The 284,113-nt window shown below is 50.0% G+C and overlaps 6 protein-coding genes and 1 long non-coding RNA gene across 11 annotated transcripts in view; 4 read left to right on the top strand and 3 right to left on the bottom strand.

Annotated features, from left to right (window-relative positions):
- Foxn4 (forkhead box N4) overlaps positions 1-788 on the bottom strand; it is a 15,449-nt gene extending 14,661 nt beyond the window's left edge. The window contains exon 1 of one of the 2 annotated variants that reach the window (XM_038346617.1): positions 700-788. In XM_038346617.1, coding sequence (XP_038202545.1) covers positions 700-785 — 86 coding nt within the window. In that variant the 5' untranslated portion in view covers positions 786-788. The remainder of the gene's footprint in view (positions 1-699) is intronic. The other variant, XM_038346618.1, reaches the window with a different exon arrangement.
- Positions 789-50,953: 50,165 nt separating this feature from the next.
- Positions 50,954-88,171, top strand: Myo1h (myosin IH). The gene is made up of 30 exons (XM_038344541.2): positions 50,954-51,079; positions 52,271-52,386; positions 53,731-53,929; positions 54,666-54,746; positions 55,910-56,089; positions 60,360-60,458; positions 62,444-62,557; positions 62,929-63,000; positions 63,647-63,766; positions 65,990-66,057; positions 66,403-66,508; positions 67,850-67,930; positions 69,217-69,308; positions 70,178-70,272; positions 74,459-74,505; positions 75,775-75,855; positions 76,855-76,960; positions 78,274-78,391; positions 78,498-78,611; positions 79,998-80,074; positions 81,319-81,387; positions 82,705-82,789; positions 83,782-83,941; positions 85,021-85,104; positions 85,449-85,542; positions 85,660-85,715; positions 86,447-86,582; positions 86,805-86,875; positions 86,998-87,095; positions 88,021-88,171. Exons 1-30 carry the CDS (start codon positions 50,954-50,956, stop codon positions 88,169-88,171), a joined length of 3,096 nt encoding a protein of 1,031 aa, XP_038200469.2.
- Positions 88,172-91,694: 3,523 nt separating this feature from the next.
- Kctd10 (potassium channel tetramerization domain containing 10) lies at positions 91,695-111,372 on the bottom strand. 2 transcript variants are annotated; one of them, XM_038346263.1, is made up of 7 exons: positions 111,287-111,372; positions 106,155-106,368; positions 99,112-99,281; positions 96,927-97,016; positions 96,438-96,490; positions 94,986-95,181; positions 91,695-92,050 (listed from the first exon to the last, which is right to left on the bottom strand). In XM_038346263.1, exons 1-7 carry the CDS (start codon positions 111,287-111,289, stop codon positions 91,826-91,828), a joined length of 951 nt encoding a protein of 316 aa, XP_038202191.1. In that variant the 5' UTR covers positions 111,290-111,372; the 3' UTR covers positions 91,695-91,825. The 2 variants fall into 2 exon arrangements, with proteins under 2 accessions (XP_038202191.1, XP_038202192.1); XM_038346264.1 differs by having other exon boundaries at positions 96,927-97,013.
- A 61-nt stretch (positions 111,373-111,433) lies between these two features.
- Positions 111,434-164,272, top strand: Ube3b (ubiquitin protein ligase E3B). Of its 2 annotated transcripts, none has more exons than XM_038344778.1 (28): positions 111,434-111,523; positions 115,259-115,339; positions 118,071-118,252; positions 118,442-118,562; positions 120,148-120,207; positions 120,487-120,591; positions 122,445-122,541; positions 124,111-124,196; positions 125,424-125,506; positions 129,449-129,554; positions 129,805-129,925; positions 130,731-130,908; positions 132,226-132,389; positions 134,042-134,209; positions 137,362-137,533; positions 138,985-139,103; positions 139,621-139,735; positions 141,078-141,177; positions 144,681-144,800; positions 153,342-153,518; positions 153,625-153,735; positions 154,554-154,691; positions 155,014-155,079; positions 156,104-156,162; positions 158,233-158,415; positions 158,621-158,732; positions 161,645-161,737; positions 162,511-164,272. In XM_038344778.1, the coding sequence occupies exons 3-28, from the start codon at positions 118,092-118,094 to the stop codon at positions 162,700-162,702; spliced, it is 3,207 nt and encodes a 1,068-aa protein (XP_038200706.1). In that variant the 5' UTR covers positions 111,434-111,523; positions 115,259-115,339; positions 118,071-118,091; the 3' UTR covers positions 162,703-164,272. The 2 variants fall into 2 exon arrangements, with proteins under 2 accessions (XP_038200706.1, XP_038200705.1); XM_038344777.1 differs by lacking the exon at positions 111,434-111,523 and adding an exon at positions 111,681-111,816.
- Positions 164,273-173,919: 9,647 nt separating this feature from the next.
- On the bottom strand, positions 173,920-187,047 carry Mmab (metabolism of cobalamin associated B). 2 transcript variants are annotated; one of them, XM_038346034.1, is made up of 9 exons: positions 186,879-187,047; positions 185,706-185,767; positions 182,938-183,031; positions 180,966-181,023; positions 179,913-179,985; positions 179,582-179,679; positions 179,282-179,346; positions 177,744-177,841; positions 173,920-176,188 (listed from the first exon to the last, which is right to left on the bottom strand). In XM_038346034.1, the coding sequence occupies exons 1-8, from the start codon at positions 186,992-186,994 to the stop codon at positions 177,775-177,777; spliced, it is 633 nt and encodes a 210-aa protein (XP_038201962.1). In that variant the 5' UTR covers positions 186,995-187,047; the 3' UTR covers positions 173,920-176,188; positions 177,744-177,774. The 2 variants fall into 2 exon arrangements, with proteins under 2 accessions (XP_038201962.1, XP_038201961.1); XM_038346033.1 differs by having other exon boundaries at positions 177,782-177,841; positions 186,879-187,046.
- Positions 187,048-187,239: 192 nt separating this feature from the next.
- Mvk (mevalonate kinase) lies at positions 187,240-205,404 on the top strand. Its single transcript, XM_038345199.1, has 11 exons — positions 187,240-187,368; positions 188,270-188,361; positions 189,098-189,245; positions 192,563-192,707; positions 194,774-194,929; positions 196,803-196,906; positions 197,414-197,459; positions 199,956-200,046; positions 200,347-200,463; positions 203,087-203,240; positions 204,216-205,404. The coding sequence occupies exons 2-11, from the start codon at positions 188,284-188,286 to the stop codon at positions 204,362-204,364; spliced, it is 1,188 nt and encodes a 395-aa protein (XP_038201127.1). The 5' UTR covers positions 187,240-187,368; positions 188,270-188,283; the 3' UTR covers positions 204,365-205,404.
- A 10,124-nt stretch (positions 205,405-215,528) lies between these two features.
- LOC119825646 lies at positions 215,529-221,058 on the top strand. The gene is made up of 3 exons (XR_005287248.1): positions 215,529-216,839; positions 217,875-218,010; positions 218,356-221,058. It is a non-coding gene; the product is annotated as an uncharacterized LOC119825646 (long non-coding RNA).
- The last annotated feature ends 63,055 nt before the right edge of the window (positions 221,059-284,113 follow it).

Genomic DNA, 284,113 nt, shown 5'->3' with positions numbered 1-284,113 from the left:
CAGCCTGTCCTCCCAGGGCAGCCCTCATCCTGGCCCCACTCCTCCACCAAGGCACCCTGGGAACCAGGTCAGGCTACTCCATCTCAGGGAAGAGAGGCTCACAGAGGACCTTGGCCTTTCCTTCTCCTCCCTCCCTCCCTGCCAACGGCTGTGCACACTTACTGAGCTCCTCTCTGGGCCTCAGTTCTCTCATTGGTAAAGGAGGTTTTGTTTTGTTTTGGTTTTTGACGGAACCTCTGATGCTTTTCCCCCGCAAAGGGACAAGGCCCATTAGGCTCCCCCACCCTCACCTGAACTTTGGTTCTGTTTTGAAAACCTTACTCAGGCTTCACTTTCCTTCTAGTTGATCCATAAAGCTCAAATGAGATCCTGTTCTCATCTAACTCAACAGCATCATTTATTTACAGGAGGAGAAAACAGAGGGGCTTGCTAAAGGCTTGCTAACAGGCTGGTTAAGAGCTCGTGAGTTCTGACCTACACTCACGGAGGGCGGAAGCCAGTTTTGCCAGAACACTTTTGAGGGTACATATCCTAGAGGCCCTCCTGGGGTCACTAGGTGGGAAGCAACAGCCTCTGCTGTCACCAGGCGAGACTTGCGCTTAGAGGGGACCCACAACTGCAGAGAGGCTCTCTGAAGTGAAGACTTCCTAGCATCCAGGCAGCAGGTGCCTCAGCAACCACACAGACGCCTCAGCTCACCTGTATTCCTGCGGAGAGCGGTGGTGACTGAGCCCCGAGCTTCTGATCATTCCTGACGTTTTGGGAGGAATGTCACTCTCTATCATCTCCTTAGAGGGGGAAAACACACACACACAACACACCAAGTTCCCATTAGCGCTGATTAGGCAGGCTGAGACCCGACCCACAGTTCCCCAGGGTCGGAAGCGACTCACAAATCCCAGGAAAATCTTATAGGAGTTTAAAAGCCAAGTGAGGAGAATGGGTGAAATTCCAACTTCTTTCAGATTCGAGGGGGAGGGGAAGTCCCTAAATGGAAACGTCAAGCTTTGGAAAGCCCTGGCAAAATTGAAACCCGAACTCCGTTTGCTTCTGAACCCCATCTCCACCGCTATTGAGCTATGATCAGCTTAAAAATGTATGCTCATCAGCAAAGCGGGACTTGATGGGTCCGGAGAACCATCCGCGGGGCTCTAGTCTTGGAGGAGACTCCAGACACTCGTGCTGGGAAACCAGTCCACGCACCACACCATGCACCACGTTATCCACCCAGCCACCCACAAACACGGCATTCAGTAAGATTCCCGGGGTACCCCTTAGTCCTCCAAGCCAGGCCTGAACGAAGCAGGCGTGGGAAGCTTCCAGTCCTGCTGGGGCCCCCGTGGATTGGACGGGGCGCGCAGCACGGGCTGCACCGTGGTACCTGGAGAGAGTCCTGAGCGTGCTGGGGGCGGCGCTGCGACAGGGTGGGGACTCCCTTGCGTTCGCCCCTCGCTGTCCGCAATTTGGCTGCCGTCGCAGCTCTAACCGTTTTTAAATTTCCCTCTCTGGAGCTGTCCAGATCTGAGCATGCGCGGTAGCGTGCCGGGGGTGGGGTGGGGTGGGGTTGGGGGGCTGTTTTCTTTCACCTCCTTTTCTCCAGGGGTCAGTTACAGGGCAGGGTCAAGGGGATCTCAGCTGGCGAGTCCCAGCAGCTTAGCCTCGTGCGCCCCGGGGCTCCCGGGCCTCCTGGGGTGGGGCGGTTACGGCGGGGGCGGAGGCGGGGGCGGGAGGGGGGACACACACATACCCCTCTTTAACTTTGCGAGCATGCGTGCGGGATGATGGGCAGGGCCGAGATGCAGATGCTGCGGACTGGGAACCTGGCGGGCAGAGGAGGAGAGAGAGGCGCGCACTGAACTTGTTCCCCCCTACACACCCTCGGGAATGTTCTGGGGCCACCTGTGGCTCGGAGAAAGTTGAGTCCGCGCCAAGCAGGGAACCGCTACAGGGCCCAGGCCGTTGGGGACAGTGGCCCGCCGGGGCTCCCGCGTTGCTCTGAGCTCCACCCCACTCCCGCCGCGGGAAAGGTGGCGCCAGCGGCGGTGCAGACGGTCTCCGGACAGGGCCCCCCCGCAGCTCCACACCCCTGTGGAGTGTCGGTCGGGAAGTCAAAGGCTACAGGGCTCTCTTCGTCTGGGGATGCCCTCTTCGCCGTGCCCCCTTTCATGGGCTCAGGTGTCACCTGATACCCACGGGAGAGCCATACCCTGTGCCCCCTTCCCCTCCCAGCCCTGACTGTCCCACATTGGGTGTTCCGCACTGTAACCCTGGAGCCCTTAAATCCCAGGTAGAGCCCCATCTTCTAGGGCTGAGTGTCGGGGTTTGGGTCCTATCCTGTCCATGTCCCTACCCCCTGACACCCTGGTGGTTATGTCCTTAACATCCTGGGCACAGCTTTCTTGTGGCACTTGGGTGCCCTCGATTCTTCCTTCCCTGCCCAGAAAATAGGTTGACTTGGACTTGTGTTCACCGAGGAAACGTAGTTTCCAGATGTGGATCCAGGCTGTGGTTGGGAAACTTGTTTTCCTCTCTTTCCGACTGGCCTATGTTTAAAATCTGGACTTGGGCTGGTTACAAAGGCAGTCGGAATCATATACATGGTCTGTGTTGCTTTGAACCTCCCCAGAGGGCCCACTACTAATTCACCTGTTTGCTTGCCTGTATCCCAGGCGTTTAGGGGTATCTTAACTTCCCTCTGGGGTAATCCTGCTTTCCATTAATGTGGGATATGGCTCCTTAGAGGGGCTGAGAAAAAAGTTCCGTGTTCTGAGGGCTAGTGTGGCCATTAACAACAAAACCTGTACCAATGTACTGGAAAAGGCCAGGATGGAAAGAAAAGGGGGAGGGAGGGGGAGAGGGAGAAAAAAGGGAGGAGAAAGAGAGGGGAGGGGAGGAGGGAGAAAGAACACTGTCTTTGAAGCTCTGGCTTCTCTGCTTAAGTTTTGGCTGGGAACTGTCATTTAAAACTAAAGAATAGAAATTTTGAGTTCTTTGCTTGGGGATCAGTTGGTAAAATAATGCCACCCAAATGCCACTGCTAGGACGATCCAGAAAACCCTTTTATTAAACTAACGTATTTCCTCCCTTTGTGGCATCTCTCTACTCTCAGTCACCTGGTGGCATTGGCACCTTGGAGGGATGAGCTGGAGGCAACTGTTCTTTAACAAGTGTCAGGGTCCATTCTAAAATCAAGGGGAGTTCAGGCACTTGAGCTGGGGTGGAGGCATCTTGAGCCAAGGGTGACCAGCCTTAGTCTGCCTTTCTTGGTTAAATGGAAAAAGGATGCAGTTTACCTGTGGGGGGAGGGAACCCCAAGCCTCAGACTGAGTCTGATTTTGCTGGGACAGTTAAGATTGTTCAATAGCAAGAGCCCCATAAGGCCTCACAGAAACCTGAGTCAGCAGGCATCTCCCTAGAGAAGGAAGTCTTGAAGCAGGGAGGAGCAGGGTTGGTTCGAATCTGGGGCTGTGTGTCTTATGCTTTGGTGATCAGTTCTGAGGAGACTGAGGGTGCTTGTGGTCAGAAGAAAACATTTGCCCTGCTGTTGCTGATGTTGACTGATCTGATCATAGTCAGGTCAGCGGTAGCTGGGAACATTCATTTATCCTAAGAAACGGGTTTTGGCAGGGTTCTCACTGCACAACTGACAATACTAACTCATTGGCAAGAGCTAAGCAGGCTTTCTTTGTTTGAGAGGCTCAGTTTCATTACAGGTCATGAGCAGCTCTCCTTTCCCCATAAATCTTGGCTTTCCCATTGCTAAGTGTTGTGATCTTTTTGGTGGGGACACAGCGACAGCAAGGACAGATGATCTGCAACATGAGGACCACTTCTCTCTCGGAGCCGCCCACCCAGGAGCCGCCCACGCTGTTCAACCTAGTGAACTGCTGGGTGTCTGTGAGGGGAATTACTAAACTCTCTCTTCATCCAGAACTGCCCAGGGTTATAGCCCCTAACTGTGTCATGCACAGAGTGGCACTTGAGAGCCAGGAGTATATTTTTTTCCCCTGACTTTGTCCACTGTTAGAAACAAAAACTACATAGGTGACATGAGAAATTTTTCAGTGGAAACAAACTCTTCAGCATCCTCTTCAATGCATAATCATGATGTGGTTTCTGAGTCCAGCACAGCCTCGGAAGAGTCCAGGGAGACCACGGCCCTCCAGCGCTGAAGCATGGGTTCTTCTTGGGGGAGACATGGAGGGCATTGATGTCTCTTGTTCCCACCTGTGTGTCAGAGTCCCCTTGGGGCACCGCTGTAGAGGACCTGCTGCTAACTTGTTACTTATTTCATCTGCATGAAATCCTAGACCCAGCTTGGCGGCTGTCACGTTTCCATCTCATGAAATGCAACAATTATAACAATAATTATATAAAATTGGTCCTTTTAAGGAATGTGGGACAAACTGCAGGAGCTTCTGCTTCGTTCTGAAGAATTTTCCTTCATTCTCAGTTTAGAATAAACCTCATTTGGTTTTGTCGTTATCTTCACTATATCCAAGGATTCTTGTATTACATTGGTCTTGTTTTCTTTGGGGTGTATTTCTTTAGAGGTTTTTTTCTTTAGGATATAAAGAAAAAAGGGGAGGTCTTTTTCCTTGGGACTGGAAAAAATGTAATAGGACCGCTGAGTTGAGTGGGGAATGTTTTGGTGGGTATAAAAATTCCTGGGTGCTGCGCCAGCGCAGCGTGGATGCCTAGACTGGCGGGGGGTGCCAGGATTGAGACAAGGAGGCTTCTTTTCAGGTGGAAGAACAGCAACTTTTATTTTGTCCTGAACTAAAGCCTTTTATACCTCTACTGCTTCTGTGGAAAAACACCAGCCAGAAGGAACACAAACATTCTTGTCAATTACAGACCATAAGGCAGTTCCGCTGTCGGTCAGGGCGAGTGAGGGCAGCTGGATCACAACACTGGGCTTTGGAAACTCTGGGCTGTATGGCTGCTCTGGCCCTGCACTGTGACACAGTAACCAAGGGATTCACAGGTTGGGAACGGGTCTGATGAGACCTTCTGTGATAGACTGAAATAGGGCTTGAAGTTCAGCGCCAAGTACATGCACATTCCCTGTATAAATAAAGAGGAGTTCAGAGCAAATGCTTTGGGGATGAACTTCATGTTGTTTCAGTGAATATGGCCTTGGTCGTGGTAATACCTAAAGTACTGAGCACTTAGCCTATTTGGCTTGACCTTTAAAAGGGCAGAGTAAATTAGCAGTGAAACTATAATGGGTGCCTAGAACTAAAACAACTTCATCTTGGCTATCTCTTGGTGGCTATTACTCAACCTGCATCTCATTATTAGACTGTTAAGTGGCAGTCATTAGGTCCTGAAAACTTCTGAGACACCTTCCAAATCCCTACAGACATGATGGGTTGTGTGGCATAATCTTAGCTGGAAGCACTTTGTGGGAGTGGAAAATGTGTCTTGGCATCTCCTGCCAAGTGGCTTTGGGCTATTTGGCCTTCCCTTCTTAGCCTTTCCTGAAGGAGTGACAGCCCTCAGCTTGCAGGACTGAAGCTGAACAGGGCACCTGATGCCTTGTGGGTACTCAGTGGTGAGGGCGGAGTTTCTGGGTAGTTCTGCAGCGTGGGCCTCCCAGGCAAAAGCAGCAATCAACGTTCAACTTTTTCAATCAATAAAATCAGGCTTTCGCTGAAGTGGCCAGGAATGTGAGCCATAGTTCTAACGTTGGGAGGGCCAGCTCTTTCAGGATGATGTCATCATGACTCCGTGCTACATGTGCTCTGGGTTTTTGCCCTCAGATCTCATCAGGAAACATTCTGCTATCAGCAGTGGGGACAACTGTCTTGCCTCTGAATTCTATAAAGGGTTTCATTTAGCCATTTTGTGCATCTTTTATGGTGTGATTTTTCTACCATGCAGGGCTCATGTACTGGGCATGGCTTACATGTAACTCACACACATTTCCCCTGAGTCTATGAGATGAAAATATCTCTCTCTCTCTCTCTCTCTCTCTCTCTCTCTCTCTCTCTCTCTCTCTCCCTCTCTCTCTCCCTCTCTCTCATTTCCTATTGGTTTTCATCAGAGCAATGAATCATAACTTCTTTTTTCACAATTTAAACCAGATGTCAGCATTAAGAGCACTTCAAGTTGGGGGTGCCAGCTTTGCTTGGAGAACCTGAATACTTGGTCCTAGGAGGCCCTCAGTGCCTTGACACAGCCACCAGCTGGGACTGAACACAGCTGTTCCCCCAGCCTCAATCAGAGAGGCAGTAACATGCACTGCCACTCCTTGTTACCCAAGCCCCAAGTCCTAGGTCTTCCCATGTATTTCAACATGGCTGTTTTGGTCATTAGTGTTTTTCATGTACTAAAGACAAGAGCAAATGTGTGTGTGCGCGTGCGCGCGCACACGCTTCTACTCCTGCTGTGACACCAAAGCCTGTGAACAGCCCACTGAACACTAATACAAGCTCTTTAAGATTCCTTTAACATGCCCAGGGGTGGTGGCACACACCTTTTATCCCTGCACTTGGGAGGCAGAGGCAGGTGGGTCTCTGTGAATTCAAGGCCAGCCTGGTCTACAGAGCGAGTTCCAGGACAGCCAGGGATACACAGAGAAACCCTTTCTTGAAAACAAAAGCATTTGTTTAGCATCTGTTTGCTTTAGTTGTGTGTCTGTGGTGGGAGTGTGTTGTGTGGAGGTCGGAGGACAACTCGCAGAACTCTGTTCTCTTCTTCCTCCACGTGGGTCTTGGTAAACAAACTCATAGCACCAGGCTGGGCAGCATGACACCTTTATCCACTGAGCCATCTTACCACCCGCCCCTGGCTCAGGCTCTGTCTCTGTCTCTCATCTTTTTCTGCACCATGGTGTCCCAAGTACTCCGTACCCTTCCTGATCTCCCTGAGAAAGAGGAAGAGGGCTCTGGTTTGAAGCTCTGTGGACTTTGCTATGTCAAGTTTTTCTTGTTGACAGCATCTAGGGATGGTGAAGGAGTGTTATGTCACACACCTCCCTCCTGCCTCTCTGCACCGGGTGGCTTCTGGCACACACTCAGGCTTTGACAGATCAGCTGCTGAAGGAGCAGCTGTTTTCAGGGGGGTCACTGCACCCGGCCCCCCTCTCTGTAGAGGGAGCACACGTCAGTCACTCACCAGCTGCAGGGGAGTCACTACTCCCGGCCCCCTCTCCGTAGCAGGAGCATGCGTTACCCATTAGCTGGGGTGTAACTTTCAGATATGAACTTGAGAAGACTGAGTGCTCCAACTACAACTCTGTCACTTGGCTGCAAGGAACCCACCATAGACAGTTGCGGAAAATAACATTTCTGTGTCTAGGCCACTACAGGAGAAAAGTGGGAACCAAAGAGCACCCAGAAATACCCTCGACTGGCATTTTTGCTCGACTTATATCTGAAATACATAGATCAGCAGTTCTCAACCTGTGAGTCATGACTCCTTTGGTGGTTGAATATCAGATAGACATTTATATTATGATTCATAACAGTAGCAAAATTAGTTATGAAGTAGCAATAGAATAATTTTATGGTTGGGAGTTACCACAACATGAGGAACTGTATTAAAGGCCCGCACTGTTAGGAAGGTCGAGAACCACTGACATAATGTAACCGCTGGGACAGCTGAGGCAGGTGCATCTTACAAAAAGAAATCCATCTTCCTGCTGGGATCCTGTTCTCTTTAATATCACAGACTGATTTGGGGGCTCCCCCTTTGTCCATAAAAGTCCTTTAATAGTTCACTGCTCAACAGACCATCTGAATGGGTTCTCTCACTGTGAGCAGCGGGATTCCTCAAACTCCACACAACCTTTAGCGGAGTTTGAAAAACCACATAGAACTTTCTCAAGCCCCACAGTTCTCTCTTGGCCTGACAATGCTCCCCCGTCACAGAGTCCCCTCTGACACTGCTCCCCCATCAGAGTCCCCTCTGACAGTGCTCCCCCGTCAAAGTCCCCTTTGACAGTGCTCCTCTATCACAGAATCCCCTCTGTCAGTGCTCCCCAGACACAGTCCCCTCTGACACTGCTCCCCTATAACAGAGTCCCCTCTGACAGTGCTCTCCTGTCAGAGTCCCCTTTGACAGTGCTCCTCTATCACAGAATCCCCTCTGTCAGTGCTCCCCTGTAATAGAGTCCCCTCTGACACTGCTCCCCTGTCACAGAGTCCCCTCTGACACTGCTCCCCTGTAATAGAGCCCCCTCTGACAGTGCTCTCCGTCACAGAGTCCCTTCTGATAGTCCTCCCCTGTAGCAGAGCCCCCTCTGACACTGCTCCCCCGTCACAGAGTCCCCTCACTAACAACCTGTTCCCAAGGTTCTAGACTGGGCTGTCCCCGTCCTTTTCCGTTTGTTTCAAAGTGAAGGTAAACAGCAGCATGGGAACGTTTGGATGTAGCACTTGGCAGCCTCCCCTTTATTGCAAAGTAGCATTTCCCCGGCTGTTTGTTTTAGAAGTGGTAATGTCTCATTGTAACAAATTATACTTAAAAATCATTTAGTGTGAAATTGCTGATTAATCCCACAGTCCCCCAACGCTTTGGAGCACACAGATGGTGAGTCTGGAGTTTACAATGGGAACAATCGCTGATTACATGCATGGGTGTAACGGACTAAAAAGACCTCCCATCTCAGGCTGGAAGATGTGGTGGAGGTCCTAGTGCCTGGCTGGTTCAGGATACCCCAGTCCCTAAGAATGTCAGCGTCATCTCCTACTTGAGGTGTGCTTCTGCAGCCATCCTGTGTGCTCTCGAGTGCTCTGAAATCTCTCGAGTGAGTGCACAGAAAGTGCTGTTCTCTGGGTTTGCTTAGCTTTAACTCTGCAGAGTGAATGGGAATATTTAAGCACAGAGCCGGGGAGAAGCCTGCCATAAGAAAGTGGTAGATATATCAGCCAAGAGACCCTTGTGGGAACAGAGACCTGCAGCTCACTAGCAGGAAGAGTCCCTTGTGCATTCTGTAGATGCAGGTGGGGTGGTCATTGCCGCAAAGATGATCTAAAAAGGCTCCCGAGTATAATGGCATGATTTGGAGACTGCCAACCAGCTAAGCCCCCAGTGGGAAAGTCCTGATGTCGAGAATGAGCGTGGCATGCTTGGACACAGTCTTGATCAAATATAGATCACTTATAGTCAGCTGGAATTTCAATAAATCACAGGTGGTCATAAGCAGTTGGGGTTCAATCCCCATCACCCACCCATAACTCTAGTCCCAGGAGAATGGATGCTCTCTTCTGACCTTAGGCGCCACACACACAGGGTACAGACATATGTGCCAGCAAAACACCCATGTGCATAAAATAATTTACCAAAATGCCTGACATGGGACCAGGAGCTGGATGCTCATTCTGGGAAAGGACAAAGAAGGTGCTCTACCTGGATTCTCTCAACTGGGAACTTCAGATGATGATCAAAGTCTTTGTGTTCAAGCATGTCACACTCATTTTCAACATCAGGAATGCCAAGGAATTTTCAGTTGCATCTTGGTCCTAGGGATAAACAACCAGCGCTCTAACTACTTAGTTATCTCTCGAGCCCCAGGAAGCATTTTTATCCCAAGGGTTGGAAACAGCACTCTCAGTTGGAAATGAGCTCCGCCTTACTTGTTCTCAAGGATACAAAGTTTCAACCCTTTGGCTGCTTGCTGTTTTCCCCTCTCTCTTCACGGGGTCAGGGGATCAGCCTGACACAGGAGAGAGAGTTTCAGAGGACAGTTGATGTAAACATGCTGGAGTCTGAGATTGGGAGGCCCTCTTCATCCTCAGAGCCCACTTTGAACACGCTTAAACAGCCTGTGACAGTTTGTCAGTGCAACATTATTATGGCTTATCCTTGAAGCCAGGGATTTGGGAGTGTTGGGCTAGCTTGGGGATAATGGCAATGTCCTGTGCCATGGACCAATTAATTACCTCCCCAGAAGGGGCTTACAGCTCTGTCTTGAAGGGACGCCTATAAGCTCTCAGGCTAATGCCAGTGGTGCCCTGCAAAAGGTGCTTGTCAACTGTCCCCTGGCAATGGGCTGGATAATGTCTCATTCAGAGTAGTCAGCAAAACCTTTGCCTCAGAAACCAAACACACAGCAATCTTGATTATGGTAAGGTCCATTCCTTGGAAAGTCTTTTTTTTTTCCTAAAAAGAAAATGATTTTGCACATATGTGGGTGCCATAGCACATGTGTGGATGGCAGAGGGTTTCCATTCTCTCACACACCAGATAAATCCTGGGACTGAACTCAGATTGCTAGGCTTGGTTGCAAGCATTTTACCTCCTGAGCCATCTTGCCTGCCCCAGAAAGTCTATTTCTATCCAGTTTGAAATATGCATTAAAGTGTTAAATGCAATATCTATAATCTGTTGATGCACTGTTTAAAACTGAAAGAGATAACCAGAGGTGATCAAGCTTGAGTTATGCCCCAAAGTAAATGTCCACAGGTCTGTTGAGGGTTGAGGACACAGGTCAAAGAATCCCAGGCTAACTCCAAAATATTCCAATTATATGTTCTTTATTATAAGGGGCAAACTCACAAAACAGGAACGAGAAGTCCAACCTCAGTTGTGTAGTGCAGGAACCACAGAGAGAGCAAACCCTGGGAAGGCTGGGGGTTTTCTGTGGGTACCCAAAATGTCATGCCCTAACCTGGTCCAACTTCTTTTTTTTTTTTTTTAATATTTATTTATTATGTATACAATATTCTGTTTGTGTGTTTGCCTGCAGGCCAGAAGAGGGCACCAGACCCCATTACAGATGGTTGTGAGCCACCATGTGGTTGCTGGGAATTGAACTCAGGACCTTTGGAAGAGCAGGCAATGCTCTTAACCTCTGAGCCATCTCTCCAGCCCCTGGTCCAACTTCTTAAAGATCATTGGCTGACAGAGGTTCCCCGTCACCTCCCCCTTTTGTTCCAAACCCAGTACAAACTATATACACTAGGAACAGATATCAAGTATAAAATTAGGATTACAACCAACATAAACAATATTAAGCAAGGAACACATGCTAACTGTTTTAGTAAACGTTCTATCCTAGAGAGTCGAAGCCTTGCATTGGAAATGGCTTGGCTAAATCATAAGAAGAAGATAACTATGATTATCTAATCTTCAACCCCATCGAAGGCCTGAGGTGGGAGATAATATTACTTGAGTAGGCAGGAAGTGCAATCAAGCAGCTTCCAAAATGTGCAGTATATGACAGAGACAACTGGCTACCTGAGCAATCACCCAAAGTCTCATTTGCAATGTTGAAGCAACCAACTTTGGCTAAGGCCTAGAGTAACTGACAGACCATTTTCAGGGGCAGGAAGATTTTTAGAACTGTTTTACCCTGTTTTGGCAAGGTTTGGTAGTCTTTCTCCTTATGTTCTGCTTATCCACCATGTACTTTGTCCGTGGCCGAAGCATGGGCACTTCCTTGCCCAAAGGCCTATTGTGCCAAGAAGAAAACAGTCTCCAAGTGGAGTGTCTTCGGTATTCAACATTCTCTTAGGAATAGATTGGTGCTGTCAGGTGCAATCATGTCTCACATCAATAGAACCCTAAGTTATTTAAATGTTATTTTCTATAGATCCTTAAAGTGGTTGAAGATTACCTATCTAGGCAGAATACAATATCTATGTATCTAAAGAACCTAAATAATCTGACTATATGTATAACAAACAGGAGTGATTATTGACCTATAATACTTAATAGTTGTATAACTTAAAGACTAAGACTTCTTATTAAAATATTAAACAATCTTTAAACTACTGTGCAGTAAAGGAGGACAATGATCTCAAAATGTAAACAATGTATAAGTATCTTGATCAGAGGTAGGAATATATATTGCAATATGATAAATATATTCTAAAATTGTATCAATATACAAAATGTCTTAAACAGAGGTAGAAATATGCATGCATACAATATGACAAAATAACTTTGTAGAGGTGCACAAATATTGTAAACAGAAATAACAAATATAATTTGAACTTGTATCAATATACAAGAAACTATGCCATTGTAAATTGTCCATAAATAATAGCTCACAAGTATTTACTTTATTACTCACTATTATTATTATTAATGTAAGTAAGTTCACACTAAATTACCTATTATCCCATTTAATCTTCTCCCCCCTTTTTTTAAGGAGATCTCTGGGCCTACTTAATCTCTACCCCAACCCTCTATGCTATACAAGTAATAATCAACCCCTAAATGGTGTCCCCAACCCTGAGGACAAACTTTGTTGGGAGAGGGGACATTGTCTTCTAGAACTGCTTCCAGCTGTCATGGGGTGATGTTCTTTCTGTGGAATCCTGTAAAAGTAAAGCGATGGTTAAGTTTCAAGATTACTGTCTGGTACAATTTCAAAAGATTTCTGAGCAGTCAATAGAGCTTTTCTAAAATTTTTATTTGGAGTTCTGACCAGAACATCATGAGAAGGTGCACCATTTCAGCAGCTGGTATCCAAAAACCAGTCTTATGGTAGTGCTATCCGCATCAAGATGCCATCTCAAGCAGGTGGAGTGGCTGCTGTGGGGCCCCATCTTCTTCCTGGAAACTTCAAAGATTACTGCATGAAAAGGATCTGTAGGAAAATCTACTGTTCATTGTGGAAAACTTAAACATTATTCATACAGACATACATTCAATGAAAAATATGTGTATATATATATATATATACACACACACACATACATACATACCTGTCCTCATAAGTCATATTCCTCTTTGTTTAGTGATCTTTTCTGGATAGTTATTTTCTCTTTCAGCATCCAAACATCCAGGATCTCTTGACTTTTTGAAGATGTGTATTTTCCTGTAAAGACAAGAACATAACCCTGCTCCAACCCTATATGGTTTCCTTACCACCTGTATGGTTGTCACCTCTGTGGATGAGCTGTCATTTCTCTTCTCGAGATCCCCAACCCCAGTCTGCTCCTGAGATACCTCAGCATACCAACCCACAGAGTGCTTGTCCTTCAATACTCGGGCCATGGAGAACAGATGAACAATGACCCCACCCCAGAGGGCATGGGGCAGCTGCCAGTTATGAGCAACATGGTCCCTGGATCTTGCAGTAGGAAGAAGATATTGGTGAGAAATATCAGAGCTTAAATAAATGTGCCTGTATACCCAGCACTTGGGAGGCAGAGGCAGGAGGATGCTGCAAGCTTGAGGCCAGTGTGGGCTACATAGTGGGACCCTGTCTCAAAAATCTCAAAAACCAAAATAGAATGTGCCAACTTTGGCTTCTTAGTTGAGCAAAACACATGACGTATTGTCAAATGGGTGGGTGGGGATCCGTGGAAACTCAACGCTAGCCTTGCAGCTGGTTGTATTCCAAAGTTACTGCAAAGCACGGTTAATTGAAAAATCAAAGAATTGACCCAATGCAAACCCAAAGGCTCAGAGAGCAGGAACACAGGCAGACACCTGTCCATGCATACAGCGACATCAGAGCAGCCCAGAGGTGGAGGGGACCTAAGTGTCTATAGCCAGATGGCCGAATAAAGGAGATATGGTGTGTCGTGTGGGCCATGGAAAGAGATCTTTGTTATATGTGGCGACGGGGATAACCCGTGAGGACACTATGTTCACTGTAGTAAGGCAGCCACAAAAATAATCCTAACAGTCAGTGCCACTGCTGTGAGGAAACAGAACGGTGGTGACTTGTGTGACTTCGGAAGGCTGTGGGAGGGAGCTAGAATGATGTTTCAGACTTACAGGCTGAGCTCACTCCGCTGCTCCATTGGACACGCGTGTAAGGTTCCTGAAAATGATGGCATTGCGTGGCAGGCATGGCAGAGCTGGCCTATGGCCCTCGCACTCCGGAGGCTGAGGCAGGAGTGTGACAAGTTCAAAGCCGGCCTACGCTATATCATGTGCCATTTTTAAAGATGGTCAATGTGGGGATTTGCTCAGGACAATTACTTATTTTTTTTCAAGACAGGGTTTCTCTGTGTAGCCCTGGCTGTCCTAGAGTTCTCTGTGTAGACCAGGCTGGCCTTGAACTCAGAGATCCGCCTGCCTCTGCCTCCCTAGTGCTAGGACTAAAGGCGTGTGCCACCACCACTCGGCTTTTTTTTTTTTTTTTTTTTTTTGTAAATGATGTAACAATTGTAGTGGTTGCTCACCAGAAAAAGGTGCTGGGGGCTCAGGCTCAGGGTTGGCTGTGCCACTTTCTCTTCCCTGTTACTGGGATGCCACAGATGAGCTCAGAGCCTCACACCAGCCAGGCTCACACCTTCCCAGTGCACCCCCTTCAGTCTCCGGGAGTCCTTAACTGGCATTACTAAGCATGCATATTTATAGTGCAGGCCATGGCACACAGCCCATGTGCAGTGAACAGAGCAGTGACTCCGCCTCCCTAACCTAGTCAGAGCTTTAGATGGCATTCTCGTTATTTAGAAGTCTTCGTGGTGCAGACGCCATCTGGCTGTATGCTTCTGGGTGCAGCAGGGTGCCGGAGACCGAGGGGTACATGCCTTGTGGGGTGACTCCAGGGTTTTGCGAGCCAGAGGACTTCCTATTTCCCTGTTTAATAACTGGAGTCATCAGGGCTTGTGAAGCGTGACTGACCCACACTTTGTTGTTGGGCCTCCCCCAGTGACCCCTACCAAGATCCCCGTCCCAGTTCGTCTGTCAGAGGAAAACGAAGGGACCTCAGGAGCCATGGCTCTCATTCCTCTAATTGGGTCTGGTGGCTGGAGCCAGGCCTCGTTATTTTTAATTGGGCCCATCGTTCTGGAAGGAAACAGCATGCAGATCATGCCTGGGTATTTGCTGCTTGCGAGCTCGAAGTGAAATTGCAGTGGGGACTTCCGATACTCTCCTCCGTCGTCACGCAGCGTGGTCAGGCTAGAGACAGCCCGTGGTGGGACTGGCCCGTGTCTGTGTCCAGAGACGTGGGCTGCCAGGCACAGTCTCAGCTACTGTTTAAGAATTCAGAAATATCACAATCCTGGGCAGTCGGACCTATCGCTCAATTAAGTATCATTTAGATGTGGCTGTGGGCGTGGCATCGTGGGCTGAATCAAACTTTGTTGTTGACAGGAGCCCATTTTCTCTAATTAGCTTCAAAACAAGTGACTTTCCCAGTACCACAGACTCCTTCTGAGGGCACAACCGGCAGTGCCAGCAGAACCAGTAAATCCAGTTCAGAGAAGCCACAACCGTTTGTTTGTTTGCCTAGAGCCGGGTCTCTGTGTAGTCCAGGGTCTCTGTGTAGTCCCGGCTGCTCTCAGGCTCCAGCCCCCCACCCCAGCCTCTCCAGTGTGGCACTGCATGTGTGCCACCTTGCTCTGCTTTCCCTCTACTACGAGCTTTGGATTTTCCCAGCACCATTACCCTATTAGTTAAAATATTTATTTGTTTCAATATTTATTTAAAATACTTAATGAAGCTGAATATTAATATTCTGTAATTAAAACATCTAAATCATTGAAGAGAGCAAATAATTCTATGACTAAACATATAAAGGCATTATTAAATATATGATCTAATTTCTTTTAGTAATTTTTTCTTTATTTAAAAATATTTTAGCATGGCAGTGGTGGTACATGCCTCTAATCCCAGCACTCAGGAGGCAGAGGCAGGCGGATCTCTGTGAGTTTGAGGCCAGGCTGGTCTACAGAGCAAGATCCAGGATAGGCTCCAAAGCTACAGAGAAACTCTGTCTCAAAAAAACAACAAAAAAAAAAGTTTATATGTTTGGGTATTTTGCCTGCTTTTATGTCTGTGTACCACATGTATGCAGTGCCCACAGAGGCCAGAAGAGGGCGTGAGATTCCTGACACCTGGGATTCTAGTTGGGTGTGAGCGGCCATGTGATACCGGGAATTGAACCCAGGTCCTCTGCCAGAGTAGTTGGTGCTCTGAACCACTGAACCGTCTCTAGCCCCATTTGTTGCTTCTTTTGGGTTTTCATGCAGGCATGCATTATATGTTGAACGCATCTCCCACACCATTTTTGTCTCCCCACCCATTAATCCCCTTTGTTCCCTGGACATTTCATGTGCTTTTCATATCAAATACATAATGTGATTTTGTGTGTTTTCTCCCATCTGTGGGCCTATGTAAAATGTAGACGGGAGAAAACGCGTACTTCCAAGACTGGCCTAATTTGCATAATACAGTTCTCTCCGCTTGTACCTAAGCTCCATTTTCAAAAGACAGCTGATCCCTGCAAAGAGCAGGGGATAGTAAAGAAGTCCCATTTTGACTACGTGAAGTGTATCTTCAAACTAACCCTTCTTGTTTGTAAGCCCTCTGTCCCCAGACAGACGCTGGACCTTCTCTGACCATTGTGGGACTACTGTCCACTCAAGGTGAGAGTTTTGAGTTTGACCATAAGTGTGGGCATGTGAGGAAGACCCCAAGATCCCCACACACTTTGCCAAACACACAGATACAACGTCTGAGCCTCCTTGGCAACAAGGGCCCCTGTTAGAGAGACCACACGGATGAAGAGACTCAAGAAAGGCTTTTGGTCACTTTGTTTCCTCAGGGGACTGGACAGAACAGGTGCTCTAATGTCATGGCTTGCTTTGTCACGTGTGTTCTCCCTGCTCTGAGGTGGGATGGTGGCAAATCCCTCACACGCACGCTCAGCCTCATGGTGTTGGAGATCTTATCCCCCATGCATATGGCAGGTTTGGTGGCATCCCATGGCATGTGTGTGTGTATAAGTGATGTGTATTTTGTTTGTGTGATCATGGAATGTGTGTACCACAGTAAGTGTGTGGATGCCAGAGGACAACCTTGGGCGTCTGTCCTTGTCTGTTGTTGATTGCCACGTGCACCAGGCTAGCTGGCCTATGCGTTGCAGCGGGCTCTTCTGTCTGTGCCTCCCATCTCGCTGAAGGAACACAGACATACACCCAACTTTACACAGTGTCTGGGGATTTGAACTCAGTTTCTCATACTTGCATGCAGCCCTTTATCCACTGAGCCATCTGCCCAGCTCCTGGCGATAATTCCAGAGATGACAAAGTTATCGTAGAGAGCTTAGACATCACTCCCTTACTGCAGTTTTCTCTCCTTTGGTTTCAGTTACCTAGAGTCAACCTCTGTTTGAAAATATCAAATGGAAATTTCCAGAAATAAGCAATTTGTCAGTTTAAAGTATTTATCACAGTATTATGTTAGTGGCTTCGACTGACGTTTTTCCTTCCATGTGTGCTGGATATGGTTGCTAAAAATTAGCCCTGTATGTCTCGTGACCTGAAATTTTCCCTGTGGTGGTTTGAATAACAATGGCCCCCATAGACTCATGTTTAGTCCTCAGGGTGTGGCGCTACTTGACAGGGATTAGGAGGTGTGGCTTTATTGGAGGAAGTGTGTCACAGGGTGGGCTTTGGGTTTTTAAATGCTCAAGCCTAACCCAGAGTGTCTCTCTCTCTCTCTCTCTCTCTCTCTCTCTCTCTCTCTCTCTCTCTCTCTGTCCCTCCTGCCTGCTGTAGAACTCTCAGCTACTTCTCCAGCCCCGTGTCTGCCTGCGAGCTGCCATGCACCCCTCCATGAAGATCATGGACTATATCTCTGGAGTAAACAAGCCTGAATTAAATGCTTTCTTTTATGAGTTGCCGAGGTGATGGCGTCTCTTCACAGCAACAGAACAGTGACTGAGACAGCCCCTTTGCACTTGGTCACCTCCAATCTTAGGTACTGATAACAGCATCAGGCCCAGCAGGCTTCTCCAACCCCAACCTCCCCTTCACACCCCCTCCAAGGTACCACTGGCCATGAGGCTGCCTGTCAGTTCCTCCTTCTTCCTCCCAGTGATCCTAAGCAGGGCGGGATGTGAGGTGCCTCATCTTGGGGTCAGGCCCACGCACAAGCCTCAGGTTCAAGGCCAGTGTGTACACCTCAACATGTAGTCAACAGAGCAGGCGCTGTCATATAGGAATCTCCCCCTTGCCCTCCAGGCTGGCAGAAGGAGAGCTCTCTGCCCCTACAGTCTGGATCACCCACACATTCCCCTCCTGTTGAGGTTACCCATCATCCACTGCACTGGACTCCAGCTCAGACCTTAATGCATATATTTATATGCAAATTTCCTTCAGAGCCTAATTTAGCAGTGTACTTCACTGCAGGTCACCATAATCTGTATTTTCTGCTGGTTCAAGAAATGCTTGACTTGGTTGAACAAAGGAAAATGTTTTTTGGGGGGAGGTGTTCAGGTGACATCTGGAAGCCTTTGCACCCTCATTCTGTATGTACCTCCCTAACAGCTCATGCAGCTGCAAGCTTATTCATCATTTTTCTGTTTTAAAAGATTTGTTTCTTTGTTTTTATTTGTGCCACACACACACACACACACACACACACACATGCACAGGCACACTTGCAACATGAGTTTATGTGCTCTATGTGCAGTACCCATGGAGGCCATAAGGGGGCGCCAGATCCCCCAGAGCTGCAGCTTTCAGGTGCTTTTCTGCCCTTTAAAACTGCTATGTAATCACAGTATCTTGGAGGTACAGGGAAGCATTTTACTACCGAGTACCTTGTGTGATGATGCTGCCATGAGGGCAATTGACATATTTGTCACCTCAAACTTTTTTTTTTTCATTTCTTCCTGATGAAAACACTCAAAGTTATTCCTATTCCCTACTTTCCAAAGCACACCTTGTGAGTCTTAAGGTGTTGTGGGGACCCCAGAGCTACCCTTCCTGTCTAAAACCCTGAGCCCATTGGCTCCTGTCTCTACCCACTCCCTGAACCTTTCCAAACCTCTGCTTCTGTGAGATCAAACTCTTGCAGAATATTATTTTAACTGGGCAAAGATATATTTGCTCATGTTGCAGAATATTACCTTAACTATGTAAAGGTGTGTTATAGTTATTTATGCTGCATTTGTTTAACAATATAAGGATGTGTGTTTAATTGTGTAAAGATGTGTTGCATTTGTTTCATCTTGCCTGCCTAAGACACCTGATTGGTCTAATAAAAAGCTGACTGGCCAATAGCTAGGCAGAGAAAGGGTAGGTGGGGCTGGTGGGCTGAGAATAAATAGGAGGAGAAATCTAGTCTTGAAGGAAGAGGGGAAAGAAAAATGAGAGAAGGGGAAGGAGAGAATGAGAAAGACACCCAGGACCAGAAGCCAGGCAGACATAAGAAACAGTGAAAAGAGAAGTAAAAACCCCGAGGCAAAGATAGATAAAGAGAAACAGGGTAATTTAAGTTAAAAGAACCAGAAATGAGCCTAAGATAGGCCAAGCATTCAAAAGTAGCAAGTCTCTCTGTCATAATTTGGAAACTGTTTGGTGGCCTAAAAGAAAAGGCCTGGTACAATCAACTCATTATTATTATTATTATTATTATTATTATTATTATTATTATTATTATTATTATTATTGAGCTCTACATTTTTCTCTGCTCCTCTCCCTGACTCTCCCTTCCCCTTCAACCCTCTTCCAAGGTCCCCATGCTCCCAATTTGCTCTGAAGATCTTGTCTTTCTCTATTTCCCATGTGTCTTTCTTAGTGTCCTCATTGTTGTCTAAGTCCTCTGGGATTGTGATTTATAGGCTGGTTTTCTTTGATTTATGTTTAAAAATCATGTATGAATGAGTACATGTGATAATTGTCTTTCTGGATCTGGGTTACCTCATTCAAATAATGTTTTCTAGCTCCATACATTTGCTTGCAAATTTCAAGATGTCATTATTTTTTTCTGCTGTGTAGTACTTCTTTGTGTAAATGTACCACATTTTTCCTTATCCATTCTTCAGTCGAAGGGCATTTAGGTTGTTTCCAGGTTCTGGCTATGACAAACAATGCTGCTATGAACATAGTTGAGCACATGTTCTTGTGGCACGATTGAGCAAAATACCAAAATACCCAAAAGTGGTATTGCTGGGTCTTGAGCAAGGTTGTTTCCTAATTTTCTGAGAAATCATCACACTGATATCCAAAGGGGCTGTAACAGCTGGAACTCCCACCACAGGAGTGTTCCCTTTACCCCACAACCTCTCCAGCATAAGTTGTCATCAGTGTTTTTGATCTTGGCCGTTCTTACAGGTGTAAGATGGAATCTCAGAGTTGTTTTGATTTGCATTTCTCTGATGACTAAGGATGTTGAACATTTCCTTAAGTGTCTTTCAGCCATTTTAGATTCCTCTGTTGAGAGTTCTCTGTTTACGTCTGTACCCCTTTTTTTATTGAATTATTTGTTCGTTTGATGACCAGTTTCTTGAGTTCTTTGTATATTTTGGAGATCAGACCTCTGTCTGATGTGGGGTTAGTGAAGATCTTTTCCCATTCTGTATGCTGTTGTTTTGTCTTGTTGACTGTGTCCTTTGCTTTACAGAAGCTTTTCAGTTTCAGGAGGTCCCATTTATTAATTGTTTCTCTCAGTGTCTGTGCTATTGTGGTTATATTTAGGAAGTGATCTTCTGTGTCAGTGCGTTCAAGTGTACTTCCCACTTTCTCTTCTATGACATTTAGTGTGGCTGGCTTTATGTTGAGGTCTTTGATCCATTTGAGTTTTGTGATAGATATGGACCTATTTTCGTTCTTCTACATGTTGATATCCAGTTATGCCAGCACCATTTGATAAATATGCTTTCTTTTTCCATTTGATATTTTTTGCTTCTTTGTCAAAAATCAGATGTTCAAAAGTGTGTGAATTAATATCTGGATCTTCGATTCAGTTCCATTGTTCCTCCTGTTTGTTTTTATGTCAGTACAAGGCTGTTTTCAGTACTGTAGCTTTGTAGTAGAGTTTGAAGTCAGGGATTGTGATGCCTCCAGAAATTCTTTTATTGTACAGGATTGCTTTGGCTATCCTGGGGTTTTATATGAAGTTGAGTACTGTTCTTTTGAGGTTTGTGAAGAATTTTGCTGGGATTTTGACTTCTTTTCTGATTTGTATCCCCTTGATCTCTTTTTGTTGTCTTATTACTCTAACTAGGACCTCAGGAACTATATTGAATAGATATGGAGAGAGTGGACAACCTTGTCTTGTTCCTGATTTCAGTAGGATCACTGTGACTTTCTCTCCATTTAGTTTGATGTTGGCTGTTGACTTGCTGTATATTGCCTTTATTATGTTTAGGTATGTTTCTTGTATCCCTGCTCTCTCCAAGACCTTTATCATGAAGGGATGTTGTATTTTGTCAAAAGCTTTTTCAGCATCTAATGAGATCATGTGATTTTTGTTTTTCAGTTTGTTTATATGGTGGATTACGTTGACAGATTTTCATATTTTGAACCATCCCTGCATCTCTGGAATGAAGCCGACTTGATCATGGTGGGTGATGGTTCTGATGTGTTCTTGGATTTGATTTGCCAGTGGTACAATCAACTCTTTAGTGTCCTTTAAAAATGTCATCTTTGAAATACCTGCAGCACGGACACAGGTGTAGAGTGGACAGGCTTCTCTGAGGAGACACAGGGTAAGGTGTTCTTGTGATTCAGAGCCTTGTTTGTAATGCTCCCAGCATCTCTTGCTGACTGATACCAAGCAGAAACCAGAGGTGAGGACTGGAGGCTGCTTCCAGCATTCAGTGAGCTGATTAATTCTTGATTGTTCCTGAAGTAATGTGGATTCATGTATCTAAAGTAATTTATGTATGTGTGCACATGGGTATAGAACCTAGACCTTCCTCATTTGGCAAGCGTTCTACCACTGAGCCAAGGCCCCAGCCCAGACTTTTTTAAAAAGAAAAATCTTATACCTATAGAGTGGTTTTGCTTTTGCTTTTGTTTTTTATGCGTGCAAGTGTGTAGGAAGTTAAGATCTACCAGGCCAAAAGGAACAAACCTGGAGTCTACCTGATGATGTCACAGGTCCTGATAATGCCTAGCCAATGAGGGACAACCAATACTATTTCCTGAGTGTCTAGCAACAGGCGCTGTCAGAGGTCCTGGCCGTGCCTACCAATGAGGGGCAATCAGGCCATGTCAACTGTCAATGGATCAGGACGCCTGGGTGCTGGGAGGGTTAAATAAATGAGTGTGCTGTATGTCTTCTCCCTGATTCCCAGTGTCTGAGATACTACTCTGCGCCTTCTCACCCCCTCCCCCAAGGAAGACGCCAGGGGCCAGCAACATCTGCCCCCAGAACAGGGACCTCTAACACAGGTTTTGAGCTCATCTGATTGAAGTCTTTTGTTGTTGTTGTTGTGGCCGTAATTTTTGTGTTTTTCCCGGAACAGGTTCTAGTCATCTTCCCTTTCTCACTCACAGTGCTGAGCAGTGTCCCCAAGACGGTGTATTTTCGGTGAAAACGCCCCTTGGTCCCTTCGGCAGGTGAGCTCTGGGACCACCATCCTTTCCTTCTTTTGTGTTGTCTGTCATGTTTGTCTGCCCATCCAGTTAGGAAGGCACACATTTTCTGTTTCGGTTTGCCTGATATCTCCATATGAGGGCTGACCCAAGTCTTGGCTCCTGAACACCATCCCTTGTCCGGAGACACTGTGTAGGCTTACGGCAGTGGCCTAAAGAACCACAGAAGTTCCCCACTAATCACTAGACATAAAGGTCCGATAGTTTCCCACCCCTGTTGACTCTCTCCTGCTGTGTCCCTCAGAGGGGTGCTGACACACGGGGCAGAGTGACCTGTCATCTGTGGGAATGAGCATTGGCCTCAGCAGGGAGAAGTGAGCTGTGGGGCAGCATAGGAGATGAGGGCCGGGAGGGCGGTGCTGACCAGGTCTGAGGTGTGTGAGCTTGATAGGTGTGAGTTTCCTGCTTGATTGAAGCCTCAGGGCACCGCCTGAGCCTCCGGTGTAGGTGACACTCAGGTGTGTGGAGGTAGTAGGCTTCCCTAGCCTGGTGTACCACTTGGAGAACTTGTAGTGCCTGGCTTCCCCTCATGTGAGCAGCATAGGCATCTGCCCCAGTGTAGGTAGGACACAGCACACAGAATGCAGCAAAGGCTCTGGGCCCCTCTTGGACCTCTGCTGGGCTATGTGCCTGTCATCCGAGCAGCGGCCTGCTTCTTCCGGCGCTTCTGGCCTTCCAGGTGCTCCTGATAGATCTGTGGCCCTGTGATGTGGGATTCCCCTCTGTATGCTGTGAATGTTTTATTACCATTGGTTAATAAAGAAGCTGCTTTGGGCCTATGGCAGGGCAGAATATAGCCAGGTGGGAAATCTGAACAGAGATATAGAGAAAGAGTAGGCGGAGTCAGGTTGATGTCATGTAGCTGATGAAGGAGACAGATGCTGGATCCTTAACAGTAAGCCACAGCCTTGTGACGATACACAGATGAATAGAAATGGGCTAATTTAAGATGTAAGAGTTAGCTAATAAGAAGCCTGAGCTAATAGTCCAAGCAGTGTTTTAATTGAGATAGTTTCTGTGTGATTATCTGTGGCTGGGCAGCTGGAAAAGAGCAAGTAGCTCCATGCTATAGCCCCACACAACAGACTGTGAAGACCACAGTAGTGCATGGAGGGGGCCTGGGGCTCACTTCGGTTTTGGCAGCACATCATTGGTAAAGCTGGGGTCCCAGGGTCCAAAGCCTGAGCCACCCCAGGAGTCTGAACCAACTGGAGACATCAAGGATGCCTGCTGCTTCTGCGTGGGCCTTCTGGGATTTCAGAGGGTGGTCCGAGCAGAGGGAGTTTGGGCCTGGCTGGCAGAAAGAGGCTGCAGCTGGCTGCTCTCGTGTGTCCCCTCAGCTCATGATCCGCTTTGATTCTCAGCAGCTGGTGGGTGGATGTAGCAGTAGTCACAGCTTTGTGTTGCTGCTGCTGATGTGTGCCCTCAGCTACCTGGGGCTGACCTTCAGCCGGGTGCTGCTGGTGCTGCCCCAGCCCGGCCTCAAGGTCAGACACCCGCACTCTGTGCTGGCACTGTTGGAGGACAAGGAGTGAGCCTGGGAGGATGTGCCTGCTATCTGCCCACCAGGTTCGTTGTCCAGACGCTGAAAGAGTAGAACGGCTAAATGAGATGGTAAAGCACACATGGCCCTTTATTTGCCGATTAATAGAGAAGCTCTTTCGGTAAACCACAGAACCAGCTGTGCGGGAAGCAAATGCCCACCTCAGCACCTCCAGCTTCACACAAGGGAACGTAGGTCAGCAGCCCCTTAGAGTCGGTGGCGTTAAGGTTTATACTGAAAGCGTAGACCAAAGACAAATTATTCTGGACATTCGGATTCATTTTGCAGGAAATTGTGAGACTGATTTGGAGATCAAGCGATATTTTTGTGGAGCTGGCGTGAAAAGTATTCAGATTCATGGGACAATGTGGGTGGTTGGAGACGTCTTTAGTTGGAGCATTGCCTATCTTCTCCCTTGGGAAACCACTTTTAGAGATTAACTGGAGAGGACTGGCTAATCTCCTGGACTGAATGGTTTATCAGATACTATCATTCTGGATATAATATCAAACTGATATTAGTCAAAAAACACAAGATCCTAGTAGGGCTCCCTACACTTCCAATAAAGACACCGCCCCATGCAGTCCCCTCCTCCACTCCCATCCCTCACACCACCCTGAAAACTCAGAGGACTGGGCCCTGGTACCTGTCACATATTAGAACGTCTATATCTCTCTACTTCTCAGAAAGTTGTAGTCCCAACTCAATTACAAATCAAAGCTGGCTTTGGAGTTGGACCTCAGCTCTCTCCTTTTCTAAATCCAAGCATGTTATTAGAAGAAAAATTCAGAGTTTCTGTTTCATTAGAAGAGCCACCTGGTGTTGAACAGAAAACCAAAAATCTAGGGAGTATTGTTGTCAAAACTCTGTTATTTCCCCCAAAATGTGATTTCTCTCCTTACTTAATTTTGACTCTTTAGTACCTTTCTTTGACTAAATAACTTAAGTGTATATTGACAGACTGATAGGTAAATAGATAGATAGATGGTAGATAGATGATAGATAGATAGATAGATAGATGATAGATGATAGATAGATAGATAGATAGATGATAGGTAGATAGATAGGTGATAGATGTGACATATATATCAGTAGAATATTGTTACATTTATAATATGTCAGTGTGTCTACATGTATGGTTCTGCCTATGCTTCTCAACAATTCAATGACTTTCTGGGCTCCTGGAAGATTTTCCATACCACTGGCATCCCCGACAATCCACAGGGACAAGCCATTGTGGAACAGACCAACAGACTCTTAAGGAGCTCTTGGCCAGGACAACTCACCAGAGGCTGGGAGAGATCCTCATCTGGCCTTAACAGAGGTTCTTTTCCATATGAGCTTCCTCAGTTTTGATGACAAGGGCTCAGCTTAGCTTATAAACACTGGGCATCCCTGCCAAGGGACACACCCTTGCCCCTGGTGAGATGGAGAGATCCTATCTCCCTCTGATGGCAGCCCCCAGCCCCCCTGTTCACTGGTGTGAGAGGATATGCTTGTGTTTTTCCTTAGACTGCCACAACACCAAAATGGGTCCTGGTAGAAGATGTACGCCCAGCCATGGATCACCCTGCTTCCACCAAGCAGGGAATAACCCAGGATGAGTATATCTGTATATACTCCCTTTTCTTGCTCTCATTCTCTCCCCCAAACAAATTGATTTATTAAGAGCAGAGGTTATGGCCTTTGACTCCTCTTTTTTTTTTTTTTTTTTTTAAAAAAAAAAAGTTTGGCATAATATAAAAAGGCTATCAGATTCCCCCTGGATGCTCACACGTGCATTAATTGACAGGGTAGTATTGTTAATCCTTATTCTCTTTAAATGTCTCCTGCAGCAGATCCAACATCAGTGGACAGCAACTAAAGCAACTCTTCAGGTGTTAATGGCTCTCAGTCATCCTTCTTACAGTCCTCCACAGGAGATTATGCATGCCTTGCTATCTGCAGTTCAAAAGCCTACTGCCCAGTCCCCCAACCTTGGCAGCTCTCCAGGAATAAATGCTCTTCAAGGGATGGTAGTCAATGATGGGTAAGAGGGTTTTTTTTCTCATTTTTTTTTATTAAAAATTTCCATCTTCTCCCCTCCTCCTTCCCCTTCCCTCCCCTCCCCTCCACCCATACCCCTACTCCCTCCCTTTCCAGGCCAAAGAGCCATCAGGGTTCCCTACTCTATGTTAAGTCCAAGGTCTACCCAACTCCCTCCAGGTCCAGGAAGGTGAGCAACCAAGCTCACAGAGCCCATCCACGCCGTAGAATTCAAGCCCATCACCATTGTCTTTGGCTTCTCAGTCAGCCTCCACCATCAGCCACATTCAGAGAGTCCAGTTTGGTTGCATGTTCCATCAGTCCCATTCCAACTGGACTTGGTGATCTCCCGTTAGTTCTGTCCCACCGTCTCAGTGGGTGAACGCACCCCTCACGGTCCTGACTTTCTTTCTCATGTTCTCCCTCCTTCTGCTCCTCATCAGGACTTTGGGAGCTCAGTCCCGTGCTCCAATGTGGGGCTCTGTCATTTTCTCCATCCATCGCCAGGTGAAGGTTCCTCTGCTAGGGTCTTCTGTTTCAGGCTAATGGCTCCTTGCTGGGCAGGTGTCTCAGACAAAAGGCCCAGCTTGCCACTGGAAAGCTGGGTGAAACAAAGGATTTCCCGCCCCTCATGACCGACAGGCTCCCAGCCACAAAAGGGCAGAGCAGGGCGGTTTTGTGGCCCCTTCCGCAAGGGTCTTCTGTTTCAGGCTAATGGCCTGGGTAAGAGTTTATTTGGTAGGTCAGCCTAAGACAGGCACAGTCCAGATGCTGAGCCCTCCTGAGGTGGAGGCCTCAAGGACTGAGCAAAAAACTCTGGCTCTCACTGAGTGCCCATGCAATAAAGAAAAAAGCGTGAATATGTAGGAAATTACAGCCTACCAAGCCAAGAGGAGCAAACCTGGAGTCTGCCTGGAGATGTCAGAGGTCCTGATAATTCCTAGCCAATGAGGGTTGACCAACTGTCAATGGATCAGAACACCTGGGTGCTGGGAGGGTTTATAAGTTTTCCCCTCATTGTTAAATAAACGAGTCTGCTGTACACCTTCTACCTGACTCCCAGTGTCTGAGACGTTGACACTGCACCTTCTCACCCCCTCCCCCAAGGAAGACGCTAGGGCCCAGCAACACAAGTGCACGTGAGTGCAGAGACTAGAGGAAGTCTTTGTCATTCTTCAGATGCCCTTCACCTTGGGCTCTGAGGCAGGCTCTCTCCTTGACCTGGAACTGACTCTAGGCTGGGTGGCCAGCAAGCTCAGGGATCTACCTGCCTCTGTCTCCCCAGGGCTGAGCCAACAAGCAAGTTCTACCATTCCCAGCTTTTGTAAAAGTGTGGATTCTGGGGGTTGAATGCAGGTTCTCACACTTGCAGGGTAAACCATTGCCTGACTGAGCCCCAGACCCAGCTGGGGAGTCATTCTGTAAAGGCCCACATTACGTTTACTTATTTGCAAGTAACAAGTTCTTACACCTGAGGTCTGCAGGTGGGTACAAGCAAGGCAGGGGCTGGAAAAGAGAAAGGACTTGACTGGAGACCACTGGTAACAACAGGGACAGCCTGTTCTATTTCTAAATCCATACACTCCATCTGCCAGGTGCTCACTGTCAAGTTACATCTGAGACGAGATGTTGATCTATCTGAAGTTTGCTGTTGATCAGTTTATCAGAGGTTTGCAATCTGGCTTACAAAACTGAAAATGCCAGAGAGGGGAGGGGCTTTGGGCACAATTCAATGTAGCATTTTCATGGGGCATCAGGTCCCTGACTTGATTTCTATGTGGTTGTATTCATTTCTGCTCCCCTTAAAGCCTTCATTCTTAGACTGTGCCAGATTTCCTGTCAGCTTGACACCAGCCTATATACACCTGGAAGAGGGCTGGTCAGTGGATGAACTGAGCTCCATCGGATGGGCCTGTGAGCATGTCTGTGAGCCATTACCTTGGTTGCTAATTGATTTAGGCTGGCCCAGCTCACTGTGAGTGGTGCCGTCCCAACAAAGGCATCTGGATAAACCAGGAACCTGATACTCCCTCCGTGGTCTCTGCTTTGGTTCTTGCCTCCAGGCTTCTGAATGAACTCCTACCCTGGTTTCCATTGATGATGGACGGCAATCCATAACCTGTAGGCTGAAACAAATCCTTTCCTCCCCAAGCTGATTGAGTCAATGTTTCTCACAGTGACAGAGGAGCAGACTGGGGCAGGCTGCTTTGCTTTGGTAGCACTAATGGCCCTGAGGCTTGCATGCTCTATTCTACCGACCGGGGAGGAAGGACTTACAGCTGGACCCTTCCTTTCCTGGGTGTTCCTAAGGAAGTGTCCTTGTTTCTCATTGCCCCGGTTAACCTCGTGCTCTGGGAGAGTCAGCTGCTGGACCAAGCACAACAGGAGGAGGTAGAATCACACCCCACAGACACGTGACTGAGGTGCTTTGAGGACAGGGAAAGGGGACGTTGGCATCACTACCTTCACCATTAGAAGGCGATCAAGACAATTATCCAGTCATGACAGAAAGCCTGCCTTGTGTTTGTTGGATAGAAGAGGATGCTACCCAGAGCCACAAAGTCCCCCTTCCAAGATAAGCATCCCTACTAACTGCAGCCGATGTCTGAGGGTATAGACAGAGGGTTCCTGCAGGTGTCTGTGGAGCAGGAATAGGTGTCAGCTCCCCTCAGCGAGGGCCCTAGCTGGTCTCAGCAGTCATCTGAGGGACCAATCAGAGGTTGGCAGTGGTTGTAATGTGACCTGGTGGGAGTCCGGTTTCCAGTTCTTATAGCCTGTGGGCCCGTATGTCTTCAGGTGGGCAGCCTCAGGTGCACTCCCTGCCTCCCCCTGTGAATTATTCACTAGCGTCTACTTGGGCATCTAGAATCTCCGTGGACCTTGATGCTGAGTGTCACATGTCACAGGATCACCAGCTGCTGCAAGGCGAGTTCTGCACGGCTCAAGCAGAGCAGCGTTAACAACGGCTGTCCCTCCAAGCGCCATGGAATCCAAGGTAATGGGCCCGAAGGTGACCTTGCCAGGGACCGCTCTTCTACCAGGTCTAAGTGACAGTTCCTCTGGGCTTCCAGCAGGCAGGAAAGACCTGGGCTAGTGTATGAAATTCTTCTCTTGTTTGGTGAAAGGTTTGGTCTGAGGTCATCAAGTAGATGTGTCTCGGCCATCGCCCAGGAGACGTGTGGTCTTTCAGAACCAAAGCGGGTGAAGCAGAGCCAAGTTTCTTGTGTGCTTCAAACTGGAGACAGCATAACTTTCTGTGAAGTCAGAGTGGTCACTATCATACTGTCCAGTGCGGGAACTATGAACCGAGGGTGACTTCTGAGGCCTTGGAATGTGGCTCGTGTGTCTGGGGATGGAAGAGCCACATAGGCGGCTCGTGGTTGTTGTGTTAGCCTAGACGGAGCATTGAAGAGAACCATAGCGACTGTTGCCTTCTCGTCTAGGAGTGTCTGTAATTTCTTTACTCCAGAGACACTACTGAATTTAAATATAACAACTTCAAACTGCCTGAGTCAGTGGTAGGAAAGACCTAAAGAAACAACCAAAGGCAGAGACAGCCTAGTGTAAACCCGTTACCTTTTTCTCGTAGTTAATTCTACGTGTACGTTCAAGGGCGATTTTTCTCTTTGTTTTCTTCCCCAAAGAATGACCTCAGCACGTCTGTTTAGAGAACTCGTTTTACTCATGGACTGTCTTTTCCTAGGTGACAAAAGGGATCGCAGAAGCGGTCACGCGTGTAGTCAGAACAGTTTAGTACCTACACACAGGAGCCTCCCGCACCAGCAACACTAGCCACAGTCTGTCATGGATCCATTCAGCCATTATCCATTTCTGTGGCACCAAATACTGTTGCCTTGGCAACCAACACCTACAACAGTGTTGGCCTTGAGGCCATGCATCTGAACACCCAGGTGTGTGCGTGGGGATGGCTTTCTGTACCACTGCCATGAAACATCTGAGTGTTGACTGACAGAGGCCGCTTGGTAGAGGGGCAAGTTCACAGATGCGCAAGAGGTAGGCCTGTCCTCAAACAAGGTCACAGGCAGCATTAAAGTCATGACTGTGTATGTGTGTAGTGTGTGTGTGTGTGTGTGTGTGTGCATGTGTTATGAGTACATGTGGAGGTCAGAGGACAACCTGGGGTGTCAGCCTTCACCTTTCACCTCATTTTTCACAGGATCTCTCTTCTTGTTTCCCTCCGCATGCGCTATGCCAGCTGGGCCGTGAGTTTCTGGGTTTGTTCTTTCTGCTTCCCCACTTGCTGTCAGAGCACAGGGCTTCCTGCCTCACCTGGCTGTATTTGAGTTCTGGGGATTTAGATCCTCAAGCTTGTATCTATGAGCCACGTCTGCGTCCTGAAATACATATTCCAGCAAGCGTATGGACTGGGCTCCCTGCAGTTGTGTGGTGTTAAATAAAATTCTCCTTCTTTGTGGATTCCCAGCTTGCCTTTGAAAGCATCAGGTTGCTGCTGAAGCCACTTTAGGACCTATGGCTTCGGGAAGCGGCAGCTGCCCTGCCTGTCCCCAATGCAACAAACTATGTTGATTCTTTTAGGTGAAACATCCGCCAACTCCTTCCCATAACAAGGTTGGAAATGAGCCTTTGTCACCAGAAACCAGGGCTTAGGGCAGCAGTTGAGACCCGAATAAACCAAATCTGGAGTATCCCTGTCCCCAGCAAGCTTCTACCCAGCATGTTTCTCATCCCAAGAATTGCTTCCCTGAGCCCCAAACCCTTTCATCTGGCATTCCTTCACAGATAATGTCATTCGCTGTCTAAAACAGATAAAGGCACCAATGTCTTTGATTGGGGGGCATGTGTGTGATGTGTGTGCAGGTGCACGCGTGGAGGTCACAGCACAGCCTCTCTGTAAGGCAGGGCCTCTTGCTCACTGGCGTGTAAGGTGAGGCTGCAGCTGGCAGATGAAGTCAGGGGAGGAAGTGATGTGCCAAGGTGCTGGCAGCTACCAAGTGCTTGTTCTACGCCCGGCGGTGGTGTGTGTCTCATTCAAAATTCAATTTTTAAGGCAAATAGTCAGCCCCCATGTCATCTTGCCGCGGGAACTGAGGACAGTAAGTGACTTCTCAATGAAGCCTGCTTTGATTAGCTTGCTTATAAGTTGGGAGGACGGGAGAGACAAGATCCCAGGGCTCATGGTCCAGCTAGGAGAGCCTGTCCCTGAGGTCTGGGTTCCATGAAGACAGTGATAAGAGAAGGCACCTGATCCACACAAGCAAACATGTGTACACACCCACACTTGTACACATATGCACACATTCACAACACACAGAGACAGATTATAAATTTCTAGGGACATATGTTATATGTGTGGCTTAGAAAATAGCCACCGATTTTCTACTAAAAACAAAACTCTTGCAATAATGATCTCGGGGTCATGCTTGCATTCCTAGCAGTCAGAATTATTCAGATCTCCGAGCTGATGCTTTTAGTTCTTCACTAATGGAATACTAGAGGCTGGGTAACTTTGTTTTAAAAACAGAGGTTTACTTAGCTCCTGCTTCTGGAAGTTTAAGAGCAGGGAGCTTGGGGAGAGATCACATTCAGAGAAGAGAGCAAAGCACCGGGGACCTTCTAGCCTCATCCCCAGAACACCTCTTCCCCCAAACTGACAAAGGGTCCCCGAGAAGGCCCTTAACCCCTCAGTGACCCAAGGACTACTTCTAGGCTCCTCCTCTTAAGTGTGTCACTACCAAACTTAGGAGCAAAGTTCTAAAATGTGAATCTTAAAGGACAAAATGTATCCAGGCCACTTGTTCCTCAAAGACAATAGAGAGCCTAAGGGGACATTTGCCACAGCTACTTTAGATGTCACAAAATCCTTCCACTTTGTGGCTGGGAGGTGGTTCAGTCAATAAAGGGCTTATTGTTCGAGCACGAGGACCCGAGTTCAGATCCCTCACACCTACACAAAAGCTGGCAGTGCACGAGGGTGCAGGACTCTAACCCCAGTACTGAGGGTGGGGACAGGAGTGATCAGCCAGCCTCACCTGATTGTCGAGTTCCAGGCCAGTGAGAGACCCTGTTGATGTTTGGTGTTCCCGAGTGGGACACCCGAGGCTGCCCTCTGGCCTCCACATGCACACCCATGTGCACACCCATTAAAAAGAAATCTGTAAGAGGTAGCATTGATGGCTGTGGTTACAGTCCCTAACAGCAATGCTATAACCAGAGGTCACCACTGGACCTGGACAGCTCTCATGTGACCCAGTGACGTTACTAAGCAACAAACGTAGCTCCCGAGGGAACTGCTAACCTTGCAGTGCTGGCCCAAGAATCCAGTGCTTTCCACCCAGGTGATCTTCGAAGGTGGATTTTGTTTATGGAGAGATTTTGTTTATGCTGCTTTTCAAAGTGGTACGGAGCTCACAAATCATTATCCTACTGTTATTTACACACACATGCACACACACACACACACGTGCACACGCACAGGAGTGGAGAGGATCAGAGGGAACGGTCCTTTCTCTTTTAAAAACTTACTTGAGCCGGGGGGGGGGGGGGGGTGGTGGCGCACGCCTTTAATCCCAGCACTCGGGAGGCTGAGGCAGGTGGATCTCTGAGTTCGAGGCCAGCCTGGTCTACAAGAGCTAGTTCCAGGACAGGCTCTAGAAACTACAGGGAAACCCTGTCTCGAAAAACCAAAAAAAAACAAACAAAAAAAAAAAAACAAAAAAAAAAAACTTACTTGAGCCTGTGTCCTGGAGCAACTGCTCCATGGGCAAAAGTGCTGGCCTTCAGTCGTGAGGACTTGAGCCCTCAGTACCCACGTCAAAACTGGGTGTGCATTTTCCAGAACATCTAAAGTAAATATGCAATTTTTTTTTCAATCACCAGACCAGGGAAAAAGATTTTTTTTTTATGTGTGTCCACTGGCATCTCTCCGCAGCTGCTTATCTAACAAGGACGCTGTCCACTTCCTCTCATCACAGATCAGTCAGAGAAGTCCTAAAAATAATTTTACACATTCCTCAATGTTTTCCTTTTTAAAAAGCCCCCAATGATGCTTTCTGTGAGGTCTGTCTCTTTGTCTCTCTGCCTCTCTGTCTCCGTCTCCATCTCCTTCCCCTCCCTCCTCTTTCCTGATAAACTACAAATAATCCCAGCCTCTAGTGCCCAAGACTACTGTCCTGGAATGGGAACCCGAGAAGCTGCCCAGTGGGGAGCAAGCAGTCCTACAAAGAACATCCAGTTTCTAGCTAGAGCTTTGCGTTGTTATTAAACTTTTAGGACCGAGCAGCATGTGTGGCTGCAGGAACAGGAAGGAGTATGAGTGCTGATGACCCCTTTGGGGTCAGTGTGTGTCCAGTTTTTTCTCCGATGCATCTGGGATGAGAGCCTTTGGGCCATCTCTGCAGGAAGAATGGGCGCCTGTTGTGCCGGGCAGGTTCATTGCCACAGAAGTGAACGTGCACGGCTGGTGTCTGAGATGGAGAAGAGGGGTTGGGTGTTTCTAGGTGTAGGAGGAGAAAGGAATTCATCTCTCAGTTCTGTATGTACCAAGCCCCGAGCTCCTTGTAGTTGGAGCCTGCAGGACTCTTGGATCTTGGCCACCTCTTCCCCTTTCTGAGCCTCTCTCTCCCCCAGCCCTGGCAACTGGCATAACTACATTCCTACTATCTCGGGGAGTGAGAATTTCCCTCATATTTGATGTCTAGTTTCACTTTGAATTTTTCCCTAGGTGACTGGCCTGAGTTTTGCAGTGAATGATCACAGGGAAATGGGGAGTTTTGTGGAGAAGCAGAATGAGGTTCAGGGGCAGGGCTGAGGTGACGGGTGGGGTGGGGATCACAGGGGGGGCTGTGCGTGGTTCAGGGGCAGGGCTGAAGTGACGGGTAGGGTAGGGATCACAGGGTGGGCTGTGCGTGGTTCAGGGGCAGGGCTGAGGTGATGGGGTTAGGGTGGGGTGGGGATCACAGGGGGGGCTGTGCGTGGTTCAGGGGCAGGGCTGAGGTGATGGGGTTAGGGTGGGGTGGGGATCACAGGGGGGGCTGTGCGTGGTTCAGGGGCAGGGCTGAGGTGATGGGGTTAGGGTGGGGTGGGGATCACAGGGGGGGCTGTGCGTGGTTCAGGGGCAGGGCTGAGGTGACAGAGTGGGTTGGGGATCACAGAGTGGGCTGTGTGTGTCCCAGCTGCTCTCACTGCAGGGACTATGCATGTGCTGGAGAATGAGTGGACTCCTGGGTTGATCATTTGCTTTTCTCTTGAAACTTCTGCAGTAATTCTGCTATGTGCTAAAAGTCTAAGAACTAAACGTTGAGAGTGTTCCTAATCTGGAAGCCTGTGACTTTTCAGGGTAGAGTGATTTTCTTTAAAGAGAAGTTTCACACCTCCCCCATGGGAGAAGTTCCTGACAAGGTAGATGGGCTGAACATAGTGGCTCTTCAGGAAGGTATCAGACGTGGGGTGTGCATGAGACAGACGAATTCCGAGGTTAGACCCGGCTCGCATCCCTATGGTCCATGATACAGGTTTACACATTCCAAAGTTGGAAAAAATTCCTAACCTGAATGCTCTCTGCTCTCAGCATTTAGCTAAGGCCACTCACCTGAACGTTCTAGATATGGACAATGTCTGTGTGTGCTGCAAGTCACAGCCATTTTCACCCAAGTATCATTTGAGCAACCTCTAGGGAATTGGTGGGTAACTTCGAGTCAAGAGCAAAGGCTGTGAAGTTCCAAGCTGGAGAGATGCTCAGTGGGTAGAGAGTCTACCATGCAAGCGCTGTGTGAAACTGCTAGGTGCGCAGCACACGCCTGCAATCCCAGGACTGAAAAAGCAGAGATGGAGGATTCGTGGAGCTCACTGACCCTCTGGCCCAGCAGAATCCGTGAGGTCCAGGTTCAGTGAAAAATACCACCTCTGGGATGGTGATGAGGGTGTTGATTGTGATGATGATGATGGTGATGATGATGATGGTGATGAGCGTGGTGATGGTGATGGTGGTGATGATGGTGATGATGATGATGATGGTGATGAGCGTGGTGGTGATGGTGTTGGTGATGGTGGTGATGATGGTGATGGTGGTGATGGTGGTGATGATGATGGTGGTGATGATGGTGATGGTGGTGGTGATGGTGATGATGGTGATGGTGATGGTGGTGATGGTGATGATGGTGATGGTGGTGGTGATGGTGATGATGGTGATGGTGATGGTGGTGATGGTGATGGTGATGATGGTGGTGATGATGGTGGTGATGAGGGTGTGGACATAGCCTGAGGAAACCCTGATGCTGACCTCCAGTTTCCACACACATGTGAACCCCCCACACACATATGCACGTATAAATACACACCTGCAAGCACAATTTTTAAACATTGTGAAGTCTTAATTTTCCTTTTAACCAAAGACTGAGGTGAGAATAAAACAGGATTAGCAGGGGCAAGGGACACCAACAGGGAAAATGTTCATGGTGCCAGTCCACGTAGGTACACACATGCCCCACTGCTGGTTTCTGCCGCGGGCTCCCAAACCACGGAGACTCTTCTGTTCTTTTTTTTTTTTAAATATTTTATTTATTTATTATGTATACAACATTCCTTCCATGTATGCTTGCATGCCAGAAGAGGGCACCAGATCTCATTACAGATGGCTGTGAGCCACCATGTGGTTGCTGGGAATTGAACTCAGGACCTCTGGAAGAACAGTCAGTGCTCTTAACCTCTGAGCCATCTCTCCAGCCCCCAACTCTTCTGTTCTTGGAGAAGGTAACTGAGGATGCCAGGAAAACGCTCCTGGAAGAACCTCTTTCACAAGTTCATATGCAAACCACGAGGCCAACAGAGAGCTTCTGTGACCTCAGGGAGGGCTACGTGTGGCTTTGCTGAAGGTGGCTGTAACCTCCACAGATGTCTTTTAAAAGACTTATTTTTGTTGTTTTGGAATGATGTATGGGTACCCACAGAATCCAGAAGAGGGTGTCGCGTCCCCTGAAGGTTGACTTACAGGCTGTTGTGAGCTACCACATGGGTCCTGGGAACCCAGTGCAAATCTTCTGCAGGAGCAGCAAACGCTCTCCACCCTACACCAACTCTTCGCCTCCCGAAGTTCTCATCTGGCTTACTTTAGGAAACACGAGTCTTGCTTTCTACATCTTCACCCAGGACTTATGCTGAGAAATGTGGCCATAGGCTTATAACTGTTCTCCCTCCACCCGCGACTCCCACGAGCCAGTTAAGACGCCCTAACTGTCTTTACCAGCAGCCCAGCTAATCCTTGAGGTAATTTAGAGGCACCATTCTGTTTGCTGATATTTGTAATTACACTCATTGGTGATTAAGAGGCATCTGGATAGTAAAATGCTGTCTGCTGGTCGTTAGATCAGAAGATAATCCTCCATTTCAACCATGGGGCCTCAAATCCATCCTTGAACAGACTTTGTCTTCAGTGTTAGCAGCCTCGTATTCAGAAGTGGGGAGAGCACTGTCCAAAAGGCTTCCTGAGAACCTGGCCTATCTGTCTGCATCTGTGATGTAACCCAGGCTGTCCTCGAATTCTTCATCCTCCTGTCTCAGCACTAGGAACAGCCAGGCTCTGCCAAACCTGGCTGAGATTTTGCTTAGAAGCATCACAACTCCAGAGGGTAGAGCAAACCGTCGGACTGCTTAGACACGGCTGCATCTGCCCTCTCACTTTGTTCTGCTAGTGCTGTGACTTTAAGCACCACGGATTCGAGGACTCGGTCCCCAAGGGAACTTGGCTACACTGGACAGGAAGTCTGTTCCACACACATTGACTGCAAGGCCTAGAGAGAGGTTTGAAAGTCCTGGGAGACCTGTTGCCTCTGTAGCAGCCATGCAGCTCCACAATGAGACAATGGCACATACACATGCACAGAGTCACACACACAAACACACAACACAGAGATGCAATCAGATGCACTACAGTTGTGGAGACACACACAGAAAGACAGAAACACACAGACATAGACCCACACAGAAACAGAGACACTGATACACACAGAGAGACAGAAATACACAGACACACCACATACAGACACACACAGAGACATACACACATGTCAGAAAAACACACATAGAAACAGAGACACAGGCACACACAGAGAGACAGAAATGCAGACACACCACATACAGACATATACAGAGACATACACACGTTACAGAGACACACGCAAACAGACACAGACACACACAATCACACAATCACTCAGATACAGAGAGACAGAAACACACAGACAGATACACCACACTGAAACACATACAGAGACATACGCACACCACACAGATACATATACCATATGTATACACACAGAATAGACGTACATGTACATATCACCCACAACACAGACATAGACATGCCACACAGAGATATACACACCACATACATTCATACACACCATATGTACACACAGAGAGATAGATAGAAACATTCATGTGTACATATCACACACAGATACACAGACACATACACACTCTGCACACAGGAACAAGACTGGCGTGCCCCACTGAAGCTCACACAGGACATGGAAGCGTGATGCGAATGGGCTGTTCTGTGTTCCGCATAGTATTTCTTTCATTTCCTCCCGTCGTTTTCAATGTGAGCGTTCCTGGCTTCACGGACAGCAGTGTTTGGACTAGGCTTTCTGGCCAGTTTACTGATCCCTGCCTAGAACACGCCACATATTTTCTGTCTAGGATCTCACTAGCCTGGCTGAGTGCCAATAGCTTCATTAGGAATTTCATTCCTCTCTCGGCACGCACACGTTAGCTAATGTATCCTAGCTTGCCACTGGCTAACCACAGGCAGGATTTGTTTATTAAATGAGTATTATATTTATTTGTGTGTGTGCATAGGCCAGAGGACAACTTGCAGGATTCAGTTCTCTTTATGGGACCCGGCATCAGGCTTGGCAGGCAGCATCTTTACCCACTGAGCCATCTTGCCAGCCCCCAAAGACAGTAGTTGACAGCACATGGTGACAACCAGAAGCAAGGGAAGCTCATGAGGATGGCTGTGGCAGGAACAACCACAGTACAGGAGTGTGCAAGCTAGTACCCACCAGCGCCTGAGAGCTAGCTTCTCCCCTCCATCAATAGTGTTGTTGCTATTGTTTCTGAGACAAAGTCTCACCCTCTGGCCCAGGCTGGCCTTGAACTCATAGTCCTCTTGCCTCAGCTTTCTGAGACCTTACAGGTGTGAGCCACCATGTCTGATCCCCCACTGACTTCTTCTGCATCGCTGAGAGCCTGTGGCCTGCAGTGTCAGCACAGAAAGCATGTTAGAAGCCCTTTGCGCCTGAATGTGTGCACACGCGTGTTTGCTCAGCCCCCAGTCAGATGCCCTGACAGGGTTAAGGGTTACTCTTTTTGGCAAGGGTCATGATTACCTTGATGAGATCTTGTGTGTGTGCGTGCGCGTGTGTGCGTGTGTGTGTGTGTGTGTGTGTGTGTGTGTTTTAAAGTCTCTAAGAATTTTTCAGTCTCTCCTATAGGCAGGTCTCTGGCTTTGGATACAATTTTTGCTTTGTTAGCAAATGTTTGGAACTGCAGCCAGGAAAGGAATGTGCACCTAGCTCTTGGTTGGGCTGGTGCGCTGTCTCTTGCCTTGAGAGCCAACTCTGGCTACTGTTGTTATTAAGGAGGGCTTGCAGTCTCCCTGCCCACGAGGGGCATTCTATGGAGGGCACAAGAAGTGAGTGCCGAGCTGTCTCACCCTCTAACTAACCTAGCTCAGAGCGGGCTGTCTGGCCTCAACCCAGACATTTGAGTGCTCGTAGGGAACCTGACAGGCAATTGTGTTATGGAAGTTGACACGCTGAATGGCCGCTTTTCTCATATTCTTCACCTGTCTCTTTGTGTTAAAGGGGGAGCTGGCAAAGAAGCAGGGAGGGAGTGGACGAGGCAGGGAGGGGGGAGGCAGGTGGGTGAAGTGTCGGGCGGGTTCCATGTGCACTCTGATGTAGGCGGCAGGCAGGAAAGGGCTGCATGGAACAAAACTCTATTGTTCGCTGTCATCTTGAAATGAGTGTCAAAGTAGGCGGGGGGTGCTCTGACCGTTAACCGCACAATTTAGCCGGCCTGTTGTGTCCTGCGGGCCCCACCTCCTTGGAGTCTCTCAGATTAGAAAAGAAGGCTCTAGCCTCTCTAAATGGGCCATCTCTCGTCCTTTGTGCCCAGACTGCCCAGTGTGAAATCAGCAGTGACGTTAAATGTTTTCTAATGAATCATTACTGAAAGGGAATGGAGGGCTATCTGTGTAATGGATTGTAGCGCATTAAAACGTTTTATTTTACACACAAAAATGTTGTCCTTCACAAGCACCGTGATTGTCGCAGAAAGGCCTTTGTGCTGGGACCGTTTCAATGGATTATCGGCCAGCGTTTCCATCCCAGATGGGAATCAAAGGGCGCCTTTGGCTAACTAATGTTTTTCAAGATGGCAGCCATGAAACACATTTAGTATTTAAAGCTGTGGTTGTAAAGGAATGCTTGAACTCGGGCGATTTTCTCACTTACTTCCCTCCCTTTGGGTTTGGGAAAGAGAAGCAACTCTCCGACCTCTGTCCATTCCATAGGGGACACGCAGCCGCTTCTCAGCCACCAGCCCCAGACCCCAGGCCTGGGGGCTCCCGCCTTCCCTTCACTATATTCTTTCTTTCTGCTTATTTGATGTCTTCCTAGGACAGAGTCTGGTGCTCATGTCTGAGTGGTCGAAGCTTCTGGAGCTTCCTGAGTTGGCGCAATGTGAACATCAGTTTTAGGGCTGTTTTGTCGCTAATTTGACAACCGACATGCAGGGTCTAGCCTGCCCTCCTCCCTCTCCCTCTTCCTCAACTTCACTAATGTTGGGGAGCTAGTGGACTGGCTGCAGCAGCTTCCTGGTGTTCCAGGCTGACATTCATGCCCCATGCACCTGTGTTTGACATTCTCTGAGGATGTGTGAACTGGAAACTTAACCCTTGCAACAACTTTCATAAGTGGGGCATTTTTCTTTCTGGGAACTTCAGTTCACAAACCTCAAACATCTTCCACCTTGCTTCCCCTCTCTCCAACAGGAAGAAAGCACACTGAGATCCGTATGCAAAGAAAGGAGCTCTCTCGTCTGTGCAGTAGGGCCATGGACAGACATGTCATGGGTCTTGGTTGTGAAATGGAGCCTGAATGCCTTGCTCTGTGAAGGTTTGGAGGAGATACCCTCAGGACTTTGTAGAAAACTTAAACAAAAAAAAAAAAAACCTTTCTGAAGGTAGAAAGGGAGCAAGCTGACTTGCTAGCTCGCCCCAGGAGTGTAATTCTCCAGAGGAAAAGAGGGTTCCCACTTTCTTGGCCTCTGAGTACAATTATACATAAAAACCATGGAAGATGGCAGTCCAGGCTCTGCAGAGACTGGTGTCATCCACTCCCCTCTGAGCATTAGAACTGGGATGTGACAGCTTTTATAGCCCTTCTATTGTGGGTGTCACCTGCATATGGGAAGTATGTGAAAAATGTAGAGCCTACTGGATTATTATAAACCATATGCTTGTCTAAGCATCTGGGTCTAGATAGAATGTTCTAGTACCCTAGAAAATCTGTCATTGTCTTATCCTCTGGCCTCCCTTGACACCAAAGACAGTCACAGTTTGGGTTTGCCTGTACTGTGTATTCTCTGTCTGTCTGTCTTTCTGTCTGTCTCTCTCCTCCCTCTCTCTCTCGTGTGTGTATGTGTGTGTGTGTGTGTGTGTGTGTGTGTGTATTTATACAGCTTTTTAAAAAAGAAACTGGTCCAGTTTCATAGAGCAGGAGCCTCCAGCCAGTATCAGGTGGCTCGAGCAGACAGCAATTCTTTCTAGACACCAAGAACAATAGTGTGTCCAGCCTGGTGATACCCTCCTGTCACCTCAGTACCCAGAAAGCTGAGGCAGGAGGATTATGACTTCAAGGCTAGCCTGGACTACAAAAGCAGGTTTGAGATCAACTAGTGCCAAATATGGAGTCCTGCCTCTAAACCCTATGGGCTGGAGACAGCTCATCAGCCGAGTGCTCACACACCCGGGGGTGGGGGAGCTTTGTCCTTGACCCTCAGCATGGGTCCAGCGAGTGTAGAGGAGGAGAGGGAATAAGGAGAAAGAACGAGCAAGCTGAGCTGCTGTGAAGGTTCCATTACTTAGAATAAGATGGACAGAGGTCTCTGGCTAACCCTCACCACTGGAGAGTCAGAGAAAAGGAGGTCCGACCACAGCAAACGGACAGAATGGGGGCCATGGGAGTGGTGATGAACCACCTTCTCCTCAGGGTGGGTGGCTCTCTGCTTAAATCTGGGAAGAGAGTGCGGACATAAACAGCATTTGTTACTCGGCACACAGAGGCTCGGTAGCTTTTTAAGCTCAAAGGGGAGCTGTACCCCAAACTATGAGTCTCCAAATACTTGCTGTGGAGTGTCCCCTGAACGTCATGTTTCTTACTGTTTCTGGGGTGTGGGGGAAGGTGGGGAGCCAGGGGCTGCTGCCCAGCTTTCCACCTCATCAGCGCACGGTCCAAGATCTACTTTGAGACAAAAGATGATCATTATTTTTTCTCCAAAGTCTCAATAGTTACACACTTCCATCCTGGGCTAGAGATAAACCCAGGAGTTAAGGCTGCATCCTGCTCTTCCAGGTGACTCGAGTTTGGGCGGCTCACAACCGCCTGCAACTCCAGTCCTGTGGATCCGGTGCCCTGGAGTGGGGAAGTGGCATAGTGAGTAGCGCTTGCTGCCCAAGTATGAGAACCTATATAAAAGTTAGACACAGAGCGCCATCTATAACCAGTGCTGGGGCCTGCTAGCCAGCCAAGCTAGCCAACCGACGAGCTTCAGGTTCATGGAGAGATACTACCTCCAAATATATGGTGGCAGGACTAAGGAGACGGCTCAGCTGTTGAGAGCACTGGTCACTCTTGCAGAGGACCTGGGCAAGGTTTCCAGAACCCACATGGTCGTTCACAACCATCCGTAACTCCAGTCTTCTGGCCATAGCACCCTCTTCTGGCCTTTGTGTGCATTGCACACACATGGTGCACATGCACACATATAGACACACACACATTCATGCACATCAAATAAAAAATCAAATCTAAGGTGGAGAGCAATAGAAGACACATCAGCCTACAGCCTCCATGTGTACATGTACAGGTGATCTCCTGTGCAATATGCACACATGTTCCAGTTTAGGCGGGGGCTCAGAGGCAAAGCATTTGTCTCACTGCAGGAGACCAGAGTTTGATCCCCAGGATCACAAATGACGGTGATTCTGTCTTCCATGTGTTGTTGGGTTAGGGGAAGAAAAAGGACCAACTAGTCCACAGGCATCCCAATGACAAAGCTCATATCCATAAAGGATACCAGCACTTCCTTTCCACTCTAAGAATATGCTCATTTTTTTTCTTCTATTTGTTTATTTTTGAGCTAGGAGCGCAGCACTAGCCCAGGCTGCCCTTGAACTCGTGGCTTCCCCTCCCTCCTCCTCCCACGTGCTGAGCTGAGCTTACGTGCAGATGTCATCAGACACATCCAAGACTGTGGTCTTAAATGGAGTACACATTTCCATGACTGGGTGCTGGAGAGAGGACTCAGTGGCTCAGAGCCCTTGGTGTTCTTGCAAAGGACCTGAGTTTAGTTCCCAGCACCCACATCAGGCAGCTCACCATGGCTTGTCACCTCAACTCCAGGGGATCTGATGCCTTCTTCTAGCCCCCAAAGACACCTTCACACACATAGCATTCAATCACACAAATGCACACACACAAAAATTAAATTTAAATTTAATTAAAAAAAACAAATGGTATGTCAGTGTGCTCTAACATTTCTTCAGAGTGAAGCTGAGTGGACTTATCTTCAACTTTTTTTTCTTCTGGATTTTCAGACAGGATTTCTCTGTGATGCTTTGGAGTCTGTCCTGGAAATAGCTCTTGTAGACCAGGCTGGCCTTGAACTCACAGATATTCGCCTGCCTCTGCCTCCCATGTGCTGGGATTAAAAGTGTGCACCACCACCGCCCAACTAAAATTTGATTTTTAATAAGATGCCTCTGAGGTCAGTTATCAAATAATAAATGCTGTGTGGTTGAGGTTAGCTCTGTCCTCCTACATTCTTTCTTTCTCCCGAGTCTTCCTCCATTTCTCTCTCCCCTTCCACCCACTCTCCCACCTACCTTCCCAACCTCCCATCTAGGTCTCATTATGTAACCCAGGCTGGCCTCAAACTCCTTCATCCTGCAGTCTGGGTCTTTGGAGGGCTAAGGTTTTAGGTGAGTGCCATCATATCTAGTATAGACTCTAGCTAAATGACCTCTATTGTTCTAACGTTTCTGATGTTGAAGCCTTAGTCCTGTTGGATCCCCTATTCTTCTACTGAGCTCAGCTTGTCCAGTGAGTGCATTGAGGACTTCACTGTCATTCCTTGGTGGGGTTGGTATAGCTTCCTTCCTTCCTTTCCTCCTTCCTTCCTTCCTTCCTTCCTTCCTTCCTTCCTTCCTTCCTTCCTTCCTTCCTTCCTTCCTTTCCTCCCTCCTTCCTCCCTCCCTCCCTCCCTCTCTTCCTCCCTCCCTTCTTTTCCTCCTCCCTCCCTCCCTCCCTCCCTTCTGCCTTTCCTTCCTTTCCTTCTTCCTTCTTTCTTTTCTTCCTATTTTTTGAGACATGATTTCTCTACGTATCCCTGGCTGTCCTGGAACTCACTCTGTAACCCAGGCTGGCCTCTGCCTCCCGAGTACTGGGGTTAAAGCCATGCTCTACCTGAGCAGCTTCTCTCGTTGCTGTAATCTATGTGTTGCCAGCAAGACGGCTCAGCAGGTGGATGATCTGGCATTGAAGCCACCTGACTCTGCACCTTGTCCTCTGATGCACCATGGCATGCGTGTCTTCCCATGAATAAATGTAGTAAAAATGCAAACCATCCCATGCCTCCACCATGTGGTGTGGACCATGCCTGCTTCCCTGTGGCCTCGGTGAGCTGCATCATGCATGGATGCATTGCTGATGGAATCTGGAATCTTCCTTGAAATGGACTGTACACTACTGTGACCTGGTGCCCTTGAACGTGCCATTTTTGGAGACTGGACAGATGTTGAGGAACACAATGGTACCGCCTTCACTCCAGCAGCTGTGAGCAGCACAGTGTTGATGGGATGTGTGTTTCTCAATTCTTCCACACCAATATAATGCGCGTTTTCCAAGTACATGGATTCTGGGGTCGGACCCTTTCTGCTTTAGTCTCCGCTGGCATTGTCCCAATGACAAGTCCTGTTCTCCACATCTGTTTTCCACCAAGTCACCTCAGGCACCTGCACCCCCCCCCCCCACAGGCACCTGGTGCAGTGTAGCCTGCAGAACTGTTGGTGGTGTGGTGTTATCTCTGAGACTGGGGAGTGGTCTCTTGGAACTGTTACATGTCATCATGGTATCCCTGCTTGTTTCTTCTACACTGGCCACAACTGGAGTGGCTGCCTGGTCACAGGCTCTCCTGAATTGTTTCCCTCAGAAGTGGGTAAGATTCCCATTTCCCGCCGGGCGGTGGTGGCACACGCCTTTAATCCCAGCACTCGGGAGGCAGAGGCAGACGGATCTCTGTGAGTTCGAGGCCAGCCTGGTCTACAAGAGCTAGTTCCAGGACAGGCTCCAAAGCCACAGAGAAACTCTGTCTCAAAAAACCAAAAAAAAAAAAAAGATTCCCATTTTCCCACCAGGCTCAACCTCCCAGCAGGTAAGGCTTTCTCAGGCTCATCTGTATCAGTCTGTCCTTTTTAGCAGGGCTGGATAATTGTCCATTGGTGTGCTGTCTGTGTGCTGAATTTTCCAACCGGGACGGCAGGAGTCAGTTGTGCGAGGGTCTGATGGCCTAGCAAGGTCTGGGGCCCTATTATACCTGTTTAAAAACAACAGCTTTCCGGAAGCTGAAGCGGTGGCTCCACAGCTAAGAGCACTTATTCTTGCGGAGGACGTTGATTTGGTTCTCAGCTCCCACACTGTGGCTCACAAACACCTGTAACTCCTATTCCAGAGGATCCAATGCCCTCTTCTGACCTCTGTATTCATCCAGACAAACATATAGAAAATAAAATAAATGAATAACATTTTAAATCTACATTTGAAAATAATGGCTTTAAAAATAAGACAATTAATAGTTTTACGAAGGCCTCATTCACTCACATGTATGCAATTCATGTTTCACTCCCATTCTGTGGCTCTAGTGTCCCCTGGGTCACACGAACCTCACCACGACATGATCAGGTTGTCACCGCTCCTGGGAGTCTGCCAAAGAATGGACCCGTGGTGTCATAGGGTGACCTGGAGCAGCTGGCAGACTGGTGAAGGGTCTTAGCTGTCTTAGTTGGCATTTGTCATTGCTGCCATCTCTGCAAGAAGGAGATGGTCTCTCCTTGTGTTTTCAATGTGTGTCTTCACCTCTTAGCTTATAGGTTCTCTAGTGGTGTTATTGTCCATGCATTTGGGGCGACTGTGTACACTATGAACTGGAAGGTAGATCTAGTGCTGGGTAGCTTAGCAGATAAAAATTCATAATGTGCAAGCCTGACACCCCAAGTTCAACCCCAGGAACCCATTGTGGAAGGAGAGACTTCACTCCAGAGGAGCTGTCTACTGACCTCCACATGCCGTGACATGTCCTCCCTCACCGCTGGTGGTGATGATGGTGGTGATGAAGGCAGACCTGTCCTTAAATGTGCATTTAGTGGACACTCCAGCCATAGAGATCAATTGTCTCCAGGGAAATTAAAACACAGAACTGCGTTCTCCTGATGAGGTATGTCTGGAGAACTGAGAACTCATTAAAATCCACAATGTGGGGCCTGGAGAGATGGCTCAGCGTTAAGAGCACTGCCAGCTCTTGCAGAGACCTGGTTTCAATTCTTAGCATCCACATGGCAACTCACAGCCAACCGTGACTTCAGTTCCAGGGGATTCAATGCCTTCTTCTGATCTCTGTGGGCACCAGGCACACACATGGTACCCAGGCATGCATGCAGACAAATTACTTGTACATATAAAATAGCAATTTTTAAATCTCACAAAATCCAAACTGTTGCTGGCACAGTGGTGGGATCCTAAGCCTTCAGGAGGCTGAGGCAGGGGGACTGCAAGGGTAGGATCAGCTTTAGTCATACTTTGAGACCCTGTCTCAAAAAAAAAAAATCTTCAGGGGGTTATAAAAATAAGATGTGAAGGTAAAAAGAGGCATGGGGCAGTTGGAGCAATATGATCATGATACATTGTGTTTGTGTGTGAGGTCAAAAAATTAACTTCAAATGTTCCTTGAGAAACCCAAGTGTTTAGTAACTGCATTGATACTATTTTTACACGTCTACTGTATATTTAGCACGGGGCAAAGCCAATGAAAATTTAAAACATATTGATTATTTCTCCTCCTCCTCTTCTTTCCTTCCTTCTCTTCTTTTTATTTTGTGTATGACGAGCATTTTGCCTTCATGTATGTCTATGCTTCACATGTGTGCCTGGAAGTCAGAAGAGGGCATCATGCCCCCACAGAACTGAGCTTAAGGGTGATTGTGCAACCACATGTGGGTGCAAGAGCAGAGAGTGCTCTTAACCACTGAGCCATCTCTAACAGCCGCCATCTTGGCTCCTTGGCAAGCAGTGGAGCTTAGGAAAATAAGCCGAGTCCAAGGATGCCAGGATGCACTTAACAGATTCCCAAGAATAAAAATGGTGCCACCCTGAGCATCAGTGACGGCATTGACATTAGTGAAGCAGATCAAATGCCCATAAACCTGTAATAAGCTCATTGCCGCCTCCAGATTGCCATGATGTGGGCTCACTGCGCAGGCGCCTGGCTACCTTCCCTGTACTGCACTGTGTGGATACTGATAAGGGACGTGTCTCTTCTCTGGAGGTGTCCAGCTAGGGCTGGAGGGATGGCTCCACTGTTGAGAGCACTTGCTGATCTTCCAGAGGACATGAGTTCAGTTCCCAGTACCCATCCAGTCTTGATTGGATCTTGATTTCAGTTGACCAAGGAAGGTACGTTTGTTTTTATCTTGGGTCCAGTTTTTCTGGGCTGGTATAGGGAGACATCTGCTGGTCACTGTTTTAAAAGCTTTTTTGCTATAGAAAAGTTTTTAAAGGGTCTGCAAAGCAAACAGGATAGCATGCTGCCCCAACCCGTCTAGCCACTATATTTTCGTATGGACCTCCACCTCTCTATCCAGCTCCGTCATTTTTGTGGTTCCGTCTGGTAAGAGTCTATCAAGCACACCCAGGCTGAACGCCACGCACGCTAGCGATGTGTCTGTGGCTAGCCGACTCACAGCTCTATCGAGTCAGAAAGTTCTCGTCACTGCGCAAATGTCCTTCCCCCGGCAACCCCCACCGGGCGGGCGACAATTGTTCCGAGTGACCACTGTAGATTAGCTCTGCTTGCCCCAGACAGTCACACAGATGCCATCGCATGGTGCATGCCCTTTTGTATCTCCATTCTTTCACAATATCCGGGAGGGTCTTCCACGCTCTCTCAAACCCTTTACTTTGCTTTTATTGCTACGTTGGGTCTTCAGTGCAGATGGGCCACATCCATTCTCTGGTTGATGGGTCTTTGGACTGTGTCCAGTTCCAGGCCATTCTGAATGAAGCCGTGCACGGGCTGAACTTGGTGTTCCAGTCTTTTGTGGGCCTGGGTTTACATCGCTCTTGTGTAAATACTTAGGGGTGAAGTGCTGATCAAAGGCTAGAGCTGTGGCTGACTTCATTAGAAACTGCCAGACTCCCTTCCCTGCCAGCAACTGACATGGAGCTCAGTCACATTTGGTGGTGTTGGTCACCTGACCTCTTCTGGTGAAATCTTCATTTCTTTTATTCCATTTCTCTGAAAATTAATTGTCTTGAGCACTGTGTTCAGTGATCATTTATCTACTTTTCTTTGTAATAAGGTCCAGTCAAGTCTTTTGACCAATTTTTAAAGTTTTTTCTTATTACTTCTCTCTCTCTCTCTCTCTCTCTCTCTCTCTCTCTCTCTCTCTCTCTCTCATGTGTGTGTATGTGAACCAAGGAACAGCGTCTGCCACGTGGGGCCCAGGAATCAAACTCAGATCATCAGGCTTGGTGACAGGTTTAAACTGGGAAGGCTTTTGCTCAGTGTGCATGTCCCTTTAAATAATGCATCTGACTTAATTATACACATGCCCAAATGTGCATATGAAGTTAATAGGGGATTCTCCCTGACGTTCGCTCAGAGGACACAGTTTGCCTCACTGCACATGCACCCAAGCCACTGCAGGAGCGATCGGTGTCTCCTGCTCTCACCTCAGACACAACTGCAGGGAGACGAATAGAATCTACCACTAAATGGCTGTTAGGACAGATGCATCCCTTGTTCAGGGTGTGTGCCTGCAGTCCGGTGCTTGGGGTGCAAGTCGGAGTTCCTAGTTTGCTAAGAGGCAGTTGGTGCATTGTTCAGAGGTGTGTGTGCACAGCGTGTGCAGATCAAGGCCCCAGGCTGTCAAATGCATCATTAGGAAGGCAGTGTGTTTGTAGCCCGAACCAAGCAGAGTCCTGGGTTGCCACTCTGTTCCCTATGCTTGCTGCCTCATCTTGAGGCACGGTTTCTTGATGATCCAGAAGCCAGCCATTTCAGCTGTGTTGACTTGCTAGTGAGCTCCCAGCACCTGCCTGTCTCTGCCGCTGAATGCTGGAGTTATGGGCACAGGCAGCTGTGCCTGAGTTTTTAGCTGGGTGGCCTCGTGACCGCGCAGGCTCTGAAATGAAGCGGCTGGTTCCCGGTACAGAGGCTTTGGAGCTGTAGTTTTAGTTTCCCTTCCTTCTGAGAAGCTTCATCGCTGGAGTCTAACCTCCATCTTTTTCTCCAACGTTATCTCTCTGCATCTCATCTGAGAACACTCTCTGCTGTTCTCTGGTTGGAAAATACTCTTATTTGGTTTTAATCATTTTATTGATAAATTTTACACTCATATGTAGATTTAAGAGCACCTCAATTTACAGACTGCAGGTTTGGCAGCACACTACATCTCTGTGTGTACACATAGTAGGACCGCATGTTTGGCTACACACTGCATCTCTGTGTGTGCACATGGTAGAAGGGGAGGGCTAAGCTGTAGAGCTGGACTCAGCTGGACTTGTGGGAAGCTAATGATTACTGCTCCATCTCTTGAAATAATTTTCCACTTCTTCCCTGAAGTAGTTTTGGTACAAAAACCAAACAGAACAAAACAAAAAAACCTACCAACCTTTTAAAGAGTTAATTTAAATTGTGCGTCTGTGCCCCTGTGTGTGAGGTGCCTGTGGAGGTCAGAAGAAGCGGTAGTGAGCCGCATGCCATGGAACTGAATTCAGTCGTTCTGCAAGAGCAGTGGGCACTCCTAACTGTTCAGCTGTCTCCAGCCTTTGGACAGAGCCGGTCACTTCAGGGTAACCGTGTGAGTCCCCTACCTTTGTTTGTACAGTGACAGCCACTTCAGGGTGTTTGAGGACCTTGGCCTGTCTTTTCCACTTTGGTGTTCGAGGTTTGGCCTGTCTCTTCCAGGCTGGTGTTCGAGGACCTTGGCCTTTCTCTTCCAGCTGTGCCTTTACTACCTCCCACCTGCTCTGCTCCCCCATGAAGTTATACATGCTAACCCTGTCACCTCTAGGGGGTGATGGAGGCACACTGCAATGCCCTGGAGCATCTCTTCCTTGTTCTTGGCGACTGAGTCCTGGGTTGTCTTTGATTTCTGACCATATGGTGGTACCCAAGGAAGATGTGCTCTGACTGTGACGTAATTACTTGTGGAGCATGCTGTCACATCTTCTAATACATAGTTCACATGCTGAGCCTGGAGCTTGCAGGGGTACTGTGTCCCGGGTCCTCCAGAGGTGATTGAGCTGCCTTCCCTGTGATGCCTTGAGTCGCTTTGCCTGTGTCAGCCCAGTGAAGTTCCTTGACTTCCCTCAGGGATTATAACCTGTAAACCACGTCAAACCTTTCGCCCCCCAACTCACTTTTGGTCAGAGTTTCATCTCAGCAACAGAAAGCAGACTAAGAAACCGACCCATCTCTCTTCTGGGAATTCCGAGGTGAATTCAGACAGTTAACTCTCATCAAGGACAGAGCCAGGAAGCGAGGCCTGGGTCGGGCTGGTTCATTTCAATTTTTATTTTGTGTATGTGTGTATGTGGGGGGATGGGTATGCACATGTGTGTGCATACATGTGAAAGCCAGGGAACAACCTGTGTTCTTCTGCAGGAGTCATCCACTCTGGGCTGTTTATCAGGATAAACGCTCCTGACAGTTGTCCATTAGCAATCTCTTTGAAACTGAATTTCTCACGGCCTGGAACACAAGGGTCAGGCTGTCTGGCTATCTGGCCGGCAAGTCCCAGGGACCTGCCAGTCACTGTGTCCCACGTGTGGGACTCGATGTACGTGCCGTCATGCCCGGCTTTTCCATATGAGTCCTGGGGCTCACGCAGGTCTTCATAGTTGCACTGAGACATCTCAGCTCCTAGGCTGCTCTCAAGCCTGGCTCTGCCTTTTAGCAGACCTTGGCTGTGGTTTGTAACATCCCCCCAGTTTCCTCACCGACCTCAGCAGGATAACAAACTCAGAATTAATATGAAATAAGACACTGCAAGTCAAGCCTTTAGAATGGTATTGCACACAATAGGTGCTGGGTTTCTGCCAGATGCCACTGCTGTTACACACACACACATACACACACACACACTGTGTGCTTCTTAAAGGTGGCTATGTTCTGAGAATTAGTCAGTTTTAGTCAGAATTAGTCAGTTTTGTTACTATAAAAGACTGGTCCACGGTAACCCACTGCAGACCTGGTCTACATGGCATAGCCTGTGAGCCCCATATGCATGAACATTTGTGCACACACATTGGCTCCACACCCACATAGGGTGTTACCTTACTGAATGCTGTGGTCAACTTCGACACGACGGTGAGTATTTGTGAATCCAAGCATCCCTAAGCATGGAAAAGCATGCTAAAGACACGGTGGGATATGTTAGCGTTACCATCACCTCGGCCCGTTACTGTTCCAGGGTTTGGCATCTGTTTTGTTGCAGGCCTAGACCCACGGTAGACGTTTCTACATAAGTGACCTGCAGAGGAATGTTCTGTTCCCACAGAGAGAAGAAGTGAGGAAGCGACACATCCGTCTGCACATGGAAGGGACGCTCACAGCCCGGGACAAGGTCGGAGTGCAGGACTTTGTGCTGCTGGACGCCTATACCAGCGAATCCGCCTTCCTGGAGAATCTTCGCAAGCGGTTCAGAGAGAACCTCATCTATGTACCGTAACCATTCCCATTCCCCAGCTGCCTTTACAGTCTGTCCTCTTCCTGTGCACAGCCTGGATGACCTTGAATGGCCCCACCACAAAGGGCACGTAGGCGGTGCTCTCCACCCAGCTGGGTAGAGACAGGAGTAACTTAAACCACCCTACGCCACAAGAGACACTCCATCAATTTACCTAAGTTGAGAATCCAGGAGCAGTCTAGGGTTTCAGGCAGCCACTGCTCTGCTCTGCCTTTCTTCCTGATGCAGTTTCTCTTGGCTTAACAGCAGGATAACAGCCGGTCCCCGAGTGGGCGTCTGGGCATTAGCTTCACTGGTTGAACATGCAGGGCGTCTTGCTTCCGTGCGCTCCAGACCCCGCGCTAGCCTCCCACTGCCAGCGCTTCTCCAGACTCCAGCTGAGACTCTGCTCAGATTCACGTCCACGTGCTCATGTTTACAATCTAACCCCTGCCAAAGACCCCTCGGAACACAGTTACAAACAAGCAAGGCACTATGTCTTAATGCAGAAACAAAAATATTTGTGTCCCTTTGAAAACATGTGGGGCGCTTTCAGATTCTGAATTTGCTGTCTCACACCACAGAGGACCAGATGTCTACATCAAACAGGTTTTTAATCACTAGGACAAAAATCAACTGTGGGTCCAGGAGAGAGAAGAGCATTCTGATAAAAATTCTCCGCTACTTTAATCAATGTAACCAGAGCCTTGAGGGTGGGAAGCTGTGCCTGGTCTCAGGGTCAGTCCTGATGACCCTGTGACCCCACGTCATTTACACTTTGCTAATACAGAGTTTGTTTCCATTGTACAGCTAAGGGTGATGATTCTGAAAGTCAGGATAAAACATACAATTTAAGAAATATTTTTTCTAGTAACCTTCAACATACTGAATTATAACATATAATACAGTATATACTACATATATAGTATATGCACACACCATATAGTATAATACATATAAACATATACATAGTATATATACACACTTTATAGTATGTATACACATGCACACTCACTATAAGACAAATATTTTTGTTTCTGTTGAGATCCTGTCCCCTCCTCTATGGAACCTTCTGGAAGCCCTGTAGCTAATTCGCCTTTCCACGAGGTTACCGTCTGCACACCTCTGAACGTGACACTATTCGTACACAGAATTCCTCACGTGTGGTGTGGTCCCTTCCTTCAGACATACATCGGGACCCTGCTTGTGTCCGTGAATCCGTACCAGGAGCTGGGGATCTACACTGCCAGCCAGATGGAGCTTTATCAAGGGGTTAACTTCTTTGAGCTACCACCACACGTGTAAGCAGCTGCTCCAGGGTCATGACTGAACCTAGATGCCTTTTTCCCCCACTGTATATTTTTCCGTCTCTCTTCCTTCTTCATGTCTGTCTGTCCATCTGTCTGTCCATCAGTCCATCCCCCGTCTCCGTGAAGGATGCTCCTTAGGTCCTGCAGTTTTGCATGCAGAAGCAGTAGAAAATGAGGAGGGTTCTTTGTGGAGCCTCAGAAATGTCAGTGACTAGAGTCATCTTCTCTGGGATGTGGCTGCTGTGGCGCCACCTGCTGGTGCCTGAGAGTCACTACAGCTAAGGGCCCCTTTGGTCTGGTCCTGAGCAACTCAACCTCCTGCGTCCCTCTGCTGCTAACTTCCAGGCTAGTTCTCCCCTTGGAGGCGAAGCCTCCTCTTAAAACATCTACAGATTTTTCCCTCAGCACCACCAGTGGTTACACCACTGAGTCCTGAGCTCTCCAGCTCTCAGGAGAGCTTAAGTTTCTCTTCTGATCCCAGGAATAAAATGCTCATGGTAGTCTCACCTCATGGGCTGACAGCATCAGAGTTTTAATCTTTGGTTTCCCCTGCACTCGAGGTGTTGAGGAAAGAGAAAACAGCATTTTGTCATATTTATAGAGCTATCTAATACTTAGACAAGATGTTTCTACCTACGGTTAATAGAATGTCTCACGGAGTGTGATTTAGCACCAGGCTTATTCTCAAAAGAAACATAAATGGATAAAAAAGTACACTTGATGGTAGACAGTGTGTTTGATTCACAATCTCTAGAATCAGATCGATTAGGCTGTCTCAGTCCCTTACTGTTGCTGGGATGAGCTATCATGGGGAAGGCAACTCGGGGGACAAATGGTCGAGTCCCCCTTGCAGGGGAAGGCTAAGGAGGCAGGAGTAGGAATCAGCTGGTCACAGCACATCTGCCATTGCAATGGGGAAGCAGAGATACTGTATCCTCACTACTGCTCAGTCTTCTGTCCCTAGTTACACAGCCCAAGATCCCAGGATCCCAGGCACGGCATCTGTGGTGGGCAGATCTTCTCTCTCAGTCTCCCACAGACCAGCCCACATCCCAGGTGATCCTAGATTCTGCCACGTTTGCAGTTACCGCCAACTTCACACGGGTAGATTCCGACAAGGTGCCCCTTGCCTTTAACTCTGCCACCGAAGTTTGTCATCAGTGTTCTCTGTGGCAGGCCTCTCAGACGATCCTGGCAGAGGGGTTTTTCTGAGGTGGTACAGTCTCTCTGTGGCTTTCCAGAAACAGGGTATCTGGTCTTTCTGCCCAGTCATTTAGAGACAGGGCAAGTGAGCAGCATTAAGAAGCAGCGTGCTTCTGTCCACTCTTCCGCTAGCTATGCCATCGCCGACAACGCCTACCGCATGATGTGCTCAGAGCTAAACAACCACTTCATCCTTATCTCTGGAGAGAGTGGGGCTGGGAAGACAGAGGCCTCCAAGAAGATCCTCCAGTACTTCGCAGTGACCTGCCCGATGACGCAGTCACTCCAAATAGCCCGAGACAGACTGCTGCTGTCCATTCCAATTCTGGAGGTGAGTGGCCTTGAGGACCCCTGTGGGAACTTCCAGGAGGCCCCCAAGGAAAAGGAGCCCTCTGCCTGGGTGCAGCAGTAAAAATAGGCAAGTGACTACTGAGAAAGAGGGGTTTGACAGACACTGTCATGGGGAAGGAGGTCACTGTCACATAACCTTGAAGTGAGGTGGGCAGGTTCGGATGCAATCCCCATCAGCCTCAGCAAAGCCCTCTGGCCCAGAGCCATCTTCCCAGCTGAGGAAGGTATCTGCTCAGGATGCTGGAGTCTCCAGAGGCCTTGGGCCGGGGGCACAAATGACAACGGCACATGGGATTAGTATCTCCTGCTAACTGAAATCATCTGGATTGTCACTGCTGCCATGACAATGCACCAACATGTGGGCTGGTGCAGAACAAGTCACTGCGCCCTGCGTGCCTGTCCTGTCTGTAGGAGATGCTCAGCTACGGTGGTTTGCAGCTGGTCCTTGGGTGTGAGGCGGGTGTAGCGACAGTTGCCAGTCACGCACACTGAAGGCACACACACTGTCCTGGGTGATTTCTAATAGCTCTCCTCTGAGATTCTAGGGGGACCCCCCTCGTTTTCCCTGTGTCAAAATACAGCATTAGAATGGGCTCCTCTGTGACTAGGGACCATTTTTAGAAGATAAAGTGTGGTTTCCCTCTTATGTTGTTGGGGGTGGGGACATGCCAAGCATAGTGAGCCAGAGTGACCCTGTGTGACATTTGTATTCAAAGGCTTTCGGAAATGCCAAAACACTCCGGAACGACAACTCCAGCAGATTTGGAAAATACATGGACATACAGTTTGACTTTCAGGTATGCCACAGTCCTGTGCAGGCTCTCGGGGACCCAGGTAACTTTTGGGAAAGAGGCATTATTGACCCAAGCGGTGGGAAAATCCAGGATCAGGATGATTTTTAAAAGTCTGCGTGTGGGTGTGTGTATAGGCATGCGTGGGGTGCTCTCCTAAGCACACGGCACCCACACCGAGGTCAGAGGACATTTCAGTCCTCACCTGCTTTGTTTGAGACAAGGTCTCCTGTTCCATCGCTCTACAGGTCAGGCTAGCTAGCCTGTGAACTTCCTGGGGATCTCTGCTTCCCATCTCCTTTCTGTAAGAGCAGGATATGCGCTGTCTCTCCAGGCATGCAAAAAAAAAAAAAAAAAAAAAAAAAACCAAAAAACAAAAACAAAAAACTTTTCAAAATCACCACCAGAGTCAATAGAGATGAGGTCATCTTTCCAACTGGAGAGATGGCTCAGAGGTTGAGAGCACTGGCTGCTCTTCCAAAGGGCCTGAGTTCAAGTCTCCACAACCACATGATGGCTCACAAGCATACATAAATAAAAATAAAATAAACTCATCCAATCCAATGACACAAAGTGTTAATAGTGATTTTAGGAGACCTTTACCTCACACCATACACAAAAATTAAATTGTGTGAGTTAGCAAGATGGTTTGGTGTGCGCAAGCACTTGCTCCACAAGGGTGATGGCCATGGTTTGGTCCCCAGAACCCACATGGTGGAAGGAAGGAACAACGAAATCCTGAAAGTTGTTCTCTGACGTCCACATATATGCTATGGTACATGTGCATGCCTGCTTGCACACACCTACACATACTAATACATACACATTTTAAGTTATTTTAAAATTAGCACGGGAGACTATAGTCCAAAACATTAAATGGTAAAACAAGCTGAGAAAGTACCTTCCTGACCTTGTAGTGGGCAAAAAACAGAGCCTAAAAACATCAATCATTGACCCTGAGAGATTGTTATTCATTCAAATCTTAAAGCACTTGGGAGATGAGGTGGAAGAGTGCAAGCTCAGGGCTAGCCTGGACTACACAGTAAAGCTGAAGTCAGTCTGCTACTGAGACTCCCCCCAAACCACCCTAAGCTAGACCACTGCAGTTGGTCAGGCCCACCGCAGGAGAGGGCTTGTCAGAGCCACCCCCTGCATTTTTTGTTTCACAGGGCATCCCCGTAGGTGGGCACATCATCAGTTACTTGATCGAAAAATCCCGCGTTGTCTACCAAAACCACGGGGAGCGGAATTTCCACATCTTCTACCAGTTGCTAGCAGGTGGTGAAGTGGAGCGCCTCACCTCCCTGGGGCTTGAGCAAGACCCCCAGCTCTATAAGTACCTCTCCCAGGTTGGTGGCCCTCGGGAGGAGGGAGCTGGGTCTTTGCTGTTCTGGCTGTACCCTTCTGCACGATACAAGCAAGCTAACACATCTTCTCTGGTGGCCGAAAGCCTTCTCCCCTTGGTAAAGCAACCCAATGTCTAATTCCCGGTGAAAATTAGATTCGGTTGAACAATCTCAGAAACAGAGGGAACACCACCAGGGGCAGGACACTGGCCTCAAATGTGCAAGGCCCTGGGTTTGAAACCCGGCACAAACTAAAATGAACAAACATGTTGGAGCCAACCCTCAGATATGTAGATGTGGTCCTTCCAGAGCGGGATGGGATGCCAGAGCTGATACAGGGATGCAGCTCAGTGGTCCAGCACCGGCTGAGGATGCTCAGGGTCCTGGTTTTCAGTGTCACACACACTCCCGTTAGGTTTGTCATGCAGTCAAGGTAGAGTTGCTGGTGCAGGTCTGACAGGCATTGCTGTCCCTCTCTGCCCCATCCACCAGTCTGGAAAGAACTCTCCCCAGCTCCCTGCCTTCCCCTTTGAGAGCTCCACTGTGAGGTGGAAAGAGCACGGCCGTCCCTGAGTGGGCCTGGGAGTTAGCACTGTCAGAGGGACATTCAGAGGTTAACTCCGAAGCATTCATTTCTCTGCATCCTGTGCCAGGGTTCTAAGGTACCCAGGCTGTGTGAAGCATGTGATCCCATTAGCACCTTTCTTTGCTCAGAGCTTTCCCCCCCCACCACTTCCTCCTCACTGGGCCTGGCTTTGCACTGAGGTGGCCAGGCAGAATGCAGGGGGGAGAGAGCAAACGTTACAGGAAAGCAGCGTGGCACAGAACCCATGGGAGGAAAGCAGGAATGACTTTAAAGAGCCAAGTCAAACGGAGAGGAGCAAAGACTCTCCTACGTCTGAGAAGCCCACAGCTGGTTCTCAGAGCCAGGCTGATGTGGGTTTGCTTTGCGTTTCTTTTTAAGGACCTCTTTTCCCAGTGTAACCACGTGTCTGTCATCTTTGGTGCCTGATCTGGGACTGACTGAAACAGAGTGAAGTGAGAGAAGCCTCAGTCACTTCTCCAAACATCTGGTGTTCCCTTTGAGAATCACATCTCTCTCTTGGAGACACACAGACAGACACACAGACATGGACAGAGACACGGACAGAGACACAGACACACAGACAGACAGACACACAGAGACACAGACACACAGACAGACACAGAGACAAAGACACACAGACACAGAGTCACAGACAGACACACAGACACAGACAGACACACAGACACAGACACACACCTTTATTTTTATAGATTTTTCCCCTGACCCAACTGCTTTAACCAGAACCATATGCCCCACTGGCTTTGCCAATGAGTGTTTGTGTTGTTTTGTTTTTAGCCCATTTCTTTTTCTTTCTTTCTTTCTTTCTTTCTTTCTTTCTTTCTTTCTTTCTTTCTTTTTTTTTTTTTTTTTTTTTGGATTTTCGAGACAGGGTTTCTCTGCAGCTTTAGAGCCTGTCCTGGAGCTAGCTCTTGTAGACCAGGCTGGTCTCGAACTCACAGAGATCCGCCTGCCTCTGCCTCCCGAGTGCTGGGATTAAAGGCGTGCGCCACCACCGCCCGGCCTTTTAGCCCATTTCCTGATGCCCCACAATGTCGGGGAAATGTCCAGCAGTTTGCACTGCTCTAAACCAACTGTGTGTCTCAGAGAGACAGATGTGCACACGCTGTGCCTGCAGGGGGCAGGAAAAGATGTGGGAAGGGACAGCTGCTCAGATTCCATGGAGATCCATTCTAGGACCCGTCATAGGTGCTCAGCTCAAGTCTTATATAAAACACCAAAGAGTTTGCATATGACCTACGCATCCTCCTGTATATGCTAAGTTGTCTTCAGGTCCTTTGCCTGACCAAATACAATACAAATGCTGCTTTAGGAAGTTACGGGGGCTGTGGAGATGGCTCAGTCAGTAAAGTGCTTGCCCTCCAAGCATGAGGACCTGAGTCTGAATCCCTGTCATCCACATCAAAAGTGTGAGGAGGCAGAGACAAGAGAGAGGGCCCTTGAGGCTCAAATCCAGCCAGTCTAACTGAAGGGGACTCCCACATAGTCGGGGTTTCTTCCCAGACCCCAGATAGGCACAAACCACCCCCAAACACCTGTTTTCACAGGGAGACCCCTTTGTTAGCCGGGAAGAGAAGCTGAAGTGGCTGCTTTCTGACTCGGTCCTTGCAAGCGTCATTTTTAAGAAAAGAAAGAGGGAATATCTGGGTTGGGATGGCCTAGGATGAGGTGGTAGAGGAGACAGAGGGCAAGGGAGAAGAGGGGAGGAACAAGGGAAAGGAGGTAGGGATATTTGTCTCAGAGACTTCGGGATAGAAAGAAGATGGATGTGACCCACAGGAAAATGGCAGTTTATAAAGGTAAAGGGGAAACCCCATGTTAGGAGTAAGTGTTTAATTTTAATTGGGCATATTAATTAGGTGAGCCTTTTTTGTTATTTGTTTTTTTTGTTTTTCAAGACAGGTTTTCTCTCTTTAGCTTTGGGGCCTGTTCTGGAACTAGCTCTTATAGACCAGGCTGGCCCCAAACTCAGAGATCTGCCTGCTTCTGCCTCCCGAGTGCCAGGATTAAAGGCGTGCGCCACCACCACATGGCTCAAAGAAGGTTCTGATTGCTAGATTTCAATACTTTGATAGCTGGACCTTGGTGGTAGACCTCAGGAGGAGGAAGTGGCCAAATAAGGGAACAGACCTTGGTGGCTAGCTTTAGAAATGTAATCTAACAGTTTTTAGCAAAGCAGAGGGACTGGGGAGAAGGCCAGTGCCCACCAGAGCCACATGTTCTAGGGGGTGAGTGTCCCTCACCAACCAAATCAGTGAGCCCCAGGATCAGTGAGAGACCCCGACTCAAAAAATAGGGTGGAGGGTGATCGACCTCTGACCTCTACGCACAGACTCATGGGCACAGTAATTAAACACCGCTATACTGTACTGTTTAGGGAATGATATCAGAAGTCTGCACATGCTCAGTGCTATGTAACTTACCTGAGTATTTTTGGTTGAATGTGAGGATACAGAACTCACAGACATGGAACTTGATTTTCTAAAACTGGGAATTTTATTCTGGCTGATTCTCAGTGAATACTGTCTACAATACAGATGTATTTTAATATGATGGATCTTTAGGTAGCCAACAAACTGGGAACACCTTTTATTCCAAATGCAAAATAACTTTTAAAATGTCTAAGCTGTTTCCTCTTTAAGGTGTGACATTGTAGGGCCAGCAACAATGGCTTAAGGGATAAATCCACTTGCATCAAAATCTGATGATGTAAGTTCTATCCCTGGCTGACACACGATTAATAAAAACCCAGAGACAACAAAATGCCACTACACCTGGCTTCACATAGAGGAGGAGAGAACCCACTCCTGCAGGTTGTATCTGATCTCCACATATCCTGGCATGCATATGCCCACACATACATACATACACACAATAAATAAATGCATGCAATAAAAATTGTGACATTAGTGGATCTGTTATTTAAAAGGCAGCACTCAAAATTAATTGAAAGTCTGATCCTGTCTCTACTGCCGATCAGTGCGTATTGCCTATCAGTCTGTCAAGTGCGCATCCTCCCCTCCTCCAGTGGGGCTGCCTCCAGTCTAGCCCTGGAGTGAGGGATTTTTGTTTGTTTTTGTTATTTGCTGAATATCCCCAAGCGCATCAGGGCCATCATCCAAATTTAAGCGCTGCTATTTCTTTGCATGTTTCAGCTGATCCCTTTTAGACAAACGCCTTCCAGCTATTTAGCAAAATAGAAGAGGAAATGTGGTTTAAAACAGGTGCTGAAAATATTGATCACTAGCTTTGAAAGTTTCTCAGGACAGGGATTTTTTTTTTTTTTTTTTTTTTTTTTTTTTTTTTTTGGTTTTTCGAGACAGGGTTTCCCTGTAGTTTCTAGAGCCTGTCCTGGAACTAGCTCTTGTAGACCAGGCTGGCCTCGAACTCAGAGATCCGCCTGCCTCTGCCTCCCGAGTGCTGGGATTAAAGGCGTGCGCCACCACCGCCCGGCAGGACAGGGATTTTTAAAGATGAAATACCAAATAAGATTGAAAATAAGAAGTCGCCATCAAACAATCTCTTCTAGGTGGTTTAAAAGCATGTCTACAGTTTGGGACATTACAGGAGTGGGTTCTGAATGATCAGAGAGCCACTCCAAGTTAGGAACAGGTGTGTGCATGTTCAACCGTCCTTAAAATGCCACAAACTGACCCAATTGTGTCATAGGGTCTCTGTGCCAGAGAGTCGCCTATCAACGACAAAAACGACTGGAAAACTGTGTTCAATGCCTTTTTAGTCATTGATTTCACAGAAGCTGACCTTGAGGTAAAGGCCCTGGGGTTCTGTCTGGATGGGAACTATCCTGTTTTCCTGGGGGTTTGGTCACTGTAAAATCACTGAATTTAGCAAATAAAGACACGTGTCAAGGCTGGAGGAACTGATAAGCAGTTAATGTCCCAGATATGTCTACGGGATAGAGCAGTCGACAGAGACCTGTGGCAGGGCAGTGGGATGGTGCAGTCAGTAGAGGTCTTGATCCCCAGAACCTGTGTTGAAAGCAGGTGGGGCTGGGGGAAAAGAAAAAAAAAAGAAAAAGAAAGCAGGTGTAGGAGCTGAAGAGATAGCGAAGTAGTTAAGAACACTTGTAGCTCTTGCAGACGATTTGTTTGGTTCCCATTACCCATGTCAAGTAGCTGGGAACCACTCATAACTCCAATTCCAGTGGACTCAATGTTAAATAATATTTTTAATAGTCTTATTTTATGTGTATGAGTGTTTTGCCTGCATGTATGTTGGTATATCCCATACATGCCTGATGCCCACATAGGCCAAAAGAGGGCGCCAGATCCCCTGGATCTGGAGTTACTGGTGGCTGTGAGCCATCATGTGGATGCTGGGGAAAGAACCCAGGTCCTCTGTAAGAGCAACACGGGCTCATAGCCACAGAGCCATCTCTCCAGCCCCCTAAGAAAAAGAAAGCCAGGTGTTCCTGTGCACACTTGTGATCTCAGCAATGAAGAGGCAGAGGAAAGGGGTCTTGGGCTCGCATGGTAAGTTCCAGGCCAGTGAGGGAACTGGTAAAAATAAACAAAAGGTAGACACGATGCCTGCACCCGAGATGTCCTCGGTTCCATGCACACAAATGCAAACACATGCATGCACATACATATGGACGTGCACACACATGAACATGCACATGTGACCATGAATAGGGTGACATATAGCACATATTGTAATGCAAGCACTTGGAGACAAATAACAAAGAATGCTGAGTGTAAATCTGCCTCATGTGTTGTATGGGAACAATTATAAAAGATCAGTCAGCCTAATCAAATAGAAAATGGGCATTTGCTCTTTGGTCAGCTTTGTTTCTGCAGTGTTCATAGAGGGAGGTGACATGGTCCCTGCCCAGGTTACACCCAGTCCTGATTAGAGCCACTGGGCTTGCACATTTATTCTTTATTTACTCTACAATTTTGAAACAAATTGCATCATAGATAAACATTAAATAGAAGTTTGGTTTTTGATTTTCCATTCTGATTATAAATCTGTTTATCTTTCAAGAACTAAAGGTTGTCTTATAAAATGAGAATATTTGAGACATGCTATTTGAAAACTGAATGGTTTACCTGTGGGGTTGGTTGGTTTGTTTTGAGACATGGTCTTGCTACATAGCCCATGCTGGCCTGGAACGCTAGTGATCCCCCTGCCTCAGCCTCCCAAGTGCTAGAGTTACAGGTATACATTATCTCTGCTAGTTGGGAATTTGTTTTATAAACTGTTTTTTAATAAGAATGTTTTTTTTTCTTTTTAGGAGAAAGGGTTTCTCAGTGTAACAGTCCTGTCTATCCTGGAACTCACATTGTAGACCAGGCTGGCCTCACAGAGATTAGCCTGCCTCTGCCTCCTCAGTGCTGGGATTAGAGGTGTGTGCCACCACCGCCGGGCTTATAAACTGATTTTATAAAATGGATCTCTGTAAGTTCGAAGCCAGCCTGGTCTACAGAACTAGTAACAGGGCAGCTAGGGCTATTTCACAGAGAAACCCTGTCTCAAAAAACCAAAAATAAATAAATAATAAAATGCTTATGTACTTATATTTTGTGCTGGGGAATGAGAGTGGCTCCCATCCAGCCTCTACTCCTCATTAAGATAATTAGTACCAGAAGTGACCAGGGCCCATTTCTAGCGAGGAGGCAGCTGGCTCTGTGATTGAGCTGGGATTTGGGGGAGGAGACATCTCAATGCACTTTGTCAAAGAGGTGCTGCTGACTTCTCTGCCTCTGTCCCCCGCTTGCCTACATCTCTAGAACCTCTTTGGGATCATTGCCAGCGTCCTACACCTGGGCAACATTTGTTTCAAGGAGGACAGACAAGGTTGTGCCCGCGTTCCGGACACGCACGAAATCAAGTGGATCGCCAAGGTGACCTTCCTTTTCTGAAGAGCAGTGGGGTGGGGTGCCCTGGTCCCCAGTGCCCAGGGCAGTCCAGATGGCCAGTACTACATGCTTCTGCTGATGCCAGTTAGGAAGATTATGGGGAGCTATGACCACTGAACTTGCTTCTGTCTTTTGTTTTGTTTCTGAGATAAGATCTCACTACACAGCCTAAGCTGGGCCTGGACTGGCATCATCCTGTCTCTGTCCCCTGAGAGATGAGATTACAGGAGTGAACCACCGTAGCTGGTTCAGTGAGGCCCCTTTCTCCCTAAAGTGATGAGGGTGGGGGACCCTGGATCTGGAGAGGACACAGGTTCTCTACAGTCACTGAATGAGAGCCAAATTCCTTCACGCAGCTCCTGGGGGTCTGCCCGGCGGTTCTCCTGGAAGCTCTCACCCACAGAAAGATTGAAGCCAAAACAGAGAAGGTGAAAAGGGAGAGATAATGTGTCCCCCACCCATGACTGCCTGACTCAGATGGTAGCTCTCTGATGTCCTCTGTGGGTAACAAACCTCCAAACCCAGCCCACCAGGCCCTGAGTGGTCCAGCTCTTGCCGGGAGCTCAGCCTTGTCTCCCACACCCACACCCCTATTCCTCCACCCTCTGTTCCTCCATCCCCATTAATCATCCCTACCTCCCACCCCTCAACCCCTTTCCCATCTCTTACCCTCCCTCTCCCCCTCCCCCCACCACACCACACCAGGTCATGCCTTGGACTTGCTGCCTCCTTTGCGGAGTCTTTGCGCGCATGCTGCTCCCTCTGCTGGAATGCCTTCCCCTGTTCTTCATCCTTTAGCCCCGTGAGCCCTGAATCAAGGCCCTTTCCCTGATCACCTGCCTCAACCTCACCTTTCTCCTCATGGCATCTGTCGCTGTCTGCACCATGGCTTTTCTCTGTGTTTGTCAACGCTCCCAGCTTTGCACCAAGCTCAGTCTGCAAACACCAGGACACCAGGACTGGGTCCTGGTCTCCTAACTTGTATTCTTTGCTCAGTCCCCATCGAAGACCAGTGTGAAAACTGAGGGGCGGGGCCCATCCTGTCAGTAATGACGCACCTTACCCTTCCTTTAGGTGATATGCCCACTGACAGTAGAGCTCTCTGTCTATGCTAGAGATGCCATGGCAAAGGCCATATACGGGCGGACATTTACTTGGCTGGTCAATAAAATCAACTCCTCCCTGGTCAACCAGGTGGGTTAGCATGTGTTGCATGTCTCGTTTGCACTGAAGTGGTGTCTTAAAATCATCATAGTAAAGAGGTTCTGAAGGATGGACTGTACATGCCTCGTAGGCAGGGGTTCTGTCTTTTTGGGTCTTCCAATGCCTTGCACACAGTAAGTGTGCACCTCAGATGGCTTGGCAGTACTTCCCGAAGTCTAGTGCCCACAGCACCTGTGGTATACCAGATGGCTCTGGGCACATGCAGCAGCTTTCTACAATCATAGGATTTTAATAATGCCTAAGAATGTGCAGCTGACCTCCGAATGCCTTTTTTTTTTTTTTGTTTTGTTTGTTTTTCGAGACAGGGTTTCTCTGCAGCTTTTTTAGAGCCTGTCCTGGAACTAGCTCTTGTAGACCAGGCTGGCCTCGAACTCACAGAGATCTGCCTGCCTCTGCCTCCCGAGTGCTGGGATTAAAGGCCTGCGCCACCACCGCCCTGCCCGAATGCCTGTTTTTAAGTGGGTCATTTCTCCTTTTTAAGTGAAATCAGATAAGACGGGAGTTTATTTAAGGCCAGAAATTAAGGCATGACTGTAGGCCTGGAGAGCAGAATACAGACTGGGGGAAGCAGCATCTCAGTTCATTCCGACAGAAGAGCCTGCTGTGTCCTGTTAAAAACAATAAGTGGCTGGGTGGTGGTGGCGCATGCCTTTAATCCCAGCACTTGGGAGGCAGAGGCAGGCAGTTCTCTGTGAGTTTGAGGCCAGCCTGGTCTACAAGAGCTAGTTCCAGGACAGGCTCCAAAGCCACAGAGAAATGCTGTCTCGGGGAAAAAAAAAAAAATTAAGTGGCACTGGATAGCTCAGCAGTTAAGAATGCCATTGTTTTCGCAGAGAATGCAAGTTCGGTTCCCAGCATCTGCCACCCATAATTCCATCTCTAGGGGACCCAGATGACCTCTTTTGGCCTCTCTGCATACTGGAACACATGTGGTATATGTGTGCGCGCACATGCGCGCGTGCACACACACACACACACACGATTATAAATCTTTAAGTTAGTAATAGCAAGCATATTCTCTGTGGCTCCAACTGAGCTCCACAAGTTGGGTGATGGAAAAGTGTAGAAGTTTACTTAGCTTAGGGTTCCAGAGGCTGGGGAATTAAGAGCACAATGCTGTATGTAATGGAGTCTCCTCCAGCACCCTGACAAGAAAGAGGATAATCCACTGTAAGGTAGGATGTGCTGGTGAGTGGCCCCTCACCGTCTTGGTGGCCCCTTCTTGGGACCTTGTCCTCCAAATATTGGTATTAATGATCTGAAGATATTTCTGACATATGGACTTTGGAGAGACACACGCCTCGTTGGGAGGTGCCCACCTTTTCTGGTATAAAGTGGAATTCATGCCACTGCCTCCTGTCACCTGGGCACACACTTCCTGGGCAGTTTGTAGGTCACTTTTCATTGTTGGTTTTTGGATCAAATGCAAATCTCGGAGGCTGGAGAGACATGAAATCATGACAAGAAGCAGAAGGCAAGGTATTGCTGGCCTAGACAAGCCACAGGCAGGTCCAGCTCGGGGGCTGGAAGGAGAAGCAGCCTGACGGGCCCAACAGTTGCCCTGTGAGCCACTGCAGAAGAAGGTAGGAGCCATGAGCTTTAGAGTCTCAACCTTAGGGACAACAACAGGGCTCTGAATGTCGCAAAGTGACAAAGCCAGCTGGATCAGTCCATTTTCCTCTCCTGTAACGATGACGAGAGGGATGAGTATCACATGGCAAGAGAGGAGATGCTCTGTGCGTCGGCTCTGGTCTCTCTCTTTACAGGAAGTCAGCAGTGCATGACAGGGGCTCTGCTCTGATGTTCTTATCTAGCTGATGACCCTCCCCAGAGGCCCTACCTCCAAACTCCATGGTCAAGTTTAGCTTCCTCTTAAAGCCTCACGGTGGGGATTAAGTTTCAACACAAGAACCCTCTGAGTAAAAGCTAGAAAGACAGATCAGTGGTTAAAAGCTCTTGTAGAGGACCCAAGTTTGGTTCCCAGTGCCTGTGTCAGGCAGCTCACAGCCGCTGTAACACCAGCTCCAGGGAGGTCCAACACCCTCTTCTGGTCTCTGTGGGTACCTACAAGCAGGTGGCAGACACACACTAAATATAAATACTTTAAAAAATGAAGTTTTGGAAGCTCCACAGATGACCCAAGACACAGCACGAGCAGCTAACGGCGTGCATTTCCCTCCCTCCCCCCGCTAGGATTTCACTCAAAAGACTGTGATTGGGTTGCTGGACATTTATGGCTTCGAAGTCTTCGACAAGAATGGGTGAGTGGCCACTGCTGCCTGCTGCGCTTGCCTCTGTGGTTTCAGAGTCCACGCCATGGCTAAGGACCTGGAATTGGTTTTCTTGTCCCTTGACCTACAGATCCCCGCAACCCTCAGTTCACACACTGCTCTAGGCAAAGTGCTCTGCCCACAGGCTGCCTCCCCAGCCACTCAAACACTGACCCAGAGGCAGAACCATAAACAACCCGACCTGTTTCCACTTGGTCCTTCCCGCTTATTAGCGGACAGCTCTATAGAGAAAAGCTGTGTACTCACCAAAAAGTGGCTTGGTGGTGCCTGGCTTTTCTATATGATTTGCATGACCAAAATCCCCTGCGTCTTTAGTTTTGAACAGTTCTGCATAAATTATTGCAATGAGAAACTGCAGCAGCTGCTGATAGAGAGGACGCTGAAGGCCGAGCAGGCTGAGTATGAATCTGAAGGCATCGAGGTGAGCAATGGACCTGTCTCCGCATTTGAGGAAGTGAACATGTGTATCTGGGAAGAGAGGGGAGCAGGGAGGGAGGAGGAAGGCACAGGGCACAGTGGACCCCGGGCTTTGGACACACTGGTAAAGGGCTCTATCCCCCAGCTCCAACCCGACCCTCCTCATTCATCTGGGAAAGTTCCTGGATTGAGGATTTTAGTTCTTCTCTTGGAAAATACTGGGGATGTTTAGGAAGTGTCATTTAAGGATTTTAAATTTTCGGTATTATGTGTGTATCTCCATGATGTGTGTGGAGATGCACACGCCAGTACATGGGACTTCATGGAGTTGGTTCTTCCCTCCACCTTTACAAGGGTTCCGGGGATCGAACTCAGGATATCAGCCTCAAGAGCATACTTTTTAAAGATTTTAAGTTGGTGTGTGTGTGCATTGTGTGTGGATGGGCACCTCAGTGCAGGTGCCCCTGGCGGCCAGAAGAGGGGTCAGGTCCCCTGGAGCCAGAGTTCCAGGCGGTTGTAAGCCACACGCTGTGTGTGCTGGGAACTGAGAGTCCCCTGTGAGAGCATGACATGTTCTTAACTGCCTACCCATCTCTCCAGCCCACAAAAGTGGATTTTTTTTAAACCAAGTGAATCAAATTTATGTAAAAGTTACTGATTAAGACCAGAGCAAAAACATTTGCCAGATCCAAACAAGCTTTGGAAATCACATCCAACATGGACAGCCTATCATAGTAATATAGTTTACCTCCGTGCCCAGCAATCAGTAATTCTGGAACATTCCTTCAGAAGCTAAAACTGGACATGTTTATTTAAAATTCCAAAAGTAAAATCTGGATATGAAAATCAGATTTTGAAGGCTGGAGAGATGGCTCAGAGGTTAAGAGCACTGACTGCTCTTCCAGAGGTCCTCAGTTCAATTCCCAGCAACCACATGGTGCCTCCCAGGTACCTGTACTGAGATCTGGTGCCCTCTTCTGGCATACAAGCATACATGCAGGCAGAACACTGCATACATAATAAATTTTTATTTATTTATTTATTTTTTCATAATAAATTTTTAAAAAAGAAAATCAGGCCAGGCGGTGGTGGCGCACGCCTTTAATCCCAGCACTCGGGAGGCAGAGGCAGGCGGATCTCTGAGTTCGAGGCCAGCCTGGTCTACAAGAGCTAGTTCCAGGACAGGCTCTAGAAACTACAGGGAAACCCTGTCTCGAAAAACCAAAAAAAAAAAAAATAAAAAATAAAAAAATCAGATTTTGAGAAAATATTTGGAGAATCCCTGTCACACCAATGTGCTTGGTGCCCCTGTGCATTCTGGAACAACTCTTTCTTCTTCTTCTAGTGGGAGCCTGTTCAGTACTTCAACAACAAGATCATCTGTGATTTGGTAGAAGAGAGACACAGAGGGATCATGTCTATTCTGGTGAGAAAACAATGACCCGGTTCCTTCACTGGGTGTCTGCCACAGTGGATAAATGTTGCCAGGGTTTGAAAGAGGAAGTCCTGTGTAACCGCAGGAGCTCAGGCGGATTGCCATGGGTTTGAGGCCAGTCTGGACTACATACTAAGTTTCAAGACAGTCTAGACTACAGAACGGGATGACTCAAAATGTGTGTGTGTACGTGTGCGTGCATGTGCGTGCATGTGTGTGCATGTGTGCATGCATGTGTGTGCATGTATGTGTGTGTACAGGAGAGTGTTTACAATGGCCAATAAAGTACCATCATTGTTGAGGAAATAAACACACAGCGATTATGAAATATGCTAGCTCAGGCTTAGCTGCCTTCGCAGCTTTCTCTCCATGAGGCCTCTGCACTGTGTGTGCAGCTGTTCCTGACCCTTGGTGATCAGTTAAGAGTATTTAAATAAGCTGCCATGGAAACCAGGAGTATCTCTGAAAAGTCCATAAGTTTGGCCAGAGCAAGGCATGGTGGGAACTGCCTGTTATCCCATCATTCAAGAATCATGAGCTTGAGGCCGGCCTGAGCTACATATCAAGACACTAAGTAGGGGGCAAGAGAGGAAGGAAGGAAAGAAAAATGGGTTAGACTGGGCTGTGATGGTACATGCCTGCTATTCCAACACTCAGGAGGCTGAGGCAGGAGGATTATGAGTTTGAGACCATTTGAAACTACACAGCAAGACTCTAACTAGAGGCAAAGGAGAAGGAAAAGAAAGACGGGAAGGGGAAGAGGAAAGGGGGAAAGAAGGAAGGAAGGCATACAGGTTGGAGTCTGTGCTGGTGGAGTGCATATCATCTCAGCACTCCGAAGGCTAAGGCAGGACTTGGAGGCAGCCTGGATACACAGTAAAGCCTGCCTCAAAAGGAAGGAAACAGGACAGCAGCGGTCAGATGCAGGGAGAGTCGCTATGTGGCATCTCCAGTCTCTCTGGGGTCAGCCCCAGTGACCAAGCACATGTGCTGAGTACCCCTTTGTCCCAGAAGTGCACCTGGTCTCATGCGAGGTGACAGGAATTCCATCTAGAACATCCAACCACAGCTGGAGAAAGCACTTCAATCTGAGCCAACCAGTGTACGCCATGGTGTGGGGTTGATCTGAACCAGTGTACACTGTGGTGTGGGGGTTGATCTGAACCAGTGTACACTGTGGTGTGAGGGTTGATCTGAACCAGTGTACGCGTGGTGTGTGGTTGATCTGAACCAGTGTACACCGTGGTGTGTGGTTGAGCTGTCTTTTCATTTGAAAGGATGAAGAATGCATCCGTCCAGGTCCCGCCACAGACTTGAGTTTCCTGGAGAAGCTGGAAGAGAAAGTGGGCAAGCATGCACACTTCCAAACGTGCGTACTTCATCTGGGGGCTGCCTTGCGTGGAGAATGCCATGTCTTCTTTCTTGGACCCGTGTCCAAGAACAAGTACTCTGGGGCTGGAGAGATGGCTCAGTGGGTAAGAGCACTTGCTGAGTTCTAATCCCAGCACCCACATAAAAGCTGGGCGTGGCTGGACACATCCAGGGCTGTGAGAGAGGACAACTGCCGGAGCTGGCTGCTGCCAGCCGACCTAAAAGAATAAAGCAGTGGGTGACAGAGAAGGGTGCCAGTGTCCATCCTCCTCAGGTCTCTGTGTGCCAACCATGTACATATGTTCACATATACCACACAATGCACACACATGGTACAGTGGCTTCATATACAAAAATAGCATCCTCGAAACCGGCTCACACGCCAGCATGCCCGTTAGAAGAAATTGGACTGACAGGAATTCCAAGCAGAGTGAGTATCTTGCTTTGTTCGACAGTGGTTACATTTCACATAACACCGTCTTCTGCCCTTAACAGGCACCAGCTACTAATGTGGTGTACAGACATACATCAGGCAAAACACCCAGATACACAAGATTAAAAAACAAACAGGGGGTGTGGTGGGGGAAGGTGGGGGAAGTCATGCCCCCAGCGCCAGGTGACTTTATTAAAAACAAAGCCTGAATATTTCTCCCAGGCAGATGGCTTCCTTCCTCACTAGCTTAGGTGGGGGGCAGCTCTAAGTGTGAGAGCTGACACACAGCCAGACATAGGGAGCAAGGCTCACTGGGTGCCTCCGTGAGTCAGCTTCAAGGTTGATGGTAATGTCGCTGAGCGGCTGGCCCAGGACTTCTGTCATTCTTGCTGCCATGCAGGAGAAGGGTCCAGCGGCATGTGTCTGTCTTGCAGAAGGAAGCTGGCTGGTCCGAAGGGCTGGAAGAGGATTGGCTGGCTGGAGTTCCGCCTCCTGCACTATGCGGGAGAGGTCACCTACAGTACCAAGGGTGAGTGACAGAGGTTGTAGGTCATAGTCTGTGGGTCACAGCTGAGCGGGTGCCTGTGTGCGCATGCCCGTCACCAGGTCATCCAAGGAGGTGCCATCTGCGGTCACCCCAAAGTTCCTGCACTCGAGCATGCCACCTGAAGGCTATTTCGTGTTTTACTAATTATTTCAGATAGAACCACCAGTTTTTGAAAGCTAACTAAATAAAAGTATTCGTACACCGCATAGCTCATCCATTAACATGTGCAACTTGAGGGTTTTAGTGTGTTCAGAGTCGTGCAACTGTTCACTCAACTTCATTTTACACATGTGCCCCTTTCCACATTCTCTGCCCCCCCACAGCAACAGAGATTAAGTAATTTCCTTCCTTCCTTCCTTTCTTCCTTCTTTCCTTCCTTCCTTCCTTCCTTCCTTCCTTCTTTCCTTCCTTCCTTCCTTCCTTCTTTCCTTCCTTCCTTCCTTCCTTCCTTCCTTCCTTCCTTCCTTCTTCTCTGTTTGTTTTTTAAGACAGGGGTTCTCTGTGTAGCCCTGGCTGTCCTAGAACTTGCTCTGTAGACCAGGCTGGCCTTGAACTCACAGAGATCCTCCTGCCTCTGCCTCCCGAGTGCTGGGATTAAAGACATGCACCACCACTGCCTGGCTGAGAATTAAGTAATACACACTACTCCACAGCCTTCCTATCATGGACTGGAGAGTCTTTGGGGTTTGACTTCCCTCATTCAGCACAATGTTTCAAGCTTCCTGCACGCCGTCGTTCATTTTCACTGCTGAGTCCTTTCTCTGGATAAGCCTGTCTGTGCTCACAGTCCATGAGTGTTCAGGGGGCTTATCCTCTCAGCCATGCGGAGACTGACACTGAGAGCATACCTGTATCCCCCCCAACCCCCCAGCAGTTCCAGAGATTGAGTCTGGGTCCCATGCACGTTAGGGGGAGCCCTGTCACTGAGGTCCCCTCAGTCCTTTTCCGGAAGTTTTAGAATTTCGAGACAGCCTCACTCAGTTGTCCAGGCTGACCTTGAACTTGGCATCTTCCTACCTCAGTTCCTGGAGTAGCTGGGGTGGCCTGGCTTACTTTTGCTTTCCTGAGTAGACAGTGAGGAGACGAATGGCTGGATCCCATGGAAGCACCCTACTTAGTGTTTCGAGGATCCTCCTGACCACCATGGCCCTGTTCCTCCACATCCTCCCCAGCACCCACAATGCTCTGCCAGCAGCCCTCTGGGCAGGTGTGACAGTCTGCCCTGTGGTTCCTGTAGTAGCTGCCGATGCCAAGCACTCTTCATGCCCTCGACAGTCATTTGTGCGTCCTTGAAGAAATTCCTGTTTCGATATTCTGCCTGTTAAAAAGCATTTTAAATCACAAGAGTTCTTTATATATTCTGGATACTGGACCTTTTTGTCAAATATAGGATTTGCTGGTACTTTCCCCAATTCTGAGAACTGACCTTTCTCTTTATTGAGAGTATCTTTCTTCCTTTTAAGATTTATTTATTATATATACAATGTTCTGTCTGCATGTATGCCTGCGGGCCAGAAGAGGGCACCAGAGCTCATTACAGATGGTTGTGAGCCACCATGTGGTTGCTGGGAATTGAACTCAGGACCTCTTGAAGAGCAGCCAGTGCTCTTTACCGCTGAGCCATCTCTCCAGCATCCCAAATCTTTAAAGTAACAGAGCACATTTTAAGTCTCCTTTCTTTAAATGCAAATGGAGAACATGTTTTAGAACAGCCCAGCTCTCTGGGATGACTTGTGGCTCTGTGTACAGAATTAAGTGAGACTCAGGTGAGGCTGGAAGCCAGCTGCCATGAGGGAACACAGAGGAAGGGAAGTCCCAGCCTCTCCTGAGGCGATCTCCAGATCCACACTTCCTGTCAGTGCTCTGAGGGGATGTCTTAATGTCTGCCTACAAAGGCTGGAGCGTGTTCATTTGCATGTGTGCTTCATCTTCCATGTGATGAACACCAGAGTCTTGGGCCCAACTCTGACTTTCATAAGCAGCATCCGTAATCAGGGAAGCATAGGCTCAGCTGTTTTTCTCTGGAAAGTTGACAGCACCCCGATACCCGGGATGCTTACTCTTGTCTGTCTCCTAGAAACATCACTGCATTGGGCTTCTTGGTTCTGCCTGAGTTATAGGTTCTATTAAAAGCTGGCTTATATAACCATTTCTGGGTGTAGAGCTAAAGAATTGGGGGTACACGGGGCACAGATGCGTTTGTCCACCCATATGTGGGGCGGCATTCTTCATCATAGTCAGGGGCTGGAAGCCACAGAGATAGACAAATAGCAAAGTTGCATACTGGATATGCAATGGAGCTTGGCTCAGCCCTGGACAGGAAGGAGAAGATGCAGAGGGGAAGAAGCCGGTCGCGAAGTGACATCTGCAGTCTCGTTTTTCTCACATGAGGGGTCTGCAGGAGTCAACTCCCTCCACAGAGACACAACGGGGCTGGGGAACCGCTAGTGCGCAGTACAGGGTTTGGGCTTGGGACGTTTACAAAGTCCCGGGTGGTGGTGGTTACACGTGGATGACCTTGAAGCTGCTGTACTGTGCACTTACAGTTTCCATGGTAAATCTTCCCGTGTATATGTTCATGTGTGGGCGTGTGGAGGCCTGAGGAGGTCATCGGGGTCCTCAGTCACCCTCCACCTCTTGTTTAAGACAGGCTCTCATGAAGCTGGAGCTCACTGCCATTCAGTCCTGGGATTACAGGCTGTGCCACCACAGCTGGTTTTACGTGGGCGCTGGGGATCCAAACTCGGATCACCTCGAGTCATCGCCCACTGAGTCCCACAATGTGGTAAATCGTGTATTTTGCTGGAATAAAAACACCCGTTTTGAGACCTCACGATCACCACCTTATTAGGCATTTTTGATGTGGCTTTTTTGATGCGCATCTTTTGTTGCTGGTTTTACTGATGTCGTTCAATTCCTGGGTTAGCTACAAGCCAACAAGGGTTTTTTGTTTGTTTGTTTGTTTTTAAGATATAATCTAACAAGATAATCCTAGCTAGTCTGGGACTTGCCTGTCTCTGCCTGGGGAGTGCTGGAATCAAAGGCATGTGTCACAACTCCGGGCTCTAAGGCCAGTTTTCGTCAGGCTGGAGATGTGGCTCAGTGGTAGAGTACCGGCCTAGCATGTGTTAAAGCCCTGGCTTCAGTCTGTAGCACTGTGTACACCAGGCATGCTGGCAGATGCCTATAATCTCTGTGCTTTTCGGGTAAAGGCAGGAAGATCAGCTGTACAGTGAGCTGGATGCCAACCCGGGCAGGAAGAGACTCAAGGGAGAAAGGCCCGACATTGCGACTTCAATCCTAGCACTCCGGAGGCAGAGGCAGGCAGATCTCTCTAAGTCGTAAGTTCGAGACCAGCCTGGTCTATGTAGCAAGTTCCAGGATAGCCAGAGCTGCATGGCAGGACCCTGACTCAACAAACAAACCAATCCAAAAGGAAAAAATAAAAACTAGGGCATGGAAAAGGTCTCCACTGGAGTTTGTCTTTCCCAGTAGGGCTGATTTCCCTAAGTCACATGGTGTCTACTGGCCGCCTGGGGCTCAGTGCCCTCTACTGTCTCTGTGGGTCATTAGCCATTGCTACTGGATCACTTAAGACTCAAGGCCACACATCAATGACACATCAGTCTGCTGTAAATTCCCTCTGAGGACCCGACTCTCAGCCTGTGAAATCACCCCCTACAGTATCTGGTACTCTAGAATTATGTAGGGAGGGTGTCTCCCTAGGATACCTGGCTCTGTCTGGGGGTATAAAGGAAGAGTATCTCCCATGATGTCTGGCTCTGTCTGGGGGCATGTCCCCCATGATTTCTGACTCTGTCTGGGGGTACGTGGGGTGTCCCCCATGATGCCCAGCTCTTTCTGGGATGGGGGGTGTCCTCAGGATATCTGGATCTGTCTGGGAGTATGCAGGGGGCAGGCATCCTCATGATGTCTGGCTCTGTCTGATGTAAATCCTTGCAGCTAGGGGGCGTACTCCTAGTGTCAGTTGAGGCCTGGGTATTGCTCCATGCTTAGCATAGCACATTCCACAGCTTACTGCTGGGATCTAGCCCCATCTCAGTATCATGAAGGCAGAAACCCCATGCAACCTCAGACGTCATCAGGATGTGTCTTAGCAATCAGTGTGGGATCTCATTGATTGGGACTTTTTTTTTTTTTAAACCAGGATTTTTGGAGAAAAACAATGACCTGCTTTACAGACACCTGAAGGAGGTAAGTGAATCTTCATCCCACATGTTTTTAACGGTGAAAACATGGCCTATGGGGGCTGGAGAGATGGCTCAGAGGTTAAGAGCATTGCCTGCTCTTCCAGAGGTCCTGAGTTCAATTCCCGGCAACCACATGGTGGCTCACAACCATCTGTAAAGAGGTCTGGTGCCCTCTTCTGGCCTGCAGACATACACACAGAATATTGTATACATAATAAATAAATAAATATTAAAAAAAAGAAAACATGGCCTATGACAGAAATCAGTGGTGGCTCTGGAAGTTCTGGAACTTTCTTGCCCATGCACTATGTCCTAAACTGGAACTATGGCAGTCTGTCATCCTCTCTAGCACTTGGGAGGTTGGAGGCAAGAGGACCAGGAGTTTGAAGTCATCCTCAACCACACAGGGAGTTCTCGGCCAGCCAGGATGACACCAGACCCTGTCTAAGAAAACCAACAGGTTTCCTGCTTTAAGGCTGAACGACACTGTATTAGATAAATTGAAAAACATTTTGTATGGTCTTCTTCCAGCGCTCAAGGGGGGAAATGGGAAGATCTTGAGGTTAGGGCCAGCCTGGGCTATCTAGTGAAACTGTCTAAAAGAAAAAAACCAAAGTCCAAGAGGAGAAGAGGAGGAAAATGACTACCAATGAGAGGCTGGGCTTGGACTTAGTGTGTGCACGGTACCCAGTATGATTTGTAACGAGAATAAAAGGGCCTGCATTTTTCTTATAACAGATTATTTTTGAAAATTGATGGAGCAAGGCCAGATAATGCAAAGCCTAGAGTGTTTGGCTTTATGCCACCATGTTTGTCTCCTGCAAACAAACATCTGCCGGTTTCCGAATCCTCCTCCAGATGACTGAGACCAGGCTGTGTGTCCCCATCCTTCCCCTACACAGAAGTGCACTGCACCTTGCACTTAGTCCCCGCCACCCCTTGTGATTGATTGTGCATAGGTTGGTTTATTCTGCAGCACTAACTGGGCTGGGGAAAGTCTCATGTCATCACGTTAGAGAAAACTAGATGCCCCCACAAACGCACAAGGCTGGGGCTGCAGCATTTGAACGCCTCCTCCCCGTGTGCTCTTTGACAGTGCTAAGTGTGAAAGCCAGGCTCTCTCCCGAGCCCCTCTGGGGAACCATTTGTGCGGCTTCCCACTTTATTGTAGGGGGTAATGTCTTTAACTGCCCATGAAGCAGGTGGCTCTGCTGTCTCCTGGCCCCTAGCGATTCCCAGAGCAGCGAGCTCAATGCTGGCCCTCTTCACACAGGTGCTGTGTGGGTCCCAGAACAGCATTCTGAGGGAGTGTTTCCTGGTGGCAGAGCTGGAAAACCGGAGGCGGCCACCAACGGTGAGCGAGCAGTGAGAAGCTGGTGTGATTTAACAAGGGAGCAAAAGTCACAGGGGACATTGACTATTTGATACCTGCCCCTCTGAAGCCACCTCTCTCCCTTTTCTCTAACAGATAAGCACAAAATATGTGTGTACACTTTGTATCAGTTCAGTCTGTTGCAGACCATCACTGACACCTCCCGTGCAGGCAACTGTCCTATCCTGAGGGGCTTACAGTCTGGGAGGGAGAGAACAGAGAACTAGGAAACTCGGGAGGAGACAGAGGGGGCTGGACCCAGTGGCGGCCTGGCTCCCTGAGGTGCTCCGCAGGTGTGACAAAGCCCTGAAGGAAGACAACTTAAGTTGATTTGGCTCCTGACTTTAGATTGCACCCCAAGGCCTCTTGTTGTGGGTGGCACGGCATGCCCTGGCAAAGAAGGTGTGGAGCCTGCACATTGGGGAAAATGTATCCTTCAAAACACAGCTTCAGTAACTTACTTCCTGACTAGGCCATGCCTTTTAAAGAACCCACACCCTCCTAAAGACCACCACCACCACTATACACAAAGACCATGGGCTCTGAATCAATCAGTGATTCCTCTGTCAGTGAGGTCAGGGACCTCCGGTCACTGTAAAAGCTGCTGCACGGGGATTTATGATTCCAGTACATGGGCCTTTGAGGGACATCTCAGATCCCAGCTGTAATACCGCGACTGGTATTCCCCTGGGTGAAGCTAAGAGCCTGGGTGGATGTCTGCCTGAGCAGGGAACCTAGCACCCCAGGCACAGCCCCCGCCCTGTCAACAGGCCCAGCCATTGCTCAAGATAGAAAAATCTCGATGTGCCTTAGAAGCCTGCGGCTCTTGCCTGGCAAGCCCCAAAGCAATGGGAACTGATCATCCCAGAACAGGGCATCGGCAGCCTCCAGTCAGTGGGCAGAACGCTAATAGGCAGAGGTCAGGCCTCGGGGGCTGGAGCCTTAGCTGGGTGTGCACTCAATGTGTTTTCACCACAACAGGTTGGGACTCAGTTTAAGAACAGCCTGAGTAGCCTCCTGGAACTTCTCACCTCCAAGGAGCCTTCGTACATCCGCTGCATCAAGCCCAACGAGAGAAAGGAGCCCAGTGAGTCACCCACTAGGAGAGACTGGAACCGGGGGTGGGAGGGTCGGGGGGGGGGTAGGAGCACAGCAGGGTGCCGGGTTCAACCTCAAAGCCACCACAGCCGCGCCCTTGAACATGAACAAACAATAGGAGGCTGGGCTGTGGCTCAGTGGGTGAAGCGCTTGCCTTACAAGTGAGAGGATCTGAGTTCAAATCCCCAGCTCCCACATTAAGCCAGACACAGCAATCCGTGTCTGTGAAGGCAGTGCTCCTATGGAGGGACGGGAGGCTGACACTGAGTCTTTGGAAGCTCATGGGCTAGCCTGGTGTCCCAGTGCACACCACAAACAACAGGATGGATCCTATCTGCAACAAGACAGGAAGGGCAGACTAACACTGAGGATGTCCTCTTACCACCACACATGCGTGTGTGCACTCATGTGTATGCGTGTGTGCGCACACAGAGAGAGAGACTGAAACATAAAAGAAGGGGCTGGAGAGATGGTGCCAAAATGAAAAGCAGGTACTGTTCTTACAGAGGAGCCAAGTTTAATTCCCAGCATCTAAAAAAGGCGCCTCACAACTGCCTGTAGTTTTGGCTCTGTGGGATCCAATGTCCTCTTCTAGAGTCTGAGAACACCTGCACACATGCACACACACACACACACACACGTGTACACGCACAACACACATGTGCACGTGTGCACACATGTGCACGCACACGCATGTGCATGCGTGCACACACAGGCACACACATGCACACACATTTTAAAAGTAAAATAAACTTTAGAAAGAGCTGGACACCGTAGCACAGCTTTAATCCCAGCACCCCAGGAGGCAGAGGCAGGCAAGGGGGAAAAAGAAAAGAAACAAGAACAACAGATGATAGACATATTGAGAAGGGCTTCTTTGATGGTCCAGACAGAACCTGGTGACGCCAGGCAGGTGTCCAAGGTGACAGGAATCAGATGACAGGAGAATTCTCTGCAGCAGTAAACAATCTTCCAAAACAGCCTGAGACTCTGGGGCATGTTCTCGTCCTAAGCTCTCTGAGCAGAGCCCGGGCAGGTGGCAAGGCCTGGAGTGTGTTCTTCCTAGAGAGGTGACAACAGGAAGCCCTTCAGCCCGCTGCTGCCCGTGAGATTCTGAGCTGCTTTACTGGACTTCAGGATTGTTTTGTCAGTAGAAACTAGAACCCTTCCCCTAAGAAACACAGCTGAGGCCTAATAGCCGGTCTCTGTGGCTGGACCCAGCCTGGAGCAGAAGCCTGGAAGCTTGGCTTAGGTGGAGCTAAGGGAGCCTTTCCAGTCACTCTCTCTTCTATTTCTCCAAAGGCAAGTTTGACGACTTCCTCATCAGCCACCAGATCAAGTACTTGGGACTGATGGAGCACCTGCGTGTGCGCCGGGCAGGCTTCGCCTACAGGCGCAAGTATGAGCACTTCCTGCAAAGGTGAGGCCAATCTACTACAAGGCGGTCCAGGAGACCTCTGGGCTAGTGCAGAGGGCACTGTAGAGTGTCTTGATGGCTTCTATATGTCCTTCTCCATTCCTGGCAGGTACAAGTCTTTGTGCCCAGATACCTGGCCACACTGGCACGGCCCCCCAGGAGAGGGCGTCGAGAGGCTGATCAAGTATATCGGCTACCAACCTCAGGACTACAAGTTAGGAAAGTAAGTGGCCGGGAAACCCCGAACTTATCTCTCCCCTGTGCTGATCTGCGTGGAGCAGGCGTGTGCAGCCTTCGACGTGGAGGTACAGTGCTGCTGTCAACAAAGTTCTCACTGCAAATTGCTCAATTGAGATGGAAAAAAAATCTTAAAAAAATTCTTATTCACCAGTGTCGATGGCTGCATGGAGCCCAAGAGCTGGACATGCCTGGAATTGCCTTGTGTTTTTTGGGAAACTTTGTATGCAAGCCAGTTCTGCTACTAAGCTTAAATGCAGCTGAGTGGCCATAGTGAGAATCAGTGGCTGTGAAGAAGTCAGGTGTTGCAGGCTTGGCGCCACTGCTGGGTGGAGCATCTGCCTACAAAAGGAAGAGGGGGCAGGATAGGGCCCTACCTGTCCTGGCCAGGCTTCTCTTACTGCTCACAGAGAACTAACTTCATCTTGCTTCATTCTTAGCAAGCCAGAATGGTATTCTAGAACCTCGGGTACCACTGTAGGAATCCAGTATCTGGGGCAGAGACCTTCCCCATGTGTTGGCCACTTTGGGGCACTCACTCAGATTAGTCAGGGTGACTTGGGTCTGTACTGTTAGTCATTCCGGTCAGGGCTAGTGTGGCTGTAAAGAACTGTGTTCAAGCCTCAAGAGGACCAGTTCTTACACAACAGGGCCTGACCATTTCAGGAATGCCTACCTGCTTCAGGGATGCCTGCCCCTGGATCTACCAATGATCTGTCTGCCAGCTCTGGCCCAGCTGGTCTTTCTGTCTCAGCTTCATTAATCCATCCACATCCCTGAGAGGGCCACACAAATCCGAGTACATTCTATAACCCTGGAACTGGCATCACAGGGCATGGCATGCTGCCACTCCCCTCAGTAGCTGCTCTGGGAAAGTCTCCAGCACATAGCACTGTGTAGTTGGCGCCCCTTAGCATCCCTCCTGAAAGCCCAGAGGCATAACTGTGAACAACTTCAGGTAGCATGGTAGATTCACTCTCTAGGGCTACACGGAAAGTCACCAGAGCAGAAATGCATTCTTATAGTGCAGGGTCCAAGACGAAGGCATGGGCAGGCCAGGCTCCATCTGGAGGGTCTTCACCATCTCTGGGAGCTCTGGCAGGCTCCTGGCCTTCCCTCACTGACAGGTGCTCTTGCCTGCTTGGTTACATGTCCTTTCTAGCTCTGATAAAGGACACTACTTCAGGACCTGCTCTAACCTACTGTCTCCCCTCTATCCCTACTGCAATCACATCTGCAAAGACAGCCACGCCCCACAAGGGTCACATTCTAAAGTTCTGATTGAACATGCCTTGGGGGTGGGACACTACCCACCCATCGTGGGTGGCAACTGACTAGCCAATAATTACATGTTTCTTTTTGCTTTTGCTAGAACCAAAATATTCATCCGCTTTCCCAGAACCCTGTTTGCTACTGAAGATGCCTTTGAATTTAGTAAACATCAATTAGGTATGATCTTTTTATCCCACTTTCAAGAGAAATGAACAAGTTTAACCAGGGAGTGAGGGAAGAAAATCCTCAAACATGGGTGTCTATGTGTTCAAAGACCTCACTGAAGAACCAGGGATAAAGTGTGAAGCTATGGGGTTATGATGGGACCTCTCTGGACGGACGGGCTCTGAGGGCAGGAGGAGACATGCTCTATGTCCAGGGTGTCGCGTTCTAGAATCACACCCTTATGCACACCAAAGTGTAGTCATGGGAGACCCACCCCCTCAGTCCAGACTTCACTAGTTCCTTTACCTATGTGGTGATGGCAACAAGTTTGCCCTCAAAGCCCACAGCCAGGGTGTTTTTGTAAACAGCAAATGACAGGAGTTGGATGGTGGAGCAGGGGCTTTTCTAGCTGGAAATGAAAGGGAGCCTAAGTTTGTGCACACTGAGCAGCCGGGGTCCTTGCTCTATGCCACGTGTATCAAGTCCTTGACCAACAGTCACATTCCCAGACCAGGCCTGTGAGTAGGTCTGCTGCCCCCACTTCACATTCAGGAGAACTGAGGCACAGAGATGCCAGGAAGCTGCCGAATATCACACAGCTGGTCTGTGGCAGAGCCAGGCCTGAACCTGGGCCAGTCTGTTTTCAAGGTTTGACGGTTGCACATGCTAGGCCAGCTCTCTACCACTGAGCCACCAGCAGCAGGTACCCATGGCCACCCACCAGTGAGATGCAGGCACTGGCTTAGCCAGGCTTCAGGGGTTTGCGTCAGCACCTCTTTCTAGGGCTGTGCAGTTGCTGGTGTATGAGGCCCTCTGTGAGCTCGGCCTCTGGTAGGACCTTTCACTGGGTGGAGGGGGTGATGGGGGTTAGAGCTGAAGGGTGTCCTGGTGCTCACGCTGCTCAGTGTGGTGTCATCCGAAGGCCACTAGTCATCTCCGTCCGAGCATGCATCCTTCTTTTGGAGATGCACCCATGTCCTTCCCACCTTGTGGGTGGGTTGTGAGGATGATGTCTGAACTGGGCACTGTTACCTGCGCCTCTTCCTCTGCCCGTGGAAGGAGAGAACCATAGCGTGCCTGGGAGCTATGCCTAATGGAGCCAGCTGCTCCTGTCTGTCCAATACTTAGCGCCCTAAGAACAGCTACACTACAGGTTCTGGAGGCCCACTCTGGAGTGGGGGTGGGAGGGTTGGTCCTTCCTGCTTCTGGGAATCATAAAGACACAGAAGCTGATTCACCAAAACTTTTGTTTTAAGTTTCAAGAATCCAAGCTACATACAAAGGCTGCCTGCGGAGGAGAGACTATGTGAGGAAGAGACAAGCAGGTAAGGTCGGGCAGGAAAGGGTGTGACGAGCCCTTCCCCATCCACCCCATCCTTACACCCTCGGGTCTAGTTCTGTAATCATGGCATGGTGGCCTACACTTGTTCCATGCACAGACTTTACATGTAGATAATGTGTCAGGCACTTGTGTTCACGTGTGCCTGTGGAAGCTGGAGGTCACGATTGAGCATCTTCTGTCTCTTTTCACCATATTTTTTTTTTTTTGAGACAAGGTCTCACTGACTGATTTGACTGGAGAGTCTAACGAGTCCCAGGGATCTTCTGCCTCCACCATCCCTTAGCACTGGGAGCAGACATGTGCTGCTATGCCCAGCTTTTTGTATGAGTACTGGGGATTTGAACTCAGGTCCTCCAGCTTGCAGAGTGAAGCACTTCACTACTGAGCCTTCTCCCCATCCCACTAAGAGTAATTCCCTTTAAAGTTCTGCACATCACTTAAACTCCTTTGGAATGACATTTTCGAGAGATGTTCCCATCCCCATTTCTTAGACTTTCTGTTGAATTTTGTGGTTCTTACTCCTCCATTTTTTTTTATATTTTTATCATCCATGGATGTCCCAAAATAGCACAAGTTGACAGGTGTTGGTATTTTATGGCTGGACTTTTGTTCTCTGAATTGTTTCTGAAATTCAACCAGGAGATGCACGATTACTTCTTTTCAAGGCTGTATACTATTCCTTTATGACAGAGATCAGCAAGACAGGAATATTCTCCATCTGTGGGTCATACAGTCTCCACAGTCACTCAACTGTGCTGCTGCTGCCACCTCAGAATTGCTTTAGGCAGAATGTAAATGAGATTTAACTGTACTACAATAAAACTTTATATAAATGGGCAACTGGTCATCAGACCATGGTCCACCAGCCCCATGGGCTCTGAGGACTGCAATGTGTTATCTCCAATAGGAACACTGCTGACGTGGGGACAAAGGGCAGAGAGAGAGAGAGATTAAACATGGAGGCAGGCTAGGCCCGAATTTTTCACATCTCTGTGAATCTCCATCTTTGAATGTGGCAACTGGAAGTTGGCACTGGGTACTAGAAACTAAGCACAGGGATAAGACGAGGCTGTGGTCTCAAGGGTGGTCCCTCCTGGAGCCTCCGGCTTCCACAAAGATTCTCTCAGCCCCTGCTGCTACCCTACTCTGGAGCAGCGGGTATGAGATGTCAGGATCCCTGGGACCAGCAGAGCCCACAGGTGGGCAGTCACGTGCTGAGTGCATGGACCCTTCTGGAAAAGCCATCAGTATTTTCTGCATGACTGTCCTACCTTCTAATGCAGCAGCGGATTCTTTTCAGCCACAAAATTAGAAGCCTACTGGCGCGGAGCCCTGGCTCGGAGGGAGATCAAGAGGAGAAGGTGGGCTGTGCAGATCATCCGGAGGTAAGGTGTTGGCGCCCAGGGGCCAGCGCGCTGCAGTGCTCATGGGATTGCTGGGATTTCTATGGCTCTTTGTTGTTTTTTGAGACAGGGTTTCTTTGTTTCTGGTTGTCCTGGAAATCTGTAGACCAGGCTGGCCTCAAACTCAGAGATCCTCCTGCCTCTGACTCAGTGCTGGAATTAAAGGGGGACACCACCAGGCCGCCTGGCTCTCTGTGACTGTTTTTAAGGGCAGAGGTGTGAGTGAGCCAGAAGAGGGCCCTAGCTCTCCGGAGCTGGAGCAGAGGTGTTTGTGAGCTGCCTGCTGTGGGTACTGGGATTGAACTTCAACCTTCGTGACTGAGCAGCATCTTAGCCATCTCTCCAGCTGCAGTTTTGGTTTGTACAGAAAGATCAGCCCTCAGAGCATGCTGGGAATCCAGCCGTCTGCATTCCAAATCCTGACTGCCACAGCTCAGCTGAGTGCTGTGATATCCCGTAGTCAGATGACTTCCAGCAAGTCTCACAAATGGGGATGGACAAGGTGCTGTGGGGACTGCAGCCAATCAGGAGGCCATCTGTCATGGTTTTGCCCAGTGCACATGCACCGGCCAGCGTGGCCAGCCTTCCTCTTTAGGGAAAACTGACGTTTGGGTTTTATGTCATGCCGCTCATTTTTTTTAAAAATATTTATTTGTTTATTTATTTTGTATACAACATTCTGTCTGCGTGTATGCCTGCTGGCCAGAAGAGGGCACCAGACCCCATTATAGATGGTTGTGAGCCACCATGTGGTTGCTGGGAATTGAACTCAGGACCTTTGGAAGAGCAAACAATGCTCTTAACCTCAGAGCCATCTCTCCAGCCCTATGCTGCTCATTTTTTAACTGACAACTACCGCAGGCTAGTTAGAAGAGAGCGGTGCGGGTGGACACAACAGGCAGCTGGGCAGGTGTGGCGGGCGGGGTTCCTAGCCGGGTGGCTGTGTAAACCACCTTTGTCACTTTCCTCTTGAGGTTTGTCAAGGGTTTCATCAACCGTGACAAACCCCTCTGCCCTGACAATGAGGAGTTTGTACTGCTCGTGAGGAAGAATTACATCTTGAATCTTCGCTACCACGTGCCAAAGAGTGTGCTGGACCAGAGCTGGCTGAGGCCTCCAGGCATCCTGGAAAATGTAAATCTATAGTGGGCTGCCGCTGCTGCAGATGGCGGGGTGCTAAGAGCTGACCTTCTGGGTGTCCCGTTTCTCTTTGGCTCCACAAGGGCTGCTTTTCAAAGCTCTCAGAAGAAATGGAATGCCTCAGAATTCATCAGTGGGGTTATAAAACCAACAGACACGTTCAGACAGAGCCTTTTAAATACACAGGGACTTGCTATATAGCCCAGGCTGGCTTTGAACCTGTAACCTTCCTGCCTCAGCCTCCCATGCCCTGCAATTACAGACATGTGACAGAACACTCTGAATGGTTTCCAACCATGCTGTAGCAGTCTTGAAGCAGAGTGACTGTCACGGGTTACACAAAGAATGTTCTAGAACAGTGGTTTTCAATCTTCCTAATGCTGCAGTCCTTGAATACAGTTCCTCATGTAATGACTCCCAACCACAAAATTATGTTCATTGCTACTCATATCTGTAATTTTGCTCATTATGAATCATGATGTAAATATCTGATATGCAGGGGCTGGAGAGATGGCTCAGAGGTTAAGAGCATTGCCTGCTCTTCCAAAGGTCCTGAGTTCAATTCCCAGCAACCACATGGTGGCTCACAACCATCTGTAATGGGATCTGGTGCCCTCTTCTGGCCAGCGGGCATACATGCAGACAGAATATTGTATACATAATAAATAAATAAATATTTAAAAAAAAATATCTGATATGCAGGATATCTGATATGTAGCTTCTGTGAAAAGGTCATTCAACCCCCCCAAAGGGGTCATGACCCATAGGTTGAGAACTGCGGTTCCAAATCAGATCCTCTTAGGATCCCTGGACTCCACCGTAGCCTCACCCTGTGAGATTCTTCTTCTCATTTCCACAGCCTCCCCTTTAGAAGTTCTGATCAAGTTAGCAAGAACTAGTTCAGGGGTGCTGACTACATCCTGGAGGGGGACCCGAGGGGAGTCCCCTGCCTTGAGTGTAAGATACTGATGTCTCACTTCGATCACACCACCATGCCCTTAAGCTGCCACATGGGTCACCATAGCCCACGGAGGGAGTGAGGCAGGTGGGAAAGAGGCGTGTTCTCCACACAGGCTTCGAATCTGCTCAGGAAGATGTGCATGAGGAACCTTGTTCGGAAGTACTGCCGGGGAGTCTCAGCCGAGAGGAAAGCCATGGTAGGGCGGAAGACGTGGCATCTGCATGGTAGTGGGGACATCTTGCACATCAGAGCCTTAGTACTAAAGCCGACGTTTACCGTCTACCTATGAGCCAAGGGTCACACTATTCCCATGGACTTATAGAGGTGAGAAATAGCAGCAGTTACAATTAGCATCCCCATGTTGTTACCATGGGAACAGAATCGAGGAGGCCCCTGCACTGCACGAGGCAGAACTGCCTCTGCTAGGGGACTCTTACCCGTGTACCCTTTTCTGTGAAGGGCTGCGGAGTCAATCTTTGAGGCTTTCTGGCCCAAATGCCCTGTTGTTCCTTTGCTTTCTGTTTTGCTGTCTGTTACCAGATGCAGCAAAAGGTGATCACGAGCGAAATCTTCAGGGGGAAGAAGGACGGCTACACAGACAGCTTAAACCAGCCCTTCGCAAGCAGCCGGCTGGGTGAGCAAGCGTTTGGATCAGTCATGGGAGGGCTCGGCAGGGAGGAACACAGGCCCAGCAGGCAGCAGGTCTTCCCTACCGGGCTGGTGACCCTGCTATTCTGGCTCCTTCCTCTAGATGAAGGCGACATAAATCCCAAAGTGCTCCAGCTGCTTGGCAGTGAGAAGATCCAGGTATAACCTTGTGTGTGGCCTCCGCCAAGACCCTTAGTATGTCTGAGGCCAGGGCATGTTCTCCCCTAGTGTCTAGAAATGCTAAAACACAGGGGTGCAGTTGGGTTCGCTGGGACTTCCCGCGGCCACTCTGGGCATTATAATAAATACTAGGTGGCATTTGCCAACAGAAGCCTACTGCCATTCCTGCCCTCAGTCATCCCCCAAACCACCTTGGTTTGCTTTTTCTATGAAACAAGAGATGTAGCCAGGACCTATATCATGAGAGACACCATATTGGTGAGGGGCAGTAGATTCATGATCCCAGAACTGACATTCATCTCAACACAGCCGCCAGGCGTTCCCAGGCGGGTTACTGTTTCTAATCATGTGTGACTTTGTGGGGCGGCTGAGGGGTGATGAGTGAGGCCCTGGTTTGGTGGTTGCTCTCACCTGCTTGGTTCTGGAGAAAAGTAGGAGAGAATGGAGACTGCCCCTGACTGTGAAAACCCAGGAGTCATGAGTGCTCTCCTCTCTGCTGGCCTACCAGAGCAGACCCAGGAGGCTGGATCCGCAGCCTCAGTTTCCTCAGAGGGCTGAGTAGTAAGGTAGAACTCAGAATCAAAACCTTCCAGAACCAGGACAGCAAAACAAAAATGTCAATACAAAAGCTGGGTCAGTCTGAGGCAGTGTCACCGCGTTCCAAGAGGAGAGGCTCTGTCCCTCCTCCTGCTGACACTAACCACTTGTAGTATGGCGTCCCGGTCATCAAGTATGACAGGAAAGGCTTCAAGGCACGGCAGAGGCAACTCCTCCTCACTCCGAGGGCAGCATACGTGGTGGAACTTTCCAAAATCAAGCAGAAGATCGAGTACTCAGCCCTGAGAGGTAGGCAAGTGGTCTCAAGTAGGTGTCTGATGTCTCTCATGTTTCGGGATGGGGCCACTCACTGAGCTTTGGGGCTCAGTGGATGCACCTATTTTCCCCCGCCCATGCCCTTGATATGTCTCACTTTTATGTGGGTGCTGGGTATCCGAACTCAGGTCCTCAAGCTTGGCCATCTCCCCAGGCCCCGTCTTCATTAATTCTGAATTCTGGATCTATCCTAAGGTGTCTCCACTAGCAATCTGAGCGATGGAATCCTGGTCATTCATGTTTCACCGGGGGACAAACAGCAAAAGGTACCTGTGCCCTCTGGCCTCTGCTGGTGTGGAAGCTGCTGTGGCTGAAACTAAGTTGAACCCTGCAGAGCCTCCACATTCAAACCACTCATCCTGAACCTACTCTGTCACTGTCTCCACAGGGGGATGCCATCCTGCAGTGTGACTACATATTTGAGGTGGCCACTAAACTGGCTATGCTGATTAAGAAGGAACATGTCGTCCGCATTGTTCAAGGAAGGTAGGGGCTTAGTCACGTTACAAGGCTGCCAGCACGAGTCCCATCTGTTTCCTCCTGCAAAAAGATGGAAGGGGGGGGGGGGAATCCTCCAATGGGGATTAGGGGGAGATTCCCCTTGCCTCTGCAACAAAGAGCATTCCTTTCTCCATCTGGTCTTGGGCTCAGGGTACGCAAAGGAGTATCAACTGACCTCAGGAAGTCATCTTCTTCAGTTTTTAAGGAGGGTGCTGATGTTCCTGGGACCGTTATCATTGACCCAGTGTGCCCAGAGGGTGCAGGCCCACCTCTGCTGTGGTGGGGTGCCTGTGGACTGACTGGCCATCAGAAGGGCTGGCCTTTTTTGGGGGGAGGGGGAGGGTGAAAGGACTGGCACCGAGAGACAGAACTGGTCAGTTCTCTCAGTTGCAGTGGAGCAGCCCCTTAGCTGTGCAGTCCCCCAGCGAGGCCGGCTGAGGTCGGGCTACCCAGCATGCCTGAGGCCCAAGGCTGGCAGTGAGACTGTGGACTGAAGGCCACAGCCGACTCCTGTGCTCAGCCCAAGTGTCCACAGCAGCTTGCGGCTGTGCTCGCAGCCCCTTCCAGTCGCTCTGCCCCCAGCTTTTACAACTTAAGGGGTGAATTTGTAGGTAGTGAGCGCGCACTCCGTCCTGACGGACCTCGGTGGAGTCCTCGAGCAGCTGTGGTCGTCAGAGTAAATCATGTAGGCACCATTTAAGCATAAGATGGCCCTTTAAAGAGCTGACTGGTTTGAGAGTGACTGCAGGAGCACGCGGACATTTGTGAGAATGTCCTTCTGACTGGCCACATACGTAACAAACAGTGTAATAAAGCAGGGATTCAAACGCCAGCGAGGGGAGCTTCCCAAAGGAGTTTCTTTCGTAGACTAAAAGGCATGTCAGTAACTCGCCCCTCGCTGTGTTTTAAGTCTGCAGTTTTACATCAGTCCTGGGAAAGAAGGCACAATACTTTTTGAGACTGGAGTGGAAGACCAAGTCTATAAGGATAAAAGCGGACAGCTAACAGTGGTGAGTGGCTGCACGGGAAGGGGTGGCTGCGTGGGAGGACGCACTAGATGATATGTAAAAGCATGTAACCAAATTGGTTCATTTCCCCCTCCGGTCCCAACTGATTTACTCTGGAAGAAAGGAACAGAATGCCTCCTGAAATAGTAACTTGGTAGTGAGAGAGACAGGGAGGCCAGGTGTCAGTGGACCAGAGGGTCACATGACCCAATTATTCACAAGTATTAAAGCCCAGCTGTTCACTGGCTCACAAAGGCTCTCCTGTGTGCTCAGGTACCACCCTGAGATGCAGAAGATCCTGGGTCTAAGGAGACTCAGAGATCTGAAACCACTGCCTCAAGAAAACTGGAGGCTGAGTTCTCACTCTCTGGTGACAAGGTCCTCACAGTCCTCTCTGGGTCGCAGCAACCCGAGGACGGTTTTTGGTGGTGTGGTGCGAGGAAGCAACACGCTGAAAGCAGATGTGGTGGGATCTCTGAGATGCATTTTCTACATACACTTAAGCTTACATGTAAACTGATTGTTTTCAAGTGCCCTCCACAGCAGAGTGGCCGCCGTCCCCGAACAGGGACAAGTAAAAGGGTCACTCTAAATGCAAAGTGGGCAATCTTTTAGTGATGTGAGATGTTGCTAGGACTCTGTGGTCACAGCCCATCTTCCTCCGTGCCTACACAAGGGTGGGGATGGTGTACTGATGGGTCTCTCTGCACTGCTTTCTAAGCTGGCTGTCCCTGAGGAGGTAGAGGCTTCCCATAGCTTCCTCCTCCAGGGCTGAGACTCTAAAGCCAGGTTTCCCTCTCCTCAGGTGTCAACAGGGAAGAAGACCTGACAGAGAATGACCGTTGCCCTCTAAAGTCACTATTTCTGTTCCAACTGAGCAAGCACGGACTTCATCCAGACAGCCACGCCTTCAAGGGAAGTGCCAGCCAGCTCCTGGAGAATGTACTGCATCAGTAGAAGCTGTGCTATGCAAAGCCAGCCCTCAGCTTCCTGGGTGCCAGGTGGTAGTGCACCCAAACGTTTACTGGGAGTCAACCTTGAGTCATCTACCTGTCCCCAGCAGATCCTAATTCAGGCACACCAAGAAGTGGGTGGCAGACTTTGTACCTCTGTCAAGCCGCTGAGACACGGGAGTAATGGAAATTTCATTGCGATGCACAATTTGAATTGTGCTATAAATGACACTTCCATGCTGCTAGGAACTGAGCCAGGTTCCCACAGGCACTTTAGCTCCTGGAGGGTGTGACACCCCACTAAACAATGACTCGAGACAGTGCCCTTGCTCTTTGCTGTACATCGCAGCCCCGAAGACAGGCATTCCCAAAAAGACCATAAGGCAGATGCGAGTAGAAGCACAGTTTAACGTTTATTTTACATGTGTCCACAGACGCTTGCACAAGAGTGAACATGTCTAAAACTCCCAGCATTGTTTCCACAGCGCAGACAGGAAGGTTAGGGGTGTGCTAAGGTGACCAGTGACTTTGGGTGGTGCCCTCTAGCCCGCACGCACCCTGGGGAGGGCTGAGTACCAGCAGTGAGCAGCAGGGAGGGAAAGTTGCACCTACATGGGACCATGACTTAGAGAGGTCAAACAGCCCATCTTCCCCAGGAAGGCGACAGAAGGCTTGCTTGCTGGGGGTGTGGGCCTCAGGTGCCACAAACACTGAACTTGGTTATGATGGTTAGCTATTCCAATCTATTTTAATTGTGAGCCATTAGTGTGCAATAAAACTTCACTCTTTACACCAGCTCCGAGGCCAGCGGTTCACTGAACGGCTCTGAACTGCAGTGCTGACGACTGTCCTTCGTGCTAGCCTCTGAAATCTGGAAGCAGAGCTTTGGAAGGCCTGACTCTGGATCAGGCCCTGGCAGATACAGCTGTGGGCGTTTCTGGCACCTTGGAATGTTTGCCAGGCCTGCTCCTATCCCTGGGAGCGGAGGTGCAAAGTCGCAGGCACAAGGTTTGAGGAAAGAGCAGAGAGCTGCCACAACAGTAACGTAAGGAGCAGAGGCCAAGGCAAGTCACCCACGCCACCAACTCACTCTGCACACGCACATTTAAACAGTGTAGACAGCGACTTTCTGTCCCTACAGAACACACCAGCACTGACACTCACTCTGTCCCTACAGAACACACCAGGACTGACACTCTGTTCCTACAGAACACACCAGGACTGACACTCACTTTTACTTCCCACGAAAGTTGAACCCACAGGGCGGGGCTGACAGTTAAAACAAACAGTATAAAAAACTCATGAAACATGATCTGTAAGCTCCCTTTCTTGGCTCTGAATACTAAAGTTTTGCCACACCATTGTGTAAAAAGCATCTACACGGTTCCTCGATCCAGTCGGGATTGTTTACTTATTGTTGCCTTTTCTGCCAGATAAAAGAGAAAGGTATACGACTGTCACGCACAAAGTGAGCTGTAAAAACCGTCACAAAATAGAAACTTTTAAAAATGTTTCAGAGATTACCCACTATCATACCTTTGGTCTAAAATATAATTCAGGTGGTGGTGGCGCACGCCTTTAATCCCACTCGGGAGGCAGAGGCAGGTGGATCTCTGTGAGTTCGAGGCTAGCCTGGTCTACAAGAGCTAATTCCAGGACAGACCCCAAAGCTAAAGAGAAACCCTGTCTCGAAAAAAAAAAGTAACAATTCCTTCATCAAGTACTCACCTTAACCTTGTAACTAGTCTACTCACAACCACCCATGCCAATCATGACTCATCTACACAGGAGCAGAGGGGACTAGAGGTAACTGGCATGTCCTCCTCACAAGCACCTGTGCCCCACAGTCACACGTCCCCACCAGCAGTCACACACATCCTCGAACACAAACAAGACTCAAAGGTATCTGCACGCCCACTCTGTTCTGCAGGAAATAAAAACTGAAGGGAGCTATACGAGATAGCAGGGAAATGCCCTGAGTCAGTCTGCGAGCTCCTAGGGGTGTCCCCACCTGGTGCCACCATGTCGGGGGCCACACAGTTCCTAACCAAGGGCAAGATGCCCACTTAAGGAAAGGACCCTTAAGGCAGCGGTCTGGAGCAATGGCTGCAGGTATTCAGATGACCTTCTGGGATGGGAGGAACACAGAAGACAGCAGAACCCACTGGCAGGAAACGATCTGCTCCTTGCCAGACAGTTGGGCTGCCACACTGAGGGACCACAGAGAGGCTGGAAGCACACTCGGTCCCCTGTCCACTACTACAAGCTGAAACTATTGGCCAATGAGCTCTAGTCACAAAACCGTACACAGAGCAGACTCCCAGCCTGGTCAGAACACAGGGCCACGCTGCTCCCAGCTGCCACCTACACAGCCCCTCAGAACTGTCAAATGAGCCCTTAAAGGAGTGTCACTTAAGAAGCCCTAATAGGTAGTCAACACCTATAAAAATAAATACTGCAACAAAGGCTCTCACATACATGCCAAACTCATTCATACTTTTCCTCCAAGAGCCAAGAAAGGCCGGCTCCAGGCTCTCACAAGAAGTGGAGTCCTTAGACACAGCTTGTTCAGAAGGGGTGCGCACCTGGGTCAATACAGAGGCAATCCACTTTGTCGAGAAATATCAAAATAATCATCTGGCTTGTTACAAAAGTGTCTCCAGACTCCAGGGGAAGTGGGAGGTACCCTGAAGCCTGCACAGGGTCTGAGGGGCAGGGGCAAAGGGAGGGTGGAGGGCAGCTTGCACTTGCCCGCTCACTGGTGGAGGTGGGCCCGGTCATCAGGACGCTTGATGTGGATCCTCCGCACTCGTTCAATCCTCTCCCGTTCTCGTTCCTCGTCCTCGTCCAGGTGATGGGAGCGTCCAGCTGCCCCACCTGTGGCCTCGAGGAGTGCATTGTCAGGTCCTCGGCCATCCTGGGCCTCGTACAGCAAAATGTTCAGGGTCTCCTCATAAATGCGAGCTTCAGGGAACTCAACCTGTGCCCCAAATACAAAGTGGGTGCATTAGCAGGCTGCATATGGCCGCCGCCTTGAGCTGTGCTTCTCAGAGGCTCACAGGGCTAACAGGCTCCTAGGATGACAATGAAGACAGCCATGGGGAGCCAACAGTGTCACAGACTCGGGGGGACGCCCCTTTGTCTGCCGTTTTCTTATACTGGAGCCTCTAGCAGACTCATGGCTGCAACCAGAGCCTTCAGTTGCTCAGGTGATGCCTTCCTTTCTGCGGGAGGGCGAATCAACACCTGCTGCTTTTTCTCAGCCTCGAGCCAGGCAGCCTCAGACACGGGCCTAGGCACGGAAGATGCAAAGCCCTAGCCTTTGAGCCACTGAAAGGAGGGAGCCCAGGACAATGAACACCTAAACTCCCCCCAGTGGCAGGAATTGCTTCCCCACATACAAAGGAGCAGTGGGACACAGCCACCTAGACACACAGGCAACAGGCAGTAGGCGTGCGAGGCTGAGGCTGGGAAATCAAATGCTACTACAACTCCAATCACAGGGCTGCTTTGAACTTGTGGCCTGAATCCCACAGTGGCAACTGCCAGCAAAACCACAACAATATATATTGGAGCCAGTGAGATGGCTTGGTGGGTAAAGGTGCCAGGCTTAACAACCGAGTTCAATTCTCAGGACCCACATGGGTAGAAGAGAACCAACTCCCACAAACTGCTCTCTGACCTTCATCCACATGCCAAGGTTGTGGGGAGGGGGGAGACAGAAAGAGAATATTAAAAACAGGAACAGTAACAATAAAACCACAGTTCCCTAGGAACGGGACAAGACCTAGTGTCCTACACTGATACTCAAACAGCTAGGACATGGCTGTAAACTACTTGGGATTGTGAAGAAGCAAGAAAATCTCAGTCCATGGGAAAGCTCTCTCAGCAGATGCCAGTGCCACGAGGACACGGCATGCTGGAATCACCCGACAAACACCCGAAAGCAGCTGTTACAGCAAAACAGCAGCAGCAGCCAGCAGAAGTGAAGACAGGGAAGCAAATGCATGCTGCACAGCTGAAAACCACAACGACCCAGACACAGGCTTGGCCATGGTGCTGACCACAGGAAGAGTCCGCAGAAGCCACAGTGAACAGTGCCGCCAAGGGCAGACACAAGGAAGGGGGCAGCGCTGCGGGATTAGGGACCGGACTAAAGGTTGCACAGGGCCAAGCGACATGACGCAGCCGGAATGCCGCCATCCAGTCACCACCAGGCAAACAGAACAGGCAGCTTAGACCACGGCTCAAGTGTGAAACCACACAGCTCAGCGCTTGGGGAGGAGCAGGAAGAACTGTTATCATCAAGAACCAGTCCTGCCACCACCAATTACCTGGAAAACCACGCCTTGGGCTCCCCTGAGGGACACAGTCACCACCAAAGGAGCCAGGGAGAAGAGGTGGGCCCTGACCCTCCCAGCCAGACTCTGCAACCAACAAGCCTAACAAGCATCGGGCTTCCTCCTGGAGACGTCTGCTCGTCTAAGATCACTTGGGCTCCAAGCATGTTTGCTGAATCCCTCTGCTCCCCAGTAAGCTATAAAATGAGAACTGGGAACACTGAAGAACTTAATGAGAACATGAAGCAGCTTGCACAGTGAGGTGGCGGTTCTGGCCTGCAGCCATGTTTGAAACAAAGAGCCTCAGCACTCTCCCCTTGGCTACCTCAGAAGCAATCTCTACCTGTCAGGATAGATTCTGAATACCCGTGCTTAGCATGGGTTTAGCATAGCAGTCAACCCTATGCAGGGGAGGAGCAGGAGCGCGTGGGGAACCACCATCCCAAGGTGGTGTCATGACGCTCAGGGATGTGCAACATTTGGCATGACACTTGTCAGCTCCTGTGACTTCAAGTTTTCATCATCAGTCAAGGTTCTGGCTTCTCTCTGTGGTCTGGTTTGGTATCACCAGGGTTTTGCTAGCTTTGGGACCCACAGAACTCCATCTCCCAAACCTGCAGAGGTGACAGTAACTTGATCCAGTGACTGACAGACTGTACACAGGTGACTAGAACTGTGGCAATCTGCTTTTGGTAGAATCAAAATGTCACAGGTAATCCAATTTCTCTCAGTTTGAGCAGGAGACAACAGGATGCAGAGCAAGCAGAGAGGAGAGTGGGGAGGAGGGAGGCCACCCTCTCCCTGAGTGGGCAAGTGGGCCGAGAGAGTGCAGCTGACAGGCAGCTGGGCTCTAGCAGCACCCTGCTATATGACGCAGCTTTGTAGGACAGCCAAGCGGAGTGACAGACACTACTGGCTTGAGAGAATGATGCAAAGATAAACCCAATACCCAGCTCAGTGAGGGAGTTGGGTGGCTTGGAAAGGTGACAGGTGGGAGGCTGAAGGGATGGCTGAGGGGTTAAGAGCATTCATTGGCTGCTCTTCCAAAAGACCTGAGTTTGGTTGCCAGGAACCAGCTCCAGGGAATCCAATGCACCTGCACTCATGTGCACACACCGCATGCAGATAATCAATAATTTAAGAAGAAAGGGTATGTGGGGCCTACGACAGTGGAAGACAGATCTAGATCAGCAGACAGAGAAGGACAGAGGGTAGACAGTCAAGGGGGAGCTTGGAAGGCTGCAGTGCCATCTGAGTCTCTGCGGGGCTGTGCTGGTAGGAAGACTCCTGCACAAGGAGGACGACCCGGCACAGACGGGCCGTCAGAAGGGCCAGCAATGCCAGATGGAGAAGGCACTGGCAGCCTGGCGTACACGGGTGCAGGAACAAACCTGATTCTGCCGAGACTGGCCAGAGTGAGCGGGGAGCATGGCCACCTCTGCTTGCCCAGTGTCAGCGGGAACCACACTTGTTTCCCTGACCCTGAGGCCTCCACACAGACCTGCCCTAGCCAGTGGGGCAGGCAGGGAAGGCGTGTGTGTCAGCTCGCACTCGGGGGCCCCCGACAGCTCTTACTTTGGTCTGCTTCTTCTCCGTGGCATAGACGATGGAGGTGCAACAGACTTCCGCAATTTTTCGGCCCTGGCCGTAAAATGACCAGCAGCAGATTTCGTCCCCGATGACATCCTTTATGAACAGGACCCTCCCGTTAAAGCGCAGGGAAAGTTTATCAAAGAGCTCGATGTTCTTCAACATATTGTCATCAGAATTGCTGCAAAGAGCATTTGGGGAGGTGAGCACAGGCTGCAGCCGTTGCAGATGTCCACCCAGTACTTCATACGGGCCTCCCCGGCTCCTTTTCTTCCTGTGTTTCTACTTAGTGACCCTTTGAGAGAGGAACTGTAGTATCTACTGCCCAAGGAAGAACATGGAAGCTCAAAGACAACAGCTCACTGTCCAGGTCCACGAAACGTATAAATGGCAGAGCGGGGTTTCAAAAGACAGCTGTGGCCTGAAGGCTGTGCTCATAACCCATGATGCATGCCTGCCCTACACAGCCCTGAGTACATTACTGAATGCAGGGCCTCTGGGCACAAGCTACTGAGCCTGCCCCATGAGATACATAACAGCAAAGCCTAAGGAAGACTTTTGTTTTTTTGAGACAGGGTTTCTCTGTCTATCCCTGGCTGTCCTGGAACTCACGCTATAGACCAGGCTGGCCTCAAACCCACAGAGATCTGCCTGCCTCTGCCTCCTGAGTGCTGGGATTAAAGGCGTGCGCCACCACCGCCCCTCAAGGAAGATTTTTCATCTTTGGTCGGTCTGTGGGTCTTTAATGAACCCATTAAATCCTTACAGCTCTCAAGTTGCTCATTTACAGAGCATGTTCCTGAGAGTCAAAGGGCACTTGCTGGTGGCATTGTTCAAATAGTGCAGTCCCCACGAACTGAACAGTCACAGAAGACCAGCAGTCCACTCCTATGTCTAGAAGAAAGGAGCACCTAAGTCCACAAAGCACGAAAACTTGAATTCCTAGCAGCATTATTCATAACAGTCACAAACGGCAACAACCCAAATGCCCATGCTGATGGCAAATGGAATGTGGAGTCCGTACGATAAAACAGCACTGCCAGAGAGGAGGGACGCACTGATGGCGCTCCAGGGCGTGAACCCTGAAAACATTACACCAAGTGAAGGGACTGGCCACAAAACCAACGTGCTCTATCACGTGACATGTTTGAAACAGGCACATTACAGACACAGAAATGTAGATTAACAGCTGCTGGAGGCCAGGGAAGATGGGGAGACTGCTACTGGGGTGGGAAATGTCCTGAAGTACAGGTGGCTGTACACTGTGGCTATGTCTAAACCACTCGATGGTGCAACACCAAAGGTTGATTGCACAGCACGGGGATTCCACCAACATTCCCTCTACCCACCCAACCTATCTACCCAGCTGAAGTGCAGAGGCCCTCCGCTGTGAGACGGAAAAGGCAGAGCCTGGCCTGACTGCTGTCTGGTGCTTACCTGGTGTAAGAGTATTTGTTGTTACTTCTATTGTAGAGCAACTTCACGGCTGGCTGCGGGTGGGTTAGAGGAGAGGAGTTACTAGGCATACAGGTTCAGCGCACACTGGTTTCCAGAGGCTGTGGGCACAGGCTTGCAGAGCTTACAGGAGGAGGAGGAGGGTTGCTGCATGCTCCAGGGGCAGAGGTAACACAGATGGGGCTTCCCACTCAGAATCCAGTCTTTATCTCAAAACACAGGCACTACTACCCTACCCCAAACGCCCCATACACACACACACACACACACACACACACACACACACACACACGAGAGAGAGAGAGAGAGAGAGAGAGAGAGAGAGAGAGAGAGAGAGAGAGAGAGAAAGAGCACCTCCGAGCCTGCCAATCCCCATACTCACAGACACTCATAAAGACAGACAGACAGACACACAGACACACACGCGTGCGCGCGCGCACACACACACCCCATTCCCAAGCCCCTACACACCTTATTTGAAGTTGCTATAAGCCTCTGTTCTTCCTTGGAGGAGGTGACGACAGGAACCTTGCAGAAGGGTTCATAAGTATCTTTGTTCTGCTGGAACAAAAAATGCTTTCAGCCCAGGGCTCTGCCTAGCACACCGCTGCTTAAGTTGGTCAGCCAGCAAGCCAGGCCCTGATGAGACACAGGACAGTCCCTGTTATTAGGAAGGGTAGACTAGGGAGGAGTCTACTTTGTTTAGGGCTGTGGTAAATAGAAGATGACACAGCTCTCTCTGCCCAGGAAACCCTCAGTATGGCAGGTGATGGCATCAAAAGCTCCTACAACCCACTATAAATGAGGGCAGCAGAATGAAGAAAGAGAATGCAAAAAGTTAGAAGACAGAGGGGTCAAAGGTTGAGCTGGCGAGCAGACGCCAGCTGAGAGACATGGAGAGAACCAGAAGCAAAGCCCATGCAAGGGAGGAGAGAAGCCTGACAGCCCTCAGGGACCACCACAGGCTAGCAGCAGGGTGAGGGCAGAGCCATCGCAGGCAGTGGAGAAAGGGCCACATTCCTGCAGTGGTGGCAGAACAGAGGACAGAGCTGTGTTGCTACCCTCAACTACACGTAAATCCCCAAGCCCGCCAGCCCCAGATGACATTCAGTCATGTTTCCATCCCACAGACAGAAAAGAGTACAAGGCATCTTTGGTTTTTAATGAGAGGGTTGCTATGTAGACTGGGCTGGCCTCAAACTTGTGATCCTCTGCCTCTGCCTTCTGAATGCCCGAATTTCAGGCACTACACACCTGGCAGCAGAGGGCTCCTTAACAGGGCAACACCTTCTCCCCAAGAGGCTCCCAGTGAAGAAAGCCAGCCATATTGTAGCTTTTCCTCAGGCCTCAAGAGAAGCCAAGGGCCATCCAATTATGTACGGGAAGCTTCTCAAACACGACACTGGAACCAGCACGGTGAAAATGCAAGGGACAGAGAGAGTCACTGAAGGAGCAGCCAGGCAAGGACAGATGTGGCGCCTTCTGAAACAAGGGCAACACAGCACAAAGACAGTTTTCAGATGGGAAAGGCAACGGACAAGGAGGCAAGTCCTAGAGGCTGAACCTCGGATCTGAAGCCGGAGAAGCCAGAGGACATGTCCCAACACGGAGACGACACAGAGGATCTTGGCGGTATCTGGACAGTCCAGCATGAGACTGCTCAAGTAGGGATAGATATGCAATTAGAAATCAAGTAAACAAAATGCCCTGGGGAACAATAAGATTGACAATGGCAGGGTGAACTCAGGACACTGTCTAACTCAAAGCTGTGATTAAACTCTTCTGCGAGAAGGAACATGTATGCTTGGTGGGGGGAGAGAACTCACGACGTGAGATCTAATTTTCTCTAAATCTGATAGGTCATGTCTAAAGCTGAGAACAGACAGCAGCAGAAAGCCTACTCCAGGAAGGGGTATGGAAAGTGGGGAGGGCTATGGTGGCACAAGCCATCAATCACGGAGCGCTGCTGTACTTCCTAAATGATGTGCCTGCAAAACGTCAATATATACAAGAATGAGTCTGTGAAATTCATAACATTTACAAGGGCTCACAGGAAAGAGATGTGTGTGGAAAGCCAGTACTGTGAACCCAGGACCACGAATACTGCTCCAGTGAGGGCCAGACACAGCTCCAAGGCTCAGGGAAGGCGCAATCACAACCCTATCGCAGCACAAAGGGAAAAAGCTACCAACTACATGTGCTTTGTGGACTTGGCTCTCGCTGGTCCTGCTTCAGTACACAGCAAGAGTGAAGGGAGTGTATCTGGAGGTTTCTTCCAACAGTGACAACTGTAGGAAGTCAGTCTCCCAGTGGAGCCAGAAGTCTGCAATCTACATGAAATGATGCAGCCACACAGGCCCTAAGATAAAGGTCTGAGCACAGACAGTGTTTCTGAAGTGCCGTCAAATATCCCTTAGTCATTAGCACCCAGGTGGGATGAACAAACGACCAGATCCTAATGGCAGGGGAATGGTTCCCTGAGGGCCGTGTTCAAACTCTTCGGAAGCAGGCAAAGCTCTGCGTCAGCAGGTCCCAGGCTTACTCTGCAAAATGCCTCCCAACATCCCAGTGAGGCGGAACCCATTGCAGGGAGAGAGGAAGGTGACAGATAGACCTGGTATCCCTTGTGTGGGCAGACAGACAGAGGGGTGCCTACTTGTAAGGCCGCCTGGCACTCTTCTAGCAGGCCCTGCACCAGGTAGTACTTGGCCTCGGCTAGCAGCTCCTCGATCTCCCGGCGGCTCTCAGGCAAGGGCACAGCCCCGTCTCGAAGGTAGTTGAGTATTGTCCCGAAGTGCTTCCCACAGCGGTCAATGAGGATCCAGCCTGCAGTGGGGTGACAGGGTACTTCTCAGGGGAGGTGAGCACCATGGCTGGGCACAATCCCCCCAGACTCCTGTGGTCATCAGCCCCATGAGACCCCAGGGCAGCTAAAGCCTGAAAATGTGCTCTCAAGGACCTGGCAAACCCAAGACACCAAAACCCCAACTCCAGCAGCAGAGCCGATCCACCAGACATCCCTGACTGTGACCTCCGGTCGGCAGGGACCTAGCCATGACTTCACACAGCAGGGCCTCCAGGGTTAGTGACAGCAACAGAACAACTGACTCTGCCATCAGAGGGTTCAGTCAACAAGAGACGGTGAGCGAGCTTTCACTGGATACACAAGAATGCTCCCTGCTGGCCAGCACCAGGTAATGGTCTAACCTCTGCTAACCAAGTGTCCTCTCCAATTGTCAGTACTTTACTTCTCCTCCGTCTGGGCCACTGGCTTTCAAAATCTTCTCCTGAAATGTGACCTCTCTGGAAGGTATTCAGGAGGCCAGGCCTGGAGCCTGAAGACAAAGCAACAACAAGAGGTGGAAAGGGGCAAAGACCTGTGACCGCTCACGAGAGCATGGGAAACACTCAAAAGCAGGCAGCGTGTGGGGATGGGGTCAGAGGGTGGAGGGGAAGGGGTGGGGGTGGTTAGGGAATGGGGACTAGGTTGAAGAGATGGCTCAGCAGTTAAGAGCACTGACTATTCATCTCAAGGACCAGGGTTCAATTCCCAGCACCCACATGGAGATTCACAACCACCTGTCACTCCTGTCTCAGAGCATCAATATCCTTTTCTGACCTCTGTGGGCAAGGACACTCACATGGTACACAGATTTATGTGCAGGCAAACTGTTCACACAAAAATAAATACATCTCAAAAAAAATTTTAAAGCAGTCAGATGGGTAAAAGCCAGATCACACAGTGACTGCAGGCAAGGGGATTTTGTCATGCCCGCTGACCAGTGCATAGCATTGTACCGAGGGATAAGCAGGAACCGGGCTCCCACTGCTTTCCCCCTCTGCTCTCTGTGAGCAAGAACAGGTACCTCTACTCTGACTCCCGTGTCCTGTCCTGGGTTGTCAGACCCCTACGCCAGGGGGAGGGACACTAAAAGCACTTTTTCACATGTCAAGTCACACACCCGACCACCTCATTTTGCCCCGTCTCCTATATCAGGCTCTGCCAATGGCCTCCGGTGGTTTGGTGCTGACTGAGATCTTCTGTGCCCTACAAGGCCATTGCCATTTCCTCTCCTGGGCCTCCTCAGACTGCTAAGGGCAGTCTTTCTCCAGAGCCTTCAGGGAGAAATTGCCACAGCACTGTGCTTCCTGCATGGAGCAGGAAGAATGTTCAATCTATGAACACAGGCGTGTGCTGCTAAGCAGGCTGGGATGGCAAATCCTACAGTGACCTCCAGGTAGGGGACAGACATCCCTCTTTCTGGGTCTGAGAAAACAAGAGAGCACTTTCTACTGTATACAGTGCACAACACGCAGCTGGATGGTCCAGGCCAGGGGCTGGCTAGGGAGCACACCCTTTCCCCAAGTGTGGACTCAACCAATTCAGCCAAAAATGGCAAAAAAAGGAAAGGTGGGCCCAGGGCTTCTTCAACCCTAGCATTCCAGGCAAGTCAGAGATTCCGATTTTTCTGTCAATCTCATTTTTGAAAAATGGTAAATTCATTTAAACAGCTCTCAACCCATCAAAAGGCAAATAAAACATGTATATGTATGCAAGTTCAATTCAGCCTGCATGCATCCGGCCTACAGCCCCCAAGATCCTCAGACCAAATGAGGACGCAGTATGGAATGACAGTATTACCTCCCCAACTGCTCTTCTCTGCGTTTCCACAGATACAGAGTCCCCAAGATGCTTGGTGCCATTCCAGTATGGGGTGGGGGATCAGGATTCAGCCACTAGGAATAAGGACCCTCAAGCTTCAGGAGAAAGAGCAGTCAATGACAAACTCAGCTGACAGGAAAGGGCCTGCTTGCGTCTTGCCTTCCATGCGTGATCAGCTCAAGCTGCTGGGGAAATGCCAAGAGGCCCCAATTCCATTACCCAAGTGACAGCCCAGAGTTTCCATAAACGAACAGGCAGGCTACGACACTGGGCTCTGGCTCAAGAACGTCAGGAAATGCTTGTGGGGAAGGCATACTTTGAACAAATATGGGCAAAGGAGCCAGGCACATTCTCCATGAGGTTTCAATTAGCATTCTGACTTGAAATATTTTGGTTACTCTCAAAGCAGGGACCTATAGCTCACAGTCAGCCCAACCGCACATGGAGAACGGCAACCAGTCATCAAGCGGTTCAAGACCATCGGGATGTAGGAAGGGCGATGCAGCCCAGAGGCCCTGACTGTGCTCCGGATGCTCAGTACCTACACAGTGGTGACAAGCAGGGGCCCCTGCCAAACCCCAGCGGTCACCTGCCTGCTCCACACAGTCCCTTCCGCAGATGAAAAGCAATGCTGGCATGCAGGTATGACAGGACAGACAGAGCACACAGCACAACACCAGCCTGTCGGCAGCACTCAGTCACAGGCCGGCGACAGTGAGCGCACCACATCATCGTGCTGGAGAGGACAGCTGTAGGACTACAGGAAGCAGCAAGTTCCAGAACCCAGGAGGGAAGGGAGCCAGTATGGCTTTCAGGGTACCAAGGAAGAAGGCTGCTGCAGGAGGGGGTTGCGGGGCATGGGCTCACCTCATGCAAACACATTGGTGTCTCCTCTCTGGGGAAGCCTGAGATCTCCTTCTGCTTCCCTTCCTTCTCTAGGAATCCTGTCCCCACCATGCTCAGGTATTTACAACTCCAAGCCTGCCCGGTCTCCACAGTCACTCTGAGATAGTTGTTACAAACTCAAATTCCCAGCACGGGCTCTACTGATCAAGTGGGTAAGATCTGTGAGATGGCGCCTTTGAGGCACTGAGCAGCATTCCAGGCACCCAGCTTGTGAACCAAAAGCATCTCTAGACACTGCTAAATGTCCCTTAGGTCACAAACAGCAACAGTTCTTGTCTGAGAATTGCTGAGCCAGATCAGGACCTGTGAAGTGCAGACAGAGTTCTGCCTAGCAAGTGTGGTCCCCAGGCTCTATTCCCAGAACCGGGAGGGGTGAAGAGGAAGAGAAAGAGGAAAAGGGAGAGAGGAAGGAGAAAGAGCCCTGACTGTAAAAGCAAGCGTAAATGCAGAGGCACTGAAGAAAGCTGAGGTAAGTCAGACTGGGAGAAGATGTCTACAAACAGAATCACAAGGAAGCAGGCATCCAGAACATGTACTTTACAGAGCAGCAAGATTGAAAAGAGGGGGGGATTGTGAATTAGATGCATGCTGTGGACTATTTAACTATGTAAAGATGCGTTACATTTTTCTATGCTGCATTTGTCTAATTATGTAAAGATGTGTTGCTGTTTACCTTGCCTGCGTAAGGCACCTGACTGGTCTAAAAAAAGCTGAATGGCCAATAGCTAGGCAGAAAAGGATAGGCGGGGCTGGTGGGCAGAGAGAATAAATAGGACAGAGCACAAGAAGGAGGGGAGAGAACAAGGGAGTAAGAGAGACAGACATCCAGGGTCAGTCAGGCAGTGGCCAGCTAGCAGGCACAGAGTAGGGCATACAGAAAGAAAAGATAAAAAGCCCTGGGGCAAAATGTAGAGGAAGAGAAACAGGTTAAGTCCTAAGAGCTAGCAAGAAACAAGCATAAGCTAAGGCCGAGCATTCAGAAGTCTCTGGGTCACGATTTGGGAGCTGGCTGGTGGCTCAAAAGAGAAAGCTTGGTACAGATGCAGTCAAACCAATTCCAATAAAAGAGATGCACAACACACTAGAAATTAGGAAGTGCAAAGTCAAGCATGCGCTGGGTCAGAAGAGCAGCTTGGCAGTAGTTCCGGGTTCAGCAGTGCCCAGTGCTGGCACAAGTGCAGACCACTGTGAGGCCTATGTACTGACTCTGACAGCACCCGATGCAGTGGGAGATACTGTCCCCACCTGCTTCTGAAAACAAACTAGAGAGGGACAACAGCTAAGAGCTGAATGCTGCAGAGGCTGAGGTTGGGAGGCAGGAGAGGAAATGTCCCAGCCCTTGCCCCACAGCCCCAGGGAAAAGTCAACACCCCTAATACCGGGAACTGGAAACAATTTGTTGGGCCATCAACCAGACATGTTCCATCAGCAGCAGTATGTGTCTAGAAGGGATTGCCACATGGAAATACCTGAGAAGGGGCTATTTATTCATGATGTCATAAGTATAATGATGAATGAACAAGAGCAAAAAGAACAGCAAGTACTGTCTGAAGCCACACTGACAGAACATTGTTTAGTGACCTCCACAGCGGTGGTAAATTCAACACCTAAATAAACACAGTTCCCGACCCTGGATCCACCTGGAGATCTACTGCGCCAGCCTCGGCCTAACACCTGCTTACCAGGGCCCGGAGTCCCTGGGTGAGAAGACTGCCACTCAAAAGGAAGTGGTACCGAGAAGGTACCGAGGCCATACTGTATAGACTATGTGGCTTTCTGAGAGAATGTGCAGAACGACTCTGCCTCAGCCTGTGTCTACACTCCTAATTCAGAATGCGTTCAGTCAGAGATCTGAAACCACGGGCGGGGGTGGGGAGCAGTATTACATACCAAGAAACAATGCACTGCAAGCCAGTACTAAAGAGAAATGGGGCAGTTGTTGGAGGGGGGGGAGAGAACAGGGTCTTACCATTCCAGGCTGGCCTTGAACTCTTGACCCTCCTGCCTCCAATTCCTGAATGCCAGAACTACAGGCATGTGCTATGCCCAGTATTTTATCTGCTGCTGCGGACTGAACCTGGCTTCAAGCATGCTGGGCAGGCACGCTATCCACTTAGCCCCATCGTAGCCCCAGAATCTAATTCTTCCTGCAGGAGCCACTGAAGATGTTGAGGAGAGCTCATGGGAAAATTCTAGCATGGCCAGAACTCAACTTTTCAGAGAAGTCAGGGAAAGTCTGCCCACTGCCCCTGTGTCAGAAAAGGCACCCTGAAGGTGCGATGGCAGACTGCAGCACACCCACTCCTGTCCCCTGCATGGAGGCAGGCTCTTCCATCTCCCCCTTCCAGTTTGCCGAAGGCATCCAGCACTGAGACCCGCCAGTGGTCTCCAGCGTTCTCGTGCACTCTCCTACCTCTGCCACTATCATGAGATGAGGTCCAAAAAAAGCCACTCACTCTGCCACAATTGCAGTAAAGGCCAGCGAGGCACCATGCCTGACACCAGGAAGGGCTCCACAAATGCCAGCGGTGACTTTGCGATGTGGCAAGGGGTAGGCAGGACTCAGCCGAGGTGCTACGCAACCCACACTCTTCTTTACTCAGGAAGAGTGTGCACACAGGTGCAGCGCTCAGGCAGTGGCAGTGCAAAAGGCGGACACTCCCAGCAGCCTGGACACAGGGCCTCGCCTCAAGCCACTCTCTCTCGGCCATGCTCCAACATGGCGCACAAACCACCGGGACTCTGAAACCCTCCCTCCTCATGGGAAGCTCTACTGTGGGGTCCCCTGCTCAGCTGCCACTTTTGACGTCTGCTTTTTAAAGCCAGAGTCTGTGTGCCCATGTGAACATATGCATGTGAGTGTCCACTGAAGCCAGAAGGCCTCAGATACCATGCAGCAGGCAGCCGTGAGCTGCCTGATGTACATGCTGGGAACCAACCTCAGTCCTCTGCAAAAGCTGAACCATGTGTCCAGCCCTGGCATTTCTTTTTGTAGCACACCTGAGTGCAGCTGGCAGCGATGGGGTCCCCAAATCAGGGTGAATCCTTAAGATGCAGGAAGTCTATTCCTATTTGTACCTAAGAACGTTCCTAGTGGCTGACCTAGTGATCTGGCTTGAGTGATGGGCCCATGCCCAGCCACAGAGAGTAAGAATCAGAATCTCCGTGTTGGTGGTGGCCGCACCTCCTTTGCTAGCCCCGTAGTGCTAGAAAAAGCATTTAACTGATTCCACAGCAAAGGCCTACACTGAGGAATAACAGAAACAATAGCTGGGAACTGCTAGACTGAGAGTTCTATGGGGCAGGAGGTCTGGTGTCTGGTATTACACGTGACACGTGTCTGGCACACTGGTGACAACACTGCTTCCCCAGACAGCGTGGGACAAAGGCTGCCCTTGGCATGCGGCTCCAACAGGAGCAGGCCTGCTGGTCCACAGACTGTCTGGCCGAGCAACAAGGGCGTGAACCCTGTCTTGTTTGCAATATGGCCTTACGCCACCCAGAGGAGGGTTTTCTTCAAGAAGCTTCTCTCAGCCTTCACAGCCTCTCAGCTGCCCTTCCAGAACGCTGCCAGGACTGCAACAGGGAGGACCAAAACTCACAACAATCGTGGGTTCTCAGATAACATCTGCTTCCTCCTGCAGCTGGGGTGCCATTGTCTTGATTTCCACAAACACTCTGCAGTATGGGATGTGCCGCAGCAAAAGGGCACCTCCCACTCAGAAAACACAGTTCTGAGTGTGAGCACAGCAGCAACCGGGGTGCTGACCCCACCTAGCTGGAAAAGCACTGGTAAGGAGAGCCACCCTGGACCCCGTTTTACAGAAGCAAGCTGAGGCCTGGAGCAGAATCTCGCTCAAAGTCACATAGCAGGCCAGCTCGGTCCCGACTAGAAGTCCTTGTCTACACAAGTGACTCCTGCTCAGTCTGGTCTCAGCTCCAGTGCCACTTCCTCAGGAAGCCCTCCCTGACCAAGTCTCTCAGGGCTTCCTGCACACAACTGTGTGTACAACTGCTCCTGAACACTGGACTCCGGACAGACAGACGTCCTCCAGCACTAGCGTGGCTGTGGCATTCAGCTCAATGTCAAACCAGCAACCAGCAGCGGGAGGCTGGCAGGTGCAACTCACCTTCACTGTCAGTGAGGACTTCCATGCGGCCACTGAACATGGCCTTCAGCATGGTGTCCTGCTTGGTGAGTGTCTGCATGGTGGTGTAGTAGAGAGCTCCCCCGACGTTCAGCTTCACATACTTGGAGCTAGGACTCGCGCCCTTGAAGGAAGTGGTGCGGGTAGCAGCTGCTGGCACCGCTGAGCTCACCACACTTTCTCCTGACATCTCTTCCTGCCAGTGAGAAGACAGAGTCAGACACCAGGCTTCCCTCCTCCCTTCTGCTCCAGGCTGAATTCCCACAGAATTCACTCCAGATACTCTTTGGTTTGGTTTGGTTCACGTATACATTGCATTTAAAACTTTCAATGCTGACAACCTAAGAGCTCAAAGGAGAAAAAACAAAAACAAAAACCCCCTGATTTCTGGTTTCTCTTAAAATCAGATACCAAGTGGACCAGGTGGGCAATGGTGGCTGCTGGGGGACTGGCTTCCCCCAAGGAGAGGACTGCATCCCTCAGTTCACTCACAGGCTGGCCTTGCCTACTGACCCTGCTGGCACGAGTCCCCTCTAAATCTATCTGTACCAACAACACCTGGACGGCATGTTGAGGTGGCCAAAGCCATGCCTGGGCTGTTCTACCTTTCCTTACAGCCAGCCACACACGAGCAGTTGAAAGGAGCCTCTTTAGACGGCCTTCAGATTAACGTGCTTTTGTGAGCTAGGCAGGTCCCCTACTCTTCGCTCCTACAACTTCCTATGGGGGAAGTGATCTGAGCAAGGCAACAGGAGATGAGAAGGCAAATTCAGAAAAAGGAGCAATTTCCTGTCCTAGTGTTGCTAGACAGCAAGATCCTACAGCAGTCTAGACAGCACCTGCAGGTACGGGAACTCAAACCAGGGCTAGCACCTGGCCCTCACCTACTGCAGGAAACTGATTTCTTAAATTTGAGTCTATCAAATTCTAGAGCCTGAGCTGCCTAGGGGTGGGCTGGATCTGCTCCCTGAATCTGGGGCAGGAACTGAGAAAGAGAAAAGCAGTCTCCACAGACAGTGTGGGCTGCCAGCACTGCAAGGCCTTGGAAACGTCACAGAACGTCACCATTTCATGAAAGCCCTCACACCTGAACACACAAAGGACTCGGGCCTTATCTGGAATACCAGCATGACCCCATACAGCCTCTCCTGGTGGCTGCTGCGCTGCTGGTCCTGGTGCCCTAAGTGCCCTATCTTCAGGATGGAGTGAGCCGCCTGCTGACAGTGTCTCACACATATCCAGGCCACTTCTCTGACACTCCTGCTCTTCCTCTCGTGTGGTACCTTCCTCTCTCAGTGCAACCTGGACGTAACCCAGCAACAATGGGCACAGGGAAGCGCCTTCTTTCTTTTGGCTAGAGGGCACTGGCAGCATTAAAACTACAAGCTACCTGAAAATGATGATTTTCTTATTTCTACCAAAAAAGATTTTTCCATAATAAATGCTTACTGTATTATAAATGACAAAACATCCCTCTTTCTATTAGGCAGGGAACAAACAGACGCAATCTGTTATGGCAGAGACAGTGAGCAAGTGATGGGAAATACAGTTCACAGCTACCAATTCTCTTCAGGCATTTCTTCTTTTGTCCCCCCGCCCCACCTCAACAGTGGCTGGAAATCCCAGCTTGGGAACTTGTGTCAGAGCCTACAGGCTCTGTACACACACACACACACACACACACGCACGCACGCACGCACGCGCACACACACACACGCATGCACACACACGCACGCACACACACAATAAATAGTCTGTGGCAGCAGTCTAGCACCTTGCAAGGCACCTGACGTAAAACCCACAGACCAGGACATGCACACACCTGTGCAACTTCGTGTGGACACCGCATATGTTGCATCACACCTTGTGCACAGACGGCTGGGCTTTAGAGAATGTGCATCTGTGCAGCCCCACTCTGAGAAGTCGAACACTGACACACTCCAGACTTATGCCCTTGACCACTTGACTGTGACATACACAACCTGAGAGGTAGGGATTGCCATCTCCATTCTACAGCCCATAGAGAGTCAGTCACTTCTCAAAGCCATGAGGTCAGTGACAAGCAAGCAAAGGATGAGGACAAGGTCTGGCTGGCTCTACATTATTCACGATGCTCAGTATATTTAGAGCCATGATATGTTAAGTCAAGAAAGGAAGAAAAACACAAAAAGACAAGCAACACGTAGTTAAGGACTCAGTTGTCAGACCCATATTCAAGGCCCCAACTCTGCCACTTAGTAGTGGCAGGAACATGGGCAAGACACCTGAATGTCCCAGCTACTAAACAGAGACACTGGCTTCCTTCCCCACTGCAAGAGGCCAGTGAACAGAAAACAGCACAGCTCCAGGTTGGCTAGACGCTCCAACAGAAAACACTCAAATTTAGTCATTGTCTCCTCTTCCGAGACTGTCTCCAGCTATGAATTACTAAGGGACAAAGGCATTAAATATCACAACAGAGCCTGTGACACCAGGTCAGAAGTAGAAAAGCCTAGAAACTTCCCAGAGCCCCTCACCCCTAGTCAACTAATTAGTCTAATGCCAGGAGAGACCCTTGGGGAGGAGATTCTGGCTGCATCCACGTCCCCTGGATTCAGTGACGGTGGCCTGCGGGCAGGAAGCGGGGCTGCCACAGCAGACTTCCCTGCCTTCCTCAGCAGTGCTGCTGTCTGCCCTATTACACGCTGACTTCATGAGTGAGGGGTGAGCGGAGCACAGACGTGGCTACAGTGAGCGGGAGGGAACACCTCGTGATCTATGGATTTGTTTGTCTGAAACATGTCCCAGTGCTATGAGTGAATCCAGGCTTCTCTCCTCACCAACTCTAAATGGTGGCTCTACCAGGACCCCAGAGGAGCATTAAAAGGACAGCAATGTTGGGTCCTCCTCACAGAAATTCTGATGTTATCATTCTTCTAGGTGTGACCCAGGAACAACTTTTTTTATTTTTTTAATTCCCCAGCTGGTCCTAATGTGAGGAGGCCAAGATGACAAGCCTCTGTTCTAAAAGGTTCTGTACCCCTTAATTCAGCTATAATTAGCTCTGTGGTCTTGAGGAAGCTCTCTAACTTCTTACTCTGCTGGCCCAGTGAATTCCTGACCCACACATAAAAACCAACCAAAGAGTCATAAATGAAAGTCTCACTGGGCTTCAGAGCCCAGGGCAGGAAGCAGCCATCTCCATGCTTGAGAAGATTTAAAAAAAAAAAATTCACAGAAAGGTGAGAACTATTAGCTCGAGGGGAAAACCAGACAAATAAGACAGGAAAAAAACAACCCAGAGAATCCTAGATCCCTGCAACCCATCTCATGCCAGCAGAGGGAAACAAGCCTGAGGACCGAGCAACCCTGGTCTGTACTTAGGCCATCTTTCTGTATGATGTTCACAAGAGCGACTGAACCCAAGACTCAGTTTCCCAACTTGTGAAACGGACTTTAAAGCTATATATAATCTTCCAAATACTGTTCCCTCCCCTCAAAGATAAAGCAAGGGCCACCCAACCCTTCTATTTTTAGGTTTCTCGTCTACCCCTAAAGTTCCTTAAGACCAGGTGTTTTCACACAAAGCTACTAGAGTGATCTGTACTTTCAAAGCACTGGTGCCTGCCTGGATTAGATTCCGACCAGCTAACCAGAAGGCTGGCAAGCAGCAGGTGATGCTGCTAGGAACTTGGGCTTAAAAGGTTCTTTCAGGTGATTTGGATGCTAAGTAGCCGCAGGATCCGAGAATTCATCCCCCAGAGAAACTGAGGCACTACTCACTCACTCATGGTGGCTAAACCATAACACCTTCCTAAACTGAGGTCTCTGCTACAATGCAGAGAAGGCTGCAGCTTCATTCGAAGGCAATTTCCCTCCCCTCTCTCTCCCTCTCCCTCACAGTTGTTTGATACAGCGTTTCTCTGTGTAGCCTTAGTTGTCCTGGAACTAGCTCTGTAGACCAGGCTGGCCTCAAATTGAGATTCACCTGCATCTACCTCCCAGGTGCTGGGATTAAAGGTGTACGCCATCCACTGCTTGGCTCTGCTAATTTTTAACAAGCTTCTCTTAACAGTCTAGTGAGGATACTGTCAATCCCGCTTTACTAGGGAAGGAAGCTAAGAATCAGAACTGTGCCAGGGCCGATGCCAACTGCCTCCATCTCACAGCAGAGTTTGTAAAAATAAATCGACGCACCCTGTGCCCAGATTGTCTGTGCTTAGGGCTGAAAACCTGACAGCTCTGAACAAGTCTCAGGTTATGCTGCTGGCCCGGGGGCTGGCTGACGAGCTACTGGTGTTACTGGCCTTCTTTTGCCGAAGTGTTTCTTGTTTTACACAAACTGGAGCTGATCAAAGCCAGATATATATTTGTCTTCAGTTTGGGATTGATCTTCTAAGGAGTGAGTGGTAAAGGACCTGGACTGATGATCTCTGCCCATCGCCACCCCAAGGACAAAGAACCAGTCAAGAAACAGACTCTTGAGAATCCCAGGTAAACAGAAACCAATCCACAGCCCAGACAGCAACTGGAGACATCCTGGGATCCTGAGGTGTGGTCACCTAAGGCCTCAACGGAAGTGACTAGATAGGTGCCCTGATGCCACTTGAGGCTAGACTCTGTGGTCAAGATACCCTGACCTCAGACACCTGGCATCCCTCCCTAGAATTCCAAGCATTGAATCTACAGTCATTTCGCTCCAGACTGTGGGTTTAGAGGAACACAGACGCCCTTTTCTGTCTTGCCTGAAATCCAACTACTCAAGACACAACTTCCAAGAGTCCCACTCGTCCCTCTCGAGTTTTCATTTCCCACCGCGAGCGTCGGTTTCGATGCCGTCTCTTTGTTCTAACAATCTTCCAAATCCCATCTCCAATCAACGCTCGAGACTCAGGGCACGTCCGCTCACCGCCCTGCACATCTCCGCAAGTCCAAACGCACCTTCGCAGACCCCCCAGTTCTACATCCAAAGCCCTTCCCCCGCCCGACCTCGCCCGCACGCACTACCCAGCACCCTCCGCTATCGCGCCAGCCGCCCACCGCGCCTGGTCCAGCGGGTCCCTTCCCCTTTGGCCTCGCCGCCGCCCGCCGCCCTCGCTGGCCCGTAGCCCCCCGACAGCGGCCACCGCCCTCACCATGAAAAGTCGGAGGACGCCGGAGTCTACAAATCCGGACTGAAAGGCAGGAAACACCCAGCTCACTCAAGGCAGGGGGCGGAGGCGGGGCCGGGGCGGGCACTTCCGTTGTCCACACCCCACTTCCGCCCCGCAGAGGGACCCTTCTTAAAGTGTCCCCTGGAGCCCGATATGAGCACTCTTTGCCATTCAACCACTCCCTCTCGGGTGGGTTCCACTTCCCCATGGCTGAGTCAGGTATTTATCCTACTTCTGGATGTTTCTTCTTTTTAGCTGCCAAAGAAGAGGACAGGATGAAGAGAGGTTTTCTTTCCCAGGCAAAGAAACTGTACGGAACCATTGTTTCCCGGAACTGTATAATTGCTTCTAGGCGGAGTTTGGAGCACAACACCCGGGGCAAGATGGCGGCCGGGGTTCGGCCGCTGCCCCGGGTCCGGCCAGACTCGGGGGTATCGGGCTGAGGCGGCGGCAGCTGCGGGCCGGACCCCGAGCGTGGGGGCCTCGAACGGATAAAGATCTCCGGCCTGCGGGTAGCACGTGGAAACAGAATGGTCGATTCTCTGGGTGGCGGGACCGAGGACTGAGGGAGGTTGTCTGGGGGCCGAGTCTTGGCTTAGTGAAGTCGAACTGGAGGTTCTGGGGGCTGACTTTCTGGCTCCAGGGATCTCTCCGTGGCCCCTTTCCATCGATTTTCTTGTTGGAGGCAACTGGCCTTAATAGCCAACTATCTATGGACGAAACGGACTTGTTATTGTCGTTGTTGATGTTGGGCCTTAGGAGGTACCCGAAGTGGAATTGAGTTCTGTGCGCTGGCTGTTTGACCTTGGGTGAATCCAGTCACGTCTCTGACCCTGAGTTTCCTCCTTTTAAAATGGAGTATTTAGATTGTTTTATAATACATTTTAGAGTGGTTCCTGATAGTTCTTAATACAGAAAAACTTGACCCTATTTTTGACTGAATGCCTAGCCACCAAGGAGCCTGGTATTCTCAACTTCTATTTGTGTTGCCATTCTGTAAGTGGGGGAATCCCGAATCTTGTTTGTTTGACTTGCCAGTAAGTAATTCCTTTGGGGTTCAAATTCAGGAACCCGGAGGACACAGTCAAGTTTTGTGCCTTCTCTGCATTTCGCTGTAGATTTCTATGAGCCATTCCTTGGATTATTTGAGACCTATTGTTTATTCTTGAACTAATGGTTTCATTAAGACCCATTGTCTATTCTTGAGCTTTTAAGCTAAAATTGGGGTATTGTAACCTAATAGGATAGGGCCTATGTAAAGGAAAGACAAGTTAAACATCCGTACAGTTTCTGTTTTATGACCTGCCCTTAAATGGTGGCCATTAAGCCTGGAGACCTAGCTTTTTCTATCATAAAGGAAAATCGTTCCAGCAGTATGTATTCATTTTACTACACAGTCTGGACCCTTGTGCGGTTTTGCTGCTCTCTGAAGTTAGTCTCATCTAGAGTAGCTGGGTTTTAAGCAGGTTGCCTAGGAATATAGAGGAAACGCAGAGTCTGAATATTGTCTGTTAGCATTGAAAGCTTGGCTCTGCCACTTATTAATTGTATAACCCAGACTAAGTTTTGTGGTGGGGTGGCAAGAATTGATCTTCTCAGTGTTGCCGTCCTTGTTAGGTGAGACACTTAGAGGACTTATCTCCCCTTCCAGATGCTCTGGATCCTTACCAACTTACTGTTTTCTAAACTCCCTACCTGTATACCTCTTATTTCCATAACCAGATTCTAAGCTTTGTCAGGACTATGTAGTAAGGTTTCCTTAGATATGATCAACTTCCAAATGCCAGTTATTAATATTTTCCCATTCATTCCTAATCTCAATAATGCAGTGACTAAACTAAGGTTAAGAAGGGTAAATGTCCCATACCCTCCTTTAGCAACCCTGAGATTGAGTACTGTTATTATCTTCAGGAAACAAGGGCTTAGAATACTTAAGGGACTGTAAAATAAGAGGTAGGATCAGGACTAGAAAGGTCTGAGGGTCATTTTCTCAGATCTGAGGCCTTTCTGTTAGAGTCTTTGCTGTGTCTCTGTGACTTTTGGGGAATGAGAACGTACGACTCAGTTATGGGTCTTGATCCCTGAACTGTGCAAGTGCGGAGGTGTAGGAGAGAATGAAGAAAACCGCACAGCGTAGACTCTTGCAGTGTAAATAGACACCGTGTGTAAGATTTCTTCATGGGAATAATCCCAAGTAAGGGATCAGAGCCTAGGAGGTCCTGGGGAGCAGTGAGCACTCTCAGGTACAGTCTGCAGCAGCCATTTGTTCTGCTGGGAGAGCACTCCTGCTGCTCCCCTGTCCTGTCTGCTACTGGGGATCTCTTTATTCTTTTTTTAAAAGATTTTTTAAATTTTTATTTTAGGTATATGAGTGTTTTGCTTGCATATATAAATGGGCATGCCCGTGATAAGGAGAGGGCATTGGATCTTCTAGGTCCTGGTTCTCTGCAAGAAGAGCCAGCACTCACAGCCCTGAGCCAGCTCTGCAGCCACTAGTAGGACCATCTTGAGGAGAGAGAGGACTTGATGCTGTAATCGAGCCTTGAGCCCTGCTCATACCTCTCAGGAGCTTGACAGTTCATCATTTCAACAATAGGCCCAGGGGTTCGTGGTCTCAAGTTCTGGATCTGGGAAACCTTAGTTCATCTGGGGCTAGGGAAACAGCTTAATGCTGCAGATGGGAAGATGAGAAAAATAATAGACGGGTTGGGGAGAGATCAGTGGTTGAGAGCACTTGCTGCTCTTGAAGAGGGCTCAAGTTCTAGTCCCACATCACATGGCTCATTTCCAGGGGATCTGACACTCTTTTGGCCCTCCTGGACTCATATCCTCACAGACAGACACACAATTGAAAATAATGCCAAAAAGAGAAAATCCTTTTGTGTCTGTAAAAGCAACACATCTGCTAGGCTCTGTTAGCAGCTCCATAGAACCATGGTACACATGTGTCTGTTCTCATGACAAGCATTAAACCTTATTATCTAAGGCAGAAAACTCTGGGACCCCCTGGGAGTAGGGTTGACAGAGCTGGGGCGGGAGGGGTGGGCTGGTGCCCGCTGTGTGTGAGACTCAGACCCATGTACTTCTTCCTGTGCAAAGGGGGGGCTCCTCATAATCCCATGACTCAAAATGGCCAATTTGATTTGGTTTTGACCCTTCTTTTACCACGCTAGAGATCAGACCTGAGGCCTCAGCTCTGTTTCTCTGCAGTGTGGCCTCCGAGTGTGCACCTGAGGCCTCAGCTCTGTTTCTCTGCAGTGTGGCCTCCGAGTGTGCACCTGAGGCCTCAGCTCTGTTTCTCTGCAGTGTGACCTCCGAGTGTGCACCTGAGGCCTCAGCTCTGTTTCTCTGCAGTGTGGCCTCCGAGTGTGCACCTGAGGCCTCAGCTCTGTTTCTCTGCAGTGTGGCCTCCGAGTGTGCACCTGAGGCCTCAGCTCTGTTTCTCTGCAGTGTGGCCTCCGAGTGTGCACATTCGCTTGCCTTGCCTTTTCAGGGAGAAGTGCAAGCCTGTGCTCTCACAGCAGCCTCCTTTCCCTTCTGTGGCACAAACATTTTTCCAGAGCATTGAAGATGTGAAGGGTGATTGCCTTTTAACATTCCACCACCTCTTGGAGTTACTTTTGAAGCAGTGTCACATTTAGAGGAGACTAGTAGATTTAGAGGGCTTGTTTTAACGATTTAGTTTTATGCGCATTGGTGTTGTAACTGCATGTGTGTCTGTAGAGGGTGTTGGATCTCTGGAACTGGACTAACAGAAGCTGTAAACTGCCATGTAAGTGTTGGGAATTGAACCCAGGTCCTCTGGAAGAGCACCCAAGTGCTCTTAACTGCTGAGCTCTCTCTGGCCTCTAAATAGGTTTTAAAATCTATATTACACTATATTACTTGCACTCAGTAACACTGGGATGCCACACCTACAAAACAGTACTAATTCTGATTTTTTTCTTATGCCAGAAAACCAACTCCTCTGAAACCAGAGGCTTGCGAGGTCACTGATGGTCACCTAGCATCTCCGCTGTACAGGCAGGTTCTCAGGTGAGCTTCTGAGCCTGGCAGAAGAGGGAACAGTTGGGGCTTGCTGCCTCTCTAGTTCTAGCTCTTTCCCTATGATTAGCAGACTCTGCTGGTCTGTTTCAGTAGTTGCCAATGGCACTGGCTGGTAGTAGAACTTTGTGGTAGTGTGTCTGACTAGCCTGCACAAAACAATGTTTCCTTGAGTGTTGCCGATGACAGATAGCCCACCATGCTGGCAAATCCCTGGTGTCATTTGACAGGTGCGAGTCAGATGAGAAGGGGCTGGAGGTCCCTGGATGTATGTTCATGTGACAGGAATCTAGCTCCACTTTTTATTCTAGATGTGTTTCAAAGTGGCTGCTACTTTGGGTGAATTAACCTGGTGAAAGATGCTTTTGCAAAATGCCGGATTTCTGCCTTGGTCAGCTGTGCTGATGAGGCCATGTTTTGGGATAGCTAAAGAAGTCACCCAACTCACCAATTGTGAGGCTCAGTGGGTCAGTGCTGTCAGTCAAAGCCACCCGCTTGGGGCAAAAAAACAATTACTAGTGATCCTGTACTGTTTGGAACCCTGCACAGCACATGTTAGTGAAGAGAGCAGTTCCCCGGTGTGGCCTGGCCGCAGAGTGTGTGACATGTCATTTCCCCTATCCAGATTACATGGGCTGTCATGGCTGCTGGAAATATGCTTGGTGGAAAAAGCCCTTGCCATGCAAACATGAGGTTAGAATTCAGGTTCTCAGAATCCACCTGTGCTGGGCAAGTGTGGCACCTGACTGTAATCCCAGCACTTCAGAGGCAGAAATGGTGTCCCTGAGGGCAATTCAAAATAGGTAGATCATGTGATTTGTGAGCAGTGGGCTCAAGTGAGAAACCCTACATTAAAAAATAAAATGGAGAGTAATAGAGGAAGACATGATGTGTCAGCCCTCCATGTACATGTGTACACATGTATCGATTCATATGGAACATGCAACACATACAAACAACAACAACAAAAAAACCTTGCTTCTTTAAAAAGACCTTGGGGGCCTGCAGGATGGCTCAGTGGACCAGCCTGACATTTGAGTTCGATCCCTGGAATCTACATGGTGGAAGGGGACTACTGACCCCTGCATGTGTCCTCTAACCTGCACACGTTCCGTCTGTGCGCATACTCACAAACATACATGGTGGAAGGGGACTACTGACCCCTGCGTGTGTCCTCTAACCTACACACGTTCCGTCTGTGCGCATACTCACATACATACACTCATGTGCATACACATACAAAGTACAAATGTAGTTTTTAACTGTATTTCTAAAAAAGATTTATCAATTTATGTGTCTGAGTGTTTTGCTTGAATGTGTGGATGTGTATCATGAGTGTGCAACGCCTGCACGGCCAGAAGAAGGCATCAGGTCTCTGTAACTAGAGTTACAGGTGGTTGTGAGCTGCTTTGTGGCTTCTGGAAACTGAACCTGGGTCTTTGCAAGAGCAGCAAGTGCTCTCAATCCATGAGACAGCTCTTCAGCCTCAATAAATATAATTTGTAAAGAAAGACCTTGGGATGCTGAGCTGCCTCAGGTAGAGGAGTAGAAGGACCAGGGGGTAGAGTACAGGTGGCTCAGGGGTAGTGTTGCGGCTGATTGGGGTTTGGGGTGCGGGTGGCTCAGGGGTAGAGGTGTAGGTGACTCGGGGTAGAGGTGATTGCAGATCTGACAGCCTGATTTCAAGCTCCAAGATCCATGTAAAGAAAATCAACCCCTCTGATTGTTTTCTGATCTCTACACATGCACACTGACACGCTTGCCCACACAAACACCACACACACATATACAATGATAACTTTTTGAAATTGCCAGCAAATTGGCACAGCAGTGAGGGCCTGCTGCCCAGCGTGGCAGCCTGGCAGCCTGACCTCCACCTGCAGGACTCACGTGGTAGAATGAGAGAACTGAGTCGTACCTTGTTCTCTGATCTTCCCACGGGCATGATGGGTGTGCACTGTGGCTCCGGTATGTGTCTATACACGCTTGCTCATTCATTTTTGCTCAGATAAAACATAATTAAACACTTTTAAATAATAACCTTTTGGGTTTTTGTTGTTGTTGTTGTTTGTTTTTGTTTTTTCTTGTTTTTTGTTTTTTGATTTTTCAATACAGGGTTTCTCTAGTTTTGGAGCCTGTCCTAGAACTCACTTGGCAGACCAGGCTGACCTCGAACTCAGGAGATCCGCCTGGAGTGCTGGGATTAAAGGCGTGCACCACCACCACCTGCAATAATTTTTTTTTTTTAACATTTTTCCCCCTAGTTTTTCTGGGCGTAGCCCAGGCATCAGTAAAACAGTTGTCGTGTGAATGGGTGGCCCAAGTGATGACAACATAGGTTTCTTCCTTCAGGCCTCACCTGCCACGATGGAAGGTGGCTGTTTTATTGCCTTCTAAGTATGGGGAACGTAGTGGAGAAAGCAAATGTCTAGGAACCTTTTGGCACATGGAGTTAATTGGTGCTCTCTGGATAGGGAAGATTCTCTGCTCTCCACCAAGCCCCGCAATTTCCCCTAAGAAAATGTGAAATTTCCCCTAAGCCACAGAATCTGTGTTCTCTGTGGGTGGTGTGACAGGAGCTGGCAGGAAGTTGAGACTTGGATCAGGAGAGCCATGAGCTCTGTGGGGGATGGAGGCTGCTCAGCACCTCTGCTGCCCTTCGCATCCAAGCCCCACCCGTGTGTGCACAGGTGCCCTACACCAGCTCCTCTTGTCCTTGCAGGGTTCCTGCCGGTTTGCAAACATGTTCACTGTATCTCAGACCTCCAGAGCATGGTTCATTGACAGAGCACGGCAGGCACGAGAAGAAAGGCTGGAGCAGAAGGAGCGGGAGCGTTCAGCGGTGATCATTCAGGCCGTCGTCCGTGGTTTCCTCTGCCGGAGGCGACTGCACAGAGACCTCAGGTGAGAGCAACTCCACCACACGCTTTCTGCCCACTGCTGGTGGGCAGAAAGTGAATCAGTTTTTTCTCATGGTGCTCGAGAAGTGTTCCTGTTGCTCAGTGCTCCTGATTAAGGATGTCTTTTTTTTTTTTTTTTTTTTTTTTTTTTTTTTTTTTTTTTTTTTTTTTTTTTTGACCCTTCCCTATCTAGGAGAGAGACTGATGAGTTTTTTAACACAGATGACTCTGGGTCCAGTAAAAGAAGTGCACTTTGTATTTTTAAGATTGCCAGGAAACTGCTGTTCATATACAGAACTAAAGAGGACAATGAGGTAAGCCCTCTGTCTTAGGGTTTCTGTTGCTGTGAAGAGACACCTTGGCTACCACAGCTCTTAAAAGAAAACGTTTGACTGGGCTGGCTCACTTACAGTTTCAGAGGTTCAGCCCATTATCATGATGGGGAGCATGGCGGCTGCAGGAAGATGTGGTGCTGGAGCTGAGAGTGTTACGTCTTGAGCAGAAGCCAGCGGAAAGTCAACTGACTGTCAAACTGAGGGAAACAAGCAAATGAGACCTCCAAGCACCCCCATACACACAGTGGCACACTTCCCCAACTCTTCCTATGAGAGTGGGGTCAGTTACATTCAAACTAGCACACCCTGTTGTAATTTTAAAAACAGCACAAGAGAGAGAGAGGCCATGCAGCAGAGTTCACTTGGAGGGGTTTTTATTAGGGGAAAGGGAACATAAGAAGAGGGGAGGGCAGGGAGGAAACCAGCCTCTGGGGACAGGACCAGCAGAAAAGAAAAGAAAGGCAGAGAGAGATAAGGAAGAGAGACAGGCAGAGTGGGAGAGGGAGAGAGAGATGGGAGGTGGGCAGGGACATTTTAAAAGGGAACATAGTGAGTGTGCAGAGGAGGTGCTCTTAGCGGCTGGCGCTGAGGACGTATCGCGTCAGGACCCCATGGCTAGGCCAGTGCAGATGCCTGAATGCTAACATTCTTTTTATCACAAAGAGGTGAGGAGTTAGAAAGGGGTAGCAGGTGAGGCAGAGATGAGGACGCCCTGTTCTCAAGACTACTTCTTCCTGACCTGGGGGTGTCATTCATCTTTGGGGGGACCTGGGAAAGCTGGGGTGCTGGCGTATCTGGCTGTTTCACTTCACTGTCTGGGCTCTGTGGAACCATCAGGCATTGCTTGGACCTGGCAAAATGCTGTTTGAGGCAGATCCAAGTCGACTCCCTAGGGCTTAAAGCGCCTGATCCTTTCCTGGACGTGTCTGATGGTCTTGTGCCTCCAGCTCTGTGGCAACAGCTGGTAGTCCTGCAACAATGGCTGGTTAAGAATGGCCAGTGGGTCTCCAAAACATCCCAGTGGGCCAAGGAGGCATAAACAATGATCCAGTTCCCAGGAATGAGGCAGAGAAGATCCAAGGGTCTGTAATTCCTGGCATCCCAGGAATTCAGAGAGGGTCAGTGTCGAGACAGCACAGGCTGGCCAGTGGGTTGTCATGCAGAGGGCAGGGGCCAAGGGCTCTGAGCTCAAAAGAGACACAGTCACCTGGTACCAGGACTTTGAGAAAAGCCAGAAGGCGAGGAGAGGACTGTGCTCAAGAAAGGAAGCCTCACATCCAGGGGAATGGTCAGAGGCTATGTAGAGAAACCCTGTCTTGAGAAACAGAAAAATAAAAACACATTTCTAGGACTCATGAGTTCTGTGAGCCACCAGTTTGAAACCTACCTATAATCTGTATCTGTAGTATCAATGTCTCTAAGAGGGTACTGAGTATGATCGTGCACATGTGAACCACCTGACATGTTGCCTACGTGCTTCAGGTGCCCACCAAACAGGTAGTCCCCTCTTTCTCATTTTTTGATTAGTTTGGAGAATTCATAACCAGCTTTTCTGCCCCTGCAGAGATTGGAGAAGTTGTGCCGTAGCATCCTGAGCAGCATGGACGCAGAGAATGAGCCAAAGGTGAGTGGACCAAGCTGAGAGTCTCTCACGAGTTCCAGAAGGCTCGCTTACATGGTCTGAAAGGTCCTGCTCGGGATCATACACATAAGCAGTTGAGTACTGGGTGGATGAACGATGCTTTGGTCCTCATCTACAAAGCTGTGCTTTGCTCCTGCCTTTTATTCAAAATAGTGACTGCCTTTTCTGGACTGTGATCTCGGGGGTTAGTGTTAAAGTACATGCTGCTTTCCACTTACTCATGCAGACAGCCCACACTCCTGCTCTTCTTGTGTCCTGTAGGTATGGTACGTGTCCCTGGCTCTTTCCAAGGACCTCACTCTGCTGTGGATTAAGCAGATCAAGAATATCCTGTGGTACTGCTGCGAGCTTCTTGAACAACTCAAGGTAAACCAAACCCCCAAACTCAATCCAGCAAGTCTGTGCACACCTGGTACCCAGTGCCTTCATTTGCTCTTTATTTGTGCCTTCAGCAATCTAGCAGAGGATTGAATTGAAATGGATGTCTGGTAAGAGCAGGGTAGATGCTCTGGTTACTGTGACCCCGTCTTGGGAGCACATATTGAACATTGGTTATGTTTGCCACAGTCTCCCACACCAAGGAACCCTCTTCAGGGACAGGGAGGTGGCTGAGAGGGTAAGAGTGTTGTGCAAGCAAGAGAACCTGATTTGAATCCTCAACACATGAACTTTGGCCATGGCCATTAGAGCCTGTAAGCCCAGCAATGGGGAACAGAGACAGGTGGATCCCAGGAACTAGCTGGCCAGCCAGCCTAGCTAAAATGCTAATCTTTGGGTTCAGTGAGAGACCCCATCTCAAAAAACACGATGGAACAATAGAGGAAGACACTGAATGTCCCATCTGCCTCTACATACATGCACAGGTGCACATACCAGCACACCACATGTACACTACACTGCACATGCATAACCTCCACCTCCCCCCAAAACACAAACTAACTCAACAGTCAGGAAGCTGTCCTCCTTCCTGTTCTGGTGTAATGAATTCTAGTCTGTTGCGCTACTAAGGAAGCCCCTTGTTAGTATCCTAGAGAGACACATTAGTACACCTGTGTGTGACAGGCTGAGCCAGAGCCATTTTAGAATGCATTCTAAAGCATGGCAGCTGTCCCTTCCTCTTCCTGTAATCGCATAGCCAGCAGTTCCGACCTCAAACTCTGACCCTGTCCTGTCTTGACCACAGAGAAAAGGAGGCCACCTTTCCTAGCTGGGAAATTCCTGAGGACTTCTAAAGTCCCAGGAGGATCCCGAGCTCAACCCTGAACCCTTCTTAGAGACACAGCCTGGTCCTGAGGCCACTTTCAGGCTGTACACAGAGGAGGGCAGGATGTGAGTGGACAATGAGCTGCCACCTCCGTGGGGAGCCAGAGCTTGCAGGTAATCAGTGCAGTAAGTGTCCCCAAAGTCCCCAGTGATCATGTTGAGAGACTGATGGACGACTCTTGCCACAGCCCCGCCAAGGTAACGAACCAGTAGCTGTGCACTTCACAGCCGATCAGTGAAGCATCGGGGTACAGAGCGGGGTCTTCACACTTTATCCCCATCCTTAGAGCTCCAAGATTCCCACCACAGTGCCGCAGGCCCGAGCGGGCAGGTTAGTCATGTGCACGCGCATGTGTGTACACACTGCATTCCCCAATAGGTCTCTGCCAAGAGGCCCTTCTTTGAAAACCTAGGAACAAGCTGCAGAGATGCCTCAGAAGTGAAGCGTGCTGGCAACTCTTCCAGAGGACCTGTATTCCATCTCCAGCACCCCATCAGACAGCTCTATACTGCATACTGCAGGTCTCTGAGCCTAGAGAGCAGTCGCACATTTGCCTGGCTTACTCTTGCAAAACAGGAAAAGCATCACAGTTACAAGAAGCGGCAGCAGAAGCCGGGCTGAGCTGAGCCAGCACTGTTGTCAGTTAGCTGGTGCGTTAGGCTGTTATTCATCACAAAGCAGCATTCCTGTCCCAGTCAACAACTAAGGAAGCCAAGGCACAGCCATTAAATAGCGAGGCCAGAGGTTGTCGCCCCAGACCCCATTAGTCTGTGTTGCATCTCCCCTCTGCTACAGCATACAGTCAGCTGGAAGCACAGAGTGAGGTGTTTAGGCCAGGGAATTCTAGAATATATCGTGTGGACTCCGTTGTGAGTCAGCTGCGCAGTGCGGGATGTCCACGCGCCGTGGAGTGGGATCATGGGCATGAGCGTTAATGTTACTCCGTTGTTTGCAGCCGGAAATCTTGCAAGACTCCAGGCTCATCACACTGCACCTCACCATGCTTGTCACCTTCACAGACACGTCAACATGGAAGATTCTCCGGGGGAAAGGTGTGTGGACCCGCTTCAGAAATCTTTCCCAACCAGCATTTCCACAGAGGGAGACGCCTCTGGCTCATGAGAAGCACTTTGGCCACACAAGCTCAGGGAGGCTCGGAGCCTAAGCCTGTGCACTTGGCACTTCCTGCCAGGCTCCTTCATAGTACCCAGTGTTTGCTAGCATGTGCCTGCCTTTGAACTTTGTATGTGAGGGCGTTTGTTCCCTGCTCCTGTTTCTGACTCCCCCAGCACCCTGTGTGAATAGTGGACTCCACTGAGGCCTTCTTGTGTTACATGTTTTTTTAAAAAGTTAAAGAAAAAAATAGTAAGGGGCTGGAGTGGAGTAAGGGGCCCAGTCGTTAGGAACAGTGACTGCTCCTCCAGAGGACCCCTGGTTGGATTCTCAGCATCCAAATGGTGGCTCACAACTCTATCCCTGACTCCAGTTACAGGGGATCCAGGCAGACATGTTACACGTACATACATGCAGGAAGAGTGCTCATACACATTAAGTAAAAATAAATCTTAAAAATTTTTAATAATAATACTATTTTGCCCATAAAATTTCACTGAAAAGTTTCCTCCTTCCCAGTGTTGGACACATTCACTCAGCACTTAGCCTCATACATGCCAAGCACCGTGATGTCACTGGAGATACAGTGGTGGGCAGTGCTTGAGAGGTGGAGTCTGCCGAGTTGATGGCTACCGAGCGGAAGCCGCATCCACAGCCTGGGAGCCACCAGCTGCAGACTGGAAATACATGGAAGAACTTGCCCCTGTAGGAATGCGTAGGTTCTCAGTGCGCTGCAGCCTCTTTCCAGAGCAGTTATATTGTACCGGGTGCTGGAAGTTGTCAGCTGGTGATCTAAAATTCATGGAAAATTCTGTTCCATGCAAATCTTATGCCCTGAGTGAGCAAGAAAGTGTTGGTTTTATGCATTTTTCTGGACTCAGGAAGGGTCCCAAAGCTATTAAGTTCTGAGTCCTGCTAGGCAGAGGAGACAGGACCAGCAGTGTTTCTGGCTAGGGGTCAGATGATCGACCCATTGAGGTAACACACTTGAGCCAAACCTGTGAGAATGGGCCTCCCAGGGCTCTAAGGGACTAAGAGCATAGGCAGAATGTCCCTTCCCTTGGGGTCATGACTCCGGGCTTTGTGTCAGATGCTTGTCTGTAGCTGTGCTAAAACACATGATAAAAGAAGAAGAGAAGAAAGGGGTTCCCTTTTGCCTGACAGTTGGGGCGGGGGAAAAGTGGGCAGCAGGAGCTAGAGATGTCAGTTGGGAACCAGAGTGGGCTCATCTTGTACCAGGAAGCAGGGACAGAGAGCAGGGCAAGGCTATGAAATCTCAAAGCCCTACCCACACACACACCTTGTGACACGCTTCCTCCGGCAAATTTCTACTTTAAGGTTTAAGAATCCTTAAGGGTAAGTTCCACAGCTTTCCAGTAAGCATCACCTGCTGGGGACAGTGTCCAGTTGCTGGGGGCATTTCTCATTCAGCCCCTCCCCCTTTGTCCTGCATAAATTGCTCACATTATGGCAAGAGATTGCCTTCTCACACTGTTTCCTTCATTTAGGTGAGAGCCTTCGACCAGCCCTGAACCACATTTGTGCAAATATAATGGGCCATCTCAACCAGCGTGGATTTTACTCTGTGTTACAGGTCTGTGACCCCATCCCTAATGTGTCCCTGCAGTGCCTGAACTGGAGTTTCCTGTGGGTTCACATGTGCCTTGTGTCCTCCCTTGCGGAGAGAGCTGAGCACTCAGTGTCCTTTTCATCCCTCACTTCAGGTCACTGGTTTTGTAGGGAGGACAGTGGCACTCAGCCCCAAGAATGTTGTAGCGAATGGATTCGAGGGCAGCCCAGAGTCTTGACTGACAGTGAGGCCATGGTAGGAGGCCCCGGGGCTGCTGCAGCTCCTTGGTAGAGGGGCCCGTGCGTTTCTAACTCAGCATCCTCAGATGGCATCCGTCAGTTCCATACACGATGCCAGTTCTCAGGCCGGAAAGTGGGAAGAGTAAGTTGCTCCTGAGATGCTGTGGACTTTCCAGGCTTTAGAAGGAACGTTGATGCAACCCTTCCTTCTTCCTGATGCGGGAATGGTCCATCTCCCAGTTCAGTTGCACATCTCCACAGCATGTAGTAGCATGTGTGCAGAACGTGTCATGGCGACTGTTATCCTCAGCTGGAACAATGAGCAGTTAAGCTTAAGTCACATTTCACATGGCTTTTTTTTTTTGGTTTTTTGAGACAGGGTTTCCCTGTAGTTTCTAGAGCCTGTCCTGGAACTAGCTCTTGTAGACCAGGCTGGTCTCGAACTCACAGAGATCCGCCTGCCTCTGCCTCCCGAGTGCTGGGATTAAAGGCGTGCGCCACCACCGCCCGGCTTCACATGGCTTTTTTTAAACTCACTGTTTGAGGATTACTGTGCTGCCCAAGCCAACCTCAACCCCCAAGACGTGAGTGCCTCAGCCTCCTGGGAATCCAAGACTGCTGGGGGGCACTGCACCCCACTCGCAGATACTCATTTCCTTAGCTGTTGTTGGCTATTCCTTAGCTTAGATGCATGGAGAGGACATTACAATATTATGCTGAAGCATCGTAGTGATGAGCGGAAGGGCCCTCCACACTCAGCAGCTCCCTGCTTTTTGAGCGGTTTATCTCAAGTGTTCGTTCCTGTTACCTTTTCGCTTCCTTTTTGTTTTGTTTGAGAGGTCTGCTGTGTAACCTGTTGTGTAGACCAGGCTGGCCTCAACCTCAGAGATCTTCCTGCCTCTACTTCCTAGTGCTGGGATTAAAGCATACGCTACCACTGCCAAGCCCCTCTTCTGAGTGGACAAACGGCTGTGCTCGATGCTCAGGCTGACAGCATGAACGTTCTTTTCAGGTACTGCTGACCCGCGGCCTGGCCAGACCCCGGCCCTGTCTGTCTGCAGGCACTTTAACAGCGACCTTCTCTCTAGCATTACGGTAAGATGCCAGCTGTGAGGCTGGTGCCCCTGCACCCTTCTTACTCCCCTTGCTCACCCACCTTGTCATGATTTGTAAGAAGTGTTCATCCTAGTGAAAGTGCCATTTCTACAACAATTGACACTGTCCCTCGACCTTCAACAATGAATCTTTTGCCGTTTTATATTAGGGCAGTGATTTGCAGTGAATTAGGTAACTGTATCAAGTTAGTCTTCCTTTTGAGTTCCTAAGAGAAAAAGGAGGACCAGCCCAGGGCAGGGGGAAGGTCCCGAGAGAATGGGGTTGGAAATACGGGCAGGAGATGCTGGCATTGGAGCAGCAGAGAGAGTGTGAGCATGTGGTGTGTGCATGTGGTATTCACCGCACTTTGTTGATATAGTGTGTAAATGTGTAGACATGAGAGGTGTCCTTAGAGAACTGCCAAGTGGGAAGAGCTGTATTCCTACCTGCTCTATAGAGTATTCACAGTATGTTGAGAGGATCACATACATACCTGGAGAGAGGTTGGTAACTGGCCCTGACGGAAAGGGCACCACTGTCGAGCTAGCTCAGGATGCGCAGCCTCCGCCTTTGCCAACGGATGCTTGGCACAGCTCCCAGTGCTGAGCGCTCTGAGGTCTGTGGGTCTCACAAAGCCTCTTCGATTTGCTTGGTCAGATGTCTGAGCATGGAGTCCCCTACCCTGTGTTTGCATGGCGGGTGTGTCTATTCTTATCCCGGGTATTGTGTTCTATGGAACCTCTTTGCATGGTGACCCTGCCAAGCCTGTGTTGGTGATCATCTGTAAGGGGCTAAAAAGTAAGCAGTTCCAGCTCTGGATCATTCGGCCTCTGTCACAACTCCTGTCCCTGCAGTGGGAGGACAAACTCAGCGAAGACAACAGGTAGTCTAGGCTCAAGAGTTTTCCATCACTAACATCAGCCCAGTTGGCTGGGCTGGAAGACCCTGGGTTTGATCCCCAGGACCACAGACACTGGCACTGTGGTGCTTGTCTGTAAGGAGGCAGAGGCAAAGGATTAGAAGTTCAAAGTCACCGTGACTACACAGTGAGACGGAGGCCAGCCTGGGATACCTTAGCCTTGCCTCAGAAAACAGCACAAAACAAATGAGAACTCTGGTGGCTCCGCAATTTCTCTGTGGAGCATCCCACTGACCTCTCCTTGAGGCCAGCCTTCTCCACAGCCTTCTCTACTGAACAGCACTTTTCTCCCTCCGAGTCTGCAGATAATTGAGCAGGGTCAGGGCTGGCAAGATGGCTCCAAGGGAAAGGCACACACCTGGGTGAGCCTAATAATCTACATAAAGGTGGATGGAGAAGACACCACAAAATTGTCCTCTGACCCCAGCCCTCAGCTGGCACACCCACACACATGCGTGTGTGCACATGCACTGTATCAGTAAATAAAATAAAAAAGACGTCACCATTGTCAGGAATATAGTAGAAATCCAGGAAGATATGATGTACTTGAACATGACCGCTAAATCCTTTGTGCACGTAGCTGGAAATCACAAACTATGCATTCTCCACATATTCTCTTATCTCCATTTTATAGAAAAGGAAGCTAAAGCCCTGAGAGGTCAAAACATTCAGTGGCACAGCAGGGAGAGGTCAGGCCGGGCATTAAGCCCACTCAGACTCTGGAGCCTACACTTGGAACTTTATTCTCCGTGTCTGCTTGCACAGTGGACACACTTGGATCCTAAGAGCAATACACATTTGAGGAGATGGCACAGGGGCCTTCCCAACCTTGTGCTGTTCCCTGAGGCCCTCCTGGCCCACGTGCATAGCTATGTGCTCAGTAGTTGCGGTTCCTGTGTTGCCTGTTACCATCCTCAACCTGGTTGCATTATGAACTCTTTGCCATTTCTACCCTTTTTTTTTCTGTCCTATTGAAGCTGGGAGGAGTCATTATTTGCTTTTTGTTTGTTTGTTTGTTTTTTGTTTTTCAAGACAGGGTTTCTCTTTGTAGCCCTGACTGTCCTGGAACTCACTCTGTAGATCAGGCTGGTCTTGAACTCACAAAGATCCACCTGCCTCTGTCTCCTGAATGCTGAGATTAAAGGCGCGCGCCACCGCCACCTGGCTAGTCACTTACTTCTTGTCAGTCTCATTCTTTTCCATTGTTGCCTGCATGGCTTCTGCGCTGGTTAGTCTTCACCGTCGGCCTGTGCTGGTTAGTCCTCACTGTCACCCTGACCCCACTGAGTCACCTGGTAAGATAGTCTTAATGAGGGCTGGACTCCCTTTCTGTTGCCATCATCGGGAGTGTCAAATTCTGGAGTGCTTTCCTTGCCCTAGAAGGAACCTGCCCACTAACAGTTGCCCTCATCTGTTGTCTGCTGAGTCCTGCAGAACAGTTCGTCTCCTTTGGGTTGGCCTGTTCTGGACAGCTCGCCTGAGTGGGGTTAGACACCATGTGTTCTGTTGTTAGTAGTGTATTTTATTTGCACAGAGTTTTCAGCTCATCTCTTCAATGATCCAGCACCTGTTTATGGCCCAACACTACTGTGCGAACAAACTGGATGGGATGTTGTGTGCCACAATCATTTCTGTATGAGTTTGTGTGTAGGATGTGTGTCCAGTTCTCTAGGCGTGAAATAGCATGGTCATGAACACTTAACGTTGGTGAGAAACCACCCTGCTGTTTTCCAGAGCGTTCATTCCCACTAGCAGCTGGTGGGGATGCAGGTGCCAGGTTCTCCCCAGCTTTACCAACTGCTCCGTGAGTATGAAGTGCTGTCTCAAGGTCATTGGCATTAGTAGTCCCTGGCAGCTGGTGCCACCATGTTGTCAAGTGTCTCTTTCAGAGAGACGTCAGTTGAGTTCTTTTGGCTATCTCCCTGCCCTGGTTTTGTTCTTTGGTTTGAACCTAGTGTTAAACAATGTAGCCAAGGTTAGCCCCAAGCCCTTGCTCTTCTTTTCCCTGCCTTCCTCGGTGGGACTACAGGCATGTACTACCTGTATGGCTTGTTCAGCCATCTTCAGATTGGGTTGTCTACTACTGAGTTAGTGAGTTCTTTTTGTGCTCCAGATGCAAGTCTCCTGGCAGGTGACGAGGTCTGCAGCCACTTCCACTTTGTGCTCATCTCTCTGCCTTCTGGGTAGGGTGTGTGATCACACGCCATACTGGCTTTGATGTTGTACAATTAGTTACTTTTCTTTGTACTTACACTCTTAGTGCCATATCTAAGAAATTTTTATGTAACTCCAGGGCCCAAAGATGTCTGGGTTTTTTTCCTACAAATTTGATGATTTTAGTTATAGGATTATTCTGAGTTAACTTTTGTGGATGCTGTGAGATACCGGTGTCACTGTCCTTTTGGTGCTCTGTTTTGTTTTCTGTGCTTGAGCCTTGATATGCTGGACGAGTGCCCTGCCACTGGGCTACCCTTTGCCCTCGGTGTTTGGAGACTGAGCCTCATATATAGCCCCGGTTAGCCCTGAGTATGATTCTTCTGCCTCAGTCCCCCTGTGCTGGGGCTACTTGTATGCAGTGTCATGCCCATCCTAGGTTGTTCTTATGGGAATAATGCGTGCTTATTGTAAAATCCCAGAGAACACAGAAAACAGAAAGAAGGGGCTGTTTCCCATGCTCACGTTGCCCAGAAAAGCATGTTGTTGACCTTCTCCTCTGTTTTTCAGGTTATTTTGTACTTTTTTATTTTGTAACTTATGTGTATACTTTATATGTTACTATCAGGCTGTGGTAAACTCTGCATAAAGTGTGAGGTAATGGCGAGTTGTCCCCAGGGATGCACTTGGGTGGCACTGCTGGGTTGAGGAGTGCGCTGTATGGAAACTTTCTCCATTCTTATCAGGAGCCCCTCCCATCTGCGGATGACCTTTCCCTGCTGTGCAGCAGTGTGTCCGTGCCCCCCCCCCCCCCCCCCCCGTCACCCCGTCACTTGCACTCACCCAGCTTATCTGCCCTTTCTGGCTAGTCCTGTAGTCGCTGCGCAGTTCTCAGACAACCTGATGCGACCGTTCGTCATCCACATCCTGTCGGTGCCTGCTCTCGTGACTCATCTCGGTACAGTGACCCCTGAGGTGAGCGTGCGCGAGACTCAAGAGCAAAACAGTTCCTCTGCTGATTCCCACTCCCTCCCCCAGTTTTCCCAGTAGCTGGTGTAGACGTGTTTCTGTTAGCAGCCAGGAAATCAGGTTCCTGTTGTCACCCTCCATCTCCTTGACACTTGAAAGCAGTGTTCTGCCTAAGCGAGGGTAGTGAGCAGTGTAGGTCCACGCCTCTCGGGAATGCCCTGCCCGGCCCCCGTTACCTGTCTGCCGTCACTTCCAGCGCCTCAGTGTCTTAGAATCCCACGACATGCTTCGCAAATTCATCGTCTTTCTAAGAGACAGTGACCGGTGCCGCGATGCTTGTGAAAGTCTAGAAGGCTGTCGTACGCTGTGTCTGATGGGTGAGTCGAGGAGGCGGGGTTTGGGTTGGTTATGGCCGTGGGGGAAGCCTATGTGTTCTGTTAAGGTCATCAGTTACACTTAACAGAAGTTAATATGAAACCAGGTTCATCTCCGTAGTGCGGATGATGAACAGATAGAATCTCATGTAGAATAGTACTCAGTGGACGCTGTGTGGTTAGTTGGCTGCAGAGTTCTTCCCTGAAAGGGAGGGCTCAGATCAGAGTGGTGTAGCTGTTACAGTGTCTTTTGTACATTGTGGGTGGATCCATTTGAACACAGAGCAGACACCTAATTCTCTGACAGAGCTGTTCTTAGAGATTGGCACTCCTAAGACACACAAACTCCAGCTAGCCTTACTTATAGCTCTTGTGTCGAGGACTGGACCCCAAGGGTAGAGTACTTTGGTAAACACTGAATACAGCCATATCCCAGGACATATAGCTAATGCTACATCTTATGTTCCTCCTGGTTTTTAAGTGTTACTGACGCATTAAAATGCCATGCTGAGTGTCCCTCTGTGTGCCTGGCAGTCCAGTCTCTTCCTATAGTAGCTATAGGGAGCGTGGGCATCACTACTCCTGCCTTACAGCCAAGGATGTGATTTCAGGCTGGGTTGAGAGCTATGTTGCTCATCTGTGACCACACTGGGATTTCAGATCATCGAGTCAGCTTGGTTCCTTCAGCCTCTGGCGCTGGCTGAAATCCTTGCTGAGTCACAGCCACCCGAGCCTCGGGCAGAGACCAGGGCTGCGAGACCCCGCAGCACACCTGTCTGGCATCGTGTTCAGCCTTCTCTCTTCATAGGCAACATCCTCCACTTGGGCTCCCTCAACCCCAAGGTGTTAGAGGAAGAAACAGATGGGTTTGTGAGCTTGCTCACGCAGATGCTGTGCTACTGCCAGAAGTACGTGTCCCAGAAGAAGTCTAACCTCACCCACTGGCACCCTGTGCTCGGCTGGTTTTCCCAGTCTGTGGACTATGGGTATGTTTGGAGAAAGCTTTTCGTTCTCCCTCTCTCCCTCCCTCCCTCCCTCCTGTTCTCACCTTCCAGCTTTCGTGGTTTTGTTTTGCTATAGAAATAATAGGCACTTATTATATAAAATAGATATGACCAGGGGATTGGCTCACTGGTGGAGGGCTTGCCTAGCAGGTTCAAGGCCCTGGGCTCAGTCCCCAGAGCCAAGAGAACATTAAACCACCCCAAATTCTCATATGCAAATGATCTGGGCAATTGGGCTTTCATCCTTTCCCTTCATTGATAGTTTTTACTGTGTAGAGATGACATCATATGGCTTTTCACGTTTTTAATTGGTACATGATGAACCTTGTCCATCTTCTCCAGTACCACTCTCACTGATTGACGAGGCAGCCTTGCCTTGGAGACACCAAGACAGGGCAAATGATTTAAAGGGGTAACAGTCCCTCTGGCCTTTCCACAAGGTGGAATATGAGCGTTTTAGACTCAGAATCATTAGAACCGCAAGAGTGGAAGAGCAGAGGTGAAGGTAGGCAGCCACACGACAGAAGTGTGTGCCCTGGGATGGTGCCAGGCTGAGGCATCTCCGATATCCCACTGGTCTCTGTTAGGTACCCGAGGACATCCTTGAGACCCATCCAGACATTAAAAGACATTGCCCCAGGAAGACACTTCTGTGTGACACCCCACCTGGGGAGCAAGGGCCCATGCACTAGGCGCACCTTGCCTTCTTTACTGAAGCTCTTCTCCTCTCCTCACCCATTTCCCCATGCCTCCGAGAGCACGCTGGGCCCTGATAGGGTTGTCTCCATGTCTTGATGCTGCACTCCACGGCCTGGCTTGTGCCCAGTGGGTTATGGCTGTCCCCACAAAATTGTGGGGGCCAGCTTAGGGTCTTGATGGATTCTTGGAGTTGGGGTGGTGCTGGGAATGCAGCCTGAGTGGAAAGGTGCCCCTAAGGCAAGGAGACCCTGGAGGTCTGGCGCTTTCTTAGGCGTTGGACTGGCTGAGTGCAAGAGAGGTGCAGTTGCTGACGGCAGCGCGGGAGGCGGCTGGAGCGACAGGAGATGCAGGTGGGACGCCTGCACAGATCCAACCCCTCGGTGGCAGTTTCTTCTTCCCTGCTTGTCTGTTGGTTTTTAGACAGAAGCTCATTATGCAACTCAAATTAGCCTCTAACTTGCAACATTCAAGTCTCCTGAGTGCTGGGATTGCAAGCTAGTGACCTGCCAGCTCTGTCCGTATTTACTCTGTCCCCTGTATGGAAGCCACCTGGGACGACAGTGGGTGGCACTGACACGCCTGTCTCCTGCTCTGTCCTAGCCTCAATGAGTCCATGTACCTGATCACCAAACAGCTGCAGTTCCTATGGGGAGTGCCTCTCATCCGCATTTTCTTCTGTGACATCCTCAGCAAGAAGCTGCTGGAGCACCCGGAGCCAGCCCCTGTGCAGCCATCATCCCCACAGAACGTGCTTCCAGTGAAGAGTGAGTGGCCACCCTCAGCCAAAAGGCAGCTCCTGCACCTTACTGTGTGAATGCCTCACTGCCTGTGGGTCACTCACCCCTCCCACTACCATCTGCAGGCTGCTTAAGTCAGTGATAGGTCATAGGTTAGAAATAAGAGCCTGTGAGCTAGAGAGGGGCAGAGCATGCTCAGGGGGTCGCTCTGCTGCCGCTGAGCTTCAGCTTGTCTACAAACTTCCCAACAGCCAAAGGAAAAATGGTTTTGTGAACCCTTTTTTTCTTTCTATCAGGGAGGAGCAGGAAGTCCATTTTGTAGGGACTTTAAGGGTTTTTAGTTTAGTTATAAATCTCCACACAAGGAGCCACTGAGGCATAGGCCAGGCTGGCACCTCAGGAGCACCCCGGGGTAGAGGTGGGTACTGAAGAAAGAAAGCTTTCTCACTCTGCTGTGAGCATAGGTAAGGAAATGTGACCAGCATGTGACCTGGGATTTCTGCCTGCATCGCTATGTCCCCAAATGAATTCACAGAGCCAGGTTTCTGATGCAAATTACATAAGCGTTTTTAATAATATTCAAACTCGAGTTTGGGCCACACCTCCACCACCCAATGCAGTGGGTGAGAGAAGGGGCAATCTTTTAAAGGGGAAATGCCGTAATCAGAGCAGTTCAAGGTTAGGGATTGGGTGAGGGGCACATAGGATAACGAAATTTCTGAACCCATTGGTCAGTTTTTGGGCATGAAAACCTAACAAAGAGGGCTGGAGAGATGGCTCAGTGGTTAAGAGCACCGTCTGCTCTTCCAAAGGTCCTGAGTTCTATTCCCAGCAACCACATGGTGGCTCACAACCATCTATATTGAGGTCTGGTGCCCTCTTCTGGCCTGCAGGCAGAGTACTGAGAATACTGTATACATAATAAATAAATCTTTAAAAAAAAAAGAAAACCTAACAAAAAGCTATAAATTACTAACAAGGGATCTTCAAGGACAGGATGCCTCCCAAGAACATCTGGACCTTGTGAAATTTTATGGCCCTGCTCCCTATCTTCTTAATTGGCCATTTTTAGGGCATCTGTTCCAATTCTGCTATGGCAGCACATTTCTGGAGCTGAGATCGCCCGCCCCCCAGCTCATTATATGACTTAAGATGAAGCCCCTTCTTTAAAATGGAGTTTGCAAAGTCAGGTCCTCAGAGGATAAATGATGGTTCTGCTGCTGGTAGGTGGTGGTGAGTGTGGGCTCCACGCGCATCACTTCTTCTGCCTATGGACAGGAATGCCGAAGGCAGAAGCAGAATGCCATTCAGCCAAGACATGAGGCCTCCAGAACACATCTACAGCGCCCGGGCCCGGTCCCTGCTCTGTCCTCCTCTGATATCGTCCTCAACATTACCCCATGTCTTCATAAAATTCTGTGACACAGTCAGAGAATGTCACGAGAGCTGAGCGTGGCTGGCTTGTGCTGACAAGCCCTGTGGTGATCTGAACGGGTCTCTGGGTTTCACTAAAAACCCAGTGTTAGCTTTTCCCCAGTTTATCCCAAAGGAACACATTGCACTGTGCCGCAGCCCTGCCGCCCCTGCCGTGACTAGGGTTCTTGCCATGCTCTTCCTCGACAGGTGGGAGCTGGCAGCTGGCTGAATTTCTGCTGTGCATCTTCTTCCCTCCGTGCCAGGTCTCCTCAAGCGTGCGTTTCAGAAGTCGGCTTCCGTTCGGAACATTCTCAGGCCTGTCGGGGGCCGGCGCGTCGACTCCGCCGAGGTGCAGAAGGTCTGCAGCATCTGTGTGCTCTACCAGACCTCGCTGGCGACTCTCACGCAGATCCGCCTGCAGATCCTCACAGGTCAGACCCGCTTCCACAGTGGGCAGGCAGTTTTCCAAGGGTTAGAGATTGGTGAGCCTCTGATGGCTCAAGCCAGCCTCATCATGGCACTGCCATATTGTTCCCCTATGAGCTCTTTAATTACAAAGTACAACTTTTTTAAGATCTTTTCTGAGTAGAACACAAAGAGACAGGAAGAAGACTGTAAACAGCCTTACACCATCACCTCCTAGCAATGCCCACCTGTGCCCAGTGAGCTCACACGCAGTATAGGTGTGTTCAGACAGACATATCTCATCCTACCCTTTTCTGCTCATCACCCATAAGCATTTATCATGTCAGTTCTTCAGAAACCTCATTTTTATTGGCTGCATGATGCTCATCATATGGATATGCCCCACATTTTCTTTTAGCTGAGCAAGAAAATCTCTTCTGTAAGGACAGAATTGGGGGTTGGGGGCTCTTAAGGGGCAGCCCAGGCATTGTTGGTATGAACTGATCTTCTGAGTATAGGTGGACATCTCTAACTGGGAAGCTGTTTGCTTCAGGAAAGGCTAAAGGCGCTGTGTATATGTGTTTTTAAATCTTTGATTGCTGCTGGCTCTGTGTTTACTTCTGTGTGGTCACTCCAGGTAGTCGGCATCTTGTCTGTGCAGGGCTCTGAGGATGCCAGGGTCTCTGTCCCGGGCCTGTAGTCTAGAGTCAGGGAAGACCAGCAGTTCACAGCAGCAGCTGTTGAGGGCCACACAGTTCTTTGTGGAAGGCAGTCTGGTGTCATAGATGCCACTCCGACTGAGACTTGCTTTTCGTGGCAGAGTAATGCCAGATCATCCCTACTGGTAGCACAAGTGATGAAGAAGCAGATTCCTCCATATGCATTTGAAAGGTGCATCCGTAGTTCTCACGGGTACATGGTATTAGGAGCATGAGGACTAGGGGTGACACTGCCTGTGTGGCCTGAGCCTCCTGCAGCCTCACTGCTGGGATGGAGGCAAGGTTGGGCCTTGGGCAGCTCCCCAGAAGAAACTAGTGGGAGGAAAACAGGGCAGGAGCTGCCTGGCATTTACAGCCCCCAGGACCTGAGGGACCTGAGAGGTTCTCGGGGGAGAGGATTTTGAGGTTACCACCTGTCTCTTTAAGGTGAGCTCACAACAAAACTCATTCTTCTGTGCGGAAGCTGAAAATCAATCTCTTGGGTCACACCCTGTGGGAAAAGTGCTCTGGAGTTGGTTCTTTCGCTGTAATCTCAAGACAGCTGCAGAGCTGGCCTGGCTCAACAGCAGTGCAGCTGTACTGCATGCTTGTGTGCCCACAGCATGTAGCCCTACGACCACCTGTGGGCCCTTTGCTCCCTGTGTGTGTCACACGGGCAGTTGCTTTCTTCTTGTATTCAGTAAGATATTTTATCTTTGCCCAGTGCAATGTAGGATTACTCTGTTTCTTTATGTGTTTTTAAATTGTAAGGCTTTTGAATTCTTCAGTGTATATGATTTGCATACGCATGAGCCCCTGTGTAGCCAGTGTGCTGGACAGGAAGCCAGCGGCATCCGCCTTAGAGTCTCTTTGCCTCCTCACGGTCATGAGGTCACCTGTCAGCATCCTTCAGTCGCACTGAGGGAGTCTCCCCGAGTCCCACCCCAAGCAGCACGTCTTACCCAGACAGGCTTCACTTGAGACTAATTCTGAGAGTGCCTTCCCCACCGAGAGGAATCAGGTCCAGTGCAGGCCTGCTGCTCTCTGGAGCATCTTAGCTATCACTCTGGAGCCTTGACCCAGGCTTTCCTGATCTCTGCCACAGCATTGGTCAGAGGTGTGCCAGTCTGTAGCCTGTGTGTCCAGGCCCTGTAATCCCTGGGAAGCAGATTAGAAGGTTCCCATTGCACCTGTTGCTTGCTCCAAGGCTTCGTTTTGGGGTGTCTCTGCTGCAGCCATTCACTGCTTTCCTGGTTTCAGTGTAGCAGCAGGTAGGAGGGAGCTCATCCAAATGCAGGTGAGCCTATGAGATTGCTCAAGGCAGGGGTCTGCCCATAGACCAAGCCAGGCTGTCACCATCACAAATACTCTTCTGTTGGAACACAGCCAAATCCATTCAATTCCTTCATTCCTGTGTCTGCTCTGAGTGTAGTAACAGTGTCCAGGTAAACCTGCCTGTTCTTACTTACCATGAAGACCAAGAAAGTAGCTGACCTGCATGAATTCTTCCATAACAAGCAGTTGAGTCAGAACCATGGCAGAAAGCCTCAGGCAGTCAGCGCTACCAGCTGACCAGACTAGTTCAATAAAGGAAGTGCCAAGCTGGGATGCACACTGCCTGCTGGCCTGGAAGCTGCACTCTGAGCGCTGCCAGTGTGCAGCCATTCTTCTCTCAGTTAAACTCTGATCAGTTGAATTGTCTCAAGCTTTTAACAACAGATTGCCTGGCCTGCAAAGGTTAAAATACCCTCTGACCTTAGCTGCTTTCTGTAACTGGGGTGTCTGTCCCACCCACCAGTTCCCGAATAACCACTCTGAGGCTTAATATAAAAAACTGTTTGGCCTATTAGCTCAGGCTTAGTATTAACTAGTTCTTACAACTTAAATTAACCCATTTCTTAGTTTGTATTTTACCACATGGCTTGTGACTTGTTACCTCACACCTTGCTTCTCCAGCAGCTGTTGTCGTCTCCCTGACTTACCCTTTTTCTCCCTGAATCTGTTTGGATTTCCCACCTGACTCTTTTCTGCCTGGCTATTGGCCAAATCAGCTTCTTTATTAACCAGTGGTAATAAGACATATTTACAGCATGCAGAAAGACATCCCACAGCAGGTTTCCTGACTTAAAACATGGCTGCTGTGTCAGACAGACCCTGGTTCTCTCTCTGGCTCTGACTCCATCCATGGGATAGGGACAGTAACTGAGCCTCGCTGCGCTTCAACTCCTCTTGTAAGGCAGAGCTGCGCTGGGCTTTGCGGGTGGGTGTGCTTGGGAACTTTGCACTGTGGAGTCTCGCTTGTGGGCATCCTTACCCAGTGTCAGCTGTCCCTGCTGCTGTGACCCTTAGGGTGGAAAGGCTTTTCCTGTTGGCCCGTCTCTCACACACTGCTTTAAGTGTTGTGCTTTTCCAGTGGAAAGAAAGAAATAGCAGACCAGCTGAAGTCTCCACCTGAAGCTTGGGTTTCTCTCCTTTTCCAGGCCTTACGTACCTTGATGACCTGCTGCCCAAGCTGTGGGCATTTATCTGTGAGCTGGGGCCCCATGGAGGGTTAAAGCTCTTCTTGGAATGCCTGAACAATGACACTGGAGAGTCCAAGCAGCTCCTGGCCATGCTGATGCTGTTCTGTGACTGTTCCCGGCATCTCATCACGTATGTTGATGGGGGCTGAATGCTCTGACTAGGACTCAGTGGGGCCATCAACAATGTGGGGAAGCAAGTAACCACACCCATGTGGCAGGCCATTCTAAGAACTGGCCAAGAGCTGGGCGTGGTGATGCATGCCTGTAATGGCAGCTACTTAGGAGAAATCTCTTGAGTGCAGAAATTCCAGGCCAGGCCTGGTCAACATGGCAAGAACACATAGCCCTTTGCATCTCCCACCACAAAAACAGACCGTATTCACAACGCAGGCAGCATGTGCCGGGTCTTCAGCAGTTGCTAGGTACTTCCTTTGCGGTGTCTGGAGATGTGTTCAAACCGTACCTCAGCCATTTATTCACTTGTAGGTAATTACAGGAAAACTCCAGACTCAGAGCTTCCTGAGACACCAGTTTCCTCATCTATAAATGAAGTGACTGCAGCACCCACCTCTGAGGCGTGCGTGGGGCGCCTCAGGGATTACAGGAGATAATCAGTGCTGGGTGCTTACCGCCCAGTTATGGAGCTGACCTCGCTGAGCCGCTCTTTCCTCATTGGTGGGATGGAGGTGGCGTTACCTACCACACAGAGTAACTAAGAGAAGGCATTATTTAGAACGTGGTCAGGCAGCCTGGGACATTTGCAAGAATCACATTCCCTTCTGCATTTGCTGCTGTCTGTCTTCCACTCTCTCCAAAGATCTAGAACGGACCTCAAGCAGCGCCGTATAGACTAGAAGATCTCACATCAAGAGGGTTCAGGACATGTAGCTAGCCGACTAGGTGCCCTAAAGGAAGGGGTCTGCTGACCAGGACAAGTACACTAGTGGAAGAGACAAGGCTAACCCAGCACCGAGCACATGGAGAGGGCTCCGTACATTTTCAGCTGAGCTGTGTCATGTCCATCCATCCATCCATCCATCCATCCATCCCTCCATCCATCCATCCTTTCAAACATTCACTTGCTCCCTGTTGTCACTGGTGACTAGTGGTCTCTCTCCTAGACGTGGGATCTGGTTTCACAGTGCTCCTCAGTAAGCCCCCACTGACTCAAGACTCCTTTATGGTCAGGCATAGATGAGGCATGGTGGAGAATGTGTCAGGCCTCCACGGGAAAGGCTCTGGGTAGAACTTACTGTTTTTCCTTCATTGTTGTGTCTGTCATCCTATTCTGAACAATTTCAAGTAAACAGAAGGTAGAGAAGATTAGCAAGCCCTCAAGAGCCATCCCTAGCTCATGGCTGACTTGCTTCATCTAAACACCCAGCAGCCAGCAGCTCTCCTCCCCTGGCTTTCTCTGAGGCCGATCTCAGACATCATGCCATTTTGTCTGCAAGCTGTACAGGACGTGTCTTGAAAAGCCAGTGCTTTCTTCACCTTGTTTGTTTAGTCTAGAAGACAGCTAGGTCTCATTTGTTTCTGTTTTTCAATGGAAAATTCTGAACAGTTTTCTGCCCCGTGTAGCATCCTTGATGACATTGAAGTGTATGAAGAACAAATCTCATTCAAGCTGGAAGAGCTAGTCACCATCTCCTCTTTTCTCAATTCCTTCGTGTTTAAGATGATCTGGGACGGAATCGTAGGTAAGGCGAAGGTAACCTCCATTCTTTGGTGCTACCCCAGGCAGCCAGTCTGTACCCTTAGCTGCAGGTGTCCCGGCTTTACAGGTGGTAGAGAATGCCTGTCTTTACATGGCTGGGTGCGCTCATGAGATAGTGTGGTGCAGAGGTCTCTCTGCTGGCTCCTCCAGGCTGCACACTTGGGGTTGTTACTAGTGATGATCTCTGCACTGAAATGCCCTTTACATCTATACTTTGGTTTCCATGGGGATGGAGCTTATGCCAGTTCCTGCTGTGGGCAAGTCTACAATCCAATATGTTTCTGCTAGTTCAGTCCAAAGCTCCTTAGAGAAAAGGAAGGGCCTTTGGATGGTGCATTCTTGGGATGCAGCATGGGTAACTTCCCTGAAAGATACCCAGGCCCTAGGGGCGTTTAGAACACTCCTGAGAGCCTGTGGTCCCACCGAAGTGAGTGCCAGAGCTCAGGCCTGCCATGCTGAGCACTGCCCACCAACCCTGACCCCTCCTGTCTGCTGCACAGAGAACGCCAAGGGTGAGACCTTGGAGCTGTTCCAGTCCGTCCACGGGTGGCTCATGGTGCTGTATGAGCGGGACTGCCGAAGGCGCTTTGCTCCTGAGGACCACTGGCTGCGAAAGTGAGCACGGGGTAGGGCAGGGCACGCCTGCAGCACAGGGGCCCAGCTGCTCGGCATTTGTACTTAGGGCCCTGTCCATTTGTCTGTGAAGCGCCTGTCTGGGTGTGTCACGTAGCAGTCCCTTCTCTGCCGCCAGTGTCACTCTCAGCAGCTGTCTCATCTCCCGGCTGACCCGAGTCCATCATCAACAGAATACCTGAGTAAAAACTAGCTGACCCGATTCCATCATCAACAGAATACCTGAGTAAAAACTAGCTGACCCGATTCCATCATCAACAGAATACCTGAGTAAAAACTAGCTGACCCGAGTCCATCATCAACAGAATACCTGAGTAAAAACTAGCTGACCCGATTCCATCATCAACAGAATTACCTGAGTAAAAACTAGCTGATCCGATTCCATCATCAACAGAATTACCTGAGTAAAAACTAGCTGACCCGAGTCCATCATCAACAGAATACCTGAGTAAAAACTAGCTGACCCGAGTCCATCATCAACAGAATACCTGAGTAAAAACTAGCTGACCCGATTCCATCATCAACAGAATTACCTGAGTAAAAACTAGCTGACCCGATTCCATCATCAACAGAATTATCTGAGTAAAAACTAGCTGACCCGAGTCCATCATCAACAGAATACCTGAGTAAAAACTAGCTGATCCGATTACATCATCAACAGAATTACCTGAGTAAAAACTAGCTGATCCGATTACATCATCAACAGAATTACCTGAGTAAAAACTAGCTGATCCGATTCCATCATCAACAGAATTACCTGAGTAAAAACTAGCTGATCCGATTCCATCATCAACAGAATTACCTGAGTAAAAACTAGCTGACCCGATTCCATCATCAACAGAATTACCTGAGTAAAAACTAGCTGATCCGATTCCATCATCAACAGAATACCTGAGTAAAAACTAGCTGATCCGATTCCATTATCAACAGAATTACCTGAGTAAAACTGCCTCCAGGTTTGGGGAGGTGGGCTGGGGAGCCCTGTGACAGAAACTGAACTCAAGAGCATCTCCGCGTTTCTGTCAGTGACCTGTGGAATCTCAGGAAATGGTTGCAGTTCTGACAACAGAGCAGGGCCTCGCAGACTCTGCCACGCAGGGCTCTGTGGGCCAGACAGCCTCGGCCCTAGCCACTCCCTCTGCTGTGGTGCCATCAAGACAGCCACAGACCATGCACATAGGCTTGAGTGGGTGTGGCTGTATTCCCATAAGATTTCCAAAAGTAGGTGGCAGCCACACTCGGCCATATGCCCTGCATTGCCAGCCCTGCACTAGAAGGACTTTTCTGGTCTTGGTAAGCACATCTGTCTGTCTCTCTCCTGAAGGGATCTCAAGCCTGGGGTGCTCTTCCAGGAACTTGACAAGGACCGCAGGAGGGCTCAGCTGATCCTGCAGCACATCCCCCATGTCGTTCCTCACAAGAACGTGAGTTGACTCGGTACCTTCTGTCCCCGTGTTGTTTGTGGCTCCTTGCCACTGTGATTGGAAATGTCTGTGGGTGTCACTCATCCCTCACACGCAGTGGTGGTGTCTTACTCAGGCAGCTTGTGCTAAGACAGCGTAGGTGGTTTGAAGTCAGGTAATGCGAGCTGTGTGCTGTGTAAGTCCCAGCACATGGACCTAATGGAGCCCTCAGGGGTCAAGAGATGGCTCCACACATGGTGGAAGGAAAGCATTAACTCTAACAGATTACCCTCTGACCTCCACACAGCAGCAAGGCAGGTACCCACACAAGCACATGTAATTAGTTGAATTTTTTAAAGTGAAAAATAATTTTAATTAAAAAATAAATTGTCAACAATCTCCTATTGATGCATTTTCTCATTACTTGGATTTCAGTTTAGGTTTTGCATAAGATCATTATATGAAGTTTTAGATTCACTGTGTGAGATTTAAAGTAACTTTTTAACTTAGATTTTATCTACATCTAATCAATAAGTATTTTCTAATGAAGTAGGGTATTTGGTCTGCTCTAACTCAAACAATACAAATGATATATATTCAGCTCACAGGGAAGTGAGGGGCAGAGCTTCAAGGCCTGGGATGAGAGAAAATATGAAGGATGCAGTTAGAAGTGAAGCTAGAGCCTTGTAAAGCCTGAGGCTAATCCAGAATAGAGGCCCTGCTCGGAGCTGTGCTTCCAAAAGATGGCTCTGGCCATCGTGTGGGGACTGACTAGAAGCAAGAACATTAAAACAGGCTGGCCAGAGCAGTCGAGCCAGAGGAGGAAGATGACAGAGTCCAGAAGTTACACTCACCGTCAAGAAGGGCTGAAGGTGGAAGCCAAGTCTCTGGCCTGGGAGAGCCACCCCCAGTTTAGGGAGATAGACAAAGGCAGGTCTGTAAGCAGCTACCCCTGGGTGGACACCAAGGCAGAGGGGGAAGAGCCCAGGGATTTTTCAGAGAGCACTAGGAAGAGAGCATGCAAAAGCCTTGGGAAGGGCCAGACACTATGGTAGGAGCTTCCGGGATGTGCTGGACACTGGGACAGTTTCGTGTCCCTCGAGCCCCCTTCAGAAAAGACCCCTTTTCTTTCCTCCCCCAGCAGATACATATTTAGAAAAGAGCAAAGATGAAGTGTTTGTAATTTTTGCTCTTTGGAGATACTGGGTCCTCACTGCTCTCTGGCTTTACTGTAATACTTTGGGTCACTGCTCATCTGCCTACGCAGTGGTGTGCCAGTAATGTGGCTGCTTCACAGACAGGCCTTAGGAATGAGGGACTCTCCTGGAGATTACTCAGTCACGTGTGTCCTCCCTGAGAGACCGCACACAGAGGTGCACACGCACCTCTCCTAGAAATTCCACAGCTTGGTGAAGGGAGCCATCCTGTGCTGTGTCCTCTAAGGGATGGTGCACCCCTCCTCACCTTTAACTTCCTACTGCTTGGTGATGTCTGCCCTCTGCCTTTGAACAGCCCCCAAAGTTAGCATCTCTAATCCAAGGTTGAATATCCTAAGATTTGCAATGCCTATTATCCATCTTGTGAGTCTTCCATCTTCTGTGGGGCAGGATGGTCTGAGGTAGGATAAGGCAGCTGTGAATTGGGGGCTTGAACTTTGTCCCACTGTCCTGGAGAGAGTGTTATCCTCACTCAGGTGTCTGCTGTGGTCACTGAAGCTTTCCAGTTGGATAAGGTTGCCTTGACCCTCTTTCCATCCTTCATGGAAGTCCAGATCCCACAGGCTGCCTGTGATTCTGAGAGACTGGTAGTACTCCCGCAGTCCCCTGTATCTCCAGCTTCACTTCTGGGAACAGTCGCTACCCACACGTCACAGTTGACCTGCTAGAGAGTTGGGGTCATCGCCCCATGTGCCTTAAATATTGTTTCTTAAGCTGCTGAGGAAGGGAAAGGTGGGAGTGGGTCACTGGGTCCTCTCTCTGCTCCCTCCTTCACAATCTTGGAACTCTCAGAACTTCTGATGAGATGTGGAGCATGGTCCTTTTTATTAATTCCAGGTACCTTATGGAGGGACAGTCCTTCCACTGAGTACCTACATTGTCTTGGAAGCCACTGGCAATTGCTTTTTTCTTAGAAACTGTTTTTCCTTGATGGAGGTACTATAAGGATTAAATGAAATGGAGTGTCATTATTACCGGTTTTACTTTGTTTTTTCCTTTGCCGTTTTCCCCCTCCCTACCTCCACACCTTCTCCATCCTCTTCCCCACCCTGCCCTTCTGCTTTTGTATCATACATATATGTATATATATTTAAATCCAGACTTCACGTGTGGAAGAAAACACCTTTGTCACATCTGGCAGAGTTCCCTTAGCATGATGGTCCCCACGCCTACCCATTTTCCTGCCAGTGATGTAACTGCAGTCTTTTTTAAAATATTTATTTATTTATTTATTTATTTATTTATTATGTATACAATATTCTGTCTGTGTGTGTCTGCAGACCAGAAGAGGGCAGCAGACCTCATTACAGATGGTTGTAAGCCACCATGTGGTTGCCGGAAATTGAACTCATGACCTTTGGAAGAGCAGGCAATGCTCTTAACCACTGAGCCATCTCTCCAGCCCATGGCCGCAGACTTTACCGCTGGATAGAATTTCATGTGTTGCTTGGACATCCATCTAGGCTGGTTCCGTGTGGGTGCTGAGAACCAGACTCTTAAGAGCTAGCTGCACCTTCTCTGCAGCCCCCAGCTCCCTTTTGGAAAGCAGGATTGTGGCTGGTATGCGTGCTCAGTCAGCTTACCTCCCTGGGATGCTGTGGTCCCTGCCCCTGTGGTCATATTCGGGCCTGTGTTCTCACTACGCACTGGAAGGCCTTCTGCTAGGCTCAGTGAATGTGCATGTGCTCCCAGCCACTTGAGACCAGGAGATAGAGGCCAACCTGAATCTCTTGCTAAGATACAGGTGCTTGTCAGAGCCCTAGGGCTGAGAAGACAGGTTCTCTCTGAACGGTGACTGAGAACCTGCTGTGTGGCAGGTCTGAGGACACAGGAAGCAGACAGGAAGGCCAAGCATCTTTATACTGCAGGTTCATTTTTTATATCTAACAGTCAGAACATTTGTCTTCAAATGGTTTTTGTGTCTGAAATCATAATATTGATTTCCTCTAGACCAGGCGCATCTGTCAAAAGCAGCCTGTGTATCTGGCGGTGCCCCTGGGCTTCTGAGATGTCTATTGACCATATGAGAGTGGTTTCTATGGCACTGGTTCTTGCTAGACTCCAGCTGTGGCCAGGCACTTCCTTCTGAAAGACTACTGTCTTGGTGCCAGTTTAGCTGATTCCCAGAGGTGTTTTGGGGAGTGTGCACTGTTCTCACAGGACACCTCTGAACCATAGCACACTGGGCGTCCTGTTCTCATCTCAGTTGACTTGAGTGTTGGCCATTTTGTATAAGGGATTTTGTTTTGTTTCGGTTTTGACATCAGTTGTTGACCCGGTTTCTGGTGCCACCTTTGCTCACTTCAGAGAGTTCTCCTGTTCCGAAATATGGTTACCAAGGAGAAAGAGAAGCTGGGGCTTGTGGAAACCAGCTCTGCCTCCCCTCACGTCACACACATCACTATCCGCAGGTCCCGGATGTTGGAGGTGAGTGACCACTCGGTGAAGAGCGCTCTGTGGGGTGGATCTAGTGGGTGGCTGCTGCTTCCAGACCCTCTTGTCACTCCGTGGTATAAAAACTCAGAGCGAGACTCTTAGAGCCGGAAGGGTTGTTTAGCCAATCAGCTGGGCAGGGTAGCCACTCAGTCTAGCAAGTCCTCGGTGCTGGGGTCTTCAGTGTCTTCCTGGGCCCTGTGAGGGCCCTAGGTGTAGTGCCTGCACTATGGGACAGTACACAAACCAGGAACTAAGCTGGAGACTTAAAAACACACGCACACAGACAGAGACACGGGGACATGGGTCATCCTTGATACAAGAATGCCAAGTTTATTACGCTCCAGGGAAAGTTATATAGGTATCTTTAACTGATAGCCACATACCAGCTCTCGGGATCTTTCAGCTGCAGGCCTCACCAGAACCCACTCCCTTGGCATCAGGGTCTCGTGCTCAGAGCAGCTGCAGGCACAGGTAAACAAGTTGTTTTGTTCGGTTCACTCCAGCAGGCAAAGGGTCTGAGGCAGACAAAGAAAGTCAAGGGGCCAGGGGCCTGCAGCCCCCGACAGCTACCCCTTTTCTATTAGACCAGGCCTGTCTTGGGTTGCAGAAGCACATATTCACATCTTACTGATTATAAAGAACACTTGCCTCAGCACGCAAGGCCTCTGTCTTAGGTTGACTGTGACAGGCTCCTGTCTTACCTGTCTCTGGCTCACTGGTCTTTCTGTAGGCTGCTCTTGGAGGAAGCTCACTTTCTTGGGCAAATAGTGATATTACATCACTGCTGCTGATGCCTGTTGTAGAGGCAGCGCAAGAGAAGCCCTCTGGCTACAGGAGATCCTAACTGTCCAGCAAGCCTAGGCCGCATGCGAGTGCCTGGACTGGCATGGACGTGGCACAAATATAATGAAAGGGAGCAGCCAACCGCGTGCTCCAACTGTTCTTATAAAAGGACCCCTATAGCTCAAACTGAAAAATGCCCTGTTGAAAATATCGGGAATTCTGGACCTCCAAAGCAGTGGCAACCTGTCTGGCGAGGGGATCAACAGTTGTCTGACTGGTAGCAATTTCGGTTGTCTCAGAGGCCACAGTGGTGACAATAGCAGCCACCACAGCCTTGGCTGTTCTGTAGCCCAATCAATGGAAAGGAACTACGGCCACACGGGACTATCAGCACCAGCAGATTCCTGACCAGGGCCCATGAGCAGCCGATGCTTGAGTATGTGATTCAAACATTAGAAAATTTAATATGTATAGAACTGCAGTGATGAGACGAGCAGGCCTGCTTTTCATCCCACCCGGCTCCCGCATGGCTAGCTTTACACCCGAAATAACAACACACAAATTGTATTCATTTAAACACTGCCTGGCCCATTAGTTTCAGCCTCTTATTGGCTAATTCTCATATCTTGCTTTAACCCATTTCTAATAATCTGTGTAGCACCACGAGGTGGTGTCTTACCGGGAAGGATTCAGCATGTCTGACCTGGTGGCTGGCTTCATGGGGACTGTCTCAGAGAGGTGAAGCATGGCATCTGCTTGAAGCATCTGCCTCACTGCCTTCTTCCCAGCATTCTGTTGTCTACTCCACCTACCTAAGGGCTGGCCTATCAAATGGGCCAAGGCAGTTTCTTTATTAACCAATGAAATCAACACAAACAGAAGACCCTCCCACATCATAGTACATTAGAAGGGATAGCCCAGGGAGTACTATACTCTCCCTTTGTTTAATGACTATAGTCTTTGAGAGTTCGCTGAGCCCATTCTACAATAGCCTGTCCCTGGGGATTGTAAGGAATTCCTGTCTTATGAAGGATATCATAATTGAAAGCCTTTACTGAAATAAGCTGATCCATTGTCCGTTTTAATCAATTTTGGGGCCCCATGTAGGCAAAAGCTTGGAGCCAATGGCTTTTTACATCCTTCACTTTTTCCCGAGTGGGCGGAGGCAAAGAGCATGCCTGAGTAAGAATCCACAGAAACATGTACAAATCCCAATTTGCCAAAAGATGCCACATGAGTAACATCCATCTGCCAGATATGCTTGTGCAAAAGACCCCGAGGATTACCTCCTATGAGGAACAGGAGCAAGTTCTGCACACAAAGGACTTGCTTTGACAATCTTCAGAGCTTGTTCCTTAGAAATTTTATACTTATATAAAATTTATATAAATTATATATTTATAAAGAAGTAACATTAAAATGGAATTTATCATGAGCCCACTGGGCAGAGGCCAAGGAATCCTGGGGCAGAGAGATTAAGAGAGCACGGGTTACTTGATCAACCTAAGAGGACCAGGTAAGCCAGAATGTGCCCAAAGGTGGCCAGTATAAATCTTATGATATCTTTTCTACAAAAGTAATTGAATGTTAGTCAACAATTCATGAACTGCAGAGGTACTGGCTATATTTCCCTCTGTTTCCAAAGGGGAGAAGAACCTTAGAAACATATATCCTACTGATAGGCTAACGTATGTTGCACAGGTTCAGTGGCCAGAACTGCCCCCATAGTTTGCAAAAAATCTCTTCCCCACGAATTGAGGGGAAGGTGTTCCAGGACAAATGGTCTAAAAATGCCCTTATAACCTTCCTATTGGGTACTGCACTCTGGAGAACTGGCCATTCCTACCCCCTGTAATGCTGTAGAGGCCGGTTGTAGAGGCCAGGCCATGGGCCAGTGATTTTTAGTGATCACAGAAGAATCAGTCCCTGTATCCCGAAGACCTTTGAACTTTTTCCAATTAATTGTTAATGTAAGTGTGGGACGGTTTTCTAAACCAGAAACCCAAAAAGTTCCAGAGAGTTCTGTGGAGCCAGACCCCTTCCTTCCCTCGTTCTTGTTTTAGGAGTGGATTAGTAGAGCGAAGCATGGGCAAAAGCACTAGTCGAGCTCTTCTTGCTCCTTGAGGGGTGACAAGGATCCCACCCCAGCTTCAGTCATGATTTTAATTTTTCTAGTATAATCATAGTCTATAATTCCTGGTAAAATTTTAATCCCTTTAAGTGCTGAACTACTTTTTCCCAGGACTATTCCTATCAACCCCTCTGGCATAGGTCTAAATACTCCAGTCCCCAACGCCTACACACCCATTTGTGGGGTCAGTACTGCCCGGGCAGAGACACAGAGGTCCAGTCCGGCACTTCCTAGGGTGCCTCGGACAAGGTCATGGACAATGAGGTGTTTCTTTGAGGAATGAATCTGATAGGAGCAGCTGGTCCACTCATTGCCCTGTATACTTGCATTTTGGGGGTCCAGGGCCCCTCCTCCTGTTTCCCTACACGGGAAGAAGATTTCCTTGAATGTCAGTTCTAACACGGCACTCATTAGCCCAATGAGCCCCCTCTGACATTTCGTGCAAACATCTGGATTTCCCCTGGGCTGACTACCCTCCCCTCTACCTGCAGGGCAATTCCTTCTAAAATGTCCTGATTGCCTGCATTGAAAACAAGTCTTTGGTCTAGCTCCACCTCGGCTCCCCCTAAGAGCAAGCAAAAATATTTCCATGGGAAATTCTTCTGGCCTTCATTCTTTCAAAGCTTTTTGAAGGTCAGCTTTTACCTGCTCCCAATCAGTAATATTACCCTCCTGCCTGTGAAAACAAGGGACTAAGTTCTAAAACTGTCTTAATAAACTCTTGGGCTGGCTCAGTTTTAATAGCAGTGCCCTGCTTCTCTAAAAGAACCACCAATTGACCGATGAATACCTGAACAGAATTACTGGCACCCATCTTCAGTCCACCCTCACCATCAATCTCTTACAAGCTTGCTGGCCAACCTTCCAAGGGCGATCTCCCAACGTCTCCCCAATTCCCGATCTCGCTGGGGGTCTCCACCTGTAGCTACTGCACTACGGGATGGTACACGAGCTGGGAGCTAGGCTGGAGATTTAAAAACATACAAACACAGACAGACAGAGACATGGGGACACGGGTCATCCTTGATATGAGAATGCCAAGTTTTTTGTGCGTCAGGGAAGCTTGTATCGGGATCTTTCAGCTGCAGGCCTCACCAGAAACCACTCCCCTGCCATCAGGATGTCATGAGGGTCTCGTGCTCAGGGCAGCTTCAGGCACAGGGAAACAAGTTGTTTACTCCGTTCGCTCCAGCAGGCAAAGGGTCTGAGGCAGGCAAAGAAAGTCAAGGGGCCAGGGGCCTGCAGCCCCCAACACCTAGGGAAACACAGACTCCTAATACCTCTGTGAGACAAGGACACAAGCTCATGCAGTGACTGCCCTGCCTCTCCCGGATCTGTGCTGTCGCCATGGTTCTGGCCAGCATGTCCCCAGGCTCACTTTGAGGCTGTACTCTGTCTGAACCACGCAGATACTCATTGCAGAGCTCAAGGGCCTCTGTAGATAAAACGAGATTCAAGTAAGCCACCCTGTCCGGGTTACCACTCTGTGGCCTCACAAGGCAGAAGCGGGTGCCCTGTCCTAAGCTCTTTGCCTCTGTGTCACATTTTCACGGTGTCTCGATGTGTATGAGGTGAGCAGAAAGGAGTGTGGAAGCGTGCTGTGAAGACATGTCCTCTGGGAAGCAGAAACTAGATCTCACCCTGGCTGTATCATGAAGGCCTTGCTGAGGGCCTAGGATGTGTGTGCATACCCATAGGCTGATTATGCACAGCCTTGCTGTGTCTGCCAACAGTGCAATCTTCCTTTTTCTTTTTTTTTTTTTTTTTTTGGTTGTTTTTTGTTTTTGTTTTTTCGAGACAGGGTTTCCTCTGTGTCACAACCCTGACTGTCTCGGAACTTGCCCTGGAGATTCACTTGTCACATTGTTCCTCAGACCTTTCGTCACACTCTGTCCACACTGTCGTTTGTGTGTCCTGCCTGTGCGTGGCGGCCGCGTCACCAGCCACCTGCATGTGCTGTGGCACAGCGGCCCCTCTCGGTCAGCATGTGTTTGCCATTGCTTGCTGGATAACTTATTTAGCTCCCAGTACTTTCGGTTTTCAGGAGCAGTTTAAAAAGTAGCATGTACAGCAGTTGATATCTTTACCTTCTTAAAGGTACGGATGTAGAGGGTGTGACTTAGTGGTAGAGCACCCGCCTGGCATTCGCAAGACCCTAAGTACCATCCCCAGCACTGACCAAAAGTAGAAATAAGGTCAGGTACAAGCAGGGTTGGCTGGGTGTGCCTCCTCAGTGAATGTTTGAACAAGAAGTCCCCTCCGCCACTCCCACTGCTCCAGCCCGGTGCTCTAGGACGTGGCCGTCTGCCAGCCTTCACTAGGCAGTGGGCAGCTGTTCACTGATGTCAGCTAACATCAGGCTTTGGTGTTGGGGAAATGGGTGAGCAAGAGGGTGGCTGTCACTCCAAAGATATACATATGCTCCATGTCTTCCAACCTGCCATGTGGACTTGTGAGTTGGGTTTTTTTTTTTTTTTTTTGTTTTTTTTTTTTCTAATCTCAATCGTTGGTTTTACCAGTAAACACTCAGGAGCCAGATGCTGGGTAAAAAACCAACTAGCTCAGAGGCAGGGGAGCACCCAGCTGACCTTCCTCCTCATCTAGCATCCTGAAAAACTTCCTTTCTCCTTTCCATCTCAAACAAAAAACCTCAAATTAAATGTCCCTCCCTCTGTTTCCTGTGTGGCTCTCTCAGTCCTCCTGACTCCCTCTTGCTCTCCATGGGTTTTTCCTGCCATCTGGTTGCTCACTCCACCTCTTGACCTATGGTTGCCTTTATCTAATTCTGTTTATAATAAACAGAAAGCTCTTGTATTAAAGTTGTGCGCTAGGACTCAGCCACACCACAACTAGAAACAGGTTTTCCCAGTAAATAATGCAATCTCGAGGTCCACTGTGTGATCAGATATCCTGCAGCACTGAGTTCCAGAGGGCGTAGAAGATCCCCAAATCCAGGGCCTTATGTAAAGCTTCAGGTCTGTCACATTGTGAACTAAGCCAGTAGCCGCTGCTTTGACTCCTGTGTTAAAAAGTCTCTAGCAGTTTCCTCATCAGAACTGTCTCTGGGGTCTCAGTCCCCCCCATCAGGTATGACCAGCACCCACCTTCTGGAAAAACTGGGAGATGTGGACTGTGGTGTGTGTTGGGAGTGGGGCTCCTTGGCTCCTCCCTCAAGTACCACTGCTGAAGGCACGGTCACCTAGCACCAACTCCGCAGGGATAAATCACCCCTCGGGGGTGTCACAGGAGACAGTCTCTAACTTAGGCAAAGCCCGTGTTCCTCTTTGTGTTCCACGAAAGCATACTGTGTTGTGAACCTGAATTATAATGTGAGAGGGTCCTTTATTCCAGGATCCCAGTTCTCACGAGGCTGGGCTGTGAGTGCCTAGTCTTTGGCTTGCTATGGACACCTCCCTGCCTTGGATGTGAGGCCACACTTGTAGTGGATTTCATCATCCTGCACAAATACTCCTTCAGGTGAACTAGTCTTTTGTTGAGTTACTCAGGACTGGGGGAAGCTCAGACATGCCCTTGTCCTGTCAGGCAGATCTGAGACCACATGAATCCAGCACGCTCTGGTAGCCAGACCTCACCATCCTCCACTTCAGTGTGTTGGGAAGCCTGAGAGGATGCTGACTCTGTCCTGGGGAGCATGTGTGTGAGCCTCACATAACTACAGCAGGGCCCACGGAGCAGGGGTGTGCACCCACAGGGCAGGGGTGTGTCTGAGGAGGTTGGTGTGGCTAGGATCAAGCAGGAATGAGTCTGCGTCTAGCAGGTCGTCCTTGAGCCCCGCCACATGCAGGCTAAGAATATCGTACGTACCATCACATTAAATCCCCACAATGCCACATGCCTGCTGCCAGGACTTAGAACAGACCAGAGAAGTTCTCAGATCCCAGGAGCATGCTAGAGCCTCCACCCGTCCTCTGGGTCGGTCATGCTCAGGTGCCGGTTCACGGTGCTTTTAGTGCCGTCGCAGTGGAACAACTCGGTCTCCTGTTTCATCTTGGCTGTTCTTGGGATGGGTGGTTTTGTTTGCTTTCCAGTAGGGTCTCTGTAACTCAGTCTGGTCTCGGACTCACAGTGATTCTGCCTCGGCCTCCTGAGTGCTTGTGCTTACCTGTCACGTGTGCTTGCCCGCAGCTGGCTTCCTGTTTCCACAGGTGGCCTGGGGATAATGAAGGTCATTCTTCCTTGGCTCGCCAACCTAAGAGTGCCTCTGACAAGACACAGAGACGCCATAGGAGGGACTTGTGCATCACTAAGCATGACAGGAAGGTAGCAAGGGTACCCCAAAATAGGGCTCATGTGCTACCAGGTTGTTCCTTGTCTTTGTGTCAAAGGCAGTCAGGACAGCCCGTGAATGGATGAGTAGATGCCATGGATGTGGTCTGTCATGTCAGCTGAGTGTGGCTGCACTGCTCCAGGATAAGAACCTCAGCACCCAGACACTAGGACACGCTTAGTGACAGTCAGGTGCAAGGAAAACCTCTGCAGACGAGAACCCAGAGGCGTCTGCCTTGGCTAGGTCGCTGTTGCTGTGATCAAACCATGACCAAAAGCAACTTCAGGAGGAAAGGCTTTATTTGGCTTACATATCCTGGATTATAGTCCATTAAGGAAAGGCAGGGCAGGAACTGAACTTGGGCAAGAACCTGGAGGCAGCAGCTGATGCAGAGGCTGCAGGAGGAGAGCTGCTTACTGCCCATGTCCTGCTCAGCCTGCTGTCTTAGAGCTCCCAGAACCACCAGCCCAAGAATGGCACCACCCAACACGAGCTAAGGAAATAGCCTACGGGCTTGCCTACAGCCAGCCCTTATGGAAATAATTTCTCAGATGAGTTCCCTCCTCAGATGACAATAGCTTTTATCAGGATGACAGGAAACTAGGCAGCACATGTGTTTCAGTAGACTGGGAGCGTGTGTGTGGCACTCTGGATAGGAGACGTGCCCTCATTGTCTGTATTTCCTGTTCTTAGCTTCGAGCCGTGGCTCACACCCAGGGCCTAGCATGCGCTAAGCTCTCTGTACCGGGCACTCTAGCAGAGCCACAGCCCACAAATGGCTGTGTTTCAAGGGAGCGGCCCACATTCCAGCAAAGCTGAGACCCCTCCAGCGCTGCTCCCCACTGTTCCTACCCTCTACAGACCCAGTGTCACTGCTGCACCGGGGCTTTGGGTCCCGCCTTGTCCACCGCCACCGTATTTCTGCTGCTGTGGGGCTTTCTGGTACAAAAAGCCGGCCCAATTGCTCTGACTTATCTGGCTCCCTCCCCACAGTTGCCTTCAGCACCAGGACCTGGGTTTTCGTTTACTCTGTCTTGTAAGCCTGACTCTTACATGAGCTAAAAGATACTCTGACCATTAAAGAAGGGAGAGCGCACCATCTTGTTCCAGCTTCCTCCACCTTTGGTGGCCAGCCCTAGCACAGCTCTTTCTAATTGACCCCATCTGACTCTCTCTGTCCTCACGGCGGCAGTCTCAGTCCTCGTGCCAAGGAGTGAGAAGCCATATCCATCAAATGAGTCCTCCTGTGGGCCGGTGTCCTGACTTGAATGATTAAACTCCGGGGTTTGCGAAAGCAGCGCTCCTCACAGTTGAAATTCTGTCTTGGAAGGATGGCTACGAGCAGCTCCGGCAGCTTTCCCAGCATGCCATGAAGGGTGTGATCCGAGTGAAGTTTGTCAATGACCTTGGGGTGGATGAAGCCGGCATCGACCAGGATGGAGTCTTTAAGGAGTTTTTGGAGGAGATCATCAAGAGGGTATTTGATCCAGCACTCAATCTGTTCAAGGTGGGCAAGGGGGCACCCGTGGGGCTGGCAGCAGTCAGACACAGAGAACCCATGTGGAGTAAGGTGGCGCCTTAACTCCCTCCTCTCCTGTTCTTTCTCCTGACAGACAACCAGTGGAGATGAGAGGCTGTACCCCTCACCCACATCCTACATCCACGAGAATTACCTGCAGCTCTTCGAGTTTGTGGGGAAGATGCTGGGAAAGGCTGTATATGAGGTAGACCCTCAGAGGGGCATGCGGCAGACTGGAGTGATGCCCGGGAACTGGGCATGGTGGCGCACCCTGTAATCCCAGCACTCAGGAGGCAGAGGCGGGAATCTCTGCGTGGTCTATAGAGCGAGTTCCAGGACAGCCAGGGCTACACAGAGAGACCCTGTCTGGAAAGCCACGCAGTGACACGTGAGAGGCGGCATGCGAGTCGTCTGTTTTGTGGGTGGAGCCAGAGCTTCACATGCTTGCTCAGCAGTTTCTGCCGCTGACACCCCAGCCCAGTGCTGGAATCTGGCATCTGAGTGGCAACTTCAGAACAAAACAGAAGTTCCTGGGAGTCAGCAAACGAGAGCAGAAAGATAGGTGTAGCCAGCAATGCAGTGGGCACCTTCCTCCTATGAGCCTGTTACTTCTTTGGTAAAGTGGGCATAGGAAAAGCTGCATGATTGAGTTGTCCTCCATGGTGAGGGCCATACCTGGCACTAGGTCCACATCTCAGGACTGTTGTTGGCTTCTGCTCCTTCAGCTCGCAGGGTCAAGATAGTGGGGGCTTCCTTGGGCATCAGGGGAGTCCCTCACAACTCCTGATATCCGTCCATGGACACTCAGGTTATATAAGCTGCTGAGCTGAGGCCTCTTCCCTGCACTACATGGGTCCAGGGTCTGTGCCCAAGACCATTGCTCTCCAGATCCCTAGGTCGTTTCTTAGATGGCAGGAGGTACAGCTCCAGACTGATATGTAGACACCACTGGTGGCCTCAGGCTGCACCTGCAGCCCAAGCTGCCTGGCGATAGCTGAGTCCCTACCCTCCTGGTTTTCCTAGGGGATCGTGGTGGACGTGCCCTTTGCATCTTTCTTCCTGAGCCAAATGCTCGGGCACCACCACAGCATCTTCTACAGTTCTGTGGACGAGCTCCCGTCGCTGGACTCAGAGTTCTATAAAAACCTCACCTCCATCAAGGTCAGTGCTGAGCACCAGTGTGAAACCACAGCCAACAACACCAGCTAGGGTCCACCTTTACAGTCACTGACACCTGGAGCATGCCCAGCCCCTCCCCTCTGGTCCCTCTCCCAGCTGAGGCTCACAGCCTCCTCCATCCTTGTGACAAGGGGCCTCTGCCTGAAGGGGGCCTGCAGCTGTCCGTGGCCTCTGCCTAAAGGAGGGCCCACAGCTGTCCGTGGCCTCTGCTGGAAGAGGGGCCGCAGCTGTCCGTGGCCTCTTAGGGAGGGAAGACCTCCACCCCTACCCATACAAGCTCCAGTGCTTTCTCTCTGTTCCTCAGCGCTATGATGGAGACATCGCTGACCTCGGGCTGACGCTGTCTTACGATGAAGATGTCATGGGTCAGGTGTGTGGGCTGATGTGTCAGACTTCTTCCAGTCTCTAGACCTGCCAGTTTATGTCTTTTCCCTCAGCAGTCTGCCCTGGGGATCTGTCTGTCACCTGGCCAGGAGGGAGGCTTTCCTGTTCCTTCTCTGCCAGCCTGGCCTTTGCATGCCGACATGAGCCAGCTCCTACAGAGCCTGTGCTTTGCCTGTGTCACCTCTTGGGAGTTGAGGCAGTGTCTGCCTCCACCCAGCCTTCCTGTTCTAGTGTGTGACAAGCTGTGAGCCTCAGCTGGGAAATCCGTGCTGAGGACTGGCCGTGTAAATGGCGGTTTCTGACTTGATGTGCAGGGACAGTACCTGAGAAGTCCTCTGGGGACGTCACATCCTTGTTACAGTGTCCTCAGGAGCAGAGGAGAAAAGGCCCTGGAGTCAGGCAGGCACGAGTCTCCATGTCCTCTGCCCCCTCCTCGTAGGTCCCTGCAGGAGGCTCTCTGTCCATGTAGCCTGAGGTCTGCTCTGGAGAAACCCTGAGCATGTTGGTGCAGAGCTGGCTGCTCAAACTCAGCCTGCATCCCCTGCAGCGCCTGGTCTGGAGTGCATTGTTGTAGTGTGCCCTGTGTCTTTCAGACTTTCCCACAGGCGTACACACCTGTGTATGCACATATACACGAGTGTGTGTGCGCATGTGCACATGTGTGTTGCAGAGATGATACTATGTCTCTTGCAATATAATCTTTCCCCCAGTAAGTCCATGCTCTGATGGAATTTTTAGGTAGCCATGTTCCAGGTTCTTAGTTCCCAGTGGATGTTGACTTCCACTGCTGCCCTCAGCACCAGCATTTCCCTCTGTGGCATCCAGCATCCTTAGTGCACATGTTTGGGCAAGGATTAGATGAGAAACCTTTCCTGCTTGTTGATGTTTTGGCCCTGAGGTTTTGTAAGAAAAAAATGATCATTCTCAAACACATAGCATCCTAATTCCATCATTTTTGTGGTCAGCTTCTCTGTTAGGACTCTAGTAATTACTCTCGTCTTCTCCCCCAGCTTGTCTGCCATGAGCTGGTTCCTGGAGGGAAGACCATTCCTGTTACAAATGAAAATAAGTGAGTATAGAAGCCGGCGCTTAAGGTCAGCACTTGAAAAGACTTACTTCATTCTGGCTCTCCGGAATTAGGCTGAGAATTTATTAAAATAGATTGAGGTGGAAAGAGACCATAAATACCATAATGGGATTTCCTGGTTATAGTTCATAGACTGGAATTGTATTAAGTTCAATTTGCAAAATAAGAGTGGATGGTTTTACTGTTTGCAGAATCACTTGGAAGGTCAGAGGCACCGGCCACTGTTCTTAGGAGTGTAGTGACAGCCCCACTGGGACATGAGGGCAGGCGAGCAGGGACACTGGAGGATGACTGTATGTGTGTTCTCAGGACAAGAGTGTGAATGCAGATGTGGCAGATGTGCACTTACGGAGCCGGGGGGCTGCCAGGGTGCAGCAGCTCTGTCACATAATGACAGAACTTGGCAGGAGGGGGCGTTGGGCCTCTTGTCAGTTTTCTGCCACCCCTACTTGGGATTTGAACTGTTTGTCTGAGCGTTCATCTGGACAAGGACAAGTGAGCGTCTGGTCCCAGTGCAGCACTCCTGCACCTGTTCCTCTGGTCAGCTAGTCTAGTAGCCGGAGTGCTTCGGGAGCTTTGTGTTTTAACTTTAGCAGTCAGACGAACAGACAGTGCGCAGCAGAAGTCAGACACGTCAGTGTTGCCCTGTAGCCACATGGCATTGGTCTGAAAACAGAACAAAGCACTGCCTGCAGAGAAGATGCTGAGGTTGGGGTCTTGATGCAGTGGTAAGTCCTGGTCCTACATGTGTGTGACATGTGACTGTCCTCACAGGCAGTGTGTGACCTGTGACCGTCCTCACGGACACTGTGTGACGTGTGACCGTCCTCACGGGCAGTGTGTGACCTATGACCGTCTCACGGGCAGTGTGTGACGTGTGACCGTCCTCACGGGCAGTGTGTGATGTGTGACCGTCCTCACGGGCAGTGTGTGACATGTGACCGTCCTCACGAGCAGTGTGTGACCTGTGACCATCTCACGGGCAGTGTGTGACGTGTGACCGTCCTCACGAGCAGTGTGTGACCTGTGACCATCTCACGGGCAGTGTGTGACCTGTGACCGTCCTCACGGGCAGTGTGCGACCTATGACTGTCCTCACAGGCAGTGTATGAAATAATGTGTAGAACAGTTTCTGAGACATCTAGCTGAAAGGGGTCAGATATGGCACATGTCCTGTAGCTCCTGCTCACCTCCTATGGGAGCTGTGGCAAAGGGTGATGGTATATGAGCATGTGTGCATGAAAGAGAGACAGAGACAGAGACACAGAGAGAGGCAGAGAAAGAGAGGGGGGTGGGGGTGTTAGAAAACGTATGTTCACACAGGCTAAAAGGCCAGGGAAGATAAATCTATGCAGACTGAAGGACCAGGGAGGTGAGTTCACGGACACTGAAGGGTCAGGGAAGGTGATACTATGCAGGCTGAAGGACCAGGGATGTGAGACTGTGCAGGATTTGCTGGAACAAGATTCTTACTTATCCTGCCATGAAGCCTTAGTAGAAACTCATGTCATAACTCTGGCCTATGGTGAAACCTCAGAACATGGCAAGGATACCTGGTTCTGTACTTGACCCAGGCTCCCAGCAGATCCTGTTTACCCCCTTGGAATAATCCAGCTGCATTTTCAGAGAATGTGGGCCCACCTAGAACCCTAGGCTCTATTGGAAGTTTGAATGTGAAGTTGTTGGAGCACTAAGCTGTGTCCTTGAGAGTGATCAACTGGGACTCACCTGTGCAGGTGACTCCAGCTCCTGAGAACATGGGGGATCGTCACAGGGCATTATATTAGGGGCTGTGAGGACAAGTGAACAAGGCTGTGCCTTGGACACTTGATGCTGTCGTGGTGACGCACAGTGTGTGACTTGGGAGTCACAATCGTGGGCATCACTGTCGTTGTTCTGGTAGATGCTGGAGTGTGGGTTTTTTTTTTTTTTGTTGTTGTTGTTGTTGTTGTTTTGGAAAATGGTTCAAAAGTGTTAGGCTTATCTCTTAGCCCATTTGGCAGCAGCCTGTCCTGGACTATTAGTTCCATTGTTCCTCTTTCTTGTTAACAGAATTAGCTACATCCATCTGATGGCACATTTTCGGATGCATACGCAGATCAAAAACCAGACAGCTGCTCTCATTAGTGGCTTCCGTTCCATTATTAAGCCCGAGTGGATCCGAATGTTCTCTACCCCTGAGCTTCAACGTCTCATCTCTGGCGACAACGCGGAGATCGATCTGGAAGATTTAAAGTAAGGGGCAGTGAGAAGGGAAGGGTGACGTGCTCAGCTAGAAGGACAGCTGTTCCCCTTGCTAGGCTTCTAATGCCGAGTTATTTTGGGAGCACCTGCCCATTTAGCATCCAGAGGATGAGGCCGTGCCATGTGAACTTGTACTGCCTGTACCCATGAGTGTTAGCGCACGCTGAGCCCCTCCCCCTCCCTGGATTGCTTTCAGGAAGCACACTGTGTACTACGGAGGCTTTCATGGCAGTCACAGAGTCATCGTCTGGCTCTGGGATATTCTGGCTTCCGACTTCACGCCTGATGAAAGAGCCATGTTCCTGAAGGTATCTCATTCATAACCTCTGTGCGTTCCTGAGCATGCACAGTCCTCGGGCCGCTCTGTAATTCACACTGAACACAGTAGGGTTATCAGAGGGCCCCACAGTGTCAGTGTAACTTCGCTCCTGTGTCAAAAGCTGAGGAGCCAGAGAGGGGCTGGAGAGACGGAGCCTGCTCCTCACGTGGAGCAGGGCCCCGTGTGCCACTGTGCTCCACCCTTGCCATCTGCAGTACTGCCTCATTTCTTTAAGAAAACAGTGGCACACGCCTTTAATCCCAGCACTTGGGAGGCAGAGGCAGGCGGATCTCTGTGAGTTCAAGGCCAGCCTGGTCTACAAGAGCTAGTTCCAGGACAACCCGGGCTACACAGAGAAACCCTGTCTCGAAAGAAGGAAAGAGGGAGGGAGGGAGGGAGGGAGGGGGGGGGACAGAACAGACAATCCTAAATATTACTCCATTGTAGAGCACTACCCCCAGTAGTATCACACACTTGCACAGCCACACAGCGTCCCAAGGAAACACAGCTGTCTAGGTTGATGACACTACGTGCTCTGAGGGAGTATAGGTGTTGAGTCAGGTTCTCTCTGTGTGGCCCAGGCAGGACTTCATAGCCTAGCCTACTTCAGACTTAGGGTAGTCCTCCTGCCTCAGCATCTTGAGTACTGGAATTCCAGGTGTGGCCTTTATGCCTGGCTTATTTGTACTTTCTCAAATATAGCGTCTTTGTTAACTGTTTCCTGCCCTAGTGTCAGTGATGTTCCTGGGTGTCACTGGTTTTGATGAATGACCTCCGCAGAGTGTAGGCATTCGTAGGACACTGAGGCACACACATGCCTGTCTCTGTTATGTGTGGGTAGATCGTCACTAAAATGCATCGTCATTGTGCCACCTGCTCTCTCTCTGAAAAGACATAGTCCAGGAGTGTATTTAGCACCTTGGAATCTTCCCCAAGGCCTCCTGGCTGGCTCGCACACTTTCTCTGTCTGTCTGTCTGTCTGTCTGTCTGTCTGTCTGTCTGTCTGTCTCCCTCTCTCCAGGTAGGGTCTCATGTGTCCCAGCATGCTCTCAGATTTGCCATGTAATCTGTAGCCAAGGATGACCTTGAAGTCCTGATCCTCCTGTGTCCACCTCTGAGAGCTGGTGTTACAAATGCGGCCATCACGCCCGGCTTATACTCTTGTTCTGTGTGACCGCTTTTGTGAAGACCAACAGCGGGTCCTCTTCCTTGCTGGCCAATCTGAATTCCGTTCCCTTCTGCTGAGGAAGCCTTCACCTATTCCAGTCCAGCCAGTGTATACACGGGCTCCACTCTCACGGGTCTCCAGGGGCGCAGGGGCATTTGTTGCAACAAGTGGTTCTGGGAGCATCAGCTGGTTTTCCCAACAGTGCACCACCTGGGTAAAGCAGCTGCTGCTTGTGAGGTTGCATGCCCTGCTTCCTAGAGAGCAGTGCAAATGGCTCACACTTGAACAGTCACCTGCCCATGTAACAAATGAGTCTGAGCCTTGGGTCACCTGTCACCATATCTGCATTTGTTACACACCTGCCCTCTCTGACTGCACAGGCTCCAGTGCCAGCTGAAAATGTGTAAATTCTTGCATGAGAGGATATGACCGTGTTGCTTTTAAATGTATTTAGAGCTAATGTTCCCCGCTCCCTCTGGTCAGCCTCAGTTTGCAAAGTTAAACATGTTAGAACAGCAACATAGTAACTTTTTAAAATATTTGTTTTATTTTTACTGGTGTGTATATGTCTGTGTAAGTATATGCTATGTGTGTGTCAGTGTCCTCAGTGGCCCATTAAGTTGCAGGAAGTTGTGAACTTCCTGACGTGGGTCTGGGAATCAAACTTGGGTCCTCAGGAAGAGCAGCCAGTGCTCCTATAACCACTGAACCGTCTGTCCGGCCCCAGGAATATAGTGACTTATTTAAAACCTTTTGAAACGTGATACATAAAGCCATCTCGCCATTATAACATCGTTTAAGTGGTCATCTTATGACCCACACTACATTAGCTACTGAATTTCGGAGCCAGGCTTAGAATTCTGTCTCTTAGGAAAAAAAAAAAAAAAACAAAACAGCATGTGTTTGATTACTGCCGAGTTAAAGCAGGGATTTCCCAGGTCTTCTTCCTTTTGAGGCTGACCTGTGAGTTTCCGGTGTGGTCAGGTACCCATGTCTGGAGCAAGCGCATCTGAAACATACAGCAGGGGCTGTGTTTGCAGAGCGCCAGGGGTGCATCTGGATGCTGCTGAGAAGCGCGGCTGGCTGCCTACAGGCTCCACATCCAGTGTCCCACACTTTGGTCCCCACAGCCTGACTGGCTTGAAACCTGGCTTTTCTCAGCATGCTGATTGCTGCCGATTCTCCTGCAGACCCAGCCCACAGCATGCTCTGCATGTGTGTAAGACAGCAAACAGTGCCAGTGAATGAGTCATGGGTTCAAGCTGCACTGGACTCACTGACTCCGGGCCTTGGCTCATGAGTGCCTCTAGTGTCTGCTCACCCAAGCCCCCTCGGATGTCGCCAGTGCTGTCCTCCCTGAGGTGACAGTGCAGTGAGACCCGCTCTGTGGTCCTGCACAGCAGGAGCTGAAGGGCATCTTCAGCTGCAGTTGAAGTAGAAAGCCTGGAGGCTGGAGGAGCGCCTGTGTCAAATAGTAGTCTAAAAAGGAGATCTGTCTCGTGAAATGTCACCCCCAGCTGCCCTACAAGCCATCAGTCTTGTACAATGAGCCACATTTTTCCAGAGAGTGGCACCCTTGAGACACGTGGTGTGTTCTGGGCATGTGTTGGGAAAGCACTCCCTGTCAGCCCTAGTTCCAGTGAAAGATCAGTGAGCAGCGCATGGAGGGAGAAGAGCCCCGCATGGCTGCAGTAGAAAACCCTACTGTCCCACTGACGCACTTTGTATTGCAGTTTGTGACCAGCTGCTCCCGGCCCCCACTCCTAGGATTCGCCTACCTCAAGCCTCCGTTCTCCATCCGCTGTGTGGAAGTGTCGGATGACCAGGTGACCAAAGCCATGTCCTTTCCTTCTTTCCCTTCTGCCCAGTTCTCTGATGTACCCATCATGTACCCCACACCCCTGCCTACATGGTTCTCGGGGCATGAAAGCCACCCACAGCGGGCACGGCAGACCCAGGTCAGTGTGGGCTCTCAGCACTCCTACCTATGAGTTCCCTCCTCGAGGACGGCTGGGGGAGTGAGTGTGTACTTAGGATGCTGTTTTCATGGCTGTTGATCTGTCGAGGTTCAAGGTCCGAGAGGCAGGGTCAGCAAGGGTGACGCTCAGGATAAGGGCAAATACAGGTCTGCTTCCCAGATCCTCCCCTGCTGGCCATGCACACCTGGCGATCTGCCTGTTGTCTGCAGGTTAAAGGGGAATTTCCTAGGATTCTTGTGCCCAGTGTGTTAGGAACCTGCCCTGTGCCAGCCTGCTGGTCTGTGTCCCTGCTTTACCACCTCTTTGCTGGCTGCACTCCCTCAGTCAAACACTAGGTGGCCCTCCACCTCCACCTCGGGAAGAGTTGAGCCAAGTGCTAGTCAGCCTTGGGCCATGGTACTTGCAGTCAGAGAAGGGGTGTTAGGCGGCCCTGGTAAGTGGTAAGTGTCCATTAGCCAGGAGGCCCCTCGTCTGAGGTTTCCTAGCACAGGACTCCCATGTGACTGCTCAGAGCAGCGAGTGTCCCCCTCAGCCTCTTGGGCCACTGTCCCCAGCTGGGCTTCTCTTGTGTGCACCTACATTGGCACCTTCTGAGCCACAGCTGTGGTGTGTGCTTGCAGGACACTGGGGATACCCTGGGCAGTGTCCTCAGGGGCTTCTTCACCATCCGCAAGCGGGAGCCAGGTGGACGGTTGCCCACCTCTTCCACTTGCTTCAACCTGCTCAAGCTGCCCAACTACAGCAAGAAGAGCGTCCTCCGAGAGAAACTGCGCTACGCCATCAGCATGAACACAGGCTTCGAGCTCTCCTAGCCCAGCCCATCTCACCCACCCGCCCTCGAGAGCGCCCAGACTACAGAGCCTTCAGCTCCTGGAGCGGCTGCTCCCAGGAGTGTGGCCAGCTTACTTGAGTCCTCAGACCCCTCAATAGCCATGAGATGCCCAAGCTTGGGGATGCTGCACAGCGCACTCAGTGTGCTGGGGAGTGCCGTTAAAAATAAGCTCCTGCCCTCCCACATGCCCTCTTTCTGCCTTCTGGGGCCTAAAACCTGGACCTAGCGATTGCAGAGAAGCTCCTGGTAGTTCTGTGAGGCTCTCTTCCTTTGCCCTCCGAGTACACAAAGCCTGTGCCTGCGAGCTCCTCCTTCCATTCTGAAAACTCAGGTAAGGCCTTGCCAAGCCTCTATGCACAGCAGAGTCCCTGCCTCTACCCTGCCCACAGCAGCCTCTTCCCGGGCAATCAAACCCAGCTCCTGCCAGGGAGGCTGCTGAGCTCAGTCAGGTCTCTCTTACGGGGAACAGGTGTTCCACACCACAGCCCTCTCCCAAGTCCTCAGCAGGCCACGCTGTCAGGGAACCCTTGCTGTCAGCACCTGGCCTGTGCATGGTGTCCTAGCTTGGGAGAGAACCTTGTCACCCCTGGAGAGCTGCCCATTTCTGGGGTACCCAGAACTTACTGGATCTGCGTATCTGCCCTCCTCATTACCTTATGGAGAAACACAAGAGCCTGCAATGCCCAGCATCTGGGCAGTGCTTTGCTCTGGGAACTGCAAAGCCCATCCCTTGACAAGGGACCCCATTGCACTGATTGGCCCAGGAGGCTGCGGGTGTATCCCCCACACCTCTGCACCACCTCTGTTGGCTCTGCTCCTTTTTGGGTTTGGACTTCATCCTGTTTTCCCACCCATTGTGCTCCTGGCCCTTTTCCTCTTTATCCTAAGAACTTTCTCCAGGCTCTGGATGCCGAGGCAGAGGCTCTGGGCTCAGTGCTCTGGTGGCAGCCATGTGCCTCTTGTCTCATCAAATTCTTGCATCCCTCCTCCACTCTGTGGAGCCAGCTTAGGGCTATAGCGCTCAAAGAAAGGAGACACCTTCCATCAGGAACCTGCACACTGTGGGAAAGTGGGCACGCTCTGTTCCCACTTCAGCAAGAAACTGTGGCTGGAAGCCTGGGAAAGGCCCCAGGCTTCTGGAGATCAGAGCAAGCTTCACTTGGATGGAAGGATGGCAAGGTCCTTGGAAGACGTCTGGCAGCCATGTGTGCACTCAGCATGCCCACAGACTCCTGTGCTCTGTGCACAGCCTACACGAACAACATGGAGCCTGAGAATTACAGCAGGGACATGGGGAGAGAGTGGGTTAAGAACACCAATATCGACTTGACCTGTTTGGTTTTGACCTAGGGTTGTCTGTAGTTCACTTCGAGCCTGTTTTCCAGCAGTTATGACATCACACTACCCAAGCACCAAGTCTGTCATAGCCGGTGTTCACAGGCACCCCATCGACTCTTGGTGGCTCCAGAAAAGGAGTGGAGTTTTTGTTATTGTAGGTAACTTATGGACTAAGACTTGTCAGGGCTTTATTAAATTTGTACTTGAGCATATGGTGGCTCTGCCCTGATTTGTACTCAGGCCTATGTCTGGATGACTCAGGTCACATCAGGCACCCACAGTACCAGAAAGACCCAGGGTGTTTTGACAGACATCCTGGCTTCAGCGGTGAGTCAGGAGAGCTGGGCAGTTGTCACATGTACCCAGGTTTGTTTTCAGAAGTGGCATTTCAGAGACACATCCCTAGAGCCGGTCTCCTTCTGCCTCCTTCCTATAGGTGGTAGCACCAGGATTGCATACATGTCTCTGAAGTTTATGACCTACATTGTACCTACAAAAGCCAGCTTGCTTGATGGGGAAAGACCAGATAACTGACATGTCTCTTGCTTGGGATATCTCTAACACCCCAGGATCCCCACTAACATAAAATTGCTGTAAAGCCCCAAAGACACACTGCCTGCCTGCCATGTGTATACACCCAGCAGAAACTAAAGCCTGGCTCTGGTGCAGGTAAAGGGAAGTGAGCAGGATTGTTGGCTAGGCTGGCGGGGCCTGTGTGAGGCCTGCGACCCTGGACTCCACTGCTGCTGGCAGTGGCGAAGCATCAGCTTCTGTCCTTCAGTTGCACTGCTGCATGTGGAGGTCGGGCCGGCACCAGGCTCCCCAAGTTTGGCCAGTGTCTGGATCCAGTGCACCCTAGTTTGTGTGGGTACCATGTGTCCGCTGCTTGAATGCTAGGGCCACAGGTTCGAGTCACACCTCAGTGGACTCGCTCAGACTGACGGCAAGATTGGAAAGTAGTTCATCACATGGACTGCAGGGTCAGACTCCTGGCATTGGTGCTGTGTGCTGAGAAGCAGTGTGGCGAGAACATGAGCTGTCCTGGGCCTGGCTCAGGATTCGCTTCTAGCTGGCAGTCTCCTGCTTCTCCTCACCTGTCACTTTGGGGAGTCAGGGCTAAGTCGGGCAGAGCGGCACACATCTATAATCCCAAAACCAGAGAGCCAGCCCGGAATAGACAGCAGAAGTGGACTCGAGCCACAAAAACCAAACAAACCCAAGAAGCCAGGACTACCACAGGCCTGATGAGGCTCTCTGACCAAGCTTCCAGAGTAGCTTCTGTTCCTCACAGAGTGGACCTGCCATCTCATACAATTTACACAGCTGGGGACTCATCTGTGTGGGACAGTGCCTCAGCAAAAGATGCTTCAGCTAGCGCAGGACTGACCCAAGGTGTTTGCACGCCTGTGCGTCTCCAGGAGCTGGGCTTTGCTTCCACACCAGTGTTAGACCAGTGTTGGAGAGGCTGCATCAGGACCTAGGACAGGCCAGCAGTCCCCAGCCCTTGGCACATGGGTCCTAATGAAATGATTTCCTCATTGTTGTCTTGACAGCCAACGCTGGTGACAAGCATATGTGTAACAGATGGAGTAGATCGGGGGCCTGGGCTGAGGTCTTAGCCATCCATCCATGCCACAGGGCTCATGTCCCAACTCTGCCTCCCACCAGCTGGGAGCTCGGGCCAAGTTCCCTTGCTTCTTGGAGCTGAAGTTTCTCCTCCCAGGCAGCAAAGACCTGAGGGGTCCCGATCACCTGTGGGCAGCCTGTGACTCCTGGTGGCTGGAGAGAGCTGACATTTTCTCTAGAGTTTCTTTGTTCTTTAAACTCCTGGGTAGGAGCAGTTGCTGTCAGCAGACATCCCAGAGACTGCTGCTAGGCCAAACAGTGCCACTGCCCCTGAGCCAGAGCCCTCGCTGCACCCCATACCTCCACCACACTCGCCAACAGCGCCTCTGGCTTGGGCACTGTATTCTTCCCTTAGACGGGGAGTAGGGGACACTAGGGCGGGGGATATCAGAACACCAAGTGGTTGGAAGCAAGGACAAGGCTGGGGCTCAAGCAGGGAGAATACAGTACTGAACTTGGCCTCAGACATACTCGGGTCATCCAGCTGACCCGGGCAATGTCTAACCCTCGGCTTCATTCCACATTCATGCCTGTGTAATACCCACGGGATGCCTTGCAGACAGACAGCTGGAGTTACACGTAGGCAAGGTGGATCAGCATCCTCTGGCCACCTGCTCAAGCCTCACTCTCATCTGAGAAAATGGAACAATGAGTCAGACTCCTCAAAATCTTTGCCTTAGACAGTTGCACTGTGGTTCACACTGCTAGCCCCAGCACTTGGAAACCTGAGGCAGAAGGATTGCTACAAGTCAAGAATAGCCAGGGATAGAGTGAGACCGTCTTAAAAAAAAAAAATTCAGGTATGTGATGGCACCTTTAATCTCAACACTCAAAAAGCAGAGGCAGATAGATCTCTGTGAGTTCAAGGCAGCCTGATCTCTGCATTCATGGGGCATATCATGCCTGGGTTCAATGAAGAGGCTCAGAAAGGAAGTGTTCGTATGTTCCCCCCAAGGCAGAGTTTTCACCATGGAGGTGGAAAGGAAGCCACTGTGGCAAGACCCAATGTGAAGATGAGGTATGGGGGGGGGGGGGGTGATGCACTATCAACCCAAGGACAAGTGTGGCCGCCACGTGTCAAATGGTGATGACCAAGGCCGTCAGTCCTGCCTGCCCGTTCTATTGGGCCTCTGCAAAGAGTATTACTGTAAATCTACCCAGGGGTCTCAGGAATGAACGAGCTTGCCTCACTATGCCAATGTCTGGGGAGATGAAGTGACTTGCGTGAGATCACAATTCAAAAATACCCAACAGAGATTCAGCCCTGGGCAGTGACTTCACTGCCCTGGGGGAACGGCTGTGCTGTGTGGAGGGCAGGGGCTAGGGCTCAGACTATCTTCCAAACTGGAATTTTGAAGCCAGTGGGGACAAAGCCAGACTCGGGAGAGCGGTCCTGGAGGAGGCAGGGGGGCAAAGCTCAGCCAGGGGCAAAGGTCGTGCTACTTTGCCCACTAGATAGCTGCCATCCCTAGCCACTGGCCAGGCATCTGCATCCATGATCCTTTGCTCATGGGGGCTCCCATGAACCCCAAAATCTGCTCCTGTCCCACACAGGACACTGTCCAGGGGAGGGAGTAGCCCCTGTATGTGTTGTGGGGGCTTTTATATATAGTCAGCTGGATGGTTTTGTCACTGGCCCAGATGGTGCCAGATGGACTGAGCAGCTGGCAGGTGTTCCAGCCAAGAGCTGGCCAGGGAAGCCTGACGGGCATTCACTCACCTAACAAATAGGTCCAGAGAACTCCTGTGCCTCAGGCTGGGGAGGTGTTGCTTCAGCCATGAGCAATGTGGGCACTGTCCCTATTCCAAGGAGCTGTACCTAATCCAAAGAAAAAATATGGTGCTGTGGGATAATGCTCTTGTACACTGTAAAGATTTGTCACTTGTATTGGTTTAATAAAACACTGACTGACTAGTAGTCAGGCAGGAAGTATAAGAGGGGTGACCAGACTAGGAGAATTCTGGGAAGAGGAAAGGCAGAGACGCAGTCACCAGCCAGACACAGAGGAAGCAATATGAGAAAAGATACCAAGCCATGTAGCTAAATATTGACAAAAATTATGGGTTAATTTAAGTTGTAAGAGCTAGGTAATAATAAGCCTGGGCTAATAGGCCAAACATTTTTTTTTAAATATTTATTTATTTATTATGTATACAGTATTCTGTCTGTGTGTATGTCTGCAGGCCAGAAGAGGGCACCAGACCTCATTACAGATGATTGTGAGCCACCATGTGGTTGCTGGGAATTGAACTCAGGACCTTTGGAAGAGCAGGCAATGCTCTTAACCTCTGAGCCATCTCTCCAGCCCCTAGGCCAAACATTTTATAATGAATATAAGCCTCTGTGTGTTTCTTTGGGACTGAATAGCTGCAGAACCGTCTACAATGTGGTATTGCATACCCTGGTCACTCTATCCAGTGTTCTGTGTCACCCTTATTCTGATGCCCACTTAACAGCTAGAAAAACTGAGGTTCAGAAACTGTCACCCTAGTACACCAGGTCTAAACAAGGCAGTGCCACACCTCAAAGCTCTCATTGGGGCTGAGTAGGCAGGAAAATGGGAGAAGCTTCTAGGCAACGCTGAAGGGGTCCCTGCCCCTTGTCTGTAGTTTCTCACTCACCATATCCTCTTGCAATGGCTTCCAGAAGCTGACATGACCACACCTGTGTTGAGAGTTCCTATAGTGAGGACTCTAAACTCTGGCTTCTTGCAAACTCAGAGAAAATGACAGGCTACGGGGTAGCAGCTGGCCCCCAGCTCCCAGTCAAAGGGAAGCACCAGACTTGAGGGTGTCCCCCAGCCAGCTGTCAACTGCCCACCTGACTATCCAATAAAGTAGCCACATGTCACTTTCTGGTGGGGATACCATCTTAGAAACCTGTTCCCGGCTATGTTATGACCATATGAACAACACAGAATGTTCTCACAAAGCTGTGACGTCACTCACTCTGCCTCTGTCATAAATATGACTCTTCATTGATTGAAACACCATTGTGCACTGTGAGCAGCATAGCTGTGCAGCCTTGGGCCATTGGCCCCTCCCTCCTTGAAAAAAAAAGTCTCTCTAAAATAATCATAGAATTAGTGTGGCGCCCCTCCCCCAAGTCACCTTGCTTGAACCCAAAGGCCCTGCTCCTCCGCAGCATGCTGGTCTCCAGCAGCCAGGTAACGCTGCCTCCACAGAGGTTTCCGTCATGACCTTCAGCTGCAGGACTTTGCAACCTAGAAGTCCCCAAATGTTCCTGAACCAAATGTTTGAACCACTTAAATGAAGCCATCTTCCAGGAGAGGAGCTGGCACTGGCTCCTCACCCTGCTGGGCACAGCACGGCACAGCACAATGGGGGCCTGGGAAACAAAGTGGCAGAAGGGAAGATTCTAGAACTTGCACCCTGAGGAGCTGGTGGTGCGGGATGGCAGAGGCTGAAGGGGGTGGACCTGTCACACCATCTCTCACTGGCTTTAATCTTAAATTTGCATGCTTTAATATGAAATCTAATTGCAGATGCTGAATTATGGTGGGGAGCTCGTCAGGGCTGACTAATTAATTAGTCAGATTTATAAGCATTTGGCTCTTAGAGATCTATGGCCCTGATTTGTCACCTCAAAGCTCTTGGAAATTTTTCCTCTGCTAGTTAGTTCTCATGAGGTGTTGAACATCGCTTTGAGGGACTGATTTGGAGGGGCAGTCTGATCCCCTGAGGCAGTCTGGGGACCACAACTCCTTATGAAGCCTCCCCTTCTTGAGATCAGTCAGGGTTTCACCCTAAGAATGTAGAAGTATCAAAAGTGTGTCTCTTATTCTAGGAGGCCATGGAGGCATTACTAGTAGATTACCAAATTCTCTCTGTAGAATCCGGCCTCTTGGCTCAACCTCCTTCCTTATAATCAGTAATCTACTGGATTATCTTCTCCTTCCCTTTCTGGGGTCAGCCCCTCTCTGCTCACAGCAGAGCACAGTTTTGTCCTTGCTGACTATGGCATGCTAGCCTCATCTATCCACCTGTCAGTGTGCCCCTTTGTCCAGGGGGGTTAACCTGAGGATTCAGGATGTAAAGCCATGGGATAATAAATATGACAGTTCTTTTGTGTACTCTTGAGGTCTGGGCCAATAAAAGATGCTGTCGCAGGTCAAGGAAAGAGACAACAGTGTCCTCAACTTCTGGCTGAGATGGGTGGAGGCTTTCTTCAGCAAGGCACCTCAGATGGAATGGGATCACTTCTTTCATCCTCAGTTGCTCCAGAGTACAAGCCGAGTCTGCATTCACAGGCTGGACTCCAGCCAGTCAGCTGCATGCACATCCTCCCTAGGCCGGTACCTTTGGTGGTTTCAGTAAGAATGGCCCCCATAGGCTCATAGATTTGAATGCTTGACCACCAGGGAGTGGTGCTGTTTGAAAGGATTAAGAGGCATGGCCTTGTTGGAGGAGGCAGGCTTTGATGTTTCCAGAGCCCATGCCAAGCTCAGAATCTCTCTTGGTCTGTGAATCCAGATGTAGAACTCTCCACTAGTTCTCCAGCACCACTGTCTTCCTGCACGCTGCCATGTTCCCACTATGATGACAATGGACTAAACCTGTGAAACTGTAAGCCAGCCCTAATTAAATGCTTTCCTTTCTAAGAGTCGTCATGGTCACGGTGCCTCTCCACAGCAGTAGAACTCTAAGATAATATGAGAGGGCACTCATGGGTAGTGGGGAGGATCTGGGGTGGTCATCCTCCAGCTGTCCCAAGGGCACCAGATTCCACTACAGGTGGTTGTGAATCACCATGTGGTTGCCTGGAACTGAACTCATGTCCTCTGGAAGAGCAGCCAGTGCTCTTAACCTCTGAAACACCTCTTCAGTCCCATCTTCCCCCCTTCTTTTGGTCTTTCTATTTGTCTTTGGCCGGGGTCTCATGTAGCCCATGCTAACCTCAAACTTGGTATGTAGCCAAGATGGCCTTGTCCTTGAACTCCTGATACAACCACCTCCATCTCCCAAGTCCTGGGATTAGCAGCACGCAGCAGCACCACACCCATCTGTTTATCCCACACTGGGGACCAAACCCAGGGCTCTGTGCATGCCAGACGGCATTCTACCACCTGAGCCTCATGCTCAGGCCTGGCTTTCACTTCTGCCCATCCTCCCTTGTCCCTCCTTAAATCTAACCTAAATCCACTGCAGAACAGTTAGAAAATCCAGACGAAAAAGGAAACAGTGTTAACCCATGATACTCCCACATAGAGGCTAGCACCGTTAAACACGCAGCTTTCCTGTGGTGAATACATGCATATCGATTTCACAGGATTCAAACTGTTCACTGCATAACATTCTGGAACAGGTTCCCATAACCACTTACTACGGAGGTCATGACATTTCTTATGGTCCCTTAGTTGAATAGTGCACTCACTGAGTCACCCAGCTGCCTCGTCTTGCTCATGAGTGTCCAGGTTTTCACTGCAATGAGCAACACTGCTGAGCAAGACCCTCTGGGCTCCACTGAGACACATCTCCCTCTAAGATGTTAGCGGGGGCAGATTTGCAGGCCCGGGACATGCACTGTCATGAATATTGCCAAATCTCCTCCTAAAACTCATGCCCACCTTCAACTCCCTCCCACACACTGGAGATGCATGCTTTTCTCCCACTGGTATGGCCAGGTGGAAAGCCACGGGCTCAAAACTCTCTCCAGCTGCTGGGATACTGCAGCTGAACTCCAAAGGCCACGGAAACAAAAGTTCTCTTGCACCCTCCCCCCCCAGCTTAAAGCACCTTGACAGAAGCCATGGCAGACCATGCACCTGGCCATCGCAGCTGCTAGCCACCTCCCTGCCCACATGCATGCATGCCTGCGTGTGTCTGCACAAGGCCTCCAGCTCACACCTCGTGGCAGGACAGCGAGCTTGAGTTATAGCAGACCTGATTTCCCTGTACAGCTCCCACAGAGTTAACAGATGTACGCACGTCTGAAGCAGTCAGGCAGCAAGAGGCTTTGGGGCCGATCCTTCCCATTCTGACAGTGTGTAATTGAGGTGAAGCCATAAATTTTATAAACAAGAACAAACGCCCCTTTAGCAACATATGTCTGCTCGACCCTTCCAAGGTGATCATAAAGAAAGGCACCTACTAGCTGGGGAGGGATGTGGGCATTACAGATGGCTGGGGGGTGGGGGGACCAGAGGGCCTGTGACCGGAGACCAGCCATGGGGAGTTGCATCTAGGGTGCTGGTAGACCCCAGGTCTAGAGTTGGTTCTCTGGGGGCCTTTGTGTCACTGGCACCCATTTCTCATTTTCCTTGGAACGGCTACGTCTGGCTGGGACAACCAGGGTCCTCTGGGAGCTTTCGATTCTTTCCTCTTCTAGAGAAGCAGCCTGCCTCACTTAATTACCAGCCATACCCTAGTAGCTAACTTCCCAAGAAGGCCACCCTGGAGAACATGATAGGCTCTGCGGCCACCACAGCGAGACAGGTACAGTGTGGTCCCCACGCAGAGGTAAGCAGGCTAGAGGAAGATCTGAGCTCAAATTCCAGAGTGGCCTCTTACTGCATAGTACCAGCCATGGTGCCATTACCAGCGCCCCAGCTTAGTTTGTAATCCACAGATGCTATTGGCAGCTTGCTGGGGCTGCTGTGGACAAGGTGCTCTCTTAGGGTTAGTTACACTGTGAAGGTTTTGTTGACATTTATCTTGTGTGTGTGTATGTGTGTGTGTGTTTATGTGCACACATGTACTGTGCATGCATAAAAATCAGAGGACAACTTGTAGGAGCCTGTTCTCTCCTTCCACCATGTGGACTCCAGGTGTCAAACTGAAGATTTCAGTTCTGTGGCAAGTGGCCTTACCTGCTGAGCCATCTCCCCAGCCCAAGGTGTGAGGGTTTGCAAAGCTCTGTACGCGGCCTGAGTTGGTGACACATACCTGGAATTCCAGCACTCAGAGAACCAAGGCAGGGGAATAACAAGTTTGAGGTCAGTTAGCTCTGTGGCAAAACCCCATCTCAAAGTCCGGCACCACACCCAGGGCTCAGAATGGCTTTGAAGAGGACAAAGCTGCTCAGCCATAATGGCGACAGTAACCAGGCCAGTGGAGTCAGCCTCAAATCTCAGCAAGCTGCTGTTACCTGTTACGATGAAGCGTGCCAGGCACAGTGGTACACCGCACTCATCCACCAGTCCTCTCGAGCAGGAGCCCTCAGGTGCGAGGATCACAAGCTCCAGGCCAGCCTGAGCTAGAAGTTCCAGGCCAGCCTAGGCTACACGGTAGCTAAAGGAATTGTTCAAGGTGACAAAGCTGGAATTTGAATTCAAGTATCAGTAGCAAACTCTTCCTAAGTACACATGCTCTCCCAGTGGCCACAGAGCCTGAAGACTGTTGTCCTTTTACCAGTGAGAAGGAAGGATGAAAAAATGACCACAGTGTCCAGAGTTCAGAAGCTAGCAAGTGACAGGCCTGTTCTCGGGGTCTAGAGGCCAGCATGGAGCTGTGTGCCTGTCACTCATTCACTGTCCCTTCCAGGTTCTGCAGACACCCAAGGCTCCCAGGAGGCCCTCTCCCTAGCTCCAGACATGCCTTCTCACCTTCAAGGTTGGGGGCTATGAAACCCTAAGTGGCTGCTGGAGGAAGGTGCTCCATGGATCCACACTTAGCTTTGGAAGAGGGTGCTGTTATTTTTATTATTATTATTATTTTTTGAGACAGGGTCTTGCTATGTTGCCCAGGCTGGTCTTAAACTCCCAGGTTGTTCAGACAATCCACCTGCCTCAGCCTTCCACGTAGTTGGGACAACAGGCATGTGCCACAGTGCCCAGCTTGCATGGGAGTCTTACCTTGGAGTTACATGGACTTCCAGGATGCATGCAAACTTGGCGATAACCTAGAAAGAATGTGTACACCACTCTAAAGAGAGTGTGTGCACAGCTTTCTCCAGGATTCCAAAGCGGTAAAAGATGGCTTTGGGAGTTCTGATTCTGTAACGTATACGACTCTGAAACCCTTCCCCAGAGCCCCCAAACCCCTGGTGTGCTTGTCTTCTGCTCTGCCTGAAAAAAAGTGCCATCTTCCAGGAGGGGCTCCAAGATCAATCCTAGGCTATAACAGCAGAAGCCACACCCTCTACAAGGACCCCAAAGGCAAATTTATTCCCTTTGGTGATCAAGACAGGACCAGCTTGGGTACAGCACTGCCAGCAGGATCCTCAAACCCCATCTGGGGAGAGAGATGAGCCACAAATCCTTCCAGGCATTGATTTATGTAGCATTCATGCGGAATTTATTATACAAAGAATTTTATTCAATTAAACTTGAAATGCGTCTGGATTCTTAAAGGTTCAGTCATGATCACTGGGACAGAGGGATCATAAAACTGGATGGGCTGTCGGGAGGTGCTCGGGAGGAGGTAAGGGTGACATTGCAGCTGACAGGGGACTCGGAACCGGGGACGTTTATCACTGGGATGTGCTACAAGTTCAGACTCAGGAAATTACTCAGTGAGAAATGCACACTAACAATAGCCATGAAACCTCAGTTAGGGGAAACTCGGCTGAGCAACGCAATGGCAGATCTATTAGTGCCAGACACCACTGTGACTAAAACAACTGCTGAGCACTGCTGGCTTGGGGGGGGGGTCATGAGACCACTAGGCCAGTTCTGAGCCTCAGTTTCCCTTCCTGCAGAAATGTGACCCCACTCCAGTGTGAGCACGAGCCTGGGGCCCCTCTGTAGCACTGGCAGGCACCACTGCGGGGGGAGGGGGACGACACCTCTGCTAAGGAAGGTGAATACTGTCCCAAACTAGAGCCATCTTCACAGGTGTGAGCTATGAGGTGGCAAAAACTGGGCAATTATCATAAAACCCACTGGACTGTCCATTTTAGAAAGAATTTTCCGGTAGGTGGCATTGTATCTCAATGAAACGGCTATTGACAATTTTTTTTTTTTTTAAAAGGTAGGGAGCCTTCCTGAAATCTTTTCAAGGAGTGAGGTGTGCAGAAGTGGAGAGAGGTCGGTGATAAATGGGTACAATTTAAATAACAGCCCAGCAGCTGTGCCAGTGCACAGTGGGAATCGCCCCATGAGGACAGTGGGCGGTGTGCAAAAGGCGAGGCAGTGCCTGGAGCCTGAACGCTGAGATCTACCCTGAGAGCCACCCAACACTGTTGAAAGCACTCAGGGCACAGGCTAGGGGTCAAGGCTGCGATTTCCTTGAGTTCAGCCTGTCTTTTTAGGAGGACCCCGTGGCTGTAGGCAGAGTACAGGGCTGCTGCAAGCTCTTGGAACACGACTTCCCCCCAGGCCTGGAACATGACGCTTAAGCACCATTAGTCTGTGCTTCTGTTTCTGGTCTTGCACACACAGCACCAACTCCATATCTGATCTGTGCCTCACTATGGTGGCTGCAGCGGCATTGGACGGGTTTGCTTCCTGGGGAGGTATCCCTCCTTCCCAGGCATCTACTCTTTAAAGAACCCAGAAGATAGATGTATGTGTAGCTGCCAACCTGAAACAGCAGCAGGAGGGTGGGAGGGCACTTGGCTGAAGTCAAATGCTTGCTGACTGACCAACAAGGAAGGCAGCTAGAGGCCAGTCCACCCACACCTAGCATGGAAGGTGTGCCAAGCAGGTGCACAGTGGAGAGCGCTGAGCTGGGTCCAGCGTCCCTCACCTGTGCTTCCGCAGGCGTGGAATCCTTAAGTTCCCAGGGCTGCCTTCAGCCTTTCATAAATATCCCTCTTCTCAAGGGCATGGCCGCCACTGACAATGTCATTCCATAGTGAGGAGCAGCAGCGGTGACAAGTGGAATAAAACAGTGTGGTGTGGCTCACAGGAACATTCACCAGCCCAGTGCGGCAGCAGAGGGCTCAGCGCTAGCCTGGAGACCTCACTCCCACCACTGCGCTGGCAGTGAGGGCTGCCCACCTCTGCCCGATGGAGAGGACTCTCCAAGCCGCACCCCAGTAGACCTGCAGCTGTGGTTCCCCTACACTGTGGCAGTGGTGGGTGGCTCAGAGGTGACTACACTCCTCAAGCCTGCCTGCCTTCCCCTTTATAAACGTGACATTTAAAGCCCCGTCGGCACTGGTAACTTTCAGGGGTCTCTGGTACATTCCAAATCCTTGAGAAGCCCGAGTTGGCAGCAGCATCTCTTTCTCTCTTATATACACACTCCCCTGAAATGTGAGGTTCAAACCTTCCCTGCACTCATTCCCAATGCTGAGTGAGCTCTTCTCTTCGTAGCCTTCAGGATTCCTTTCCTTCCAACAGTACAGGACTCAGTCTCGTGCTCGAGCACAGGCCGGGGAAGCCAGCAGGAGTCTGAGACGGGGTGTGAGGTGACCCCGAGCCTGTACCTCTCAGACCCACTTCCAGTCTGTTAACACCATGGTCTCTCCAGATGGGCCTCTGAGGCTCGCTCACCGTTTCCGCATGTCTCACACATCACGCTTCTTGTATATTTTCTCTTGGCTGCCCTCCTTCATGGCTGCATATCTGGCTAGAGTGAAGAGGTAATCGCTGAGCCTGGAGGGGCAGAAAGAAGCAACAAGGACAGGTGTGAGAGACTGACACCAGCTGGCTCATGCCTAGCTGGTCTTCAAGCAGAAAGGCGAGTCTCGTACCCCCGGGAGCACCCTGTGGTATGATTGACGGCGGGCTGGAACACTCCTGAGTGCTCCTGTGGACACCCTGGACCACAAGGGTGGAGCCTAGGAACGCTGGCTACTTGACCTGCTTCTCCATTTCCCGTGACAGGTATGTGACATCTAGGATTCAGGGGAGCTTCACAGACCAGAAGTCTGCAGGTCAGCCCCAATCCCAGATAGGATCAAGAGTCACATTTTGCACAGAGGCCTTAGGTGAGTCTTCTTTATGGCTGGGGCTCTCCCATGCATGCAGAGTGGCCAGTGGCACCCACAACTAGACACAACCACCCAGACTATCTCTAGACACTAATGCCCCACTTGAGAATCAGCAGCCTGGAGGAGTCTCATGATCAAAGTCTAGATCGCTAGCTCTTCCGCAGACCCAGCAGTGATGGGCTCAGGACAGGAGGCCTTCTGCAGGGGAAGGGACAGACTACCAGGTGATGGTACACCTCGAGGTACTTACAGGGCTCTGCTTCAGCCCCTGGAGGCTAACAGCTAGCTTTTGCCTCTCTCCCCTCCATGCCTGCTGCTCCCCTCCTACCCTTCCCTCCCATCTGAGGCCCACTGCTGGCTATGAGGACGGGACTCTACACTGCCCTTCTGAACCTTGTGCTCCTAGGGCAAGGATATGCTGCTTTCTTGGTGACTCCTGGGAACTTGCAGGGAGGGGAAGACCTGCCCTGACCTGCACAACACTGGCTGCCCAGCGGGTCTCCTCAGGGTGGCTGCTTCTGAGTTAAAAAGGAGCTGTCTCTCACTCAGTCTAGGTGACTTCCCACCCAGGAGGCAGGGAACCTGTGAGGATCCAAGGAATCTACGTCTGGGTAAGGTGGGGTAACACGGGACATCCCATCGCCAGGCGTTATGAGGTCACTGTCTGCATGACTAGGCAGCTCCTGGGGTGCAGCCCCACCTTCCTTAAGCCCTCCGCTGGCTCCTGGGCTCCTGCCTGGCCCATGTCTGAGCCAGAGGTACGGCTGCGGTACAGAGGCTGACCAAAGGGCAGGGCGCTGCTGGATTTCCTGGCTCACGGTACAGAGGCTGACCACAGGGCAGGGCGCTGCTGGATTTCCTGGCTCATGCCACTGGGGCCTGAGCTCAACACGGTTGTGGGTCACTTAGGACATTTCAGGTAGAGATGCTGGTGGGACAGGTTTCCTGTCAGTTACCCTCAAGGCCCTGGGCATCAGTCTCCATGAACAGACCCTGAGAACACCATGCCCCTTTAATTTAGGTTTGCCTCTGTTGGCTCTTACAGGCATTTCCTAATCAGAGCCTTACCTCACAGAGTGGGACAGGGCTGGCCTGCAGAGAGCACACTCACAAACATACATGCTGGGGGTGGGAGGAGGAGCGAAGAGGGAGCAAGGGAGGGAATGAGGGAGAGGTGTTGGCCTTAGCTGTGGATGCTCTTAGGGTTGACAGCATGCCTGGAGGTTCAGAGACCCGCCATACTCCACTTCAGCACCTGTTTAAGAACTTTGCCACATTTGCATCCGTTTCTCCCATTTGGACAAGAGGCACTACACTGTAAAGAGAATACACGGACACAGTCAGGTTCCATGGCCAGGCTCAACACACGGGAGCTGGGGCATGGACACAGACAAGTTCCACGGCCAGGCTCAATACACGGGAGCCGGGGCATGGACACAGTCAGGTTCCATGGCCAGGCTCAACACACGGGAGCCAGGACACAGAGCACCACTTGACCTCACCACTTAAACTAACCCTGACAACTATGAACCAGATATGAAAGTCCATATCATCTCAGCTGACCCCTTCCCTTGGACATACATGACCAAGGAGTGAAGGAGGCGGCACAGCAGGTAAGCTGAGAGCAGGCTGGCGATAGTCCAGTCTGCTGGCCTTTGTGCCAACAAGCACGGTCTAGGCTCCTACATGGGCAGGGCTGCCAGCCTCTAGTCTTCAAAAGAAGATTTATTTGGGCCTTAATCCCCAAAGAGCAACTGTTCTAGCTTGTAATTCTAAATGCCTGGGGCTCCACACCAGTCTGTGTGCATACACTTGGGACAGTGTGCCTACTGGATACCATGATGTGATAACATCCCCCCCCCCCCCCCCCCCCCCCCCCCCCCCCCCCCCCCACACACACTGCCTGATCCCTATTGGTACTCTCCCGAGCCAGCCTGGGGTGTTTTGGCCCTATCCACAACGATGTACTTGGCTAGGGCCCCAGAAGTCTCATGTCTAGGCAGGCCTGGAGGCACCTCCCACTCAGCATGGTTGCTTCACCTAGGTCACCATCTGCCCTGAGAGCATCCTGGCGGGTCACTGCCACGGCTGGGGCCTGTCTGCCACACAGAGGATGCAACACCAGCTTAGTCTTGTGCTGGGCCTGTGGGCCACTCCCTCTGCTCGCTACGGTAAGCCCCGGTGATACAGGTGACTTTGTACAAAGGACTATTTTTCTCTTGAGAACTAGATTTTTTTTTGTTACCCAAGATGCATCTGGGAATGTCTAGGTCTATGAGCCTTTTGTGAAGGACAAAATTCTTGTGACATGAGGACTATGGAGGGGTGGCCCCAGCCACAGAATCTGTTGGGAGGTCCTGCTAACTTAGCTGCCCCTGACTCCTGGGAAGGGGAGCACTGTGAGGAACCTCTGGAGACCATGAACACTGAGTTTGGAGATGAGGCAAGGCAGGAGATGGCTAGACTATGGACAGCTTCTACCTGGGTCCTCCCTAACCACAGGGCCCCTACAGTCCTTTCTGCCTAATTCCAGAAGGGTCCTTTCATGTTATTATCCCTGCCTCCCGCCCCACATAGCCTGGAATATGTCACTGGCTCTTGTAAATCTCAGGAGGAGGGAAATTTCTGCTTGACTCTGAGCAGTATGTAGTCACCTATCACAGTCCACTCTGCGACATGGGACTCAGGAATGACATGATGACGTCACCTAGGGCAGGGTCGGAGGGCACAGATGTGAGGCTCCTGTGACCCTTACCGTCGCTCAGCTCGTCGGCACACGGCCCGGCAGAAGTGCAGGGCTGAGCTGCTCTTGCCTCCAGACTGAAAGAGAAAGTGAGCATTGGCCAGCACTGCTCCACACTGGACAGTCTTCTGCCTCCCAGAGCCCTACCAGACACACCTCTGGGGCAGCCCTCAAGTGGACAGGAAAAGGGGCTGGGGTGCTGGGGGTGGCTTTGTTGTGGTAAAAGTCAAAGTTGGAACTAACGGCAAGCCCACGTGTTTCTGTTACTACACCCACCCTGGCCACCCAGGTTGAACCCCCCCCAATACCTACAGGCAGAATGAAAGCCGTGAGTGGGGGAAGCTGGCTGGAGTACTTGTCAATCCACTGTTCCAGCTCCATGACAGGCCCTTCCTCGAAGGCCGTGTGTTCTGAGGAGTCAGGGGCAGAAAGGCCTCCTGTAGGCATGCCATTAGTACACCCGGGAAACACCCCTTCCCTTTGCATGGGTATCCTGCCAATGGTTCCTATCAGTTTTGAGGCTAACTTCTTTCCCAAGGCAGAGACCAAGTTGTCTGCCCTGCCAGAGAACCCAGGGACCTACACTAAGGGGCGGTCCCCACCCCAGGACCCCAAGAATTCCCTGAGCAGGGCTGGGAATTACTTAAGTGAGCCTCCCTGGCTGAGGATCGTGGAGTAGCCAGGGCAGAGCCAACATCCTGCAATGTGCACTGGATCTGGGGAACAAGAGGACAGAAAAAAGGTCATCAGTAGCAGGCTAGGTGGAAATTGTGCAACCGTACCGCACTATTGCATGTGCAGAGGCACAGAGCGTGCTAGCAGCGTGTGCCACAAAGTGTACCAGCAAAGCCTATGAGAGGAATGTGCCAGCAGAGCGTACACACTAGGCTGTGAGGAGCTAACAGACCTTCTGAATTCACATCCAAAGGCAAACTGTCCAAACAAAGCACCACGAGGCCTTCTGAGGAGAATTTGAGGAAGCAAAGTTCTGCTAAATGCTAGGCAAAAGGCACCTTCTTGGTCTGATCTCTGGCTCCCACGTACCTGCCTTCTTTCTCCACGCTGACAGTTCTGGAGTTGTAATTCAATGAACAAAGTGACCAAATGAGCCAGAGCCACCTCAACTGTGAAGGACAGGATGTGGAAGGCAGTGGCCAGCAGGACAGGACTCAGGGAGGACTCCTGTGCTCCTGAGTCCCCAGGTAGACTACAGTGAAGCCTGGGAGACAACAGCACCCCAAGGCTGTCTAGAGAGATGTTCCTGGTGCCCTGGTGCCCTGGTGCCCTGGCTGACAGGTCCGTTGGAACTCAACAGCAACACTACCAAGCACACTCCACCTGGCTGAGACTTACAGCTGGGCTCCCGAGCATGCCGTTCTTCAGCCTGGGCTGTGGCCACTGACATTGGTTGTTCTTTTGGCCAAGATGCTGTCCTGTGCAATGTGGGGTATTGACACCAGCAGCTTTCCTGCTGCCGGATGTGACACGCACCTCTGGAGAGCAGAGCCACCCTTTACACAGCACCCTTCACCTCACGGAGGATTAAGTGTCCTTACTTCACAAATGAGGACAGAGCAGTTCTCAGAAGCAATTAGCTACCATGGCACAAAGAGGCAATGGGCAGAGGAGGAAGCCAGCGACACCCCAAGTCACGGGGACAAAAAGCCACAATGTAGGCTAAAATGATGTAACTTACTTTCTGAAGTTCTTCGGCAAATGTGTGGCCTTTTTCTGTGATCACCTCCATGGCAAACCTAAGAGGACAAGGAAAAATTAGCCCGTAACAGAATGCTGTGGGGCTTTAAGATACCGTGACCTACAGCGACCATGGCAGTCTTTCTTCTTGACAAAGAGAACACCAGGTAGATAGGGGCATTTGCTTCCTGGAGGGCTTTTATTGTGTTCTTTCTCCCCAGTCAGCTGTTCCTCTCTGCCCTTGCCCAGGCTGGTCCTGTTGATACAGTAGGGAGCAGGGGACCTGGGGCCCGACCAGTAGGAGATAAAGACGTGTGCCATGCACCACAGTGCCAAGGTTAAGAACCTTGACAAGGGGGTGAAGAGGAAGGTGAGACTCTGAAGGATGAACAGGAGTTCCGTGGTAAAGTAGGACAGACGAGGAGACAACTTCCCAGACATAGGTCAAAAACGCTGCACTCCCCTCTTGCACCCCACGAGGCCTGGCAGGGGACAGATGGTGGCACACAGGAATGATTCCTGGCAGGGAAAATCTCAAAGGGACAATCCTCAGAGATGCAAGCAGAGACACAGGAACCGATGACTGATGGTAAAGAGTGGCAAGCGCAGAAGCCTGGAGAGGCAAGGGAGGGGACGCGGTGCATTCTCAACTCAGAGGGTGAGCAGCACAGAGAGCCTGCCAGGGCCATGCTCAGCTGACAAGCAGTTTGTCCACACTCCGCACACTTCCTCTCTGCCCACTGCTGCCTCCCATCGCTGGGCCCTCGTGGAAGCGAAGACCGGGACATCGGGCGTAGGGTTGGCAGTTCCTCTGGTCGAGCACCCACCCAGGCAGAGAGGCCAGAGGGCAGGAAAAGGAGCAGCGGGGTGAACAGCAAACAACCATCTTCCAATCAGAAGAGAGCACCCACTGGGTCCGCTCCTAACATCTGTCTCCCTCTGGATGACAAGGAAAGGCTATGCTGGCTGGGACACATCTGTCACATCTGTCATCACTGTCCACTCCACTCCTTGCACCTGGCAGCCACGAGCCTGGGAGTTCCCGGGGCAATGATAAAGATAAGCGTAAACAGCAGTCAGGGAAATGCAGATTTATTTACTAATCCACAAGAACAGAGAGAAATGACTACCACAGCCATTTCACAGAACAGCAAACTGAGGTTCAGAACAAGGGTGTCTGGTCTGACCTGAAGTCACACAGCTACTAAGGGATGGTACAGAATCTGAACACAGATCTTCCTGATCCCCACGTCTGTGACCACAGGGCCAGGCAGAGCTTGAGGAGCAGCACTCAGGCCTATCAGTGTTCACACCCTCAGTGTGGCTGAGAACACCCACCATGTGGTCATCCATGTGCATTTGGCCTTTCCCACAGTGCCAGGATGTGACTGGTTCTGACCAGGGCAATGGGAAGGAGAGGTCACACAGAAAGTCTCAGGAGCTGGCACGAGCCTCACAGAACCTGTACCGCCCCAGATGGGTGTCTCATCACCAGGGTTCCACAGAGGCCATATTTGGCAGCGGTACAGCCAGTGTGCAATGGCTGGAAGTGAGAGTGGGGAATAGTCCTTCAGTATGATAAGCAGTCGGGCTTGGGAGCGGAGGATGGGAATCACCGAGCAAGGCTTCTAACCCCTGGCTCACTTTAAAATCCATTCACAGGGGGGCCACCTCTGATGCACTGACGATCACCTGACCTCACCTCTTTCCCCCACAGCCTGTCTCCTGATGACACACGTGTGCGCCAAGCGACAGAACCAAGGATGATGAGAAGGGACTGCCCTGTGTTGACAGACGGACAGACCTATCTATACCCTGCAGACCCATGGAACTGACCAGCCTATGCTAACAGCTCATAAAGATTCATTCAGGCAACCTTCCAGACCCTCCGGCACCCGGGAGACTGTCACAATGATGACAGCCACCAATGCCACAGGTTAACTTCACATCAAGGCCCATCCTTACCCCCTTACCCAATAGCTGAACTTAGTTCATCTGTAGTTCCCAAAGCCTCAAATACTTGGTCATCTTTAGGTCTCCGCTCTCCTGTGAAGGTGCTGGAAAACCCTGGGGAAGATATTTAGCACATTAAGAATTGGGGGTTGTCTGAGGGGAGGGGCAGGAGTTGGAGGGATGGTTCAGTGGTGAAGAGCACTTGCTATTCTTGCCGAGGACCCAGATTCATGTCCCAGCACCCATGTGGTGACTTATAACTATCTGTAATTCTAGTTCCAGGATCTGATGCTGTCTTCTGGACTTCTCGGGCAGCAGGCAGGCACACGGTACATAGACATACATGTAGACAAACACTCATACACATCAAATTAAAAATAACAGATGAATCTTTTCAAAAACAGATTTTTTTTTCCTGTGATACACTTAAAATATTTATTTCACGTGTATAGGTGTTTTATCTGCATGTATGTCTACGAACCATATGCATTAAGTGTCCTTTTGGTCACTACCACCAAAGGTGTCCCCTCTACTTCCCTGGCATGCTTTTAATTTAGACTAGGAGCCACAATGAAGCCTTTTGCTTAAGAAGTAAAGCACCTGTGGTATCTTGCTGTCTCTCTGTCATTCAGTCTGGACCTCAGCGTAGGTCACAGCTCCGGCCTAGTACGGGAAGCGTGGCTTTGGTGTTGGCTAGGCACTCAGACAGCCCACTACATTATTGTCACACACAAATGACTCCACAGAGCACCACAGATATCCACACCGAAGCTGTGACAAACCACTCTCCACAAATCAAAGGAACCATGCCAGAACAGAAGTCACATAGCTCTCCGGGCTAATGAGTGATTGCTACATCTCTGTCTGTCACAGTCCCACCATCTCCCTGTCTCTCCCACCTTCTAGGCTGCTTCCTGACCACATCAGATCCAGAACAAAGCTCCACTTCCTTGGGCCCACCCCTGTGTCAGCACACCCTTCTCTTATACAAAGTCCTGTGCAGTACTACTGCAGGACTCCATGGCTGGATCTTAGTGAGCCAAATGCCCCATCTGTGACTGACTGGAGGCTGTCCCTGGACCTTTCTGGTGGAAAGCACTGACACCAGCAACTGACATCTGTCACTGCTACGAATGGTCTCTTTTCTGTGGTTACATTAACGTACTTGTGACACTTACATTCCGACTTCTTGCTTCCCTGCAGCTCAGCGGCGGGAAGCACACCCTACACACTGGCATACTTCGGCATGAAGGACATGCCCCAAGCACAGTGGCTGTTAACAATCTGCATGGTCTCAGAAAATGGTGCCACAGCGGTCTGTTTCCCTGTTATACTACACCTGGCATTGATTAAAATACTGAAGCGCCGGGCAGTGGTGGTGCACGCCTTCAATATCAGCACTCGAAAGGCAGAGGCAGGAGGATCTCTATGAGTTTGAGGCTAGCCTGGTCTACAGAGTGAGTTCCAGGACAGCCAAGGGCTACGCAGAGAAACCCTGTGTCAAAAAACAAACAAACAAACAAAAAAACAAAACAAAAAAAGAAGAAAAGTATGTGAACTTTGTATATTTCTCTCTCTCACTGTTCAACCTCTCTCCTGGCTACCAGTCAAAGAGAAACTCTTTCAGGACTAGTGAGACAGCTCAGCTGGTAAAGGGGCTTGCTGCCAGGCCTGATGACCCGAGTTTATGCCCAGGAACTACAGTGTGGGAGGAAAGAATCAATGTCCAAAAGTTGTTCTCTGACTTCAAGTGCACTGTGGCATAGGCACACAGACACACCCAAAAAATAAATTATAATTAAAAAACCCAAATCCAAAGAGATAACCTCTCAGACATATCCGAGTCCCCTTCCACATGCTTTTTTTTTCCTTTTCTTTAGAGACAAGGTCTCACTGTATAGTGCTGGCTGGCCTAGAACTTGCTATGTAGCCAGGTATACAAACACACAAACACACCCACAATACACACACAATTTCTTCTTCTTCTCTTTAGAGACACAGTCTCACTCTGTAGCCCAGGCTGGCTTTGAGCTTACAGTGATCCTCCTGCCTCTGCATCCAGCACCCCAAGATTACATGTCTATACTACCATACCTATAGTTAAACTTTTAATCCAAGTGAACTAAAAGATATTTTTAAAAGTTTTTAATTTGTTTTAATTGCGTGGGGTGGAAGGGGAATGGTGTCCATGAATACAGGTGCCCAGAGGTCAGAGGCAATGGATCCCTCTAGAGTTAAGATTATAGGAAAGTGTGAGCCACCCAATGTGGGTGCTGGGACTCACATCTGGGTCCTCTGGAAGAGTAGTACAGGCTCTGAACCACCGAACCATCCTTCCCACCCCAAGACTCAGAGTTCTTAGATTGTGCCACACTGGTTTTGCTTATTTGTTTATCTTTTTTTTTTCTTTCAGTTCTGGGTTTGAACCTAGGGCCTCCAGGGTACTAGCCAAGCACTCGATCACTGAGCTACACTTTCCAGCCCCACAACTTGTCTTCCCTTTAGTTCAAGACAGGGTTTAGTTATGTAGTCTAGGCTGGCCTGGAGATTGACAAGTCACTCTAGCTGGTCTTGAACTCGTGACTCTCCTATCTCAGCCTCCCGAGTGTTGGCATTACAAGCGTGCACTATTTTCCAGCTTCTTTACAACTTGTTTTGAACACTTAATAATAGTCTGTGCATTTTTCATGTCACTTCTTCATGTCACATGGCTACCACGAGGCCAGAAGAACTTCAAAATGATGCCTGCTGTGTGTCTTGCCACATTTCTCACCCATCGTCACCCTACCTTTGTCTCCTGTTTTGGTGTAAATCCTGGGGATCTTGGGTGCCTTTGAGGAAGACTGCAGCCTAATGAGAAAGAGACATCAAGACATGGGAAGGGGGTGGCTTGCACAGTGCACCTCACTCAGCTTGCCGGCTGCAACCCCCTTCTCGATGGCAATCTTCTGTCAATCATTTCTAGACAACAGCCCAGGTGCCCATGTCTCTACCTATACAGTAACTGCTGTAGTGCGCTGTGCAGTGAAGTGACTGACAAACATTTGCTGGAGGAACTAACCCACCACTCCATATGGCCCTAGCTCCACAGTAAACTAAAGCTACTAGCTCCTGGGATTACCCTTCAGCTTCTCCCACACCCTCAAAGTTAGCCATTAACTTCTTTGTAGAAATGGTAGCCCACAAAGATTCACCTCCCTGGGTCTCCAGGAAGAGGCAGGGCTGGGATTTACACCCAGGACGGTTCCACTGTAAGCGTGACCCGAGTCACTACCCTCCCCAAACTCTTGCCCCTAGTCCACCCTAACTCCACTCCTCTATCACGAAGTTATGGCTTCATGGGGAAAGAAAACTGAGCCACTTGCATTTTCAAAGGGTTTAAGTGTCACAAAAAATAAAAACAAAATGGAATTTTTAAAAAATGTATTTTTACTTTTTAAATTTATTTTATTTTTGAGGCCTGCAACAGGAGCCAAGGTTTTGGACATGATAGACATTCTGTCACTGGGGCACATCCCCAGTCCTTGCTCCCCCTCAAGAGACTGCCATTTTCAAATACCAGTGCATAACTTAAATATGTAGTTTACAATTAAAATGTGACCTTACAAGCTTCTTCAAAAGTCAGAGAACTGGGCAGGAAACACGTTAGTCTGCAGGTTCTAAGGTCCTGGAAGTCTACGGTACAAGTTTCAAAGTGCTACCATGTCTTAGAAGATGTCTGGAGTTCTAATACTAATCTGAATAAACCGCTTTGGTCACTGGGTAAAATCCGAATAGAGGGCCCTGATGGCCCGCATCGACATGCCTTGCCCTGACTGACCACAGCTGGACCGCATTAGAACTTGTGCCATGAAATTCTGGTCTCTGACGCCATGCTGCCCCGGTGACGTCACCAGTGTGACGTACCCACGGAGCCAATACAACTATCCCCACCCCCGCAAGTGTTGGAGTTGACACTCACCTGTCCCCGTCTTCCTCGCCCTGAGAGCTGCGGCTCTGAAAACGGGGACACAGCAGCCTGCAGGCGCCGAGATACCCGCGCAGGCCAAGGCGGCCCCCAAACACCCACACAGCCATGCGTGGGACAACGAGTCCAGAGCTGACCCCGCGAGGCCTCCGTCCAGGCTCGGGGGAAGACTCCGCCCCGCAGCTGGCCGCGCCACCTCTCAATCGCCGTCTCCTATTGGTCTGCGGCACTCGCACCAGGGCGGGGCACTCCCCGGGGTTTGTTTCCCATTGGATTACGAAAAGAGTAAGGCGGGGAAACCCCGGCGTATTTGAAATTTCCATTGGTCAATATTCGACCCACTCCGTAAAGAGATCCTCGGTTCGAGCTTTCTGATTGGCTCCAGGGAAGACGCGCCCGCCTCCGTGGGGCTGGGCGCTCCGGGATGGAGAAGACCGGGAGCTGCGGCTGCGGTTTCGGCTCACCTGGACGCTGGCCGCGGCAGGTGAGAGGCCTGGGCTGCGGGGCGGGCGGCGAGGACCGGGGCCCCGTACACCCAAGCCAGGCGCCCCATTCCTCTGCCTTGGTCGGAGCGGTCGGCGGCATCAGATCGGGGGCCTCGGTGTCTGCTTAGTCTGTAGTGGAGTGGTTTGTGTGAGGCAGTTCCGGTGAAGTCTTAAACGCGGGTGATTTTACCTTAGTTTTAACAATGCAAAAATGCATGCACACGTAAATCCAGCAAAAACACTCAGTGAGACTCTGCCTTGCAGAAGTTCTTGTTTAAATACGCAACACCGGGCGTAACAGGTATGTCCTGCAGCCTTATTTATTATTCTGATAGTTGGCTGTGGACTCGATGTCCGGGAATAATTCTTTCCTTTGTTAAAATTTTATGTAAACCTCCCTTTACCACACCATCAAACACATGGCCTTCCTCATAGTAGGCAAGCTCTTCACTACTGAGCGATGCACTCGGAGGCCACGTCAGTTTCTACCTTCAGTAGTGATAGCAATAAATGCTGGAGCCTAGAACGGGCCAGTGCTGAGTAGCTGTCTAGTCAAGGAGCTATTTGGCAGACAGACAGACACAGTCCTTTGGTATCAGTCTCCAGTGTTGCCTTATCTGACATGGGGAAACAGATTCATAACAGATTCATGGCAGTTTCAGTCTCTCTCTCTCTCTCTCTCTCTCTCTCTCTCTCTCTCTCTCTCTTCTATTTGAGAGTTTCTCTACATGGCCCTGGCTGTCCTAGAACTCACTCTGTAGTAGTCCAGGCTGGCTTCGAACCCAGAGATCTGCCTCCCAAACGCTGGGATTAAAGACATGTGTCACAAAGCCCAACCTTTCTGATGTGACTAATTAACATCTAGGCACCTTTGTTCCCCTCTCTCCTATTCCCTTTCAGGAGTCTCAGGAGCCATGTTGTCAGAAGTGCTGCTGATATCTGCTCCCGGGAAAGTCATTCTCCATGGAGAACATGCTGTGGTCCACGGCAAGGTAAAAAGTTCCCAGAGCCCTGAAGAATTGAGTATTACTTCTCTCTGACTTTGAATTTGAAGAAGGTAAAAGAAAGGCCCGAGGGGTGGACTGGGTGCCTCTCTCCAGCCAAACAAACCTTAAATTGCTAAAGGACTTCTGGCCACCCAGTACGATAGCAGAAAGATGGCGTATAAACCCTCACAAGTTGAGTGGAATCACCAAGGAAGTTCGTGTTAGGGAAAAGAGCTCAGAGGAGTGGACTCTGGGGTGTCCCAGTGTTGGGGAATTGGAGACAGGGTCTGGTAGAGATATTGAATACATGCATTATCTCATTTAATACTCGGGGCTAGCCCAGGGGTGCAACTTCGTAGTCTTCTGTCTTACAGGGAGGGAAACTGAGGCTTGGGAGAAAATTGGTGATGTGACCAAGCACGTTATACCTTCACAAGGCTGGGTGTGTGAGCCCGAGTGAGTCTGAGCTCAAAACTTATATTTTTTCCGTTCACTGCAACTGTTACTTTATGGTTTTGTCTGTGCATGTGTGTGTGTGCTCGCACGCATGTGTGCTGTGTGTAAGCTAGGAGATGAACTTAGGTACTTTTCCTCAAGAGGCACTGTTTGCCTCAGACTTTGAGGCAGTGCTCCTGGAATGGCGAGGCTAGACGGCCAGTGAACCCCAGTGACCCTCCCGCCTGCACCTCTGAAACATGGATGTTGTGCCCTTGGCTTACTGCTTCTGCCCTTTGTCCTATAGGTGGCCCTGGCGGTGGCCTTGAACTTGAGAACATTTCTACTGCTTCGACCACAGAGCAATGGGAAAGTGAGCCTCAATTTACCAAACATTGGTATTAAACAGGTCTGGGATGTAGCCGAGCTTCAACTGCTGGACACAAGTTTTCTCGGTTAGTACAAAGTGGGGAGCCAGGTGTGGTAAGAGCCTGGCCCCTAAAGAAAGTGGAGAGCTGTTGACGGGGGTAGTTACTTCAGGCTGTCTGTAAGGGATCCAGAGGACAGCTGTTCCAAGAGGTTTCTCTTCTGAACTCTGACCTCAAAAAACTCTGTGGACCAGGCTGTCCTGAAATGGACAGAGATCCGCCTGTGTCTGCCTCTCAAGTGCTGGGGTTAAAGGCGTGTACCCCTGTGCTCAGCTGGTCATCCTAAACTTGTGAAAACTTGTCCCTGCATTTCTGACTGTTGGGGGCACTTCATTCAGACCCATGCAGAGTGAAAACCTTACGCTGTGGTGTCCATTGCCCTTCTCGTTGCTATGACGAAGTCACTTAAGGAAGGGTGTGTTTGGGCTCTCCATCCTGCTCGTGGCAGGAGTGTGAAGCAGCAGGCCACATTGCCTCTGCAGTCAGGAAGCAGAGAGATGAGTGGATGGATGCTGGGCACAGCTCCATTTCTTTAAACCTCTCTAGAAACACCTTCATCCATGTGCCCAGAGGTGTGCTTTCTAGGTGACTCTAAATCCTGCCAATATTAGCTAATGTATTCCCAGTACCCGGGAGATGGAGGCCAGAGGGTCAGAAGTTCCAGAACAACTTCAGCTGTGTGGTAAATTCAAGGCCAGTCTGGGCTACACAAGACCACATCAAAGAAAACAAGATAAAAGAGAACAAAAGGTGTAAGTGTCACAGTTGTGAAATGGCACACATGCTAGTGTAAGCTGGTATACATGTGTAGGAGGGTCTGGGGAAGAGGCATCAGCCATCAACATTGCTTAGATCCTGGAGAAGGTGCTGTGACGAGAAGCCTTCAGTTTCTGCCTTTAGTCTATGGTCTGCTGAGCATAGGGCTGGGGCAGCCCAGCGACCGAGTGTACGCTTAGCATATGTGAGGCCCTGGGTTTAATCTCCAGCACCGCTAGAAATTATTTAAAAGGCCAAAGGAACTTAACGTTATTACCTGCAAGTCCAGTCAATACTAATGAAGCATTGCTAAAATTCCTTCCCGGGGAAACATGAACAACCCCCACCCTTCTCCTAAGTCCCAGCGGCAACCCAGGCACAGTTCCCCTAGAGCTCACCCTGGGGAACCAATGAGTTCCTTATTGAGTACAGGTCAGGGGTTACCTATTGGGGCGTGGGTGCCCCACCAAAAAAAATCTTCACCCGGCAGGATTGATGCCTCTCCTGAAGTCACATAGATGGAGCACCCCTCCCCATAGCCACGTGCAGCTGGGGCAGAGTTGCATACAGCTGGTGGTAAGGAGCCAGTAGCTGCCCAGGTGAGGGTCCTGTAACCTCCCTACACCTCTGTGAGGGGGTGCACAGTCAACAAACCCAGCTGGGATAATTGCTTTTGCAAGGGGGCACCGCTGAATTCCCCAAGATGGTGGTTGCCTGATTCAGAGGACAGTTAGGAATAACTCGAGGTGGTAGACACCTCATAGCTTCAGCTCCCCCAGTAGCAACCTGGGCATTCTGGCCAGTCAGGATTGACTTCGGGAGAGGGAATTCCTTGTTTCTGAAACAGCGTCGGGCCATACTATGCTTTTTTTTTCAGGGTGTCAGCACTGGCTTCCCATGCCCATAGCCCATGGCCCCTGTGCTGCTGCTGGGGGAGTGGGAAGAGTGGTGACTGCAGCCATTTGGGCTAGTTCCCATGTGTCAGCAGGGCCCCTGTCCCATGGCCTGGTCTGACCCCCGGGATGCTCCCTCTTCTCTGGCTCATGCCTCTACTCACTAGAAATATCATTTCTCGGCCAGGCCAGCCAAGGGAGAGTGAGAGCCCTCCTGGGACTACTTCCAGCCACCCCTGAGCCCTGCCACCTGCCACCAGAGATGGAGTGTGGTGACCGCTTTGGTCTGTGGCTCAGCAGTGGAGAGCTGGGCTTCATCCCCAGTAGACGGAAAGAAGGACGAGGGTGTCAATCTAGAGTGGGTCTTTCCTGTCTGTTGGGCCTTTGGAATTGGCTGGGGCTTTGTTCTTTTTTCTTTGTATAGGGTTCCTGGCCCTGCCTTTCTCCTGTAGAGGATTGGAACAGGCGGTGGGAACTGACAGTATTCCCACTGGTACCAATGGTGGGAACTGAGTATATTTTACAAGACGTTCCTTGGGTGACTCCTGCACCCTCCCCAGCTCCAAGCCTCTGGGACTTGCATCAGGCAGTTGCTAGGATGGAACGATCCCCTGAGGACCAGCAACTGCTTTTCTTAGTCAGTGTCTGAAGCAGCCACAGCCAGGCATGGTAGCTCATGACCGAGAACACACAGACCCACTGGCGAGTCTGGGCAAGTCTCTGCTGATGCCAGGCCCGGGAGCGAGGATGTGTGATCTGACTGGCAGTTGATGTGGAGACCCAGCAGGAGAAAGGGTTGGTGCCAGGGCTGTAAGACTGCCTCAGTAGGAGACCACAGGGTCTTCTTGGAGACTGGCTGCCACTGCTCCCTCCACATAGTAACAGACAGAGTGAACAGGAACTGAACATAGGTGTCAGGCCGTGAGCCGGGCATGGTCTCCACTGGCAGTCCCCAAAGCAGGTGATGCCATTCATCTGCATTTTATGAATATAACATGGAGGCTTGGAGGCTGCACTTCCATCATGGCTACAGAAAGGCCTACACAGGTCTCTACACTCCAAGATTGGTCTGTCTCCATCACAGAACTCTGCAATGCTGGTGTCTCCTTGACCTCTTGGTTTGGCCCTCCAGAATGTACCGTAAATCTATTCAGCATACATGTCCTGAGCCCTTAGTGGATGTCCTGAACTTTCCTAACAGCCACGCCCCGCTCTATTCCACCTGCTGACCCGAGACTGGGTGTGATCAGTGAAGTCGAGCTGGTCAGACTTGCTCAGCCTCGTGTGTGTGTGTGTGTGTGTGTGTACGCACACACTGAGGATGGAGCCCAGGACCTGGCACAGGCTAAGTGAGGGCCTTGCCCACATCCCCAGACCTTTTGCTAATTGTCTTTGAGAGAGAGGGAAGTCGTTGGGATTACTTTACTGCTCCCTTTGGTTTTGAAGGCTTGCACACAGCGTGCACTCAGATTATTAGTTCAGGACTCGCTCCAGGCCGGCAGCCATGCTGAGTCCTGAGTGTCTGGTCTTTATCTTCACAGTCAAGACCCACACCGAAGGCTGCCTACTGCCCAAACTGGAAGCAAACTGATACACCTGGCTAGTTGCTGGGACCCTGTTTGTCCCCTGCTGATCCCACTGTGTTCTGGGGTTTACAACACCTCTCAGCTGCCTGTTTGTTTGCTTGTGTGACAGAGCAAGGCGATGGCCCAGCACCCACCCCAGAGCAACTGGAGAAACTGAAGAAGGTGGCAGGCCTCCCTGGGGACTGTGTCAGCACTGAGGGCCTGGCAGTGCTCTCCTTTCTGTACCTGTACCTGACTATCTGCCGGAAGCAGAGGTGTGTTCATGATCTGTAGGAGTCCGCCCAGTCTCCCCTGGGAAGTGTTTTGGTTGCCACTGTTACTGGAGAATCCCTGTGCCTCGTGGGTCTCTAGGGATGATGGCCATAGGCTGTGCACACAGTGAGGCAGCGGTCCAGAAGAGAGGCTTCACCTGTTTATTCCTGGGGAAGCAGAGGCTCCGGAGTTAGATAGCCCGAAGACCATTCAGCCAGTTAGGCCATAGAGCTGAATGCACCCAGTTCACATGAACGCTGACATGCTGTCCCTGTACTGCGTTCTCTGCTGCTTGAGTTCAGGAGGACAAAGGCTTTGCTGCATTCTTGTTCCTCAGGGTGGCCTCTTTGTGGTGTGGCTGGAGAGGCACATGTGTGTCTCGTCTTGCTACAGTTAGCGGAGCGAAGCCTGAGTTCTCTTTTCAGAGAGACCTGGGAAGCTGGTGCCTCGAGCTTGGCAGTGCCACTGAGAGAGCAACACAGGCGCTCTGAAGGCTGGTGGCAGGCCTCTTGCCCTCATTTGAGATGCTTGCCCTCTCTGAGGCTCAGCTTCCCATCTGTGAAACGGTGCCTTGATAGCACCAGGCTCTGAGGGTAGTAAGGTTTAATCTGACGAAAGTGCGGAGCTCAGAGCCTGGCATGTGGCTTGATGCATCATTACCGTGCCCACTAACCATTTCCTCTGGCTGGATGTGGTGACACCAGTGCACAGGTAAACTGAGGCAAGAAGACTGCGCTGAGTCCTCATGTGCACGGGCTCCAGCATGACTTCCAGGATAGGCTGACAGCCTAGGCTTCATTGTGAGACCTTGTCTCACACAATGCAACAAGCACAGCACCAAGCAGAAGTAGGGATGTGGCCAGTTATTTACCTGGCATGCGTGAAGCCCTGGGTTCTGTCCCCATTGTCACATACAGCCCGGTGTGGTGGTGCACTCTGTAACCAGCACCTGCGAGGCAGAGGCTGGCTGGTCAAGCTCAGCGCCATCCTCATCTGCTTAGCAACTTTAAGTCAGCTAAGCTTCAAAAGACCCTTTCCAAAATGGCATGAGCTCACAGAGTAAATTCATTATTAATAATACGTATAATTTCCTCAAGAGTCAATAAGGTGGGTTAGGGGTGTAACTAAAGTGGTAACAAGGCCATTGCCAGGAAGGCACGCTGTACAGAGTAGTTTGTTGTTGTTGAGGCGTGCAGCCCTGGTTGGTCTGGGCCTCACTGTGTAGCCCAGGCTAGCCTGGAACGCACAGAGCTCCCTGCGTCTGGAGTGCTGAAGTTAAAGGTGTGTACCGCCTCACCGGTGTTACTGTTATACAAGGGGAGAGGCAGAGCATCAGATACTGGCCCCACCGCCAGGCCCTGTGCCGGGGACATTGCATAGGTGGCTGGCACTTGTACCTGACTTGGAGATTCTCGTCTTGGGTAGCACGCTTCCCTTCAGTGGGTCGGGGCAGAGCCTCCCACCTGCATATGGTGGGCGTGTGTATTTTGAAGTCGCACTCAGCATTGGCTGTCTACAAAGTGGGGACAGGACTCAGAAATAGGCTAACGCTGTCGGGCGTTACTTGAGGGAGGTCTGTGTGTGATGGTACGGCTGCCTCTTTTAATTGATCTGCAGCAGACTGGGGCCCGTGTCTGGTGGGAGAGGCCACCTGGGAACACAGGCAGCCACGGAGGGAGATGACGTGTGGATCCTCAGAGCCTAGCGATGGCCCTTGTGGGTGTTTTGGGGGAAGCGCCCACTGGAAACATTTGGTGACCTCTGGAAAGATGGGTGGGAGATGATGTGGCACAAGGCCGTGCCAGACAGACAGACAGCTGGCGCTGAGAGCCATGCCAGAAAGGAGCCCAGCTCTGTGTGTGTGTGTTTGGGGTGGGGGGGGTTAGTTCACAGTGATTGAAGTCTGGCACCTGTTTCCTGGTTGTCTGAGTCACCTTCAGTTGCCACTATTCATCAGTGGTCCAGGTGCTCAGCCAGCCACTCCCCCAATGTCCATTCCTGGGCCCAGGTTCTCATAGGCACTTCACACCTTCAGAGGAGTCATGCTTTGTGTCCCGGTGTGTTTCAGGACACTCCCGAGCCTGGACATTGTAGTGTGGTCCGAACTGCCCCCTGGGGCAGGCTTGGGCTCCAGTGCCGCCTACTCGGTGTGTTTGGTGGCTGCCCTCCTGACTGCCTGCGAGGAGATCGCCAACCCGCTCAAGGACAGGGGTGCTGTCGGCAGGTAATGACTGTCTTTGCCTCGTCCTTCCTGTGATGGAGTAGTGAGTAGCACTGTGGTACCTGTCTGAACCTTAGCTTCCCCCTGTGTGAAAGGGATAGCCCTGCCTTTCCTATAGGATTTTTAAACTCTGTCTGTCTCTGTCTCTCTCTCTCTGGGGGTGGGATGTAGGTCAGAGTACTCTTAGGTGTCAGTCCTTGCCTTTACCTTGAGTACTGGGTACTACACTGGGTACAGCAGCCTAGTTGGTGTGTGAGCTCCCAGAGTCCCGTTTCTGCTCACAGTGCTAGGATTACAGGTGTGTGTCACCTCCCAGTTTTACGTGAGGTCTGGGGTCAGCTCAGCTCCTCTTGCCTGTACAGCAAGCCTCTACCTGCTTGTGCCTTCTCTCCTTTGCTTTTCTTTCTTTCTTTTTATTTATGAAAGTATATTGCTACATAGCACAGGTTGATCTGTAACTCATAACCCTCTTGCACCAGCCTTCCAGATGCTGGGGTTACAGTGTGTGCCCTCACACCTAGCCAGCTCACCTCCTGCACCAGCCTTCCAGATGCTGGGGTTACACTGTATCCCCTCACACCTAGCCGGTTCACCTCCTGTGCCAGCCTTCCAGATGCTGGGGTTGGTTACAGTGTGTTCCCTCACACCTAGCCGGTTCACCTCCTGCACCAGCCTTCCAGATGCTGGGGTTACAGTGTGTCCCCTCACACCTAGCCGGTTCACCTCCTGTGCCAGCCTTCCAGATGCTGGGGTTGGTTACAGTGTGTCCCCTCACACCCAGCCAGCTCACCTCCTGCACCAGCCTTCCAGATGCTGGGGTTACAGTGTGTCCCCTCACACCCAGCCAGTTCACCTTTAGCCACCGGCACACACTACTGTGTGAGCTGCAAATCTGTGGTCCTTACCAGACCCCATGAGAGAAAACCCAGAGGCAGCAGCTGTCTCAGCAAGATGCTGGGTCGTTTTTGCATACACTCAGGAGCTGTGGTCCCAGTACCTGTTTTAGGCCCCTGTGCCCCAGGCATCATACAACAGTGTGGTGTGTTCTTCCACCTCATGGCATCTCTGTGAAGGGGGTACTGCTGTCTCTGCTTTCGCAGAGGAGAGAGGAGAAGGTATAGCTGGATGATTTGAGTAGTGGCTGGCGTCCGACCAGCCCTCAGCACCCCACACAGCTCTGCAAGGGAAAGGGAATTTCCAGAAAAGAGCCACACTGAGGCAGGGGTGGGGGGCTGCTCTTCCGGATTCTGGCTAGTGTTTGATCTGGTCACGTGCTGGCACTGAGCCCACCCACACTGTTCCACAGAAGGCTCCTCTGCTTTCAGGAGGTCCAGAGGTGAGTGGTGCCTACCAGAGACTCACAGTGGTGGTGTCTGTGTTCTGAGGTGGGGTCTCGCTGTGTGGGGCTGGCCTCACACTATTGCTGTTGTTGCCTTGGTCTCCCAAGCACACAGCTGCAGGGGTGCTGCCACGTTGGCCGCTGCCGAGCCACCCCTGCAGACCAAGCTCCAGTGGCCATCCAGGCCTGGGGTAGGGGCTGTCACTTGAGCAGAGGTTGTCACCATGTGTCCCATGTAGACACAAGGCCTGCCTCCAGCCATACCTGACCTGGGCCAGAGGAGAGCGAGGACAGTGGGGCTCGGAGAGGTCAGTCATCTCATCTAGTGAGAGCACAGCATGCTGGGAAGCCGAGGCCTGGGCCTCCCCTGCTGCGCCGTGTGGTTTCAGAGGAGGGGAAGGCAAGGCTCGGTGTCATCTTGAGCTGAGAGGACAACTCTTCAGTTCCTGTGCCCAAGCACATCAGCCCTGGGCTTGGGGTAGCCTGTGTTAGGAGCTCCTTCTGCTGTGTAAAGCGACCCTCACTCTGTGTGCCCAGGTGGCCTGACGAGGACCTGGAGTCGATTAACAAGTGGGCCTACGAGGGAGAGAGAGTGATCCACGGGAACCCCTCCGGCGTGGACAACGCTGTCAGCACCTGGGGTAGGTCTGTTTGTATCTTCACCCTTCCTGCGAGGCTTGCTGCTTTCGTAGGCGCCCTGACTCTTGGCTTAGGGTGATGAGGAGAAGAGCATGCTCTTGTTCAAGGGGAAGGGAAGGTCGCAGGGTTATGCCTCTCTCAAGGGTGGGCTCAGGCCCTGGGAAATAGTAAACCCCACTGATCTCTGTCGGGGAATCCAGGGGACTGTTGCTGTGGAGTTGGCAGACCACACAAGCAGCGTTCCATCCTTGCATGTTGCTTGCCTACAGGCCTGGCCTCTGAGCCCTGGGCCTTCACCTCACCACATGGGCAATGGCTAAGGAAGCCGGCAGCTCAGAAGGCCAAGGTCCCGAGGGCCTTTAATACCCTTTGGGTCCTCCACAGCTGAAGCTGGAACGGATGGGTGCGTCATTCAGCCTGGCATGTGGTGAGGCTACACTGACCTCACACTGTCCCAGAGTGCAGATCTGAGCCTTCCCTGTCATGATGGCTGCTGTCCCTCTCTTTAGGAGGAGCCCTGCGCTACCAGCAAGGGAAGATGTCATCCTTGAAGAGGTAACTCAGGCTTCGTGGCCAGGCCTAGCACAGCTGCTCCGCATGTCCAGGAAGAGCACTGTACCTTTGTGAAGTTGTGAGGGGCGGTTGTCCTTGTCCCCTTCCTTCTGTGGCCCTATCACATTGTGAGGCCTGGGGCACAGCAAGGCCTGCCTAGCCACTGTCTCTCCTCCCCGTGCCAACTCTTCATTATGATGAAAGGTGCAAGTGTTACTGCCCCTTCCTCTTGAAGCCCAGCTGGTTCCCAGACTCTGGCTGCCTGTCTGTCCATTCATTTAGTAAGCAGTGGGCACTGCCTTCCTTCTGATGGCGCATCCTGGGGCGTAGGAGCATAGGCATACCTCCCAGGCTGTTTCTAGGCGCGCTTGCTATGAGTGAGGGTGGGTGGATTGGGGTTTGACAGGTAAGTATGAAAACCCACACAGGACAAAGGGGTGTTATGGAGGCCCACAAGGCTTCTGTGGAATGGAGCCCGCAATGGGAGGCTCAGGCAAGACTCAGAGTGGAGGGCTTGGCTGCTTTACATGTCTGTGCCCCACTTGGTCAGGCTGAATGTTGGTTCACAGAGCTTTTGTTGTAAATGGAAAGGTTGGGGACGGATTGGATGGTGGCAAGTAGGAGCCCACTGGGGCTGAGGTGGGTCACGTGGTAGTTTATGTGTTGGGGAGGGTCACTGGTGCTCTCTTGCCATCTTCACCCTTGGTGCTTGTCTCAGATGGGCACCATGTCCTGGCACACTGCCCCAGCCAGCTGAGTCACTCCATTAGTGGCTCACAGTGCCACTCACGACCCCAGCCTCGCTTGTGCCTGTGGAGGGTTCTCTTCCAGCTTTGGCCTTGAGCCAGTCTGCGTGGGGCTTTTCAGCCTTGCTTCCGTCAGTATTAGGCTGGATCCTTCCTCGGGGTGCTGCTGTCTGTACCTCGCAGGGTGTTTAGCGCATGCCTGGCCTTTACACCCCTCAGCTGTGATGATCAAAAGTGTTCCTCAGTGGCAGCTGGTTGGACGGCAGGTGGGGTTTCCAGAGCCGCTGCTGAGCTAGCCCAGGGCAGAGGCCTGACCTCGGGCAGCTGCGGGGAGGGAGCGGCCTCCGGGAGAGCGGATGTGAGTGCAGAGGTCCCGTGGCTGTGCAGAACGGCGGTGTGGAGACCAGGGTACTAATGGTGTGCGCACTGGGGAAGGGAAAGATGGGATGACCTGGATCAGGGGAGGCCGGGCCCAGACCACACACACACTTCCAGAGCAGTCCTGAGTGTTGACCCTTGGACACGATAGGTTTTGTGAGGACTGGCAGCAAGCCTTTAGCAGAGAATGTGGGTGAAGGTGAAGATGGGATTCCCAAGTTCCCCAACCCCAAGTCCTTCATCCTACTGCTAGCTTAACAGGAAGGCTTCTCCCCAAAGCCAAAAGGGCATCTTTCTGTACACAGCCACTTATTGGTGGTGTGGTTCCAGGTCCAGCCTCCCTGTACACTGCCTTTTTGAGTGACAGGCGTTCTGCTCATCTTAGGAAGCTTAGAAAAGACAAGCACAATCCTCCACCCCGAGTTTCTGGGTGTTGAGCTAGTAGGACAGCGGCCTCTCCGCTACTGGACCTTAGTTTTGAACTAAAGAGGGTGAATAAAGATGTGGGTGCCACAGCCTGCAGCTGTCTCGCAGAGGCGCATCCAAGTTCTCTGCCTCCGTCCCCCCCCCAGCTCTCTGAAGGGCAGAGTGGATGGCCAGCAAGAGCGGCTGGTTCCTCCAGAGGCCGCTCGCACAAGGACACTCAGGACTGCACAGCTTCCCTAAGGCCGCAGCCACTGGGCTGCTCTCTCCTCCACAGCAGCTGGGGCCCTGAGTCCTGTGGCCGCAGCAGGCGTCCTGCCCGGATTGTTGCTCTGGGCACTGTAGAAGTGGTTCATGGGTGCCTCTGCAGTCCTGTCTGCTTGCTCCCTCCCACAGGGACCACTACAGGTTTGTGAGAGAAGAACAAGCAACCCTAAGCTAGAAATCTAAACTCAAACATGGTGCCCCAAAGTTTTTGGATTGCAGAACATTTCAGGTTTAGATTAAGGACAGTCAGCAAGTGACACCCATGTAGGTAGTCCTGAATTCCTAGAACCTTAAGACCTGGAACGTTCCTGCAGAAGGATGTTTGTCTCCCACTTGAGTCCCTCTTCATCCCGACCTAAGCTTCAAGGTTGGGCACCACTGAGCCTCCACCCCTTCCCGCACTCTGCCATAGCTACTTTGAACCCAGTGAGGGCTTATGACCTCATTGTCCAGGCTCAGCAGATGCTGTTCTGCCCCAGCCTCTTACCCTAGTGGTCTTTATCCCTCATGGATGGCAAAGCCTTGGAGGATCTCTTTCCTCCCCTCTGCCTGCTAGTCCCTAGACTAAGCTGGGGTCCCCCATGTGCTATCCTTATGACATACCTTCCTGGGCCTCCACTTCTGTACCAGGATGGGGTAGAGTCCCGGGCCTGGTTCTTCCATCCTGCCTTTTTTCTCACTGCAGGCTCCCGGCCCTGCAGATCCTGCTCACTAACACCAAGGTCCCGCGAAGTACCAAGGCTCTCGTGGCTGGCGTCAGAAGCAAGCTAATCAAGGTGCTCCTGGGTGGAGGAGTGCTGTGGGTGTTGGGGACAGGGGACTCTGAGGAGGAGAATCTGTGGACAGAAAGGAATGTGCTGACTGCCAGACCAGAGTCAGGACCGAGAGTTTTGGAGCCGGCCTGCTCCTTTAGTAACTGGCTTTGTGGCAAGGGTCCCCAGCAGATGGCAGGGCAGCAGCAGGACAAAGGCCAGGCCAGAGGAGACTTCCCGAGGCTGGTGTAGATGGTGCCCCACTACTACAGCAGGGCACTCCTCTATCCTTAGACTTCGTGTTCTACCCTTCCTTCCCTCCAGTTTCCTGAGATCGTGGCCCCGCTCCTGACCTCCATTGATGCCATATCCCTGGAGTGTGAGCGCGTGCTCGGAGAGATGGTGGCAGCTCCAGCGCCAGAACACTACCTTGTTCTAGAAGTAAGTCCACCACTGGCCAGCTCCTCACCTTGCTGCTGGCCCAGGGCTGGACCCTGAGAATGTGTGTGCCCATATGTGTAGACATGTCTTAACCTGGAAGCCTGGCCCTTGGGCAGGTGAGGTCACAGGGTTAAGAAGCAGCTCACATGAACAGACACTTCATCTTGCTGACCCCATTCCCTATTTGTCCTGGGGAGATGCCGACCTTCATGGTTCCCGCTCTGTGCTGGCTATGGGTGTCCACTCAACAGCCACGTGCTGCTCCTGGTCAGGTGGGTTCTGAAGTTGTTCTGTGGTCCTCTAACCATGGCCAGCACCATTCATGCAATTCTAGTATAGCACAGAAATCCCACAATCAGCATTTGAGCAGGCCAGTGTCTGAATTCTCTTTCATTCACGGCCTGCTGGTAGCCTCACTGGGGTGTCACAAGCTTGTTACAGTTCTAGGGTCTCCTGTTCCCAGTGCCCATGTGCCACCAGCTCAGAGAGCCAAGGGCTGCCTCTCAGATATGGGCCAGCTGGTCTGGTAAATCAGGCTGATGGTAAAATGCCATCTGGCCTCCCTTGGAGTACTAGGGCTCAGCAGTCCCTGGCTGAAGTAGCCTAGCAGCGGCAGGTCGTAGGAAGGTGCAGGCAGGGTCCTGCTCTGCTTGGCCTACCTGTTGCCCCCTCTGTCGCTCCTGGCATTCCAGTGTGCAGCCTCTCGCCTCTCGTGCTCCTTGCAGCTACCTTCGTCTCCATTTTACAGACTTAAAAGCTAAGGTCCAAAACGGCTGACTTCCTCCTGTGTTATCAAGCTAGTGGGTAGCAGAGCCAGAACCCTAATTAATGCCTGTGTATGCCTCCACTCAGCAGATTTTATTTTGATTTTTTTGAGACAGGATCACTATGTAGCCCTGACTGGCCTGGAATTCACTATATGGACCAGGATAGCCTCAGGCTCATACATGACCTACATTGTGCACCATCACGCCTAGAATCACCGAGCGCTTTACTGAGCACCTACTGTGTGCTGGGCACAAGGTCTCCGTATAACCTGGAGCCTCTGACCTTATTTCCCAGACACCCCTTCTGCGGTCCCCAAGCCTTGCTTCCCCTGCTTCCCCAGCTCTTGCTTCCTTCCATGTTCAGGATCTCAGATCTGAGCTGAAAAGAGATGAGAGGCGCTCGCCAGGGTGCTGGGGAGCAGCACACCCATTACAGTGTGGGTATTTTTGGCTGCCACAGCCGCTGAAGTGCGCAGCTCTGTTCTTAGACAGCTGCGCACGTGAACCAGCGAGCTATTCTCTCATGACACACTCCGTCATCTGATCCTTGACAGATTTGGATCAGAATGTGACAGGTGTCTGGAACCTGCCTTGACAACATGACACCTGGAGCTAGGCTTCTCCATACGCAGCCTGCCCGGGCTGCCACCAGGCCACACTGTCTGCTTGTCAGAATGCTTGGAGTGTGGGGTGGGCCTGAGAGCAAGAGCACCTGGCAGACCCTGGCAGAGCTGCCTCGGTGCTGGTCAGCCCTCAGTGCACAGGCATCCTGAGCTCCGTGCTCGGAGCAGAGCGCCGCACAGCACAAGGCCCACCAGATCCCCTGAATAAGAGGAAGCATTGGTAATGCCACGGGCACTCTTGCAAGCAGAAGCCCTCCTGGCACTGACTCACTCCTACTAGATGGGTGGTCCCAGCCAGGTTTTTTGCCCCTGGCCCTCAGCGCCCCCCTTTATAAAATGGGATGATAGTAACACACACTGATGGCAGAATGTTTGCATAACATAGGCTTTGTGCGAAAGTCCTTCCCTTCACACAACCAGGAGGCAGGCAGACCTCACACCATCTGTTTCCACGGGAGAAACACTCTAGCAAAGGACCCTGCCTCAGGGCTGAGAAGAGCAGAGCCCAGCCTCACCGCAGCTTGCCTGGGTCCCAGTCACAGGAGGGAGTGTAGAGCCTGGCTGGGTGTGCCTCTCTAGTGTGCAGTCTGCACCCATCATCCAGTCAAAGGCAAGCAGGGGCTGCCTTCAGCGTCTACCCCACGCTCCTTGTTGGTTGGCGAGCAGCAGTTTTATTGCACATAACTGAAGAAACCTAGACAAATATTTAGCTGTTTCCTCACTTGCGACCTTGCTGGAGTGACAGCCAGCTCAGGAGGCAGCAGTAGGGTGGCATATTGTTCGAGACATTTTCTCTCACAAATGGCAAGTCTGTCCCCACTAGCCTTTAGCGGAAATGGAACTGTCTCCTAAGTGAGGGACCAGTGGTAATGGCTTCAAGCCTAACTTGATCCAGAGATTGAAGCTGGGTGGTTAGGAATCTGTCATGTGATCTGTGACCAAATGGAAGGTGGACAGGTTAGGGGGCCAGTGTCTGAAGTCAGCTAGTTTTAGCTGTCCAGTGATGGGTACCCTCTCCCTGCTTGAACAGCTTACGTGCCTACCCCATACAGTCATGAGGGACAGGTTCATCCATGGCGGGAGGATGAACTTGGTTCTGTTCATCCAAGTCCCACATAGAGAATGTGAGCTATCCCACCCACATCAGCAGCTGCCAGGTGACCAGGAGACGTGGGCAGGGACAGAGGGTTTGCCTCAGGTGGCTCAGAAAGGAACAGATGGCATCTTCTCCAGGAGCTGATGGACATGAACCAGCATCACCTGAATGCCCTGGGTGTGGGCCACGCCTCCCTGGACCAGCTCTGCCAGGTCACAGCAGCACACGGACTGCACAGCAAACTGACAGGAGCAGGTGGCGGCGGCTGTGGCATCACCCTCCTGAAGCCAGGTACGGGGCTGGGGAGCTGGTTGCTAACATGGACTGTGGTGGAAGACCCGCTGGAGGGCTCCCTAGAAAAGCTGGCTTGAGCTCTGCTTTGTGACCCTGGGCAAGTTAATTAGCCTCGCTGTCTCTTTGTCTACTCAGGGAAAGCAGGGATGGCTGCAGGTAGGCTCCCTGCAGGAGGAGCCTGTGGCTGAAAAGTTCATCCGCCCCAAAGCTGCTCCTGCCGCCTCCTGCCGCAGCTTCAGAAATAGCCAGGGCTGGTTCCCATCCCCTACCTCCTGGCCCACTCTTGTTTGCTGTGAAACAGAGATGGGGGTGACCCTAGTGGCAGAGCGGAATAGCCATGCTTAGCCTTTTGGGGAAAGACCCAGTAATAGACTTGAAGAGAGGCCCAGGCCACCCAGCATGCAGGGAATTCTTGCTGCAGGCATCCGGTAGTTGTCCAGTGATAACACTCACCTCTACCCTCTCTGGCCTGCTTGCCTTCCTCCTCTTTCTCATCCCTCTGTCTCCTCACTTTGTACAGCCCACCAGGGTTCCCAAAGCCCCTTGCTCTTGGTAGTAGTGGCTTCTGGCTTTAAGGAGTGTGGGGAGCCTTCCTCTAGGAGATCCCGCGTGGTAGCTACTGGTCCAAGACCAATGCCGGTTAGCAGTGAATGCTGTAAGAGCATGCCCAGTCTACCAGGTACTGGCCAAGCACTCTGGGAGTGAGGGTCTGGCTAGTGTCAGCTCCGTTCCCAGATAGGGAAACTGAGGCTCATGTGGGGATTAAGCCTGAAGCCTAATGACCATCTGATGCCTGGCAAGCCTGGGTCCAGGTGATTAGAGCCCGTTGAGGAAGGTTTGGGACTGGGCACATGGCTCATAGGTGCCACAGAGATCCTCTGAGGCTGTAAGACATACAGCAGGGGGACCCTCCCCAGGGTGGGAGTGTCTGCCGAGTGCCATCCGTCAGAGCTGACAGCCTTCCCTCTTCAGGTCTAGAGAAAGCCAAAGTGGAGGCTGCCAAGCAGGCCCTGACCAGCTGTGGGTTTGACTGCTGGGAGACCAGCATTGGAGCACCTGGGGTCTCCATGCACTCAGCTGCCTCCGTAGACAACCCTGTCCGCCAAGCCCTGGGCCTCTGAGGTGATGTGGCCCTGAGTCCTGCTGAGAAGCCTCTCACTGGAGTCTTCTGGGACTGGAGCTGGCCTCTGTGCTGGCCGCACACCTTTCCTGCTGGTAGCGCCTTCTGGACTCTGAGAGATGCCTCCCCAGTGTCCCGGCTGTACCCTGGCATTTCTGGAGCCAAACGGGCATCAATTGTGGGGTCTCCTGAGATGGCAGCCTTCACCTTGAAGCTCTTGGGTGCATCTGCCTGGGCCTGGCCTCCATCTGCCTCACTCAAACTCTGGCTCTTAGCCATGCACAACTCTGTCCTGCCGTTGAAGGCTCCTTAGGAACGGCCTGGTCAGTGGCTTCTGTCTGCTGTCCTCACGCAGGGATCGTCAGCCTCGTGAACTCGCGGGAAAGCTGCCTGTGGGGAAAATAGATTGCGCAGGCCCTGCGGGAAGGCAGGGCTGGTGTCCTCTGCGCCTTCCTCCTCCTCCCTTCTCCAGTGTTCCCTCATCCCTCCCTCCCTCCCTCCTTTCTTCCCTCCCTCCTTCCCTCTCTCCCTCCCTCCCTTTGGGAGTTCTGAGGCAAAAGGAAATAAGACTCCCCTCACTTTACAGTGTAGCTTTGAGAGGGAGTTTTTCTAGGTAGCACTTGCTGAATGGGGACAAGGACATCTGTCCCAGTCACAGCACAGAGCTGGGCTGCCATTAGCACCCACCAGTGCACACAGCTCTAAAACCTTGGACATCTTTTTTTTTTCCTGGCTGAGGGGGGTAGATTGTTTTTGTTTTGTTTTGTTTGTCGAGACAGGGTTTCTTTCTCTTTGAAGCCTGTCCTAAAACTCACTCTGTAGACCAGGCTAGCCTCGAACTCATAGAGATCCGTCTGCCTCCCTGAGTGCTGGAATTAAAGGCATGCGGCCACCACTTCCTGGCCCTCCCTTTCTTCTGATGTCCACTGTCTAGGTGGAGGGAAGGGCGTTCCCTCGTACTCCTGGAATGGCAGCGTCCACCTCACCCACAGAACCCCTGGGAGCCGGGGCCACAGTAAAGATGGGCTGGACTAAACTGTTTCCCATGACTCGCTGTGTGTTTGCCCTCCGCCGCTAGGGGGCAGCTGAAACCTTTCCCAGCACCCTCGGGAGGAGGGTAGGTGGAAGCTGGGCTGGGGTACACCACCAGGAGGTCACTGCAGACTTCGTGGCAGGTCTGTGCCCCTGCCCTTTGGAAACAAGTAATACATGAAGCAATAATATTCATCTGGGCACTCGCCAGCCAGCCCGTGCCTAACTTCACAACATAATCAGCAATCTCATGCTCATTTTACAAACCAAGGAGCCAGAGCTCAGAGATTTGGGGTAATTGTCTGAAGCCACGAAGCTGCTCAGCCTCAGAGGGCATTTGACTCCAAAGCCAGCAAACCTGCTCTGCCCTGGCACCGCCTCCCCTCAGGCTGGCTGCGATTGTAACCACCTGTAGCACGAAGGCGCAATGTTTTTTTCGTCTTGCGGTTTGAGTGAGCAGCTGGGACTGCCGCATGGTGTGGTCCCCAGTCGGGGGAGGAAGGTGAAATGTCCGTGGCAGCTATAGCACTGAGCAGGATTGTCAGCCTGAGATCTGCAGAGCCCGCATGCTCTCTGGGGGCTGTGTCAGCAGCTGATGCTGATGTGATGCTCTGGTCCTCGGGAAACAGCCACCTTTAAGTCCCGGGCCAGCATAGCTGCCTACCTCAGCTGCTGTTCTGACCATGCTATACCCCTAATGCCACCATCTACAGCCAGCTGTCTGAGAGGCCTTTGCAGCCACGACTGCTCTTACTAGTCATGCAGTGGTATCATTTATAGTTCACAGTCACCCCTGAGCTTCCAGAAGACCCAGGAGTGCTGTCCTGTTGCCTTGGACATTCTGCCCTTGCTGGTCTGGGTGGGCCTCCATCACTAAAGACTTTATCTTTTATCTTTCTTTTTTAATTGTTTTTAAATATGGTGTGTGTGTGCGCGTGCATGCGCGTATGTGTGCGTGCATGTGTGTATGTGCTACAGGGAAGATGAGTCTGTTCTCTTCCACTGTGAGTTCTGCGGATTGAACTAAAGTCATCAGACTTGGCAGCAAGTGCCTTTACCAGCGGAACCATCTTGTGAGCCACTGGCTTTACCAACAGAGCCACCTGGTCAGCCCACTAGTCGCTTTTAAAGCTCCTGGGTAATTCCAGTGTACACTCAGGCCTGAGGTCACAAACCAGAGGGTCACAAGGCCACCTCTGCTACCCTCTGGCCATGTTACTTGGGCTAAGTTACCTTTGAAGGCTTTCTCTTGGTGAGGTAAACGCAATTGCCTTTACAGAAGTCAGGTGAAGATTGGGTGAGAGAACACACAGCAGGTGCTTGCCACTGTGCTGGCTACACCCTGAGTGCTCACTGAACATTCACACGGCGGTGCTGACCCTGTGCTGGCTACACTGTGAATGCGCTGAATGATAGTAAGAATTTCCCAGAAACCTCAGCAGCGTTCGGTACTGGTTAAAAACCTAGTCTTGCTGGTCAGAGATGCTGTTTTCTGTTAGCTGCTGGAAAAATTGTTAGTGCCGCCCAGCTCCACCCTCCTAGCTTCTCTGCTCAGAGCTGACACAGCCTGGCACCCTGTGCCAGGCACAGGACAGTGTCTCTGCCACCCTCCAGTGCACAGCAGGGTCTCGGGTGGGGAGGCAGGCTGCATACACCATGTGGGGGGTGTTCTTTCTCAGTGAAACCTTATGGTCCTGATACTACTGGCCAGCATATGGTGCAGGCTCTGGCTGCTCTGCCCACCTCCATGTGCTTGGCTCTGCCCTCTGGTTTTGTCCTTGTGGGCCAGGCATCTCACTCCACACCTAGCATCCAGCAGTCGCTCCTTTCCCGGCCATGAAACTCCTAGATGGGCTTCTCAACCACAGCAGCCATCTTGCTGTGAGGAGGGGAGAGCCACTTCCACAATGAAAGCCAGAAATGTTTTCACACTTAACACATAATGCTGAGCCTGGGGATGCTCAACTTTAATCCCAGCACTCAGGAGGCAGAGGCAGACAGATCTCTCTGAATTTGTGGCCAGCCTGATCTACATAGGAAGTTCTAGGCCAACTAGGACTACATAGTCTTTCTCTCTCCCCCCCCTTCCCTCCCTCCTCTCTTCTCTCCCTCTCCTTCACCCTCTTTCTCTCCTTCCTTTCTCCCTCTCTCAAAAAAGTTTTGGTCACATGAATTCACTGTGATGAACATGAACAAGAAAACCAAATTACCTGCCTCCAACCCCACACACAGTGTGACTACCTTCCTCCAACCCCACACACAGTATGACTACCTTCCTCCAACCCCACACACAGTGTGACTACCTTCCTCCAACCCCACACACAGTGTGACTACCTGCCTCCAACCATACACAGTGTGACTACCTTCCTCCAACCCCACACACAGTGTGACTACCTGCCTCCAACCCCACACACAGTATGACTACCTTCCTCCAACCCCACACACAGTGTGACTACCTGCCTCCAACCCCGCACACAGTATGACTACCTTCCTCAAACCCCACACACAGTGTGACTACCTTCCTCCAACCCCACACACAGTATGACTACCTTCCTCCAACCCCACACACAGTATGACTACCTTCCTCCAACCACACACACAGTGTGACTACCTCCCTCCAACCCCACACACAGTATGACTACCTCCCTCCAACCACACACACAGTGTGACTACCTCCCTCCAACCCCACACACAGTGTGACTACCTCCCTCCAAACCCACACACAGTATGACTACCTTCCTCCAACCCCACACACAGTGTGACTACCTTCCTCCAACCACACAGTGTGACTACCTGCCTCCAACCACACACACAGTGTGACTACCTTTCTCAAACCACACAGAGTGCGATTCCCTCCCTCCTTCATGCATGAGCATGCTCTGGTTACCTGCTGCTTTGGTGCCTAGTCGCCATTCTCTGCCAATATATGTTGATCTCTGGTGTTCAGACCACAGGCCATTTCCCCCAGTTTGCTCCCAAGTGTCTAGAACTGTGTTCAGTGCCCCACAGCTGCCTCGTGCAGCACTAAATCCCTGTTAATTCATCACAGGAGCCCTCCACACCCACGCCCACACACACTCCATTGTGTGTACATCATTTTCATCACAGGGTGTGCTGCCTGTCATTCAGCATTAGCCCCACCCTACCCACACCCAGGTGTCAGGAACCCGTAAAAAACGGAACCTTCATAGTATCTACTGTGTCCAGTCCAGGCCATTTACTTGACATGCCTTATCTTTGTGAGCTAGGACCGTCCCCACCCTGTTACTAGGTAAACTGAGGCCCCAGGAAGAGAAAGGACTTGCCCCAGGCTCTTGAGGCAGGCTAGGGTCTGAGCGGAGGGAAACCCGTGTCTCTGATGTCAGATCTACCTGGGCAGTCTGACTTGTCCTGTGGCCCAGCTCAGCCACTTTCCTCTCAGTCCTTGTTGCTTCCCGTGTCCCAGCTCTTCTTGCTGACACAGAACAGGGAGGTGGAGCTGTCGATGGGCATGAGCATTCTTTCTTCAGTAAACCTGAAACACCCCCCCTGCCACACACACACACACACGGGAAGCCTGACACCAGATTGAAGGAGCCCATGCACTCAGCATGTCTTTTCTAAACAAACGTGTGAAGAGATGTGTGAACTGGCATCAGCTGCATCAGAGTCCCAAAGCATCAGCTTAGCGAGACCTTCCCTTCGGTGGTACTGATAAGGAAACCAGCTCCAGAGAGACCTGCCAAGGGTCCCACAGTGAGCTGCTTCGTGCTCCTCTGTCCTTGCTGTTCCAGAGCTGGGATGCTGTACACAGCCCATCTCAGCCTCACTTCTGCACCCCCCCCCCCCCCCTAGCCTGGCGCCCGGAATCTGCTCTGGCTCTCTGTTCTGGGTCAGTTTCCCCACATGCAAAATGGCAGGCGGTGCGCTCGACCTCTTGGGTGTCGTCAGGTTTACAGTTGCGATGGGCCCTATGGTACAGCTTGCAGGGTCTGTCTGTACAGTTCCTTTTCTGAAGCCCGCAGCAATGCAGTATGGGATTTCTAATGGTATGCAGAAGGTGTCGGGGGCAGGGGTCCTCACTAAGCAGGGAGGAGACCAAAATTAAGACTGACTGCTTTGGCCAACCAGTGCTGGATTTGCTGATGCACGGCTGTGGTTATCAGGCTGGGTGTAGGGCATCTTGGATAATAGCAGATTGACCCTCCCATTTTACAGGGAGGAAGCCGGACAGGTGTGCCCTCCAACAGGCTGGGCCTGGTGCTGACCAGAGCCCATTTCCGGATGAGAGACAGCTGTGCTAGGCCCTCGCCTTGCTGCCTGAGACTCTTGAGGGGCTCGAGGCCTGGAGCCCCTGACTGAGACATCTAGTCAAATCTGAGTTTTCTGTCTCATTTATTTTTTCCTCACCGCAGGCCTATGTGATGAATGAGATTACAGATACAGGGGGATGGGCCCCGCCTCCAGCGGCTGGATCCTCTTGGGGCCCTGCAAAGGGGTCACAGACTTCCTCTGCTCCCGACTCCTCCCCAGCTCCCTCCTTGTGTTAGCGGAGGGACAGGGAGGCTTAAGCGCATCTGTTAATAGAGCCAACTCACGCACCCAGGGGTGGGGACACCCAGGGTGGGAACACCATATGCCAAGTGGGCCTGTTTGGATCGTGCTCTGCTGACCCTTCGTGCCCTCTCGCTGTGAGGGTTCTGTGACTAGGAAGACATCATTCAAAGCTCTTTCATGTGTGGATTGCTGTGTAGACTGAGGCAGGGAACCCCCAGGGCTTCCTCTTCTTCCCAGAGAAAGATGCTGCCTCCTGACAAGGCTAAGCTGGCAGGTCTGCCAGAGTCGTGAGTCATAAGCGCCCCCTGCTATGTACATGGAATAAGGCTAGGCACCAGAGACGTGACCTGAACTGCTCTTGGAGACCCACTGGCTACATTTGTCCCCAGCTGGTGGATGAGATATATTGTGAGAGATAAGAGTGACCAGGATGTAGACAAGGCAAGGAGAGACAGGTTGCTGTGTGACCCAAAACAGAAATCTTGCCCTCTCTGGGCCTCAGTCTCTCTATCCATTAGAAAGTATATCTGTTTAACACAGCAGGACCTTGAGCCTTGTGTCTTATTTACCCGCCACTGATGACTATTCTGTGAATTGGCTTTTTTTATGGCCCAGCACCCTCCCACCCCCCAGTTGTAGGACTGTAGTCGGGCCATCTCCTTACGGAGTTGGCAGGCTCCTCTGCCCATGTCCCATGTGGCCCAAGCATCCAGGAAGTGAAGCTCCTATTGTTCTTACAGGGGAAACTGAGTCTCAAAGAGGCCACCTGTGCCCAGAGCAGCAGACCCAGGCGTCAGACCTGGTGACAGCAGCTGTCAGAGCCAGGGTCCCCACTCGCTTTCTAACAGGCAAAGCTGGGTCCTGCCGTTCTTCCTGCACTTGTGGGTGGCAGCAGGAAGGCCGGGTTGGCTGTGCTGAGCTGGACACTGGACCTCAACCGCAGTGCCCGCATGCCAGATTGCCAGGGCTCCGGGAGTTGGAGGACATGACCTTGGAGGAGGAGGTTTCCTGGACCCGGGCACCTGCCATCTGTTGCCAAGGCAACACATCTGTTCCACGCCCCCTATGACCCCGCAGGGTTGGGGCCCTCAGCATGCGCAGGCCAGCCTGTCCTTGGCAGCCGTCAAGTGGCCCTCACGCCCATCCCTTGAGCCATCTGCCTCAAAGATGGGAGTCCACCAAGACCATCCCCCAATACGGCCACAAAGGTCCACACTGTGGATGGGGACACTGAGGCAAGCACAGAGCCAGGGAGCGACCTGCCCCTGGATACTGCATTTGCAGTACACTGGGATGGTGGCCCAGGTTCCCTAGAGGACTAGGAGACTGGCTTGAGCTCAGCAGCCCCAAGGCCTGGGGAAGGGGCCGAAGCTGATGTAACCTTGCTTCCCACAGCTGTTGCCCTTCCCTTGTGCCCCCCTGAGCCCTCCAGAGCCAGCCACAAGGGGCGGGGCTCCCAGATGCAGGAGTCACACAGCCTTTTGGACTAGAGACATGTGAGACATGGATGTCAAGTTCAGGATGTCCCACCTCTCTGACCCTGTCTCACAAAGCAGAAAAGAGCCCTGTTCCAGGAGCTGCTTTCTGCACTGCTGTGAGGCCCAGGAGAGTGGCTTTGCCCTCTCTGGGCCCAGGTCTCCCTGCTGTTTCTGAGGGTTTGATCTCCTTGATTCCCACGGCTTTTAACATGGCTCTGGGAAGTCTCTCTGCTTCCATACCTCACATCCACAAATCTCCAGCCTTGCTGGGGAAGGGTTGATGGGTGCTGCCTGACCTTCGCCCCAGCCAGCTGTTCCCCTGGAGTAGGGGCTGCTGTGCAGGCAGGTCAGGTTCCAGTGTGGACCTTGGGTCCTTCACACACATCATAAAGGTCACTCCGCTCCAGCCCAGGCCCCCTGTTTAGTTTTATTTATTTTGTTTATATATATTTTGGAGACAGGGTCTCATATAGCCCAGGCTGCCCTCCGGTTCACCATGTAGCCAAGGGTGGCCTTGAATTCCTCATCTTCCTGCTTCTACTTTCCAAATGCTGAGATTGCGGGCCTCCCACCACCATCCCTGGCTCCTCTGTCTAGTTTGAAAAAGAGATTCTAAAAATCTAGCTGCCATGATACAATTCAGTTTTTAAATACTACTAAGAATGAATGAAAAACCAATTACAAAGAAGGGGGTGGGGGAAGGCCAGGCCAAGCTTTTTGAGCTGAAAAGGTCCCCAGGGTGAGTCCCGGGGAGAGCAGCCCTGGGGAGGACTTCTGGGCCCCGGGTGGGAGGGTCGCCTGTGGAATCTGATTACCCCGCTGCGGTGAAATGGCAGGCTGGGGCCGCAGGGCGCCAGCGGTCGGTGCCGCCAGCGCTCAGAACCCAGCTCGCTCTGTCCCCGGGAGGCACAGATGGCTTTTTTTTTTTTTTTTTTTTTTTTTAGCAGTGTCAGTATTGGCTTCTTTCTGCTCTGATGAATAGATACTAAAGAGGCAGTGACATTATTTGAGATAACAGAGAGAGCAGAAAAGGGGTCAGCGCGGGAGAGAGAGAGAACAGCAGAGCCAGCAGATAAAGGGGAGGCCTGAGGGGTGGAGCACCCTGGCTGGGGTCCCCCACCGACCTCATCGACGCCCCCCCCCCCCCAAGCCTGGCTCCCTGCTGGCCACGGAGCCCCGGGCAACCGCGGAGAGCCCGGCCGGCCGCTGCGTGCTCCGGTCCCTCCTCCAGGGCCCCGCCCCCATACTGCCTTTTCAATTCCATTCAATTAGGCCTCCCCGCTCAGAAGCTTGTCTCCTCTGATATCCAGGCTAACTGACGGGATTAGAGCTGTTTGTATAACACAGAGCCACTGCCGCCAGAGCCCAGGGACCTGGTTATTTATGGAGCGGCCAGGATACTGTTCCCCTGGGACCTGCTTCCTCCGGAGGAGGGCTGGGGGCCCCCGTTCTGTGCCGCTGTCCTTCCCCATCTTGCAGCCTGAGGGACAGTGGGTGGGAGGGAAAGAAAAGGCCTAGATAGGCCTAAGTTCAACGCCAAGCTCTGCCACATGCTGGTTGTGTGACCCTGGGCGAGCGGCACCGTTTCTCTGAGCCTCCGACTAGGTCATCTTTGTGTGGTTCGGTTTTCGAGATAAGGTTTCTTACGCGTCTCAGGCTAGTCTTGAATTCATAGCTACCCCCCTGCCTCAGCTTCCAAGTGCTGAGATTAATGAGCCAGACGCCTGGCTGAACCTGATTCTCCATCTGGAGACAGCTCAGCGGCTCAACAGATGGCTGGGCGGATAGTAAGGTGCTGGGTGGGGCATTTGCCGGGCTTGGACCATTCGCTTGGCCTGCTCAGTGTCACCTCTTTGCCAAGCGGTTACGGTGGCAGCAGTGCAGGAAGGACCCTTGGTGAAGTAATGGTGGGCCTAGCCACCCCTACCCCTGGTCCGCCTGTAGGAAGTGTCCATCCCAGTGCAGGGGGTGACAGTGTGGAATTTCTTGGGTGCTGCATGAACCACACAGGGTGCGGAGACAGAACAGGGTTAAACCAGCCTCCCCTGGCCCCTGGACTTCGTTACCAGCCTCCCCTGGCCCCTTGGTCCTCATCACCTTCCCACCAGGCCTCCCTACCTTCTGAAGTGGCTCTCCCCTGGCTCTCACCCACTCCAAGTCCTGCCATTCTGGGTTGGGGTGCGGCAGTGCTATCGTCAGCACCCAAGGGCAGCTGGGTAGCCGCCTTGTTCCTTTCTGTCTTACCCAAAGCCACAGGTGTGTGGCATGATAACTGCCCGAGGTTCTGGGATAAGTGCAGAGAGGGAGGGGGGGAGGCAGGGAGGCAAGGAGGCAGGGAGGGAGGGAGGATTTCAGGAAGTGGCTTCTCCTTGTTCATGGTGGCCACCCTGCTGGCTGGGGAACCCATGGTCCTGAGCCTGCCCCTCAAACCCTCTAAAGGGGCTTCTGCGTGTTGGCATGAGCGGGCTCAGGTCTTGGTCTGAAGGGTTGTGTTTGTCTCATACCCTCTATCTACCCAAAGAGAAGGGAAGTTCTTCGTGGCTTCTCTCTCCCAGCATCCACAGCTGGTGCCCCTGTGACTGAAAGAGCTGCATGGGCCCCAGGCCAAGAAAGGCCCTCATGGGGTAGGTAGGGTAAGGCTGGGTTATTCATTGCACCGCTGTCTTCACTGCATCGGCCATAGCTCAGCAGAGGGCGTCCCTGGGAAAGCGCAAGCCTGGACAGTTATAAAAACCCAGGGTTGGGTCGGCAAGATGATAGAGTGGGTAAAAGAGCTTGCAGGGAAGGCGGGCAGTCTGAGTTCAGCTCCAGGACCTGCATGATGGAAAGAGAACAAACTCCTGAAAGTTGTCCTCTGACCTTCACACATTCAGGGTGGGATGCACAGAACTACACATATAGTATCCATACACATTGTCATTCATACACCTGTATATACATAGACAGTGAATAATGTAACTTGTAATAAAAGTCAGCCAAGTGTTGGGTTTGCTGGCACACACTTGGAATCTTAGCCCTGAGGAGGTTGAGGCAGAGGGATCGAAGGTGCCAGGTCATCTTGGGTTGGAGAGTCTCTCTAAAACAAAACAACACAACCCAGCCTCCACTTACAAGCTGAATTTACTTTTCCCAACTGTGAACTTCTGGCCTCCTTCCACTCTACAGCAGCTGTCAAGGGTGAGGTCTGTCACACACAGGTTCATAGTTGTGTTGAGCATAGCAGTGTCAGCCAGCCAGGCAGGGCTGCAGTTGGCGTCAGGCCCAGGTCTCCGAGGTCAGACACCTGCTGACCCATCTGACACTCGCTGTGTATCAGATGACACTTGGAGAAGTCGGAACTGCCCCTCAGGCTGCAGAGGGAAGCTGAGTCACTGAGTGGGGAAGTGACCCAGCCTGCTGGGCACAGCTGGGTGGAGGCAGCTTCGACCTGTGGTTTCTACCTCAGCTCCAGTCCCTGGGTTGTTTCACGTTTGGATTAGGTCAGTGATTCTCAACCTACGGGTCGCAACCCCTTTGGGATCAAATGAGCTTTTTGCGGGAGTAGCCTACAACCATCGGAAAACAGATCTTTACAATATGATTCATAACAGGAGCAAGATCACAATTATAAAGCAGCAATGAAAATGACTTACGGTTGGGGGAGGAACTGAACATGAGAAGGGCGCAGCATCAGGAAGTTTGAGAACCACTGGATTAGATTCTGGGTGGTCAATCAGGGCTTCATATCGGTCAGACTGAAGGTATTGAGATTCTCATGACCCCCTGAAAGTGGCACTGTGCTGGCTAATTTTATGTCACCTTGACACAAGCTAGATTATCTGAAAGGAGGGAACCCTGATTGAGACAATGTCTCCTTAAGATCCAGCTAGAGGGCACTTTCTTTTTTTTTTTTTTTTTTTAATTATTTATTTATTATGTATACAACATTCTGCCTCCATGCATGCCCGCATGCCAGAAGAGAGCACCAGATCTCATTACAGATGGTTGTGAGCCACCATGTGGTTGCTGGGAATTGAACTCAGGACCTCTGGAAGAGCAGCCAGTGCTCTTAACCTCTGAGCCATCTCTCCAGCCCTAGAGGGCACTTTCTTAATTAGTGATTGATGAGGGTGAGTGGTGCCATCCCTGGGCTGGTGGCCTTGGGTTCTATAAGAAAGCAGGCTGAGCAAACCAGGAAAGGCAAGCCAGTGAGCAGCGCCCTCCGGTGGCCTCTGCTTCTGCTCCTGCCTCCAGGTCCCTGCCCCGCTGAGTTCCCGCCCTGACCTCCTTTGATGATGAGCAGTGAGTGCTGTGGAAGAGTGAGCTGAATTAACCCTTTCCTCCCCAAGTGACCCTTAGTTTAGTGGGGTGCTGCTGTGATGGCACTGACAGTGTCTTGGGGAGGGCTGTGTGTGGAAGGACAGCCGGTGGGTGCTGAGAGCTCACAGGCTGCTCCGTGGCCCGGGACGGGGAGGAGAGTGTTGAGAACAGTACAGCCGATGGAAACCTGCGTGGCTTGAAAGAAAGTGGCCCCCAAAGGGAGTGACGCTCTCAGGAGGTGTGGCCTTGTCGGAGGAAGTCTGTCACTCTGGCAGTGGGCTTTGAGGTCTCTTTTGCTCAAGCTTCCCTCAGTGTGACACTCAGATCACGTCCTGTTGCCTGCAAGGCGTAAGACTCTGTTCCTTTTGCAGCACCATGTCTGCCTGCATGCCTCTATGTCTCACCTGGATACAGAGATGATAATATGTATCAGTCCTAAATGATAATGGATGGGACCTCTGAAGCCCTATGTGAACCACCACAGTTAAATGCTTTCCTTTGTAAGAGTTGCCGTGGTCACAGCATTGGAAACCCTAACTAAGACCTTACGAAGTTTCAGAGAGAAGTTTAAAGACCACTCTTTTGAGTTGAGATTCTGTGGTGTCTGATTGGCTGGGACTGACGAATCAGCTATGATTAACAAGAGACTAGAATCACTAAAATAAAACCTTTGCTTTTCTGGGACAATGGATGCGGGTCAGCCAGAGATAAGAAATTTTGGTGATTAAGAAGAGACCAGCATCACTGAGGTGAAGTCTCCTGGGAAGTGCGTCCCCAGGGCCAACACACAGAAGCTGGGGTCCAGAGGCAGCTGAACTCGATAGTGCAAGAGTCACCCAGTGGTGCTGGCTTTGAAGGCCTGAAGGGGTCATGGAGAGCAGCTGAGGCTTGGCACTGTGTGGCAGGGCTGCAGTCCCTGAAGAGAGCCCAGGAGAGGGCAGTGGTGAAAATGCAGCCCAGCTGCAGCAGAGACCCCAGCACTTTGGAGATGCCAGTGCCATGGGGTGGCCACCAGGAACAGCAGCAGTGGAGTGGAGCAGAGCCAGCCTGAGCCTGGAAGACAAGCTGTGTGTGCTGCAGAGGGCAGAGCCGGAGAAGTGACCCAAGCCCTTTGGAGGAGCCCAGAAGTTGGTGAGTGAATCCCAGATACTACTGAACATTGAATTATTTACGCAGTTGAAGTTTGTTTTGGCTTTGCTCAGATTGTGAGTGGTTCTTTCCTCTTAAATTGAGAAAATACTTAATTAAATATTTATTTCTTAGGTTAAAGATGCCCACAGATGGGAGACTTTTTTTTTTTTAAAGGCTTTGGATTTTAAAAGAGACTATTTTATCTTATTTGTTTTTTAATTAATTTATTTATTTAAAAAAACTATCTTTTCTCATTATACATACCAATCCCAATTCCCACTCCCTCCCCTCCTCCCACTTCCTCCACCTTCTCCCCCATTACCCCCCGAGACTGGCTATTTTAAAGAGACTGAATTGTTAAGTGTTTGAGTTTTTAGAGAGTGTGGGACTTTTAAAATTGATATCAATGTGTGATCTTGGGGAAGAACAAGAAAGGAAAGGCTAAGGCTTAACAGTGATGTGTTTGTGTCAAGCTGACAAGGGGTCAATTGTGCTGGCCGGTTTTCTGTCAACACAAGCTGGAGTCATCGGAAGGGAAGGAAACACTTCCATAAGATCAGGCTGGAAGGCATTTTCTTAATCGGTGATTGATGGGGAAGGGCCCAGCCCATTGTGAATGGGGCCATCCTTGGGTCCTGGGTTCTATAAGAAAGCAGGCTATGCAAGCCATGGGAAGAAGCCAGAAAGCAGCTCCCTCCATGGCCTCTGCATGAGCTCCCGCCTCCAGGATCCTGCCCTGACTTCCTTCAGCGGTGAACAGTGAGCAGTGATGTGGGAGTGTGAGCCAAGTAAACCCCTCCCCAGGTTGTTTTGGTCATGGTGTCCCATCCCAGCAAGAGAAGCCCTGACTAAGACAGGCACAGTCCCTGCTGGCAAGGGAGTTACCATTCGATTGGGAGGACAACACATATATAAAGAGTACCAAGAATCCAATGTAGCATCAGGGATGTGCATGGCTGACGCATCCCCGGAGGGGTCAGGGCGTGGATCTGTGGAAGAGGTGTGCTGTGATAATGTCTATGGTTACGATGACAGATGAGAAGCACGGGGGACTACTGCAGTTCGGCCCAGGACCACAAGCTGATCAGAGGGAAATGACAAGGCTCAGAGGGACAAAGCTGCCAGCCAGCTGGTGACAGAACACAAGCCCAGGCTCTGGGATCCAAGAGAGGTCACTGTCCCTCAGCCTCTTGGAAGGGCATGAACTGGAAGCTGAGGGCTAAGTGAGACGTGGCCACACCCCATGAACTCAGAACTAGGCAAGCAAATAGCGGTGCGACAGAGCTCTGACTTCCTAAGGGAGCCCGGGAGGAGAGAGGGGTGATTGCTCAGCCTGTAGTGGCCACAGGGATGCGGAGGGGGCAGAGACAGGGCATCCTGAATGTGGCATCTGGATGTTTTGTTTTTTAAGACAGAGTCTCAGTAGCCCAGGCTAGCTTCAAGCTCAGTATATAGTTAACGATGACCTTAAACTCCTGACTCTCTTGTCTCCACTGCACAAATGCTGGAATAACAGGTGTTCGCAAGCATGCCTGGTTTATGAGCTGCCGGGGATTGAACCCACAGCTTCATGCGTGCCAGGCAGATACTCTTCCAGTTGAGCCACCAGCCCCTGGGTGCTGCATGCTAGGCAGCAGAGGTCCCCCATGCAAACAGTCCCGCCCACGGTGGTTCACATGGAGCTTGCAGTGTGTGCTGGAGGATATGGACCAAGCACAAGTCCGGGGTCTGGGGGAGTCTGCGTGAGCGGTGGAGGAGGAGAGCAGGGTCACAGCCTCAGAAAGTTCTCTGGTGGAAAGAGGGATGGGAAGGTTAGGGCAATGGGTATTGAAGTCACAAACATTGGCGGGGATACCAGGGGGAACACACAGAGCTGCTAAAGGGGCCTCTCAGCTTTAGGGTTCCGATTGTCTGCCCTGCCCAGAGAGGGAATGAATATATTGGCTTTTAGCACTTCTCCTGCCAGGGGCTGTTTGGCAAACAAACCCTGCGTGTAATTTTAAAAAAAGCCACCTGGCAGAATTTTTCACAGTCTAGAGGCTGGCCCTCGTCCCTCCAGGTACCAGTGGCTCCCTTCTTGTTGGCTTCTAGCAGTAGCCATGGCCCCCTGGTCTTCCCACGCAGCACAATGCCCGCACGGCGTCTTGGGACTCTTTTCACAGGACACAGTCCCTGGGTTAGAACACACCCCAAACCTTATCTAACCTGAGTACATCAACAGAGACTTGAGTTTTCTCATAAAACCACACCATAGGGCCCTGGGGGCCGGACCCTTCCAGTCCTTTTGGAGGGACACAGTTCCTTCTCGCCCTCCCGGCAGGGAAGTTTCCAGATTGTTGGCACCTTCAGCACTCAGAGGAGCCAGGGATCAAGCACTGCTGGAGAAACCCAAGTTCAGGTACTTCTCCTTGTGACCTCAGACTGTTTTACCCAGAGCAGCAGCTGGAGTCCATGTGGCACTGGGGCAGGGCAGGTCTCCTGGGCATGCCTCTCCCTGGGGCTGCACTCGAGATGAAGCGTGCTGATATCAGCACACGCCTGCCACCTTCCTTCCCAGCAGATCTCAACCGTCAGTGACTGTCACTCCTAGCTCTCGTCCCAGATTTTATTGGCAGTTTCGTTGTCACCCCCAAAATCTTTTTCTCTCAGTTGGCATTTTCATCAGGCGAGGCTGGGTGGGAGAAGGAGGCAGAGCTGGCTTTTGGGAACCAACGGTGTCAGTGCCCCTGGCCTGGGGTCAGCAGAGGAAGAGGACCCCAGATGGCATCCCTTTACCCAGGAGCAAAGGAGAACAAAAGGCAGGGAGTGGGGTATGCCCTGTGGTGCTCCAGACTCCACAGATTTCCAAGCCCTCAGCCCTCCCAGTTGATATGTAGGAGGCAAGGTGATGGGGTGAGCACGTGGGCCATGGCATCAGACCCACCCAGGGGTATTTCTCAGCTTGGAGCAGCACTTGAGGGCATATCTGTCTGCTGTGGTGCCTCAACATACCCATCTACCAAGTGGGAGCAACCGGTACTTCCATTGGCTGAGGCCATATCTAGGCCAAGCATTGTCATCCTGTTCAGGCCACCCGAACCCGAGAAGGCTGGTACCATCACCATCAGTATCTTAGTGGTGGGGACCAGCATACTGGTCAGGTGACCAGAGAAGAGGCAACAACTGGATTTGAACTTGGGCCGTGAAATTCCTGGTCATAAGCCTGTGCTGTAGGGTCCATAGGAAGAGCGAAGGTAAGAAGGTGTCAGCACACGGAGAAAATCGAGCTGCTGTGCCGAGTAGCACGGACCAGGCTCCGTGGTGGCCACTTGATGCTGAGGAGCGCCCTTAGGGGTTGAGTCTATCTTCGAAGTGGGACCCCACAGTGTCCAGCAGGACTAGGTCACTACAAGGGGCTGCAGCTGTACAATCAGAAAACAAAGACCCAAAGCTGCTTCTTGTTCAGGACCACCAGGCAGCCGCGGGTGCCCAGTGCTTGAGTTCTGCAGTGGCTGCTTACCGAGTCGAGTTTCATGATGTGTACAGTGGAGGAATCAGAAATTCCACTTAGGGGGTCAAGAGGTCCCCTGGCATGGGGAGAAAGTCGTAATTCAGTATCTAGAAAATTTCTTACAGAGCTCAGACTCCGAACCCCTCTTGTGGTGCGGATGAGGAACCTGAGGCCCTGGGATGAGAAGAAAGGAGAAACTCCTGCCCCAGCTTCTGGACTCCTGGCCCAGCATCATCCTCCGAGGCCTCTGCCACCTCCTCACCCTCCTCCCCGCACCTCTGACCCCTGTGACTTCGGGAGCCTGAGCCCCAGGCCTGCCGCGAGGAGTGCCATTCTCCCTCTCCCTGGCACACTGAAGGTTTTGAAAGTTAAAGTGTTACCGTCGGCTTTGTTGTTGCCTAACTACGACAGACAAATTGAGAACGAGTTGTCAAAATGTCAACGCACAACAAATCAACATGCGAAACGAGTCCCGGCGCTCCGCGGTGTATAATTAAACAAAAAATCCCTTTTAGAAATTTCAGTGAACGCCGGTTCCACTTTATATTTGTCTGTGTGATTAATAAAGGCAGCTAATTTTCAGACTCCAGAACAGCTAGAAAATAGCTCCTAATTACATATTAGGTTCCTGGCGGCCCCCGCTGTGCTCCGCCGGCATTGGTGGGCCCAAGAATTTGGCAGAGCCTTAATTGCATTCTGAGCGTCATCTAATTTTAGTTAAATGTAATGTAATCAGCAGCAGATGTCTGAAATAAAATATGAATTATGAATATGATGAAATTTCATTCTTGAATAAAAAAGTAATTTGCTATTTAGTTCATTAACGTCTTCGAGGTTTATTAGAGCAGGTAGCAGGGCCCGGCCTGCTTATGGATGAACTGATATCTGAGACACCCCCACCCCGAACAGGAAGCTTCATCTGGACACACCCAGTTGTAACGAGTGACTATGGGACCCTGAGTTCACATCCTGGTGAGACAGAGTTTAGGGATAAGGGGAAGCCTCGAGTGTCTCTTAGCCCTGTGACCCCAGTCCCACTCTCCCTTCTGAGATGGGTACCATAGAAGGCTACCTCCAAGTGACACCACATGGGGCTTGGTGACAATGTGGAGCTGGGATCAGTGTCTCCATCTCTGACTGAGGGTCCAGGCTCTGGCTCTTACTGAGGTCTGTGTGATTGTGAGCCAGGACCTCAGTTTCCCTTTCCATAAAGTGGGCTCATCAAAGCATCTACTGGACACTCCAAATGCACCCAGCGATTAGCGAAGCCTGGCGCCGCCTGCCCTCGGGGATGTGAAGCATTGCTGTTGATCTGTTCCTTTGTCCGCGGGGCAGTCTGTGACCCAGGGATTGCAAATTCTGTATTATCTTTCACCCATGGCACAGAGAAGCTGAGCAACCTACCTACAGACACACAGCTAGACATTGTCAAAGTTGGGATTTGATTCCCATACAGTTCACCACAGTGCTTCCTGCCACATTCAGGGAGGCACCCCATATTCCGAGGGGACTCCACATACTGATGGTACCCCTTCCCACCACATTCCCAGGGGACCCCAGGAGCTAAGCTGACAGGGGTGCTAGGCTAAGGATTCCAGACAGGCTCACTGGGTGAGGCGGAGGTAAGTAACAGATCGGCGGGAAGCTAGGGCAAAGGGTGGAGTCTGCCTCCTGAAGCTGCCCTGGGCAGGTTGGGAGACACAGCTGCCTCTCTCTCCTCTGTTCACACCAACCAATAATTCCCTGCAATTATCTGGAAGAGATTAATTAGCAAAGTGCACCATATTGACTCAAGGTTGGCTTCAGAGATCGATAACTTGGGAGAGTCTCCAGGGGGGCAGAAGAAAGAAGCAGAATTGGAAATGGGGGAGGCGGCTCCACTCCAGACTGCTAAGCCTCCGTCTGAGACTCCTAGCTTCGCCTGGCTGCTGGGTAGCTCCAAGCACATCTCTTGCCTCAGTTTCCTCATATATAAGATGGGTCGGCATCTCTAAGCACCTTCTGCCCCCTCATCCCTTATTCACAATTCAGGGAAACCTGAATTCCTGTCGAGAGGACTCTGAATGATTAATGTGGTTGGTTGGAGACAGGATCTGACTACAGCCCAGGCGGTCTTTAACTGGTAATACTCGTCCTTCAGTATTCCCCAATGGTCTGACAGAGCGGGCTCCGTGGGCATGTAGGGTACTCAGGTATTGCCATTATGGAAGAAGCTGAAGCCAGGTCAGATGGGGCAGAAATGGAGCTGCCAAAGCTAGGAAGATCCAGAGTCACCAGGGTGGCGGTGCCACCGAGCTGCAATCTCAAAGGACACATCTGTCAGGGATACTACACTGAGACCCCTAATGTGGCACTGTGGGACAGGGATACCCAAACCCCTCCTCCTATCCCCTAGCCTCCCATCAGGTAGCCTGCCTGGATGGCAGAGGGCCCGGGAGTGCCCTGGCCACCGCGAAGGTCAACTTCCTGGGGTCCAGAGCTGACCAGGAGGTGGGGTGGTAAGAAGAAACCTACCACAGACTGGGATCACAGTGGCACACGTATGTAATCTCAGAACTCCATGCTGGCAGAAGGATCATGAGCTCAGGGGTAGTCTGAGCTACATAGTAAGACCCCGTCTCAAAAAACAAGACCTAAAGTAAGCAGAAAAAAAAACATAGCTCCTGTTGGCAAGAATCGAGGTATTTTGTGGGAGAGGCTTCTGAGTGGGAGTGGGCTCCAGTGCCCAAACAGGTCGAGGCCTCATGCGGTGTTGCTGACCCTTGGGTCTCTCTCAAACAGTCCCTCCAGTGCTAACTCCCACCTTGTTGCTCCCAACCCAGGCAGAGTAGCCCTGGCTCTGAGATTAAACCAGGCTACCTAGGTCACATGTTGAGCACAATAGGTCTGTGCAGAGTACCAATTCTGCCCGGCCCATCCTCTTTCTCGGCCTCTGTCACATTGCCCCATCCAACAGCCCTGCCGTATTCGAGGACTAAACAGCAGGGAAACTGAGGGCCATTTGTCCAGCTGTGAAAATGATCCGAGCATCTTTGGGCTGGAAGGATGCAGGAGCTGTGAGACAAATCTGAACCCTGGGTCTGTGAGGTCTCCAGTTTCCTGAAGCTTTAGCTATGAAGTGTTCGTGGGATGGGGGTCCGGCTGCCTGCCAGCTGCTCCCAGCAGATAAAGAGTACTCTGCTATCTTTGCAGCCGGGGACCCAGGGAGCTGCTCTCAGGACGGGGTGTTGGTGTGCAAGGCCCCTGTGAGCAAGGCCGCAGCACACAAGCAGCGTTCAGTCCAGGTCATGGGGAGGACACGGATCTAAGAAGGTGGACTTCATGACTTCCCTGCCCCACATCTCCCCTCCCAGGATCACCCCTCTAACTGCGCACTCCCACCAGAGCCAGAGGGTGCCTGCCGGCCACCCCTTGGCCACAAGACCCGGGTCAGCTGCCTGTCCCTCCTCTATGCATCAAGGGCATGACAGCTGAAATTCATTTGAAGATGAAGAAAGTGCCCACTAATCCGTTCTGCAAGACATTGATAGACTCGCTGCTCGGGGAAGCTCGCACAGCGGTAATGAAATTAGGCTAAAACTGCTGGCGGATCGCAGGTAATTGCCCTTGTCTGTCACGAGGAATAACATCTCCCAAATCCAACACAATGATTGTTCCACTCACAGGGATTTCTGTTTTAAAAGAATAAAAGAAAAACCAGGGAGATGAGGCCCATGCAGGGGCTGGAGGAGCCACTGCCTGGACAGCTGCCTGGGGTGAGAGGAACGCCTAGCTGCTAACCATTGCACCACCCAGCCTGAGCTGGAGGTATCCAGAGGAGGGAGGAGGCTTGGTGACAGTCCCCAGAGAGTCTTCCCGAGGCTCCACCCCTATCTAAGTCTTATTTCCCCTAGGATTCTGTCCTACCCCCACCAGTGGTGGCCTTGTATAGAAAATGGGGAGCAGAGAAGTCTTGGGGGTCAGAGCTGCAGATTTGAGAACTCTGGGTTTTGACAAGACAGACTGAATGTGGGGACTATGGGGTTTGTGTGGGAGTGACATTTGCTTGTTATTAAGACGCCACTTCTCCATGTGACAGAAGGGACTCTGTGTGATGGGAGGCGGTGACTTATGTCTCCCCAAGTCTTGCCCTGGAGAGCGTGTAGGGACCATACATCTTCCAGACTGTGGGCAGGAGAGAAGGATCTGGCTGTGTTCTATAGCGCATGTGTCCTGGAGTGTTTGATGTCAGTAGACATTTGAATGTCAGAATGAGAGCCGTTCACAGGTTAGCTGAAGTGCAGGTATGATGTCAGTAGCATTGGATGATGTCAGGGAACACCTGAATGTCAGCATCAGGCTGTGCTCTGTCTGATGGCTGTGGTCCAGAAAGCTTACATGCACCCAAATAGGAAGGGAGAAAGTCAACATCAAAGGCTGCTACAGCAGAATTCAGAGGGCAAAGAGTCCTCCTCCTTCTCCTCCTCTTCCTCCTCCTCCTCCTTCTCTTTCTCTTCCTCCTTCTCCTTCCCCTTCCTCTTCCTCCCCTTCTCCTTTTTAACATACAATACAGATGCTTTATTAGCCAGTTGTAGGCTTATGGGCCAAATGGTGGATATCCAGGACCAAGCAGGAAGTTCAGCACAGCCCCTGAGCCTCCCTTTCTGACTCTAATTGGCAAACACATCAACCCTCTCAGATGGGGCCTTTCACAGTGTGGCTGATGGCTTGGCTGGTGTGGTCCATGAATTCCACCACACCCGTGTGCACTATCCCTACAAACCAGTCCTACCCAGCACTTTGGTTACCCTGGCCAGCTTAACGGTTTGGCCTGGGGTGATGTGGTGTGTGGCTCAGAGCGGAAACTCTATGAGCTTCTGGCCTGCTCACCAGGAAACCGTTAGTGTCATGAATCAGCCCCGCCATGTGTGGAGTCTTCATTCCTCTCCATCAGCAGGAGTCTGGTGAGGAGTTAGTATACCCCCAAAACGGGGTCTGGCTAGGGGGCCAGGCTCAAGAAAGATAACAGAGTGAAGTCACTGGCAGCTCATATCAGGGAAATGAGAATCCCATTGGTGGAAGACTTGGGCAAGAAGTTGGCTTCTGGAACCGCGTCTCCAAGAAGTGGAAGTATTTTTATTAGCAGTCTCAGCTAGTGCTGGGTCTGGGGTTGGAGGCCTTTGTCTGAAGTGGGGCAGAAGCTCAGGTAACGTCAGACATGATGTGGCTTCTGATGAGGTAGGGTGAGTTATGAAGTCCTTCATCCGTCTGCATTCGTTCACACCCCAGCTGCCTGGAAGGGTCGGGCTGGCTGAGGGACTCTCAAAGTGAATCCTCACACCTCTGGGGGCCCAGTTCCCTCTGTGTATCCGTGAGGCTACAGCTACTTTTGTAATATTGCAGAGACATTATTTGTCCTTCCTGTTATGTTTGATGATTGAGTCGGTGATGGAAAGGTGATTGACAGGCAATGCAGCCGGCCTCAGAAAGTCGGGTAGTGGACCACGAAGCACTGGGAGATCAAGAGACATACCAGTTGAGAGCTTGCAGCCAGCCTGGACTACACAGCAAAAACCTGTCTCAGTGGGAAAATCCTGCTGGCCTGATAGCGTGAGCTGAGTAACAGAGAAGTTACAAGATTCATGCCTTTCACCCTGGTTGAGCTGGCTGGTTTTATGTCAACTTGACACAAGCTAGAGTCATCTGAGAGGAAGGAACCTCCACTGAGAAAATGCCTCAGTAATATCTAGCTTTAGGGCATTTTCTTAATCAGTGATTGAGGGGGAGGCCCAGCCCACTGTAGGTGGGGCCATTCTTGGGCTGCTGGTCCTGAGTTCTGTAAGAAAACAGGCTGAGCAAGCCATGAGGAACAAGCCAGTAAGCAGCACCCCTCCATGGCCTCTGCATCAGCTCCTGCCTCCAGGTTCCTGCCCTGCTTGAGTTCCTGTTCTGACTTCCTTAATGATGGATTATGATTTAGAAGTGTAAACTAATAAACCCCTTCCTCCTCAACTTGCTTTTTGATTGTGGTGTTCATCGCAGCAATAGAAACCCTCACTAAGACACTAGTTGCTTAAGGAAGCCCTAAGTGAGAAGTGACGGAAGCTTCTCAGGGAACAGCTTTCAAATAATTCCTTGTGGGGAAACAGAAATTCCACTCTGCTGGAGAAAAGGGGTGTGTTGTTGAGGTGCCCCAGCCACGGTTCCTTTCTGCCTGAGACACCATTGCCACTGAAAACAACAAACGACCTAGCCCTTCTGAATTTTGGGCTGTTATTTCCCCCCAAGGAACAAAGTTGCCATTGATAGCAGTGGACTTGCATGGCACATCAGAATCTTGGAGAACTTGTATCAGCCATGATGGTTTTAACATTCCTGCTCACTTTCCTACAGATGCAGGTGGTGGCATTAGTCAATGCAGCTTCTCAAAACTGTTATATTGTGGCCTAGGAGGACAGCTCAGTGGGAAAAAAAGCACTTGTCACCCAGCTTGGTGAGTGTGGTCCCCAGCACCAGTGTGGCAGAAAGAGGGAAGGGACTCCCACAAGTTGTCCTGGGACCACCACATGCCCCCTCGATAAGTGAAACGTAATTTAAAATTTTTAAATATTATTCTGTTGTGATGATATTTTGTTTGTGCTGTAACAAATAAAACATGAAGATCAGAGTGCAGAGCTGGCCACACAAGTTAGCCAGAGAGGCCAGGCAGTGGCGGCGCACACCTTTAATCCCAGCACTTGGGAGACAGGGGTAGATGGATCTCTATGAGTTCAAGGCCACCCGGGGCTACAGGGGATTGAATCTGTCTAAAAGAGAAACAGAGCTCACACAAAGGTGTCCCCAGCACTTGAGATCTCAGGCCTTTGATCCCAACACTAGGGAGGCAGAGACAGGCGTGAGGTGACTGACGGAGAGAAGAACATAAGGCGGAAGGAGACAAGAGCTTGGGGCATTTAGTCTGAGAACTTGTAGAGACAGGATAGCCCATTCTGTCTAAGAATTCATGGAGACAGGATCTTGCCTCCTTCAGTCTGAGGATTCAGTAGAGCTAAAAAGTCTCTCTAGTGGCTAGCTCCTTTACTTCTCTGATCTTTCAGCATTTACCCCTATACCCGACTCTGCGATTTTATTATTAAGATCAATTAGAATTTGTGCTATGCCTTGTGAAATATATCAATGCATGGGAGAGCCATAGGCTTCAGTAAACAGTGTTTTCCCGATGACCAATGTCATTCCGTTCTATATGCAAAACAGATCCAAGGGTTTGAATTGAGCAAGTGGCAGAGGTGAGAAATGTGGCTGCAGATGTCACCAGCCATTAAGAAGGGACGATTTGTGGTGTTTGGATTTAGCATCCTAGAACCTGATGTCCCTCCTCAGGCTACGCACCTGGCTATGGCCTGGTCACTTCCACACCCCAGTCAAATCAGGGAGTCTCTCAGCTCCAATGAACAGCGGCTCCAAGGGTCCAGCTGCATTCCTTCAAACCAATCACTAAAGAGAGAGGCAAAGAGTGAACCTGTGAATGACCCCATATTGCAGGGGCAGAGACTGGGCTGGGCCTCGGTTCAACTCTCGTAGAATCAGACGGGTGGTTATGTCTCCTACCCAGACATCTGGAAGCAGGTTGTTTGGCAAGCACAAAGCCTTTCCCTGACCTCTTTGGCCCTGGGAGGATGGGGGCCAGATCTGGACAAGGAGCAGTTGCTGGGCCTAGAGGGAGATGACCAGGGTGGTAGGCAGTAATGGATTTCAGGGCAAGCGGGTGGCGGCCGGGTGAAAGAGTTCGCCGGCCCGGGTCCCATAATGCCTCCCGCACCAGGTCTGGCACGGGTAATTTACTACCACCGACAATAACGTATTTCACTTCCCGTCGCCCCAGTGGAGATTAGTTGTGTTTGAAAGTGGTTGAGTACACAGTCAATTCCGCTTAAACGTTTACACTCAGCCGAGCACAGATAATGCCCCCTCTGAACATGTGTCCAGCCTCCCGCAGCTCGGGGTGGGGCTGGCAGAGTGGGTAGGGGAGGCCCCACCCCAGGAAGAGGCTACAGCTGCTACCAGTAGACACACAGGCAGTGTGGAGGGGAGGGACTCAGAACCTGGGAGCCATGCGGGGAGCTATGGCCTCCTTTATCCTTTAGATTGTGTTTTGAAAATGGCTTGACAGACACTTCCCTGAGACTGGCCCTGGGTGTCTGTGCCATCTTTGGATGCAGAGAGTTAAAAGCTAAGGTTGTTTGTTTTCAAGATTTATTTTGTTTTTAATACCCCCTCGGGTATGTGTGTGTGTGAGTGTGTGTGAGTGTGTGTGTGTGAGTGTGTGTGTGTGTGTGTGTGTGTGTGTGCGCGCGTGTTCCCACAGGTGCCTTCAGAGACCAGAGCTGCCGGAGCTCCTTCAGCTGGAGTTACAGGTTCTTCACCACCGAGCCAGATCCCCAGTCCTCTTGTTTCTTTTTCTTTCCTTCCTTCCATCATTCCTTCTTTCTTTCTTTATTTTTGGAGAGGGGAGTCTTGAGACAAGGTCTCTCTGTGTAGCCTCGGCTGTCCTAGAACTCACTCTGTAGACCAGGCTGGCCTCGAACCCACAGAGATCCACCTGTCTCCGCCTCCTGAGTGCTGGGATTAAAGACGTGCGCCACCATGGCCCCTGCTGTTTTTCTCTTATGAGACAAGGTCTTGCTGTATGGATCAGGCTAGCCTTGAACTCAGAATCTCCCCCTTCACCCGCTAAGTACAGAATTTATGGGTGAGCGACATCATGCCTTCCTCTGTGGTTGTGTTTGATCTGAGATTCCCAGGAGACAGATTTTATTTCCGGCCTTCAGAAGAAAGAGACTGAAGGCTCTGAGAGGCTGGGGAACTTTTCCAAGGTAACACAGCTAGTCTCAGACAGGGCCAGAATTTGAACCTAAGGTTGACAAGGTTACCGAGTCTTGGCTGATTCCTGTGACTTTGGCTCTGCAGCCTTGTGCCCTGGACTGAGCTGGGTCATCAGCTCAATTCAGCCATGGCCCCTGGGTGCCCAGACACTGGCTCACATCACGGGTCCCACAGCAGGGCCAGGATGCCGTAGTCTCAGGCCTGGACTTTCTCTTAACCCTGACCAGTGGGGAGGAGTGGCCGGAGGTTGCAATGCCCCCGTCTTTCTTCTCCAGTTTGTCCCTGACCCTCAAAGGTGAAGGACCAGGGTGTACTCAGCGCCTGGGACTGGAAAGGCCTGACTGATGCACACTCGTGGGGACCCCAGGCGACAGGGTCCACTTGCTGCATCTAGAGCAGACCTGTCCCTGGGAGGAGACGCCTAGGGTGAGCTTCAAGAAGGACCCTCCGGACCTTGAAACTAGGCTTGGGTGGCCAGAGAACGGGTTTCTAAATCCCCACCTCCAGAGTGTGGTCAATACTGCGCAGGCCTCTGGGCCCCTCTGAGCCTCCACCTGTAGGAAGGGGCTCACAGGGCCTCCAAGACAAATACAGCCCTTGTACAAAGCCCTGGGCCTGCTCCCTCAGGAGGACTCCCCTTCTGTGTTATTTCCCAAGGACTTCCCGGGCTTGGAGACCTTGCCAGTCTCTACATCCAGAACCCACTGTGGAAAACCAGAGGTCTCTCACAGCCGTAGGATGAGTGAAGGACCCGCTGCCCATGGGGCACCCATACCACTCCCACCTGGGCTCGGCTCTCCTGCGTGTCACCCCTGAAGCCTTTAGGATTCTCACTCAGTCACTCCTGCTTCCTCTCTTGAGAGAACACAAAGGCCCAGCAGAGAAGAGACCCGAGAAGACACATCCAAAGGGGGACACACCAGAATCCACCCCACATCTGGAGTCCCACGGAAGGGCCCAGACCGCAACTCTGGACCCATGGACTGGGAGGGCATGTGTATGACCTTGGCATGGATGTGTTGGTGGGGTATCTTACACTATGTGGGATAGCATGCCCGGGGATGCTACAGGACAGCGTCTGCTAGTCACATAGCATCTACGTCCAGAGGACACTGGCAGATGACCCTGTTGACTGTAGCACAGCATGGCACTGCCTCTTGACCACAGAGAGCAGACAGAACAACTTGGCTGTGTGTGGGCTACAGAAATAACCGGTATCCTTCAGATACATTTATTTCATCTGGTACAGGACTCTCTCTGTGACATCTGCAAGGGACTATCCAGGTCTACACATGGGAACTCTTGTAGGATGCTGTGTGTTGGGATGTGTGACATGTTCCCCATGAACTATGCAGTCAATGTCACTTTTTAATCAGGGTCTGCCGGTGAGTGGTGCGTGTGCAAGCGTGTGTGTCACCGTGTTTCTATAAAGGGTACCATTTGCTAGTCTTCAAGACACCATCAGGATGACCCCTGTGTAACACAATTTGTTTCCATGACATCCTTGCGACTTCTGTGTGTGTGGCACCATTTATCAGTCTCTGTGACATCTGGTGACCCATATGCTTCTCTGTCTCTGTGACCCTGTCTGGGTGGCCTGTGAGTGGCTTTGTAACAATGTTGCTATGTACTCCTGACACCACCCAGTGACCTTATGTGCCAAAGTGGAATTCTTCCTTTGTGGACTCCAGGCTAGACCCTGAGTCCTCACAGAGGCTAGTGACTACTGCCCAGCCCTCTTGATCTCTGTCCCAGTTCCTAGATAGTCCTCAAGAGAGACGGTCACCATAGAGATAGTATGCCTAGAGACCGCTGCAGGGTGGCCACTCTGGGCACGTGACCCTGCCATCTCTTTCCTACCCTCTCCCTGCAAGACAATGTTAGGGTCCTTTTTCCTTGCCTGGACCCCTTCCCTGCCACTCATAACCCTGATGTCTCTCTGGGACCCCCTCAGTCCTCCATGTGACCCTTCACGGCACTCCTGTACTGGAGAGATCCAGCACTGGGGTTCCATTCCAGCCCAGAAGCTCATGCCCCAAACAAGCCACCTTCAGCTCAGGGTCCCACCCCAGGGTGCCCATACGAGGAACTGAGGGTTGTGGGCTGTGAGCCAATACAGAGCTATGTATGGAAGTGTGGGTACTGGACATTTAGCAATAGTAAATACAATACAAAAAACCTAGCTCACAGTCAAATGCATAATGAATCCTGGGTGCTCCTGGCAGCCCTTGCAGTGTATGATGTCACAGTCTTGGTTCTGAGCATGAGAGCTCCTCAGGACTAGGAAGTGCTCCATAAGCAGAGTGCTCACTCTGCAAGAATGAGAGCCTGAGCCTGAATCCCCAGCAATCACAGAGAGCCAAGGAGGACAGCTCGTGCTCGCAGTCCCAGCATGGGGAAGTGGAGACAGAGGAGCTCAGGGACTCGTCCAGGTTCAGGGAGAGACCCTGGCTAATAACAACAACAGCAACAGGAAGGTAGGGGCTGGAGAGATGGCTCAACAGGGAAAGGCACCTTCTGCCAAGCCTGCTGACCAGAGTGCAGTCCTTGGGGTTCACGCAGCAGACGCAGCAGAAGGAGAGAAGTGACCTCATCTGGTTGTCCTCTGACCTCCACGTGTGTGCTGCAGCATGCCTGTGCATGCACACACACAATATAAATAAAAAAGGCTGCATTTCAAATGTGAGGGCTAGTCATGGTGCTACACACTTTAACCCTAGCGCTTGGGAGGTAGGGAGGCAAGTGGATTTCTATTAGTTTGGGGCCAGCCTGGTCTACTTAGCAAGTTTCACACCAGCTGGGGCTTCATTTTGTGAGATCTTGTCTCAAACAAATGGAGCAAAAAGATGTACTCCACACACACACACACACCAGCCTCCATCCTACACACACACACACACACACACACCAGCCTCCATCCTACACACACACACACACACACACACATCAGCCTCCATCCTACACACACACACACACACACACACACACATCAGCCTCCATCCTACACACACACACAGCCTTCATCCTACACACACACACACACACACACACACACATCAGCCTTCATCCTACACACACACACACACACACAGCCTCCATTCTTCAAACACCATCCATGTGAACACTTATCTGGATGCCTTGAACACACCTACAAACCCTCCTACCTCAGATTCCACATTATTGTATATTATGAATTAGATGTTTAAATTTGCTGTCCTTTTAGAAACACAATGGTCTGATCACAGAGAGCAAACTTGTTCCCCATTCTTGTCCCTTGGCTTTGTAACTGTCAGAGTATCTTTAGGCTGAGTCATGTTTAAATATTTTTTTATTAAGATAGATGTTTGTAGCCAAATGCAATGGTCTGGACCTGCAATCCCAGCACTGGGGAGGTGGAGACAGGAGGATCAGGAGTTCAAGGTCATCTCAGTAACCTAGGTAACTGAAAGTTAGAGGCCTTGGATCACTAGAACACAATAAAACAGGGCTTCAGGTGTGGTGTGATACACACCTGTAATCCCCGAATTTGGGCAGTTGAGACAGGCAGATTACCAGGAGTCTGGACCACACGTGAGTTTCAGGTCAAGCTGGGCTATGTAGCAAATTCTAGTATAGCCTGGGGACAAAAGCAAGACCCTGTCTTTAAAAAATGCATTTTTATCAGAAATGAGAAAGGGGATAGCACAGATGCAGAGGAAATACAGCGAATCATCAGGTAATATTTTAAAAACCTGTACTCCACAAAATTGGAAAACTTAAAGGAAATAGACAACTTTCTGGACAAATATCACTTACCAAAATTAAAGCAAGACCAGATAAGAAAATTAAACAGACCTATAACTGCTAAAGAAATGGAAACAGGAGCCGGGCGGTGGTGGCACACGCCTTTAATCCCAGCACTCGGGAGGCAGAGGCAGGCAGATCTCTGTGAGTTCGAGGCCAGCCTGGTCTACAAGAGCTAGGTCCAGGACAGGCTCTAAAAAAGCTGCAGAGAAACCCTGTCTTGAAAAACCAAAAAAAAAAAAGAAAGAAAGAAAGAAATGGAAACAGTCATAAAAAGTCTCCCAACAACAACAAAAAAAAATCCCAGGACCAGATAGTTTCAGCTCAGAATTCTACAAGATTTTCAAAGAAGAATTAATACCAATACTCCTCAAATTATTCCACACAATAGAAACAGAAGGAACATTGCCAAACTGTTTTTACGAGGCTACAATTACCCTGATACTCAAACCACATAAAGACATTACTAAGAAAGAGAATTACAGACCAATCTCATTCATGAACATTGATGCAAAAATACTAAATAAAATACTGGCAAATCGAATCCAAGAACACATCAGAACCACCATCCACCATGATCAAGTCGGCTTCATCCCAAAGATGCAGGGATGGTTCAACATATGAAAATCTGTCAATGTATTCTACCATATAAACAAACTGAAAAATAAAAATCACACGATCATCTCATTAGATGCCGAAAAAGCTTTTGACAAAATATAACATCCCTTCATGATAAAGGTCTTGGAGAGAGCAGGGATACAAGGAACATACCTAAACATAATAAAGGCAATATACAGCAAGTCAACAGCCAACATCAAACTAAATGGAGGGAAACTCCCAGTGATCCTGCAGAAATCAGGAACAAAACAAGGCTGTCCACTCTCTCCATATCTATTCAATATAGCTCTTGAGGTCCTAGCTAGAGCAGTAAGACAACAAAAGGAGACCAAGGGGATACAAATTGGAAAAGAAAAAGTCAGACTCTCACTGTTTGCTGATGATATGATAGTTTACATTAGTAACCCCAAAAATTCTACCAAGAAACTTCTACAACTCGTAAACACTTTCAGTAATGTAGAAGGATACAAGATTAACTCAAAAAATCAGTAGCCCTCCTGTACACAGCTGATAAATGGGCTGAAAAAGAAATCAGAGAATCAACACCCTTCACAATAGCCACAAATAGCATAAAATATCTCAGAGTAACTCTAACCAAACAAGTGGAAGACTTGTATGACAAGAACTTTAAATCTTTGAAGAAAGAAATTGAAGAAGATACCAGAAAGTGGAAAGATCTCCCAGCTCTTGGGTAGGTAGATTTAACATAGTAAAAATGGCAATCCTACCAAAAGCAATCTACAGATTCAATGCAATGCCCATCAAAATCCCATCAAACTTCTTCACAGACCTTGAAAGAATGGTACTCAACTTCATATGAAAAAAACAAAAACCCAGGATAGCCAAAACAATCCTGTGCAATAAAGAAACTTCTAGAGGCATCACAATCCCTGACTTCAGACTCTACTACAGAGCTACAGTACTGAAAACAGCCTGGTATTGGCATAAAAACAGACAGGAGGACCAATGGAACTGAATAGAAGACCCAGCTATTAATCCAGACCCAGAAAAACAATTATCACGTGTATTCACTCATAAGTGGTTTTTAAACATAAGCAAAGAAAACCAGCCCACAAATCACAATCCCAGAGAACCTAGTAATGTCTTTCTGTGGCTTGGGTATCAGGATAATTATAGCCTCATAAAAAGAGTTTGGCAATGTTCCTTCTGTTTCTATTGTGTGGAATAATTTGACAAGTATTGGTATTAGTTCTTCTTTGAAAATCTTGTAGAATTCTGAGCTGAAACCATCTGGTCCTGGGCTTTTTTTTTGTTGGGAGACTTTTGATGACTGTTTCCATTTCTTCAGCAGTTATAGGTCTGTTTAATTTTCTTATCTGGTCTTGCTTTAATTTTGGTAAATGATATTTATCCAGAAAGTTGCCCATTTCCTTTAAGTTTTCCATTTTTGTGGAGTACAGGTTTTTAAAATATGACCTGATGATTCTCTGTATTTCCTCCTGTCTGTTGTTATGTCCCCCTTTTCATTTCTGATTTTCTTAATTTGGAAATTCTCTCTCTGCCTTTTGGTTAGTTTAGATAAAGATTTGTCTATTTTGTTGATTATTTCGAAGAACCAACTCTTTGTCTCATTGATTCTTTGTATCGTTTTCTTTGTTTCTATTTTGTTGATTTCAGCTCTCAATTTGATTATTTCCTGCCTTCTAGTTCTCTTCAGTGAGTTTGCTTCTTTTTGTTCTAAAGTTTTCAAATGTTCTGTTAATTCACTAGTGTGGGATTTTTCCAGCTTCTTTATGTAGGCATTTAGTGCTACGAACTTTTCTTTTAACACTGCTTTCATTGTGTCCCATAAATTTGAGTATATTGTGTATTCATTTTCATTGAATCTTAGGAAGTCTTTAATTTCTCCCTTTATTTCTTCCTTGACCCATTGATGATTCAGGTGAGCATTGTTTAATTTCCATGTGTTTGTGGGCTTTCTGGAATTAGTATTGCTGTTGACTTCTAGTTTTAAACCATGGTGATCTGATAAGATACATGGGGTTATTTCAAATTTTTTTTGTATTTGTTGAGGTTTGTTTTGTTATTGAGTATGTGATCAATTTTTGAGAAGGTTCCATGAGGTACTGAGAAGAAGGTATATTCTTTTCTGTTTGGATGGAATATTCTATAGATGTCTATTAAGTCCATTTGAGTCATAACATCTGTTAGTTCCCTTATTTCTCTGTTCATTTTTTGTCTGACTAACCTATCCAGTGTTGAGAGTGGAGTGTTGAACTCTCCCACTAATTAGTGTATGGGGTATAATGTATGATTTAAGCTTTAGAAGTGTTTCTTTTACATATGAGGGTGCCCTTGTATTTGGGGCATAGAGTTTCAGTATTGAGATTTCCTCTTGATGGATTTTTCCTGTGACTAATATGAAATGTCCTTCTTTGTCTCTTTTGATTGATTTTATCTTGAAGTCTATTTTGTTGGATATTAGGATAGCTACACTAGCTTGTTTCTTAGGTCCATTTGATTGGAATATTTTTCCCAACCCTGTACTCTGAGACTATGTCTGTCTTTGAGGTTGAGGTATGTTTCTTGTATGCAGAAGAATGGATTCTGTTTTTGTATCCAATCTGTTAGCCTATGTCTTTTTATAGGTGAGTTGAATCCATTTATATTAAGGGATATTAATGAACAGCAATTGCTATCTCCTGTTAATTTAATTTTTATTGTTGGTGATGTTAATTTGTGCATTTTCCCATTCTTTGGGATTTTCTGTTATGAGGCCATCAATTGTCTGTGTTTTTTGTTGATGTAGCCATCTTTCTTGGGTTGGAGTTTTCCTTCTAGTATTTGTGTAGGACTGGGTTTGTGGCTAGGTATTGGTTAAATCTGGTTCTGTCATGGAATATCTTATTTAGTCCATCTATGGTGATTGAAAGTTTTCTTGGGTATAGTAGTCTGGGCTGACATCCGTGGTCTCTTAATGTCTGCATAACGCTTGACTTTCTGGCTTTCATTGTCTCCAATGAGAAGTCAGGTGTAATTCTGGTAGGTCTGCCTTTATATCTTACTTGGCCTCTTTCCTTTGCAGCTCTTAATATCTTTCTTTACTCTGTATGTTTAGTGTTTTGATTATTATGTGGTGAGGAGACTTTTTTTTTGATCCAGTCTGTTTGGTGTTCTGTAAGCTTCTTGTATCTTCATAGGCATATCTTTCTTTAGGTTGGGAAAGTTTTCTTCTATGATTTTGTTAAATATATTTTCTGTGCTTTTAAGTTGAACTCCTTCTTCTATCCCTATTATTCTTAGGTTTGGTCTTTTCATGGTGTCTCGTATTTCCTGGATATTTTGGGTTAAGCTTTTATTAGATTTAATGTTTTCTTTGACTGGTGAGTCTACTTCCTCTATTGTATCTTCAATGCTTGGGATTCTCTCTTCCATCTCTTGTATTATGCTGTTCATGCTTGCGTTTGTGGTTCCTGATTCTTTTCTCATGATTTCTGTTTCTATAATTCCCTCGGCTTGTGTTTTCTTTATTGTCTCTATTTCAGTTTTCAAGTCTTGAATAGTTTATTTCATATGTTTGATTGCTTTTTCTTGGTTTTCTTTAAGGGAATTGCTGATGTCTTCCAATTTTTAAAAAAGATTTATTTATTTATTTATTTATTTATTTATTTATTTATTATGTATACAACATTCTGCCTTGATGTGTGCCCGCGCGCCAGAGGAGGGCGCCAGATCTCAGCACAGATGGTTGTGAACCACCAGGTGGTTGCTGGGAATTGAACTCAGGACCTCTGGAAGAGCAGCCAGTGCTCTTAACCTCTGAGCCAGCTCTCCAGCCCGTCTTCCAATTTTTTGTTTGTCTTTTCCTCCATTTCTTTGAAGGAATTTCTCATTTCCTCTTTAAGAGTTTCAAACATTCTCCTAAAGTTATTTTTTAGGTCATTTTCTTCTGCTTCATCTATATTTTGCTGTTCAAGTCTTGCTGTTGTAGGGTCTTTAGGTTTTACTGGTGTTGTGTTGCTCTTTGTGGTATTGTGTGTGATCTTACCTTTTCTACTCATCTTTTCCTCTAATAAGTGTGGTTGGGGCTGTCTGTGATTCTGTTGATTAATCTAGGTGCCAGTGAATCCAAGGCCCAGATGGTTGTTCCTCATGGTACAGTCAGTGCCTCGGTTCTAGTTACCCCGTTGGTCATTCATGTTTCTGGAGGTCGCTCAGTGCTCCCGGGTTTTGCTCAAGTCCCTTGGAGTTTGCTGTCTCAGGGCTACTCTCGCCTAGGATGTCAGCTCAGACCTGTTTCTGTAAATGTCCCTGGTCTGGATCTGTTCCTGCAGAGGTCCCTGGCTTAGCTGTAAAGGATCCTGGCTCCGATCTACTCTCTCAGAGCTCCCAGGCTCGGGTGAGCCCAGACCTGCAAAGGACCTGGCTCAGGCTTACTCCTTCAGAGGTCCCAGACTCATGCCTGGACCTGCAGAGATCTCTGGTTCCTGCTTAGTCCTTTGGAGGTCCCCAGTATGTTGGAATTTTTTAAAAATAAAATTCACAGTTTGTCATCAGCAAATGTTTGATTTGTATACCTATATACCTGGAAAGTTTCTTGGGCAAAATGGATCCTAAGCCAAAAAAAGTTAGCCCCGTTCCAAAGGACAGAGAGTCCAGGAACAGCTCCAGGAGCCTGGAATACTCCCTTGCCACGTGACCTTAGAAACTGTGCTTGCATTCTCTGAGTAGAGACAGGACATGTCCAGGGGTCTTGGCATCTCGTCACTGCGTCTGGGACAGTTTGTTTCGGTCCTGCTGTGGCATCAGCTGTGTGACGACTGCACTGTGCTGGCACCTGCCATCTCTAGGCACAGACGGGACCTGCGTGCCCTGTGTGGTGCCTTCCTGCAGACAGACCCTGCCTTATTTCTCCACTGCAGACGAGGAAACAGCTGGGGTGGGGGGGGGGGGCACTCAGCAGACAGTGACAGAGTTTGGCTCAATCCCAAACGCAGAGTGACCTCCAAGTGCCACACCCTCAACATCAGTAAGGATGGCAGGAATCACCCCTGGTACAGATGGGGAAACTGAGTCTCCAAGAGGGGGCTCGGATTCCCAAGTCAGTGTTCGTGTCCACTTGATCCTGCATCTCCCTGTTTCTTGAATGTAAACCACCATGATGGGGTTTTATGAAAGGTCTAGGCAGGCAGAGAGAGAACCCTCTGGGGACAAAGGGCCCCATGTAGCTACACAATGGTGACAATCGAAGCAGCATGACAGGCACTGGGTCTCTGGAGCAGCTTGGAGTCCACCTGCTGCTTCTTCCCCACAATAGGAAGCCTGTACTTCCCAGGGGGCACAATGGGCTCCTGTACTGAATGTTGTCCATCTCCTGCCCTACTCTGGCAAAGAGACAGCAAAGCAGCTGATGCCTGGTCTAGGATCCAGGGAATGGGATTTGGGGACAAGATTTGGGGAGCAGAGCTGGGGTGGGGCATAGGCAGCTCACCTACATGGTATCATTTAGAAGGTCTTTCTTTCCTGGCCCTATCCCCTCACTGCCAGTGGCCTGTGGTTGTGTCTAAATTAACCATGCAACTAATTGTCCATTGTCTGCCCTTTGGGCAAGCAATCTAAACATCTCAGTGCCTAAGTTTTTCAGTTGTAAAATAGGCATGATAGACCTTACCTGCCAGGTGTTCTATGAGATTCTAACGGGGGAGGTGCATGGGACTGCTTCAGTAATGACTGAAGGCTCTTTGGCTCCCTTCCAGGCTGCATAGGTGAATAAGTGGGAGGGTGGGTGATGGATGGATGGATGGGTGGATGGATGATGGATGGGTGGATGATGGATGGGTGGATGGATGGATGGACGGACGGATGGATGGATGGACGGATGGATGGATGGTGAAGCCTGGGATGGATGCATGGCAGGTGGGTGGATGGTGGGTAGATGGATGAGTGATTGGACGGATGGATGAGTGGCATGTAAGGTCTGGGTAGCCAATGCAAGGAGAGATCAGATGGCAGAAGTCAGGGAAGTCTCCCAGGCTGAGGTAAAGACACAATGGATATCTTTTAGGTCTGAGCCCCTATTCCTGGGCTGGGTCCCCACTCAGGGCGAAGACTCTGAGCTCCTTGGAATAATTCCCAGGTTTGCAACCACAGATCAAGGTGGAGCACTACTGAGCCTGCATCCCTTGCCTCTGTCAACCATGGCCCTGGGTTTTCATAACTACCGTGCCCCTCCTTAGGGCTGAAGTAACGTCTCAACTCTCAAACCATAGTGGACATGCTTAGTAGAATCACCAAAAAGTGCTTTTTAATTAAAAACAAGAAGTTGGGCCGGGCGGTGGTGGCGCACGCCTTTAATCCCAGCACTCGGGAGGCAGAGGCAGGAGGATCTCTGAGTTCGAGGCCAGCCTGGTCTACAAGAGCTAGTTCCAGGACAGGCTCTAGAAGCTACAGGGAAACCCTGTCTCAAAAAACCAAAAAAAAAAAAAAAAAAAAAAAAAACAAGAAGTTGGGGACAGGTTCATATCCATAATTCAGGGCCCTGGCATTGTAACCACCCATGGCTTCATTGCCCTTGGTGTGGGTCTCCCTAGTCTATGTTGTTAAAATCCAGAGGGGAAAAGGGCCCAGCTCTTCAGGGGCAACTGTTAACATTTACCACCTTGACTCTGATCTCCCTGACCTGGAGGTGGCGCACGCCTTTAATCCCAGCACTTGGGAGGCAGAGGCAGGTGAATCTCGGTGAGTTTGAGGCCAGCCTGGTCTACAGACAGCCAGAGCTGTTACATAGACAAACCCCATCTCAAAAAAAAAATAAATAAAGCAAGCAAGCAAACAAAAATAAAAAACAACCTTCAAAACAACTTAAAATACTCCTGAGATGTCTTGTTACATCTAGTCTGGCCTTTTCTGCTGTTGTGGATAGCAGTTGCAGTGTGTGTAGAGGTGGCTGGGAGTGGGACGAGGTGGTGGTGGGGCCGGGTCATGTGACCTCAGTTTAGGATCCTAGATACCCTCCTACAATCCTGAGAGCCCATCATTTCGGATAAGTCAAGGCAGCAGCTCAAGCAGCTGGTCACGTCAAAGCCACAGTCAAGAGTGGAGAGAGAGTAAAGTCACCCTGGCTGCTTTCGTGCTCTCAGGCAGCCTGCTTCTCCCCTCTTACCCTGTCCACGACCCCTTGCCTATGGAATGGTGCCACCCACAGTGGCCTGGGTCTTTCTTTCTATACCAGTTAGCAATTTAGGCAATGCCCACCGGGCATACCCACAGGCCAACCTGTTCGAGACAGTTCTTCACTAAGGCTCTTCCTGCCAGGCATGTTGGCACACGCTGCCACCAACTGTACATCCTCGAACTGTGGCGTCCTGAAAGTCAGAGCACTGCTTACCTTCCACTATGTCCCCAGCAGGGCCTGGACCGTTGTAGACTCTGAGCAAAGGGACAGGGCATGAGCCTGGGGCGACAAAGAGGGCTCAGTGATATTCCTCAAGGCTCTGTAGTGACAGGCCCACTATCGCTTTCTTGCTATGCCACATAGACCACATGGGTTTGGTGGGGTCACTTGAGACCTGGGATTACCCCGGTGGGTTGCAGGGTGTATGTTAGAGGATGGGAAGCACACTACCTACTCAAATAGCCTAGGACGTGCTGCATAGTTTTATGTCAGCTAGACACAAGCTAAAGTCATCAAGAAGGAGGGAACCTCAATTCAGAAAATGCTTCTGTAAGATGGGGGCTATCGGCAAGCGTGACTGAAGGGTGAGGACCCAGCCCTTTGTGGGTGGTGCCATCACTGGGTTTCTATAAGAAAGGGGGCTAAGTAAATCATGGGGAGCAAACTGGTAAGCAGCACCCTCTATGGCTCTGCATCTGCAGGTTGGTACCAAGGTAATGAGGCGTTCCTGTGACAGACCTGCCTGTGTTGTTTTGGGGAGGGTTGTGAAAGGACTTTGAACTTGGAGCTAGAAAAGCCACCTAGTGTGGAGAGCTGGGTGGGCTGTTCTGTAGGAGCTTGGACGATGGGACTATAGAGGGCAGGGCAGACAATGGAGACCTGGCTCGTGAGGTGTCAGAGAGAAGCAAAGACTCTACCAGCCCTTTTCTGTGAAGGATCTGTGGTGTCTGTCAGCTGAAGCTGAAGAATCAGCTGTGATTAACAAGAGACCAGAACTTCTAAAGTGAAACCTTTGCTTTACTGGGACAATGGATGCAGGTCAGCCAGAGATAAGAGATTATCGGTGATCAAGAAGAGACCAGCATCACTGAGGTGAAGTCTCCTGGGAAGTGCGTCCTCAGGGTCAGCACACAGAAGCTGGGGTCCAGAGGCAGCCGAGGTTGTGCCTCATGCTGGCAGCTGAACTTGGTAGTGCAAGAGTCACCCAGTGGTGCTGGCTTTGAAGGCCTGAATGGGTCATGGAGAGCAGCTGAGGCTTGGCACTGTGTGGCAGGGCTGCAGTCCCTGAAGAGAGCCCAGGAGAGGGCAGTGGTGAAAATGCAGCCCAGCTGCAGCAGAGACCCCAGCACTTTGGAGATGCCAGTGCCATGGGGTGGCCACCAGGAACAGCGCAGTGGTGGAGCAGATCCAGCCTGAGCCTGGAAGACAAGCTGTGTGCTGCAGGGGGCGGAGACAGAAAAGTGACCCAAGTCCTCTGGAGGAGCCCAGAAGATGGGGAGTGGATCTCAGCCACTGGACTGATGGAATTTGGTTTTGTTTTGTTCATGTTGTGACTGTGCCCTGGTTCTTCCCTCTTGAAGCATGAAAGCTCCTATTTTACAGAAGCCCACAGTTGAGAGAGAGAGACTTTGCACTTTAAAAGACACTTTTTTTTAAAAGAGACTGAGTTTTTGCAGTGTTTGAATTTGTAGGATTATGATACTTCAAGTTGAAAATATTTTATATTGCGATCTCAATATTAATGTGTAATCTTGAAGATGAACAAGGAAAGGAAAGTTTGTAAAAGGTTGTAGCTTAACAGTGATTCATTTGTGTGTCAAAGTGACAGGGGTCAGCTGTGCTGGATAGCTCTATGTCAACTTGTCACAAGCTAGAGTCATCTGAGAGAAGGGAACTTAAACTGAGAAAATGTCTCCATAATATGGGGTTGTTGGCAAGCCTGTGGGGCATTTTCTTAATTATTACTGATGTGGGAGGGTCCAGCCCACTGTGGGTGGAGCCATCTCTGGGCTAGTGGTCCTGAGTTCTATAGGAAAGCAGGCTGAACAAGCCATGGTGATCAAGCCAGTAAGCAGCATCCCTTCATGGTTTCTGCATCAGCTCCTGCCTCCAGGTTCCTGCCTGCTTGAGTTCCTGTCCTAACTTCCTTTGATGATGAACCCTGATATGGCAAAGTAAGCCAAATAAATCCTTTTCTCCCTATTTTGCTTTTGCCAGTGCCTATCACAGCAATAATAACCCTGACTAAGACATGGGATTTGCTTTTGTAGAATCAGTTTTCTCTTTCTACTTGTAGGGAAAAGGGCCAGCCAAAGAAACCCACCCTGGCTCTGAAACTAGAGCCAGTGAAAGAAATACCTTCTGGCTCAGAGACCAGAGCCAATGAAAGAAATACTTTAGCCCTGAACCCAGAACCAAAAAAATATACCCTGGCTTTGAAACCAGTGCCAAAGAAACACACTTTGGCCCTAGAATCAGAGCCAGTGAAAGAAATGTTCTGTTCCCAAAACTAGAGCCAAAAAGCTTGGAAAGACCAGTGAAAGAAACAAAGATTGGCTCTGAAATCAGACATCTCTGCCCTGGCCAACTAAACTAAGCAATTCCTGAACAGGAAAACTAACCAGTCCCTCTTCTCACTGGGAAAATTCTGCCCCTAAGAAGCCGTATATAAGCCCTGTGCCCGTTCAGTTTGCTGCTGCTTTTCTTCCACCCTGGAAGAGGCAGCCACTCTCTTTGATTCTTCCCTCCCAATAAATCTCTTAAGCAGAAATGGGGTGCAGTGGATTGAAACTGTAACACGTTCACTGGGGGAAGTTCCGCTATCAGAGCAGAGTTGCTACAACTTCTCCAGGAAGTCAGAGACAGAGTTATAACACTTAGGCTGGGGGAGCCTTCCCCTAGCAGGGCAGAGCTGAGCTGTAACAACGTTTGTCGCTGGGGGAGCCCTCTCCTGCCAGAGCAGAACTGTTACATTGGGGCAGGGCTGTAAGCGGCTGTGCTTACTGTGAGGTATGCTATTCCCTGGCTCCTGATTGCCAGAACTCTCTTCCACCCTAGCTGTAACATTCAGTATTCCACTCCAACTGTCAGAGCATTCTTCCACCTGAGCTGTAACACTCAATATTCTCTGGCTCCCGACTGCCAGAATTCTCTTTCTTCCACCTGAGCTGTAACACTCAGTATTCTCTGGCTCCCGACTGCCAGAATTCTCTTTCTTCCACCTGAGCTGTAAACACTCAGTATTCCTTGACTCCTGAATCCCTTTCCATCTGAGCCTTGACACTTATACTACCATTTTGTGGGTTCTAGGGATGAAACTCAGACCACCTAGCTCTTTCTTTAGAAGATTTGTTTGTTTGTTTGTTTATTATGTTTACAGTGTTCTGCCTGTATGTCTGCTTGCAGGCCAGAAGAGGGCACCAGACCCCATTACAGATGGTTGTGAACCACCATGTGGTTGCTGGGAGTTGAACTCAGGACCTTTGGAAGAGCAGTCAGTGCTCTTAACCTCTGAGCCATCTCTCCAGCCCTTGCCATGGCTTTATTAAGATATTCACACACCAGAGAGAGCACACTGGTAAACTATATCACCAGTCTTTATGAAAATTAGGTTTTTCCAAGGATATGTATTCCCTGTGAGTGTGTCTGTTTGGTCTGGTTTGACAAGGTCTCACTATGTATACTTGCCTGGCCTAGATCTTGCTATGTAGACTAGGCTGGCCTTGAACTCACAGAGATCCACCTATTTCAGTCTCCTGGGTATGGGGATTAAAGTTGTAATCAAGAGGCAGAGGCAGGCACAGCTCTATGAATTCAAGGCCAACTTGCTCTCCATAGAGAGCTCCTGACCAGCCAGGCTCATATAGAGAGAACTCGCCTCAAAACAAAACAAAACAAAAATACAAAAATAAGTAAGTAAATAGATGGCACGTGCTACCACACCCAACTACTTCTTTTGAGGCAGACTGTCCTTGAATTCACTTTGAAACTCAGGCTAGCCCAGGGCAATCCTCCTGAGTCATCTGTGTAGGTGCTGGTACAGAAAGTACACACCTCCCTGCCCAGGTAGTACATTTAGTTTTGTAACAAGAACCATGCTAATTTTAGAACAGTTTTTATAATATCCCCCACAAGGAATCGATTTACACGTGTGTGTGTACACAGAGTCTGTCACTCTCCCACTGGTCTTTCTTTCTGTGGATTTGCCTGCCCTTGGTGTCTCTTGATAAGGACACAATGCATGTGGCCACGTCTGACTAGTATCTTCCAGATCATGACAAATTTTAAAGAGTCACCGTGTCTCCATTTGCTTCAGTACTCGTGTCTGTGGCTATAATATGTATCATGTATGTGTCCATGTGGTGTAGCTGTGCCATGTCTTGCTTGCCTTTTCCTCCACAGGTCAACATTTGGGCTCTGGCCATGTTCCTGCTCTCATGAGTGATGCCATTAAGAGCATCCTATGCCAGTCTGGGTGTGAACAAGCCTCGGTTTCTCCCGGGTAGATACTGAGGGGGAGAACTGCTAGTTTGGGGACTAGGGCTCCACAACGGTATCCTGGCAGCTCTGAGTTTCTCAGGTGGTGGTGGGGTGTGTGGCTGGGGAATCTGATGATCACTAGCAGTCTGGGGTTACTTATTGTCTCAGTTAGGGATTCCATTGCTGTGACAAGTCACCATGGCCACAGCAACTCTGACAAAGGGAAACATTTAATTGGGGCTGGCTTACAGGTTCGGAGACGTTTAGTCCGTCATTGTCATGGTGGGAAGCCTGGCAGCGCTCAGGCAGACATGGTGCTGGAGAAGGAGCTGAGAGTTCTACATCTTGATGGGCAGGCACCAGGAAGACTGATGCTGGTCTGGCCTGATTATTTGAAACCTCAAAGCCCACCCCCAGTGACATACCTAGTCCAACAAGGGCATACACTTCCGAATAGTGCCACTTCCTATGAGCCTGTGGGGACCATTTTCATCCAAACTGCCACACGTGGTGCCTTAGCAAGTCTGTTCACCTCTGAACTTCAACTTCCTTGCCTGTTGAACAGACAGACAGCAAGGTTCCACCCCGGAGCTGCTGGAGGACACTGAGAATAACCAGCAAGGCTGGAGGAGAAGGCTCTCCAGGAGCCACCGGCCTTCACCATGTGTGGGCAGAGCCCTGGGAATACTGGGCTAGTCAGGGGTGGGTTGAGGAGAGCCAGGCTCCCTGGGTACTCTCTGGTGACCCTAGAAGGAAAGTGTCATCTACTGCTGAAGAATCTGAAGCTTAGTGATGTGAAGTCCCTTAACGAAGTCACAAACCATGTCCCCCGTCTGCAGGATCAAGTCCCTTCCTTGGTCTCCTCAGAGCCTGGCCCTGCCTCCTGCTGGCGGCCAGGCCTACCTGCAGATGTGAGCCCCTGTGTGAGACATAGGGTTTTTCTTCTTTCTGTCAATTGTGGCTAGCCTGCCAAGAACTGCAGTACTACAGATCTTGTAAAACTAATCAAAAGGACTCGAACCTTTCCATTGCCCACTTGGTGAAACTCTGTTTACACAGGGGCCCTGCTGCCTTTGCCTTCTCCCTGCTGCAAGAGATCCAGGCGACCTTAACAAATCCTCCCACCTTGTGAGCTGACCGTACTGCTGCTGAGCCAGGCTGCCCGCTCTTCCCTCCACAGTGGGCAAGCTGAGGCCAGTGTCTGGAACACTCGGGCGTCATCTGTAAAGTGAGAAGATAACGGAGCACACTCCTGGTGTGATGGAGGGCAGTCCTGGGGTCACACCTGTGTCCTTGATACAGCATCTACAAATGGGACCCCCAGAGCTGCGGCAGGACATCTGGCAATGGCAGGCGGGGGCATCAGGCAACTGTTCTGCAGATGCCAGTTCAAAAGAGAGAGGCAGATGGACAGGCAGACAGACAGCCTCTCATGTGTCCTCCAGATGGGCCAGGAACTTGATCCTCAAGGTGAGGATGTGCGGGGCTGCTCGCCTCTGTCCCCTCTCCCGAAGGGCTCCTTGTTCATGGCAGTCTCACAGGTGGGTCACCAGGGCTTCAGCTGGAGAGGGTCCCCATTTGTGCCACTCTCCAGTCTGCCACAGGGAGTCCAGGACTCTGACACCATGAACGCTGGTTCTCAAGGGGATCGTCAGACAAGTTCACCGTGACTCCGTGACAACGGCCTTAATTAAGGTGTCAGCGTGTCATTCCCTCTTTCATTGAGAAGCCCCAGACAAGCATAGGTCTTCAGCCTCTTCCGTGAGCAGAAGAGAGAGCAGAGGGGGAAGGCAGAGGGGCACATGTCCCACGGGGTGTGTCTGTCCAGGATCCAGATGACTGGTTCTCTCAGCAGCCTTTGCTAACCCAAGGGGACAAGTGCATCTGGAGGGCAGATGAGTGTCTGAGCCCTGAAAGCTGTGGTTGTGGAGGTGGCAGGAGAGACATTGTGATTATGTCGACTAGGGTTTATTTTTTCCCTTCCAGATTGTAATTTAATCACAACATATAATTACAAGATGTAATAACTGTGAACCCTTCCTCCTTCAAATTTATGACCTCTTTTTCTTTATTCGTTTGTTTTTTGAGACAGGGTTTCTTTGTGCAGCCCTAACTGTCCTGGAACTCACTCTGTAGACCTGGCTGGCCTCGAACTCACAGAGATTCCCCTGCCTCTGCCACCCAAGTGCTGAGATTACAGATGTACACCACCACCACCTGGCCATGACCTCTTTTTTAAACTAATTGTTATTGCTTTTTAAAATGTATTTGCACATATGCATAGCTTCCTAAACATAGCCTGCTCAGTCTGTATAATGCTATTTGTGTGTGTGTTTTCAGGGCTGGCTGTTTGGTGCTGGACAGCCACTTGGTGTGCTCTCCCACTCCCAGCCTCCCTCAATTGCCTGCCATTCTCTAGATAGGGTTAAGGCCTCGTGGACTTCTCCCCATCCAGTTTGGCCTGTTCGTTGCTGTTCGCCTTGTCCAGCTCACGTTTGGGCAGTCACGTTGGTGAGACTTTACGGGTGGAGCTTCTGACGTTAGTTACTAGGACAACAGCAAACGCCCCATCCTCCAGCACTTCCAGTCTTTCTGCCCCTCTTCGGCAATGCTCTCGGAGTCTTGGGTGTGGGAGTGTTTTGTAGATGTATCCACTGGACTGGGCTCCACAACTCTGTATTTTGATTGGTTATGGTTTTCTGTAGTGATCTCTTGTCCGTTGCAAAGAGAAATTTCTTGATGAGGGTGAAAAGTCCCTCGTCTGTGTCGTGAGAACAAGTATGTGGAAGTCGTTGCTAGGCGCTGTTTAGTTCTTGAGGACCTGACAGAAACTTGTACAAAGGATCCTCAGCTGGGGAGTTACCCCCATGCTGTTGGCATGTCTGTGGAGCCTTTTCTTGATTGTTAGTTAGTACAGGAGATCCTGGCCCACTGTGTGGTGCCACTCATGGGCAGTTGGTTCTGGGTTGCATAAAAAAATTCAACCTGAGGGGCTGGAGAGATGTCTCAGAGGTTAAGAGCATTGCCTGCTCTTCCAAAGGTCCTGAGTTCAATTCCCAGCAGCCACATGGTGGCTCACAACCATCTGTAATGAGGTCTGGTGCCCTCTTCTGGCCAGCAGGCATACACACAGACAGAATATTGTATACATAATAAATAAATAAATATATAAAAAAAATTCAACCTGAGTAAGCCATGAAAACAAGCCAGCAAGTGACGCTTCTCCTTGGTCTCTGCTTCCGTTCCTGCCTCCAGGTTCCCGTCTTGAGCTCCTGACGGACTGAAACCTGTAAGATTAAATAGATAGATTCCTCTTCTCTTTGCTTTTGATCTTAGTGTTTACACACAGCAACAGAAAGCAAACTAGTTCAGAGGTGTAGAGGGACAGAGAGACCCAAGTACAGGGCGCCTCAGCGGTAACAAAAAGGCCCACAGCCACACCACCAACAAAACCATAGTGAGGCCCCAATCCCTCCCAGGCAGCAAGCTTCTTAACAGTAGGGATGTGGGGGTTCAAGAGATGGCTCAGCTGTTGGAGCTCTTGCTGCTCGTGTAAAGGACTGGGGTTCAGTACCCAGCACCCTATGTGGGTGGCTCACAACCATCCATAACTCCAGGTCCAGGGGATCTAACACCCTCTTCTGGCCTCCAGGGCACTGCTTACGTATGGTGTACAGACACATACATGCATGCGTGAACACTCACATGCATACACCCACTCACACACACAGGTAGGGGCGTGGTTACCCCCACTTCAGGTCTGAGTCTGATGAACAGTGAGGCTTGGCAGATGTTGAAAGGGAGCAAGGTGGAAGGGAAGGAGGGATAGAGAAAGAAGAGATGGGGGAAGAAAGAAGAGGAAAAGAAGGTGTAGTGTTTTTTATCTGAAGTTTTAGCATATCATTGTCAAATAGCAAACTGAGAGACTCTTAACACACAGAAAGCAGAACCATCTTGACCCCCAATGTCATCACCATCACCATCACCACCCCCACCATGACCACCCAGCATCACCATTCCCATTCTCCCCACCTCATCAAGACCACAACACCATCACAACCCCAACCATCACCAATCCTATACCACCACCCCATCACCACCACCACCACCATCACTACCTTCAGGATCACCACCATCATCACCACCACCATCAACACCATCACCACCATCATCATTACCACCACCACCATCACCATCAACACCATCACCACCACCACCACCACCACCACCACCATCACCACCACCACTACCACCATCATCATCACCATCACCACCACCACCATCACCACCACCATCACCACCACCATCACCATCACCACCACCACCATCACCACTACCACCATCATCACCACCACCATCATCACCACCACCACCATCACCACCACGACTCTCATTACCTCTGTATCAATCTCCATGGCTCCTTGCACGGTGGTCCGGACACCAGGTGCAGTCACATAGCTAAATGTAGGAACTGTGAAAAATTGTTTTCAACAGTTGAAAGCTTCTGAAAACATAACTTCAAGTTCTGATGTGTACGGACCTGCGATGCCTCCGGAAGCAGCCACCCACACTGGGTCACACAGCTGCCCTGCAGCCTTGGTGGTGACATACACTAGTAGCCCTTCTCTCTGCAGATGTCACCGTGCCACACACCAACAAGCACTGCCCCAGACACCTCAGCTCAGACATGAGAGCACCGCATGTTATGAATTGCCGTGTTCTTGCTGTCCATACAAACACTTTTACTCGTAGAAGAGCAGACACCGTAGTTTAATTACAGAAAACAGAGGCTTCGTGTTTCCCTACCGGCACTCCTCAATATGTAAGTATCAAATTAGCCTGTCCTTGGATTAGCTTGTGATTTTTTTTTAAAACTACTATTTGAGTCACTGACTTGAGTCTCATTTAAAATAAACACATTAACTGAGTTTTGGCTTGGGGTGAGGACAGAATTTCCAACAATTTCTGAAATGGTACTGAACATACGGATGCCATTTTGTATTACATATTTATGTGGAGCAGAGTTCTCAGCATCGATGAGACGGCTCAGTGGGTAAAGGTGCTTGCCACTAAACCTGGTGCCTTGAGTTTGATCTCCAGGATCCACGTGACAGAAGGAAAGAAATGGCTGTCCTTGGATTACTGTGTATGTGCACTTGGGCACACACATGCCCACACACATACATATACAACTGCTCTGTCTTAGTTGGGGTTTCTTTCTTTTTTTTTTAAGACTTATTTATTATGTATACAACACTCTGCCTCGATGTGTGCCTGCAAGCCAGAAGAGGGCACCAGATCTCATTAGAAATGGTTGTGAGCCACCATATGGTTGCGGGGAATTGAACTCAGGACCTCTGGAAGAGCAGCCAGTGCTCTTAACCGCTGAGCCACCTCTCCAGCCCCTTAGCTAGGGTTTCTATTGCTGTGATGAGACACTGTGACTGTGGTGGTTTGAAAGAAAGTGGCCCCCATAGGGAATGGCACTATTAGGAAGTGTGGCTTTATTAGAGTAGGTGTAACTTTGTTAGAGGAAGTGTGTCACTGTGGGGGCGGGCTTTGAGGTCTCCTATGTTCAAGCTACACCCAGTGACACAGTTCACTTCCTGTTATCTGTGGATCAGGATGTAGAACTCTCAGCTCTTTCTCCAGCACCATGTCTGCCTGTGTGCCGCCGTGTCACACCATGGCAATGAACTAAACCTCCGAAACTGTAAGCCACCCCAATTAAATGTTTTTCCTTTATAAGAGTTGCTGTGGTTGTGGTGCCTCTTCATAGCAATAGAAACCCTAACTAAGACCAAAGGCAAACTGGGGAGGCAAGGGTTTATTTGTGTTAAACTTCCACATTGCTGCTCATCATTGGAGGAAGTCAGAACAGGAACTCAAGCAGGGCAGGAACCTGGAGGCAGGAGCTGATGCAGAGGCCATGGAGGGTGCTCCTCATGGCTTGCTCAGCCTATTTTTCTATACAACCTAGGACCACCAGCCCAGAGATGACCCCACCCACAATTGACTCAGCCTTCCCATCAATCGCTAAGAAAATGCCCCGAGTCTCCCCCACAGCCTGATCTCATGGAAGCATTTTCTCAATTGAGGCTTCCTTCCCTCTGATGACTCTAGCTTGTGTCAAGCTGACATAAAACTATCCAGCTCACCCCCAATTTTTTAAATTAAAAATATTGATTTAACTCTGAAACGTGTTGAAGATCCTGTAGTATCAAATATTCAGCCAATAATTCTTTATATAAAAATAAATACAACTATCTCATGAATGTGCAAGTATGCTTTCACCATTAATAAATAGAAAATTATATATAGTGACACATACATGCATATCTATACATGCTAAAGAATTGTTTTGGCTTTCTTTGAGACAGGTCTTACTCTATAGACCAAGTTGTCCTTGAATTCACAGATCTACCTGTCTCTGCCTCCAAAGTGCTGGGATTAATTAGAGGCCTGTGACACCATGTCTGCCCCTGTCAATTTCTCTTTGATGTACTCTCAGACAAGGTTTGCCTTGTATTCCTACCATATGCACCTGGATACCCTGGGTTCTGTAGAGACTTCATGGACAGATGGGGTCATGAATAGGAGGAGTTTAAGATGTAGAAGTCTGTAAAATACCTCAACAGAACTCCCCCACACCATTTTTTAGAGGGGAGGATGTGGGATATGAGACAGGGTCTTCTTATGTAGCCCAGCCTGGTTTTGAACTCATAATCCTGCCTCTACCTCCCATAGGCTGGGATCACAGGTGTGCACTGCTGTGCCAGCCCCCAATCCCCAGGCATCACTTCTGGTTTCTGATGGATTTGTTAATCCTTGAAGTTCTTTGGTGGTTCTGAAATCCATGTCTGTCACCACAAGGAGCAGTCCTTGTGTCTAAATCCTTATTTTCTTTCATTTATTTATTTAGAGACAGAGTCTCACAGTGTACTTCTGGCTAGCAAGGAACTCACTCTGTAGACCAGGCTAGCTCTGACTGACAAAGCTCTACCTGCTTCTGCCTCCTTGATGCTGGGATTCCAGGCATGTGTGTCATACCCGACTTCCCTCCTCTTCTTTGAATGCCGTGGCCTCGTCAGCTCTGTCTACACAGACCGTCGCAGTGCACGCATCAGCTCTGTCTACACAGACCGTGGCAGGGCACGCATCAGCTCTGTCTACACAGACCGTGGCAGTGCACGCATCAGCTCTGTCTACACAGACCGTGGCAGGGCACGCATCAGCTCTGTCTACACAAACCGTGGCAGGGCACGCATCAGCTCTGTCTACACAGATCGTGGCAGGGCACGCATCAGCTCTGTCTACACAGACCGTGGCAGGGCACACGCCATCACGACAGAGCAGCACAGACTGGGGCATTGACAGGGGAAGGACGGAAGGTGAGTCTTACAGCGCCAAGCCTGGGCAGTCTGAGATCAAGGTAAGCTGTGGAGGTCTGGTGATGGTCATTCTCTGTGTGCAGGGAAGAGACATGGTATGTCCTCTGAAGGCGGAGAACACTGTGTCCTCACGTGGCAGAAGCACAGGCGCACAAAGAGGCCTTGACTTTGACCCAGGGATCTTTTAAAGGGGTGCTGATTCTGTTAATGAGTCGGGGTCCTCACTCCCAAAGGCCTCTCCATCACTGAAACCACGGGTGGCTGCATCTCCAAATAAGGGCCCATTCACTGGGCCGTGGGTTTTATCATATGCCCATGAAGGGTTGGCCGTCACGCTTTCCTACAAACAGTGAGTAGAGTCACTAATTGCCTTTCTGTCCCCTACCTGGGCAGGCGACTTCAGATCCCAGGTTGCCATCTGGACTCAAACGTGGACGTTCTGGTGAACGAGAGCTAGGGCCCAGGAAGGAGCAGCGAGTGTGAGGGCTGGGTACACTGTGGACTTCTGTCCTCGGATCTGCACTAGGGGAGGGGAGAAACTGGAGGGTCTCAGCCTTCCCTGTCTCTCCCTTAGCCCTCAGATAAATCCACCCAGGATCCCCGGCATCTGGAGCCTGCACGAACGGGGCATACATTATCTTTAACAATCACGTCTCTAGCCACATTCCATATCACCTACTTCTGCTGAGCCCTGGGATGAGTTTGGGGTGGGCAGGGTGGTCACCAATAGTCCTGAAATCCCCACTGCTCCTATGGCTTTATCTCTAGAAGTCTCTGCATTAAATGTGGCTGAGCTGCTGGCATGCAGCTCACTGAGGACTGGAGACTTCCTGGATGGTAGAGGTGGGGTGCTATGACACACGTCAGGGAGGGGCAAACTTTGGAGAGAGGCAGGAAGGCAGGATGGGGGAATGAGGACAGGACCAGGGAACTGGTGGCTGCTCAGAGGGTGCAGAGTGGGAGTGGGGGCTGCAGAGAGTGTCAAGTGTGGCCTCATGCATTTCCAGGCTTAGTCTCTGAGCTAGCCAAGATGGCAAGGAAGGAAGGGCCACTGTGGTCATGCCTAGACATCACCTTGCCCTCTAGACCATACCCTTCTGAGGATGCTTTATAACATTCCACCCCCCCCCCCTTTTGAGACAGGGTTTCTCTATAGCTTTGGCGCCTGTCCTGGAGCTCATTCTGTTGAGCAGGCTGGCCTCGAACTCACAGAGATCCACCTGCCTCTGCCTTCTGAGTGTTGGGATTAAAGGTGTGCACCACCATCACCTGGCAACATCCCCATTTTATAGATGAGAGAACTGAGGGCTGAAACCAAGTTTTCAGATGTCTTCATTTTATCTTGCCCGGAGCCTACCTAAAGAGGCTGCGTGCTGAGGAAGTGGTTGGATGCTTTGCCTGGCACACATGAAGTCCTGGGTTTCGTCCCTGGCAGTGTTGGCTACCTTCCTGCTGCTGCGATAAAACACCTTGACCAGTTTAACTTAGAAAAGAGTTTCTTCCGATGGTTAGAGCCCATGCTGGCTGGAGCAGAAGTGGCAGGCGGCAGGCTTAGCCGCTGGAGCAGAAGCCGAGTGTCCACACCAAGAACCACAAGCACAGAGCAGAGGGGGAGAGAGAAATAGAAATGGCTGAGTCTTTAAATTCTCAAAGTCTGCCCCAGTGGCAAACTTCCCATCAAGGCCTTACCTCCTAGGACTCCCCAAACAACGACCCCAACTGGGGGCCAAGCATCCGAATGCTCTGTGTGTTCATTGCCCTCTGTGATCACATGTTCCCATTTCTGTTCGCAGCCCCACTCCATCCCAGCATGTGTCTAGCTGGTACCCAGTGTCTCCCAGCACAGGCATGCCAGCTTGCCCTGACCCCAGCCCTACCTTGCTCCCTCCCAGTGTTTCTCCATCATCCCTCGGCTCCTCCCATGGTCTTCCTTCCACCATGGAGTCGCTCCATTGGTAGCTGCCAGAAACACCTCCTGCCAACATCCAAACTCCAGCCGCTTCCTGCCACCGCTGTCAAGTTCATTCACCTGCATCTTGCCGTCCTCCTTCCGGCCTGGCCTCACTGTCCTCTCTGCTTCAGCACAAATGCCAGAGGGAAGGTTTTCTGAGCCAGGGTAGCATGTCCCCTCTGCCCAAAGCCTTCACTATGCAGTGATTTCCTCTGAAACCCTCTCTTCTGTAGGGGAGGGCAGAGACTCACATCACTCCCGGGAAAGTTATTAAAAGCTAGAAGAAAGTGAAAAGACCCAGAACTCCCCTTCCCTACATTTTGCCGGCAGCAAACAATTGCTGGGGTAGAGGAGACTCTCTGGAGGGGCTGCCTACAAGCTGGGTAGGGGCTCCAAGAAGCGTCCAGTAACTTCAATAAACTCGTTGATCCACCATGCTAGACTCAGAATCATTTCTTTGCTCTATTGTTGATTTCCTGTGTAGGATAAATAGACATTTGTTCATATTGCTCTCTCCACCAAATCAAATCAAATCAAATCACACAGTTGACTGACACCCAAGGGCCAGGCCTATAGGTCAGTGGTAGAGCGCTTGTCTAGCCTGAGTGAGTGCCTGGGTTCAGTTGCAGATACTGTCAGGGGAAAAAGATAAGCAATTGGCACCCAGACATAGTCCAAAAGAATCGAATGTAAGTATGGGAGGAGTGGAGGCCCGGGCCCTGCAATGGTGGTGAGATGTGTAGACAAGAACAATCCTGGTGATGTAGCATGTCTGTGGGAACGATTCTGATATGCCTTCATGTACAGGATGGCATGCCTTTGCGCGGCAGGGGCAGTTGTGTGACCCCTGCTATGGGTGATGATGTAGCTGAGCATGTGAGACTGGGGCCCCTTTTGGAGGAATCCCAGGGTGGCTGGCACAGGATGGCACACCTCCCTGAAGAATGGGGTGTGCTCTGTGAGTGTAGGGATGCTGTGCCCCCGTGGCAGGTGGACGAGGGGACACACTGCTGTCCCTGACGGCTCACGATCATGTACGGTTGTAAGCAGGCATCGCTGGTGGTTGTGTGGCCGTGACTGCTAAGGTATGTGCCTGAGGATGCTCTGTCTTCCCCACAGAGCTCAACTGTATCCAAACAGGAAGCAGATAGCAATAGGAGGCCTTTTGTGTCTGAGTTCTTTCACATTTTCATGCCAACACACGACATTTCTGCCTTTATCTGCCATCCCCTTTGGCATGCCTTCAAATTGGGGAACCCCTGTGCTTCAGCCCATGACAGCACCAAACACACCTGGGACTCCATGTGTGGGGTGATGGGACAAAGGAAGTTTGGGTTTCTCATGGGACCCCCCCCCCATCTCCAGACCTCACTGTATGCCTGAAGCCACCCCGCTTCAAACCAGCACAGACTCACCTCTTTTCCTGGGATGCCTTTCATATATATTGCTTCCCAGGAGGCCTGAGCTCTCTACCGCACTTCCCAGGACTCTGGGTCACTTACTCTCTTTTGGGACCTTTCATGGTGTCCTAATTACCCATCCTGCAGGCCCTGTCCTGGCCTCCCAAGGCCATATCTGACTTCTGTTTGCTCTTGCCCTGAGGGTGCAGGGGCAAAGGGTGAGTTTGAACATGACAAGCTTCCCTCTCCTACACACAAAGGACTGGGGGAGGGGACTTTCCAGGACCTAGCATGGCTCCCCTTCCCTCCCATACTGCCTGGGATCAGCCAGCAGGTCTATGGCATGCCCTCGAAGCCACATGGAAAACACAGAGAATGTAGGCACAGCCCTGGGTGAGCCCCTTGAGCCTAGGCAGGCAGCTGCAGCATGCATTGCTGCTGCTCCTGTGTTACTGATCGGAAAACTGAGGTCTTTGTGGCCAAAGGTCTCAACCTGAGTGACCTGTCAAAGATCACCTGGTCTGTCTTAGAGGGCCAGTTGTGAGCCACTGTCATCCAAGAGAAGCAGCTGCCATCTTGGGGACATCACCTTTGCTCCCCTGTAAGCGGATTGCCCAGCTAGGCTTTTGACTGCTTACACGCCCCGTGGAGCAGAGGGATGGTCATGCCACCTTCACCCGTGCCACTCTCTGCCATGTTTTGTCGGCGACTCTGCCTTGATTACTCATGGCCTTCGGGAGGATTAGAGTGTGCAGAGTCTGGGAAGGCTATGGGAGGGGCTCCATCAGGGAAGCTCCATCCCTGCTTGACAAAGGCAGTCTAGTTTTTTTTTCAACCTTTCCCAGACTTTTGAGGAAGCACCCACACTCCCTGTAGGCACCCCTCCCCTGTGCTCAAGGAACTCACTGGTTCCCTAGAATGAATTTATTCTGAATTGTGTCTGTTTGTCGTTGGAATCTTGGGAGGCGGGATAGATGTCTATATATCCTCCCAGAGAGGAATTTTCGCAACAAGGTCCCAGGCTCACGCTCCTCAGTGCTAACTACCTGTGTCAGGTCCTCTGGGGGCACCCGCTCTGGAAGGCCTCCTCCAGGAGACAGTTTCTGAGGATTCGGGTTGGGGACCAGGACTCTGGTCTCCTCATGTTGAGACCTGTGTGGCTCCACCCTGCTGCCTGGTGGCTGTGAGAAATGAGTGAGAGGCGGACTCCGGACCCAGGTGTTGTGGAAGCCCATCGTCCACCCCAGAGTGTGTGCTTCCCGAGGTGGCCTCCCTCTGTCTCTGCCTCTCTCTCCATGGGGGATGCTGCCAGCACACGCAGTTCTGCTGGTAAAGTCTTTATCGGGAATGTCGCCTAATGCATTCATATCAAACAATAGCGCCTCATACATCATCCTTGCCAGAGGCCACCTCCGCTAGGACAAGCACAGTCCATTACCCTGACGGGCGCAAGCCGTGTGCAAAACAGATAACAGGTCCTGGCTACGCAGGAGCACATGGGGCGGGGGAATTGTCACAGGCCTCTTGGAGCAGTGAGGGAGCCCTGGACAGCTGCCACCTGGGCAGTTGGGACACAGGACTCCTGAGGTTGAGGTTCTGATATCATACAGCAATATGATAGATGCTCATGGAGACCTAGCTCTGCATCCTCGGGGAAGTATCTCAACCTCTCTGAGCTATGTTATCCCCACTCATTAAACGAGGTTGGAAATGGTCCTTCAGGGCTGGTGGGGGCCCTAAGAAGAGAAGGGAGTTGAAAACAGGCACGCAGTGGGGCACGAAGACACTGTCACCACAACAGTGGTGGCTGAAGTCTTTTTTTTTTTTTTTTTGGTTTTTCGAGACAGGGTTTTCCTGTAGTTTCTAGAGCCTGTCCTGGAACTAGCTCTTGAAGACCAGGCTGGCCTTGAACTCAGGTGGCTTAAGTCTTGAAGCAAGTTGTCACCTTCTCGCCTTCTTTAGAGGTCATATTCTGAAGTGTCCCATTTCCTCCTGACTTCCCTGGGAAGGCTGGAGAGGGACGGCCCCTCTCCTCCAAAGAGCTGGTTTCCTAACAGCAGACCCTGGAAGGAAGCTCTGTGCTGTGCTTATCTTGGAATAAAACTCGCATGGCTTAGAGAGAGAAGATAAAGGAAACAGGCTACTGATAAAATGGCTCAAAGAAAGCTGGGGTGTTGCCGTGTGTGACGGGATGTTGACCCACCAGTGATTCAACAGAGCGAGGAACCCACACTTCAAGGGCTGGAGTGTTGACAGATCCATTAATTGGCATCAACCTCGATGGTACTTTAGGGGCAAAGCCCTCCTCCATGAAGTGCAGGTGTGATGCCTTGTTGGCTACTGAAGCCTCGGAATCCAGGCGACTGTAGCCTCGGAGCCCAGGGGGCTGTGGCCTCGGAGCCCGTGGAGCACAGCAGGTTTTAGGGGAGTGAGCAGGAATCCAGGAATCTGATCCCACAAGGCAGTTCTGTCTCCCAGGCTCACCCATGAGAATGAGAATGTCCCAGAGCAGCTTGCATTTCCCACCTTCCCATCAACACAGCGTGTGTGCCTAGCAGGTGCTCAGTAAACCACATGGATGGAGACTCGAAGACTCGCTGGGAAAACACTCTTTGCACACCTGGGGGGTGTGTTTGTCCTCACCAGCAAGTTAAAAGCTATACACAAGTCTTCAGCTTGCAAGTTTGCCAGAAATGTATATATATGTGTGTATGTGCGTGTCTATGTTTTTATATGTGTGTGTGCACATATGTGTGTAGAAGCCAGAGGTTGACCTTGGGTATCTTCCTTGCTTGACCTTTGCATTATTTACTGAGGCAGGGTCTCTCTTGACAGGTCAGCTAGTCTGGCTGTTTGTTCTGAGGAGCCCATTTCTACCTCTGAGCACTGGGCTTATATGCGAGACTTGGCTGTCTCCATGCCTGTCTGGTGTGTTTGTGGGTGCTGGAGGACCCCAACTCCAGTCCTCATGTTTGCATGGCAGGTATGGTACCCACTGAACTATTTCCTCAGCTCTGCCACACTGCCTAGGTGGCAGGTAGTGTAGGGACTCCGGTGCCTGTGTTCCAGGCACAAGTCCCAGTCCTGAAACTCTCTGGCTGTGTGTATCTCCAGTAAGAGGCCCTGTGCCTCAGCCGTTTGTCCTAGGAGGTAATGTTGGCTTCTGGGGTGCTTGTCTCAAGGACTGAGTGTCACACCTGTTGGTATGCATTTTAACATAATAGAGTCGAGTCTCTAGAAATCCCTGCATTCGCTTGACACTCTATGTGACTTTATATTATATATGGTTGAAAACATGGGGCCTGTGTTTAATGTCCTGGTAGGGGCTTATACCCCATAAAACCTTTGACATCCTTTAGTAGCAGCTGTCTCTTGTTTTGGTGACAGAGTTGGCAGCTGGTAGAAGCCCTGAATCAGGACAGGACATTTTGGTGGCCGTGAGATGTGACAACAGCACCAGTCTGATTGACTGGCCCTTCTGGGTAGCTGCCAGACCCCAGCGCTCCAGGGCCTTGCTGGCTCCCCTGTTGTGTTCCCTGCTGGACCATTCTGGGCCTTCTCCCTCTGAGCCAACCCTTTTGGGCTCCTGAGCCCCAGAAGGTCCAAGAGGACTAGAGCAGAGGAGGGGGCTGACTAGGGTTTGGGGGGCGTGGAAGAGGTTCCCAAAGCCTGTAATTAAAGACTCCCATAATGGCATCTGACAGGGACTCATCCCCAGGGCCGGGCAGAGGAGAGCCCATCGCCCAGCTGTGTTGCAGGGTCAGGGGCTGCTGAGGTGGAAGCACCCCTCAGCGCTCAGCACGGGCACCATACATCACTCGGCATGCCTTTCTGCGGGACTGCTGCTGACAGGAGCTATTTATCTGAATGTCATTGGCAGTAAACTGGAGGGGGGGGCAGTGAGAAAGGGGTGGGTGTGGGGGCTCCTTGGGGAGTTTCCCACAGGCTTCATCTTGGAGCAGGGTGCAGAGAGGTGTTGAGGTGGAGTGCAAAGGTGACCATGTTCCCTTCTTGTCCTTGGGAACACAGAATGGGAGTCAAGGAGGCCAGAGAACTCAGTGCTAACCTGGGAGGTGCTGTCCCGTGGGGACCTGTGCTCGAGGGTACAGCCTCTCATGGTTATGGGATGAATCTGAGCATGGGAATCAAATCCTGCTGTTTGCCTTCATTTAAAGCAGTGGTTCTCAACCTGTGGGTCACGACCTCTCTAACAAGGTCGACTGGTCCTTTCATAGGGTCACCTAACAAACACCACAGGAAAACACAGAGATTCACATTATGATTTATAACAGTAGCAAAATTACAGTTATGAAATAGCAACAAAAATAACTTTATGATCGGGGGTCACCACAAGATGAGGAACTGTATTAAAGAGTTGCAGCCTCAGGAAGGTTGAGAACCTCTGACACAAAGAACCCACTTCCTAAGACATAGTTCCTGCAGGCGTGGCTCACGCACTCACAGGACACAGGGTAGACATGTCACCATTAGCTGTGGGCAACTGATGTGATGTCTCTGTGTCTCAGAGTCCTGTCTGAAGAGTAAAGGTAGACATCAGAGCTGCCCCACAGGGCTGTGGGAGGTGAAGAAGTGGAGGAGAGAGCTGCCTGAGTCTCCGCAGGAAGTGGAGGAGAGAGCTGCCTGAGTCTCCGCAGGGCACCAATGCCATTGTCGAAGCTTCAGCAGTGGGCGGGTGCAGGTGGAGTGGGGAGCCCTAGAAAGCACGGCCCGGAGGATGATCAAGGCTTCTCAGAGGAGGGTGTAGAGTCTTCTAGCCAAAGACTATGGCATAGGCAAAGGTCTCAGGGCAGGAAAACCCAAGAAGACACCATTCAGAAGTTAAAAGGAAGCCAGAGGGGCCAGGCTCTAAGTCTATGAGGATCGGATAAGATCATATTTAGAGTTCCCGGCTCAGAGAGTCTCAAGTGCCCTGGAATGTAAGGTGCTTGGTGGAATTCCTAGTTCCAGCGCCTGGGAAGCCTGATTCAGTTTGCAACCCTTCCACCTTCAAGTCAGAAAAGCTCTCGAGGCCACTCATTTTACAGATGGGGCGGTGAGGGTTTTAAAGGCCGCTGAGAAGTCAAATGATTTTTGGATGTTGTGTGCACAAAAGCAGAGGCCATGGGGCCTCAAGGGGACTAAATCCAGAGTCTGCAGGTAAGATTGACCTGTTGAGGGAGATGTGATGGAGGAACCCTTCATCACTCTGTCTTCCTGTGCTTGAGCAGGGTTGTGACACCTGCCCAGAAGGCGTGGTGATTATGAGGGGGCCCACACAGACCACATAAGGTACTAACAGGCCTAGTGAAGACTGTCTAGGACCCTCATGAAGAGGGGCCCCTGAGACAGACCTTTGCAGAATGGGGCAGACTGATCTCTCAAGTGCTGGCTATATTGTGCATCTCCCCGTTAGACTTTGCAGGGTTTCTCTGTCTGTCTTGGAACTCTCTCTGCAGATCAGGCTGGCCTCAAACTCAGATCCACCTGCTTCTGCCTCTGAGTGCCAGGATTAAAGGTGTGCGCCACCCCTGCCCGGCAACTTTACAGCTTTTAGAGAAACAAAGTGATTGATTTACAGCAGCCGTGCAGCTCTTCCTGACAGAGCTGTGGAGAACGGCCAAGGTGGTGGCATGCCTGCTGGCTGCAGGGAGACCTGTGTCTGCTGGAGCTCAGCCTGGGGCTCCCCTTCCTTCTGCCTCGGCTTCCCTGCTGATATCATAGAGATCACCCAGGTGTCCAGATCGCTGGCATCTACACAGAAAAGCATCGCCGTAAAATGTCAATTCTGAGACACAAAGTAAATTGTGGGTTTTATTCAGGAAAACACACGCATGAAGGTAGAGTGTGCAGCCTCTGGAGAATAATACACTGAGCAGACACACAAAAATGAGGCCCTTTTTCCTTGGTGACCCCTCTTTGTGCCTATACCTTCCTGGTCTGCCTGCCTCCACCTACTGACTGGGTGCCACACCTTCCTAGATAGTCTGGGACCCACTGAGATGCAGAAACCTCTGGTTCAGGAGGGAGTGAGCCCTCCCCTCAACCAGGATCAGAAACCTGGGTGGCTGGCGTGGGAGGCATGTGTTACAGCCTTGATATAGCTGCTGCCTTCTCTCTCTCCCTATCCTTGGCATCAGGAAACCCTGGGAACCCAGTGACATAATTCCCTGGGGTCTGCACCTGCCTGGGGGGAAGGCAGCTGTGACTCAGAGGTGGGCCCAGGATCACATGACAGCAGACACACTTCTAAAATGAAAAAGGAGTGATCCGAGGCCAGCCCAACTGGCTTCTGTGGGGGAAACCAAGACCAGGAGAGAAGGCACCATAAGGCAGTGTGGGATCCATGTGTGCTGGCCTGTGATGTGTGCCTTCCGTGATGGTCTCCTGATCATGACAGAGACGTGACAGCTGGGGGAGATGTGCACCCCCTAGGACAGGGAAGAAGGCTGGCAGGCCTGTGGGCTATGTTCCCACCTTGGCCTCACCTCTTACATTGTGTCCTTGGGCAAGTCTCTCAGCACTTCTGGGGCCTAGTCTTAGCATTATAAAATGGGATGCATGTCTAGCTAATAACAACTCTCATAAAAAAATGATTTTATGTATTGTGGTAGTTTGGAAGAAAATGGCACCCAAAGAGAGAGGGCACTATTAGAAGGTGTGACTTTGTTGGAGTGGGTATAGCCTTGTTGGAGGAAGTGTGTCACTGTGGAGGTGGACTTTGAGGTCTCATATATGCTTAAGCCCATGGCCAGTGTCTCAGTTCACTTCCCATGACTTATGCAAGATGCAGAACTCTCAGCTACCCCTCCAGCACCACATCTGCCTGAGTGCTTCTATGCCCTACTAGGAAGACAATGAACTGAACCTCTGAACTATAAATCAGCGCAATCAGATGTTTCCTTTATAAGAGCTGCCATGGTTATGGTATCTCTTATAGTAGTGGAAACCCTAACTAAGACACATACACTAATTTAGAATGTGTGCACACACACACACAAGGAAACGTGCTCCTGTGTAGTGGTCAGAGGACAACTTGGGGGAGTCACTCCTTCCCTATATGGGAGCCAGGGATCAGGCTTGGGGACAAGCGCCTATTCCTGCTGAGCCACCTCACTGGCCCATGCAATTTTCTTTCTTTTTTTTTTAAAGGCATTTATAACTGAACTCATTTCAGAAAGGCTCCAGCCAGGTGTGGTGGCACACGCCTTTAATCCCAGCCCTCAGGAGGCAGAGGCAGGTGGATCTCTGTGAGTTCGAGACCAGCCTTGTCTACTGAGTGAGTTCCAGGACAGTCAGGGCTACACAAAGCAGGAGACACTTGGATGAGTGGATGGGGATAAGAAGGTGGTGGCTACACGTGGTCTGGGAGTTTCCTGGCAGCCAAAGCAGAGACCATTATACATACAGCTTCTAGAATTTACTGTCTGAGAGACTATCCTGACCTTGAGGAAAGTGAACGCTTTACCAAGACCGAGGTGCAAGCAGTTTCTCACACAAGTCTAAAACAAGCAACCCAAACCTGATGCCATAACTGAGAGCCCATTCACTTGGTCTCCGTTGCCCTCTGTCAAACAAGAAGGAAGTGCAATAACAGCTCGTCTTGGCTTCCAGGAGGCAGCATCTGTAAAGTGCTTGCGGAAGTGCCTGGCATACAGTAAGTGCTCAATAAATGTCTGCGGGTCGTACAGCGCACTACACACCCTGTGGATGAGTACGTGGGAATAGCAAAGTGCTTTGTCTCTGAGCCATTCTCTTGGTGCTTCTCAGCGGCAGACCTGCTACAGCGCCCAAATGGAAACCATGTGTGTTTTAATCAATTCCATGCTTTGTGGAAGCCAAAAGCCCAGGTTAATGGAACAGAGACGATTCCCCGGTGACTTCCTACCCCTCCTTCAAAGCCTTTGCTTTTCCTGCTCAGCCTCTGGGAAGCCACCGCCTGCACTCAGGAGGAGAAATTGAATAATTGATGCAATTTGAATAACACTAGGATTTGTAATGATATTGAAATGTAAAGATAAAAAGGGGCGTGGATGGGGGCTGAGAGCGGAAGGGAAAAGTTGTTAATAGGCTCTTAGGGGTTGGTGTGGGGGGCACTCTGCTGGAAGCAGGAGCTGAAAAGGCATTTAGAGGAGGCACCCAGCAAGGGGCGGGCTGGGAAACCTCCACCCCATGAGGGGGGAAAACCATATTCATAAATAAGATGCGGAAATTTCTCCCGACTCAGCAGCGCTAACAGTTAGAGAGTGGATAATTATTTAAATGCCAAATCACTTCGTTCATTAGAATCCCAAATTATATCTGAAGAAATTGATTGCTCTGGGCAGGATGGAGGAAGGGTGGAGAGGAAGAGAAGAACCGGGTATTTATGAGAGCAAGCCCCCCCCCCAACCTTTCTCTAGGCCAGGCAGGAGATGAGGCAGGAAGAAGAGGACAGAAGAAAGCAAGTTCAAAGCCAGACAGAGACAGGCAGTACTGTATGGTACTGTAATCACGGCATTCGGGAGGCTGAGGCAGGAGGCTGAGGAGAGGCTTAAGGTAAAAGCCTGGGTCCCAGCAGTTCCAACAAACTAGGCTCAGTCACCTACTCCAGCAAGCCAATCCCTCAAGCAAGCAATGGTGAAGGGTGTGGCCGCAGTGGGAAGAGGGATGGCAAAGGGTCAGTGGCCCTCAACTCTGTCTTTATGATGCTGATGTGAGCCTTAGGTTTAAATATAAAACCTGGAGTACAAGAGGACAAGCGTCCCCTTAGTAATTAAACAGCCCAGGTCTAGGTGTGGCTGAGACCATTGTCTCAGCTCCTGCTCCAGCAGGGTCTGGAGAAGTCCTGATACACGAGGGGGCAAAGTAGTTCTCCAAAGATGATGATGTTGAGGGCATCGATGACTTCTGTCTGCCTGGGGGCATCGATGACTTCTGCGTGGGGGTATTGATGACTTCTGTCTGGGGGTACCATCTCATTGACTTCACCTGGAGGGTAGTCTATCCTATGAGGTGCGGCTGGCTCTTCCTGGAAACCTAAGATGATCAGACTTTGGACAAGGACTTAACCCATGCCTGTATTTTGTGAACTCAACTGAAGATTAGACTTTTCAGTTTAGTTTTATTTTGTTTTGGGTTTGTTTGCTTGTTTGTTTAGGGGAGGGGTTTTCTGCCTTCTCAGTACTCAGGGGGTCAAAGCCAGAGATCTCAAGTCTCAGGCCAGTCTGTGACTTGAGACCCTGTCTCAAACAACAAATGACTAGGGGCTGAGGAGGTGGCTCAGTCAGTAAAGGGCTTGCATGGTGTAAGAAGCCAGGTGTGATGGCTCTCCATGGGAGTCATCCCAGTGCTGGGGTGATGGACACAGGAGGATCCCTGGGGCTGGATAGATGAATGTCAGGTTCAGGGAGAGACCCTGATTCAAAATATCAGATGGAGAAGAACCGAGGAAGACACTTGATGCTGACCTATGCATACAAGCCAGGCAGACCTGGGCTCAAGTCTTGGCTTTTATTCCTCCCTGTGGACATATTTCTTACCCTTCCATCTTCGAGCCTCAGTTTAACCAGCTGAGCAGTGGAATTAATACAAGGATCTCTTATTTGTAAGCAGGACATAGTCAAAGCTCCTTGACTTAGCAATGGAGTCACTGTCTCAATAAATAGATCATGAGATGAAAACATCATAAGTCAAAAATGCATTTAATTGCCACGAGCACTGACATTGTAGCTTACTTAGCCTTGCTGACCTGAAATGTGAACAGAACATTGACATCAGCCTACAGTGGTTGATATCATCTAATACAGTGCCTATTTTTATGAAGAACCATGAAGCTGACCATGATGGTACATGTCTAGAATCATAGCACTTGGGAGGATGAAGAAGAGAGAGGATCAAGTTCCAAGCCAGCCCCTGTGATGATTAGTGGGAGACCCTGTGGTGGTTAGTGGAAGGCCCTGTGGTGGTTAGTGGGAGACCCTGTGGTGGTTAGTGAGAGGCACTGTGGTGGTTAGGATGGAGACCCTGTGGTGGTTAGGATGGAGACCCTGTGGTGGTTAGTGGGAGACCCTGTGGTGGTTAGTGAGAGGCACTGTGGTGGTTAGGATGGAGACCCTGTGGTGGTTAGTGGGAGACCCTGTGGTGGTTAGGATGGAGACCCTGTGGTGGTTAGGATGGAGACCCTGTGGTGGTTAGTGGGAGACCCTGTGGTGGTTAGGATGGAGACCCTGTGGTGGTTAGTGGGAGACCCTGTGGTGGTTAGGATGGAGACCCTGTGGTGGTTAGTGGGAGACCCTGTGGTGGATAGCATTAGATATCATGTGATGTTTTACTCTTTTGGTTTTTCAAGATGCCCACCACCCAGCTCCTAAAAAAATCACACACAGAGGCTGTATTCTTAGTTATGAACGCCTGGCCTTTGCGTGGGTTGTTTCTAGTCAGCTTTTCTTAAAGAAGCTCTAAAAATGGGTCCCCCACAAGTTGTACATTTGTGGATCTGTCTAAGAATCAGTCAGTTGTACATTTACTGTATAATTCTTGTGGCTCCAACATTAAATTATATTTTCCCAACTACCTTTTACCTCTGGGCTTTTATCTATTTCTCTGTACCTTTCTTTACTTCTTTCTCCGCGGCTTGATATGTAGCTGGGTGGCTGACCCCTGATGCCCTCCTCCTTCCCGTGCTCATTGGTCTCTCTCCTCCCAGATTTCTCCTTCTATTTACAATCCGGTGTCACCTGAGACAAGGCCCTCTCATCAGTGAGAGGGGATCATGGTACTCTGGCTGTGTGATCCATGGCTCTGATTGGGTGCTGGAATGAAGGGCTGTGTAGCAGCGTGCATTGCTCTCTGCTTCCTGAGAATGGATACATTGTAACCATCTCCTTCACATTTCCGATTCTCTGGTTTTTCTGCCCCAGTGCAGTGTGTCCTGTACTGCCATGCAGAAAAAAAAATACCCTTTCTCCCATAAATTTATTAGTTACTTTTCTATTGCTTGGATAAACCACTATGGGGAAAGCAACTTACAGAAGAAGAAGTTTGTTTGGGCTTACAGTTCCAGAGGATTAGAGTCCATGACAGTGGAGCAAAGGCATGTGGCAGGAACAGGGAGCAGAGGGCTCCTTTCTTAAAGCTGAAAGAATGAACTAGAAATGGTTTTTGTCTTTAAACTTTCAAAGCCCACCGTCAGTGACATACTTCCTCCAATAAAGCCATACCTGCTAGTCCTCCCCAAACAGCCCCAGCAACTGAGATCAAGTGTTCAAATGCTCAAGGCTATGGGAGACATTGCATTCAAACTACCACAGTTGCTTCTGTCAGGATCTTAGCACAGCCACAAGGAAAGAAATCGAAACAGGGCCTAAGAGGGAAGGAGGGAAGTGGGGAGAGGGGGGAAGGAATGAAGGAATGAAGGGATGAAGGGTGGTTGAAAATCTCCTTTAGTTTATGAAATACAGTCCCTGATGGCAGCTACTGTACCATCACAAACTCAAAAGTTCCAGGTTCCTAAGTGGAGCCATCAGAGGTGGGGACTGAGATGTGCATAAACACACACACACACACACACACACACACACACACACGTACACACACACGCACGCACGTACGCACACGCGTGCATGTTTCACAGGCCCTCAAGACTGAGACCGGGTCAAGAACACAGCAGTTGGAACTAGAGGAGATAAGAGAGAAGCCTCAGGGAGCCCCACTAAACCCCTTTCTCCCTCCTTGCTTCCCCTCCCCCAGTCACAGGAAGTGACCCTTAAGTAGAGACTGAGGTTCAAAGTAAGAGACTTGGTGAGGCATGCTGGGGACAGAGCCAGGGATTCACAGGCCTCCCCAGATACTTTATAGGGCTACAACTCCCAGCCTCCCGACCTCTGGTGCCTGGTGTCTTCATCCTGGCCAGCAGCCATCGGTATTTTTATATCTGCAGCTTAGAGTCACAGGACAGCTCCTTCAGGGACAATTGGATTATGGAAGGAGCTCTGGGCTACCTGGTACCCCTTTTCTGGTCAGTGTCCAGGTGTCCCTCAGGCACAAGCAGATGGAGGTCTTCAGAATTTCCCAGATGTGTATACAGCATGTACTATAAGCCCCCCACCAGATAAACATCTCTGTGTGGCATATTGGATTGTCATCTATGCCAAGCCTTTTTACGTTACCTAATCGTCCTGACAGGACTGTGAGCAGTGAAGGTCAAATTGAGGCCCAGAGAGGCAAGGCCAGCCTTCCATGTAACCCCAGAGCCCTGAGACCAATATTTATAGCCAAGTCTACTTGCATCCTAGGTAGCCCAGAGTCCACCTCTGATACCTGCTTATAGGCAAGACCCTACACAGACCCCACAGAGAAAGAGAAAGGGCTCAGATTCTTTCCCAGTTCCATGCCTCCTCTGGAGCCCCGTCTCCCAGTTCCCTCCTATGCTGAGCTCCTATCTCGTCCTACCACAAGGTTTCCTGATCACCAGAGAAAGTTATCAAGTGATGCTTCCCCATTACTCTTAGGAGGACCGCAGATGGCCGCTTAGGAACCAGCCACAGAAGGTTAGTGGGCTCCTTGCTTGCCAGAGGCTACCAGAGACCCGCAGTCCCTAAAGTCAGAGGTCAGAGCAAAGCCTGGCCAGGTGCCTGATGGTAGTAGAAATGATGACTCAAAATAGATCTGGGCTTCGTCCTTGGGTGGGTCACTTCCATTCATGGTCCACAGGAAGGAGCTGCAGAATGCTGGGAACAGCCCGAGGATTTGGGGTAGAATTCACCTTCAGTGCTGTATGGCCTTGATCAGCTTGCTTCCCCTCTGGGCCTCAGTGGAGACATCAATCCTTCCTGCTCTGTGCGTACTATTATTGAAATCATGGTAGGCTCTGGGGTACAATAGGTGGTGAATAAATGCTTGATGCTAACACAAACAATCATATTTTGGTGGTGGGGGAAGAATAACTGTACTTTTGGTGGGTCGGCCTGCCTCCATCTTAGGCTTAAAAGCCATCTTATCGTATAAAGAAACTAGGTTTGCTTTTGTTTATGACTAAGCCTCTATTGCTCGAGGCTTGGCTATGCGCCGCCTGTAACCTTAACTAACTACAAATGGTGCTCTGCTGCTTGTTTCAGGGATGGGCAACCATGTCTTTGTTTCCAAAGTTGTTTATGGCCATGTTATCACATAAACCTTTGCATAAAGGCTGTTATACCTACCTTGTTTAGACTGCCTTGCTAGGACCACCTTGCAATCATGTCTTTATTTTAGGAGGTTGTTGTGAAGATGTTCTGATTATGCTCTGCTCCTGTAACCCCCATTCTGCCAACCATTTGGAAACCCCGTACCCCTGAGCTATAAAAGCCTTGTCTTCCTCACACCCAGTGCCGACCTCTCCAACCCTGTCTTTAGGGGAGGCAGCCCACATACGTGAACAAAAAAAGTTTGCTTTACTTAATTGCTTGTTTTAATTAATTTGGCCATGGTGATTTGGGTCAGTAGTCTTTCTCCTCCCATTTTTGGGATTAACAGTTCTGCCACAGAGGCCTGCCTGGTGTACTTGTTCCAATAATCCTACTCTGGGTGCCGCCTGGCCCAGTAGAGCTGGCAGAGCTCTATGGCACCCTGAGTAACATGACACAGGGACCTGCTGACTCCCCAGGTGGCACTGGCTGGGTGCCTTTGCTTCCTGGAAAAAGGTGGAGCGTAGGCCTTGGGGTGAACACCAGAGCCTCATTTTCCTCATCTGTCCCCAGGCAGATTCCCTTCTCGGGGGTCCTGAGAGAAGCTGAGGGAATATAGGGCTTGGCTTGTAATAGACATCTCGTAAGAGTCCCTCTTCCAGTATCCCAACTCTATAGTAGGAGAAAGAACATCAACCCCTAAGTAGAGGCACCGGGGTCTCTAGTCCCTTGGGAGCCTCGTCAGCAGGGCCAGCTCCAAATCGATCTTTTCTCCCCCATTTTTGTAGTGCATGTCAGCATCTCTTGGGATGGGTGGAGAAACTGTCCGCGTCAGCACACCGCACCCGCCAGACACTATGTGTGGTTCTTTATTAATTAACCGCCAGATGTTAGCTTTGCATCTTTTATCAGAGGGAGCCTTGTCACCAGGACCTTGTCTGTCATGTCATTAGGGACAGGGGGAAAAGCATGCCTGGAGGACACCAAGGTTGGCAACATGGCTCCCTCCTCTCAGGGCACACAGACACACACCCGGAGCCCCTGCTGCCCTGGGAATGCCCTGAGCTGCCCTGGAGGTATGCAGCTTTTGGTCCATGAAGATGCTGCTCCCTGCAGCCACCTTGCTGAACAGAACCTGTCCCAGCCCTGTTTCCTTCTGCTGGAGAGAAACCTACAAAGCCACTTAACCCAAATAAATAGCCCTGTGACAAACTGGGGTCTGCGTCACCAAGGAAACTGACAAGGTTCCCAGAAGGGGCAAATGGCGGGCAGAGGACCTAATTTAGATGGAGCATTTTGTCCTCTGGGGAGATGACAAGTAATGATAGACTCACGAGAAGAGCCAGGGGCAGAAGTTCCAGGCAGAGGGCACCGCAAAGGCAAATACCTAACAGCAAAGGCAAATACCTAGGGCAGGAGTGAGGTGGGCACACTTAAAGAACTGAGCCAGGATTTGAGAAGCCAAGTGTATGAGAGGCGAAGGCTGATGGAGCTGCAGAGTCTGGGTCATTCACCCTCATGGGACATAGGAGAGATGTGGGTTTCTTATCTGGGGGACACTGCAGAGTCACAACAGGCTTCTGGACAGAGAAAGGATGTCCTTGGGGTAAGGGGTAGGCTGGTTTCAAAATGGCCAGTGTGTCATGTAACTTGACAAGGAGATATATATATATATATATATATATATATATATATAGAGAGAGAGAGAGAGAGAGAGAGAGAGAGCACTCACAGGTGCTCACAGGTGCCTGGTGACAGCATTCATGGTCATCTACATAGGAGGTGGAGAGCAGGAGAGCAGGATTAACTCCTCCTTGCAGGTGGGTCAGGCCCAGCTGGACTCAAGTTCCTTGCTCCAGCCACACTCAGGACAAAACGGCATTTTTCACTGGACTGATGAGGAACTGGAGGGCGGTACAGCAGCAGCAAGGTCAGGGTCACACAGTGAGAAGCAGCAGGTGGAGTCTCTGAACCAGACAGCCACACTCTTTCCTGCAAACACTGTGCAGGCTGACCTGCAGCAGACTGCAGGGGCCATTCCCTACCACTTTCCGTGGCCTGCATCTCTAATCCCCAGGCACACAACAAAGCCACTGGGCAGAGCGTGCCCTGAGCTGTCTGGGCAGGAAGCAGTGAGCCCCAGTTCCAGGCTGCCCCAGCCTACTCGACCTGTGATTGGTCCAGAGGTCTGTGGATGCAGATGCAAGCCTGTGGCATCCAGATAGGCACGCCACCATCACCCTGGGTTATTATTTTCCACCCGATCCACATGCCATCTGATAAACAGTGATTACTTTGGATTTGCATATAATAAATATCACCCCCAGGAAGGGTGCGCATGTGCACGAGAGTGGGAGTGTGGAGCCAGGGCTCATGTCTTATTTATGAGAATAAACAAGAGCAGAAGCTGGCATAATCAACACATATTTAATCTTAGTCACCCTTTGACTCTAATCAGGCAGGGTCTCACAGTGCTGCGTGTGTGCAGGCTGTGGGGGACATCCCTGCCACAGTCTTCCTGTTCAGAGAAGGCTTGGAGCTGGAGCACAGACACCGAAGAGGATGACTTAGCAGAGGCAAAGTTTGCCTTTTATTCCTTCCTTTCTTCCTTTCTTCTCTTTTCTTTAAAAAACAAAAAACAACTGGGTGTTGGTGGCACACTCCTTTAATCTCGGCACTCAGGAGGCAGAGGCAGGTGGATCTCTGTGAGTTTGAGGTCAGTCTGGTCTACAAGAGCTAATTCCAGGACAGGATCCAAGGCTACAGAGAAACCCTGTCTCAAAAAAAAAAAAAAAAAAAAAGATAAAGAAAAGAAAAAAAAAACGGGTCTCACGTAGTCTAGGCTGACCTGAAAATTGCTGTGTAGCTAAGGCTGGCCTTGAACTTCTCATCCTCCCCCTGCTGCCATATACACATATGTCATCATGCACAATACAGTTTTTAGTTAATTTTTTCATATATATAGTTATATATGTGATTTATGGGGTGGGATTGATTTAGAGGTCAGGGTTGTTTTCCTTCTACCATGTGGGCTCTGGCTGGGGACTAAATTCAGGTCACTGTCTTCATAGCAAAGGCTCTTACCCACTGAACCATCTCCCCGTTCTTTGGTGTGTGTGTGTGTGTGTGTGTGTGTGTGTGTGTACATGTGTGCACATGATGTGTGTGTTTGAGTACCCGAAACACAGTGTGTGTGTAGGCTGGGGGACATGTGGGTTCTGGGTATCAAACTCAGATCATCAGAATTGTGCAGCCATATGGGTTCCAGACCTGGATTCAGGTTGCTATACTTGATGGCAAGTGCCTTTACCCGCTGAGCCATCTCCCCGTTCTTTGGTGTGGTGTGTGTGTGTGTGTGTGTGTGTGTGTACATGTGTGCACATGATGTGCGTGTTTGAGTACCCGAAACACAGTGTGTGTGTAGGTTGGGGGACATGTGGGTTCTGGGTATCAAACTCAGATCATCAGAATTGTGCAGCCATATGGGTTCCTGACCTGGATTCAGGTTGCTATACTTGATGGCAAGTACCTTTACCCGCTGAGCCATCTCACTGGCCCATAGCAGCCCCTATGCACCCACCCAGTGTTGCCAAAATATGTCTAAACCATCAAAAGTGCTTGAAGTCAGCAATGTAAATTGCAGCGTTCGCCACAGTTCTGCCTGTGGTGACATCTACCATCACACATTTTCAGTGCTACGGGGAAGCAGAGCTGAAAAAAGAAGAGAGGAGGGAGAAGCATCAAGCACTGTACTGGAAATCAAGTCATGTTTATACACACCAGAGCTGAGACTCAAACCCAGTACCCATTCTCCATGCCACTTTCCTAACATGGGAGAAGCCGGGCGGTGGTGGTGCATGCCTTTAATCCCATCACTCGGGAGGCACAGGCAGGCGGATCTTTGTAAGTTTGAGGCCAGTCTGGTCTACAGAGTGAGTTCCAGGACAGCCAGGGATATGCAGAGAAACCTTGTCTCAAAAAAAACAAGAAGGAGGAGGAGGGGGGGGGGGGGGGGGGGGGGGGGAAAGGGGGGAAAGGGAAGGGGAGGGAAGGGGAGGGGAGGGAAGGGAAGGGAAGAAAGAAAGCTGGGAGGAACTCTCATTTCACATTCTCCAGCTCCTGATCCATTGTTAATTGTTAAGGAAACTGAGCCATGGCAGAACTAGAATTCAGATACAGGTAGTAACCATGCATGCAGTGTTTAAGCAAAGGCATGTTTTTTCTCTGTAGCTTTGGAGCCTGTTCTGGAACTTGCTCTGTATATGTAGACCAGGCTGGCTTTGAACTCACAGAGATCCCAGCCTCTCGAGTGCTGGGATTAAAGGCATGCAACACTGCTAACTGGCTAAACGGTCTTTTTAAAAATTTACTTATTTTTTTCTATTATGTGCTTTTGTGTTTTGCCATGTGTGTAAAGTCTCCTAGAGCTGGAGTTACAGACAGTTGTGAGAAGCCGTGTGGGTGCTGGGAATGTAACGCAGGTCCTCTGGAAGAGCAGCCAGTGCTCTTACCCACTGGGCCACCTTCCAGCCTCCCTCAGCATTCTATGGGGTGGAGATGAATACAGACAGACAGCGGGTAGAGTTGTCCTCCATGGGAGCTGAGGCAGCCCTGTGTGAACCAGCCCTGAGTGCATGTGTGCTGTTGACATGCACATGGCCATATCAAGGACCCCAGAGCCTCAGACCCAGCAGGAAATGGCAAAGCTTTCCTTCCTGGTCCAGTGTGTGCAGAAATGTCCACCTCAGCACCCCACCCCTGGGTATTTTCAGCTTGAAGACTGCTTCTACCACGATGAACTAAAGATGCCCCCTTGTTCATCTGTACACCACACACCCTGCCTCTTCTTTAAATGTTTGCGATGACCCCGCCTCTCTGTTCTACTCAACAGACTAAACACGCTGAGCTGCTGGGTGCTGTGGTTTCTCCATCAGCGCCCAGGTTACCCAATCGCAGATTTTTCTGTGTGTCTATGTGTCTCTCTCTGCGTTTATCTTCTCTTTATTTCCTCACCACCCCAGTCCGGTCCAAGTCCTTGGAACCATGCAAGGACAATGGTACTTCTTTTGCTCTGTGGTGACTATATCCTAACTTGGAGCCTAAATGGATTGAAATACAAGCTTCCTGTCTGCCTGTCCAATGTATTCCTTGGGTTTATCCAAGTTGCATGTGCCTGGGCTGAAATGCCCACACACCTAGTGCCCAGATTCCGTGGCGAGGGTGGCTGCAGCTGCCGTGTCCTTTCCTCACAGCTTGGGCTTCCCCACAACATGGCGGTGGCAATGGCGTCCTACATCTTACATGGGAGCTGTCTTCCACCAGAGTTGGTATTCTAAAATCTTGGATATGTTTTCTCCTTTGGTGTCTATGTTTGTTGTTTGTAGGCAACACATAAAAATCTGCTCAGCAACCATGATCAGCTAGCTACAGAGTCCAGCTCCTGACTGGATGCTGGTCATTCTGGAAACAGGCCCCTTACAGGTGAACCCCCGAGGAAAAGGCCATCAGGAGGGAGAATCCAGACACTTGTGCGCAGGACAGGCACCTCTCAGTGGGCCTAATCACTCACCTGAGTCCCCGAGACCCCAAACTATCATCTCTCCCTGACCTTTGGGGAGCAGCTCCTCTGCTCCTATATGGAGCCCAAGCTACTCCTACTACCCTACTCCCACTGCTGTTAACCGTAGGCGTTACCACTGTCATCCCTACCAGTGCCATAGCGTTATTGCTCCCATAATGAGTCATCACCACCATTGTGACTAATAATGACACCGTATAACCATTGCTGCCACCACTGTGCCACTACTGCTGCTGTTGCCTGCCATTGCCACTAGTACTGTCCCTGCTGTTGCCATTCCTGCCGATGCTACATATTCTTACCACTTGACCGTGCTGCTGATTTTCCTTTCTCTTTTCCTATGGTAATTGTTTTAGTGTGTGTGTGTGTGTGTGTGTGTGTGTGTGTGTACATATATCTGCATGACAGAGCATGGGCCTGAGAGCACCGTGGCATTCGTATGGAAATCAAAGTCAGCACACAGCCTTGGATGTTGCCACTCACTTTCGACCTTGTTTTGGATCAAGGTGTCTGTTTTTCACTGCTGCTTCTGCTGATGTAGCTGGCCAGCAAGCTCCTGGAGTCTCCTGTCCTGGCCTCTCATAGGAACAAAGTGATTATAGATGCACTCTGCTGCTCCCAGCTTCTCCCAGCTGTAGCATGACTTCTGGGGATTTGAACTCAGGTCCTCTGTTACAACGGACAGGGAAGTTTCACCATGGCCCACGATTGCTCAGTTCACTGCTTGAGGGCCAGTGATGAGGTCATACATGGAGCTTGGGGAGAAGCAATGTGGGTGCCTCTGGTTGACTGGGACACACAGAGGGAGAGAATCAGAAGAGTCTCCACAGTCCTCGCCAAGGATGGCTCTTAAAGCATCCTCTGCCCACCAAGACTGGGGACCAAGACTTTACTATGTGGGTCTCAGGGGACACTTATACAGACCAGAACAGTACTGATTCAACAAAAACTATAAAGCTGGGTGCAGTGGCACACCCCAAAATTCTGAGCATTCATGATGTAGAGCAAAAGGATCGGAAGTTCAAGGCCAGCGTCAGCTACACAGAGCGACAGGGGTCAGCCCGGAGATCCTGTTTCTAAGACTAAAACCGAGATGAACAGAGAGTAATGCAGACTATTACGTACTTACTTAGAGGGAGGACTCCAGGATTTATTATGGATTTACTTTGAGGGAGGACTAGGCAGAGGTGAGGAAGTGGTGTTGGAACCAATAGAGAAGAATGGATGTAAGTTATGACAGTGACAGCCAACCTTGCGTGGCACTGCCACTTACATGGAAGAGACATGCATGTACTTGAGGCTCATTAAGAGCATATGGGGGCTGAAGAGGTGGAGGACCAAGGTTTGGGGGCCAGGCTCAGCCTGAGAGCCCAGACAATCCTTGACGGCAATGCAAACTGTAGAGACAGACAAGGCCCTTGCTCCCTGGACTGGAGCCCAGCCAAGGTTTCCGACACAGACGGATGTTGAAAGTAGGTGAGGCCACGTCAGTGTCCTGATATCAGCTCTGTATCCAGTTTACGTCTGTGTGTGGTGATGGTTACCCAGGATCACGGAAATCATCGCTGATTCGGAACTGGGGAGGTAACTCAGTTGATAGAGGACTTGCCTAGCCTGCAGAAAAGTCCTGAGATGATCCCCCATACTGAATAAAATGGATGTGCCCTGGGAGCTGGAGGCAAGAGGACTAAGGGGTTTAAGGTCATCCTTAGTTAGTTGGCAAGTGCAAACCCTCCTGGCAACCCTGTTGAAAAAAAAAAGGGAGGAGGAAGGGAGGGAAGGAGAGAGAGAAGAAGGGAGGGCTGGTACTGGTTCACAGGCAAGTGTTTCTCCAGTCAGATTTGTGTTCAGAGGTAAGATTCCAACACTGAATTTAAACATCAGGACTTTGGGGCCTCAGGCAGCATCCTTGAACTCTGAGCCTGTTTCCTTAGGACCTCACAGCAGGCAGCCGCAGCAGACAAGGTGAAAGGACTTAGAACAGCCTGGAGCCTGTTTTGGGTGGAATCTTCTTAGTGTTCTGTGATGTTTACACCACCCAGGCACCTACCTGCCCTCCCGCCTATGCCTGGTGACTCCCCTAGATCACAGCTGACCTGCTGTGCCCTGGTCACTGGCAACACGCTGACATGGGAGTGGGGAGTCCATAGAACATCTTCACAACTGCTCCTCTGATTTAGGGTTCTGTAGACAGCGACCTCAGAGCCAAGCTGCAGGCACGCAGGTGGTTTCACGTAAGCTGCGAGGAAGTAGAAGTGGACTTGTTTTCTGTGCCTGGACTGGACGAGGCAGGGCCTTCCCAGGGAGAGACTCTCATACAGAAAGCATCCTCACTCACGGGCGGGCGCTTTGGAGGGCGTTACAAGCATCAGGGAGACTCTGGAAGGTTCCAACTACCTGGGACTGGGACGGAAGAAAGTACTGAGCAGGTGGCCCTGGGGCCTTCTGGGTAGCGGGGATCTCAGGAGAACATCCCCCCACACACCGGGCTTCAGGGCTGCTTCACGTTTTGTTCTCTTTCTAGCACCCCCCACCCGGCTCTGACCTTCCCATGTGCCAAAATGGGGTCTCCTACTCCAAGGTGCAGGACAAAGGCGTGGGGAGGTGAGAGCAGCACCGTGGACCACAAGAGCAGAGCCTCTTTCTGTCCAGAGTGGGCATATGTGCTCCCTTATGGCTCAGGGACAGAGCAGGCTGTCCTAGGGACTAGCTCAAGCTGGCAGGAGCTCCAGTGCAGTGTCTGATGCCTTTCCTCCTCCTTCTTCTCTGCCTTCTTCCCTCCCCCTCCCCTCCTTCTCCCCCTTCCTCTCTTTTCCTCTTCTCTCTCCTCTCCCTCTTCCCTTTCCTCTCTCTCTCTCTCCCACTTCCTCCTTCCTCTTCTTTTCAGGCAGCTAGACAGATACTCTACCACTGAGCTACAGCCTCCACCCATGTTTCTCTCTTTAAGTGGCCAATGAGTAGCTGATTTTGGTTCTGAAAAAATTAAAAGCAACAGAAAAGTCACGCACATTAACTACAAATGTAGCTCCCAACAGAATCTTGAGAACCTCCCCAGCCCTCTGTTCAGTCCTGGGTCAATAGGGAACTGCTGGGCCCTTCAATGGCACCACTTTTTGGCAGGACAGCTCCTTCTGTCCCTCTCACCTCTTCCTGTCCCTCTCCCAGCCTCTCCTCCCCTTCCCAGACCTCCGTTTTGTCTCCCCAGTCCCTCTAGAGCACTGCACCCAGAGGTAATTTGTGAAACAGATGTTTGCTGTGGGGTTTTACATGCGCTTGGTGTCTCGCCAAACATTATAGTAATTGGAGGCTGTGTTTAATTACTGATCAATGTAAAGTTAGGACGAGGCAGGCCTGGAAATGCCTTTGGGCTGGGCTCTGCTGTCTAGCTTAGAGACAGCAGGAGTTCTGGCATTCCAGTCTCAGGCCTTGCAGGGCAAGGCCTGGGTGGGGCAAGGATGGGCAGAGCTGCTTCCACTAGAGTCATTCTTTGTGGTACCACCTCGCTGTTAATGCCGTCTCTGTTCCAGGCACTGGGCCACCTTGTATAAGTATCTTGATCAGAGGTAGAAATGTATAGAGCAATATAATATAATATAATACATCCTAAAATTGTATCGATATACAAATATACAATATATAATGTCTTAAGCAGAAGTAGAAGTATGCATACATACAATATGACAAAATAACTTTGCCTTGGTGCACAAATATTGTAAACAGAAATAGGAGCATATTCAATATAATTTGAATTTGTATCAATATACAAGAATCTATACCAATGTAAATTGCCTATAAATAATAGCTCACAAGTATTCACTCTATTACTCTCTATTATTATTAGTATGAGTAAGCTCACACTAATCTACCTATTATCCCATCCAATTTCCCCCCCCTTTTCCTTAAATATCCCCGAGCCTACATACTTTCAACCCAACCCCAACCCCTAACCCTATACCAGTTATAATCAACCTGTAATTGACGTCCCTAACCCTGAGGACAAACTTAGCTGGGAGAGGGGACATTGTCTTCTAGAATTACTTCCAGCTGTCATGGGGTGATGCTCTTTCTATGGGATCCTGTGAAAGTAAAATGATGGTTAAGTTACAAGATTACTGTCTGGTATAATTACAAATAGTCTCTGAGTATTCAGGAGGGTTTTTCTGAGGTTCCTGTTTGGAGATCTGGCCAGAATATTATAAGAAGGTGCACCATTTCAGCTAACCAAGTTGAGCAGCTGGTACCCAAAACTGGCCTTATGGTAGCACTATCAGCAACATGACGTCTTCTCAACCAGGTGAAGTTGTGGGGCCTCATTTTCTTCCTGGAAACTTCAAAGATTACTGCAGGAAAATTCATTGTTCATTTTAGAAAACTTAAACATTTTATATATATATATATATATATATATGTATATTCAATGAAAGGTATGATAGATATGGAAAAAAGTAAAATTTTTCCTAAATTCTTTCTTCTTTCTGTCACATACCAGATGGCTCCTGACATGAGACAGAAACTCTGAATTTTTCTTTTAACAACATGCTTGGATTTAGAGAAGGACAGAGCCATTGTCCAACTCCAAAACCAACGTTGATTTTTAAGTGAGTCATGACTATTATTCTACTGGGCGGCATATAGATAGATGATAGATAGATGATAGATAGATAGATAGATAGATAGATAGATAGATAGATAGATAGATAGACAGAGAGAGGGGAGAGATTTTTTACCCTGCAGATGACCTGTCCTCATAATTCTCTTGCCTTGTGATCCTTTCTGGATAGTTATCTTTTCCTCTTTAGGCATCCAAACATCCAGGGTCTCTCGATTTTTGAAGATGGGTATTTTCCTGCAAAGACAAGAACAGAACCCTGCCCCAACTCCTATGAGGTTTTCTTATCAGCTGTATGGTTGTCACCTCTGTGAATGAGCCTTCATTTCTCTTTCTCAAGAGGCTTTTCCTGTTCAAATCAAATATTTATTAATTTTGATGGTATTCATAGTTTTTCTTCTCCTGTGGAAACATAGCACATCTCCTGGTTTTCATTCTGAGGTCAATACATCCTTGAAATACACTGTCTGATTTAATTCAGAGTTTTTTTTTTTTTTTTTGGTGTTTCGAGACAGGGTTTCTCTGCAGCTTTTTTTTTTAGAGCCTGGTCTGGAACTAGCTCTTGTAGACCAGGCTGGCCTCGAACTCACAGAGATCCGCCTGCCTCTGCCTCCCAAGTGCTGGGATTAAAGGCGTGCACCACCACCGCCCGGCTCAGAGTTTTTTTTTTTTTTATTATCCAATGTTTCTCTGCTACTGTTGTTCCTTTCTCATTAGCGTTAAAAAATTCAAGGTTAATAAAGCATTATGTAATCTATTTCTGGGGGTATTTTCCATCCCTTTCTGTTTGTTTAGCATATCCTTTATAGTTCAGTTTGATCTTTCTATAACTGCCTGACCTGTAGGATTGTTTGGTATGTCTATAATATACTTTATATTATAATAAGCAAAAAACAGCTTCATTTTCTTAGAGACATATGCTGTACCATTATATGTCTTTATTTGTGCAGGTATACCCATGATGGTCATAACTTCTAATAAATACGTGATTACTGAGTCAGCTTTTACTAAGCTCAAAGCAGTTGCCTATTCAAAACCTGAATAAGTGTCTATGGCGTGGTATACATATTTTAATTTTCCAAAATCTGCAAAATGAAACACATTCATACGCCAGATTTTATTCCTTTGAGTACCCTTTAGGTTACTCCCTACAGGTAGTGGTGTTTGGTTATAGAAAGAGCAAGTAGGACATCTTTTCATAATCTCCTTGGTTTGTTGCCATGTAATAGGAAAGTCTTTCTTTAAACATTTTTATTGACATGATTTTTTTAAATATTTGTTTATTTATTATGTATACAATATTCTGTCTTGTGCGTATGCCTGCAGACCAGAAGAGGGCACCAGACCCCATTACAGATGGTTGTGAGCCACCATGTGGTTGCTGGGAATTGAACTCACGACCTTTGGAAGAGCAGGCAATGCTCTTAACCTCTGAGCCATCTCTCCAGCCTCCTTGACATGATTTTTTTTATGAAATTATGAGGCCTTCAGCATATTTCCAATCAATAAATGATCAATTTCTGCATTATCTTTGTGCTAGAGGACCTGGACAACTTGTATAGGATTGGGTGTGTGTTATGTATATGGGACAAAGCCTATTCCTGATTATACCTTGAACCTGTATGAATAATAAAGTCAATTCTGTATCATCTGGTATAAATTCAGTGGTTTCAATATGCAAGACAACTCTTTCTGCATATTGTGAATCAGTAACTATATTGAAAGGTTCTTTAAAATCCTTTAGTACCATGAGAATAGCATATAACTCTGTCTTTTGGACAGAATTATAAGGGCTTTGTTCCACCTTACTTAAATCTTCTGATTTGCAACCTGCTTTTCCTGATTTATTTGCATCAGTATAAAATGTAAGGGCTCCTGTTACTGGTGTGTCATGTACAATATAGGGAAGGATTCAAGTAGTTCTCTTTATAAGGTTAATTCTATCACTTTTGGAAAATTACTATTAATCTTTCCTAAAAAATTAGCACAAGCTCTTTGCCAGGGTTTATCATCATCCCATAATTTTTTAATTTCATCAGTAGTAGAAGATACTATAATCTCTGCCAGGTCTATTCCTGTTAATTGACAAAGTCTCAATTTTCCCTTTATAATCAATTCAGAGACATTTTCCACATAAATTTTTAATTTTTTACTTGGCTTATTTGGTAAAAGATTCATTCTAAGATAATATTTTCCCTCTACATTAAAATTCCTGTTGGGAAAATTCTGGAAGACAATATAAACAGAATGCAATTAAGATTTGGATTCACCCAATACACGTGCCTCCTGTAATTTCTCTTCAATAACAGTTAATTCTTTCTCAGCTTTAGCTGTTAATTCCCTGGGACTATTTAAGTCTTTGTCATCATCTAAGGTTTTGTTTAAATGAATTATTAGATCAGGTGTTATCCCAACAGTTGGTTGTAGACTGGAAATGTCTTCTAACAAGCTTTGAAAGTCATTAATAGTCTGCAATCGGTCTCTCCTAATTTATGCCTTTTGTATTCTAATTTTCTGTAAACCTATTTTATAACTTTGGTAATTGACAGAATCTCCTCTTTATATTTTTTCAGGAGCAATTTGTAATCTCCATTTAGGCAAAACTTTCTTTAGTTCTTCAAACATTTTTTTTCTAAAGTATCTGCATTTGAATCAAATAGCAAAATGTCATCCATGTAATGGTAAATAATAGATTTAGGAAATTGTTTATGTATTATTTCCAATGGCTGACTTATGAAGTATTAGCACAGGGTGGGGCTATTGAGCATTCCCTGTGGGAGGATAGTCCATTGATATCTCCTAGTAGGCTGAGAATTATTCTAAGTAGGCACTGTGAAGGCAAATTTTTTTCTGTCTTTTTCTTGTAAAGGTATAGTGAAGAAATAATCTTTTAAATCAATAACTATAAGAGGCCATCCTTTAGGCAATAGGAAAGGTAAAGGAATTCCAGATTGTAGAGGGTTCATAGGTTGGATTACCTTGTTGACAACTCTAAGATCTGTTACATCCTCCATTTTCCAGATATCTTTTTAATAATAAATATAGGAGAATTTCAAGGCCTGGTTGATTCTTCAGTATGGTGAGCATCTAGTTGCTCCTGTACCAGCTGTTCTAAAGCCTGCAGTTTTTCTTCTGTTAAAGTCCATTGTTTAACCCATATTGGTTTTTTAGTTAACCACTTTAAAGATAGGGCTGTTGGTACCTCTAAAGGTTTGCTAGTTGCTTTGTGTTCTTCTACAGCCTGAATGGCTGGTGGCCTTTGTTTATAGTGTCTTATAATATCCTTCCTAGAAACATTAGTTTCTGTGGGAATGTTAACCTGGGTATTTCATTGCTGCAATAGGTCATGACCCCATAAATTCACTATGATATTAGCCACATATGGCCTCAACCTTCCACTTTGTCCTTCTGGTCCTATGAATTCAACCCATCTTGTGCTTTGTTTCACTTGAGATAGTGTTCCTATTCCTAAGAATTGAACATCTGCCTCTTGAAGAGGTCAATTTGGATGCCAAGATTCTGGAGTAATGACAGGCACATCCTCACCTGCATCCAGTAATCCCTCAATTACAATGTTATTTATATGTACTCTTAGCTTTGGTCTTTGATAATTTATAGAAGTCTGCCAAAATATATGTTTCCTATTTCCTATTGAAATTTTTGATTCATCTTCCATGTTTATTCCATAATCCATAACAGTATGGTTTTTTAATAGAAGGTAATGGATTTTTTAAAAAATATTTATAGCCGGGCGGCGGTGGTGCACGCCTTTAATCCCAGCACTCGGGAGGCAGAGGCAGGCGGATCTCTGTGAGTTCGAGACTAGCCTGGTCTACAAGAGCTAGTTCCAGGACAGGCTCCAAAGCTACAGAGAAACCCTGTCTCGAAAAACCAAAAAAAAAATATTTATTTATTTATTATATATACAACATTCTGTCTGTGTGTATGCGGGCAGGCCGGAAGAGGGCACCAGACCCCATTACAGATGGTTGTGAGCCACCATGTGGTTGCTGGGAATTGAACTCAGGACCTTTTGAAGAGCAGACAATGCTCTTAATCTCTGAGCCATTTCTCCAGCTCCCTAATGGATTTTTTTTAAGTGTCCTGGTGAGACATATCCTCAACAGTGACTGGGAATGACTGGACCACGTTTGACTTGGGAGCCAGCAAGAGGCCCCCAAGGAGTTCCCTGATGGTATCGTGTTGCCTTGTCTGTCTTTTGTTGACTTACATTCATTGTTCTAATTCATTGCCACATCTTCTATATAATTCAGAAGATTGAGACCTTCTATATTTGACATTCTCAGAGGAGACATTATTTCTAGAAATTCCTTGTCTACAATCCCTTCTCAGATGTCCTGTTCTACCAAAATTAAAACATTTGGCATTTTGATGTCTCCTCCTACCTTTGGAAATTACTTCTCCTACCCAAGTCTCAGTATTATAGTCAAATGTCTCAACATTCATTTTATGCAAGATCCATTCATCTATTGGTGCTGGTCTAACCTTTAAAGGCCCAAGTATTTTTTGCATTTTAAGTTGGTATTTTCAAAAGTCAGAGATTTAATAAGTACTCGTCTAGCATCTGGGTCTGTTACTCCTATTTGTACAGCCTTAGTTAATCTTTGTAAAAAGTCACCAAAGGGTTCTCTTTGGCCCTGTTTAACCCTAATATGTTTCAATTGTTTTCCTAGTTCTTTAATCCTGTCCCAAGCATTTAAGGCTGCTGTGTGGCATAGGGACAAGATGTGTTTATCGTAAAGAGCTTGATCCTGCAGGTCAGCATAAGGACCCTTGCCAAGAATTTGATCTAGAGTAGAAGCCTCAAATCCTTTT

Source organism: Arvicola amphibius, chromosome 10 (genome assembly GCF_903992535.2).
Source record: "Arvicola amphibius chromosome 10, mArvAmp1.2, whole genome shotgun sequence".
Lineage (NCBI taxonomy): Eukaryota > Metazoa > Chordata > Mammalia > Rodentia > Cricetidae > Arvicola > Arvicola amphibius.
Note: the sequence above shows the minus strand (reverse complement) of the source record. Positions and strands in the feature narration are given on the sequence as shown.

Excerpts from the sequence above, each read along its gene's own strand:
- Mmab (XM_038346033.1), bottom strand. The coding sequence starts at position 186,994 with ATGGCTGTGTGGGTGTTTGGGGGCCGCCTTGGCCTGCGCGGGTATCTC. Across the intron at positions 183,032-185,705 it reads CACCAAAACAGGAGACAAAG|GGTTTTCCAGCACCTTCACA; the intron begins GTAGGGTGACGA and ends TATCTTCCCCAG. Across the intron at positions 176,189-177,781 it reads GTGGCAAAGTTCTTAAACAG|GCTCAGCGATTACCTCTTCA; the intron begins GTGCTGAAGTGG and ends CTGCCCCTCCAG.
- Kctd10 (XM_038346263.1), bottom strand. Across the intron at positions 99,282-106,154 it reads AGTCCTCACTGACAGTGAAG|GCTGGATCCTCATTGACCGC; the intron begins GTGAGTTGCACC and ends ACCCCACTGCAG. Across the intron at positions 92,051-94,985 it reads CGGAGAAGAAGCAGACCAAA|GTTGAGTTCCCTGAAGCTCG; the intron begins GTAAGAGCTGTC and ends TTTGGGGCACAG.
- Ube3b (XM_038344778.1), top strand. The coding sequence starts at position 118,092 with ATGTTCACTGTATCTCAGACCTCCAGAGCATGGTTCATTGACAGAGCA. Across the intron at positions 129,926-130,730 it reads TCGTACGCTGTGTCTGATGG|GCAACATCCTCCACTTGGGC; the intron begins GTGAGTCGAGGA and ends CTCTCTTCATAG. Across the intron at positions 137,534-138,984 it reads TGTTCCCGGCATCTCATCAC|CATCCTTGATGACATTGAAG; the intron begins GTATGTTGATGG and ends TGCCCCGTGTAG.
- Myo1h (XM_038344541.2), top strand. The coding sequence starts at position 50,954 with ATGGAAGGGACGCTCACAGCCCGGGACAAGGTCGGAGTGCAGGACTTT. Across the intron at positions 53,930-54,665 it reads TGTCCATTCCAATTCTGGAG|GCTTTCGGAAATGCCAAAAC; the intron begins GTGAGTGGCCTT and ends TTGTATTCAAAG. Across the intron at positions 78,612-79,997 it reads CAGGACTACAAGTTAGGAAA|AACCAAAATATTCATCCGCT; the intron begins GTAAGTGGCCGG and ends TGCTTTTGCTAG.
- Mvk (XM_038345199.1), top strand. The coding sequence starts at position 188,284 with ATGTTGTCAGAAGTGCTGCTGATATCTGCTCCCGGGAAAGTCATTCTC. Across the intron at positions 196,907-197,413 it reads CAACGCTGTCAGCACCTGGG|GAGGAGCCCTGCGCTACCAG; the intron begins GTAGGTCTGTTT and ends CCCTCTCTTTAG. Across the intron at positions 200,047-200,346 it reads TCAGAAGCAAGCTAATCAAG|TTTCCTGAGATCGTGGCCCC; the intron begins GTGCTCCTGGGT and ends CCTTCCCTCCAG.